The sequence below is a fragment of the Aquarana catesbeiana genome, linkage group LG02, assembly GCF_042186555.1.
Source record: "Aquarana catesbeiana isolate 2022-GZ linkage group LG02, ASM4218655v1, whole genome shotgun sequence".
Lineage (NCBI taxonomy): Eukaryota > Metazoa > Chordata > Amphibia > Anura > Ranidae > Aquarana > Aquarana catesbeiana.
The window spans coordinates 133,593,513-133,830,011 of record NC_133325.1 but is presented as its reverse complement, the minus strand read 5'-3'; the positions used below and the strand labels follow the sequence as shown (position 1 = coordinate 133,830,011).

Below are 236,499 nucleotides of genomic sequence, written 5' to 3'. Positions count from 1 at the left end.
TGCTACATCCATATACTGTGTAATATGTAACATGAGGCCAAGCAGACTCCCTCCCCCCCCCGCCACACACACACACACACACGCCCCCCATTCACAGTGTATGGGGATTTTTTTTTTTCCTTCGCAAAACAGCTGCCACTTTTAAAATCCGCTCTTACGGCCGCATCATTGTTTCATGGAGATCTTTGAATAAATAAAATACAACTCCCTTCTGCCACTGCAGCAGATGGACTTGCAGTTTTTATTGGAACTCAAGTAAGGTGATTACCACACTCGTTGACCATTGACACTTCCTCCAGCTGGAAGCCCATACCTTGGCACAGATTTGGAACTTGAGGAAGAATCCATAGAAGCCAGACGCTGCACCCACAATCCACTGATTTTTCAATAAAATGTAGAATTATGAAAAAAAAGAATGGGCAACATGAATCACGGTGACATAATGGAGTGACACGATGGGCCCCTTTCTCAAGGTGACAGACAAACAGAGAAAGCACATCTATATATTAGAGATGAGCTCAGATATCATCTAAACATCTCTTTCCAAATGTCCTCGCTGCATCTGTTTTGAAGTTCAATCATCTGCAGGCTATGTCATTCCCTGCCCCAGAGCACACAAACAAAAAGGCAGGATACTGGCGAAATCGGTGCCCTTATATGAATACATGCCCAAATTTAGTCCAAGTTATTGACAATGTGGAAGTTCAGATAGAGAAGAGTTCAGAGCAGGGCCGTCTTTAATATTGACTGGACCCTGGGCAGACGTTTTCTTGGGCCCCCCCCCCCCATACAATTTTGCTCTCCACCTGCTCTGAGACATACAACAAATAGCAGCTAGACTTAAAATCAGTTCACTGTATCAGATTGCATTTAGTTGCCAGAGATTACAGCATATCATTACTGCTTACTGACTGGTTCCTAGAGGTTACAGCACACATTACGGCTCACTAATTAGTTGCTAGATGTTACAGCACATGACTTCTGCTTGTTGATAGAGATTATTGTACAGTAATACTGCTCACTGGTTGCTAGAGGTTACAGTACATCATCTCCTCACTGTAGGGGGCATGATATACATATGAATGCCGCCTTTATTTACATATCTATGCCGCCGGATACAGATATTTACATATGAATGCCACCGCTATTTACATATGATTGCCGGTTATTTACATGCAAACACAGGGTCTGCAGGTGAGTCATTTGTACAAAACAATAGGGCAGAACTGAGCAGCATTAGTAGCAGACTTTCACACTGAGATATCAGGACACAGCACGGGACTAAAACTTCAAGGGCCAAGGGAATTTAAACTGGGATAGTTGGTAAGTATGAGGCAGCTGATTTGGGCCCCACAACAATGACAGGGCCCAGGGCAGCTGCCCCTTTTGCCCTGCCTTAAAAACGGCCCTGGTTCAGAGGATGCCAAAAATCTTTAATATATGGTATATACATCTATCACTAATCAAGATTAAACTAACCTGTGTACTTGCTCTATGCATTAAGGTAACCCCTCTACCCTTTACTTACCTGAGCCCTCATTTGATTGAGTGCTGTGCACATCTGCAGCTCTTCTCTCCCCTCACTTTCTGGTCTCACTGGCTTTGTTGAAGGAACAGGAGCCATTGGCCAGTGAGGAGGGAGAGGGGGCGAGGCCAGGTCCCATTGTCTGTGTCAATAAATGCAGACAGCAAGCCTAGGGAGCAAGCCTGCATAAGTGCCCCCCCCCATAGCAAGTGTCTTTCTATGAGGGGGGCACTGTGTGTGTGTGTGTGTGTGTGTGTGTGTGTGTGTGTGTGTGTGTTGGGGGGGGGGGATGGGGAGAGTAGCCAGGAGCACCAGTGGGGGGATCCGAAAAGAAGAGGATCATGGCTGCTCTGTGCAAAACCGCTGATCAGAGCAGGTACAGTACGTAGAACATGTTTGTTATTTTAAAGAAAAAAAAAATGTACATTTAGGCTGCATTCACACCTGAGTGTTTTTCCAGGATTTTTTCTGCATGGTTTTTATGCGCAACTCAGGCACGTTTCTAAACTTTGGCGCTTTTTTTTTAATTAGCCAATAGAAAACCATCATCTGTTGCATCATTTGTTGCTAGGTTTTTCAGCTTTTCCATGAGCTTTTCTTTTATTATTATTATTCTTTTTTTTGTTAGGTTAGGGTAAGGTTTAGGGGTTGGGGTTAGAGTTAGGATTAGGGGTTAGGGTTATCTATTTGTTTATTTTTTTTTGTTAGGGTGTTAATACTACTATGAATAATAATAAATTAATAAATAAATGTAAAAAATACACTAATGAATAAAATAATCATAAATAATAAATGAATAGTATGTAATAATTAACCCTTAAAAAAAAAAAAAAAAAAAACTAAACACCCTAACACAAAAGCCATAAATACATTATTATTAAATTACTTATTTTTGTTTGGATGATTAAATTATTATTAATAATAGTGATAAATTAATATTTATGTATTTCATATTAATAATTTATTTTCAGTTATGATTTTTACTTAAGTTTGTATTTATTTGACATTTAATCAATAGATTACTATTTTATTTCTTTACATTTTTTTATTTGAGTAGAAAATCGCACAAAAACGCGCTAATGTGCACAAAAACACGCAAATGGCGTGTTTCCATTCATTTTAAAATAAAAGTCAAATAAAAACACGCAAATCTGCCCAATTTGAGCTACACAAAAAGCTCCAGAACTTTTTTGAACTTCAGGCGACTTGGAGTGGAGATGTGGACAAACTCCATAGAGAATAATTGATTTTTTTTTTTTGGTGTCATGATGGTAGACACGACAAGGTTGAGGAAAGTGGAAAGACAGCACTGGACCTGTAGGGTTATCTCACTGGTATGGTTGTCCTAAAGAATTGATGTTGATATAGCTCCTGGGTAGGCAGCTTCTACACTCCAGATCTCCACAGTCTCCTTGGCTTGTAGTGGAATGAAACAAAAATTGAAATTAAAGTGCCACATCTCTGCTTAGAGGTCCAGATATAACTAAAATGAGGGGTACAATCCAAAAAGTAGCCAATACATATTGGAGTCCTTCATTAGGGTTTGATTGACAGGCCTGATCAGCATCTTGTTTGGCTGCCAAACGATCTGATGATAAGGCCTGTGCTCATAGTTCACACTGGAAAAATACCATTGTACGTCCAGTTTACTTCTGGTTCGCTCACATTGCTGTCAATCAGACCCTGAAGAAGGGTATGCTCTTGGGCCCCCGAAGCACGTAGACTATTCTGGGGTTGTATCCCTGACTTTTATTGGAATAAAATTGTATCTGGGCTTCTTAGCAGTAGTATGGTGCTTCAATGTCAATTTTTGTTTCGTTATAATAGTTAAAATGACAGTCAAACACATTTCATTATGACACCATGATTTATGTTGGATATTATTTTTTTTAATCCAAACATGACAAAGACATGCACCTATGTAGGACATATTTAGTCAAAGGATTAGTTATGGGAAAGTCTCTGCAATATAGCAAACGGAATATAGTTCATAGAAAATTGGCAAGTTATCAAATTGCTGAAGACAAATGAGAGACTTATTTGCAGGAATTAGTGCAAAATCATATAGCAAAGCCTAAACATAGTATAATTATTTGGCAAACCATGCAAACCAAAATCAAAAGTACTATGTGCCATCTCAAATATGGGCATATTTATAATCTAGTGGTATCCCTTAGACCTAACAGTTTACAAATGAGCATGTGGCACTGCAGTGTGAGTACATTGGACCTAAACACGTTTTATTAATCTCTGCTTTACAGTGTTGTGGGATAGGCATCCCAGCCTGGAGCCACACCTTAGTGATCAGCTTCTTGGTAATAAACAATACCTCCTGCAAAAACACACACAGGTAAATGCAGTGGGGGCGGGGTACACGGCGGCAAACAGCGCACACTTACCCATTCTGGTCCATAAATAATAGGACATCGACACAATTCTAATCTTTTTGGCTCTATACACCACCACAATGGATTTGAAATGAAACAAACAAGATGTGCTTTAACTGCAGACTTTCAGCTTTAATTTGAGTGTATTTACATCCAAATCAGGTGAAAGGTGTAGGAATCACAACAGTTTGTATATGTGCCTCCCACTTTTTAAGGGACCAAAAGTAACGGGACAATTGGCTGCTCAGCTGTTCCATGGCCAGGTGTGTGTTATTCCCTCATTATCCCATTTACAAGGAGCAGAAAAAAGGTCCAGAGTTCATTTCAAGTGTTCTATTTGCATTTGGAATCTGTTGCTGTCCACTCTCAATATGAGATCCAAAGAGCTGTCACTATCAGTGAAGCAAGCCATCATTAGGCTGAAAAAAACAAAACAAAACCCATCAGAGAGATAGCAAAAACATTAGGTGTGGCCAAATAAACTGTATGGAACATCCTTAAAAAGAAAGAACGCACCGGTGAGCTCAGCAACACCAAAAGACACGGAAGACCACAGAAAACAACTGTGGTGGATGACCGAAAAATTCTTTCCCTGGTGAAGAAAACACCCTTCACAACAGTTGGCCAGATCAAGAACACTCTCCAGGAGGTAGGTGTATGTGTGTCAAAGTCAACAATCAAGAGAAGACTTCAGCAGAGTGAATACAGAGGGTTCACCACAAGATGTAAACCATTGCTGAGCCTCAAAAGCAGGAAGGCCAGATTAGAGTTTGCCAAACAACATCTAAAAAAGCCTTCACAGTTCTGGAACAACATACTATGGACAGATGAGACCAAGATCAACTTGTACCAGAGTGATGGGAGGAGAAGAGTATGGAGAAGGAAAGGAACTGCTCATGATCCAAAGCATACCACCTCATCAGTGAAGCATGGTGGTGGTAGTGTCATGGCATGGGCATGTATGGCTGCCAATGGAACTGGTTCTCTTGTATTTATTGATGATGTGACTGCTGACAAAAGCAGCAGGAGGAATTCTGAAGTGTTTTGGGCAATATTATCTACTCATATTCAGCAAAATGCTTCAGAACTCATTGGACGGCGCTTCACAGTGCAGATGGACAATGACCTGAAGCATACTGCGAAAGCAACCAAAGAGTTTTTTTAAGGGAAAGAAGTGGAATGTTATGCAATGGCCAAGTCAATCACCTGACCTGAATCCGATTGAGCATGCATTTCACTTGCTGAAGACAAAACCGAAGGGAAAATGCCCCAAGAACAAGCAGGAACTAAAGACAGTTGCAGTAGAGGCCTGGCAGAGCATCACTAGGGATGAAACCCAGCGTCTGGTGATATCTATGCGTTCCAGACTTCAGGCTGTAATTGACTGCAAAGGATTTGCAACCAAGTATTAAAAAATGAAAGTTTGATGGACGATTGTTAATCTGTCCCATTACTTTTGGTCCCTTAAAAAGTGGGAGGCACATATACAAACTGTTGTAATTCCTACACCGTTCACCCGATTTGGATGTAAATACCCTCAAATTAAAGCTGAAAGTCTGCAGTTAAAGCACATCTTGTTCGTTTCATTTCAAATCCATTGTGGTGGTGTATAGAGCCAAAAAGATTAGAATTGTGTCGATGTCGCAGTATTTATGGACCTAACTGTATGGCGTGGGCAGCACTTCACTCCAGGCAATGGGCGGCGGATTCCCCTGCATCTCCTCCTCGGCATCACGGCAGTTTCTCTCGTACATCTCCTCCCTCCTCCTAGGCCAATTAGAACGCTTCTTTTGGCCAATCGAGAAACAGGTCCTGATTGGCCGGGAGGAAAAAATTAATTCGCTATTGTCACACAACTGGGTAGGCTTGGGGCGCAGTGCTCTGCCTCTGGCTCCAATCACGTGCTTAAAAAAAAGGAAAAAACCCTGATTGGAATCCATGTGTCCAGTGCCCCACAGGTAGATTAGGGGGCCAGACCCCATGTGCCCTGCATTACGGGCCTCCACTGGATAAAAGTTTAATTCTTAAGACTCAGGAGGACCCAGCAGGCATATCTGAGGGTTTAGTTATACAATGGGATCGAAGACTTCATTCCAAAAATGTATCATTTGCTTTAGTATGCCCGTATCTAGACTAGGCAGGACCAAAGCAGGTAGTGAAAGAGCCATTGCCCCCTTTTAGGGCATAATGGGTTAAAAGATGGTTTATTCATAACTGAATTAATGTCAAATATGTACAATGATGTATAAATACATGTATGATCTTATCAGTGAGTTTCAAGGAAAGTAATCAGGTGCTGGTTAGAGCCTCTTCCCAGGACTGTGTTTAGCCATTCTTAGGGCTCTTTCACACAAGCTTTGGGTCGCTTTTTAGAGGAGGCAATACTTTTTTTTTTTTCTAATTGCTGAATGGCAGTTTTACATTTGACTTGCAGTTGCAGTGCAGCCCCATTGATGTGAATGGGCAACTTTGACTGCGGTGCCACCTGTCACACTCTGCAGCCCCAAATTAAAATTACCACTGCTGCCAGGCATGGCATCGTGGCTGCAGCATGTGTACAGCCCTGTCGTCAGTCTAATGTCAGTAGGGTGGCCAGGGGGCAGTAAAACCACAGCTCAGCCTCCTGTTTTTACTGCCCCCTTGTGAAAGAGCCCTTAGGCTTCATGTACACTAGCAGTTCCTAGACTTGAGTTTAGGAGCGTTTTTTTTTTTTTTTGTCAAAGATCCTAAACTCAACTCCATAAAAGCCTATATGTCAATGTGCACAAAGGCTTTTAGCAGAGTTTAGGTGCTGCTGCGGTTAGGTGAGGTTCAACCTCCCTCAGAGGAAGAATCGCGTTCAGTGTAAGGAGAGGAAAAGCCGATAACCGGCCTTTCCTTGTTTAAATATGATCAGCTGTGATTGGACAAAGCCGATCACATGGGTAAAGAGCCTGGTCATTGGCTCTTAACCAAGATCAGGGATGCAACGCGTCGCTGATCACCGTGCTTGTGAGCCCGCAGAAAGGCACCTCACATGACATCATCCCAGAATGAGAGAGCCACCCTGCCACCATCATTCGATTATACAGCAGCCAGGAGTTGGTTAAGAATAAATCCTTTGGGACCCCATTATCGTAATGTCTATATGTGAGGCCAAAGGTCAAATTGTATTTAATACTATGCAAATTTTGCACTGATCAAAATCCCAAATACATTACACACAAGAGCCATGTTAAATGTCCAATATATCTTTATTGTTAAACAACCTGGTTGAAAATAGTTGTAACTGCAGCTTTAATTACAACAAAAAGATACTTAAATGAGAAAAACAGGGTGAAATGTGTGTAAATGAAATGACGCTTTCTTGCCTTTCCATGGTTCTCAAGTAATCAATACGCATAATATATCTGTACACTGTGTTTAGAGCGTCTCAAGTACATGTTCATTCCTTCTCTTTCAGAAAGAGAAAGATAGTGAAAGCTTTAAACCACTGTGTGTTGGTGAGGATTGCTAGGGCATCTTACAAAGGACACATTCCATGCTTGGCATTAACAGTTACATCATTGGATACGAACTGCAATATCAACCTTGCTGCTCTGGCAGCCTCGAGTCCTTTGGTCCTCAGCAAAATCAAGGATTAAGATAAATCTGCAAAACCCAAAACACAAAATGTCTGGCAAATTCCCTTTTGAGTTGTGACCACCTTGGTGTGGGGTCATTCAGTTTAAAAAAGCCTTGCCTCAAGTGTATACAACACTCTCTGGAAAATATTCCAGTTTCCTATACCTCCTAAAGTGTAGAAGTGTGCTCATCACAGATTCTGTTGCACAATGTAGACCTGTGAGCATTTCCATAAACCCAGTACTGATATGATTCTGGTGAAAAATTACCAACAATAGGCAGCCAAAAAAGACTAGCTATATTTTAACGCAGATGTTAGAAGCACATATTGGCATGCATTTGCTATTTAGACATGCGCATCAGGGACTCCCACAACTAACGGCGCTAATTTCTATTAAGATCGTATAGTGGCCGCTGTCCCTGTATCTCCTGGCTGCATGTTGTTGACACAATGTTACAAAACAAGTGAAAACATTCTGTGGGATCTACAACAATGTATTTGCATTCTTGAACCTCTCTCTCGCCATCCTAAATTAATGAATTCTCACAAAAGTTCTTCCACCTTCATCAATATAGTCCACTTGCAGACCATTTATTGGAGACCAAGCAGCCTTGGAGCTCTAGTAGCACTGCAGTCCCTTTAAACCTCTATAATGTGCAGTGCTGCAAGTGCAGGTTTTTTTCATTTTTTAGAAGAAAGTGGAAAAACACTATAAAGCCCAACTAAAACTTTGGTATTTATTGCCGTCATGCAGCAGTCCAGGTTTCCAGCAGTCTGATGCCCTTCCACAGTGCTCCAGCATGCACACAATAAGCAGAGCTGCTGTTGATTGAAGCACAATGTAGGGGGCATGACAGAATGCTGCATTGTGTGAGAGCAGCAGACCGACTCTCCAGCATGCTTCTATCACAGGCATAAGGATACCCAACATCTCTCGGGCAATACTGATGTGCAAGCATATTCCAGGTCAGCAATTCAGGAAGTACTGAAAGCAGTGGGCCAGTAGAACAGCCAGGCATTTCGAATTTTCAGCCTCCGTATTCCTCTCCTGACAGATTTAGGTTTAGAATTGAGACAGGGGATTTTCTACACAGAAGCAAATAGCGCTGGCCAAATGATACGGATAACTTACTTCTACATCGCAAACCTTCCAAGAAAAGTCCCTCCTTAGACTGCCACACCAGTCACATTTCACTCAGAGCTGGCAAATCTTGGGTTCAGCGGGAGATTTAACTTTTTAAGCGCCCTTCCTTTTGAAAACTGAAATGCTAAGTAACTGCAACATTGCAGAAAACTCTTTCCTAAGTCAACACTATGCTTTTCGCTTGCATACCTCATTGTTTTACATAAACATAATACAGATGAATACATTGGAAACGTACACTTTTTTTGAAACACGCATCTATTGCAAATTGAACACTCCATGTAGTCAAAATAAAGGGAAAAACTGACAGCGTAAACATGAAGCTGCATTAAGTAACTGCATGGCTAACGGGCCTGGCGCTAATCAGGCCAAAACTCAAAATAGATTAAACAGGCAACAAATACCATTGCCTGCATAAAGATCCACTCAAAAATTATTTTGAGTTTATGCTAAATGCACTTTTGAAGAGAACCTATTTCTGTAAAGATATGACTATCCATTTTCAAAGTGTACCTGTTTTCCTGTGACAGTGGAGGCAGCTAACTGGTGGGCTGTACTACAGTCAACCAACTGCTTGAAAGGTGCCAAGGTTCTATTGTTGGTGGCTGGTGGCCTACCGAACAAAAGTGGCATGGGCTCTTCCACTGTGATTCAGGGACTGATGCACTTGAAGATGTGCCATTTAATTTACATATAATACCATCATAAAGCAGCTTAGCATTCATAGAAATGTCCCTCACTACTAACTTTACAGCTATCAACCTGAACAAATTCACATATCAAAAAACAAAAAAAACAGAAAATGTAACCAATGGCTGGCTAGGAAGCCTAGCTTTCAGATATCAGCTGTGAGCTGTTCAGACCCATAATTAAAGCACAATGGATCTCCTAGAAGCAACCTATCGTGAGCAATAACATGCAAAAATCTGATATGCTGTGGTCAACACTTTCTGACCTCTTTTTCTTCAGGTATACAAACCAGGCTCAATTCTTCTTGAGCTACGTCATATAAAGGTTAGCCATGGACAAATCAATGAATCGCTCCACCCAGATTTCTACATTCTGGGTAGTGTGGGGTGGTCTTTGTTCTTCCCACTGGATCACCACTGTCAGACCCCTCTGAGGTGTTCTCCTTCCCTCTAACTTTTGTCACCAGCCGTTTTCTCCATATTTCTATGGGGAGTCCACAATAGGGTGCATGATTCTATAACCTGCTCCCGTGTGCATATATATACTACACACAAAAATAGCTTAGCTAAAAAAAAATGAAGTGCCTTGATGGTGCTGGGGTTCTGGACAGTGGCAGACACCAAATGGGGGATCAGACACAGCACTGTTTAACCTAAACTGGAGTTCTTTAATTTAAAACTAAAAGTCCAGTCAGTTGAAGCAAGTAGACAGTTGAAAAGAGGCAAAAGACCACAGCAGAAATATTAACTAAGCAAGCACAAGGCTCCAAAGATTCCCCCAGCCTTGGTGAGTATTATAATTCAGGAGTGTAACAGAAATGTTATACAAGTAACAGACCGAAAATAGTGCTCATCGTGTCTTCAATGTTAGTATTGTTATTGGTCTCCTATAAAATAATATTCTTGTGACTACTTACAAATATAGACAGGCTAACGGGGAAAAGCAATAAAGGAAAAAAAAAAAAAGAAAGGTAAATATATATATTAAAGCAAAAAAAACAAAAAAAAAAACCTCAAAACTAGGGTAAATCTTAGTGAATAAACCATGTTGTTGGTAATGACAAGGACCAGTCATCATGTGTATGTGAGGTAGTAGTAGTATTCAGCCCAATCCCTAACACTAAGATTTTATGTCCCCCCTTCTACAAGATACGTCTGTGAATATCCCGGCTCTAGATGTAGTAGAGCTTTAAAAAGGAGAACAATAAGATTCTAAGAGGGCATAATATTACACATGATTCCACATTATGAAGTAGCAAAAAAAAAGTCCACTTTTTAAACAGCAATGTCAGTTCTAAGCTTAAAAATCCAAACGTCCTTTCAGAATTCAAACCGTGTAAACTTTACAAGTGAATACCTTTTCAGAAAAACAGAAGACAAACTAAATGAATTACATTGACATGATGTAACAAACTGAAATTAGACAAGACATGGAGAGAAAACCCATTCCGATCGCCTTGTTGAATTCTATCCTCCACAGTCAGACTGGTACAAGTGCTTTGGCAAGGGGGGCACGCTCGGTTGTCGGTGTCTGCAAAGGCCTACTTTCTAGGTTGGTGATTCAGCATTGTTTAGAATGTATAGCAATGAAGTGTCCTCACATTGCTTCAAACTCGTCGATGCGCTGTTTGGTGTTTCCTTGTCTGATCTGGCGAAGTGTTTTGTACTTGTCACGGCCAGCTTTCACATTCTCCGCATGAAGGACGTCATTCTGAGTCTTCTTGGTTTCATCTCTAGCTTGAGCCAGCTCTGAACTTAGAGCCTAAAAGACAGAAAATAGGATGTGTTAAGCTGAACAATACAAGCTCTGGTATGTATTTATTTCAACGGACTAAATTTCAAGCTTATCAATGGGTGACCAGGCTGGACCAGTACAGAACCATCTCACAAATCTTATCCTTCACTAGACCTGGGGGCCTGCAATGTTGTAGACTTGCACCCAATGAGTTAGGCATTCACAAAGCTGCTTACTGAAAACTTTCCAAGTGCTTTGTAAATGTATTCTGCACACACCGCTCTTATACAAACTGAAGCCCATGTATACATGGCTTAATGCTGGTAATGAGATAACCCCTTTAAGCTCAGATAAAAGACGATATGGTCACGTTTCTAAAAATGAAAAATGTAGCTGTGGTTGTGTTTTCTATTACATAAAAAAAAAATCTCTAGTAATAAGGAGAGCTTTTTAAATCAGCAAAGTAAACATACATAGGATATTAACACGACGATAGCAAAACATGCCATAGACCACACGTTTCCTTAGTATGTTCTATGACCATTTACTGACACTTTGGCAAGTCAATTGGCAAATGACTGTATAACTATCAGTGCATGTGTCTGAACAGAGAGTCAGATTATTAATTAATTGATCCTCACATATGGGTACAGGGTAGCCCAAATTGCATGAGCGCTCTCAGATTTGTCTGCTTATGGACAGACTGGGGATCGATTCACCTCTAACTGGCAATCTGAGCAGGGATACAAGCCAGGAGCAGGCAGGAACCTCTATGGGATGGTTAACACATACATTCAGGTAAATACAAACCCATAATGACACGCATTAACACGCACATTATGAGCCTGTACAGAATTCAATTATAGACATGACAATGTAAGGGACAGTTCTAAGACTTTTGAATGTAGTCTGAAAGGGAATTTTGACTAGAGGTGTAGAGAAGGGGGGGCTGGAGATTAACAGGCACAACTTATGTTATCTTATTTGTTTCATCTATGTGTAGAAGGCCCTGCTCACACCTGAGGGTATTAAAATCACAGGCAGAATTGTGCAATTCTGCCTGCGATTCCAGAATCACAACTAAAACGGGCAATGCGCTCGCAGTGCCATTTTATTCTTAATGACACTCCATATGCGGTACAATTTTGCCAGGATTGTCATGCTACAAAAACGCATGAAAACTGTAGCAAAAAACAAAACAAAAAAAAAAACTAGTTGGCTGAACTGGATGGATTTGGGGTTTTTTTTTCGGGGTTTTTTTTTTCCAACCATATTAACCAAATATAAAAATGAAAACATCAAATGTGTCTGGCTCGGTGCCAAAATTTGGTACATGAGCATCTTTGGCACATTTTTGGAGCAGAGGAAGGCCTACGCAAAATGAATATTGCCGCTCAGATGCTACTCATTTCACTGGGTAATGTGTGGGTTTACAATCACTTTTTTTTTTTTAAAACAAAAAGATCTTCATTGCATAATAAGATGCAAAACAAAATAATTAGCACAATACTCTTCATATTGTCATATTTAACATGTAACAAATTACATGTCGAATAGCCACATAAATAATGTTTACAACCACTTTAATCATACAGTAAAACATACATACAGTACAATACACAGGCAGAATTTTCATAAACTTTTGGATGTCCAAGAAATGTATAGTAAGGGTGGGCAACAATGAGGCAAACAGAACTGTGCTAACAGATTCAACAACAAGGTCAAAAGACCCAACCTCAGAGAGCCATTGCTTCAACCCTGAGGTCAAAATCTGAAACAGCAGATGATTGGACATCAACCAATGAAGAGAAGACAAGGTGGCCTGTCAGCCCCACACCTGGGCTAGCAAGGATCAGTGCCGAAATTGACCCATCTGGTGGAATGAGGGCTTAGAAGCTCAAGAGGAGATTTCTCTTCCAGAATGTAGACTCTTGCAATCAGATTTTGTATTTATTGTGCAATGATGGAATTTTGAAGCAGTGTCCCATGCAAAATACAGAGAATGGGGCAAAGAGGCAATTCATCTTCCATCTGATCATAGCAGTAAGCTTGAGGTATACTCCGATGGCTCTATGTCCAGAGTAGGGCACAATGATGGGAGAACAACCTCCTCGTTGACGGTGGAATGCCACTTCCGAAAGAAAAGAAGGCCTTTGGTATACGTCAACCTTGTCATTGTAAAGAACAAGGAAAGACTTTGTACAGGAAAGGCCTGCCAGTTGAGAAACACGTATAGAAGAGGTGACAGCGTCCATAAAAGCTACCTTACATGAGAGATCCTCTAGGGGGATATCCCTGGGAGGTCCAAAGGGTGGTTTCTGCAGAGCAGAGAGAACCAAGTTGAGATCTCAAGGGCTGCAAGAGGGGCTTAATATGAGATACACCTTGAAGAAAGGTGGGACACTGAGGCCAGAGGCCTTTGAAAAAGAACAAAGGCTAAGACCTAACCTTTTAGCCTACTTGAGGCCAATTTCTGAGGTACACCATAATAACTCTAGAATTGAAGTGCCTGTGTTTGTACAAGGCAAAAAAAAAACGATTTCTAGGTGCATTATTATATCTTCCTGGAAGCATTTTTTCTTGCTTTTAGCAAGTTAGGAATCACAGACTCAGAAGAGATATTTGCTGAGATAGCAGATTTGGTCTACTGGAAAGAGGCTAGGGCTTGTCTGCTGAAGTCTGAGTAGGTCTGTATAGCAGGTTCTTCTGGGCCAGTTTAGTGCAATTAGAATCACAAGTTTACTCTCTAGGGCAGGGGTAGGCAACCTCGGCACTCCAGCTGTGGTGAAACTACAAATCCCATCATGCTGCTGCCTCTAGGAGTCAAGCCTGTGACTATCAGGGTCTTGCAATGTCTCATGGGACTTGTAGTTTCACCACAGCTGGAGGGCCGAGGTTGCCTATCCCTGCTCTAGGGGATTATCAAGCCACCAGAGACTATAGCTAGAGGATTACTGATTCTGGCAACAAACAGAGGCTATCTGTTGTTGAATCTGGAAGCTAGGATGTCCACATCCAGAACTATTTTCTGGATTATCAGAATGAAGACATATGGAAGAAGGGTCCATTACTCTTGATCCAGGCGATGGCGGCTGAGATAATTTGCTTGCCAGGTGTCCACTTCTGGAACATGGACTGCAGAGATCACGTGAGAGTTTCTGGATGATCTGCTTTGCTTCTTCCAAGGAAGTCAGACCCCTGGTGCCCTCTTGATGGTTAATGTAATCAACTGCTGTGGCACTGGCTGACTACACCTTGCTTGGGGGCCCCTTCAGAAGGGGGTTCAGTGCTGCAGGGCCCCCTGACTACTCTGAGCTCCAAGGTGTTGATGGGAAGCTTGGCTTCTTTCAACCAACATGTTCCTTGAACTATTAGGGAATGGAACACTCCTCCCCCAGCCTGAGAGACTTAAAGCGGAGTTGCAGGCTTTTTCTCATTTATTAAAAGTCAGCAGCTACAAAAAGTGTAGTTGCTGACATAAAAAAACAGACACTCACCTGTCCCACGGTCCTGCTATGCGGCCACACAGAGCCTTGCTCCTCTCCCCCTCTTCTCCACGGCACCTCCATCAAAACTGTGGGCACCCGGCTGTGACAGCTTGCGGCTTCACGGCTGGGCACACACTGCGCATGTCGCACTGCACTCTCCGAATGGGCAATCTTCTGGGACCTGTGGCGTATCCCAGAAGATTGCCGAGCGGGAGGGGCCACCTAGGGGGAGAGGAGGAGTCGCCTAGGCGGCCCGTAGTCGGAAGCAGGAAGTGCCACTCAAAACTAGGCACCCACTCCCCCCCCCAAAAAAATTACATGCCAAGTGTGGCATGTAAGGGTGGTGAGGAGTGCTTAATGCGGAAGTTCCACTTTTGGTGGAACTCTGCTTTAAGTCTGTTGTGATAACTTTCCAGTGAGGGGGAAGGAAGGACTTCCTCTTTGTTAGGGCTGAGGTGATGACCTACCAAGATAGGAAATTCCTTCATTGGCTGGACAGGAGCATTGGCAAAACCAGAGAAGGGGACTGTTTTGTTCCAGGCCAACAAGATATTTTGTTGGAGAGTTCTTGAATAGAATTGGACGATTGGTACGACTTCGAAGGAGGTTGGGCCATTAGGCATAGCGCGCTTATCAATGTCTATTGCATCTCAAGACTCCAGCATGTGCTTTAGAAAAATAACCTACTTTTCTGCTAGAAAGACTTTTGCTTGGGTGTCGAGGACCAGACGCAAGGATTTCTAGGTGAAAGAAGAACTGAGAGCAGATATGTTGAAACTGATCACTCAGCCAAAGGCCTGGAGCATATGAACTGTTTTGTGGACATGCTGCAAGGGAGGCAAGTCTTTCAGAAGTAGGTCCTCTAGATTAGTGGTCATCAACCCTGTCCTCAGGGCCCACTAACAGGCCAGGTTTTATGTATTACCTTGGGGAGATGCAGACTAGAACACTGCAATCACTGAGCAGCAAACAATATCACCTGTGATGTATTTCAGTTATCTTGCAAACCTGGCCTTTTAGTGGGCCCTGAGGACAGGGTTGATGACCACTGCTCTAGATTAAAGTTTCTCAAATCCAGTCCTCAGGTACCCCCAACATGTCATGTTTTCAGGCTCTCCATTATTGTGCACAGGTGATTTGATCAGTTTCACTGCCTTTGTAATTACCACAACCATTTTATCTGAGGGAAATCCTGAAAACATGACCTGTTTGGGGTACTTTAGGCCTGGGGTTGAGAAACAGTGCTCTAGATAGTCTTTGCCTTGAATGCCTTGAGTTCTAAGCAATGCAAGCAGAAGTGCTAAAACATTTTGAACACTCTGGCAGCATAGGCTAGGCCAAAAAGGGCAGTATGAAACTGGTGGTGGTTGTCTGCCAATGCAAAGTGCAGAAAGCACTGCTTGGGTAGGCAAATGGGAACATGTAGCTGGCATCTGTGAACATTCAAGATGCCTACAGATGCCATGTATTCCCCTTGTATTGGAGAGGCAGTTACTGACTTTGCGAATTCAATGCAAAATTTTGGAAAATTAAGGCATTTTTTGGGCTTTGGTACCATGAACAGGTTTGAGTAAAATCCTCTGAACCAGTCTTATGGAGGTTCTGGCAACAACTTGTCCCTGGGACAGGAGGTGGTTCCAGGGCATTTTGCAAATACAACAGTCCTTGAGCAGTTTTTGGTTGATTTGAATGAAGAAAGAGGCAAGGTGGTAGTTTTGAACTCTATTTTGTACCCTTTAGAAACCACTGACTGTACCCATGTCTGGAACGTCTGGAACGTCTGAACCAGAGAGAGGCAAACCATAAGACCCCTTTCACATTAAAGCGCTGCTAAAACAGCCGCTAAAGCGCCGGTCATTTTTGCGGTGCTTTTGCAGCATTTTAGGGGCAGTTTTCGTGTGCTAGCAGGTCGCTTTTTTGTTGAAGGTTACGTGACAACGTGACCCTAAAAATACCCAAGAAAATACCTGTTTTGCGGTGCTTATGAGATGCTTTTAAGGCGCTTAGAAGAGCTGCACATTCAATTCAATGGGCAGGGGTGTTTTTGGAGCACTCCAAACACCCCAAAGATACTGCTTGCAGGACTTACCGCCCCAGTATGAAAGCACCCATGGGAATGGGAGGCAGTTTTCAGGCACTATTTTTAGTGCTAAAACGCCTGAAAACTGCCTCAGTGTGAAAGGGGTCCTAGATGCCCCTCCACTCTTAGGAGTGAAGGTGCCCCTTCATTGTGAAAAAGACTTTAAGGAAGGCTTAGTGGCCTTGAAAGATCAAGTCTTTGTCGAAAGGAATGGCTAAAGTCGGGTTATTAAGTCTAGGCCGTGTTAAAGCTGACAGTTGCTCTGCATTTTGCAGAGCTAAGGGCTCCTGAATAATGTGGTTTTGGATTTTAGACAAGGGTCTCACCAAAGAGACGTCCTTCCCGGTAAGGCATACATGTAAGGTGTTTCTTGCAGGCAGATTCAGCTGTCCAAGCTTTTAGCCATAATATTCTGTCCATGTGAATGGAGGTTAGGGCAATTCTAGAATTTTGTCTCAAGCCATAATCTAGAGTATATACACAGAAAAGAGCAGCAGAAGGGAACTGCTGTGTAACAGCACGATCCTGAAACACAGGGTCATGTTGACTGTTCATTGTCCTAAGTCCAGTAAGCTGCAGTTTAAGAGTACTTTTAGGAGAATCTCTGACTTTCTATCTGCAGAAGCTTCTAAAGGTGTAGACTATCTTATAACGAATCCTTGTGGTGAAAGGGTGGGAGGAAGCGCCTGAGTACCCTATAAGAGCACTAAGTGAAAGCAGCAAAAAAAAGAATGTGACCAGTGGTGTGATGGAACACCTGGTCATCAACCCAAGACTGAGCTCTGAGTGGTTGAATTTTTTGCATCGAGTATGAAAAGTTTTACATTTTAAGGTAAATACATTCCAAACATAGCTCTGTTTTTAACAAATGTCAGAGACAGAGTGATCCTGTCTTGCCAGTCCACGATGCTGGACTGTAAATGAACTCAAAGCTTCACCTGTCATAATGGGCATACCCCTAAAGGGTTTTCAGGAACTGGGTTCCAAAGTAATGGACCACTACCCTGCAGCTAACACAACGCATTGCAGGAAGTGCCAAAGTTAGCGCCCACTCAGAATCCAGTGCCCGTAGAGGCATTACAGGCCATCCAAACAGCGTGAATATTTTCAGCTTTAACAGCAGCATAAAATCTCCAGACCTGTTGGTAGGCTGCAGAGAGGACTATTGCTACCTGTTTGTGAGCAGTGGTCTTACACACTCTACAGCAGGAGTTAGGCAATTGCAGGTAACAGGAGCTTCTAACACAGTTAGATATAGATATTCTGTGACTCAGCAGAGTAAAGATTGGACTGCAGCAGAGGCTATTGCCCAGACACAGATAGCAGTGGTCCACTTTGCTACCTGCCTCTATGAATGATTTCAACTCCATCCATGGCATCGAATCCTCAGTCAACGAAGATGTTTAGTAACATTTATATAACTGCAAGTTTACTGGCGGTGCCCAGTATTTAGTTACATTCTGATTTTATCTTGTCATCCTTGGAGAATAAAAATGGTCCACATTTTAGCCTCTTTTCTATTGCGGCTCAGTAACCAAGTACAACTTACCTGAAGCTGCTTCTTTACTCGCTCATTCTTTTGCGTTTCCGTTAGCCTTTCCTCCTCACTGCGATGGTTCAAAACACCGTCGTTAGACAGTTCTGCGCTAGCCTCAGCACTGTTCTCATCCTGCTCGTCATGCTCATGTTCGTTCTCTGCAGGTGCTGGTGGGGGTGGAGGGAGCGGAGGTAGGGGAAGTGGTGGGACAGACATCACGCTTTTTAATTCTTCTTTGGTTTTTTCTAAATCTTCCTGTGCTGAATATGCCTGAAAGAAAAGAGTATATGTTGTTATGTTCTTTATCAACATAATGTGCTGTATAAGTTACAGAAATAAAAGATGTAAGGCCAAGGCTGTGAGTATTGTATAGAAATAAACAAGGAATAATGTATGGTACGTCTATTGTTGACATAATATTTTACGGTCCTCGAGTTAATATAAAAACAAAACAACTTACTCCATTTTTAGAACAGCCCTGCCCCCTTTTTAGTTGGGAATGCAGGGACACAATTGGAAAATTTACAGATTTAATATCCAGTAATTCACTATAAGCAAGTCTAAATAGAGCTGACTGTACAGCTCTCACCTTATAGAACCTTGTGCATCAGCCAAATCCATCAGGCACATTAATTGGACAAATTCAAATAAGGTCACAACAGAGAATTTCAGAGATAGCATTTTCATTCTAGTCTCAAATATCAACAACATTCACGTAACCCGCCATAATGGTGAGACACAATTACAGCTGAATCTCGGCTTGACACAAAATGTTGTATAACTGTATGGAGCAGTTTCACCTACATGCCAGATAGACACTACTGTATCTCATTTTATAGTGGATTACATAGATGATGATATTTGAGACCAGAAGTAAGACACAGTGAAAATGCTATAATTATATGCTATAACTGGAGCCCTTTGCACAATATAACTGCTGCACACCAGCTAGAGCTGCACAATTAATCGCTAAGAATCGTAATCGAAATTTTTTTCCCCCCTTTGCGATCTTGACAAAGTATTTCCCAATTCTTTCAATGCAGAGAATTCTCTCTGCTCTGCTGAAGTTACAGCCCTCAAAAGAAAGGAAAAAACAAAAAAAAAAAAAAAAGTGGGCAGTCTGCCAAGAACAATAACATTCTTTAGCAGTGGAACTAAGTATAAACATTTTAACGATTTGTCCTTTAGATCAAAAGGAATACACATTGGTGTGTAAATGTGGGAAGTTTAACCACTTAAACCTTTTTCTGACATTTGTTGGTTTCAAGTTAAAATCATTTTATTTTTTTTGCTAGAAAATTACTTAGAACCCCCAAACATTATATATTTATTTTTTTAGTAGAGACCCTAGAGAATAAAATGGTGGTATGTCACACTGTATTTGGGAAAAAAAATTACACTTGATGAATTAAAAAAAAAAAACTAACCAATAACGTTAGCCCAATTTTTTTTGTATAATGTGGATCGTGCAGCTCTAACACCAGCTGATGGTCCCTAAAATGGAGGACAACTCCAATACCTGGGACAGGAAGAAAGGGAGTAAGGCTTATTGGGAGATGGGCATTATTTCATATGCGTCTGTGGTTGGGCTCATTACAGGACAGTTTTGGAGAACTGTCTCAGTGCTTAAAATTGTCCTAGTTTAAAACGGTAAATCTAAAAACAAGCATGTAATATATATGGTAGCTGATCGGTCCTTAGATGGGATAGCTGCATTAGGTATTCTTTTTTTTCTCCAGGCACTTTTATTTTAAATTTGTCATCTGGCAACAGATTCTTCCTGTCCAAGGGTGACAAGGCATCTTTCAGTGTTGTATTTATGGAGGGGCAACATTGTCACCCTGAGATAGGAAGTGCCTTAGGACTGCAGAACTCCTTCCCCTTTTCAAAGCATGGGATGAGGTATTCTGAAGTCAACAGGGAAAAATGTGAATAATTTTGACCAATAACAGTTAACAGAAACCGAGCACAAGAAGCTGACAAGATTTACGGCAGAAGCAACAGGTAGCTTTTGTATTTATTGAACAGATATAAGAAAATAAATTTTAAATGGTATATTTAACAGACCAAAAGAGAGCAATAAAGCCTCATGTACACTGTAGCTGGTAAACAGATGTTTAGGAGCATTTGGGCATTTTTTTCAGCAGCCCTTTAACTCTCCTCAATGTCATCTAATGGATACATGTACACCGAGTTGCTTATAGCAGGTTAGAAGCATTTCTTTGAAAGCAGAAAATTACGTTCAGGAACATTTGAAACGCCAAATGCTTGTAACAGCGTGTTAACGAGGTAACTCGCGTTTATAAACATTTTCAATGGGGAATAATTGATAACTATTTGCATGGAAAAGAAAAAAAACAGACTTTCGGGGGGGGGGGGGGGGGGGGGGATGGTGGTTGCGGGGACGAAGAGCGAGCGAGAGACTCTGATTTTTTCATTTGGGAGGGTCCATTGATCTGCAAAATCTGAAAATAAAGGGAACTGTGTAACTAAACTTTGCACTTGTGCATTTAGTTATCAGTTGAAATTGGAAAAAAAAAAATTCCAGCTAGCTTCATCACCAGTGACACCAATCTCCCAATACGATCATTTGCACACCATTGACAGAGCAATGGACACATGGCTTGCTTTCTTCTTCTGAATCATGCCTGTTTGCAATCTTCCAGTATAACCATCCTCCACAATGCTGAACCTAATGATGAGCCGCAAGAAGCCTGGAATACAGGCACTATCTGCTAATCATCAGGGTATGGAGAAAACAATGAAGGATGAGACAGCACAGTGATCTGGTGTAAGGAGACCAAAAATCAGTTTCACTCAAAAATCATTTTGAAAAGTTTAAACTTAACAGACCTAAAACTCCCCCACATCCTGCTAATGCGCTTTTAAACACGGTTATATAATGCTGGAACATACTGGGAAGAAAATGATCTTTTGTTCAGCTGAATTAGACTGCAGGAGAGAGTCACTGATTGAAAATAAGGCTGCCAATCCAATAAACATGACAGACAGTTAATCGTTGCAACCCCACTGTGTGCCAGAGTAGCGGGTGGAGAATTGCAATGATGTGTTTTCGTAATTGGACTTTTGAGCATGACCATGTGTGATCAGCTCTGGTTATAGTTAGCCCTTTGCAGAAAAACTAACTGCAGACAACTTTTGGTGTTAGAACCTCTGTCAGTTTTTTTTTTTTTGTGTCCCTACTAAAGGAATTCTTCTTTTCCTGTCTCACAGATGGGGATCATCACAGGGACAGTAATTGTTTTTACTGCTGTCCCCCATCTCACATTCTTCTTTTCCCGGTGTGTCACAGGTACAGGAAGGGCGGATAAATCTTCTCAGTAAAGACACAAACATTAATTAAAAACCTGACAGACCCCCCTCCTCCAAAAAAACCCCAAACTTATTTTTAGTACACACACAATGTAACCTCTAAAATGGGGGCCAGCAACCCGTAGATTACGGCCAAGTGACTGGTAGATCGTGGTCTGGACTTGCTGACCTGCCATCCCAGATGGATGCAAGAGGGACTACTTGTAAAGTTAGAGCTGTAGTAGGGAACAAAAGCCACATGGCTTTTTTCATTCCTTACTGTGGATATCATCTTGATCGCAACATTCATTCTCATTGTTTCTCATGCTTGTGTATACGCAGGTGTGCACACATGTGAGTTAAATTCCTTTAGTCATATCAAGTTTTTCTGCAGCGCTGTTTTAGAAATATTTACCAATGCCTGTTTTTTGCTTCAGTGTTTTTGCTCACTATTTGTATATGTGCATCCAGTTCTAATGTCCGATGACTGTTTTTATTGCTGTTTCTATTGCTCCTTTCATTTATCTTCTTAAATGTTGAGTTCACCATGCCTCCCTCTCCCCTATATTTGCCCTGTCACAAGTGGCAAGCCCCAAAACCATGGGACATTAGGACCCAGGAGCTCTGGCATTAGAGCTTATAAGCCCTTATCCAACATGGCCCCCGTTAGGCCTGAAGAATGAGCGTATGCTCCGCAAACACATCGCCTATTAGTGCACTGTTCCAATCGGAAGTGTCATCATCCCCCGGCTTCCTGTGTGCTCGAGGTCCAGGAAACGTCGGTAACCACCGGCGCAACCGGCTCCACTTTACCGGCGTATAGCCACGGATGGACTTCCTCCCAGACGTTTGTTCATCCACACTTAACATGCCTATTTTAATTCTACTCTTGTCAGTATATATGCATTATTTGTTCATTAAAAACTCATTGCTATACTGCACTTAGAGTGGCGCCTCTGTAGTGCAAAGGAAAAAAGTGCAGTGCTAAAAAATGAGTGATAAATGACATTGATTCATATCATACAATGTAAATACATATATCCCAAAGGTGTGCATTGGTATGATTAATAGGTATACAAAATGAACATAATTCACAAATATTCTTAAGTGACACACTGTTGAAAATTGAGTCCGTGAAACATCCACTGAAGTGTGTATATATTTAACACTAAAAAGTGTGGAAAATTGAGTCCATGGAACATCCACTGAGGTGTGTATATATCTAACACCAAAAAGTGTGGAAAGGCAATGTAGTGTTGATAGAAGATCCACCACCGTTTTTAAAAGGGGGGGCTTACCAGAACGATTGGACACAGATGGGTGTACACCCACTGTGTCAATCAGGCTTGTAAAGATGAAGATCCCTGAAGATGTTATAAAGGTGACCAGGATACTTGTAGATAGTGTATATGGCAAGGAAGGGCAAATCCAATCAGATATCTAAAGCATATGTGGAAAAAATGTGAGAGCACATAGCGTGATACTGTATAAAAAGCTTTAAAGCATATTTATTAAAGGTAAAACACTCACATTTATGAAGATAAAAAACAGCGCTGAGTATTGGTAAAATAAGGCAGTGTCAATGGTGTCAGCAATCTGTCCCGACGCGTTTCGTCCTACTGGACATCATCTGGGGTGCCTCACCATTCTGTACACTGCCCCTTATATATGATAAGTGACCCCCTTGTTAAAATGTGGCTCCAATCGGTGGTGCTGTTAGTGGGAGGCTACTTCTGGGTAGGGGGAAGATGGCGCGGGCCGCGTGCGTTGCACGCCTCTCTTAGATGAATATAATGAAGCGCACGCATGCGCGTCGCCCTAGCAACAAACCAAGCTCACTCCAAACACGTACGTCCAAAGTCGTCAGCGTAGGAATGACAGTGCGGTGCCAAACAAGACGTAATGACGTCACGGCGCCGCGTATCGAACCTCGTTCTGGGTAGATGGTGGACCGCACCGAAGGAGGAAGTGGGAATATACCGTGTTGGTAATATGTTGCGGAATCTAGGTGCATAACAAAAGAACCATGAGGAAGAAAAGTGATCGTCCATTAGAAAAACACTAAGTATAATCGAATAAGATTTTGCCCATGTATACAAATACATAACGTGAATCTGGGCATAAGCTTAACTTTTTGTGGTGTGACCACAAAATATAAATAAATACATAAGTTTGATGTACAAAAAGGGGGTTTATGAAAAGGAAAAAGTAATAAAGGAAAAATTATTATGGAGCCACAGTCTCACATGGGGGTCTAAAGACACAGACATCAATAAAAGTATACGACTAATACTTATCTCAATCTAAAAAGAAATAGGATGACTGGTGTGATGGCTAATACATGACTCGATCTGATGGGTATCATCTCTCAACGGAGCAGAAAAAATTCTTTATTGATAGAGAAGGGAGGGACAGTAAAAAGAAGGCACAGCAATTTAGGATTGATTAATAAAGGCATTAATGTCCCACTCGACATTGAGCCCCAATGGTGTGTGGGACTGGATTTCGTATATCCAATACGTCTCTAGTTGGGATACACCACGGGTAGAAGCCCCTCCACGCCAAGGAGGGACGTATCGGTCGATAATGAGAAATTGTGATCCTGAGGGATCTCGGTTGTGGTACTGTCTGGGGACAGTATGTTTGGTGACCCCCCTATGATTTTTGCTACATGTTCACCGACCCGGGTGGAAAACGCCCTAGTGGTACGACCCACATAGTGTAGGTGATGAGGTAGACCACGTTTCTTGTTGCACATGTGCAGAACTTTTTGATCGGATAGATCTTGGTTACGTTAGACCAAAATTCTAAAGTTTTGTGTCTACCACTAATGTTATAATGACACACACTGCATTTCTTGCATGGTAAATATCCCACTGATTCGTGAAAGAAAGTATGACGTTTGGGGGGGATCAATTATGTTTGGAGCAATCTTACTCTGTAGTGAAGGGGCCCCTCTATAAATGACCTTAGGTCTTTCAGGTAAGAAGTCACACAATATACGGTCATTTCTCAATACCCCCCAGTGACGTTCCATGATGGTTTTAATGTCTTTGTATTGGGTGGAAAAAGAGGTCATCATGGAGTATTTGTAGGTATCGTTGGGGGAGTGGGAAATTTTCGGGGTCAGTAATGATCTCCTATCTATTTGTGTGACGTATTGTATTTCTGATTCCAGAGTGGCTGCATCATACCCTTTATCCGTGAATTTTTGTTTCAGAGATAAAGCCTGTACTCGGAATGCCTCGATGGTAGTTCCTCCTCAGCCTTAGGAACTGGCTGCGGGGGACTGATTTAAGCCAGGACCTATCATGGCAACTGTCGATAGGTATAAAACTATTACGATCGGTTGGCTTGAAATGAGTTTTAAAACTGAACTGGTGAGAGCTAATCTCTATGTCCAGATCTAGAAAATGCACCTTAGTTGGACTGTATTTAAGAGTTAAAGAAATTCCCCTGTCGTTGCTGTTAAGTATAGAGAAGAATTCTTCGAGTGATTCGGGGGGACTATCCCAAAGGAGGAGGATGTCGTCTATATATCTGGCCCAGAAAACCAGACATGGCCTATGCTCGGAATAGACGACATCCTCCTCCCACTTGGCCATAAAGAGATTAGCAAGGCTGGGAGAAAATTTGGCCCCCATTGCTACGCCTTTATGCTATAAATAAAATTTATTATCAAACCAAAAATAGTTGTGTGTTGTTGCAAACTCCAATAGTTCAATGATATACTGTCTTTGAATATCAGTAAGCGATAAGTCTCCCCGCAGAAAATATGTAACTGCTTACAGGCCTAGGTTATGTGGGATACACGTATAAAGGGATGCCACGTCAGCAGTGGCAAGTAAATCTCCTTTCAAAGAGATACCTTCTAATTTTCTGATGGTATCTGTAGTGTCTTTTAAGTATGATGGAGTTTTTTTGACTAGTGGCTGTAAATAAAAAACTACATAACGGCTGATACATGATGTTAGTGAGTTTATACCACTTATTATTGGTCTCCCTGGTGGATGCAGGGGGTCCTTATGGATTTTTGGTAAGTGGTAGATAATTGGAATTCTGGGTGCCGTGGGTATTAGATAGGCCTTCTCTTTTTTAAGTATTTGTCTGTCAAATCCCTTTTTTACTAATGTGGTTAAATCTCTTTTATACCCATTTGTAGTGTTAGAGGGTAGTTCTGCATAGGTATCCTGATCACTCAGGATCCTGTGCATTTCTAAAATGTAATCGGACTTATTCATTACAATAATTCCTCCACCCTTGTCTGCTGGGCGGACAATCAGGTCTTTTCGGTCGCATAATGATTTGAGGCCTTTTTTATTCATAGAGAAATTCTGACATTTCTTAATAGGTAGATCCGCTAAGTCCTTAAGTACTAAATCTCTGAAAATAGTGACTGCAGGGGCAGCAGGCACAGGGGGACTAAATAGGGAGGGGTTAGCCAGACCCGAGTGTACTGTCCCGGAAGTCACGGCTCTGTCCATAGGGGGGCCGTGTTTGAAGAAAGGTAATGTTGAATGTTAATTTTCCTTATAAATTTATGGATATCGATAAACGTATTGAACTTGTCCAGTTTTTTTGGGGGGGCAAACTTAAGGCCCTTGTCAAGTATAGCCAACTCCTCTTTGGTTAATTGTTTTGTGCTTAAATTGAATACCCCTTGGCCTAATGAACTCTCTTTTTCCACTGGATTCTCCTCCCCCCTCTGGAGCCTCTCTTGGATCTATGGGCCTTTGGGGTCCTGGTCTGGCCTGATGAAAATCCTTATAATAAGGGTCATGGCTGTAATAATCTTGGTCATAATAGGCCCCAGTATATTCATCTCGATAGTCATCCTGTCTATTGTAGAGGGGGGGCGAACCTGTTATAGGTATTAATAGGCGGACGGTTTGAATGGTAGGAGTCTCGACCATAGGGAGTATCTGGGTGGTTGGACCTCCGGGGAGAATCTGAATATGCTCTATTCCCCTGTTCATAAGGGGGTCTAGAGACATATTGATTACCTCTAGATTTTCCTCTATGTCCTTTTGTGTTGATATAATTATTCCTACCACCTTTAGGTGTATGAGGTGGAGTATAATATCTGGGGTGTCCGCCTTTTTGGGGAGGTGGGCCCTCTCTATTGTTATGAGGATCTATCCTTGGTCTAGATGGTAATCTAGGTCTCCCAGTGTTAGTCGGGTTGGTAATTCCCTGGCCAACATTGGTTTGTAAAACAGATTGATTATTTGTAGTAGAGGGATCAGGGGTAGGTGTAGTGATGGTCTGCCATCTAAAAACGGTCCCTGAATATATATTCTCCAACATCCCTAGAGTATTTTTTATGTTTTTTTGGTCTCTGTCCTCCTTCTCCAGATGTAATTGAAGATTGGACGAGAGAGAACCATACTCGGGGGAGTTTTTATAAGTTGAAAGCTTATCCTTGAGTTCTTTAATTTCCTTATCCAGGCTAAAATTACTGTTAGTTTTTCTGGTAATAAGAAATCCCAGAAGCTTAATACCCATTTCATTGAAATAACTGAACCAGGATAATAGGTCAGGGTCACCCTGTTGTGGGTGGACCTCCCACCTTAGACTTCTGGGAACCATGTTCTCTGTAACATATTGTTCTAGGAAAGCCAAATCCCATTGAAGATGTAGTTCCAAAGTCATAATGTTTTTTAATCTTAAAAAGAGACCTCCTAATACAGTATCATGATTAGTTACTGTAAATACACCCTCTATGTTGACTTTCCGTGTTGCTCTATAGTCAAATATATCCATTATGGATATGAGAAACTAAATAATATGTGAGACTGCAGCAATATTAGTAGATCCAAACAATGTGTAAAAAGTATGTGTAAATATCGCGCTGTCAAAGAGAACGTGAGCAGCTGGCACAAACAAGTGATCTAAACCTGTAAATAATATAGTGTAAAGGAAAAAAGGGCAGCGCTAAAAAATGAGTGATAAATGACATTGATTCATATCATACAATGTAAATACATATATCCCAAAGGTGTGCATTAGTATGATTAATAGATATACAAAATGAACATAATTTACAAATATTCTTAGGTGACACACTGTTGAAAATTGAGTTCGTGAGACATCCACTGAAGTGTGTATATATTTAACACTAAAAAGTGTGGAAAATTGAGTCCATGGAACATCCACTGAGGTGTGTATATATCTAACACCAAAAAGTGTGGAAAGGCAATGTAGTGTTGATAGAAGATCCACCACCGTTTTTAAAAGGGGAGGGGCTTACCAGAATGATTGTACACCCACTGTGTCAATCAGGCTTGTAAAGATGAAGATCCCTGAAGATGTTATAAAGGTGACCAGGATACTTGTAGATAGTGTATATGGCAAGGAAGGGCAAATCCAATCAGATATCCAAAGCATATGTGAAAAAATGTGAGAGCACATAGCGTGATACTGTATAAAAAGCTTTAAAGCATATTTAATGAAGGTAAAACACTCACATTTATGAAGATAAAAAACAGCGCTGAGTATTGGTAAAATAAGGCAGTGTCAATGGTGTCAATCTGTCCCGACGAGTTTCGTCCTACTGGACATCATCTGGGGTGCCTCACCATTCTGTACACTGCCCCTTATATATGATAAGTGACCCCTTTTTCCCTCAGCCTTCTCAAGAGTTGCTTCTCATCTTCACTGGGCTGCCTTCAAGGTGCTACATCATGGAATACTATCATGGAATAACTTTTATTTTCAATTATTTTTCTTGAAGTCCCCCTTACTTTTAGGTATGTAACAGTTTGGAGGATCTTCACTGAGGCTGGTGCAAGCGCCAACTTTTTTTCTATGTACTTTTTAACGAGTGGCCACATGTCTTATTAAACTCCCTAACACGCAAAAAATGTTATCTTTATTGTGGGGTCACCAGTACGGTATTTGTACTGAAATCATATTCCCTTCTCAAGCTTCTCTTCTCCAGAAAGAATAAGTTCAGTGCTTGCAACATTTCCTCATAACTAATATCCTCCAGACCCTTTATTAGCTTTGTTGCCCTTCTTTGTACTCGCTCCATTTGCAGTACATCCTTTTTGAGGACTGGTGCCCAGAAATGGACAGCATACTCCAGGCGCGGCCGGACCAGAGTCTTGTAGAGTGGGAGAATTATCGCTTTATCCCTGGAGTTAATCCCCTCTTGAATGCATGCCAATATTCTGTTCGCTTTGTTAGCAGCAGCTTGGCATTGCATACCATTGCTGAGCCTATCATCTACTAGGAACTCCAGGTCCTTTTCCATCCTAGGTTCCCCCAGAGGTTCTCCCCCCAGTGAGTAGATTGCATTCATATCTTTGCCACTCAAATGCATTATTTTACATTTTTCTACATTAAACCTCATTTGCCATGTAGTTGGCCACCCCATTCATTTGTTCAGATCTTCTTGCCAGGTTTCCACATCCCACGGAGAAGTTATTGCCCCGCTTAGCATCATCCGCAAATACAGAGATTGAACTGTTTACCCCATCCTCCAGGTCATTTATTAACAAATTAAATGGTCCCAGCACAGAACCCTAGGGGACCCCACTACCCACCCCTGACCATTCCCCATTTATCACCACCCTCTGAACTCGCCCTTGTAGCCAGTTTTCAATCCATGTACTCACCCTATGGTCCATGCCAACGGACCTTACTTTGTACAGTAAACATTTATGGGGAACTGTGTCAAATGCTTATGGTTTGGCAAGAATGATTCTTCATGAATCTATGCTGATTACTGCTGATACCATTTTCATTACTAAAATCTTCTTGTATATAGTCCCTTATCCCCTCCAAGAGCTTGCATACCATTGATGTTAGGTTAACTGGTCTAATTCCCAGGGATGTATTTTGGCCCTTTCCTGAAGGGTTTGCTGTGATTAGTCATAGACTACTTTTCTATTCTGTAGCTTTGGTGCACTTTCTGAATGCAGTTTTGATGCTACCACACCTGCAGGATATAATAGAAGTCTATGGCAAAGCAAAGCTAACCCAAGAAAGCTGCAGATGCACTGCTCTGCATCTGTGGCGCAGGTAGACCGCAGCACATCAGTGTGAAAGCAGCAATATAGAGGGCTTAGAACAGTAAGGGCTCATTCACATTTGAATTTTGGATGGGGGGTGGGGTGGTAAAACCCTATGGTTAAGACATGTTTTTACCAGCCCCACCCCAACCATACCCCCTTTAGCTGCAGTGGCCAGGGGTGTACACATGTCACAGCAGGAGGTTGTTGTTCATCCCTTGTGATAGCAAAAAAATTAATCCAAAAATAAATATATGCAAATTCACACGTTACTACCGCACGCATATGTAAATGGTGATTGCACCACACATGAAGTATTGTCGAGCAAAAATGTTAGCACCAAACCTCCTGTGTAACGCTAAACTGGTAACCTGTAAAAGGCATTTAAAGCGTCTATGGAGAATTTTAAGCACCGTAATTTGCCGCCATGCCATGGGCAGACGCAATTTTAAATCATGACATGTTAGGTATCTATTTACTTGGCATAACATCATTTGTCACATTATACAAAAAAAAATTGGATAACATAAAAAATAATAAAAAATTGCAATAGGGCCTCTGATAGATATATATATATATATATATATATACACACACACACACACATTTTTGGGGGGTTCTAAGTAATTTTCTAGCAAAAAAAAAGTATTTTTACATGGATGAGCGAAGTTTCAGAATTGGCCCGATGGCAAATAGTTAAGTATGCAGACAGTGATGTTCTGCGTGCTTACTTTAAGTGGCTCCTAATGTAATGAAACCAGGATAAGAATGACAGCCTCATAACCCTGCACCCTTAAAGTGGGAGTAAACTCCCTTGGTTGATTTTTACCTATAGGTAAGCCTAGAATAAGACTTGCCTATTAGGTACAGTAAATATCTTCTAAAAGTGCACCATTTAAGAGATATTTACTTGTGTAGACATCAGTGACATCACCAGCGCATGCACTCTGAAGGAATGGCATACCCTTGCCGTTTCTTCAGAGCCCTGTGCCGTGAACAGTGGCTCCAGGGTTGCCAACCTACCAGATTGAAATTTACAGGCATGACACCCAAAATTTACTGGCACAGCCAAGTTTTTACTGGCATTTTACAAAATTAATTTTTAAGTGCTAATTTCAGTATTTAGGCTAAAAACAAGTACACTAGGAAATAGCAATGTGATTTAAAGGTACATATTAAGGTAAAAAAAAAAAAAAAACATCTTTTTGTTATTTTCAATATAAGGGTGGATTATTTAGTCCCTAAGTTTTTTTCACCAATGTCCAACTGGAGAGATTTCCCCAGTAGCACGCTGCACAGCCTCTGTGAAATCCGCCCCCCGGCCAAATACAGGATCGGCTCAGCAAGAGCAGTTCCAAGTCCAAGCCGACCCAGTCACAGCTATTTTTTAACTGACACTTTTGTCCCATTACGGGCAGGGAGAAAAGTACCCTGCTTTTACGGGCTGCCCGTAAAAATACAGGTGGTTGGCAGCACTGAGTGGCTCCCGCACGCATGTGCGGCTCAACGAATCAAAGGACCGGAGCCCAACAAACTGTAAGACCGGGTGAAGATGGAAGACCCTTTAAGCAGTGACAGCATGCCTGTGGAGGGCTTTGTTTTAAAGGTAAGTGTCACATGCTAGTAATGTTCACTAGTACATTATAAAATTTTGCCTTGCAGGTTGAACGAGGAGGATTTAGATTGTGGGAATTTCAGAGACCTGGTTCAACAGCTCTCATGATTGGCTGGCAACAATCAAGGGTATACCCTTTATCGCAGGGATAGAGAGGGTAAAAAAGGGGAAGGGGTATGCCTAAATATCAAGAATAACGTACAAGTGAATGTGAGAGATGACATCAATAAAGGAGCTAGGGAGGAGGTGCAATCCTTATGAGTAGAGCTCCAAAAGAATGAATCTAAGGAGAAAATAATGCTGGGAGTATGCTATAGGCCCCCTAACCTGGGGGAGGAGGGGGAGACGGACTTCCTATCACAATTTGGATAAGCAGCAAGGATGGGAAGTGTTATAATGGGGGATTTTAATTATCCAGACATAGACTGGGTAGAGGGAACCACGCATTCGCCTAAGGCTCGCCAGTTGCTAAATGTCTTGCAGGACAATTTCATGGGTCAGATGGTAGAAGCACCAACTAGAAACAAGACGTTACTAGATCTACTGATAACCAACAATACAGACCTAATCATGGATGTGGAAATATGGGGCAATTTAGGAAAAAGCAATCACAGGTCAATTGGCTTCAGTATAAATCACACAAATAGGAAACATAAGGTGAATACAAAGACACTGAATTTCAAAAGAGCCAAATTCCCTAAACTCTGAACCTTGCTAGAAGATATAAATTGGGATAAAATCTTAGAAACAAAGAACACAGAGAGATGGGTTTGCTTTAAGAGCATATTAAATAAGGGCATTAGCCAGTGCATCCCATTGGGAAATAAATTCAAAAGAGCGATGAAAAGTCCTGGATGGCTTAACGCCAATGTAAAAATGCATACACAAGCAAAGGAGAAGGCCTTCAAAAAAATACAAGGCTGAGGGATCATCAGCTTTCAGACTTTACAAAGAATGCAACAAGATATGTAAGGGTGCAATTAGAGCAGCTAGGATAGAACACGAAAGACACATAGCGGAGGAGAGCAAAAAAAAAAAAAAATCCCAAGAAATTCTTTAAGTATATAAACAGTAAAAAAAAGGGAGGGCAGACCATATTGGCCCCATAAAGCATGAGGAAGGACATCTGGTTACAAAAGATGAGGAGATGGCGAAGGTATTGAATTCATTCCTCTCCTCAGTCTTCACGAGCGAATCGGGGACCTCAGTAACCAAAACTGCAGTGTTTGTTCTCATGACACATCACAGGAAGCACCCTCATGGCTAACAGAGGACAGAATTAAAAATAGACTTAGGAAACTTAACATTAATAAATCCCTGGGACCAGATGGCTTGCACCCGAGTGTGCTTGGGGAACAAAGTCAAGTAATCGCCAGACCATTGTTTCTAATTTTTACTGATAGTCTACTGACTGGAATGGTACCAGCTGATTGGAAAAAAGCCTGTGTAGCACCAATATTTAAAGAAAGAGCCAAAATACATCTCTGGGAATTACAGACCAGTTAGCCTAACATCAATAGTATGCAAGCTCTTGGAGGGGGATAAGGGACTACATACAAAATGTTAGTAATGAAAATGGTATCATTAGAAGTAATCAGCACGGATTCATGAAGAATCTTTCTTGCTAAACCAATCTATTAACCTTCTATGAGGAGGTGAGCTACCATTTAGACAAAGGAAGGCCCTTAAACGTGGTGTATCTGGATTTTGCAAAAGCATTTGACACAGTACCCCATAAATATTTACTGTATAAAGTAAAGTCCGTTGGCATGGACCCAAAGGGTGAGTACATGGATTGAAAACTGGCTACAAGGGCGAGTTCAGAGGTTGGTGATAAATGGGGAGTACTCGGAATGGTCAGGGGTGGGAAGTGGGGTCCCCCAGGGTTCTGTGCTGGGACCAATCCTGTTTAATTTATTCATAAACGACCTGGAGGATGGGGTAAACAGTTCAATCTCTGTATTTGCGGATGACACTAAGCTAAGCAGGGCAATAACTTCTCCGCAGGATGTGGAAACCTTGCAAGAAGATCTGAACAAATGAATGGAGTGGACAACTACATGGCAAATGAGGTTTAATGTAGAAAAATTTAAAATAATGCATTTGGGTGGCAAAAATATGGATGCAATCTACTCACTAGGGGGTGAATCTCTGGGGGAATCTAAGATGTAAGAGGACCTGGGGGTCCTAGTAGATGATAGGTTTAGCAATGGCATGCAATGCCAAGCTGCTGCTAACAAAGGAAACAGAATATTGGCATGCATTAAAAAGGGGATTAACTCCAGGGATAAAGCGATAATTCCCCCACTCTACAAGACTCTGGTCCGGCCTCACCTGGAGTATGCTGTCCAGTTCTGGGCACCAGTCCTCAAAAAAGGATGTACTGGAAATGGAGCAAGTACAAAGAAGGGCAACAAAGCTAATGAAGGGTCTGGAGGAAATTGGTTACGAAGAAAGGTTGCGAGCACTGAACTTATTCTCTCTGGAGAAGAGACGCTTGAAAGGGCATATGATTTCAATTTACAAATACCATACTGGTGACCCCATAATAGGGATAAAACTTTTTCGCAGAAGGGAGTTTAATAAGACACGTGGCCAATCACTAAAGTTAGAAGAGAAGAGGTTTAACCTTAAACTGTGTAGAGGGTTCTTTACTGCAAGAGCGGCAAGGATGTGGAATTCTCTTCCACAGGCGGTGGTTTCAACGGGGGGGCATCGATAGTTTCAAAAAACTAGATAAGCACTTGAACGACTGCAACATACAGAGATATACAATGTAATACTGACATATAATCACACACACAGGTTGGACTTGACAGACTTGTGTCTTTTTTTCAACCTCACCTACTATGCAACTATGTGTAAACAAAAAAAAAGGCTGTGGTTTACTACCGCTTTAAAGGTAGGTCAAGGGGGGCGTGGCCTGACGCATGGAGTGAGAGGACGTGTTGTTCCACAGCTCCCAGGTCCCTCGGCTCTACAGGGCGTTTCTGAACCGAATCCGGCTGTTTAAAAGAATCCGATGGGGAAAGCTAAGTACCGGGACCAACAGGGAACGGGGGGTTCTCGTCCAGGAGGGGATTTGGGGAACTTTTTCACCCGATCTTTGGCCGCGGCCCAGCGCCAGCCGAGATCCAAGATGGCGCCGGCGCCTCCGTCCCCGGCCCGCTCCGAGTCAGCCCTGGACACTATGGCCTGCTCACAGGCATCCCACACTACCCCTGTGCCTCCAGTTTCTCCCCCCAGCCTCTCCAGGTGCCGTTCCACTGCATCCATAGGATCTGAGGGTGGATGGGATCTAGAATCCCAGATGAGATCCCTGCACAACTACATGCGGTCTCTCCCTACCAAGGCTGATTTTGAGCAGTGTGTACACCACATAGAAAAAACCTACAAACAGGAGATTTCTGAGCTTAAAAGGGACATTGGTGTTCGTTTTGAGGACATTGAAGCCACAACAGAGACACTCCATACCTCTGTTCAGAAGCATGAGGAAATACTTAACTCCCACACAACCATGCTGCAGCACCTGGCGTTTCAACAGGATGACATCGAGAACAGAAACAGGCATAATAATATTCGCATACGCGGCATCCCTGAATCTGTGGAACCCAAGGACTTAAGGGCAGCGGTGACGGCCATTTTTAATCAGCTCCTACAATTACCCAAAGATAATCCACTTGAACTAGACCGGGTCCACAGGACCTCAGGCCCCAGGAATCCTGACCCCTCATTCGTTCGAGACACGCTCTGCAGAGTGCACTTCTACAACATTAAGGAATCCATCATGCGGGCAGCCAGCATGCAGGACTCTATTCTTTTCAATACCACTCCCGTGATGTTGTTACCTGATCTTTCACGTTTAACCCTGACCATGCGGAAGGCCCTGAAGCCTCTCACACAGCTTCTCCAATCACGCCAAATAAAATACCAATGGCGCTTTCCTTTTCAGTTACGGGTGCACCATGATGGTAAGACTGCCACATTCCGCATGCTGGGTGACCTCCCTGCATTCCTGAGCACCCTGGAGTTGCCGCAGGTGTCTTTGCCAGATTGGCCTTTCTCTCCAACTACACCAGGCCTGCCGTACATCCCGCAGTGGCAGAAACACAGCCGCAAACGCCGTCCTGGATCCTCACCCCGCATAGACCCTGATGACTGATGCTATACGGACCGGCTGGTCTCCTATCCTTTTTTTTTTTCCTCTACCTGAGTAGGAATGCCTACTGCACCACCTTGGATCTCTAAGGACTTTCATTCCTCGAGCCACTGTAGATAGCCTTCACTTTTCCACACCTCTTCCAGCAAGCAGTTCCTGTTACTGGTTTTCTTCAATTGGAAGATAGAAACCTTTTCTTTAAGGTTATTGTTACCCACGTTCGGGGTCCTTATGCCTTAGAAGATACCAGGTTCCTCTGCTAAAAATTGCTCAATGGCTCATAAGCTGCAACAGGAAGATCCACCTTGGCCTTCTGGGACTGCTGCGGTTCTTACATGCTGTGAAGCTGATCCCACTGTTCTTCCAGTCTCTTCAAGCCGGAGGCTCCTGCTCGCTACTTTTGAACTATCACTTTTCCTTTTTTCCTGGGACTGGTGTGCCTGTTTGCATTCTACTATTGCTCTCATGGCACACTCAACTGTTTATAATGTTGTATTAACCCATGCTTTCCCCCCTTTGTGTCTCTGAATATGATATCTTATTATCTATACTTATATATGCTAATTACGCTTCCAAGTACAGCCCAGTTTACTTTACATATTATAGGCCCTGTGGTTCCCGGGGCTCCGGGAGCTCTCGCCATGCTAAACACTAACCCCCCCTTAGGAATACTCGGTGCCCCCACTTGGCACCGTTCCGTGGTTTACAGATGTTCTATATTTTACAGTTTTTTGTTTTGTTTTTTATTTTCTTTCTCTCAACTTTTGATTAACCGGTACCACCTAGTGGTCTACCCTATTACAATCAGTATACTGTTTAATTTGCTAGGATCAGGGTCCCGGGCTCCCTCTTCTGATCTTTTCAGGTCAGACTGTATTACCGATTGGACAATTATGGATACTGGAACCCTTTTCCTTTCCCTGCTCTCTCTCCTCTTTCTCTCTCCTCTCTTGCTCCTTCCTGAGATTTCTTTCATTTCTCTTATATCTTTTTCCGCTCTCTCCCTCACATCTATCCCCTCTCCTCCCATTTTCCCTTCCCCTTCCACTCCTCTGCTGGCTGGGGCGGTTTCTCGAGGGACTCTCGTTGTTTCTTTTTTCTCCCCTTTCCCTTTATACCCACCTTGATATGACCGCTACTCCACCACCAATTTAGCTTCTTACAATTGTAGAGGCTTTAATACCCCAGAGACACGTAGCCAGATCCTTTATCACTTCCATACACACAACAGAAAACTAATATTCTCTTTTTACAAGAAACCCATTTCAGGACCGATTCCATACCCATGATGCGCAGTCGATTCTATACCACTTGGTTTCACAGTACCAACCCCGCTGCAAAATCCAAGAGGGTTTCGATCGCATTTCATAGGTCTTTTCACCCTGAGGTTATTGACTCATATATTGATGATCACGGTCGCTTTATATTTCTCAAACTAAAAATTAATAATTTTCTCTTTACAGTCGCCAACATCTACGCTCCAAACACAGATCAGGCGCGCTTCCTATCATCCACTCTTGCCAGACTGACCTCTTTCGGAGGTTCTAGTGTTATCGTTGGAGGAGACATCAATGTGGCTCTTTCCCCATCTGCCGACACCTCTACTGGTAAGTCTTCCATGTCCACGACCTCACTCTCACACATAAAATCTCTTTTACATTCTTATCAATTAGTGGACGTGTGGCGTATACATCATCCTACTGACAGAGATTTCACATACTTTTCCATAGCACACAACTCATATAGCAGACTGGACTATTTTCTCATCTCCCAATCCCTCCTAGATACACCTTTACTAACCTCTCTAGGACATGCTCTCTGGTCTGACCATGCCCCGGTATATCTGTCTTTCACCCGACCCCCACAGTTACGTAGGGGGCACTCCTGGCGCCTCAATGATAATCTCTTACGAGACTCAGTATGCATCGCTGAAGTTACTAAAGCAATTCATAACTTTAAAATTGACCACATAGCAGATACAACTTCTCCACTTAACCAATGGGAGGCGCTGAAGTGTGTGGTCAGGGGCGTCCTAATTCAGAACGGCTCTCGTTTGAAAAAGATTAGGTCTGACGACATCAGGCGCCTCCTGACCAACATTTCTGATCTAGAATCCCTACACAAATCAAATCTGGACCCCTCCACTTTTGTGGCCCTTTCCAACCCGTCGGGATTTACTCCAATTATTAGATTCACACTCTCTCATAGCTAGGGATCGCGCCCGAAAATCTTACTATTCTATAGCCAATAAATGCGGTCAACATCTGGCACGGGTTATTCATCCCAGGGTTCCACGTCTTCCCATTCCCTTCTTCACCAAACCAGACCAGACTAAAGTTTTTGGTTGCAAAGACATTTCCACCACATTTAAAGACTATTATGCCCAGTTATATAACCTGCCGCAACCCTCCCCACCGAGTTCTCTGCCCCCATCCCAAGACCCAATGCGGACCTATATAATGGAAACGGCACTACCTGTGATTGATCCCCAGATGTCCGTGGACTTGGATGGCCCCCTGTTGGAACCGGAGTTCCTAGGCGCCATCAAGGAATTAAAACTGGGCAAATGCCCAGGCCCCGATGGCTACTCTCCGAGGTTTTACAAAACCTTTGCACCCTTATTGGTACCGTTTCTCACTAAAGCCTTTAATTCCATAGATGATACCACCCTCCCTTCCAAAGCACTCCTTTCAGCCAATGTCTCCATCTTACCAAAACCCAATAAGGACCCTTCCCAATGCAGCAGCTACCGCCCAATATCGCTTTTAAACATTGATCTTAAGCTCTTTGCCAAAATCCTTGCTAATCGTCTCTCTCCCTCTCTCCCTGGGATCATACATAGAGACCAGGTGGGCTTCGTCCCGGGTAGAGAGGCACGAGACAACACCACCAAAACTATTAACCTCATCTCCTATGCCTAACGCCACCATCAACAGATCTGCCTTCTCTCCTTTGATGCCGAGAAGGCTTTCGATCGGGTTAACTGGCGCTTCCTAAAACTTTCCCTTGAGCAAATTGGGTTGGGATCCTCTTTCATCTCCAAAATTATGTCACTCTACTCCAATCCCTCTGCTTCGGTCCTGGTTAATGGTACTTCTTCAGCTGCATTTGACATCTCCAATGGGACTCGCCAGGGATGCCCCCTCTCACCCCTTTTTTTTTGTTATAGTAATGGAACATCTAGCATGTGCCATTCACCAAAATGATTCCATACAAGGCATACACACGCCTTCCGCACACCATAAACTTGCACTTTACGCTGATGATCTACTCATTTACGCACGCCAACCACATATTACACTCCCCTCTTTGCTCTTGGAGTTCCAACGTTTCGGAAGTTTGAGTAATTTTAAACTCAATATCTCCAAGACTGAAGCGCTTAATATCTCTCTCCCTGCTCCCACATTGTCCTCCCTCAAATCCAACTATACCTTTCACTGGCAGACCAAGGGCATTAAGTACTTAGGCGTAACCATAACGGCTAACTTATCACTTCTCTTTACACTGAATTACATCCCCCTCCTCTCTCGACTCCGTAAAGATCTTGCCTCCTGGGGGGACAAACCCATACCCTGGTTTGGACGCATAAACACCCTTAAGATGGACACTTTACCCAAATTGCTCTACCTATTTCAGACCATCCCAATCATAGTACCCAAACCCTTTTTCTCTACTCTACGCTCTCTTTCCATCCGCTTTCTGTGGAATAAAGGATTATCGAGAATCAAATCCAAGCTACTCACCCGGCCAAAATTACAAGGAGGTACAGGTCTACCTGACTTTGAGCTTTATTACAAAGCCACATTAATGGCACGTATCCTTGATTGGTTCCCACAACCTTCCCAAAAAGCTTCGGTTATGGTTGAACAGGATATGTCCCCCGTTGACCTTAGGGCTTTATTGTGGGGCTATAAACGTAACTTATCAGTTTTGGCGGATTCATCACCCCTCACTACAGCTGCCCTCATACTTTGGTATAAGAGAGGTCTATGTGAGATTCTATCTTCAGACCCATCTCCCTTATCACCACTTTTCGATAATCCCGCCTTTCCACAAGGTATAGGGGCTCATGCTATTGGTTCTCTCTCCCGCTCTTCTTGGCCCCAAGCACACTCCTTTATCCGGGCGGACAATGGAACACCAAATATCCCTCTAGGAAATCGAGACTGGCTCACTTCCATACACCTCTCCACCTTTACCGCACATCTTTTCACTTCCTCTCAGGTCCATCGCCCCTTGACTGACTTTGAACACCTCAGCTCTTCGCAAGAGTTACCTAGACACCTGCTCTCACGTATCTACAGTCTTATTCAATCTCTTACACAGACAGACCTTCCCACCTACACTAGAGTATGGTCGGCAGACCTGGGAAAGACCATCTCCAGAGCGGACTGGCAAACTGCGTTCCATTTCGCGCATAAGTCCTCAATCTCATGCTATTCACAAGAAAAAAATTTTAAGGTCATGGCGAGGTGGTATGGGGACCCCGCCTCTCTACGGAAAATTTTCCCCTCAACTTCAAATTTGTGTTGGCGTTGTTCTCTTACAACAGGGTCGTATCTACATATTTGGTGGGAATGTGATCGGATCCGGCCCTTCTGGAATCAGGTATCCCAGGTTTAAGAAAAAATTATCGATGATCCTCTGCACTTGACTCCTGAAATAGCCCTCCTATCTATTCTGCCTTGTTCAATAGCCTCTCAAAAGCGCAACCTTTTACGTTTTTTCCTGTCTGCAGCTCGCCAACTCATACCCCTTTTCTGGAAGACAGCGACTATCCCCCTATTGTCCCTCTGGACTTCCACCATGAACGATATTATGCGAATGGAGGAGATGCTAGCGCTTGACAATGACACCTACGAGAAATTTACAATTTTATGGTCGGTCTGGCAGCGCTTCTCCTCCTCAGATACGCTGTCTTCCTTACTTCCTGCCCCCCAGATTACAGCTTCCCCTATGAATTTGAATATACGCTGATCCCTTGACCATGTCTAGGGACCTGGAGTCCTTCCTTCTCAACCACAGCCAGCGGAACTCCCTCTCCCTACTCTTCTCTCCTTTTCCCCCCTTTTTTCTTTTCTGTCTTCTTCCCCCTTACTCATTTCCTAATTATTCTTTTTCTCTTTTCTCCATGACCTTCTATTATGATACTTGACATGATTTATTTATATTAAAATTTACTTAATAATGATCAGCTTAGCTGTGGGCGATAGCCATTTTGCTCGCTGATTGATCTCTCAATATGTTTTACTTTATGTCAAATGTATTAGTTCTTTTGTTGTTTTATAACAATAAAAATATTTTCAACTCTAAAGGTAGGTCAAGAATTTCAGCTCTGATATTTCTATTGTCAAATGTTCCTTGAAGCACAACACAATGCCACCAGTTACGGATTGCTGTTGACCCGTGGAAAGCTCACTAAGTGCTGGAATGCATACATTTTACATACAACTGGCACACTGGAATCTACGTTTGAAAAAGGGCTCAATGTGATTCTATACCATGAGCTGTTTAATAGGCCTCATGAAAGAATTCACAATATCAAATGCATACAATTGATAAAAGGTAGACGTTACTTTTTGTTGCCACTCTGAAGCTTCCTCTTCTTTCTTCTTCTTTGCTTCTTCAAGTAAAGCGATCTTGGCAGTAAATTCTGCAAGTTCAGCAGCCTATAATGAACATAAAAGTATATACATCAAACAAGTCACTAAGGTAATCAACAAAAATCCTTCACTGTAAAACATAAACAAAAACAAAAAAAATACTACACTTAAGAAATATTCTCCCATAGGTATTACCAAGCTACCACTAGTTGCAGCTGCCTGTGGGTCAAAAACAGGGGTCAAGTTTTTCTTACACGAAAAACATATCTAAAAAGAGCACTCCCACCTAAGCTAGATTTTTCCATTTTAGGAGCAATCACTGCAGGCCTTTACTACTGTCCATGGTCTTTGGAAGATCTGCATTGACTGCAATTCCCCTATGAAAGTCTGACCTAAGCTTTTCACCTGAGCGATCATTGGTGCTGATCAAAGAAATGCAGAGGCATAAATAGGGAAGCTGCAAACTAAACTAGACTTGCAAACTCTTCCTTCTGGTATTTTCAAACTGTTCCCCATTTGATTAAAACAAAAATCTAAAAAAAAACTGGTGGGCTGTATAAAAAACAAAACCAAAAAGGCACATACTGCCATTTGACAGATAAAAAAAAAAAGGCAGATGAAAGGAGCAAGATAGATCAAAACCCACACACCGAAACAGTGCCATACTAACCACGAAAACCTTGGTTTAAAATTTTGTAGCCTTATAAAGCTAGAGAAATTAAAAAAAGAATACACAAAATAGGCCCATTTCTCATCAGCCGACCGATCAGGTCCGCCTGTCAGTTTTTCAGGTGGACCCAATCGGACCTCCCATTGTTCTTCATGGGGGGGCGGATGTCAGCAGACATGTGTCCGCTGTCAACCACAGACACCTGATCCGGTCAAAATAGACTGATGGGGATCCGTGCCTCATCCGCCTGGCGGATCGAATCATTGGAGAGGCAGTCTGTTTCCATCTGACAGCCCAATAGAGAACAGCAGGCTGTGTCCATGTCCACTCTGCATAGCGGACATGGACTTGTCATCCGCCTGCTCTGCAGGGATCAGCAGAGAGATCCCCTGCTGAGCAGATGGATCTGCTTGGATGGATTCCACTCCATCTAAAAGGGGCCACAGGCTTAGTTCACATGGACATGAAAATGGGGTGTTTTTTTTTTTTTTTTTTAAGGTATTTTGCATGTTGTGTTCCAAACACTAAATCATATATGAGACAAAATACTGTATAGATTTTGTACTTTCCTGCAATTCATGCACATTTCCCCATTTTTATCTCTTTAAACATGCTACAATTACAGGAAAAAAACTGTTGATGTGCCAGAAATAGTCAGGGGAATACAATACAGTACTAACAACAATTAACATGCAATAGCTTCACATGCCTAAACATGTGTCCACTACGCGGCTTTAGCCGCATTTTTTCAAGCAGCTTTTCTCCTGCGAGGAGTTCTGGTGATCAGAGGAAAAAACGCAAACACTCTGTGTGCATGAGGCCTAAGTGTTTAGGTTGCATTTCAGGATTAAACAAGGGCTAGGCTAGCTTTTAGTTTTTGGTTACGAGCTAGGGTCATCCCAGTGGTTAGGAGTAATGGTTATTGGGGAGTGAGGGAGCATGGGGGTTAAAGATTTTATTTTTTATTTCCCCCCTCAATTTTTGAAAAAAAATATGAAATGCCCATACCAAAAATTTCCATTGCAGGCACTTGAGGCAAAAAAAAAAAACAATGTACAGAGATTATTGTTGGAACAAAACAGGGGCAAGGATTGGATCAGATTTCTTTACCTGCTCCAATGTCTAAGACTGCAGTGCATTTCATATTCTACTAAACCTTGCATACAAAAAGTTATATACTTAAAACTGAAATTTGGGTTTTACCTAGAGTGCTCTTTTAACCTGTGTAAACTTTGATAATCATGAAAATCAGATTTCCCCATCGGAAGTAAATTAGCAAAGCTCGGTTTTATTCACTAAAGTGAAACCCCGATGATATCATATTCCTAATAATATAAATCCATAACTCATCTACAAACTGCTCTAAAAGAAAAGCCTTCTCTGTGCACTTCCTCCTCACCAGCTGCTCCTGGTTTTTCATCTGGTCTGCAGCTTGCTTGGCCAGTGCCGCCTTGGCTTCTTCTGCAGACCGTCGCTCTTTCTCTAGGCGCTCAGATTCTTCTATTGCGCGCTTTCTTTCCTGTTCCAACTCTAAAGCTTTCCTAGTTTGTTCTTCTAGCTCTGTAAAAAAACAAAACAAAACAAAACAAAACACATGAGTGATTCCAGAAGAACTGTGAGTTTCCATGTGTATAAGTGAGGGAAGATTTTCCCTTATTTCCTGTGACCCAGGTACAGGGAATGGGTTGTGTGGTCATTTCTGGGAGAAGAAAAGCATGGCCTTGTAAGAAATTCCAATTCTTTCTTGCTCTACAAAGTACTGTATGTATTTGTCTGTGACAACAATGGAGATTTCTCACAATTTCTCATCTTGACAAGAGTCCTGCTGTACTAAAAACAATATGTTTTGACTGTAAATTAAACCTGTTCGTAAAAGAAAATTCTCCCCATTCACACTACAGGTCTATTAAAACGTAGGCAGTCATGCAAAAGTTATTCCACACAATTACCAATATACAGTGGGGCAAAAAAGTATTTAGTCAGCCACCAATTGTGCAAGTTCTCCCACTTAAAAAGATGAGAGGCCTGTAATTGTCATCATAGGTATACCTCAACTACGAGAGACAAAATGTGGAAACAAATCTAGACAATTACATTGTCTGATTTTTGAAAGAATTTATTTGCAAATTATGGTGGAAAATATGTATTTTGTCAATATCAAAAGTTCATCTCAATACTTTGTTTGATGGCAATGACAGAGGTCGAACGTTTTCTGTAAGTCTTCACAAGGTTGTCATACACTTTTGGTGGTATGTATGGACATTCTCCCAATCCTCTTCTAGATCATCCAAATGCTTTCTAGCAAACCTCAGCTGGGCCCAGACGTGTACTGGCGTAAGCAGGGGGACACGTCTGGCACTGCGGGATCTGAGTCTCTGGCAGCGTAGTGTGTTACTGATGGTAGCCTTTGTTAAGTTGGTCCCAGCTCTCTGCAGGTCATTCACTAGGTCCCCCCGTGTGGTTCTGGGATTTTTGCTCACCGTTCTTGTGATCATTTTGACCCCACGGGGTGAGATCTTGCGTGGAGCCCCAGATCGAGGGAGATTATCAGTGGTCTTGTATGTCTTCCATTTTCTAATTATTGCTCCCACAGTTGATTTATTCACACCAAGCTGCTTGCCTATTGCAGATTCAGTCTTCCCAGCCTGGTGCAGGTCTACAATTTTGTTTCTGGTGTCCTTCGACAGCTCTTTGGTCTTCACCATGGTGGAGTTTGAAGTGTGACTGTTTGAGGTTGTGGACAGGTGTCTTTTATACTGATAAGTTCAAACAGGTGCCATTAATACAGGTAATGAGTGGAGGACAGAGGAGCCTCTTAAAGAAGAAGATACAGGTCTGTGGGAGCCAGAAATCTTGCTTGTTTGTAGGTGACCAAATACTTATTTTCCACCATAATTTGCAAATAAATTCTTTCAAAAATCAGACAATGTGATTGTCTGGATTTGTTTCCACGTTTTGTCTCTCATAGTTGAGGTATACCTATGATGACAATTACAGGCCTCTCATCTTTTTAAGTGGGAGAACTTGCACAATTGGTGGCTGACTAAATACCTTTTTGCCCCACTGTAGATATTCCTGTATAACAGATGCATTCTAAAATTCATGGTGTTCCTAGTCCACAAGCTTATCAACTACCAAACTAAAAGGAGAGGTCCTTATATGTATGTGACTGCTGTGCAGCAGACGATGAGCAATGCATGTATGCAATAAAATGTTTACATCTCCGCTACAAATTAGTATGCAAGTGAAAACATTTTTAAGAAAATAAAACACTAATTTAACAGTAAGAAAAAGATATCGGTATCAGCCTGTCTGCCATTTATAAGACGCATGATATTAGCAGCTGTAAGGCTGCATGTACAATGAGCTCTGCTTTCAGGGCTATTTCAGAGCTCTGCAGTCTAATCCAGCTTGCAGACCCAAGTTTAGCATGTGTGAAACCTGGATAAAATACTTATTAGTTGACTACTGAATAGTAAATAATTTTATGAAGTGGTTCTATCAAATGCAAAAGAAAATATATCGAAATAACTTTGGCGATAGTCTGCAGACACAGTATTGCATCTTACATTAGGGCACAGTATTTACATGGAGAACTTGCTAAGTCCACAAATGACAATAAATTCTGAATCATAAGCCCACTACAGAAAACCTAGCTCAAGATGAAAATATGAAAGCTGTAATTGCTAACCTTTTTTTTTTGAAAATGCAAGTCCTGGGGCTGACTTGTAAACCCTCGAGTTTTTTCGCCTTAATGCATTTTATGCATTGAGGTGAAAAAGCTCCTGTGATGCAGCAGCCCCCCCCCTTTTACTTACCTGAACCCGGTCTTTACAGCAACGGGGACGAGCACACCAGCTCCAGCCGGTGTCTTGGGTCCTGAGTGGATAGATTGATAGCAGCGCAGCCAACTGGCTCCCGCTGCTGTCAATCAAATCCAATGATGCGGGAGCCGGGGGTGGGGCCGAGTCCTGCTGTCTGTGTCAATGGACGCAGCAGCAGGACACAGGAGCGCGGCTCTCCAATGAGGCACTCGAGAAGAGGAGCCAGGAGTGCTGCTGAGGGACCCCAGAAGAGGATCAGGGGGCCACTCTGTGCAAAACGAACTGCACAGAGGAGGCAAGTATGACAGGTTTGTTTTTTTTTTTTTGTATTTTTAAAAACACGAACCTTTAACCTTGCCTTACTACTTGGTGATCTAAAATAAGCATGTAGTCAGTCAAGGGTTGACACACCTATAATTGACCATACTTTTTAGAGGTCAGTGACTATTTATTCTATGAAGTAATACTGTTGGATCAATTATAGTGACCCATATGCAGAAAAATTTGAAAGTGGTTTCTGCCCTTTAGCAAGTCCAAGCAGTCAATGCTGGAGTCTAAGGCCCCATCCACACCTCACGTCCCAATAACAGCTTAAAACACCAAAAGCACTGGAGAAAAAATTATGCTCTATGGAGAAGGTTCACATCTCCAGTCCAAGTCACATGAAGCCAAACGCCTGAAGCTCAAAAAAGTTCTGGAGTTTTTTGTAGCTCAAATCGGGCAGATTTGTGCGTTTTTGGTGCATTTTTATTCCCATAGAAATTGATAGAAACGTGCCATTTGCGCGTTTTGTCGTGAGTTTTTCCAGCTCAAATTAAAATTTTAAAACATAAAATAGCAATATATGAATAAATGTAAACGAAGTTTACAAATCACTATAAATGATCATAAATACATAAAATAAATTAATATGTAATATATAAATGACAATTAACCCCTAACCTTACATTTTTTAATATAAAAATAACACCCAAACCCCAAAAAAAAATTTAAAAAAATTATCATTAATAATAGTAATTTAGTGTTAGGGTGCTTATTTATTATGATTTTATTTTTTGAAGAGTTAGGGGTTAATTACTTCGTTATGCTTATTTTATTTATTTGTGAATTTATTTGTGAGTAGTAGTAGAAGTAGTAGTAGTAACACCCTAACAAAAACAAACCCTATGTCAGGAAGCTAGTTCGGCTAATACAAATTCTCATACAGCTAATGCTAATTCTTATGCAGCTAATTGCTCATCCCCATACAGCTAATGCTTATACAAGTGTACGAACACATATACAAGCTCAGGGTAATAAACGTGCATTGCATGAATCTATCTATGGTCACCGCTGACACCCCCTATTCAGGTGTCTGGCCCCTTTTCGGAGGCCAGGCACCTGAATTACAGCGGCGGGGTATTTTTTGTAAGCACCTGATTAGAGCCATAGGCTCTAATAGGCGTCCAAAAAGGTGAACAAAGGGCGCCATGTTGGGCACTCACTGTTCACTAAGCGTTGTGTTAGGAACTGAACCACCTCTCAGCCAATCAAGTGCTCACCAGGGTAATCCACTGACTAGAATCCATTTTGTAATGCTCAGCCAGCTTACCTTATTAGGCAGTAGCCCGTCCCACACTGCAAGCTGTGTCCCCGCCTCCCTCTCCTCTTCTCCAGCAGTTGGCATCTCCTGTGTCAAAAAAGCCGCGCTGTGGAAGGGGGCATGTACAGCGTGTTCCTATTGGCTGAGGGGGCAGTGCAGAGGCGGAGCAGATATAATCTCGGGATTTTCACATCAAAATGATGTCGGTGTCAGACATTTCAGGGACAGATGTAAAAATGCACAGATTTTTACATACTGTCCCTTGTTTTACTGAGGCTGGCCACCCTGATGGGGCCCCCTAGTGGCATGGGGCCCTCGGTCAGTGCCCGAATGGTCAGTCCGCCCCTGGATGCAGACGATTGATAAAATTGGGCCCTGCTCTGATGCAAAGTCACTTTGGGGTTGAGTGTTGTGCAGGTCCTTCGGCAGAGTCAATGTTCATCTGAGTTTTTGCCATGGCTCCCTTTTGCTTGGCTTCTGCCATAGTGAAGGGTGAGGGTATTCCCTTGTGGGGTAATAAAGTAGGGTGCAGAATATAGAGTAAGTCTGTCCAAGAAGGATACACACTGCAATCCAGGTACAGACTGCCAAGTAGCAAGGTTCTCATGGCAAAAGGGCAGGAGGAAGTGCTCAAGTACCTTATAAGGCCTCAAAGTGTGCGACCTGTGGTGTGATAGAACACCTGGCCACTTCACGACACACAGCTCTAAGATGTTAAGTTTTAGCGCAGTGTGAAGCTTGAAAAGTTTACATGGTAAATTAAATTCCAGAGTCTCAGTTTTACAATAACAGTCAAATATACTGTACAGGGTGACCCGGTCTTACCTGTCCACATGGCTGGTCCCTACAATACGGTTAAGGCGGTTAAGGCTTCGCCCTTCATCGTAGGTAGGCCATAAACCTGTAAAGCCACCTGTGGCTAAACGTGCTGCACAAAGTGCCAAGGTGAGTGCCAATGCAGGATCCAGTTCCTGAAGCAACGTCACAGGCTGTCCCCACAGCATGTCGTCAGGGTATGGCTCCCAGTGAGCCGATTAAAGAATCAGAAGATAAAATAATAAAGTAGTTAATCCAAGAGTGATTTTTCCATAAGCAAGAATAGGTCCACCACCTTAGGACACTAGCAAAAAACTGAGAACTCACAGAGCGGGTAGGGTCATAGGGGAGGCACACAAAGGGGCATGTCCTCAAAAGCTTGCCATTGGTCTGTGAATACTTAACCTGTGTCCTGCATTGAAAAATAAGACCTACCCCTCCTCCAAGTGACAAGTTGTACATATTGCTGGTATACTTCAGGAACAGTATACTTATTAAAATACCTTTTTGTGCTTTTAGCGTCTGTTCTTCGATTTGTCGAAGGCGTTCAATTAGCTCATCCTTTTCACGTTCTATCCTCTCTTTTTCCTTCTCTGCTATTTCTCTTTTCTTCTTTTCATTTTCTAGCTGTGCTCTAGATGGGAATAAATGTGTCCAGTCAGTTAAACTGAGCAAATAATTAATGATAATTTACTAAATGTGCTTCCTAATGTTTGGCAAATCACCAGAATACGATCAACCTTTATGAGGCTCAGACACCGCTAAAAATACATAATGCGGCTCTTAAAGTTCAACTCCTACTCTGCACAAGTTTTAAAGAATGTAAATGCCACTTACAGCGCAACTATAAACATATTTTTTTCCTGTAAGAATGGGAGAAAAGTTAGAGAGACACTGTAGCCATTCAGGGCAAAGTGACAGTGTGTGCAAAACCTCCCCCCACCCTATACTCACCTGTCTAAAGCTTCCCTGCTGCATCTTTTTCATAACAGCAGCCACCAAAATACCCAGTGTCAGAACTGAAAGAGCAGTGATATTACCCTCCCATAATCATTTGCCAGTGCCTAGACCAAGCAACTGGCTGCTAAGCGAGAGCACTGCATCATGGAGAGGAGGCCACATGCACCCTCATATCTGGAAGGGCTGGATATTTTGCCATGTTGGCCACAGAAGAAGTGATGGGGAGCAATTTAGAGGCAACCATAAGGTTTTGGGGTTAGGCTTTACCAACTAACTTTTTACACTTCTATTGGACTTGAATAATTTCTGCTGCCCCCATTAACACGAGAGGGGAAACTTCAATGGGGACTTACACCGCAATTAACACCCATGTATGGCATAAACCCTTACATGCAACATTCAAAACTAATGGGGGAAAAAAACCTGATGGGGGAAAAGGATTAGCTGTAGTTGGCTTTACTCTAGTCGTCCAACTAAATTCATCAGTTAAAGTGGAATTAAAGGCAACACTCTTCCTCCCCCCCCCCCCATTTTGGATTGGTAAGGGGTGTTATACCCGGTGTTATTTTTTTGCCTTTTGTTGCCAACTGGGGAAATTCTGTCCCATAGTAAGAGCAGGAAGGAGAAATCCCTATAAAATGAGAGAATCCCTGGAACCATAAACATAACAAATAGAAAGCACGAATGTTCTCAATGGGGGCACAGACACCAATAAAAATCTGACAGGTGTTCCAATCCCAATCCCTCTCCACTCTCCAATCTAAATCACAAAGCAATATTAAACCCAAAAAACGAAAACATAATATATTGCAGCTTACCAATCCATAGATGTGGTGGGCTACATTAGTTTTATTTTTTCCTTTATTTCACCTGGTGATTCAGTAACACTTCCTGTAGTAGTAGTAGTAGTATTAGTAATAATAACGCAGACACCTTTGGATAGCAGCACTGACAGTCTGGGGAGGGGGTAATGTTAGGCTAGCCAATTTGGTGGCACTTGACTAACAAATGGAAGCTGAACGCCAGCTAACACTTGAAAAGAAGTTACAGCAAACTTTTTTTCTTTTGGGATAAAGGTTTTACTTTAATGAATAAAAGCTGATCATTCTAAGTACCCTTGTCAGTTTTAAATGGTTTGTCTCAAACCTTTAACCGATACAGATTGGTTTGATAAAGGAAGCTGAGAAAAAGACTGTATCCCTACAAGGAAAAAAAAAACCCAAAGCCCCTTTTACACTGGGGCCACAGCCACGTTCAAGTGCTGCTCGTTTTAGTGGCGCTTTACCGCTGTTTACATGGCGCTTTTGCGCTGCTTTTCGGCTGCTAGCGGAGGCACTTTTAACCCCAAAGAAGGGGTTAAAAACTCCCATGTTGCGGCGCTTCTGGAACACTTTTTAAGCACTTCGGAAGCTCTGCACAATCATTGCAATGGACAGGTGTGTTTAAGGAGCGCTGTATACAGCACTCCCAACTCACCCCAAAGATGCTGCTTGCAGGACTTTTCTGAACGTCCCGCAAGCGCACCGCCCCAGTGTGAAAGCACCCATTGCAGAGAATGGCAGTCAGTTTTCAGGCGCTTTACAGGTGCCATTTCTAGCGCTAAAATGCCTGAAAATTGCCTCAGTGTGAAAGGCGTCAAGTAAAAAAAAAAAAGAAAAAAAAATGAATGCAGCCACTACAAGTAAACAAGTGGCTGAAGAGCTGGTGTAGTAAGGAGGGGTTTGGGTTCCTGGAGGACTGGGCCGACTTCTCAGTCGGTAACCGGTACTATAGAAGGGACGGACTGCACCTAAATGAGGAGGGTGCAGATCTGCTGGGACTGAAGATGGCCAAAAAGTTAGAGGGGTTTTTAAACTAGGCGATGGGGGGGGGGGGGTCCAGAGACAGCGATAGCCAGCGCGGAAGATATTCCAGAGGGTAGTATTGGGAGCATTAGTGGTAGGTTAACCAAAGCACAAAAACACAAGGTGAGTATAGTAGCAAGTCCTAGTTGCAATCTTGAAACACCCAATACGAGGACAATATGCGACCGGTCTAAACTATGTGGCATGTTCACCAATGCCAGGAGCATGGCGGACAAGATGGCTGAACTAGAGATACTGTTGTACAAGGAGGATTTGGGTTTTGTGGGAATTTCAGAGACCTGGTTCAACAGCTCTCATGATTGGCTGGCAAACATTCAAGGGTATACCCTATACCGCAAGGATAGAGAGGGTAAAAAAGGGGGAGGGGTATGCCTATATATCAAGAATAATGTACAAGCGAATGTGAGAGATGACATCACTGAGGGAGCTAGAGAGGAGGTGCAATCCTTATGGGTAGAGCTCCAAAGGGATGAAACTAAGGGGAAAATAATACTGGGAGTATGCTATAGGCCCCCTAACCTGAGGGAGGAAGTGGAGATGGATCTCCTATCACAAATTGGATTAGCAGCAAGGATGGGAAGTGTTATCATAATGGGGGATTTTAATTATCCAGACATAGACTGGGCGGAGGGAACCGCGCGTTCATTTAAGGCTCGCCAGTTCCTTAATGTCTTGCAGGACAATTTTATGGGTCAGATATAAGACGCACCAACTAGAAATAAAACATTACTGGATCTACTGATTACCAACAATACAGACCTGATCACAGATGTGGAAATACGGGGCAATTTAGGTAACATCGATCACAAGTCAATTAGTTTCAGTATAAATCACACAAATAGGAAACGTCAAGGGAACACAAAGACACTGAATTTCAAAAGAGCCAACTTCCCTAAACTACAAACCTTGCTAAAAGGCATAAATTGGGATAAAATATTAGGAACAAAGAATACGGAGGAGAGATGGGTTTGCTTTAAGAGCATATTAAATAAGGGCATTAGCCAATGTATCCCATTGGGTAATAAATTTAAAAGAGTGAACAAAAATCCTGGATGGCTTAACTCCAATGTAAAAATGCATATAAAAGCAAAGGAGAAGGCCTTCAAAAAATACAAGGTTGAGGGATCATCCTCAGCATTCAGACTTTATAAAGAATGCAATAAGAAATGTAAGGGTGCAATTAGGACGACTAAGATAGAACATGAAAGACACATAGCGGAGGAGAGCAAAAAAAATCCCAAGAAATTCTTTAACCACTTCCTGGCCGCCCTATAGCGGATTGACGTCCGGGAAGTGGTTGTGTTATCCTGACTGGACGTCATATGACGTCCAGCAGGATAACATGCCCCCGGGGGCGCGCATCGCGGCGATCGGTGGAGCGGTGTGTCAGTCTGACACACCGCTACACTGATCTTGGTAAAAAGCCTCCGGCGGAGGCACTTTACCACGTGATCAGCCGTGTCCAATCACGGCTGATCACGCTGTCAATAGGAAGAGCTGTTGATCGGCTCTTCCTCACTCGTGTCTGACAGACGCAAGTAGAGGAGAGCCGATCGGCGGCTCTCCTGGCAGGGGGGGTCTGCGCAGCCCCCCCTCAGATCACCCCACTGGACTACCAGGGATGCCACTAGGACCACCAGGGAAGGGGCAACGTGGATGGCCAGGTATGTACCCCATGGCCATCCCCATGTGCCCAATCTGTGCCAATCAGTGCCCACAAATGGGCACTGATTGGCACTATTATGTCCATGATATGCCCAGATCTGCCCAGCAATGCTCTATCAGTGCCACCTGTCATTGCCCATCTGTGCCACCTGTCAGTGGCCATCAGTGCCACCTGTCAGTGCCCATCAGTGCCCACCTGTCAGTGCCCATCAGTGCCACACATACGTACCCATCAGTACCACCCATATATACCAATCAATGCCACCTACGAGTGCCCATCAGTGCTGCCTATGTGTGCCACCTATGAGTGCCCATCAGTGCCGCATACCAGTGCCACCTATCAGTGCCGCCTATCAGTGCCGCCTATCAGTGCCCATCATCAGTGCCCGTTAGTGCCACCTCATCAGTGCCACCTCATTGGTGCCCATCAGTGCCGCCGTATCAGTGCCCATCTGTGCCGCCGTATCAGTGCCCATTATTGAAGGATAAAGCGTACTTATTTACAAAAAAATTTAACAGAAACAAAGAAAAACTTGTTTTTTTTCGAAATTTTCGGTCTTTTTTTATTTGTTGCGCAAAAAATAAAAACCGCAGAGGTGATCAAATACCACCAAAAGAAAGCTCTATTTGTGGGAACAGAATGATAAAAAATTTGTTTGGGTACAGTGTAGCATGACCGCGCAATTGTCATTCAAATTGCAACAGCGCTGAAAGGTGAAAATTGGGCTGGGCGGGAAGGTGTCTAAGTGCCTGGTATTGAAGTGGTTAAGTATGTAAACAGTAAAAAAGGGAGGACAGACCATATTGGCCCCATAAAGAATGAGGAAGGATATCTGGTTACAAAGGATGGGGAGATGGCGAAGGTATTGAATTTATTCTTCTCCTCAGTCTTCACGAGTGAATCGGGGGGCTTCAGTAACCAAAACTGCAGTGTTTATCCTCATGACACAACACAGGAAGCACCTCCATGGTTAACAGAGGACGGAATTAAAATTAGACTTGCGAAACTTAACATTAATAAATCACCGGGACCAGATGGCTTGCATCCGAGGGTACTTAGGAAACTCAGTCAGGTGATTGCCAGACCGTTGTTCCTAATTTTTACAGACAGTCTATTGACTGGAATGGTACCAGCTGATTGGAGAAAAACCAATGTTGCACCAATATTTAAAAAGGGCCCAAAAAACATCCCTGGGAATTACAGACCAGTTAGCCTAACATCAATAGTATGTAAACTCTTGGAGGGGATGATAAGGGACTATTATACAAGATTTTAGTAATAAGAACGATATCATTAGCAGTTATCAGCATGGATTCATGAAGAATCATTCTTGCCAAACCAATCTATTAACCTTCTATGAGGAGGTGAGTTGCCATCTAGATAAAGGAAGGCCCGTAGACGTGGTGTATCTGGATTTTACAAAAGCATTTGACACAGTTCCCCATAAACGTTTACTGTACAAAATAAGGTCCGTTGGCATGGACCATAGGGTGAGTACATGGATTGAAAACTGGCTACAAGGGCGTGTTCAGAGGGTGGTGATAAATGGGGAGTACTCAGAATGGTCAGGGGTGGGTAGTGGGGTTCCCCAGGGTTCTGTGCTGGGACCAATCCTATTTAATTTGTTTATAAACGACCTGGAGGATGGGATAAACAGTTCAATCTCTGTATTTGCAGAAGATACTAAGCTAAGCAGGGCAATAACTTCTCCGCAGGATGTGGAAACCTTGCAAAAAGACCTGAACAAATTAATGGGGTGGGCGACTACATGGCAAATGAGGTTCAATGTAGAAAAATGTAAATTAATGCATTTGGGTGGCAAAAATATGAATGCAATCTATACACTGGGAGGAGAACCTCTGGGGGAATCTAGGACGGAAAAGGACCTGGGGGTCCTAGTAGATGATAGGCTCAGCAATGGCATGCAATGCCAAGCTGCTGCTAATAAAGCAAACAGAATATTGGCATGCATTAAAAGGGGGATCAACTCCAGAGATAAAACAGTAATTCTCCCGCTCTATAAGGCTCTGGTCCGGCCGCACCTGGAGTATGCTGTCCAGTTCTGGGCACCAGTCCTCAGGAGGGATGTACTGGAAATGGAGCGAGTACAAAGAAGGGCAACAAAGCTAATAAAGGGTCTGGAGGATCTTAGTTATGAGGAAAGGTTGCGAGCGCTGAACTTATTCTCTCTGGAGAAGAGACGCTTGAGAGGGGATATGATTTCAATTTACAAATACTGTACTGGTGACCCCACAATAGGGATAAAACTTTTTCGCAGAAGATAGTTTAATAAGACTCGTGGCCACTCATTACAATTAGAAGAAAAGAGGTTTAACCTTAAACTACGTAGAGGGTTCTTTACTGTAAGAGCGGCAAGGATGTGAAATTCCCTTCCACAGGTGGTGGTCTCAGTGGGGAGCATTGATAGCTTCAAGAAACTATTAGATAATCACCTGAATGACCGCAACATACAGGGATATGTAATGTAATACTGACACATAAACACACACATAGGTTGGACTTGATGGACTTGTGTCTTTTTTCAACCTCACCTACTATGTAACTATGTAACATCGAAGAATTAGTAAGCTGCAACTTCAATACATTTTTGTTTTTTGGTTTAATACCAGTTTTAAAAAAAAGAGTTTTGCCTTTAGTTATACTTTACTTTTTTTGGTTTACATTTAATCTAAGGCACCCAAGCACTCATGTCCTGGATGTGGAGTTGGCCTTCATGAAAATCCTACATAGATGTGGTAAACCTGATAAAACATCAAACGTAATAGGCTGTGTCTTTACATATTGTGCTACTAAACCTAACCAGCAACTGCCTAAGGCTATACTGCACATATAGATAAAAAAACATAAAACGACTGATGAAGGATGAGTCAGGGCACTTTGTCCTGGCTGTATAATCACCTGTGCTACTGACAGTTGCGCCTGGGATTCAGAAGTGAAAATAGAACCTGTTCCCAGGGCTGGGAAAAGACAGCTGGATTCATTTAAAAAGCTAGACGTTTCAGTCTTGATTTGTCATAGTATCCAATTTAAAGGTGCTTCCCCAACAACAACTAAAGAGCTTCCAACCTGAACTTGAAAATGATTATCAAGGACTATGAAATGAACTGGTTTTGATGTACTATTTTTATTGTTTTCCTATTATACTAAAATGGGTTATTGTGATTTGAGTAATCATGCAACAGTTTTTCACAGTTAGACCCCTTTCACACCAAGGCACTTAAAAAACGCCTTATTACAGCATTTTTACAGCGTTTTAGGGGCATGAGCGTTAAAATTAACGCAACGCTACTGGCGTTTTAACAGCGTTTTTCAAGCGTTATTGAAGCATGTGTTATTGATGCTATCTTTCTGCTTGCAAGTTTATCCTTTGTGATATCATGTAAAATAAGCAGTGTCTTGTAAAGTAACAAGCAGTGTCTTGTTTTACTTCAAATCTTCATTTTTCTGGGATTAATTTTTTTTGTGGCACTTTGATGGTCTGCTTAATCATTCTGACCTTCCCACAAGTTCAGTCGTGTTGTTGTAGATGCTCTCTTTTCTGCTTGCATGTTTACCTCTGTGAGATCATGTGAATTTTCTACAGCTCAGGGCGGATTATAGGTGTTTTTACAGCGTTTTCAATTCATTTCAATGGAGAGGGGCGTTTTTAAAGGGCTTTTTTCAATGCCCAAAAGCTGCTCCAAAGATGCTGCTTGCAGGATTTTTCTCAGCGACCCACCAGCGCAACGCCTCAGTGTGAAAGGGTCCATTGAGATGCATGGGGAGCATTTTATGAGCGTTATTTTTAGCGCTAAAATGCTGCAAAAACGCCTTGGTGTGAAAGGGGTCTAATAATATGTCAATGTGTTCTGCATACATTATTATTAAACATGTGTTTACTGTATGTAAGTGGTCTCCAAACGTGGCCCAAGGACTGGATGCGGCCCTTTGCTAGACCTAATCCAAACTTTGAGGCACTATTCCCCCCAATGACACCAACAGTTGGACATAATTCCTGCCTCTGACACCAACAATGATGCACTATTCCTCCCACTAATACAAACTATGAGGCACGATTCCTCTCACTAATACCAATGATGGGGCACTATTCATCCCTCTAATACCAACTATGAGGCATGATTCCTCTCACTAATATCAATGATGAGGCACGATTCCTCTCACTAATAATGATGGGGCACTATTCCTCCCAACAATACCAATGATGGGGCACTATTCCTCCCACTAATATCAATACCAACAACCCTGAGACCATGTTTATTCTCACTGATGCTGGGCCTGATACATTTTTACCCCCACTGGCCACAAGCCAGCCCCCCAAAGTCCGAAGGACAGTAAACTGTCCCTTTCTTTGAAATGTTTGGGGACCCGTGTCATACAGGTTTTTCTCTTCTGTGTTCATAAGGTGGTCAGCACAAACCTTTTTGCAATATATTGATATACCTTCGTTTCTCATGCCTTGAATTTTATCACAGCATAAGCAAAGTCTAAGTGTGTGCTCAGGGCGTTTACTTTTTAGGGTTTGTAAGCAAGCTTACTGTACTAACTACGTGTATTTTTAGGAAACGGTTGAAATAAAAAAAAGCTTTACTTTTTGGGCCATTTTGCCAGTATATTTAGAGTCTAGGAGTAGAGGATCCGCAATTCCAGGTCCTGATCCTACATCCCATTCAAGCTTTGTCCTTAGGAGAGACGCGTGCTACATGCCATCCTTCATGGACTAGATGACTTGCACATGCGGATTATACCTGGTGCCTGGATCAGCACTGTAACATGTGAGTGTAATCGCCATTTGTTGTTGTCATATTTTACCTTAATAAAATGACTACACTATGAGACCTTCCTCTATGTCTCTTGTGGAATAATGTTTCCCATCCTACTTTCATCTCGAGGGGCCAGTGGAGTGGAAATGTGCTGTTAGTGGAATCAATTGGTATTCCAGAAGCCCCGTTTGACATTTCTGTAAAAAGGGGTCATAATTTTCTGATGAGTGGCCACCCATCTATTGAGCACTCATGGTGAAGAATTAGAAGTTTATTTTTTTGAACATCACATTTTGGTGCTGGGATACATCACGTATGGACTTTCTAGCTTGCTATACTATGTATACTTACAATTCATTTTATATGTTTTACTGAACATCACTAGCGCCTCAACCTTTAATATATTGTTTGCATATTTACAGTCTAATAAAGCATTTGGGACAAATAAATTGCTTGCCTAGTGTATTTAGTTTTATGAATAAGTGAAACTATGTAGAGAAGCAAATTAAAAGCCAATAAACTGGATAAATAAATACAAAGTCACTCCTTGAAACATCCTCATGAACACCCTTCCCATATCACATTCCATAAGACAAGGACCAGGTGGAGCCAGAGCTCGACTTCAGCATACATCAAAATTTGCACATTACCTCACCCTGGATTTCATGGCTTTAAAGGCAGTCAGGAAGCTATGCATTTATATATGGATCCAGTTTAGTGGCTTTTAGGTAGCTTACCCAGATGTGAGATGACATGTTGCCCAATCCAGTGGTATTTAGCAAGGACCCTGAAAAACATCCAACAGTCTAATGGGTAGGTCACTACTCTTAATCCATGACATAAGTGGTTCTGGCAGCCCTTACATGCCATGTTCTCATCTTCAGCTAAGCCAATCTGACGCATCTGTGATGTCAGCTGAGCTGCCATGTTTGTACATCATGAGGCCGATACTTGCTTCTGAGGGTAATCTAATTGTGCATGCATGTTTGACTGCTCTAAATGGTCTATGGGTGTATAGGCATACCTTTAAGCGTATTTAAATCCAAAAACAAAACTTCAATACTGTATATTGCAGCTTACATTACCTTAGATGTAGTGGCTGCATTTGTTTTACTTTTTAGGGCTTTTCATTTTGTCACCTGGTGATCCTGCAAATAACGCACCAATCTACACTCTTTTCTTCATTGCATCTGTTGGGGCAGCCATGGCTGTCACACAGGCTGGAGTTGAAGCATGTCTTCCTTTGTTCCTCAACATTACAGGGTAAATTGAAGGGACTAGTAGATTACAAAACAGACAAATTTATTTGTGCTTTCTTTAAAGTGGTTCTAAAGGCTCAAGGTTTTTTACCTTTATAAAAAAGAAAGAAGGACGGTGCCCTCTAAGTGCAGCATGTATGTTAAAAATATTTATTACAATAGATAAAAACACTCACATTTGAGTTGCTAAAAACCAGCATGTAAAGTAGTTTCATCCGCGTGCTCTCGGGGGGATGTGGGTGTCACAGGCCAGTGGGGGGGTTCCTGGGATGTGAGTCCTGTGACTTGGGTCCTGGTAGCTGTTCCGGTGGTGCCGAGGGTCCTCAGAGCCTCCGGGCGGCCAGGATGTCGGTCATGGATCCTCCGTGGAGCGCCGTGCTGACCTGTGTCTTCACTTCCGGGAGCGGGGTGGGGCGGGCGGTGCTTTGCGTTCGGAGCATGCGTGCCCCTTCATCAGGCTAAGCTGGTGGCCATATTCAGTGTGGGAATTTATACCATAGGCAATGGGAGGGGTGGAGAGGTAATTGAGAGGAGGGCGGGACTATGTATAATGATTGGGCGCGTAGGTAACCATGGAGATGGGGTGTACACAATGTGGAAGGGGAGTGAAGGGAGACGGGGAGTGGGCGGGGCGGGGAGTGAGGAGGGGGGGAGGAGGGGGGAGGAGATATGCAAATGAGTATGTTGTGGTAAGAACATATATGTGTGTATATGGATCGTGGGGTAAGGAGAAGGCGGTCTATATGAAGAGGAATGTTGTATTGATCATAGTGGAAAAATATATAATATATATATATATATATATATATATATATATATATATATATATATATATATTTATCACATACACACACATATATATATACACACACGTAAACATATATGTGAAGGGAATACAAAAATGCAGACAATGGTATATAATTATAGGGAGAGATTGGTGGTATACAGTATATGAGAAGAAATGACGCAATGATGGGAAAGGAATAAAACATGTACAATGTATATACGTGTGTAAACACAAAGAACCATATATAAAGGATCCTTTCACACACACATATATACACATTTAAATGACGCGTAAGATTTGGACAAAAGGAGGGGGGGAGTGTGTTTCCAGACGGGTATTTGGGAATGAGAGGAATGTTATGGGAAATACTGGGAAATAAATAAAAGTAAAAATAATAAAAATATATAGAAATATAAATAAAAATAAAGATAAATATAAATATATATGTATATAAAAATAACAAAAATAAAAATACAAAATAAATAAAAATAAATATAAATATAAAAATAAAGAAATTAAAAATAAAAAATTTAAATAAAAATAAATATAAAAATAAAAATAGGAATAAAGATAAAAATGGTATGTGTTATCCCCAAGGCTATGTGGATAGGGATAATGGGTGGGAGACAGGTATACACTCACACTAGTGTACGGGTATGCCCATACACGTGTTCCACGTAGACTGTAAGTTAATGGGGTAGTGACTAGATGATGGATAAAACAATAAATGAGACAACAGGTAGGACAATGGATAAAACAATACGTGGTGAATTGAGATGAGATGATGTGAATAGGCAGGGATATGGTTGGGGTCACAGCAAAATGTTAATTTCGATGCCTTCATTGAGGCCTCCTGGCAATAAAGTGTCCAGTGTGTATATCCAGTAGTTTTCTCTTTCACACAACCTTTTGTAGCGTTCAGCGGTAGGGTGGGTGGAATAGACTCAATAACCCACATGCGTAGCCCTGAATATGTTTGTCCATGATGTTCTTTAAAATGTCTCGGTACACTATGCTTGTCAATGCCCTTCTCTACAAGGTTACGATGCTTACCAAACCTTTTGCGGAGCGGACGTATAGTGCGGCCTACTTATAGTAGGCCGCAGGGGCATGTGAGGCAATAGACCACATAATCTGAACCACAACTGAAGAAGTCGGGGATGACATATAGTTTACCCTTATGATGGAACTCTTTTTGCCTATGTGTAACATGGGCGCATGTGAGGCAGAAGGGCTTCCTACATTGTGTATATATATATATATATGTATATATTTATATTTCCACTATGATCAATACAACATTCCTCTTCATATAGACTGCCTTCTCCTTACCTCACGATCCATATACACACATATATGTTCTTACTACAACATACTCATTTGCATATCTTCCTTTTTTCCCCCCTCCTCACTCCCAGTCTCCCTTCACTCCCCTTCCACATTGTGTACACCCCATCTCCATGGTTACCTACGCGCCCAATCATTATACATAGTCCCGCCCTCCTCTCAATTACCTCTCCACCCCTCCCATTGCCTATGGTATAAATTCCCACACTGAATATGGCCACCAGCTTAGCCTGATGAAGGAGCACGCATGCTCCGAACGCGAAGCACCGCCCGCCTCACCCCGCTCCCGGAAGTGAAGACGCAGGTCAGCACGGCGCTCCACGGAGGATCCATGACCGACATCCTGGCCGCCCGGAGGCTCTGAGGACCCTCGGCACCACCGGAACAGCTACCAGGACCCAGGTCACAGGACTCACATCCCAGGAACCCCCCCACTGGCCTGTGACACCCACATCCCCCGAGAGCACGGGGATGAAACTACTTTACATGCTGGTTTTTAGCAACTCAAATGTGAGTGTTTTTATCTATTGTAATAAATATTTTTAACATACATGCTGCACTTAGAGGGCACCGTCCTTCTTTCTTTTTTATTGTTCCAGAGCTTTTTCTAGCTTTTATAGACTGGCTGCCTTCCATTTATTCAGCATCATTTTATCCTTACATGGACTAATACCTGAACTTGTTGTGAAACATTAACTACCACCACCAAGTTCCCCCTCTCAGGAACCCCCAACCCACCCCCTTTCCCCCACCATTTTTAGTTATATGTACTCGGCTACCTCCATTGTGCGCCATATTAACCCCTTGATCATTTATTTATTTTTTTTACCTTTATACAAAACCTTCTGTGTGCAGCAGCTCCCCGAATACTTACCTGAGCCCCATCACGATCCAGTGATGTGCACGAAAGTCTCGGCTCTCTGGGCACACTCCTTCCTCATTGGCTGAGACAGCTGCAGGAGCCATTGGCGGGGCCGAGCTGCGGCTCCATGTCTGAATGGACACACAGGGCAGTAGCTCGGGAACAAGCCTACTCAGGTGCACTTGGCAGAAGGGTAGAGCCAGGAGTGCCAGCAGGGGACCCGAAAAGCGGCGGATCGGGGCTGCTCTTTGCAAAACCACTGCACAGGGCAGGTAAGCATAACGTGTTTGTTATTTTTAAAACCAAAAAAAAACTTGGACCTGAATATCACTTAAACGCTTACAAGAAGTGAAAAGGACAATGCATTTCTGGCACAGGTATTTTCTGTACCTGCTGAGCCAGAAAAGTGCAAATGTATCTCGCTACCGCATGACGACTGGTAAACGGTAACATATTATATTTTTGTTTTTTTGGTTTAGATACACTTAAAATTTTCTACATTAGTCTGGCCATACACTGAACAAAATTTGTCCAGTTCAGCATGTAACGGCCGAATTATGATCAGTGTGTGGCCGTACACAATTGACAGAAGTCAATTTGGGGGGGTGTTTCAAGGGATGTGCTTGAAAGGATTGTTTGATCGACTTGTGTAAAGGACGTGCTGGAAAGTTTCCCTGGATCAAGGGTTGCAGCTGTCAGAACAGAATGTTCCAGCATGAGCGATTCCTCAAACTACATCATTCACGTGAATAGAAGAACCTGTTATGTTAGGTTTTTGTTTTTTTCCAGCCTCATGGTTGAGAGAAAAAAAGTAAAAACAAATAAAAAAAAAAGTGTATGGATAGCTTCACTACAAAGATAATTCTGAACAGCAGATCATGGCAGCAAACTATCAGTACAACAATAATACTAACACAAGTGTAAAGTGCCATATTTTAGAACAAGATAATACAAGACGATTACAGATTTCCTTCTAGACATTACTGCTGCCTTTTTAATAAAGGCTGTGAGCTGTATAAATTAGGAGTAACCATGACAGCAAGTCAAGCTAAATTTGGTTAACCGCTAACATTCTGACACAAATATCAACTTCTGAGAAAGACTAGGATTTAAAAACAAGTACATACCACTGCAGCTTTCTGGAGGTACCTGCTACAAATCTGTGCTGAGTAATCTAGTCTAATCTGATCACACAGTGACAGCGTAGAGCTCCGCGGTGCTAAAAATTAAATATGTCCAGTTCAATATTCTAAACTGAAGACCCAGAAATGTAGACGGGAAATTGTTAAGCCAATTTGTATCACTATATTTATTACTGGGAAGAGGAAAATCTTAAATGTCTTACGTGTATCAAGTGTCAGATATGACCCTGACCTGCAGCTCCACCCCTGTCCTAATGCATAGAATCCTCCAGCCACCCATTACCTCCTCCTCCTGCCCTCCAATAACACCGTGCCGCACGGAGTTCATGCAGGCCAGACAACTAAATACACACTGAGCGAAGTAATGTTACAAATACTGTCCAAAGTACATTATGAGCTTCTCATTAAAGCCACAAGTTGCTTGGTGATACTTGCTTGACAGACTACATAAACACTTCCTATTTAAACAAGGATGTTCTCCATTTTCAATTACTTGAAAACAGCATACCTACTAAGTGTCATTTTCATGTTTATCTTCAACTTCTTCACCTGATTTCTCTGATAGCTATGTTTTTATATAAAACAAAAAAGGAGTACCATATATACTAGAGTATGAGTCGAGATTTTCAGCCCTTTTTTTTTTAGGCTGAAAGTGCCACCCTCGGCTTATACTCGAGTCACCTCCATCTGCCTACATGATCAGCATGTCATGCAGACAGACGGCGGCCATTCCACTGTTCAAAAGCCGCGCCTCCTCCTCATCTGTGATAGGCAGAACACTCAATTTCCTAGCAGTCAGTGTACAGCCTATCACGGACATCCGCTCATCCTCGTCCGTGGTCTGAGTATGAGAGAATGTCCGCGATAGGCTGACTGCTGGGAAATGGAGTGTTCTGCCTATCACAGACGAGGAGGAGGCGCGGCTTTTGAACAGTGGAATGGCTGCCGAATGTTATTATGACAAGCTAATCGGTGGATGCAGAGCGGCACACGGAGGATGCAGATCTCCACATGGAGGCTGCAGATTGGCACACAGAGGCATGCACTGGACACAGAGAGGCATGCACTGGACACAGGTAGGCTGCACAGGACACAGGGACACATGCACAGGACACAGGGAGGCATGCAGCTGCAGATGGGCATTGTTGACCCTCTTTTCCACTTACAGTAGCTGCTGCATTTCTCACCCTCGGCTTATACTCAGGTCAATAAGTTTTTCCCAGTTTTTTTGTGGTAAATTAGGGGCCTCGGCTTACATTCCGAACAACCTATACTTGAGTATATACAGTAAATGTGTGGTTCTGGTACAGTCATGTTCTTTTCACCTAGTCCAATGCAGCATCATATAAAGATATGTAAAATACTGCGCCAACCTATAAAGTGTAAGCAGCCAACACAACAATTAGACTAATTGTGGTACAAATGAGGACATAAAGTGTAGCGCTAGGAATAAAAAAACAGAAATATGTAAAAAAAAAAAAAAAAAAGAAAGTGAAAAAAGAGGCTGGGGTACCCCAGTTGAAGTCTCTTAAGACGAAACGCATAGGGTTAATACGCCAGCCGTTGCCACCTCTTACTGCGCTGTCTTTTATTTATTTTATTTATTGAACATTTGTTTTTGGATATCCGTTTTTTTGCTGCCAATAAATCCTACCATACGGATTTACACCATGTGGAGATTCTTTTTTTTTTTCCCCCTACATGTTTTTAATACCACACATCCTACCCAGAGGAGAAGCTACCAGTAAGCTGATACCTGTTTGGTGTTGCAATCTTCCATTAATCTCCCTAATTGGCGTCCTTGATGCTCATCTGCCTACTGGGGAGGTTATCTTGAAAGCTCGGCTTCAGGTCGCCGTTTCCATACCTTATTGACCCACCACCGTATGGTGAGCTGGGTCCATCGCTCCTGGTAAGAGTACCTCTTTCTCCCCTTTTCCCTTTGATGGTGAAGGCACTCCTGGGTGTACATCCACCATTTAAAACATCCACCCCAGAGACTAACTTATACAGAAGTTGCCTCTTCATTACATCCCGTTTCATTATTACCACTTTTGGGACTCACATTTACTGTTCAACTTGTTTCAGTTATTACAACATTGTAATTTATATAAGATCCACCACGGGTTTTATATATCTGTATGATTTATTGTAAGTCCATTCTTACTAGTCACTTTTATACATTGACACTTTGCAGTTTATCGGACCTTACACCGTTTTGCACTCCTTCCTGCAATATATTCCAATGCAGCATCATCCACAGATACAGCGTGAGAGGGAAGTTGCAAAGCACTAAGTCACCCACAGAGCAGAACTGTGACACAAGTTGAAAGATCTACTTGGGATTATATATACCACATAGACTAAAGCTTCCAATACATAATTCTAAGATCAGTTGGTTCAGCAGCTGATCTTTGAGCCATTTGCGGACACTGTGGATGAACAAATGTGATGGTGTCCCTCGCGCTATATAGAGTAGAGGAATGTATCTATATCTTAAATTGGATTGTAGTGAATATGTGATTGAGCAAACAAATAAACAAATAGTAGGTATTGTGCAAAAGAAAAGGTAAGTGAATGGTGATGATGTCTCTAGAAACTGCAGCAAAGTCAAAAGTGATCACATTACACTCAACAGAATAAAGGCAGTAAAAGGACTTCGCGCTTCAAATCTATCACATAAATACTGACATATTGTGACCTTATAGGTGCAGCTATAATGGCTGTAAAAACGTAAACATCAACTGTGAATAAGCACAAAGAGTATTCAACAAAATGGTCCAAGTGTGCTAGTGAAAAACTTCTCTTCATAAATAAAAAGTTCATAATATTCTCTTCTTAAATAAAAAGTTCATAATATTGTGTAACTGTGGCTGGGATCAAATATATGGGCAGATGTAAGTGATGATCTTTTAATGTGGGGCTCCGATGAACCCGGGCTCTCTAACCTCTCACCTTAAAAGAAGCAAATATGAGCGTCAAATGTCTGCTTTGGAGGATCCTGTATGGTGTAGCTCATCGGTAATCCAGGTGGGGTTTCTCTAGTGGTTGAATTATCCTCCCGATATACAAATACCTATCGAAATAAAGAGGAGGGGGGGGTGCCCACCTCCTCTGCTGCCAAATCCTGCAACGTCTCCGAGACGTTGCAGGATTTGGCAGCAGAGGAGGGGGGGCAACCCCCCCTCCTCTCTATTTCGATAGGTATTTGTATATCGGGAGGATAATTCAACCACTAGAGAAACCCCACCTGGATTACCGATGAGCTACACCATACAGGATCCTCCAAAGCAGACATTTGACGCTCATATTTGCTTCTTTTAAGGTGAGAGGTTAGAGAGCCCGGGTTCATCGGAGCCCCCCATTAAAAGATCATCACTTACATCTGCCCATATATTTGATCCCAGCCACAGTTACACAATATTATGAACTTTTTATTTAAGAAGAGAATATTATGAACTTTTTATTTATGAGAAGTTTTTCACTAGCACACTTGGACCATTTTGTTGAATACTGTTTGTGCTTATTCACAGTTGATGTTTACGTTTTTACAGCCATTATAGCTGCACCTATAAGGTCACAATATGTCAGTATTTATGTGATAGATTTGAAGCGCAAAGTCCTTTTACTGTGGATGAACAGAAGTGGATCAACCTTCGACTTCTGCTGAACAACCCTGTTGGAAAACTTGCGCTCGATCAACGCTGCAGGCTATAGCCACTGAAGCATTTGTTTTTTTTTGTAGAGTAAAATATACCTAGTTGATCCTGCCTTCTGCTGTCACTCTCATTGTTCCTGTGTCCCCACTGCAGGTTTAGATTGTGTAGAAAAGTTGGTGTCCTCTACTGAGGATGCTGTTTCAGTTCACTTCTAAGCTCTTTGTTTCCTCCTTTTTCTTATCTGTGCAGCCCACGTGACTAGAGAGCCAGAAATGTAAGTGTATATAGTGGTAAAGGACAATCCCCCATCTCCCTCCCTCCTGCTCCACGTTCTCCTATTGCTAAACACGATGGTGGTGGGATATAGTGTGTTGATTGATTAAATTCACTAAGAAACTCATAAAAGCAGCTTAGTTTTAATATAAATCAGTATTAAATATATTGAATGTAATTGCTAACACCTGTAAAGTAAAGAAAAGCTTTGGGTGCAGATGCTGTCTGAGCAGAATGAAAGCTAGTGTCAGTCAACCAACCCACTGGTTTTAACAGAAAAAAAAAAAAGACTCATCTATGGGCAGCTTAAGTCACCTACAGCTGTTAAGAGTGACTCTAGGACTATGGGTCACCTGACCACCACAGCAAATATTAAACTCTCCTGTTATCCATCCTTGTGTGCAGATACCAATGTTAAAATCTTGGCAGGAGGCACAAATAGTTAAAGACATGGGAAGCACTCACATAAGTTAGACTCCAATTACTGGGCCTACTGGAAAAAATGGCTTCCTATGTTGTGCTCATGCACCCTCAAACGTTCTCCTCTGGCGGAGTCACCAAGGACTAAGGAGAAGGCGGCATCAAGTAAACAAAAAATGTACACCTCATCCCTGTAAGTCCAAGAGTAAAGAAAAAGAAGGATATTCCATTCACAAAAATGTCCAAACTGTCAAACGAAAAAAAAAAAAAAAAAAAGTGGTTCCACCCTGAAAAATAAAGGCTTGTTGGAGTAAAAGAATAATCTGGCACAATCACTTTAGCACCCTCACTGCCGTTCAACTTTCCCCGAAACCCCTCAGATTTTGTTTTCCCTTAACCACTTGGTGACTGTAGGCCGTTTATCATATGTAGAGCCGCCTGATAACTTTTACGGTCATGTGAACAGGTTCTTTGTGGAAAGAGCTATAAGACCTTTTATGATTTTAAAGGTCATCTGTATTTGGCAGGTTGATGCAAACTAAGGAGACACAGAGGGGTTAAAAGAGCACCTGGAATATCCTGGTTACAGCACCATTTATTTGCAGACGATGATTGTCGGTTACTGGATGAATAATGGCAGTAGTTACACTGAAAAGATAAACCGTTTCTAATGGATACAGCACTGAGATTTAACATTCATTTAACTCAGAAGTGGCGGTCCTTAGAGTGGCAAGTCTGAAGGTGACGGCACTGGGGACAAGACAAGCATTGCCGCAAAGGTGCACTTTGCATTTCAATGCGTTCACAGCAGCATACTGTATAAAAACAAAAATAAATTAAAACTAGAATTCTGTTTTAACTATCTCATGGGAAGGATAACAACTAGAGACCGATGTAAAATTTGGATGTGATTCTCTTTGATGAAAAAATTAAAATGAACATTTATAACATCTACAGCTTATTAAAGACTAAGTCACCCTTTTGGGAAAAAATGCACCCACATTTGAAGAATAAAAAAAAGGTGCATTTATTATTTTACAAATGAGCTACAAAGTATTGCAGCCGGGATCAGTGTACTGGGGGTGCAATGCGCAAGCTCCTGCAGACTTCCTCTACCTCCTTGTTCATACCAAAGTATGAACTTTCGGACAGACAGCTGGAAAAAAGGTCAATGGACTATAAGTGCAGTAATCACCGCACCTGTGTTCCATTGATAACTGCAAGTCGGTGTCTGCTGCTGTTGAAGATCATACTTGTTGTTTATTCATTCACAGATCTCGTGAATGAATGATGTGGCTGTGAGGGCGGGGGAAGATGTTACTCCCTAAATATGAGTGCAACATGTAACATGCTCTAAAAGGTGGACTTCACGTTTAAATTAGCAGTTATGTAAGGCAGACCAGTGACTGCCAATCCAAGGAGTACTAATATGACTGCACCATACCTTTCGAGCTGTTTCTGATGCTTCTCTTCTCTGGCCTGAGCCTTCATCTGCTGCACCTCAATTGTGTCAGGTTTCCTTCTTCTCATGTAGAGTTCATGGTTGCCCATACATAAGGCTAATATACGTTTATTTATTCTTAAACGGGGAGCATAAAATACAAAGTCCTGAAAAAAAGTAAGCAAATGCTTACAAATCTACTCTTGGAACTCTTTTTGCAGAAATGTGAATAAAACAACCCTCAAACACATCTGAATTATACAAAAAAAAAAAAAGCAGACTGAATTTATACAAACTCATCTTATTCTATAACTCTACCAGTTGAACATTATCCTGAGCTATTGTGTTGTAATGGGGGACGGGCCATGTGCACCCCCCAGAACAGCAGTCAGCACGCTCAGCCATTGACTGAAAGTGCTGAACGGATGCCGATCGGCAGACCTTTTTCTTTTTCAATCACGCTCCTTCGACAGAAGCCAGATGTTTAGCTGACTTCTTTCAAACCAGCTGCCATGCACACACAAGCCGAATATCCGCCGGCTTTTAAACCGGCCGATATCGTCCGATGTTCAGCCAGTGTGTACGGGGCTTTACACTGCAATAGAACTGATATAGTAAGAACAAGACTGTGATGGAGATAAAAACCCTAAAAATAAGCTGCAACACAAAGTGAGATACACACAAATACAAATGAAAAACAAAATGTGGTTGCGCTCTAAACCCTTAACCATATATAAAATGATGAGGAGTGATCAGTAAGTGATAACTCAAAAATTAGTCCCACATATGAATAACTCTGAATGTTCAGTGATGGTACATCAGAATTCCAATGACGGTAACTCAAATTTTCAATGGAAAAATCCTTAGCAAATAGTGAGTATATCCACTTGTGAACAGTTCCAAGAAGTTAGTGTGACTTTGCTTGACAGACCCACCACCGTAAGAAATGTTACCGTATATACTCCAGTATAAGTCGAGGCCCCAATTTACCACAAAAAAATGGGAAAAACGTATTGCCCCGAGTATAAGACGAATGTGAGAAATGCAGCATCTACTGTACGTGGAAAAAGAGGGTCAACAATGCCCATCTGCAGCTGTATACCTCCCTGTGTCCTGTGCATGTGTCCTGTGCATATGTGCGCATGTGTCCTGTGCATATGTGTCCTGTGCATATGTGCGCATGTGTCCTGTGCATATGTGCGCATGTGTCCTGTGCATATGTGCGCATGTGTCCTGTGCATATGTGCGCATGTGTCCTGTGCATATGTGCGCATGTGTCCTGTGCATATGTGCGCATGTGTCCTGTGCATATGTGCGCATGTGTCCTGTGCATATGTGCGCATGTGTCCTGTGCATATGTGCGCATGTGTCCTGTGCATATGTGCGCATGTGTCCTGTGCATATGTGCGCATGTGTCCTGTGCATATGTGCGCATGTGTCCTGTGCATATGTGCGCATGTGTCCTGTGCATATGTGCGCATGTGTCCTGTGCATATGTGCGCATGTGTCCTGTGCATATGTGCGCATGTGTCCTGTGCATATGTGCGCATGTGTCCTGTACCTGTGTCATGTGTATATGTACCTGTGTATGTGTCTGTGTGCATCCTACCTGTGTCCTGTGCATGCCTCCATGTGCTGCTCTGCACCAATCAGCATGTGCTATTACTATTCGGTGGTCATTCACTGTTCAAAAGCCACGCCACCTCCTCGTCCATGATAGGTAGAAAACTCCATTTTCCCAGCAGTCAGCCTATCACGGACATTCTCTCATCCTCATACCACAGACGAGGATGAGAGAGGCGCAGCTTTGGAACAGTGAGAGGCTGCCGAGTGGTATGTAGCAAACGCTGGCTGCCGTCTGCCTGCAAGATACGCTGATCATGTAGGCAGACGGCGGTGACTCGAGTATAAGTCGAGGGGGCACTTTCAGCCCCAAAAAGGGGCTGAAAATTTCGACTTATACTCGAATATATACGGTATATTTATTAAATATTAAAAGCAAAAACGCCAATCAGGCGTAAAGATAGCAACAGATAAATATAAAAAATATGATAAAAAATATAAAATATATGTGGCCGGCCACATTTTTTAATCTGTTCCGGACTAGAAGACCCTCCACAGATGCAGTGATAGGACTGATATCAGAACACCACTGAGGAAAAGGCCCTGGCTGGGTGTTAGCCACAGGCATTACTTGTCTGTGCAGCTGGTAAGCGCACATTTCTTACGGTGGTGGGTCTGTCAAGCAAAGTCATACTAACTTCTTGGAACTGTTCACAAGTGGATATTCTCACTATTTGCTAAGGATTTTTCTTTTGGAAATTTGATCGACAGTCATTGGAATTCTGATGTACCCTCACTGAACATTCACAGAGCTATTAATTCATATGTGGGACTAATTTTTGAGTTCTCTCTTACTGATCACTCATTATCACGTTGTATAAGGTTAAGGGTTTAAAGTGCAACCATATTTTTTATTTAATAGAAACAATAGGCTCTTTTTGCTCATCTCCCTTCCCCAGTCTGAGCTCTGCAGTACAGTGACAAGAGGCCCGGTAAAATTCAGATACTTGCACTGCTATATATATATATATACACACACACACACACACACACACACACACACACACACACACACACATATATATATATATATATATGTTGGTGTATATACATATGTGTATATACATGTACACACACACACACACATTAAAAATGTATGCAAACCCAACCACTGAATTTATTTCATTTGCTACCTTTGGTCTGTGAAATAGATTATTGAAAATGTTTTGTTATATTAATTGCTCAGATGCATACTTCTTGTGTTATCTCATGGAGTCTCAGCAGACTTATTGTGCAGGCAGTCAAGTTCCTGCACCCCAAACTCACGCATCCATGTCTTTATGGACCTTGCTTTGTGCACTGGTCCAAATCATTTGGTGGAGGGGGGATTATGGTGTGGGGCTGTTTTTCAGAGGTTGGGCTTGCCCCCTTAGTTCCAATGAAGGGAAATCTTAAGGCATCAGCATACAAAGACATTTTGGACAATTTCATGCTCCCAACTTTGTGGGAACAGTTTGGGGATGGCCCCTTCCTGTTCCAACATGACTGCCCATCTGTGCACAAAGCAAGATCAGTGCCTGACCTCACAAATGCACTTCTGGAAGAATGGTCAAACATTCCCATAGACACACTCCTAAACCTTGTGGACAGCCTTCCCAGAAGAGTTGAAGCTGTTATAGCTGCCAAGGTTGGGCCAACTCAATATTGAACCCTACGGACTAAGACTGGGATGCCATTAAAGTTCGTGTGTGTGTAAAGGCAGGTGTCCCAATACTTTTGAAAACATAGTGTCTCTCTATATATACACATAGAGCATAATATATATATATATATATATATATATATATATATATATATATATATATATATATATATATACACACATATACACACACACACACATACATACACACACATTATATATATACATACACACACACACACATACATTCACATATATATGTATACACAAACATTTTCCAGCAGGATCTATTTGCCTGGAGCTCTACTTTGGACGACAACTGTGGAACTGTGGCTAAACAGTTGAATGCACGGTTAAAAATACATATGTAAACAGTTTTATCAGTAAAAGGATTTGGAACTCTATTCATCCAGTCTTGTGATTCACATGTCCTTAGTACACTGTGCAGCTTGGAAAAGAACACTATACCTTGCTTCACAGTTAACGTTTCCTAGTTGCTCAAAAGGCACAGGCGATACTTTTATACAATCTACTGAGCCAGTGAAAAGGTAAACAAGTGACATTGCAAGTGGTAAGGCTCAATTCACACTGCCACGACCTGAAAGTTGTGCAACTTATGGTGCAAATGCCATGCGACTTCCTCGTGATTAGCTGGTGACTTGAGTACTACTTAAAGCAACTTTCAGGGAATGCCTGGTAATCTTCCTGTAATGTCAGATTCAAATCATATCAATATAGATGAGATTCCGATTTGGAAGTGACTTTCATTAAAGTCTATGGGCATAAGTCAGCTAGAAGTCACCTTGAAGTAGTACAGGAACCTTTTCTAAAGTCGGAGCAACTTCAGTAGTGCTAATTAAGACTTGGGGTCTCACAGGTTGGATCCCAAGTCGCAGCAGTGTGAACCAAGCCTTGAAGTGGTTGTAAACCCTCATATATACCCAGTGAAGTGAACTGCCACAGATAACACACAGAGATTAAACAAATCCTCCTAAATACGTTTTACTTGTTTATTTGCAGTCTTCTCTTGTCTACAGCCCTTCAAAATTGCAGATTTGTGCTGAAGATCCTCATGTATCTGTGAGGAGTACAGAGGAGGGGATAGAGAACTGCAGTTACAGCTCTTATACACTGTGTGAGAGCTGTCTGGAAGAAAGGGACACCCCCCCCCCCCTTTTAAGCTGGCTACACAATATACAATTTTTGTACAATTTTATTGTACAACTTTTCTTAAGATTTGCCAAAACCATAAAATATGAGGTCAAACCTAAACACTTTAAAATTGTATGCAATCAGGCAGGCCCTTGCACTACATAGTTGAAGGAACATCTGAAGGAAATTAAACAAAAATTGTATAATGTGTATGCAGCTTGAGAGAGAGAGAGAGAAGTAAACACTACAGCTATATGTGCTTAGTTCAAATGTAATGACTGGGGTTTACAACCACTTTAAGCGGTTTCTCCTTCCTGGAAGTGTGTGTGACAGAGGTATACGAATTACGAGAGAAAAAAAAAAACATTATATATGTATATATATTTATATGTATATATATTATATATTTTTTTATTCGCACACACACACATATATATACACACACACTTTTTTTTTTAATTTAATCTTTGTATTAGGCAATTATACTTTAAATCTGGTACTTGAAGGAGTATAAGCTTGGGTTCACACTGTTGCGAACCATGCAGATCACATGTGATGTCTGCGCGATGCAAATTCAGCCATACAGTTTGTATGGCTGAACTTGCATTGCATTCGCATGAAAATGCTGCAGGAACCTTTTTTTCCCGCACTGGAATCGGCTCGCATGTGTGTTCACAGCCATGCAATCCGATTCCTGTCCCAATTCACAGTTCGTACTGCGATCCGATCTGAGGTACCTTTGTATTGACACCTGCAGCGATTCGCAGAGAGCAGTGTAAAAGAAGGGAGGGAGATGCGATGCGGGAACCCGCACAGGAATCGCGCTGGTTCCCGTATCGCAATAGTGTGAACCAGGGCTAAATAGCACTTGCTGCAGAAAGTCAACCAAGTAACAAACTAAGCCACTTCTCTTACCGGCGCTTTCTTGTCGATGGGTTTTATAACAAACTTTTTGTCATTAAATGAGATGTTCCTGATTTCACTCCAAGGAAATCCTATTTTAGGTGTCAATCTTAAGAGAGAAAAAAAAAAGGACACTTGAATACTGAATTGAAATTGGGTTTCAGAGGCATTGAGAATAAAAGGGAAGATTTTTATCTGCACAGAGCAACGGGTTTTCAAGAAAACTATCAGAAATGTTACGCACTCAAAATCAAGACAGCGGAGCCATTTGATTTAAGAGCCCAAAGCAGCATCACATTACCTTCTCCTGAGCAAGGGTATATTGTGACTTCATGGTCAAATTAATTTTTTTTTTAATGTTTTTAGAGTTTGACAACTACAAAATGAACGCCACAATATACAGCATTTGCTACCAAATGCATTTCTAGTGACTATGGATGTAGATTATAGAATCTCTGTCCTTCCTACACAATAGATAGGATTGGTGCATGTCAGATTCTTATCCTCAGCACTGTATTTGCGATTTGGTGAGAGTGATGCTTTACATCTGATTGAATTTATTTTAACACACAACTATTTCACTTTATAATAATGACATTTATTTTTAGTGTATGGGTACCGCTATCGGATGTAACATGACACCCCAATATGCTAACCAGTTTATGGCTGACCTGGAGGACGCATTACTTAACAGCATACAACAAAGGCCATATACATACATCTGCTATATTGATTATATTATCATTAAGACAGAAGTCCTTGTTCACACTTGCTCAAAATACTGATGCTTAACAAACACATCTATAGCGTTAATGCAAGTTGCTGAGTTTGTGTCGCATTTAACGCGTGTTAAAAACGCTGTTTTTTTTTTCTTAGCTGCTGTGAACAGGTCTAACTCCTTGCGATACATTGCAAACTTGCTGCAAATGCATGCCAGTGAGTTTATGGTGCATTACCATAGACTTGAACAGAAGGAGTTGAGATCCTTCAACATTATGCTTAATTTTTTAAGAGCAGAAACGCAAACACTTCATGTTTTTATATTGCAAACAGCACTGTGTGCTGTCCACAGTTTTAATTGCAGACTGCTTTACTAGGAGTTTGAGAAGAGTTAAAGACGTACCTCCAACTCCTGCTTCTAATGCCAGTGGGAAAAGGCCATTACTACTTAAGTACATTGTACTCACCAATCAAACTAAAAATATTCAAGCACGTGTTAAAGGATAGGGTCACTTTTTGACAAAAAATAATAAATGCACATTTTTTTTGCAGGTAAAAAAAAATGTGCATTTATTATTTTTTATTGCAGGAGCCTGTAAAGCATTGCACCAGCGATCAGCAGATTGCCGATGCCCTGTAGGTCTTTTGCAGTTCTGTCAGTGTATTGGCTTGCTCATACCTTGTACAAGGATGCCAATAGATAGTATCTCACAAAAGGGAGTACACCCCTCATATTATTGTAAATATTTTATTATATCTTTTTATGTGACAACACTGAAGAAATTACACTTTGCAACAATGTAATTTCCTTGGGGCAAAAGAGTGGGAGAAAGTGCCCAAGTGCCTTATAAAGGGCTCTAGGCAGAAGCGGTGGTGGTGTTATTTAAGCTTGTCCACATGATATCTGGTGTAAATCTCTGGTATAAAATGAGTGTAACTTTAATGTATATATGTTTAAATACACAGTGAGGGGAAAAAAGTATTTGATCCCCTGCTGATTTTGTACATTTTGCCCACTGACAAAGAAATGATTACTCTATCATTTTAATGGTAGGTTTACTTTAACAGTGAGTGACAGAAGAACAAAAATATCCAGAAAAACCAAGTTAGACTTACCTGTAACTTGTTTTCCAGAAGTCTTTCAGGACAGCACCTGAGAGATAGTGACTCCTCCCACCGGACCATAGGAAACACCTTCTTACTCCAGAACTTTAAAAGGAGGCACCTTCCCTACCATACCTCAGTTGTAGAAGAGAACCTCCGGCCCCGGCTGGAACATATAAACACATAAGTTAGTCACAGCATAGTATATCAAACACAATAGGGCGGGATGTTGCTGTCCTGAAAGACTTCTGGAAAACAAGTTACCGGTAAGTCTAACTTGGTTTTTCCCAAGGTGTCTTTCAGGACAGCACCTGAGAGGATAACAGAGACTTATCCCCATAGGGCAGGACAACAGCTTGCAAGACCTTTCTGCCAAATGCCTGATCGCTGGCAGATGTGAGGTCCAGCCTGTAATGTTTTACGAATGTATGAAAACTTGACCACGTTGCCACCTTGCAAAACTGTTCAGGGGTGGCACCAGCTCTCTCTGCCCAAGTGGCCACCAGTGCTCTGGTTGAGTGTGAGACAACCCTGCATGCGAATAAGCTTCTAAAATGGATAATTTCAGCCACCTCGCTAAAGAAACTTTAGAAGTCTGGCAACCTTTTCTGTTGCCCGAAAAAAGCACAAATAGTGAATCTGTATGTCTAAAGAGCTTTGTCCTTTCCAAGTAACACAACAAAGTCCTCCTGACATCCAACATGTGGAAAAAAATCTCCTTCTCCCCTGCTGGGTTAGTGCAGAAGGTTGGAAGTACAATGTCTTGAGCACGATTCTGTACTGAAGCTACCTTCGGTAAGAATTTTGGGTCTGTCCGTAGAGCAACTCTATCTGGAAAAATAGATAAATAAGGTTCTTTAACTGAAAGAGCGTTTAGCTCACTGATCCTACGTGCAGAGACAATGGCAATCAGAAACATGGTCTTAAAAGTGAGATATCTGAGAGACGCTTCTTCTAAAGGTTCAAAAGGACTCCAGGACTATCGACAGATTCCATTTAGGGAAAGCTATAAGTGGTGCTGGTCTAGATCTCGCAAGAGCTTTAAAGAATCTGATTACCAGCGGATTTGAGGCTACAGCTCTTTCTAAGAATACTGCTAGCGCAGCAACCTGCACTTTCAGGGTACTAACCGCTAGCCCCTTGTCTGCTCCACTTTGTAAAAATTCCAGAATGGAGACAAGGCTCCCTGGGTCCTGGGCAGAAGAACTACACCATGTATTATAAACCTTCCAGATCTTAGAATAAATGTCCCTTGTCGCCTTTTTCCTACTTGACATTAGTCTTGCAATTAACCGATTGGAAAAGCCCTTGCTCCTTAGGAGCTGCTCCTCGGATACCAAGCTGTGAGCGCCAGACTGGCCACCTCTGGATGATTTACTGGGCCTTGTAAAAGCAGATCGTGCCTGAGGGGCCGATGCAAACAAGGTTCGACCGCCATTCTCAGAACGGTTGGAAACCAGGCCCTTTTTGGCCAAAAGGGTGTGATTAGAATGATTGGTACAATTTCCTTCTGAATTTTCCTTAACATTAACTGAATTACCGTATATACTCGAGTATAAGCCGAGTTTTTCAGCCCATTTTTTAGGCTGAAAAACTCCCCCTCGGCTTATACTCGAGTGAGCCGTACCTTTTATTACTAAAACAGCGTGCGTCTCCCGCTGTGTAATGCATTCTGTTCAGCCGTCCATTGAAACAAAGCCCACCCCGCCTCCTCGTCTGTGATAAGCAGAACACTGATACAGTTTCCCAGCATCGTGTTCCTCTATCACGGACGGACAAGGAGGAGGCAGGGCGGGCTTTGTTTCAATGGACGGCTGAACAGAATGCATTACACAGAGGGTGACACACGCTGTTTTAGTAATGGAAGGTGTCTCCCGCTGTGTAATGCATTGCAGTAGATGATTTACCACGCCTTCCATCTTTACTGCCAGCCTGAGATACCTCTGGGACTGGGGGGAGATCAGAACATGCAGGTATGCATCCTTTAAAATCTATTGACGCCATGAAGCAACCTGGCGTCAGTAGATTTCTGACTGAGAAAATTGAGTCCATCTTAAACTTTCTGTATTTGATGGATTCGTTTAGAGGCTTTGGATTGAGGATCAATCGAAATTTTCCTGTTGTTTTCTCACCAGGAAGACATGAGAATAGAACCCCTCCTGCCATTCTTTTAGTGGCACTTGGATTACTACATCTTGCTGCATCAGTTCCTCTAGAGAGGATTTCATGGCCAGGGCCCTTAATGAATCTCGTGGGGTATTTGTTATCAAAAACCTTCTTGGGGGGCTCTTCGTGAACTCGAGAGCGTAGCCCAGCGAGAGAGTGGTGAGAATAAACAGATCTGCAGTTATCCCTGACCACTGCGGAAGAAACTCATGTAGTCTTCCGCCCACCCGCAGGGACGAGTCATTGCTTTTTGTGCGGACCAGTTTTTTCTTCTCCCCTGAAACTTGCTGTCTTGCTCCTGAGCTTTTTGAGGTTGAAAAAGACATTTTGGGACCTGCTTTTTCTTTTTGACCGGGAAGGGCCTCTTTTAATCAGAAGTCTTGTCTAGAATATTATCTAGATCAGGGCCAAAAAGAAGGTCACCCGAAAAGGGAATCCCACAAAGCTTGCTTTTTGACGCTGTGTCACCTGGCCAGGTCTTTAGCCACAGAGTTCTTCTTGCGGCATTTGTCAAAGCTGCTGATCTAGCTGACATGTTAATTGTTTCAGCCGAGGCATCTGCAATATAAGCAACAGCAGAAATCAGGGTAGGAAAAGAATCAAACACCTCCTGTTTGGGGGAATCTGCCACTATATGCGATTTTAGCTGGTTAACCCAAAATTCTAGATACCTGGCTACACATGTTGTGGCCATTGCTGGCTTTAAATTGCTCATGACTGATTGCCATGATCTCTTGAGCAAAAGATCCATGCGTTTGTCCACTGGATCCTTCAGAACCCCCATGTCTTCAAAAGACAGGTCTGTGGATCTTGAGACCTGGGAGAAGGCAGCATCCAACCTGTGCACCTTGTTCCACACTGCAGAAGGGTCCTCCTCAAAAGGAAAACTTATTTTGTGGGCCTTGGGAAAAAAAGGATCATCTCTCCGGATCCTGCCATTCTCTTTTAATGGTGTCAGAAATGACCGAATGAACCGAGAATGTCCGCGCCTTAGGTTCGTTTAACCCTGCATACATGCGGTCATGAAGAGATCATTCTTTCTTTTCTTCACTTAAGCCAAGTGTAACATGAATAGCTTTAAGGAGCCCATACACCTCTTTTAGGGATAACTTAAATTTGGAGGGGGTCACTTCAGCCTCCTCTTCCGAGTCTTTAACAGAAGGAGCAGGGGACTGCTCTTCCCTATTTGAAGGGTCTTCAGATAGAGCTTCCAACACCGGGATAGGAATAGAACCCTGGGAAGACTCTGAAGTGGAAGGCTGACTAGCAGCCTAATTAACTAATAAGTCACGAAAAGTTTGAATCGTGGCACATAGCTTTTTCTTTACAGAGGCAACCAGGTCATCACAAACAGAAGCCAATTCCTCCTTAACTAAAGAAGTGATGCAAGCACTGCATAGGGCTTTTTTCCAATTTTCTCCCATTTTGGCCCTGCAAGAAGGACATCTCTTTTTTCGGTCAGAGCTTTTAGCCTATGAGAAAAGACAAAAAGGGGAAAAAAAAAACAAAACAGGACCTTTTTAGTGAGACCCAGTCTCTACTTTCAAAAGGACAACCACACAGGTGCACTAGGAAGAAACCAGTCAGCCTCCAGTGCCCAGACAGGCCCCTTGCCACTAGGGGGTAAGAAAAATCAGGAAGAGCAAAACCACAGGGTAAAGGAAAAAAAGGCAGACTTTAACCGGTGCCTCCTACCTGAGCCTTGCTGGTGCCTGTCACCACCGCTGCAGACGCTGATGCCTTGTCAGGTGTGCAGCTCTCCACTCGTGGCTTCACACGCTGCTTCCGGACTCTCATAGTGCCTCTGCACTGGACCAGAAGCGGAAATAGATGCCAGCTCCTGTCCTCCCCCCTCCCCCCCTGCGTCCACGCCGGAAATGACGCTTACGCCGACTCGGTGACCCGCCCTTTCACTTCCGGCACGGCCGCCGGTAAATATGGCTTCTTGAGACCGTGCGGGCCACCGAATCTTCGGCTCTCACCGAGCACCAGGAGGGGAAGAGGAGCCCGATTGCTACTGCTGCTGATGCCTGGGTAGGACGGGAGGACAGCGGGTCTAGGAAAACAAAAAAGGACGCCCTGTTTCTCAGGAGCACCCAGGAGATCTTGACTCCCCTCCCAAAAGACGTTGCCTCCGGTGCCTCCCTCCTTTAAAGTTCTGGAGGAAGAAGGTGTTTCCTATGGTCCAGTGGGAGGTGCTGTCCTGAAAGACGCCTTAGGAAAAACGCATTTCAAAAAAGTTAGAAATTGATTTGCATTTTAACCGCTTGCCGACTGCCGCACGAACATTTACGTTGGCAGAATGGCACGGACAGGCAAATGGGCGTACAGGTACATCAATTTAAAATTTGCCTCCGTGCGGTCGTGTGTGTCCCGCCGGCGGCATGCGCACGACCCTGCCACGAGCTCCGTGAGTGTGATCAAGGGTCCCGCGGACTCGATGTCCGCGGGGATACCCGTGATCATCTCGCGGAGAAGAACGGGGAAATGCTGATGTAAACAAGGATTTCCCCTTTCTGCCTAGTGACACTGATCACAGCTCCCTGTGATCGGGAGTGGTGATCAGTGTCGTGTCACATGTAGCGTCCGATCTGTCCGCCATAATGTCGCAGCCACGATAAAATACGCTGATCGCCATTACTAGTAAAATAAATAAAAGAAAATAAAAATGCCATAAAACTATCCCTTATTTTGTAGACGCTATACCTTTTCCACAAACCAAACGCTTATTGCGATTTTCTTACCAAAAATATGTAAAAGAATACGTATCGGCCTAAACCGAGGAAAACACATTTTTTATATATATTTTTGGGGGAAATTTATTATAGCAAAAAGTAAAAAATAATGTGTTTTTCAAAATTGACGCTATTTTTTTGTTTATAGTGCAAAAAATAAAAACCGCAGAGGTGATCAAATACCACCAAAAGAAAGCTCTATTTGTGGGGAAAAAAGGACGTCAATTTTGTTTGGGAGCCACGTCGCACGACCGCGCAATTGTCAGTTAAAGTGACGCAGTGCCAAATCTCAAAAAGTGCTCTGGTCTCTGGTCAGCCAAATGGTCTGGGGCTTAAGTGGTTAATGAGTGAAATAAGTATTTGATCCACCTTTAAGAGAGTGTTCCTAATCTCAGCTCGTTACCTGTATAGAAAACACCTGGGAGCCAGAAATCTTGCTGATTGATAGCGGATCAAATACTTATTTCACTCATTAAAATGCAAATCAATTTATAACTTTGTAAAATAAGTTTTTCTGGATATTTTCATTGTTATTCTGTCTCTCACGGTTAAAATAAACCTACCATTAAAATGATAGACTGATCATTTTTTTTGTCGGTGGGCAAACGTACAAAATCAGCAGGGGATCAAATACTTTTTTCCCTTACTGTATATAACTATTTTAAGACAGAAATTATTTCAGATGCCAAAACACTTACTTGTCTTCATGTTCATATATATTAAGGCCCAATGCGTCCACACCCAGCCATAGCTCTGTGCCCTTTTTATTTTTTATCTCAAAATAATTTACTCCATACATTTCTAGATCCTGGGCAATTTTCAGGTACTCCATCATAGAGTCTTCCCTGTACAGAAAACAAATACCATAAGGTTATTAAAAGGTGGCCAAAGCCTGGACTAGAAATCAGAGAAATTGTACTTCTATAGTAATCTATGAAACTAAATCAGAGAGATGCACAAGAGAGTTTTCTCAGATCACATTTTGGTGCTGAGATATTGGGAGTGTATGCTTTTGGCACAGGATTGTTTGCTTTCAACACAGGATGAGCGAGTATGCAAAATATTAGGCAACAGTATTAGGGCTTAGTCATGGGTCTAAATTGGTGTTAGAATCAATTTAGGGTTAAGTGTTGAGAGAGTTAAATGTAAAGTGCTGTTTTTAGAGGATGGTCAACAGTTAGGCCCCATGCACACTGGACGTTTTTTTATTTCTCCCCTGGATACCCATGCTCCAGAGTAAAAAGCAGTGTTAAAAACGCACCTTCATTCTTTCTATTGGCCAGAATATTAATTTATTCTGGCCATTGTATTGAATGCCCAAGCGAATGACACACCTTTTTAACACTTTTAGGCATATGAAGCGTTTTGATGCCTGGAAGGCCCTTCTCCTGAACATGCTTGGCCCTGTGTTTTTTCTGCCTCTAAAATGCCTGTGTGTACATGGACACATAGGCTTAAAGAAAGGCAAAACGTCTCTAAAAGTGGAGTTAAAAAGTGTGCATGAGGCCTTAAGAAAAAAAGTATCATGAATTTTTGCCATTGCATAGCAGGCACTTTCTGGTTCTTGGTCTTAGGCAGCTCTCTCATTTTTTTCATATACGCAAAGTAGCTGAACCTGGTATTTTTTTGTTTCAGAACCAAAAATGAGGAAATTTTCCTTTCCTGATGCAAGCATGACAGCATATACGTATGGGTAGGCTCCACCCCCTGCCCTATCTCAGGACTGGTTATACTATAAAAGAGTAGGTCTCCTCCCTGCCCGCAGCATTCTCGTAACTTAGTATCACTGCAAAGCCTTTCTTTCATTTCTTTTTTATTAGACCCAAAAAAACTGCATATTCTGTGGGTGGGTCTGTTGTCTGGAGCTCGGTGGGTGGAGTCGTGATGTCAGTAGACTCCCCGCCCACCTCTACACTCCTTGTCAATATGCATTTTCTCCTGTGTATTTCTAACACTGAACTTCTGCTATGATCTCTAACATCCAGTGAAAAGACAGGAAAGTAACCACATGACTTCAGCATGCCAAATCATGCTGAGGTGTGGAACAGCCAATCCTTGCAGAGCTGCTGAAGAAAGGAGTGGGGGAGTGAACTAAAAAATAATGCCTGTGTCTTAGGCTAGTGCACCAGATATGTAATTAACCTGTCACTCACAGCAAGGGGGAGGATTTGACAAAGTTTTTCTCAGTTTGTCAAGATTTTTCTCACTGAACAATAAAAGAGGATTTAGAAGAAGAATGGGCTCAAATGATAGGAAACCTTATACTCTACAGTATGATATAAAAAAAAACATTTCGGGTTTACATCCACTTTAAGGCTGCTGGGTCCACAAGAATGGACCCCCAGCGTGTTGAATGTAGACCAGGTCTTAGTTTACATATTAACTCTGGAGGGACTCCTGTGGAGTTCCGCCCATGGATGCGCAATCAGTTTGGAAGAGCGGTCTCTGCCCTTATGCGATAGATTTGTCATAGCCATCTAAGCCCTTTGACTGACTTGATCCGCCCCCTTGCGATTGTCTTCATTGGACAGTGCTTGTCTTCTAATGTCGTTAGGCCTGATGAGCCTATCATTCTGCTCCTTGAAGAAGGGCCAATTCTATGTCTCTCTTTAACCTTGAACCTTTTTTCAATGTTTGTGGTACTTCAAACACTTTAGTTTGGATATGCCAGAAGGATGATGTTCTAACCCAGGTTGCAAAGATACCAACCTTTGTATAGTGTTGGAAGAGACTAGAGCCATTTTGCCTGATAATTTCAGCAACACGGTAGTTTATGGCTTGACACTTGCATGTCTGAGATCCTTCTAGACCTATTTGCCATACAGAATTCTTATTCCGTGTTACTGGCCATGTTGAGTATGTCTTATCCTTCTGAATGGAGAGTGAGACAACGTGTCTCACACTATTTGGAAGACCCCATGAGGGAAAGAATAATCTGCCCAGGTCTTTCGGAATTGGTTGCCAAGATATGCAACCGTTACTGGATCCCAGAGAGTGAGGACACGACTGAGTTTCATGTATCCTTTAATGCCGTCTCTAGGCTTACTTGTATACTATTCAATCCTTACAGCAAGGAACAGAGAATTCCATCCTTTAAATTCTGCAGGTTTTCTTGTATCTAATGTACTTGAAGTCTGGAGTAGGTGTTCTGACTTCCATAGAATTTCAAAGACTAAAGGTGAGACCTCCACTTCTTGGTCTCCAGCATCTACATATAACTTGTATGAATTTGGACGATACCGTTGGCTACGCTGTATGAGGTGTTGGATCTCAGGAAGGAGAATAGGAGGTTCTCAGATCTAAGACTGTACCCGCGGATATCATGGCCTGCAAGCCACAGGGCAATTATTTTTATCACCACTGAACGGCTGCGAATCCGGATAAGGATCCTGGAGACTATTAGGTTTCTTCAATATACATATTGGCTAATCTGCATACCCAGCTGGCTGTCATCTGTCATTAGTGTCTCTGCTTCCACCTCTGGGAAGCCACCCAGGTTACTATCAGACCAATATCTTGATAGCCTTACTTGTTGCCGATCCCTTGACCGGCTTGTTGGTTTGGAGACTGTCCCTTGTCATCCAACGGCTTTTGTATGTTGCGCCGTCTGGCAGGAAGTTCTAGAAAACCCTAACCTTACGGGCTGGTAGACCTGACTGGGAGATGCCTCTGACAGAAGTTGACTAGTTTTGCATTCCTTCTTGAGAGAGAACATAGGCCTTCCCCATTTTGCTGAGTCTTTGCAGCATAGTTGAGGCTCTTTTGTTGCATTTCGGAAAGACTTCAGTCTACGACCATTGCAACTCTGACTTTTGGACACCTTGTCCTCCATTGACATGAATACCGGGCGAGTAACAACTTGTGATGATTGGTATGCCTAATAGCTGATACGCTGAAAGATTAGTTAGCTTAGCTACCTCCCCAAAAAGGGGACTTGTCTCCTCTGTGGAGTCACTGTTCCTGGTGCAGGAAGTAAAGTCTTTCCTTACTACAAAACCAGTTAATACAGTTGTCAACCTTCCCTTGGGCCCTTCGGATCACATAGGTTACTATAGGCTACTTTACCCCTCATGCGACCATGGGATGCGACCAATGGGAAAGAGCTATTTGTTCAAGAGAGATACTTATACTGTTGCTCTCTCTGAGGGTAACTTTATTGTATTTTTTCAGAGATTCATAACTGCTTCCTGGTAGGTCATTGTTGTAATGAGACTAGTTGGTCTCTAGATGATGGCTCCTCCCGACTCGATCATAGTTTGTACTAGGACTTTTTTCCCAGAACCTGGAAGTGATTGCGCCAGCCTGTTGCCCAAACAAGGCTCACCAGAAGTCTTTGCTCCTGCAAGTCAGCCCCTACTGGACCCAATATCCCGGGAAATGCCCGGAGTTTGTGGAAAGGTCACAGTCTGCCAGATGAACTCGTAGTGAATTCTAACGGCCAAGCGAAGGTACTTGCCAAAACATGGGCATCTCGACGTATGTATACACACACACACACACACCCAAACACACTCTTGGGAACGACCACAACATACAGGATAAACAAGGTAATACCGACATATAATCACACACACATAGGTTGGACTTGATCGACTTGTGTCTATCCTCAACCTCACCCACTAAGCAACCATGCGATTATGCAACTTGCTAGGTCTAAAGACCATCTACAGTCTTAGCCTAGGTTTCCACTATTGCGACCTAAAAATTGTGCGATCTTACTGCTATTTCTATGCGACTTGAATCAATGCCTGTGTATTCTTGATGTCCATGGCCCCAAGTTAGATCACAGTGGGATCAAAAGTAGTGTAGGTACTACTTTGAAGTCGCTGAAACTTGGAGTTGCACCGCTACGAACGATACTCCTTGGAAATCATAGGGTATGATTTGTGGAGGTCAAGCCTTACTGATGGCTAGAGAGATTAATTGCAATGATGGCCTATGCAATTTTGGATCCTCATCCTTCCACTTGTTATTCAAGTCTTTACTTTTGACCAACGACCATGTAGCCACAACCCTTGTGCTCTAATGCATCATGGAGGGGATGCAAAGAATTAGTAGAGAGGAATGAAAATTCCATTGGCTTTCTTAATGCACAGGACCCACGGATCCTAAGCTCAAATTTACATATGACTGTCAGTTGACCCTACTGGGTGGCTTGGGTTTAGGCAAATAAAGATGATTATTGATTCTTTATTCTCCGCTATAGTTCTCCCAGGTTTAACCTGTCATTCATTCTTCTTACTTTGCCTTTTGGCTATCCTCTGGTCATTGGCGATTAACATAACGGATTAATCCTCCTTCTAGAGATCACCAGATCCGACTTGAACAGTCACCACTCTGACTTAAAGCGGCATGTGTTTACTTGTGGGATGAGCCATAAGGGTTCACTGACCACAATGATTACTGGAGAAACAGCATACAGTCTTGTATCCACAGTGGCTGAACTGCATCATTGGCTACTCCATTTTCAATCTAGGATCCGCCATCATACAGAGTTTATCACTGACCAGAGCTCTGCTTTTACCCTGTCTGGGGTCCTGACAGTCTGGCTATTGAAGTGAGTTCAATCGCAGGTCGCAAGACACTACTTAACAGTAGTATGAACCTTCTTCATCTCCAGATCCATTTGCTGTCCCAGGGTCTCTGCAAAGGATATTGTTTCTTCTGTTGGAAGAATGGCACCCTTGGTTAATATGATGAAGCCTGTTTGACCGGCTGCTTTTGAGGCAGAGGTACCCTTTAGATGACTGTTTGAATAGCTTAGTACCTGAGCTCCACACAGTCAGTTTGGACGGGGTTAAAGTATCCACCTCTTGCTTCTGATATGTCAACTTGCCATAGTAATTTCCCAGAAGCAAGCTCTGAAGTAGAGGTTGCCTTTAAATAAACACAGCTGTTTGATTAGGCTTGGTATGGAACCATTAGTGACTGTATGCTTTCTCAGTCTCTGCCCATTTGTCACTGCCTCTGGCCTGCAACTATATTTTGCATTTAGGCCGACACACCAGTTACCACCAGACCACTATGATTACCGTAGAGATCTCTTGATCTGCCTCTTCTGGCAGTTAACTAAATAGTGGTTCCTTCAGGGCTGAAGAGGATCTGTCCCTTGTTGCAGAAGCAGGTTGACTGGTGTTGGTGTTGAGGACTGGAGAGATTTACACTCATTATGCCCATAATGTGCACTCTTAGGATATAGCATATACCTACCTGCCCTCATCTTAGTTAAAGTTGCTGGTCTCTAGGTAGGCTGATTGCTACTGGTTCACAGATGAGCTGAAAGCCTGTAGCCATGCCTGGGAGTATTTGCCATAAGTAGTAACCACTACAAAACCACAAATCTCTCTGTGGGGTACCCCAAATAACACAAGCAATTACACATTGCTAACAGGTAAGTACTAAGGAATGTGACTAAACAGATCCTGACTTATTTTAACACCAAGGTCAGCATGTAAATGCATAGAAATAAACACAAAACAGTCATTCATACTGTAGAGTTAATGTAATCACAGGTAAGCAGCGCAAGTTAATAGTCATCTGACAATTAGCACTAGCAGGTTAAACCTACCTTAGACGCATGTCCTGCCAAGGATCATACCACAACCAAGCATCAATACACAGTGAGCCAAGTCTGCAGGGCCAGGCCCTGCGTTAATAGGAAAGGGCTCAGTATCACCTGTTATCAGTCCAAGCATTAGTAATACTGCAGACACAGACTTCAACATGTGAAACATTAGTAACAGAGTGGCACTATCACAGCCAGTAAGATTCGCATGTGTGATATATGCTTTTCAGAAATGCAAACTAACAGCATACCTGCAGAAAATAAGTCAAGACTGTAGGGCCAGGCTTGTTCAGTTAATAGGAAGGCTTCAGCTCAGCACACCTGCTATCAGCATTAGCATTTTTGCAGACACAACCACAATCCTTCAGAAACTATATACTTGCAGCAGTAACTGAATAATATGGATTTGTGCACCATGTGGTACCTTACCACCTGCATGCTTCAAGTCCAAACAGAAAGTCCAATGAATGTCCATCCATGGCGTCACGGTAATCGAGCAATCCCTAGAGACCAGATGCACTCATCCCCCTTTATTCCTGGATCCTTAAGGGGGTGGGGGGTGGGTCTCCCCCATATAGGCATTCATGTATGCCTGTACAGTGGGGAGCATCGACACAGGAGAGGCTTGAAACTGTGCGGCTTGGCCAGAAGCGTCCGGCAAAGGTGAGGGAAAAATAAAAATTCAGCTTTCAGCAGTAGCATAACCGGCTGTAGCAGTGAGGGGAAAAAAAAAGAGAATGCTGTGGGCAGGGAGGAGACCTACTCTTATAGTATAACCGTACCTGAGATAGGGCAGGGGGCGGAGCCTACCCATACGTATATGCTGTCATGCTGTGTCAGGAAATAGGATTTTTATAACAGCTTACCTGTAAAATCCTTTTCTTGGAGTACATCATGGGACACAGAGCCTTAAGTAATAACTTAATGGGTTATAGGCCACCTTCAGGTGATGGACACTGGTATACCCAATCCAGGAGGGTCACTCCCTATATAACCACCTCCTCCTTCCAGGAGCACATCAGTTTTTGTAGCAAAGCAATATACTTAAATCCCAAAAAGAGGGGAGGGACCTCTGTGTCCCATGATGTACTCCAAGAAAAGGATTTTACAGGTAAGTCGTTATAAAAATCCTATTTTCTTTATCGTACATCATGGGACACACTTTTTCTGGGCTGTGTTTATGATCAGGCCCAAATATTCCAGCTTTTTAGCGGTTTTAAGGAAGACTTCTCTAGGTTGAGAATCCAACCCAGACTTTCCAGGCAACTGGTTGTAATGCGTACAAAAAGCGAGCAACTGACTGGTCTATTAGCAACAGATCATCTAGGTACGCCAAGAATGTTATGCCCTGTACCCTTAACCTGGCTAGAGGTGGGGCCAGCACTTTTGTGAACACCCGGGGTGCTGTAGCTAGCCCGAAGGGCAAGGCTACAAACTGAAAGTGCTGCTGTTCTACTTCGAATTGCAGAAACCTTTGGTGAGCGGGAAATATAGGGACATGCAGATATGCATCCCTGATGTTGATGGACGCCAGAAGTTCTCATCCTTGTAGGATAGAAACTACTGACCTGATCGACTCCATGCGAAAGGAGTGGATTTTCAGGAACTGATATAGATTCTTTAGATCTAGAATGGGTCTGACAACTCCATTTGGTTTTGGTACCGTAAACAGGTTTGAATAAAACCCCAAACCTTGCTTCTTCTGTGGGGATCTGTATGATCACCCCTGAGCCAATAATCGGTCTAATGCTTGAAACAGATTGCCTTTTCCCTGGATCTGTGGGAACGTTTGATCTCAGAAAATGAGACGGTGGAAACTCACGAAATTCTGGTTTGTATCCTGGAGACACCGCGAAGATGACCCATCTTGTCCTGAATTTCCTTTTGCCAGACTTCTGAGTATTGCAGAAGTCTTCCCCCCATTCTGGCGAGGGGGGCGCCTCTTCATGATGAGGCTTTAGTATTCTGCTTGGCAGATGTCCGGCCCCATGTCTTTTTTTTGTGCCTAGGCTTGACCCTGAGGTTTTCCGCTAGAGTCTGATAGCAGAGGCCATCGCCACTGCCTAGAGGCGGATGCCCCTGGCGCAGCAGAAAAAAAGCCTGCTTAAATGAAGGAAATTTATACTTTCTTTTGACTGGCAAGAGAGTACTCTCCCCACTAGAAATAGTCGCTCCCCATGAAAAGGGAAACTAATCAAAAGCCTTTGGCAAGGTGCTTTGGCTGACCAATTTTTTAACCAAAGGGTCCTACGCATGTGTACTAGCACAAGCGCAAGGTGGGATGCCTGGTGAAAAGAGTCTTTCATAGTGTCTATTGCAAAACATAGCGCCTTTGGCAGTTTGGCCAACTCACGGGCCTGTTGTGCAGGGACCTCCTTAAGGGCCTCTTTGAACTGGTCCTTTAGGGACTGACAGATGCCTATTGCAGCGACTGCAGGCTAAGTAACGGCCCCTGCCAAGGAAAAAGAGGATTTTAACAGGAATTCTAACTTTTTATCTGTTGGATCTTTAAGCATTTGTGCATTGTCTACTGGACAAGTTAAACTTTTATTCACACTGGAAATCGCAGCGTCAACTGCTGGTACATTCCATCTTTTGGTGAATTTCTCCTCCATGGGATAGCGAACTGAGAATCTTTTTGGAAGGAGACAATGCTTATCCGGGTGATCCCATTCAGCACAAATAAGCTTTTCTGGTAATGCATGAACCGGAAACGCATGAAATGTAAAGGTTTTAAAGAACCCAATGAAGAAACTGAACTTTCAGCTGCATCTGTTAGGGGTAGCATGAAAGTGGAACGAACCATCTCCGTAAGAGTTTGTACCAGCAATCTCTCAGACTGCGAAGTTGAAAAAGATTCATCAACTGTTGTTTCCTCCGCAGAGGAATAATCGGCTTGTTTTTCCTTGTGATCGCCTGAGGGTAATACCTCATCCTGTACCCACTGTTCCCTTAGTAAAGGGTTTGAGGTGGGGGAGGGGAATCTAGCACGCTTCCTATCCATTTGGATGGAGGATGCGATTAAAGCCGCTAATCTTCCTTCTAGGCCCTGCAGGGCAGAGGAAAATGCATCTTCAGTCACGTATACATGGGTTGAAGTGTGAGAAGCAGTTGCACCACCAATTGGTTCCAATGACTCACCCCGGCTTGCCATGTCTGGTATCTCCGGAGAGGATGACAGAGTGGAGGCATGACTGGAGTTCCCAGCGCCTGGGGTGGAATTTTTCGTACCTTTGAGGTAGCTCTGGAAGTCATAGTGCTAAGCACAAAAGCAGAGGCACTTTAAGAAAAAATATATTACTTGCTGAGTAATAGCTAGCAAAACAATGCCACCATAAAGATCACCTTTTGGTGCTGAGTAACAATTGTATTTCCTGTACTGGAAATGCCTGTATACATCCCTTACGTGCCCCAGTGCTCCTGTGTGACAGACTTCTTCTCTTCAGTTGCTCTTGAGAGATCTTCTGAAAATGAGAGCGTCTGTTTTATGAAAAACTTCAGGTGTATGATTGGCGTCCTCAGCTGTGCGCCACATGGAAGCTAATGCCTGCACACGGCGCCGCCTGCCTTAAGCCACGCCCCTTCCAGTCTTCCTTGTTTTTTAAAAAATGAACCTTAGTCCATGCGCGCATGGACAGCACGATGAAGAGGAGGGTCTGTGATCGCCGTGTGGCGCTCCAGAACTCTGTCTATGTTTTCTATATTATTTATTATTTATTTATTTCAGGTACTTATATAGCGCTGTCAATTTACGCAGCGCTTTACATATTCATTGTACATTCACATCAGTCCCTACCCTCAAGGAGCTTACAATCTAAGGTCCCTAACTCACATTCATACATACTAGGGACAATTTAGACAGGATCCAATTAACCTACCAGCATGTCTTTGGAGTGTGGGAGGAAACCGGAGTGCCCGGAGGAAACCCACGCAGGCACAGGGAGAACATGCAAACTCCAGGCAGGTAGTGTCGTGGTTGGGATTCGAACCAGCGACCCTTCTTACTGCTAGGCAAGAGTGCTACCCACTAGACCACTGTGCCGCCCAAGTATGCAAGCGGTCTTTGAAATATATAAGGCTGGGGCACAACAAGGCTTATTTTACCGGCAGTCTGACAACAAAATGTGAGTCATTAAAGTAATACCTATAGGCAGTCGCCAACGCACCCCTTGGTGTTTTAAACAGGAGCCAATATTAACAATATGCTGTAACTCCAGCCCCTTAGTTCCCCCAGGGGGAGAGGAACACCTTTGTTCAATTAAGAACCCCCTCCTGCTGCTGGGACACACACACACTGTTTATAGCTGGACACAGAGCTGCTGAGAAGCACTGTACCAAGGTATGTTATCTTTACTCCCTCTAGTGGAGATTTTAAGGCATTAAATGTTGTTTCATAAGGAAGAAAAAAGGCATAGGTGGACTTTTTACAGTTCCTAAGCTTCTTCCCTTACCTTTTCCTTGCTGCAGGATACTGCTAAAAAAAGAGACAGATCCAAACTTCACCCATCATGGCAGGCTGCGTTAGTAAACCTTCAAAGACCGGGTCCCTATTATAGGGGTTACACTCCTTTGGACCTGTATAGGACCCCTTAAGAGCAACTTAAGGTAATGTAGCATGACCAAAAAGAGTCCTGGTTCCTGGAATCCAGCCCTCAAAAGAGAGGCTTACAGGCAAAACCTTGTTTTTTTATGCGAGGCCTGGGTACCATCCTTTGGCCTCATTGGCTTGGATAGATCTGGTATGTGGAGGTTATTTAAATCCAGCATGGATCCCTCCTGGAGCTCCTCAGAGCACATCTTCACTCGTGACCAACACCTTAGACACTGGCCAAAAAACTGAGGTACTCCTTGAAGGGAGGAGGGGTTATATAGGGGAGTGAACTTCCTGTATTGGGTATACCAGTGTCCATCACTTGAAGGTGGCCCATAACCCATTAAATTATTACTTAGGCTCTGTGTCCCATGATGTACGATAAAGAAAAGTCTATGTGCCATTGTACACACAGAGTTTAGGAGCTGCTGCGGATAGGCGAGGTTCAACTTCCCGCTCTTGAACGCGGAAGAATCCCTTTCAGGATTGGAACGTTTTGGCCACTGGAAAACGCAAAACCAAAATGTAGGCAGGGTGTACATGAAGCCTTAGGTGGTTTTAAATTTTAGCATCTTGCAAAAACTGAAATAACAATTGTGTAGTCTGATCTTTACCTGTTAAGCTGCTACAGCTGTTTTTGCATACTTTGCCCAGGTTTAAAAAACAATTTTAGGTCTGAAGTTAAAACCCCCAAAATAATATATATTTTCTGAAAACAGAGAACTTGTCAGGTTGTGAGATATACACACTCTCCTGTCTGCTGTAGTAACCAGAAGTGTGAGTAAAACACTGCACTGCCAGTGATGCATGCTAAAAGTCAGCGGCTATAAAAAGGTTAAATACCTAGAAAGACTATAGGCTTCACACACAGCGAGTCAAAATTAAATGCGTGTACCATGTACACAAACTATCACTATTCATACCTTAACATGCTCCTATGCTCCTCATGCCAGGTTTGTATTCTTTCTTCCCATTGTTCTTTTGTCAGTTTATGTTGTTCCAGAACCCTAGAAAAAGAAACAGAACAATGTTAAATAACCATTGTTTAAACCAAGAATTACTGAAGAATGAATGTTAGCAAAGTTCAAGCTGAAGGCTAAACCAACAGATCGTGTGCAAAATAGGATATTTGTACTCGTAAAAGTATTTTCTGTGAGTCACAGGAAGTCGTTAACCTTTGGGTTATACTGTAGCCTACAGGAGGTTTGCACACTGGCAAAAAACAAAAAACAAAACAAAAAAAAAAAAAAAAAAACCCCATGCCCCTCAATGGGCTCCAAGAAAAGTATTTTTTTTTTTTTTTTAACAAGTACAATCCTATTTTCTTTGTTGTCCATTCAGGAATAAAGCAAGTGTTCCACCTTCAGGATGCCCAAGTTAGAGGTGAGCATTAGAGGTCAACCGATATATCGGCCGATATTTGGATTTTTTTATTTAATCGGCATTGGCCGATTGTGCTGATAAAAAAAGTCGATTATAACTTCAGCGGGACTTGCAAATGACTTCTGTAATAGAAGTCAATGCAAGTTGTCTTCTTTCCTCCTCTGGGCAGCCTGCCAAATCTGATAAGAAGATACATTGTATCTCTTCTGGTTCTTTTATCAATAGACTGAACTTAGTGTGTAGAAGTTCTCAGTTTAACCATTTAAAGACTAAATCTTTTCTGGCACGTGTTGCTTACAAGTAAAAATCCTGTATTTTCTGCTAGAAAATCACTTAGAACCCCCAAACATTACATATATTTTTTTTAGCAGAGACCCTAGGGAATAAAATAGCGGTTGTTGCAATATTTTATGTCACACGGTATTTGCGCAGTGGTCTTTCAAACGCAATTTAAAAAAAAAAAAATACACTAATGAAATAAAAAAAAAAAAAAAAAATATATAAGCAGTAAAGTTAGCCCATTTTTTTTCGTCCAAAAGTTTTGATTACCTGTTTTTGTGTATTTAATATTTAAGATATAGTTATTTTTTTTTAATCTAAATTATACATACGAGTGAATTGATTGGAGGTTTGTTTTGTTTAATAAATGTTTAAATGTAAAAAATTTTCTGTATCACTTATTACTTAAGGCTGCTTTCGCACTGGAGTGGGCATGCGTTGACGGTAAAACGCTGTTAAGTTTTAGAGGCGCTTTATCGTCATTTTAGCGGCGCTATTCGGCTGCTAGCGGGGCACTTATAACCCAGCTAGCGGCCGAGGAAGGGGTTAAATGCGCCCCTGAAGCGCTGCTGCCAAAACGCTTTGCAATGGGCAGGAGTGGTGGAGGAGCGGTATACACCGCTCCAAAGATGCTGCTTGCCAGTGCATCGCCTCAGTGTGAAAGCACTCGAGCTTTCACACAGACTGCAGGGGAGCCGTTTTACAGGCGCCTGAAAATAGCCCCAGTGTGAAAGGGGTCTAACTGTTAGATTTTATGAGATGAAGGGGGAAAAAAAAAATTAAAAAAAAAAAAAAAAAAAAAATAATCGGCCTAATATATCGGCCCCAAAAAAATCGGCATCATATATCGGCCATCGGCCACCGCAATTTCTAAATATCGTCATCGGCCAGAGGAAAACCCATATCGGTCGACCTCTAGTGAGCATCACAGAGATGGGAAAGCCTTCTTGTTTTTTATTTCTTTTGAAGGAAAAGGGGGTGGTTACCTGTTCTCACAAACCGAAAGATACAGTCCTTGTAGTGAACAGTAGGTCAGGTGCCAGACTTGCAAATCTGAGTAATAGTTGCTTAATGGCAAAAAAATCAGAGGAGCACTCACTGATCTAGTAGTGTCACTTGACAGGAAAGGGTGGACCCGATACTTGACACCATAGGCTTGGATGAGGGTCTGTCTGGGCCACATACAGATAGTGGAACGAGAAGGCGAGATGACCAAATGGAATCAGTCATTTTGAAGGAAGCAATGGCTGAAAGACAGTTCTGGCCTCAGCACAGCCTTTTCTCTACACAAAATCGCATCTTTCTAGTGCATTGCATCAGAGTTTTCCATGCTGTGCTGTGGGATCCCTACACTACCAATTTGTGGCCCTGTCCTTCAGCCTCTTGACGGCACCTTGGTTTTTCACCAAGGTGCTGGCCCCTGTAGTAGGCCTGCTTTACTCTCATAGCATCCTCATTTTGGGATCCTTAAAAAAACCTCCAGTTTCCATATACGATGGCCTGGATCTTGAGCCTTATTCTACTGGTTGCAGTAAAGGTCAATTACTTCTGGTCAGGCGATTTCCCCTTTACCAACAATGGGACCAGGCAGGGCTGCCCCATCTCCTGTAATATTTATTTTGACTTATTGCATGCGATCCGGGCAGACCCCTCCATACAGTGAATACGGACATCGTCAGAACACAAAATAGCAGTGTTTGCCGATCACCTTTAAATTCTCTTTTCCCAACCCGGTTCAGCGATTCCTGCCCTACTTTTTCACTTTCAACTATACAGGGAACTCTTCAATTTCAAAGCAAATATTACAATAAATCTGAAGCACTCAACATCTGACTTTCAAAGGCTAAGGCTCGTTGGCTAAACAGAGACAATCCCATCCACTGGGCATTTGGGACAATAAATAATCCAGAATAGGCAACTCTTCCCTCACTCTGTCCAAACAATAGGGCAGTATTGACTTACTATATACTATAAGGCCCTAAATCTATCACACATTGTGACCTGATGTGCATGTTCAACAGTTATAAATTAGATACAAGTGGAACATGGACAGCTTCCAAATACCATTACCTATTCTTGTGTGGCTCCCATTGACCAACTGGTGGACCCTCAAGTCCCAGTAAACTATTGGAGCCACTCTTATTACCAAGGATCTCTCCCCATCCCTCCCCCCTGACCCCAGTTTAAGACCACCCTGATTTTCCTTCAAGCCTGGAAAACAAGCACCTAAGACGCCTCAAGGAGGTCTCACATTTTTTGACACAAATGGACTGGCTTGACCATAAAAACTTGCTTTCATCCCCTCCCCCCCCATACAACCACAGGTGGCCTTTCAGGTGCAGCATTTTCTGAAGTCCATCCCAAAGAAAACTTAATATACCAGACCTCTACCTCCTTTTGAGTCGCTGTGTCTTGGGGGTATGGCCTTACCACATCTACTCTCCTATCTTTATAAACCCCTACTCACCCCAACTGGAGACTATACCCCACAATACTTTCGGAAATATAAGCAGAACTGCAAATTGGTTTCACATGAAGTCAAATACATACAGCCATAAAATTTACGTATAGGGCATCTATTTCCAGTAGGTTTCAAGAACAGGGATACAGTCCCAGTCCTCCTTCACAAACTTATCCCACATGTCCTGAACCACTGTTGGAGATCTCAGCCTGCACCAAGTACTTTTCTAGATATATACTTGAGTCGCCCCCTATTGAGTATATTTTGGACTGAGGTACATGACCTAATCTTTAAACTTACGTCTGTAGATCTTGGGTCTTAGCCCTCAGGGCTTTCTTTTCATATAAAACACAGCTCCTCTTAAACATCCTTGACTGCTCAGCTACTTAATGCTGCACGAGCCTGTGTTCGGTGCTATGAAAATCCACACCTCCCCTAACAACCTGCATGTGGCTTTCCAAAATAAACAAAATTAATAAAATGGAAAAACTGACCGCTATGCCCCACAAAAGAAACATTCCATAACACTTGGCTTCCCTGGACAGCATTCACATGCACTCTTTTAAAGCAGAAATATCTCCAGACAAGTACAACACACACAATTTAACGAAGACAATTGCCGCCATGGATTAATTCCCGGTAACCCCAGCCATGCATTAAACATTGAGTTCTGCCCCAGCGGTTTATTCTGGGTTTTCCCACCTAGGAGGGTCCTGGGGTGGCCTCACCCTAAGTGCCTTGCACCCTCCCCCCTTTCTGTACTTGCCCCTTACCCCCTCCTCCTGGCCTTTATTATGCCCACACTATGAGTCCCACTACCCTTGCCCTGTATGAAGGGTCTCATGAGATACCAGATATGAGACAGTCCAGCCTCTAGGAGTTATTCCTATTACATGTTGTCCTTCATATGTATACTGTCCCCTTTTAAAATTGCAATGGAAATCTGACATGCTTCAACTTCTGACCAGCCAATGTTCTATAAGCATAATATTATGGCATTCCACTGGGAATTAATTTCAGCCCTCAGAGCAGCTATTTTTCTGCTCACTGAATTTGTCACGATTTTGTATCTACGTGTCATTTTTTTCTGAATGCTATGTATACACATTATATGCTGTACACATTGTGTTAATCTTTTTTGTAGAAAAGAAAAAGGAAAAGAAAAGTGAACAGTCATTGCAAGCTCTGTCAGATAGATCCAAGTAGGGATAAAATGCTTCTTTGGGTTGAACAGGTTGGAGAAACCCAAGAAAATATTCTTCCAATGACATCTTCATCCAGAATCCCTGAGAGGGCTTAACGGAGATCTGCTATTCTATGCAGCGATACAGGAAGGCTGGGGGCTGAGAAAATGAGGAATGAAAATTACAGCTTATCGGTTTAAAAAAGAAAAAACTCCAGTTTATAGTCCTTGGGGATCACATCCTGCACCCAGACATCTGGGATGCAAGCAGTCCAAATATCTTCAAAGGCTGAACAAACCTTGCCCCCCTCTAGATAGTACGGAGGAAGGTTTATCTGATGATTTTGCAGACTTGAGCCCTTGACCTTCCGGATGGACAGGCATCAAAGCTTAGGGGAACTGGACAAGGATGATGCAGCAGTGGGGAAATTAAAGTGATGTTTCTTAACCGATAGAGGGAGAAGATTTTGCAGTCTGTTTCCTAGGCTTCTTCTTCTGAAGATAAGTACCCTTGCCACCAGTAGCGTCTTTGACAGAGACGTGGTCCCTCAAAGGCCATGCAGGGCTGCCACATCTTGGATGCAGGGTCCACAGTCCAGCGCCTTCACCAAAGTGTCCTCTACATGTGTATGGATAGGAAGCTCATTCAAGAGATGAGACTGGAAACCTCCAGTAGTCTGTCACAACTGTAGTCTAAAGCTACAACTATTTGCTCCAAATGTTCTATGACCAGTGGATCAACTGAAGCAGTGGTATAATCTATTTCAAGGAAATTCAACCAGTCACCCTGGGTTTGTCAAAAGAAGTTCACATCAAAGATGGGGTGAGGAGCAGGACCTGCCAGCGAGAACAGATCCTTAGAGAGGGCTTCCAACCATGTACTGGTTTAGTCCTTAAAGGCAGGCACATTCTCTACCAGTATATGGTGGTCACATTGCTAAGGTAGTACACTGCCGGATTCACAGCTGGAGCAGACCAGTGGGGTGAGCAAAACATCTTATCTGGGTATTTCCAATCTCTGCAGGAAAAAAAAAAAAAAACTTAAACAAGGGGTACACTGGGAATGCCTTTGAGGTCTTAGGCATTCTAAAGAGACTGGGAATAGCATGGGTAAAAGCAAAAGTCTAATCCTCTAGTTTCAGAGTGGTGTGCACCACATCAATAAGTGCCAAAACAGTCTCTTATGTGGGAGTTCTAGCAGAGGAATGAGATGCTTCAGAAGAAAGCTCATCAGAAAAAGACTGAAGTGACTCAGAATCAGAGAGTCAGTTGCTGATGCTGAAAAGGCGGGTGAATTTGTCATAGTCAATGGAGCCAAGACAACTACAAACAGAATAGACTTTAGGAGCAGAGGGCAAGAGAATTCATGGCTACTGATGTTGGCCACATCAGTAGGAAGTAGCTCTGGAGCCAATAGTATGTATGAGTTGCGGGCACTGTTAGCACAGTTCTTAAATTAGACATGTTGTGACTGTGTGGCAATAAGGTAATGTAAGGCAAGGCCTTAGCTACTCACAAAACCTATACAGATGAAGCAGGTGAAGGTCGAATGACTGTAAGCTGATCAAAGTCACTGTAGGTGGGCAGAAGGTAGTTACCACTCGCAAAGCAAGACTTTAGAGAAAGGGCAAGCACTGCGGCAATCAGTATGAAAGAAGGAAGCTGCATTTTTATAAGGCATTTGGTTAGGTGACTCAAGAAAATTAAGAGGTCAGATTTTTCACTTATCAGGTGATCGGCCTTCATATAAGATGACAGAGTGTTATATACAGTAATTGGTCTCCATATAGGTCTCCTAAATACACAACGTGCAGGCATACAGGTTCTCATTTCTCAACAATATCAGAAGAAATGTACTGAACTCATAAAGAGGAAAATCAGTTACCGGTATATATAGCACCACAGCGGAAAGGAAATTACAGCCAGCTACAATTCTAGGAATAAACATCTAATAAATACAAAACAAACAAGGATGGGATATGACACATTTATGAAAGGAAATTGGTTCACAGATTATGTTTTTAAAACTGTGCTAGTGACCTCGAGCTTTTGTGCATCACCTGCAAGCAACGCTCACAGCATTGATCTTGGCAAAGCAGGGCATGTTATTTACAGATTCCATTTGATTTTCATTCTGCAAGAACATGGGAATCAATACTCCTATAACAAGGAAAAAATACCAGGCCATTCCATTCATTAGAAGAATAGGAGCACACATTGGTTTATGGTGGATGAGTTCCCTTATCTTGCGCATGCTTTACTTACCGTTGAGGAAGCAGCCGGTCATTGGCCAGGTAACCTGGTTTGTGAACATCCTTGCTGTAATCTCCATATTTGGCTTGCACAGCATAAGAGGCCAGAAGGACGGCTGTCTCAGGAGGACAGTAAATCTCATCATTTAAAATCGCTTCTTTAACTTGTAAAAAGAATAGTCTCTGGGTTATTTCCTGAATTAATTCCTCCGACACATCCTCTGGGAAAAATTTAGCTCTGAATTTGAACTGAAGAGGGTTCTCTTTCCGAACATCTTGTTGTGTGACCTAAAAAAAAAAAATCATATAAAATGAGCATCTATTAACCAGAGGGCTTTATAGCAGTCATTTTGGGTCATGTTTGTTTATCCATGTAATTGAAAGACGTGCCTGTGTTGCCCCATGGCAACCGATTCATTCCAGAGATCCCATTTTCCAGTGCAGACTTGAATCTGGTCAATAAGAAACATCACAGACTAAGTTGTTTCTTCAGACAAAATATAAGATTATACCCATTGTAGTTAAATTATGAGGGTATGCATATGCTCATACATTGGTGTGGTTACCATGTGGTTTGTTTGTGGAATGGTCACAACAAGGCAGGTTGAAAGTGATAGAATCATGCCAATTCTTACCATGAGACTTCATGATTTGTACAAAATCATGCAGCTATCACACAAGACGACAGCATGGACTATGATCTGTGTTTAGGGCGACATGAGTGTGTGCACATAATGAAATCTGCATGGAAGACTTAAGACATGTTTGTACCTGTGGCCTTTACCTTCTCATTGCTTTGCTTAATGTTCATGCATATTGATCCTCAATACACTTTCACTGCACCTCACTTCTATTCAAAGATATGTGGAAACAAATAATACATTGAAAAAACATTCACAGCGTTCCAGTAAATGAGCTTCCAACTGTTTTTTTTTTTTTTTTATAATTCTAATGGACTCTAGCAGCAGTAAAAGAATATAGGAGACACACATACAAACTCATTCAGATCGGGATTAAGGCGGTCACAAGCATACAATACTCTAATTAAATGTATAGTGTGGCACTAAATTACTCTCAAAAAAGTAAAAAACAATTAAATGAAAACGCCTCAATATTACGTGATAAAGAGCAAACATATCCAACATCGTCAAGAAGTGTGCAATATGTGACAATTCATAAAGTTCTAAATATTAACAAATAAGTTCCACTTCAGAGCACAGAAAATGCAGAAAAATAGAAAAAGTTCATGAAGTGCTTCAATGAGGTGCAGATCACCATCCAGTGCAAATAAGAAAGAAATTCCATGCTGACATAAGTGAAGCAATAGCCGCTTACCAAATAACGTGGACCATGTGTAGCAAATAATGGTCAACAAGGCTAGTTAAATGCATTCCACATCCAGCGCCCATCAACGTGATAGGCACTGGATCCCCCTGAAGATGTCACCTCCTCACCAAATGTGGGGGATATGGCTATCCGCCGGCTGGAATGCAGCACTCGGATACCGCCTGGTTTTAACTGCTTCTTATAAGGTGTAGCAGCAGAGTAAGGGTCGTTCGTAAGTGTATATTTTTCTTGGAATAAAGAAGTTTGATTTGGAACATACTGCACTATGATGTGTGTTTGTTGTTTTTCCCATCTGTAGTGATCTACTTATGACCATTTAACCCATAATAGGGTAGAAGGTTGACCATTTTATTTGGTATAAAGTGGCAACACATTACATACATAGTTAGTAAGGTTGAATAAAGACACCAGTCCATCCAGTTCAACCTGAGTGAGTGTGGGTGCGTGTCTACATTCATCCCTATTTTTTATTTTTTTTTTTAATTTAAAAAGGTACCCATATAGCGCCGCCAATTCATGCAGCACTCCACACATACTTGGTACACCCACATCAGTCCCTACCCTCAAGCAGCCCACAATCCAAGGTCCCCAACTCACATTCATACACTAGGGCCAAATTTGAACAGAAGCCAATTAACCTGCCAGCATGTCTTTGGAGTGTGGGAGGAAACCAGAGTACCCGGAGGAAACCCACACAACATTGGTGATGGGCACTGGATGGTGGAGACACTTTAATGTGGAATGACTTCTGTCAGCATGGAATTTCATTCTTATTTGCACTGGATGGTGATCTGCACATCATTGAAGATCTTCATAAAAGTTATCTGTCTGCATTTTCTATGCTATGAAATGGAACTTTTTAATTCAATTATTTTTATAGTTACATTGTTGAGTGATTTAGCGCCACACTATATATTTAATTGGGTGCTCTATTTGGTATCACAAATTGTGTGAAGGCTGCTTTATCCAGAACCTGTTTAAACCCAAGCGCTGAATTATTCGGTTTTTACATTTTTGTCATTAATACTCTAACTTATACGGCAGCAATGTTGTATTCTATGGACCTATACACACTGGTCTGCAGTGCAAACCAAAAATGAAAAAACGTGTTTGTGATAATGTTCACATGCATACAGAACAAATGTACTCTTCACTACCACCGTTGCTCAGGGTAAACATGTAAATAACACACTACTGATGCATAAAACGGTGCTGACGATAGGTTCACACTGTGTGGGGTGGTTGTGGATATCACAGCCGTTTTCACATCAAAAAATGGCCTTTAGATGTGCAGGGCTGCCATTCATTCCTAATGGCACCCCAACGCATCTTAACCTGCAGCATGTTTGCAGATGCAGGAACCACAGGGAAAGCGCATTGAGTATTGTTGCTGACCATTTCCATCCCTTTAAGACTACAGTGTACCCATCTTCTGATGGCTACTTTCAGCAGGCTACAGTCACACAGCTCAAATCATCTCAATCTGGTTTCTTGAACATGACAGTGAGTTTACTGTACTCCAATGACCTCCACAATCACCAGATCTCAATCCAATAGAGCACCTTTGACATGTGGTGGAAGGGGAGATTTGCATTGTGGATGTGCAGCCGACAAATGTGCAACTGCGTGATGCTATCATGTTAATAATATCTCTGAGGAATGACACCTTGTTGAATCTATGTCATGACAAATTAAGGCAGTTCTGAAGGCAAAAGGGGATCTGACCCGGTACTAGCAAGGTGTAATAAAAAAAATAAAGTAGCCGGTAAGTGTTTATCTATATCAGGGATACCAATAGACAGATTCCACCACAACAATTCCAAGCTTTGGAGTCTCAATATTTCTGCTACAGAAAATTAAGTTAATTAGAAACTCAGTAGAGACTCCCTTGCATAGACTAAAAAAGGTGTGCAAACCCGGAGCTCTCACTCAAAATGTTACCACCAGAGACAGTGAGATAATCTAACTTTGCAGCATTTACTAAAAACAAACATCACTTTAGGGCAGAATCACTCATTAAGACTTAGACTGGCAAGGAGAAACCAGAGTGAAAAAGAAAAACCATTCACAGATTTGTTCGGTCCCATATGCTTACCAAATTCTTTTAACATATTTCACAATTCTCTACAGTTTGGACTGTATGCTGTCCACCCTTTCGCTCTGCACACACAGAGTTCAGCTAACTCGTGTTAACAGTGCTCTCACTATCCATTGCCTGAGAATTCTAAAAGGAGGGTCTCTGCACTGGAGTTCTGGGTTGTGTGCCCCTATTGCAGCTCTCATGCTTCTTACCACACTGTATTGACATATATATTTGAGAAGGAATATAACTTGCAGCCAAGCAGGTTGTCCCTTGTGTTCATGCCACTTCTGCTGGATGTAAACCCCCCCCCCCGTTCATGCCACCCCTGCACCCCCCCCCCCTCCACTGTGTGGGCACATTGTGGTGCCTGCAAGTACTTGATTTGAGTACTTGTGGAGCCGCTGGGATCCACGTTGGAAGATTCGACTCAGTCAGACTCTAAAGAGCTGCGGGTACTGCAGCTACAGGTCAGACGGCTACAGGAACGGGCTATCGATACTGAAAACCGTCTTAGACAGAATAATATTCGTATCCTGGGTCTACCCGAAAAAGCTGAGCGGACCAAACCAACAGAATTTGCGAAGCAATTACTTATTACCATTTTGGGCCTGGATAATATGCCACCCACCTTTGCGGTGGAGCGGGCACACAGAGTCCCATCAAAACCACCTAAACCGGGGGCTCCTCCTAGGCCCCTCTTATTACGACTACTGAATTATTGAGATAGAGATAGGGTCCTGGCGGCTGCTTGGGTTAAACAAGACATACCTTTGGAAAATACCAAGTTATTATTTTTTTCCGGACTATTATCATGAAGTTCAGCAACGCCGGAAGTCTTATACAGAGATCCGTAAGTGACTACGAGAAAAGAGTAAACAGTTTAGCCTCCTTTATCCCAGCAGACTGTGTATTATAGAGGGCGGCCAGTCATTTTTCTTCGATACCCCGGATGCAGCTTCCACTTGGTAGGACGCACGCTAAGAAATTATTATCCTTTATTAGGAGCTCTAATAGGAACTTCTGCAGACTTTATTGAGATACCCATATTACCAACTAAAGCTTTCCCTCCCTGACCCACAATATAGATCTGGGGTGGTGGGAGGGAAGCTTTCCTGTGGGGTTGCCCCTCCTCTCCCTTCCACTTCCCCCTTTTTTTTATTTGTGTGTGTTTTACCTTGTTTTTTATACAGTGGGGCAAAAAGTATTTAGTCAGCCACCAATTGTGCACTTAAAAAGATGATCGAGGCCTGTAATTGTCATCATAGGTGTACCTCAACTACGAGAGACAAAATGTGGAAACAAATCCAGACAATCATATTGTCTGATTTTTGAAAGAATTTATTTGCAAATTATGGTGGAAAATAAGTATTTGGTCAATATCAAAAGTTCATCTCAATACTTTGTTATATATCCTTTGTTGGCAATGACAGAGGTCAAACGTTTTCTGTAAGTCTTCACAAGGTTGTCACACACTGTTGCTGGCATGTTGGCCCATTCCTCCATGCAAATCCCCTCTAGAGCAGTGATGTGTTGGGGCTGTCGCTGGGCAACACGGACTTTCAACTCCCTCCAAAGGTTTTCTATGGGGTTGTGATCTGGAGACTGACTAGGCCACTCCAGAACCTTGAAATGCTTCTTATTAAGCCACTCCTTCGTTGACGACCCTGATGTTGCCCTTGTGACCAAGGTGATCTAGCTTTTCCAGATTTATATAAATATTTTTTAGCCACTCAGTTGGTTACGATCGCATGGTGGCCAAGTCCAGATTTATCCAACTCCTCTACTTGGTTGAAAGCAGCGGTGGTAGTTTCTATAGAAGGTCTTAAGGTACTTGTATTCAGGGGCCGTAGGGCACCCTACCAGTTGACTGCTTCAATGCTCAACACTATTCGAGCTTGGGAGGCTGGCCTTAGATGTGAGCATCATCTTAAGCATGCGATCTCACCAAATGCCCATTATAGTTTTATCCTACCCTTTCTCAATTTGATAAAATTACCTGAGCCTATTGCATGGACTAAGCATAATATCAAATTACTCTTTCAGGTGGTCACTGATCGGAAACGGTCTACTTTTTCTACACTTGCTTCAACTTTCAACCGATTGCCGACTGGCTCACGTCGATACACGTCGGCAGAAGGGCACGCACAGGCAGATTAACGTACCTGTACGTTGCCCTTTAAGAAGCGGTTTGTGGGCGCGCGCATTTATTTTTTTTTTTTTACAAAAAATATGTAGAATACGCATCGGCCTAAACTGAGGAAAAAAAAATTTTTATATATATATTTTTTTGGGGATATTTATTATAGCAAAAAGTAAAAAATAATGCATTTTCAAAATTGTAACTATTTTTTTGTTTATAGCGCAAAAAAACGCAGAGGTGATCAAATACCGTCAAAAGAAAGCTCTATTTGTAGGGAAAAAAGGACGTTAATTTTGTTTAGGAGCCACAACGCACGACCGCGCAATTATCAGTTAAAGCGACGCAGTGCCAAATCGCAAAAAGTGCTCTGGTCTTTGGACAGACAAATGGTCCGGGGCTTAAGTGGTTAACCTGCCTAGTTCTCATTTATTTAGATATTTTCAGCTTTTCCATACCTTTCACGCCCAGTTTCCACAAGATAGCTTAATAGTTATACAATCCACTCTAGAATCAGGATAGATAGATAGATAGATAGATAGATAGATAGATAGATAGATAGATAGATAGATAGATAGATAGATAGATAGATAGATAGATAGATAGATATCGTATATACTCAAGTATAGGTCGTTCCGAATATAAGCCGAGGCCCCTAATTTACCACAAAAAACTGGGAAAAACTTATTGACCCGAGTATAAGCAGAGGGTGAGAAATGCAGCAGCTACTGTAAGTGGAAAAGAGGGTCAACAATGCCCATCTGCAGCTGCATGCCTGCCGGTGTCCTGTGCAGCCTGCCTGCCGGTGTCTTGTGCAGCCTGCCTGCCGGTGTCCTGTGCATGTGTCCCTGTGTCCTGTGTAGCCTACCTGTGTCCAGTGCATGCCTCCGTGTACCGATCTGCAGCCTCCATGTGGAGATCTCCATCCTCCGTGTGCCGCTCTGCATCCACCGATCAGCTTGTCATAACATCATTCGGCAGCCATTCCACTGTTTAAAAGCCACGCCTCCTCCTCATCTGTGATAGGCAGAACACTCCATTTCCCAGCGGTCAGCCTATCACAGACATTCTCTCATCCTCATACCACGGACGAGAAGGAGAGAATGTCTGTGATAGGCTGTACACTGACTGCTGGGATATGGAGTGTTCTGCCTATCACAGACTTTTGAACAGTGGAATGGCCGCCGTCTGTCTGCATGACACGCTGATTATGTAGGCAGACGGTGATGACTTGAGTATAAGTCAACGGGGGCACATTCAGCCTTAAAAAAAGGGCTGAAAATCTCGACTTATACTCGAGCATATACGATAGATAGAGATATATAAATAGATATATAGCTATATACTGCCTGGGGCCACTGTGGTTAAAAAGGACTAAAGTCTATTTTTGCTTTAGTAGATGTGGATATTTAACCACTTCAGCCCCAGAAGAATTTGCTGCTCAATGACCAGGCCATTTTTTCCATACGGCACTGCGTTGCTTTAACTGACAATTGTACAGTCATGCGACGTTGTACCCAAACAAAATTGACATCTTTTTTTTCCCACAAATAGAGCTTTCTTTTAGTGCTATTTGATCATCTCTGCGGTTTTTATTTTTTGCGCTATAAACAAAAAAAAGTGACAATTTAAAAAAAAAAAAACAAAAAAAAAAAAACACACAACACAATATTTTGTTCTTTTTGCTGTAATAAATAGCCCCAATTTTATTTTAAAAAAGCTGATTTTTTCATTAATTTAGGCCGATATATATTCCTCTACATATTTTTGGTAATAAAAAAAATAAAATAAAAAAAAAAAAAAAAAAAAAGCAAAAAGCGTATATTGATTGGTTTACGCAAAAGTTATAGCGTCTACAAAATAGGGGATAGATTTATGGCATTTTTTATTTATTTTTTTTTTTTTTACTAGTAATGGCGGCGATCTGTGATTTTTATCGGGACTGTCACATTATGGTGGACATATCGGACACTTTTGACACATTTTTGGGACCATTGCCATTTATAAAGCGATCAGTGCTATAAAAATGCACTGATTGCTGTGTAAATGTCACTGGCAGGGAAGGGGTTAACACCAGGGAGCGATCAAGGGGTTAACTGTGTTCCCTGTGTGTGTGTGTGTGTTCTAACTGTGGAGGATGGGACTGACTATAGGAGATGACAGATCGTGGTTCCCAGCTCGTAGGGACTCACAATCTCTCTCCTCACAGAACTGGGATGTGTGCGTTTACACACACACACACACACACACACGCGTCCCTGTTCTGCCTCTAGTGCCCGCGATTGCTCGTGCCCGGCGGTCATGAGCATCGGCACCCCCGATGTGTGGTGAGCACGCGGCTCAGGCAGGGCGCGCGCCTGCTATCCTGCTTAAAAGGGACCGATGTACACAAACGGAAAGATTTCTTCACAGTAAGAGCTGTGAAAATGTGGAATAGACTCCCGCCAGAGGTGGTTCTGGCCAGCTCAGTAGATTGCTTTACGAAAGGCCTGGATACTTTCATAAATGTACATAATATAACTGGGTACTGACATTTATAGGTAAAGTTGATCCAGGGAAAATCTGATTGCCTCTTGGGGGATCAGGAAGGAATTTTTTTCCCCTACTATAGCAAATTGGATCATGCTTTGCTGGGGTTTTTTGCCTTCCTCTGGAGCAACTGTGGGTATAGAATTGGGTATATTGGATTGTACGATATTTTTTATTTTGTGGTTGAACTGGATGGATGCACACCTACGACTGTTCGCGGGATTGTGCCAACCTGCCACAGCATAAGGATGGCAGCTGGTCGGCAAGTGGTTAATTTGTTAAATGGGATGCTTTAGATCCTAGTCCAGTTAAAATACTCCTTTGTTAATTATCTTTCTCTTATTTTCTACTTTTGAATTGATGGCTGATATGTAATGTGATTGGATCTTGAACTTGCATTAATATTTTGCTCCAATGATATTTTGTTCTGTCTTGTTTTGTCCGTTTATTAAGGAAATAAATAAAAAGATTTAATAAAGACCTTGACCCGTAAGGCTTCATGTACACAGGACGTTTGAAAACCTCTTCTGTACGCTGGAACTTGACAGCTGGCAACCAACATTTATAAACATCAGTTTTGCCACTTTTACCATCTGCATTTAGAAGAGTTTTCAATGGGGAATCATTTCTGACTATTTGTAATGGTAAAAAGAATACACTTTCTACAACCCTTGTATATTGTGGGTTACAAAGATTTCTCTCCCCCATTGAAAACGACTATTAATGAAAACACTTATAAATGAGAGTTACCGCGTTTACAAGCCGTTACAGGCATTTGGCATTTTAAATCTGTCTTGAACGCATTTTTTTGCTTTCCAAAAAATGCCTTTAAACTCAACTGCCTGGAAACTACTATAAACGACCCTGTGTACATGTGCTGATAAGGCCTCATGCACACGAGACGCCGGTGCAAACTCTGCTGCACACGTTTTTGAAAGCTGAAACAGGCGTTTAGAAACTGCCCGTTTTGCCGAGTTTGCATGCCGTGTTCAGCCGCGTTTTAGTGTGTTTGTGTCTAGAAGCGTCTACAAAGCAGAGAATGACATTTTGCGACCCAACTTTGGGGCCACTTGGTGCTAACACAGTGGAACTAGCACTACAACATATCCAAATTTGGGGTTCCTAGCACCAAGTGGCCCCGAGATACGGGGCCCCAAATTCGGGTTGCAAAATGTCAAACACTTCTGCAGCAATGACATTTTCCGACCTGATTTGGGGCCCCATATCTCTAGGAACCCCAAATGTGGATATGTTATAGTGTTAGTCCTGTGTTAGCAAATTTGGGGTTCCTAGCACCAAGTGGCCCCGAGATATGAAGCCCCAAAGTCGGGTTGTAAAATGTTCCTTTAAAAACACTTATAAACGCAAACGCGGCTAAACGTGGTACCGGCGTTTAGCCGCGTTTGGCGTCTGAAACGTGGAAAACTTTTGCATCTGAACCCATTTTTTTTGCTTCTGGAAAAACGAGGTTAAACGCAACTGCCTAAAAACGCCCAAAAATGAGACTGTGTACATGGACACATAGGATAACATTGAATGGGGGGCAGTTGAAAAAACAGTCCAACTGCCTCTGAACGCGCGTTTAACAGCGTCTCGTGTGCATGAGGCCTAAGGCCTCTTTCATCACTGTTCCGCCCCGTGAACATCCGCTGGCTCAGCGGGGATCGCTCCGCCGATCCCCGCTGAGCAGGAAGATGACAGGTGCATCGCTGCACACTGTGCAGCGATGCACCTGTCAGAGCGACGCTCTCCCCTATGGGGGGATCGGATGACCACGGACCGTAGTGTCCGTCGTCACCCGATCCGATAACGGATGGAAAAGTAGGTTTTTCCTCCGTTACACTTTTCGGATCGGAGCGGGGTCGGATGTCAGCGGACATGTCACCGCTGACATCCGACGCTCCATAGGGATGAATGTATGTCCGTTTTTCATCCGAAAATGGAAGGATGAAAAACGGACATACGGATCGTCCATGTGAAAGAGGCCTAAGACAACAGAGGAGAGTTCAGGGGCAGCTGAAAAAAACGGCCAACTGCTCCTAAACATCCGTTTAGTAGCAGCAGTGTACATGAGGCATAAAGAATAAGCCCTCCTCTCTCTGGATACCTAGCCAACCTGCTTCGGCTGTCTATGAAGGCTCTGTCATTTTGGAGTTAAATAGCAAGGAGCAAGGCTTAGCATTCTGTGTGGGCAAAATGTAAAAACATTGGACAATGCAAAATAAAATTGATCATTAATATAATTTCCTGTTCCCGTCAACAGAATAAACTTTCTGAAATCAGGATAACTGCAATAACTGAAACAAACATGTCATACCTCCACTGTGCAGTTCGTTTTGCACAGAGTGGCCCCGATCATCATCTTCTGGGGTCCCCCAACGGCACTCGCGGTGCGCTCGAGTCCAGCATTTACGTCCATAGACACAGAATGCCGTACTCGGTTCCACCCCCCAGTGACCACATCATTGGATTTGACTGACAGCAGCAGGAGCCAATAGCTGCGCTGCTATTAATATATCCAATCAAGAGCCGAGACAGAAGTTTTTTTACCTTAAGGTGAAAAAACACGAGGGTTTACAACCCCTTCCTGAACCAGCCGCCGCAGTTATACTGCAGCAGGATGGCTCCCCTGCACGAGCCGTCGTAGCTGTAAGTTGGCTCTTTAAAACGCTGCAGCAGGCGCTCGCACAGCGTGTCCCTGGAGCCAACACGCGTGCCCAGCGGGCGTGATGACCGCCGGGCACATGCGACAGAGTGAAAACCGGGATCTGTGTGTATAAACACACAAATCCTGGTTCTGTCAGGGGAGAGGACACAGATTGTGTGTTCCTACTAAGTAGGAACAACGAGATTGTTCCTCCTCTAGCCAGCCACATCCCCCCACAGTTAGAACACATTTAACCCCTTGATCGCCCCATAGTGTTAACCCCTTCCCTGCCAGTGACATTTATACAGTAATTAGTGGCCATTTTTAGGTCTGATCACTGTACAAGTGTCACTGGTCCCAAAAAAGTGTCCGATGTGTCCGTCGCAATGTTCCAGTCCCGATAAAAAAAATAAAAAAAATTGCAGATCACCGCAATTACTAGTAAAAAAAAAAAAAAAAAACATAAGAATAAAAATGCCATAAATCTATCCCTTATTTTGTAGACGCTATAACTTTTGCGCAAACCAATCAATATACATTTATTGAAATTTTATTTTTCAAAAATATGTAGAAGAATACGTATCGGCCTAAACTGATGAAGACATTTGTTTTTGTTTTTTACATTTTTTTGGGATATTTACTATAGCAAAAAGTACAAAAGAGTGTTTTTTTTTCAAAATTTACACTTTTTTTGTTTGTAGCTCAAAAAATAAAAACCACAGAGGTAATAAAATACCACCAAAAGTAAGCTCTATTTGTGGGGAAAAACAGGGCTTAAATGATTGGATACAACGTAGCACGACCGCGCAATTGTCAGTTAAAGTGAAGCAGTGCCGTATCGCAAAAAAATGGCCTGGTCAGGAAGGGGGTCAATTCTTCCAGGGCTAAAGTGGTTAATGGATCTGAATTCTGTAGAACAGCTTTTTCACCGTGGTTCCTGGTATCCCACATAGCCCGCATTATAAGAGGGATGTTTCACATTAGACAGTAAAAAATATTCTGACCCCTGCAAACGCTTTGCCTCAGTTGTAGGTTTCTTGGGTATTTTAGATTTGTTGTCCAGTTTGCAAACACTAGGAAAAGTACTGGGGGGGGGGGGGGGGGGGGGGGGGGGGGGTGAGGCTCCCACAGAAGCCAGGCATGCCTGCCTAACATTCTAAAATAGCTAGCAGGGTAAGGGCCCTCTCCTACATCAGACCAGCTCATTAGAGGCCGGGTAGATCGTATATTTTACAGGTATATGTATTTGTCCATTACTCACTCTAGACTAATTCAGACACCTAATGATATCAATGTGGTCTTAAACAGCAAAGTTATCCAAAATATAAAAAGCAGGTAGATTTCAACAATCAGGGCTTGTTCACATTAGCGCTTGAGGGTGGTAAAACCCTGTGGTTGAGCCTTGTTTTTATTACTCCCCCAACTGCTTCCCCTTATGTTGCTTCGTGGAAGAAAATATACCCTGTTGCTTTCAAGTGAATGGTGCAGCTCTGCACTTGGTTGTGGTTTCACGGGGTCAAAGCGGGGGGCAAGGCAATGATACAACACCACCTCACCACGGGCGGAGATTCATCTCCACGTACCTGCTGTCATTTTTTAAAAGTAGCTCTGTCCACATAGCCACGTCATTCATGCAGTTTCCTGTGAATTACTAAACTACAAGTACTGTCAGCCACCGCAGCAGATGTACTTGTAGTTTGAATGAACTTAGAGCATGCTGATCAGCTTGCCCATCGTTCATTCACATTGCCTACAGCTCTGCCACAACAGTCCATACAGAGGTACAGGCAGTGTGCAGAAGCCTGCCATTGCACTTCCGATCTGCTGATCATGGGTACAATACCTCCAGGCTCCTGTTTGTAAAATCACATGCACAATTTTTTCCTGCAAAATGTACATCTATTTTTTATGTAAAGGTGAACTCAGCCTTTAACTGCTCCAATACCAGGCACTTTTACCTCCTTCCTGTCCAGGCCAATTTTCAGCTTTCAGTGCTGTCAAACTTTGAATGACAATTGCGCGGTCATGCAATGCTGTACCCAAATAACATTTTTGTCATTTTTTACACAAATAGAGCTTTCTTTTGGTGACATTTAAATCACTGCTGGGTTTGTTTTTTTGCTAAAAAACAAAAAAAAACAAAAAAAGACTAAATTTTTTTTTAAAGGTTTCTCGTACACACGAGCTGACTTTTCTATCGGACTGGTCCGACGGACCGAGTCTGGTGGACAATCCGATCGTGTGTGGGCTTCATCGGACCTTCAGCAGACTTTTCCAGTCGAAAATCTGACGGACTTTAGATTTGAAACATGCTTCATATCTTTACGTCGTAACTCCGCCGGAGCCAGTTGCTATCGAGAAATCCGCTCGTCTGTATGCTAGTCCGACGGACGAAAACCCACGCTAGGGCAGCTATTGGCTACCGGCTATCAGCTTCCTTATTTTAGTCCGGTCGTACGTCATCACGTACGAATCCGTCGGACTTTGGTGTGATCGTGTGTAGGCAAGTCCGTTCGTTCAAAAGTCCGCCGGACCAGTCCGGTCGAAAAGTCCGCCCGTGTGTACGCGGCATTAGTTTGTCAGTAAATTTTGTAAATAAGTACATTTTTCTCCTTCACTGATGTGCGCGGATGAGGCGGCACTAAAGGGCACCAATATGCTTCACTGATTGACGGCACCGATGAGCAGGCACTGATTGGCACAAAGGCAGTACTGACTGGTGTCACCGATGTGCACTGACTGGCATCGTTGATGGGCACTGCTGTGACTGCACTGATCAGTGCCCTGATTATCTGTATAGTCTCCCTTGCCAAAAGATGGCGCGGATCGGCTCTCCTCTCCTCACACTCTGTCAGCGTGAGGCGAGGGAGAGCCGATAAATGGCACTTCCGTATTTACATGTGATCAGCTGTGACTGGACACAGCCGATCACATGGGTAAAGGAGCCAGGTCGTCCTAGGGATACAGCACGACCCTGATCACCACGTGAGAGCAGTGACACGGGGGCACCATCATAGGACGGCAACCCAGAACGAGAGGGGATCCCGCCCACCCTCATTTTACTATACGGTGGGCGGAAGGTAGTTAAAGCTATGTTATCTTTTAAGGATAGGCAAGTAAATACCAATAAAAAGGGTGAAATACCTACCTTTCCTTAAATAATGCTACATATGGGGCACGTCTGAAGACCTAGGCATTCATTCACACGATCTGTACTTGAGACAGTTCACCAATTCAAACTCGGATCCTTCATTATAACAGAAGTCACATGATCTACTGCTTCAGCCTTCAGATATTGGCCAGCTCTAAAGGAAATCTAAAGCAGTTTTTTTCCCCAGGACAAGTATTTTAACCCTTCTGTTATTCTATACTTACCCAATCAAGAAAAAAAACATTAACACAGCTTTAACTACTTTCCTACTGGGCACTTTTACCCCCTCCCTGCCCAAACCATTTTCAGCGCTGTCACAATTTGAATGACAATTGTCATTCAACGCTGTACCCAAAGGAAACTTTTATAATTTTGTTTGAGACAGAGCTTTCTTTGATGGTATTTAATCATCTCTGGATTTTTATTTTTTGTCAAAGAAATGAAGGAAAAAAAAAAAAAGACAGAAAAGTTTTTCTTAGTTTCGGTTATAAAATTTTGTAAATAAGTAATTTTTCTCCTTCACTGATGTGCACTAATGACACAGCACCGATTAGAAGGCACTAATATGCAGCACTAACTGGCATCACTGCTGAGCACGCACTAATTATCTGTGCAGATCTCTCCTGTGAGGAAATGCTGCCGATTGGCTCCCAAGACCCTCCTCACACACTCAGTGTGAGGAAAGGAATGCCGATAATTCCTTGTTTACATGTGATCAGCTGTGATCGGACACAGCTGATCACATGGGTAAAGAGCCTTGTCATTGGCTCTTTACCGAGATCAGTGGTGCGCTGTGTCCCAGGGACAAAGCGCACCATCGCCGCGTGTGGCAACGTCATATGCTGTCGTTTCAGAACGAGAGCCGCAGCCCGTCCGTCAATTGACAATACGGTGGGAGGGAGGTGGTTAAAGTCCACTTCCACTTTTTGCAGCCAAATTTAAGAAACCCCTACTAAATTCACACAACATACCAAAAATAATTAAAAAAAAAAAAACCTTCTTACCTTTCCAGTTGTTTCTTTGGAGTAGGTTTATACTTAGGAATGCAAGCTATTCTGACACTCACTGGTTAGTAGAGTACAGGCAAGGTCAATTGTGGTGCACATACAAACCCCCCCCCCCCCCCCCCCCCCCATTACACGGAAGGGGAAAGCTAGGTAGGAGTTTTATTCACTTAATAAAATAAGTAACAATGTTTTATTAAGTTATGCTATGTGATTGGAAACATGTAACAGATTTACAGTTAGGCTAGGTTCACCCTAGTGCGGCTAAAATGTGGTCCCATTTTCAGTGCGATTAGGTAGTGCGACTTGAATGCATTTTTTGGCTGCTGATCACCTGCAATAATAAAATTATGTTTTAACGGACGTTCATGGCACCAGCCCTTCTCCCTTTTTTGCATGGATTGTACATGGAGGTTTACACAGACTTCCCAGGTTGGGTGCTGTGTTCTTGAGGCTCACCAGGCATTACACAGGAGGTAATAGTTTGGATGCACCTGTTCCAGTTCTACTTCTCCATTGTCCACCCTTAAGCTGGCCAAAGATGGATGAAAATCTGGCTGGTTTAGCAGGGAACCGCCAAATCTCAATCCATCTATGGCTGTTTCCACTCAACAGAAGACTTACTAATGATTGACCTCTGTTGAACAGGAATGTTTGAAAACTGTCTGAAAACAATAGTACAGCTAGGAGGATTCCTCCATCCACCATTTTTTTTTTTTTTTTATTTAGATCAGAACAATTAGGAAAATAACAACAATAATCCATCTATGGCCAGCATCACAAAGCTCTACTTCTGCCATTGATGCTCAAAGTTCCCATGTAATCTGCTTTTAGAGAGCCTCTTGCACTTGCTACAGTGTCAGATGCACATCATTTCTCTGGACCATAAGAGTGCACCATTTTTGCACAATGTATTTTGACAGTTTGTAGTCACCTCTAGAAAAACATGGCAGGATTACCAGGCCTGATACAGCCAGTCAGTGTCTAAACAAACAACTGTAGTGGGTGACCATTTCGGTTCGGTTCACACTGGTGTGATGCGGAAACCCTGCAAATCCAGTGCAGGTTCCTGCATCGCACCTGACTCGCAGGCAGTTTACACTGCCCTAAGCGAACCGCTGGGAGTGTCACTACAAAGTTAATGACACCCCCAGATCAGTTTGCATATCGCAGTGCGAACCGTCAATTTGGACAAGAATCGGATCCGCTTCTGGTGCAGACAAAAAAAAAAAAAAAAGGGTCCTGAACGAGTTTGGCCCGATATGTATGGCTGAATTTGCATCACACAGACATCGCATGTGATCTGCACAGCAGTGCGGTGTGAATCACATGCAATGTCTGGCATTGCTGCAGTATAAACTGGCCCTTAGGGCAATTGTGCTGCAGACACCTCTGGTTTATATCTGGTTAAAGAGTTACCCGACAAGGATTTCAAACTGGTCTGATGGCAATACCCACAATGAGCCGGTGTCTGCAAGTGTCCTACAGACATTAGGTGGTTCCATAATCTAGATAAATGTGTATGCGCACATTTAACCTGACGAAACCATAGGTTTAATTTACTCATGGAAGGCTGATCACTCAATTCTCTTACACGGATTCAAGCACATTAGAAGTAGCCAGCCTGACCTAAAACTGTAGGTCTAAAAATAAACCTATTAAACCTAATAAAATAAAAATAACAGGCTTGTAATTAAAACGCTAAACAAAAGACTGAATAGCTAAAAATGCTAAAGGGATATATCAGAACTATAAAAAAGTAGATTAAGAGGGGCAACAAACCTTTTTATTCAGCTTTAGCCACGTTGAATAACCTTTACTGTCTACATACTGCAGCCCGAAGAACCAGACTTCACGCAGACCGACTGTCTTCACCACCTACAAAAGGAGACAAAATTACCACTATAGAGACATTTCTGACATAGTAAAAATCTTATGCAATGGAAGCTTGTGGATCAGCAAACCATAGAATGATATACCCATTTGTCCTGTGCTATTCTGTGTCAATATTGTTGCAGGATACACATTCCATACTAATCATACATATACAGCACCGTTCTTTGCTCTGATAGTGTGACTCCCATGCACAGGAATAATGTCACTGAGGAGTGGCCAACCAAGCAGTCAAAAGGTCAGATGGCTTGCCAGGTAATACTGCCATAACGTGTCAATATGCTGTGCATGCCAGCACATTATGTTTAAAAGCTCCTGGGGTACAATTAAAACTTGTTTTTGCTGAGGTCTAATTCCACTTTAACAAACGTGTTAACAAAAGCCGATTCCTTATAGCTGAAAGGCCCATGAAATGCTCAGTTTCAGAGTTGAGCGGTAAGTTCACACAGCATGCACTATGTCCAGACAGTGCAGGGAAATTTGCTTAGAATACTTCAGTGCAGGACATAAGGAAGAAAGGACAAAATCCTTCCTCCTCTTCGGCGAGCGGCCCCGTTGCATTCTGGGACATGTGTGTCCCAGAAAACAACGGGGCCATTCACAAAGCGCCACGCGACTCGCGCATGCGCAGTAGGAAACTGGCAGTGAAGCCACAAGGCTTCCCTTCATTAAGATGGACGGATCGGCCTCGGGGGCCCACATCGTGGGCTTGCTGGACAGGTGAGTGTCCTTATTAAAAGTCAGCAGCTACAGTGTTTGTAGCTGCTGACTTTAAAAAAAAATAGCGGCTGGAACACCCCTTTAAGGAGGATGACAGAACCCACCATCAGGAAGAGGGAGGCATCAAAATAACCTTGTCCAGCAATAAGAAAGGCAGCTTACAGTATAAGGCCGCCAAGCTAGACTCTGAAGAATGCAATAGCCACAAGAAAGGCTACCTTACCAGTAACGTCAGACAAGGGAATATCCCTAATAGATTCAAAGGGTGGCTTCTGCAGAAATGAAAGAACCAGATTGAGATTTCAGGGGGAAACAAGAGAACAAACATGGGGAGAGAAGCGAGCTACTCCCGAACAAAGAACATAATCAGAGAGTGAGAGGCCAAAAAGGTATCTGACACAAAGGCCAAGATTTGTCCCTTAATGGTACTCAAGGCCAACTATTGGTTCACACCAGAAAGACAGAATGTCACACAAAGTACTTCCTAGGATGAAAGTTCTTCAACTTGTAACAAGCAAAACAGGCCTTCCAAGTGCAATGGCAGTTTATGACACTTCCAAGACTTCAAGAGGGTAGGGATAACGGTGTCTGAAAGGCCCCTGCTGTTAAAATCAGTCAACGAGAAGCAGGATGGAACACTGGCCCTTGGGGCAGGAGGTATGAACAATCCAGAAGGGTCCACAAGAGCTGGAGTATGTCTGAGTAACATGTCCTCCTGGGCCAATTTGGTGCAACGAGGACCACCAGAATGCCCTCCTCTATCCCGCGGAGTAAGCAAGGAAAAATCTGGGAGGGCTGGATAGGCATAGACCAAGCTGAACTGATCCTGTGGTGTTACCAGAGCATTGGCGACAAACCTATCTAACTTTGTTGTTCAATATGGATAACATGGGACATTCCCCACCAATGGCCAAATATTTGAAAGACTTTTGGATGGAGATTCCATTCTCCTGAATCTAGGCACAGACAACAGAGAAATTTCATCTGCCAATTTTTTATTACACCTGGGATGCAGATGGAGGACAGGGTCAGAACATGAAGTTCTGCTCAAGTGAGGATCATGTCTGCTTCCCTTAGAGCTGCGCAATGTCTGGAGGTTCATATATGCTAACCGCCATGGCATTTTCCAGCTCTATTTTCATTGGGTGCCCTCATTATAGGATTGCAGCTTTGAAGGAACAAAAAAAAAAAAATCATCCTAAGTCCCAAAATGTTGACAAGAAATTGAGCTTTCTCCGATGACCAAGTCACCTGCACCAACAAGGCGTTCAAGACCGCTTCCTGCCCTTACAGGCTGGCATCCATTCTGAGATCTGTGGAGGAAAGGGCTTCCCTAACTCCAGTTCCGGGTTGGAAAACCACCATGCTAGAGAGAGTCTGACCCTGGCAGGCAGACATATAGGGCAGTCCAAGGAATAAGTCGCTTTGTGTCACACGGCCAGAATGTTGGGTTGCAATGGTCTGAGATTAAATTAGGCATATGGCACTGCCTCGAAGGGGGCCACCATAAAACCCAAGCAAAGAACTAAACCAGAATGGGGCTTTGGCATGTGAATGAAGAGACAGAAGTTTGTCCTGAGGCAAAAAATTATGGACAAGGACAGGCCCAGCACCAGACCCAGGTATTTCAATCTGCAAGATGGGTCCGGCAATGACTTCTGGAGGTTGAATATCCAAATCAATGCTCTGCAGAGCCTGTACCATCTTGGTGGATGTTGTCTGACAGGGAAGACTGATCCTTTAACAGGAGATTGTCCAGGTACCCGACAACATAAATCACTTAACAGAGCAAAGCCAGAACTGTGTGTAAGTACCTTGATGAAAACCTGTAAGAATGTGGACAGGCCCAAAGAGGGACAACAAACTGGTAATGCTGATCGCTGACTTGAAACCGCAGAGAATGGTGAGACAGCAAAATATAAAAAGGTGTAGATAGGCACTCTGGATATTGATTTGGCCAGAAAATCCCCCTTAAGGAGACAGGTACTGACTGATCTGGCATTGCCAAAGAAAACATAGGGACAAGTGAGTTTTCAGATCCAGCATGGGCCAAACACCTCCACAACACAAGGACGTCTTAGCTAGCATGGGGAACCTTAGATATTTGATACCTTTGGCTGCTCTAATGCTAAACAAAAGTATACAGCTTCCATAGGTGTAGCAACAGTCTCTTTGAGCTTGGAAGAAATATCCATATCCGATCTGATATCGCAGAAGGTGGGGAATCATTCTCAGCTGGCAGCTCCTTGTCATGTCACCTGATGCCAGGTGACAGGTGCACACCGCTGGGGTTGGGAATGCACTGCTAAGGTTATGGACCCTTCGGCTGACTGCTGCGGATGAAGCTCTGGGTGGTTCAGGAAAGCAGCTCCACCTGAGCACAGACAAGGATCAAACAGGGAGCTAGAGCATAAGATTTCCCAAGATGCGGAGTCCAAGAGCCAGCAGGTTTTCACCAGAACCATTGATGGCGAGGATGGACTTCGCTGCAGCTGACTCCAGGTTGCGGCCCCCAGGGTCTCCAAGCTCACGCTCATGGCTGGCTCTGGTGAATGGAGAGGAAGCAGCAATCCAGGGCAACAAGGGACAGTCAGGAAGACAAGCTAAGGGTCGGGGCAGCAAGCAGACAGGTATGGTCAGGAGAAAACATCCAGGTCGGGGCTACAAGCAGACAGGGATAGTCAGCATAACAAGTCAAAGTCAGTACACGTAGTCAAACGTAGAGCACATGGCAAGAAACACACAGGGAAGCCTTAACATAACATTGCTCGGGCAAGGCTGGCTTGCAGTGCACGGAGTTCAGTAGTGTTTCCTGTTAGAGGCTGGGGTGGAGCCATAATGAGAGAAGATTACTTAAACATGCAGGTGTGAGACCACGGTCCTTAAGCTGATACACAGACCAGAGAGGTATACAGACAGGGCATGAATCATTACTGCAGATTCATGACACTCCTCCTCTTGCACTGTAAGTTACTCTAGGACAAGTCAAAGATTGACTCAAGAGGGGAGGTGGAAGGGGCACAGTCATGACCCTTGTGGTCTAGAGCCTCGACAAAGTCCAAAATTTTGCCTGTGAAATCTGACTCTTGCAGAAAATTCAAGAACGGGAGGATGAGACTGGTGCAGCAGACGATCTGGCTGAACAACAAGAGAAAGGAAGGGATTCAGAATTGGGGCAATCATCAGAGTAGAGTGTACTAGGGCCCTGCAATACAACCCCCAATGGAGCTAAAGGCTGAGCCTGAACTACTGAGCCAATATGACCCCTTATCCCCATGAAGAAAATATCCTCAGAGGGATACTTATGACTTCCTGCAAGCACCTGCAGGCCACTGTAACCCAGGATCTGTGAGTGCAAACTGCTGCAATGTGCCCTCAGGAGAAGTAGGAGATGTTGCTCGGCCAGTGTCCCAATTCCAAAGAGGAAGAGGCAGGATTCGCATTGCACAGTAACCTCCTGGGAATGGGCGGCACAGGCACAGTAGTGCTCATTTTTCACAGGCACAGAACAGCACTCTCATACGGTGCAAGAATACTACACCAGCCACCCTTTAGTAACACACAACTAAATGGCACCAAAAAAACAGTACCCTGGATAAACTGGAACCCTACACCACACCAGTGGAAGGGTGGACAGTGGTTTGCAACTCATTTTAAAAAGGGAATAACTTAGAACCCTGCGTTGAAACATTTAAAGGGCTACTGCCCTGTACTAAACATGTCAGTTACAGAAATAAGGGGAAAGTAACTCCTACTGGTTTTTCCTTCCACAGGGGTCTTTAAAAACTGGCCTCTGCACCAGGCAGACCACAGCTCCAGACCTGTAAAGCACCTTGCAGCTAATGCCATATGTTGTACTATGTGCCAAGGGGAGCACCCACACCAGGACCTAGTGCAAAGCAACATTACAGGTCGGCCCTGCATCTTCTACCAGGCAGGTGTCCAGGAAGGGACCCTGGGGACCAGAAGGCGGTAGCATATAACACAATCATAATACATTTAAAGATGTCTGTATCCTGTACTGAATGATCAAGAAATTGTTTTCTGCAGAGATTAGGCTTTAAATTAAAAAACTTTTCTTTTTTTTTCCCATACACTCATACATAAGGCAGTTCTGTTTCAAGTGGTTGCTTTTAACCCCATCACCGATAATAATGCAACAGTTGTTCAACAGGAATACAGTCTGTACTTTGTGCCAGAAAGATACATTTATACTAAAAATGGTACAATAATATATTACAAAAGAGGTGTCAATGTCAATATATGTACCTGGTCAAACAGCTGCTTGCCAGTTGTGTTCGGCTGAATGGCAAACTCCAGCTCCGCATCCATGGTGGTCACACGAACATTAATCTATATCAAAAAGGCAAAAAGAAAAAAGTGATCCACAATTCATAATTAATGCATAAATACAGTTGTGCTCATAAAAGTTTACATACCCTGGCAGAATTTATGATTTCTTGGCCATTTTTCAGAGAATATGAATGATAACACAAAAACTTTTCTTTCACTCATGGTTAGCGTTTGGTTAGTTAGTTTTGGTTAGTGTTTGGCTGAAGTCATTTATTATCAATCAACTGTGTTTACCCTTTTTAAATCAGAATCACAACAGAAACTACCCAAATGACCATTATCAAAAGTTTACATACCTCAGTTCTAATACAGCGTATTGCCCCCTTTAACATCAATGACAGTTTGAAGTCTTTTGTGGTATTTATGGATGAGGCTCTTCCTCTTCTCAGATGGTAAAGCTGCCCATTCCTCTTGGCAAAAAGCCTCCAGTTCCTGTAAATTCTTGGGCTGTCTTGCATGAACTGCACGTTTGAGATCTCCCCAGAGTGGCTCAATGATATTGAAGTCAGGAGACTGAGATGGCCACTCCAGAACCTTCACTTTATTCTGCTGTGTGTTTTGGATCATTGTCATGTTGGAATGTCCAAGTACGTCCCATTCGCAGCTTCCTAGCTGATGAATGCAAATGTTCCTCCAGTATTTTTTGTTAACATACTGCATCTTGCTATTAATTTTGACCAAATTTCCTGTGCCTTTGTAGCTCACACATCCCCAAAAACATCAGCGATCCACCTCCATTTTACACAGTAGGAATGGTGTACCTTTCATCATAGGCCTTGTTGACTCCTCCCCAAATGTAGCGTTTATGGTTGTGGCCAAAAAGCTCAATTTGGTCTCATCACACCAAATGACTTTGTGCCAGAAGGTTTGAGTTTGTCTCTGTGCTGTTTGGCATATTGTAAGCGGGATACTTTGTGGCATTTGTGTAGTAATGGCTTTCTTCTGGCGACTCGACAATGCAGCCCATCTTTCTTCAAGTGCCTCCTTATTGTGCATCTTGAAACCGCCACACCACATGTTTTCAGGGAGTCCTGTATTTCACCTGAAGTTATTTGTGGGTTTTTCTTTACATCCCGAACAATTTTACTGGCAGTTGAGGCTGAAATTTTAGTTGATCTACCTGACCGTGGTTTGGTTTCAACAGAACCCCTCATTTTCACTTCTTAATTAGAGTTTGAACACTGCTGATTGGCATTCTCAATTCCTTGGATATCTTTTTATATCCCTTTCCTGTTTTATACAGTTCAACTACCTTTTCCCACAGATCCTTTGACAAGTCTTTTGCTTTCCTCATGACTCAGAATCCAGAAACATCAGTGCAGCACTGGATGAAAGATGCAAGGGTCTGTCAGGAATCCAGGAACTTATTGACCTTTTATACACAGACACACTAATTACAAGCACACAGATCACAGGTGAGGATGGTTACCTTTAATAGCCATTCAAACCCAAAATTTTGGTCAACTTGTGTGCATGTTATATGGCCAAAATCACCAGGGTATGTAAAGTTTTAATCAGGGTAATTTGGGTAGTTTCTGTTGTGATTATGATTTAAAAAAAGAGTAAACACAGTTGATTGATAATAAATGGCTTCTGCCAAACACTAACCATGAGTGAAAGAAATGTTTTTGTGTTATCATTCATATATTCTCTGAAAAATGGTCACAAAATCAAAAATTCTTCCAGGGTATGTAAACTTATGAGCACAACTGTATATACAACATACCCTTACAACATATTATGAGCATAGTCAGTGGTACAGAAAAGTAGAAGACACCAATACCTTAAGGCTGAGTTTGAACCAGTTCTCTTCATGTTTTTATCAGGCTCCCATATTTACACAGGATAACATTAACAGGATGTGATTGATGTATTGTTAGCAGATGTTGCATAAAATTTGGAAACATCAAACTGAAGAGGATTCTAAAGCTGTCAGGCAACTCAGAGCACAATACGATAAGAGATGGAAAACATTTTTACAGTAATCAAAATGGTCATTTCCATGGCAAATATGAGATGCAAAAATGGTCCCTGAATACTGCCTTCTGGACAAAGACAACTTTGCCACCACTAACTGTCACTGCACACCATGGATGAGATGCTCTATGCAAAAGCTAGGGGACAATGGGCAGCAGTTCCAAAGAGTCCTTGTCCCTTTTCTAATACTATCTGAGAAAGCAATAAAGGCCAAAGTGAAACCACAGTATAGCCATGATCTTCAGAAATTAGTTTAAAATATCAACAAATTACTTAAAAATATAGCTTTTAAAACTGGGTCTTAAAAGCTGGGTATACATTTTACAAACCTAGGTCGGTTCCTAAGGAACAGGCCCAAATACACTAGATGAGTGGACCTGTTGGCCACTTTTCACCCAATATCCTTTGACTGAAAAAAAAAAAAAAAAAAATCGAAAGAACTGGGTGGAAAATTGTTGGTCAAATAGCGATTGCTGTTCAGGTATTCTGAGAGGTGCCAGGCTGCAGCAGTCAGAATACATCAACTGAAGCAGGAGATTCCTTAAGCCATGTTGTATAAGCATGGGAAAGGAAATCTGTTAGATTATCTTTATTCAGCCTGCAGGTTAAATGAAAAAAAAAAAAAAAGTCTGCGTGGGTACTGTATGCCCAGCTAAACACAGAGGATACAATCTAATTGCTCTACCTTTAATCTAGCCTTAACTTGATGCAGCTAGCTGCCTTTTTAGCTAACACGGCCAAACACCATTAGATTTACAGAGAACGTCTGTACAAATACTCGTATGAAATTTATCAGTGCATTCGATGACATCACAAATGTTTTTAGAAAGCAATTCAAAATTTAGTTTGCTTTTACCATTTGGTTTTGGAATGAATAATTTCCTAAAGAAAAACCACATTACCGTTTAGAAATTCATCTTATCTAAAAATTCTTTACCACGCTCCTTCGAATTTTGAAGTCACTGGGATCCAAAATGAACATCAATTTGACCCCACTAATGATTAACAAATTGAACATACATTTCTGAAACTAAAGATTCCAACAAAATTCAGCTAGTGTATGACCAGTCCAAATTACTGTAGTTGACAGGTATTTTTTAAGGATTCATACTCGGGGCTTTAGAAATGAAGCCCAAATACTCTGCTCAGCACAGCCCACTATCTAAGCTTGTTGCAGCCCCGCCCATTAGTACAGAAGAGGGAAGTTGTACAGCACAAACACCTGACAAAAAAAACAGCTGTCCAATCTGGAAGTAATGTGAGGAGAAGAGGTTTTAGCCCTGTGGGGTCGTGAAATTCTGAACCTGGGTTTTTGCAGGGAGCACGCTGCACAGCACACTCCCACCACAGAGACCAGAGAGCCTCAAGTCCCGTATGAACAGTTCCCGACCACCTGATCACTGTGATGGCCTCTGATTGGCTATCACAGTGATTAGTCACTATTCATGCCACCCGCTGTGTTTTTTGGATTTTTTATTTATGGAGAAAAATATTAAAATTTTACTAACACATGTCAAAAAATGCAAAATTCTGTTCAGGCGTTAAGAACTGTTTTACCCTGTATCATTAAATAAATGCAAGATTAATCCATCTATGGCTATTTTCCTCTTTTTTATTGCTCTATATGATCCTTAGGAGGATTTCTCATAACTGTCAGTTTTTCATTTGCTGCCTGAGTTTTTGTTAGGGGGGTTCCAGTCCCCCACATTCTGTGTGTCACAAGAACAGGAAGGGGGGGGGGGGGAAGGAAAGAGGGGGAAAAAAAGTAATAGCACAATATGTAGGTGAAGTGGGAGATTCATCCATCCGTGCTGTATATAGAAAAATATAATCTATTATTTGATGTATGAAACGCCGATTGTCATGCTCTACAAATGTTGTTACAGTATTTAACAGGATCTGAGGCCCTAACGAAGCAGGTCTACCCCTGAAATGCATTGGCTATATATATATATATATATATATACACACATACATACATATATATACACACACACACACACACACACACATACATACTAAAAATGGATCCTTGAACCCAGGATTACACCACCCTGGACAAATATTTTGTTGACTTGTTTTTATAAAAAAAACCTTTTTCTTTTTATAATTATATAATTAAAGTTTTGTACAAATGGTTTTATATAACCTTTTGACTTCGTGGTCATTGACTCAAGGAAGTACATGGAGAGTCCCAAACCATACTTAGATTTTTGCAATTGTCTTTTAAAGGAATGGTATTTCATAAGGGCATGCATTGATTCACATTCTTATCCCATACATTTTAATACATCTCCAGGTAGGTGGGGAAGGGTTGGGAACTCCCACAGTTTCTGGCGCAATTGGATAGCTTTCCTCACGCTACAAAACACATTTTATTTTTGGGTGAGTCCATGCTGGAGAGATTTCATTTAGGTTATCTCACTAGAACAGGAAGTGAGGACAACTCTCCTCAAAGGACTGACAAAAACTGGAACAATACCTGAAAGAGGTCGTAACCATTCCCTTCTTTGTCTTTTACTTTAAATACTGGAGTGTCAGTTTGTAAAACCTAAAAAAAGAACCTCTGAAGATATCCAACTCCCTCCTGTTTTACATGCTCATCTGTGGCCTTCTTTTTTTCAAAAGGTGTTAATCACTCTCATTAAACAGATAACTATTTATAACTCCTTTGAGTCCAGGGAAGGATAACCCTTTGACTCCTAAGCCTCAATGGCTGTAAAAGTTGCTTTCAACTGCAGGATTAGTGTCAACAGCTAAACATGATGGAATTGTTTAACAGTCCCTATCACTAGAAGCCATCTGCCAGCCATCATCTAACCAGCTTATCTATGGCCCCTCAACTGTCAGTGACTCCAGCCTGACTGAGCTGAGCACAACAATGGTGGAGAGCAAGAAAGAGAAGCAACAGGTTGAAAAATCAATGGTGGGGGATAAAAGCAGAACACAGCTGCACTCTTCCACAAGGAAAATACAAGCACATAAATAAACAGAGGTTGAAGAGAAATCAAACACTACAGCTGACTTGTATATTTGATGGATACAATGTAATATTTTCCAGACAGGACATATCTTTCATTTGGGGCTTTTTTTTAATGTGCACTGGTAAGTATTTTTCCAATGAACGGTGCTGCATTTCTGGCTCATCCCGTTTTATATTTAATATAGTTTTACCAGGAGAAGATACTTTCTGCCTCAAAATGTACGTATACTTTTTCTTCTCCATGTGTTTTCAATCTGAACCCATTCTTCTCTGGTGCAGACTCTTATGCCCCGTACACACGGTCGGATTTTCCGATGGAAAATGTGTAATAGGACCTTGTTGTCGGAAATTCCGACCGTGTGTGGGCTCCATCACACATTTTCCATCGGATTTTCGGACACACAAAGTTTGAGAGCAGGCTATAAAATTTTCCGACAACAAAATCCGTTGTCGGAAATTCCGATCGTGTGTACACAAATCCGACGGACAAAGTGCCACGCATGCTCAGAATAAATAAAGAGATGAAAGCTATTGGCCACTGCCCCGTTTATAGTCCCGACGTACGTGTTTTACGTCACCGCGTTCAGAACGATCGGATTTTCCGACAACTTTGTGTGACTGTGTGTATGCAAGACAAGTTTGAGCCAACATCCGTCGGAAAAAATCCTAGGATTTTGTTGTCGGAATGTCCGAACAAAGTCCGACCGTGTGTACGGGGCATTAGGCCTCATTCAGACGGGCGCCAACACCCAATGTCTTTTTGCACTTGGCAAACAAAACACTTTGAATTGTATATTAAGAGAGAAATGCATTGTTCCAATTTACATATACTTTAACCACTTCCCGCCCAGCCTATAGCAGAATGACAGCCGGGCGGTGGTTGCATTAGCCTGACTGGGGCTTCTACCTTCCTGATGCCCTGGCAAACCCCTTATGGTTGCCTGCCAACTCAGGATCCGCTATAATCCCCCCTTTCATTGCACAGCCAGGTTTGCAGCCCAACACTACAAATTTTTTCCAATTAGATTTTTATTTTTTCTTTCCACAAGATTTGCTTCAGAATATGGTGGACCAAACCAATCTGTATGCATCCAAATTTATTGCTGCCAGCCCCAACTCTGCGGGCGAGGGGCTCATTAAAGGGGGCCCCCAGATCCCAGCCCCCCACCCTACGTGAATGAGTATGGGGTACATCGTACCATTCACCTGGGGAAAAAAAAGTGTCAAAAAAAACAAAACACAGGTTTTAAAAGTAATTAGGCCGCTCCTTGGGTCTTCTTCCGACTTCGGGGGGTCTTTCAGGCCTCTTCTCCCTCTCTCTGGTGTCGTCTCCGTGCTCTCTGGTTCTTCTCCGGTGCCCTCTTCCCCGAGGTGCTTTGGGGTGGTGGGGCCCCTTGCCCCAAAGCACCAACTCCCCCCCATGTTGAGAGCATGCGGCTGGTTCAGGAGGGGGGCTCGCTTGTCCCCACCCCCTTTCCTGACCGACCGGGCTGCGTGCTCGGATAAGGGTCTGGTATGGATTTTTGGGGGACCCCCACGCCGTTTTTTCGGCGTAGGGGGTGCCCCTTGAAATCCATACCAGACCGAAGGGCCTGGTATGCTCTTGGAGGGGAACCCATGCCTGTTTATTTAAAATTTGGCGTGGAGTTCCCCCTCAAGATTCATACCAAACAGTGCCTGGCATTGGCGGGGATCCAAGTTGGATCCCCGTGCTTGTCATTGGGAAAGGAAAAAACATTTTTCCTTTCCCGATGAGCGAGCCAGCCCGGCGCTGCTATCCGCAGCCAACACAGTGCACTGCGATTACCTGCGGTTATGTGCGGATAGCTGCGCTAAATCGCTCCTGGACGCAATCAATTCTATTTTTTCTATCCGCACAACACCGCAGCTAATCAAAACGCAGCTAAACGCAGTGTGTGAATAGGAAAGCATTGTGTGCTTTTAGCTGCGGTAGAAAACTAGAAAATCCACAGCTAAAAGCACCATTCTATCCATCCGCGTGAAAGGGGCCTAACACTGGACAAATTTAAATTGTTTTTGGGCCTTATATTCAATATAGGGCTTGCAGAAGTTTACAGAAGTTTTTATCCCAGACCAAAAAATTTGTGTGGACGAGTCCCTTATACATTTTACTGGCCGACTGCACTTCAAGCAGTATAAACCAAGTAAGAGCCAGGTATGGGTTGAAATTAAATAAATTGTGTGATCGAGCCACTGGATACGTGTTCACATTCCGTATTTATGAAGTCATAAGACTCCCAGCTCCAGCCCCGTGATTGCCCCACATTTATTGGAACCAGTGGTAAAATTGTCTGGGAGCTGGCATACCCCCTGTTCGAAAAAGGATATCACTTATATGTTGACAACTATTATACCAGCCTGCCCCTTTTTCGTCACCTTTACAGTAAACAAACCTTGGCCTGCGGAACCTTCAAAAAAAAAAAACCAAAAAAAACCGGAAGGGCTTCCCACAAAATCTGTTAACAAAATTGCAAAACGGAGAATCAGCATTCATGAGAAATGAGAAGGTGTTGGCCATGAAGTGGAGGGACAAGAAAGATGTCCACATCCGCTCTACCATCCACAATGACACCTTGGTGGAGATCCAGAGAAGACGTGGCAACGCGGCAACAAAGAGATTTGGGTGGGAGAAGCCTCTACCCCTGTCCCCCTGGCCCTAAGCTTGAAGGTCCTTCCTGCTGCCTGGACCAATACTTTGGCTGTGTTGACCATTTTTCTGCCTGTAATGACCCAGTACTTTATGGACCATGTTTCTTCCTGCTATTTGGACCAATACTTTGGCTGTGTTGACCATATAGCTGCCTGCTGCCTCTACTGACTATGGACAGTATTTCTGCCTGGACACCTCTGCTTGCTACCTGGACCAATGCTTTGGCTGTGCTGACAGTATCTCTGCCTGTACGAACTATGGACAGTATTCCTGCCTGCTGCCTGGATGATTGCTTTTGCTGTCGCTGACCACATCCCTGCCTGGACCGATGCTCTCCTCTGTGGACCACTACACTTCTAAAACCACAGGTAATCTTTTGTTATTTGGCATATACCTGCTATGTGTTAGAAATATGAAGGGCCTTCAAAAATGTGATCAGTAGTAAGAAAATTATATGTGTCATTTATGCTGCTAGAATGCCTGGAGGTGCTACTTGGATGTTGGGCCTCTCTGTGGCCAGGCTGTGTAAAAGTTTCACACATGTGGTATTGCCATACTCAGGAGGAGTAGCAGAATGTATTTTGGGGTGTAGTTGCAATTATGCATATGCTGTGAGAAAAGTAAAAAAAAAAAAAAAAAAATTATTTAAAAAAATAGAAAATAAAAATGTCTTCATTTTCCCAAAAATTGTGGGGAAAAAATTACAACTTCAAAAAAAATTCACAATGCCTCTTAGTAAATACCTTGGACTGTCTACTGAGTAGCAGAATGTATTTTGGGGTGTCATTTTTGTTATGTACATGCTGTGTTAGAAATATCTTATAAATGGACAACTTTGTGTAAAAATAAAAATGCAGTTTCATTTTTTTTCCCACATTTTCCAAAAACTTCTGGAAAAAAAATGAACGTTCAAAAGACTCATTACATTATGCCTCAGATTATACGTTGAGGTGTTTGCTTTCCAAAACGGGGTCATTTTGTGGGCAATTCCATTGTCCTGGTGCTCCAGGGCCTTCAAAAGTGTAATAGGTGGTTGAGAAAAGAGATGTGCAATTTATGCTCATAGAACACCTGAAGGTGCTACTTCAATATTGGGCCTCTCTATGTGGCCAGGCTGTGTAATAGTTTCACACATGTTGTATGGCCATACTCAGGAGTAGCAGAATGTATTTTGGGGTGTAGTTGCAATTATGCATATGCTGTGTGAAAGAAATAACCCGTTAATGACAAGTTTGTGTAAAAAAAAAAAAAAAAAAAATTCTTAATTTTTCCAAGAATTTGGGAAAAAATATTTCAACTTCAAAAAACTCACCATGCCTCTTGGTAAATACCTTGGACTGTCTACTTTCCAAAAAGGGGTCATTTGGGGGGGTATTTGTACTTTCCTGGCTTGTTAGGGTCTCAAGAAATGACATAGGCTGTCAGTACATCAGGTGTGATTAGATGTGATCAATTTTCAGTGATTGGCACCATAGCTTGTAGCTCTATAACTTTCACAGAGTATAAATTTTGGCCCAAATTTAAGAAAAATGACTTAAAAGGTATTTGCAAAATTTTACAATAGAAAAACTTTAAAGTGTTTTCGTTTTTTCGCTTATAGCACAAAAAATAAAAAACCCAGTGGTGATTAAATACCACCAAAAGAAAAGCTCTATTTGTGAGAAAAAAAGATAAACATTTTGTTTGGATACAGTGTAGCATGACTGAGCAATTGTCATTCAAATTGTGAGAGCGCTGAAAGCTTAAAATTGGTCTGGGCGGGATGGTGTGTAAATGCCTGGTATTGAAGTGGTTAAAGTGGTACTTCACACTCCCAATCAACATTATTTTTAATCCTCATGCTGCTAGCATTAGAAAATAGATAAGTAAATGTAATATACTTTCCTGTTTAAAACTTAATTTTTACATTTTTTCAGTTATTTCTTGGTTTTATGCCTAGGCAAATCATGTCATACATCCCAGGAGTCTTCAGGAGGGGAGGAGAGGAGGGTTTTTCTCAGCTAAGCACTCTCCCCTGCCTGTATGCCTGAGCGAAGGGTGAAAGGATTCCAGGTAATTACGTGCTCAGATGCAGTGAAGATCCGCTTTAACAAGGGGTTTGATACGTTGAGAACGTGCATTAACAAGCCTTGGTCAATGGCTGTTAATGCTATTCACTAAAAATTCTAAATTCAAAAATGTATAGCAAAAGCATAAAGTAAATAATACATGTTCACACATGACAACGCACCTGCCTAATGTTACAACAGAAACACACCTCTTTGCACATGCATAGATACAAGTGTCCCCTAAGGAAAAGATCTGAGCATGAAGAATCAAAGTCAAACCAGTATTTAGTCATCTTCGACCAAGATATTAAAGAGGAGGTAAACTTCCTCTGCTGACATGTACCTATAGGTAAGCCTATAATAAGGCTTACCTATAGGTAGTGAAAATATCTTCTAAAAACGTGTACAGTTTAGGAGATATTTACAGTGCATGCAGCCAGTGACATCACTGGCGCATGCGCTCTGAAGGAACAGCCCACGGGTGTCGTTTCTTCCGAGCACCGTGTCGTGAATGACGGTTTTGGCATGCGCAGGAGTGATGTCATTGCGGCTCCGGCCAATCACAGCGCCGGAGCCCACGAACCTGGAACACACACCAGGGAAGATGCCAGCCGTGTCAGCGGTGTGAGGGGACCGCAGCAACAGCTTTTTTTTTTAAGGTATTTCATAATGAGCTAGTATGCAATGCATACTAGCTCATTATGCCTTTGTCTTACAGGTTTTTTTTATGGGGGGGTTCTGAGGTTTACAACCTCTTTAACCACTTAAGGACCGGAAGATTTTCCACCTTAATGACCAGGCCTTTTTTTTTTTGCAATACGGTACTGCGTCGCTTTAATTGACAATTGTGCGGTCATGCGACACTATACCCAAACAAAATTGACATTTTTTCCCCCACAAGTAGAGCTTTCTTTTGGTGGTATTTGAACTGCTCTGCGGATTTTATTTTTTGCGCTATAAACAAAAAAAGACAGACAATTAAAAAAAACAACAAAAAAAAAAAAAACAATATTTTTTACTTTTTGAATAACCAAAAAACATTTGTAAAAAACAAGTTTCTTCATCAGCTTAGGCCAATATGTATTCTTCTACATATTTTTGGTAAAAAAAAAAATCCCAGTTAGCGTATATTGGTTTTCGCAAAAGTTATCGCATCTACAAAATAGGGGATAGATTTATGGCATTTTTATTATTATTTTTTTAACTAGTAATGGCAGTGATCTGCAATTTTTAGCGGCACTGCAGCAGACAGATCTGACACTTGACACTTTTTTGGGACCATTGACATTTGTTCAGTGATCAGAGCCTTCCCTGACAGAACGGAGATCTGTTTGTTTACACTGTGAGGGATCCCCGTTCTTCCTGTTTCTGTTGCGATCGCAGGAGTCCACCGGACCCGATGGTTGGCTCCCCCGCTCACGAATGGGCGTGCGCGCCCACAAATCGCTGTGTACGCAACGTACAATGACCGCGATTCGCACAGGAGAGCCAACCTCCCGCAGTACACCTACATCGGGCGGTCCGTAACTAGTAAAAGGCTCACTAGAATGGGGTAAGCCACAAGTGGCACGTAAAGCCTTGTTTGCCAGCACGCAAACTTCCTCCCCATCAGCAGAGCAGTGCAGGGAAGTGCAGGGAAGTGTCAGTGAAACAGCTTCTGCCGCACTAATGCATTCCGATCTCTGAATTCTCCACGCCACAGCCGAACATTTTCTCAGCTGGGAGGGCCCAAGTTATGATCTTGCACACAAGCCCACTGCTTTCAGAAAAAGCCGCTGACCTGAGCTCATCACTGTGTATCCATTCCAGATGCTTGTATGCGTCATCACAGCAATCGGGCACATGAGCCGAGGGAGGGTGTGCAGCGGTGGGGCAGATGTGCAGAGGAGCACAGCCGTGGGGCAGATGTGCAGGAGGGGGTTTACAGCCGTGGGGCAGATGGTGCAGGGGGGGTTACAGCCGTGGGGCAGATGGTGCAGGGGGGGGTTACAGCCATGGGGCAGGTGGTGCAGGGGGGGTTACAGCCGTGGGGCAGATGGTGCAGGGGGGGTTACAGCCGTGGGGCAGATGGGGCAGATGGTGCAGGGGGGGTTACAGCCGTCGGGCAGATGGTGCAGGGGGGGGGTTACAGCCGTCGGGCAGATGGTGCAGGGGGGGGGGTTACAGCCGTGGGGCAGATGGTGCAGGGGGGGGGTTACAGCCGTGGGGCAGATGGTGCAGGGGGGGGTTACAGCCGTGGGGCAGATGGTGCAGGGGGGGGGGTTACAGCCGTGGGGCAGATGGTGCAGGGGGGGGGGTCACAGCCGTGGGGCAGATGGTGCAGGGGGGGGTTACAGCCGTGGGGCAGATGGTGCAGGGGGGGGTTACAGCCGTGGGGCAGATGGTGCAGGGGGGGGGTTACAGCCGTGGGGCAGATGGTGCAGGGGGGGTCACAGCCGTGGGGCAGATGGTGCAGGGGGGGGTCACAGCCGTGGGGCAGATGGTGCAGGGGGGGGGGGTTACAGCCGTGGGGCAGATGGTGCAGGGGGGGGGGGTTACAGCCGTGGGGCAGATGGTGCAGGGGGGTTACAGCCGTGGGGCAGATGGTGCAGGGGGGGGTTACAGCCGTGGGGCAGATGTGCAGGGGGGGTTACAGCCGTGGGGCAGATGTGCAGGGGGGGTTACAGCCGTGGGGCAGATGTGCAGGGGGGGAGGGTTATAGCCGTGGGGCAGGGGTGCGGGGGGGAGGGTTAAAGCCGTGGGGCAGGGGTGCGGGGGGGGTTAAAGTGATCTGAGGTGTATGTATTGGGGCTATTCTGAGGTGTGAAAGTGCAGGATGTTAATTTGTCACTATTAGGCTACGTTTCCACTACTGCAAACCCCAAAGTATTGCAACAATCTGGAGTGCGCCTTTAAGTGCAGCTTTCATCCAACTTTACAGCTCGACAAAACTCAGGCGCCAGGTCGCAATGGCGACTGGAAATTGCATCCTGGCGCCTGGGCTACACCGCAGCAGCGGTCTGGATTCCTGCAAAGTGCCCCCCCCTCCCCCCGCGGGTGTGCGGACTTAGGTCGGGTTGGCCAAAATTGAGGCCGCGGCTTTGTGGCCTGCTGGAGCGGGATACACGCACCTTTCTGCGAACCAGCACCCTCCTCTGGTGGGCGGTGCTGTGATGAGCATGGCGTGCTCTCACTGCCCGCCTACCTCCGACATCATCTTCTCAGTTTGACAGCTGGGGATGAGGTTGCGGGCATGATCAGTAGCCCGTTCCTTACCGCCGTTGTGGACGGGGAGTGCCACCTCAGTGCCCTCTGTCAGTGCCATCTCAGTTCCGCTTGTCAGTGTCACCTGTCAGTGCTGCCTATCAATTCCATTCAGTGCCACCTCCATGACCTCTGTCAGTGCCATCTCAGTTCTGCCTGTCAGTGCTGCCTATCAATTCCATTCAGTGCCCTCTGTCAGTGCTGCTCATCAGTGCCACCTCAGTGCTGCTCATCAGTGCCACCTGTCAGTACCACCTCTCAGTGCTGCCCATCAGTGCCATCTCAGTGCTCATTGGTGCTGCCCATCAGTGCCATCTCAGTGCTCATTGGTGCTGCCCATCAGTGTCACCTCAGTGCTGCCCATCAGTGTCACCTCAGTGCCGCCTATCAGCGCTACCTGTCAGTGCCACCTCAGTGCTGCCTATCAGTACCACCTGTTAGTTCCCATCAGTGGCACCTCAGTGCTGCCTATTGGTGCCCATCAGTTCCAACCTCAATGCCAAATTTGTCAAGCCCTGCTTTACAGTCTCTGGATCAAAGTTGCATTAAAGTAATGCAGGAACCTTTTCAAAGTAGCTGCAACTGTAAGTTGCATAGATGGGAACGGGTGCCATGGAAATCAATGGGCTGTGATTTGTCATGTGACTTTATGTGTCCAAAGTCGTATGACAAGTTGCACTAGTGGAAACGGAGCCTTACTCAAGTAATTTACAGCATTAACTTTATAAAAATTCTTTTTCGTGATTTTTTTTTTTTTTTTTAATAAAACCGGCACTCTGTTTCTTTTAAAGCATTTTACAGCACACTGTGCTCAAAGGGTTGCCTACCCCTGCACTAGTGTATTGCAGTAATACACCTTATATCACACATTAATGCACTGCATAACAAATGAAGCCAAGTGCAGTTCACTGCAATCCATTTAGAAGGGCACCCCAGCACACCTAGGCGGTGCACCATAACACACCTTCTTTTCAACCCACAACTGAACTATGCATCGTGGTGCAATGCATAACAAATAATGCATAACCCTTAAATGTGCCTTACAATAAGGTACAAAACAAAGTTGAAAAATTGAATCTGTAAAAGACCCTATCTGATCGTGGTACTAACAGGTAGAGCATTTATTGGAAAGGAAAGCTCTGCAGACATGTAAAATGGTAACGTCTATAGCTCTGGTTATAGTAAACTATAATACAACACCAATTCCAAAAAAATTGGAATACGGATTAAAATCTATATAAAAACAGAATGCAATGATTTGCAAATCTCTAAACCCATATTTTAATTCACAGCAGAAAATAGAAAGCATATCAAATGCTTAGCCACTGCCAGATCTGTACTTCGGAAAATGGTACATTTTCTCAGTTAAAACATTTGATATGTTTTCTTCCCTTCTTGCTGCTATAATACCTGTATCATACATATAACCATCCCCTCTGTGAGCTAACATTATGTGTCCCAGCGTCAGTGCTTTATAAAAACTATGCCAATTTCTACCCTATTTCACAGCGCCTATCGGCGTTTACGCAACCGCCCGCCTCTCTCCTCCCGGCCGATATCAGTGGGAGTTCTCAGCCGCTCCCGCTGTAGTTGTCAGCCTGGGAGAGGAGAGAGCCATGCAGTCATGTTAGCGCCAGGAGACGCTATGAAATAAAGGTAGAAATCAGCATAGTTTTTAGAAAGCACAGACACTGGGACATAAAATGTTAGCTGACAGAAGGGATTGTATGTTTATGATACAGTTGCTTTACAACCACTTTAAGTGCCGGTTCACACTAGACGCGGCACGACTTGCAGGTCGCCTCACCGAGGCGACCTGCACACGACTGCCGGGGCGACTTGCAAGATGACTTCTGTATAGAAGTCTATGCAAGTCGCCCCCAAAGTAGTACAGGAACCTTTCTTCTAAGTCGGAGCGACTTGCGTCGGTCCGATTAGAACGGTTCCATTGTACAGAACGGGAGGTGACTTGTCAGGCGGCTAGGTCGCCTGACAAGTCGCCCCCGTGTGAACCGAGCCTAACCATTTTCCAAAATGGTTACATTCAAGGCATGCCATAAATAATAACAGTTGCTTGTATTTTCAGCCAAATGGTCAAGCCATCAAATGGCTGGTGTCATAACTGATCATGTGCAGCATCATGATAACTGCAGATCAATCATCAGCTATGAATGCAGCTTTCTTGCCTGTTACCAACTGGAGGGTTTAGTCTGATTTAACTTTCACTTCTGAATAGCTTAGCCAGTTAAAGGGAGGGGAAAAGTCATGGATCTACTGGCAGGATCAACAGGTAACCCAATTATGTTATGACGGGACTCAGAAAACCAAAAACAAACGTGTTAATGCTCCTGACAAACTGCATCACACATCTTAATTTTGTGCCACAGGTCCACTTTAACTAAATGTGTTTGTGCTTGGTATGCATCTCAACCTCACCAGAATGCAAAGAAAACACATTTAGAAAATGCAAGGGAAAAAATCCAGTTTGCATGTTTGTGGAGTGTTTCAGGTAACCACATGTAGTGAACTAATTGTGTGCAGTCTCTGGCAGGATTGTCTTATAAATAATGAACAGGGAAATGCCTAATGATGCTGGCCAGAAGACGGAATTGACTCGCTGCCACTTCAGGTCAACAGACAGTGAAGAGAGACATTTACAAGATGTCTGCTTTTCATAGCCACAGGCACGCAGGCTGGAACACAGCCTCGTTAGTGGGTCATGTTTAATCAACAAAAATAAAAAGAAGTCTGCAATCTCTAAGATTGATGGTATTTATTCCTTAGAAAAATATAATAGCATTAACAGATAACAGGTCTTTTTAGCATGCATGTTCACATGTACTGCAGACACCTCTAATACTTCCAACAATCCAGGGAGATGATATTAGTGACATGAAAATTTCTAAACTTGCCGATAATCGGTGTCAAAGTCTTGGACATAACAAACACAGAATGTGAGGCCAGAGGCAACCTGCTCCTGCCAAAAAAAGGTGTACCATCTAAAGACATCCTTGTCACCCCTGTTGCTCAATGCAGCCGTGATGTCCAATGCTGCTGGTGTAGCGATTCGCACACCTCAATACACAGGCCTGGTATCCATAATAATGCTTGCAATAGCAAGTGCTCATTGGTCAGCACAGTCACTTGACCATGCTGACCAATGAGAAGCACATCTGAGGCTTCTTCCAATAAGGGCCACAGAAGAAAAAAAGTGATTCCGATTGGTCAGTGCAGTCATGTGGTCATGCTGACCGATATGATGGATACTCACTTCAGGGTACTTCACCAGCAGCACGAGGCAATCCGACCCCTCTGTGCAACAGGATCCTTAGGAGTAGCTAGAAAATTTAGAGTTCGTGCGCCTTATTTTTTGTGAAAAGATGAACTTACCCTTTTACCCCCAGGCTTTATCTGGCACTTTGTTTACATGTAACAATCAGTTTTTTTTTTGCTAGAAGTTTTCTCAGAACCCCCAAATATTATATATATTTTTTAAAGCAGAGGCTATAGAAAATACATTGGTGGGTTTCACATTTTGTCACATGGTATTTGCGCAGTGGTTTTTTGAAATGCAATTTTTTGGAAAATACACTTTTTCGAATTTCAATGCAAAAAAAACATATAACCCATGTTTTTGGTAAAATATAAAGGATGATGTTACACCAAATTAATAGATACCAAACATGTCCAGTTCTAAAATTGCGCACGCCCGTGCAATGACAAGAAACATAAATATTACTATCTATGGGAGACACTTTAAAAGCCTTTACAGGTTATGGCTTTAGATTTCTACAGGTGGTCTGGTGCTAGAATTACTGCTCATGATCTGGCGTTTGCGGTGATATGGGCTGATGGCTGTTTGCGTGCGTGCAGGACGCATGCGCTCTCCTTTGCATGCAATATCGCTTTACATTTGTTTTCACGCCAGATCCCTCCTCTGCCCTTGAAAGCATTTGATCACATCAAGATAGGTAAGATGAAATGTTTTTCATTTTGAAAAATTGCAGTGTTTACATCCGGGTAAACCGGAAGTGACATAAGTTCATCGCTTCTGCGTTACTATATGATAGAGCCGAACAAAGCTGATCATCCTGGTATAGGCATCTTCCCGATATATCCACTCCATATATCCACAGCGATGGACCTGTATGTTGCTGGTTGGCAAGTGGTTAAAGCTGAAGTTATATTGGTCCAGCTTAGACCAAAGTCAGTCACCAATTTACAGAAAATTTTCATTGAAAAAAAGCAAGGTGGTCACTAAATGGGATCTGTGCTGAGCAAGCAACCTCCTGTGTTCACAAAGTAACAGGGCAGCCACTCAACATGGGACCCAAAAGACAGCAATGATCACTGCAGTAGCAGTGCTCACTGGAGTGAGTTCCAGCTTCCACAGGGACCAGCCAGTTACAGGATATGCATACGTATGCTGCGCCAAACTGGACTAATGTAACTATGCAAAAATAGCCATACCTGGAATTCAGCTTTAAAGTGGAGCTGCGTCTGGGTAAAAGAAAAAAAAAAATTAAAAGTCAGCAGTTACAAATACTGTAGCTACTGACTTTTAATATAAGGACACTTACCTGTCCTGGAAGCCCGTGATGTTGGCACCCGAAGCCGACCCGCCCCTCAGCCCCGGGTGCAGGCGCCAGCATCAATACTAAGAGAAAGAGGAAGTGAAGCATTACAGCTTCACAGCCTGTTTAACCACTTGCCGACCGGGCCATAGCCGAAAGACGGCTGCAGCGCGGTCGGCTAGTTCTGGGTTGACGTCCATGGACGTCCTCCCAGAATACTGCTCTCGCGCGCACCCGAGAACTTCCGTGACCGCCGGGTCCGGTAAACGGCCGATGATCGCGGCCGTTTACCATGTGATCGCTCCGTCAACAGACCGGCGTCATGTCATGACGCCGGTTCCTCCCTCCCCTCTCTGTACCGATCGGTACAGTGCGAGGGGAGAGGGGAGGGATCGGATGGCAGCACCGCTGTGGGCTGCATGTGTAGTGCCCACAGCGGTGCTCAGTGACAATTGCAGTCACATCCATCCATCCCTCCATGCTCAGTGATCCCTGCAATACGCCCTGCAATACTCTGCATTATGCCCCGCCATACCCTGCATTATGCCCCGCCATACCCTGCATTATGCCCCGCCATACCCTGCAATATGCCCCGCCATACCCTGCAATATGCCCCGCCATACCCTGCAATATGCCCCGCCATACCCTGCAATATGCCCCGCCATACCCTGCAATATGCCCCGCCATACCCTGCAATATGCCCCGCCATACCCTGCAATATGCCCCGCCATACCCTGCAATATGCCCCGCCATACCCTGCAATATACCCCGCCATACCCTGCAATATACCCCGCCATACCCTGCAATATACCCCGCCATACTCTGCAATATACCCCGCCATACTCTGCAATACCCCGCAATTTTTAACCAGTTACCGCCCACAGTCATATGATGTCCTTGACTTTGAGCGGGGATATCTGAATGATGCCTGCACCTACAGGCATCATTCAGATATCAGCTTTTTCATCCGGCGATTTCCTACACCATGAATGATCATAGCGGCTGTTCCACTGCTTGATCGTTCTTATGGGAGGCAAGAGGGGACGCGCCCCCCCCCCCCCCCTCCCGCCACCCTCCGGTGCTTCTACCGACTCACCGCTCCGATCGAAGCCAAGATCGTTTTTTTTTTTTTTTTATTTCAGGCTTCCCAGCCTAGAGGTGAGATGTAAGGTCTTATTGACCCCATATCTCACTGTAAAGAGGACCTGTCATGCCATATTCCTATTACAAGGATGTTTACATTCCTTGTAATAGAAATAAAAGTGATCAAAAAATTTTTTTGGGGGGGGGGGGGGGGAGTGTTAAACTAAAATAAATAAAGTAAAATAAACAATAAAAAAAAAAAAAAATTTAAAGTGCCCATGTCCATGTGCTCGCATGCAGAAGCGAACACATACGTAAGTCCCGCCCACATATGAAAACGGTGTTCAAACCACACATGTGAGGTATCACTGCGAACGTTGGAGCGAGAGCAATAATTTTGGCCCTAGACCTCCTCTGTAACTCAAAACATGTAACCAGTAAAAAATTTTAAAGCGTCACCTATGGAGATTTTTAAGTAGCGACGTTTGGCACCATTCCACAAGAGTGTGCAATTTTGAAGGGTGACATGTTAGGTATCTATTTACTCGGCGTAACTTCATCTTTCACATTATGCAAAAACATTGGGCTAACTTTACGGTTTTGTTTTTTTTTAAAGCTCAAAACTGTTTTTTTTTTCCCAAAAAAACGCGTTCGAAAAATTGCTGCGCAAATACCGTGCTAGATAAAAAGTTGCAACAACCGCCATTGTATTCTCTAGGGTCTTTGCTAATTATATATATATATATATATATATATATATATATATATATATATATATATATATATATATATATATATATATATATATATATATATAATGTTTTGGGGTTCTATGTAATTTTCTAGCAAATAAATTATTATTTTTACATGTAGGAGAGAAATATAAGAATTGGCCTGGGTGCTCCAAATTGCCTGGAGGTGCTCCGTGCATGTTGGGCCTCTGTATGTGGCATCGCCATACTCGGGAGTAATAGCAGAATGTGTTTTGGGGTGTAATTTGTTGTATGCATATGCCGTGTGTGAGAAATAACCTTCTAATTTGACAATTTTGTGAAAGAAAAAAAAAAATCTTGATTTTGCAAAGAATTGTGGGAAAAGATGACAATTTCAAAAAAACTCACCATGCATCTTTCTAAATACCTCGGAATGTCTTCTTTCCAAATAGGGGTCATTTGGGGGGTATTTGTACTTTTTTGGCATGTTAGGGTCTCAAGAAATTAGATAGGCCGTCAGTACTTCAGGTGTGATCAATTTTCAGATATTGGCACCATAGCTTTTGGACTCTCTAACATTCACAAAGACCAAATAATATACACCAAGTTGTACTTATTTTTACCAAAGATATGTAGCAGTATAAATTTTGGCCAAAATTTACAAAGAAAAATTACTAATTTGCTAAATTTTATAACAGAAACAAAAGAAAAATTCATTTTTTTACCAAATTTTCAGTCTTTTTTCTTTTATAGCGCAAAAAATAAAAAACCCAACGGTGATTAAATACCACCAAAAGAAAGCTCTATTTGTGTGAAAAAAAGGACAAAAATTTAATATGGGTAAAGTGTTGTATGACTGAGTAATTGTCATTCAAAGTGTGAGAGCATCGAAAGCTGAAAATTGGTCTGGTTAGGAAGGGGGTTTAAGTGCCCAGCGGTCAAGTGGTTAATATTGCGCATGTGCGTCTCCCAGAAGGTAGCCGGGAGGGGGGTTAGACATTACATAGTTCCCCGGAAGAGTGAGCACATACCTAGATTTGACAGGTATTTGCTCCCCCCTGAAAGGTGCCAAATGTGGCACTCGAGGGGATGGGTGGAGCTCCGCTTTAAAGTGTCATAACTGGACGTTTAATATAGGATAAAGGTAACAGATGTCCTTCTTTAGAAAATGTTGCAACCCTGAGAGATTCTTTTAGCAGTCCTGATGTCTATAGAGCAATGTGGGGTTTCTTCAGCATGGAATATATGACGTAGCAGAAAATCCAGTTGGCAGCGGAATGCTGAACAGACCTCATGCTGCATGATTTGACTCTTTGTACTGTGCAGAGCATATAAGACACAGCTGGTCTAAACACTTAGATTAATTCAATGTGTGGCTTCATTGGTTTTACATTACATCTGAAAGCATACTATTTTATTGCCGCCACTTTTTGCACTGTGGCTCTTAGGCATTAGTATGTAGAGTAGTGGTAACATTTCAGCAACAGTTTAAATTAAAACTTCAATAATCAGTAAATGTAACAATTTTAAAAGTTCATAAAACACACACACACACACACATTATATATATACACACACACATACATATACATACACACACACACACACACATACACACACACACATTGGGGGGTTATTTACTAAAGGCAAATCCACTTTGCACTACAAGTACACTGCAAGATTGACCTTGGAAGTAAAGTCACATGGACATGCAAGGAAAATAAAAAACAGCATTTTAGCTTGCACACGATTGGATGATAAAATCAGCAGAGCTTACACTCATTTCAGATCTACCCCTTAGATTAAGATCGAGTGCACTTGTAGTGCAAAGTGGATTTGCCTTTCGTAAATAACCCCCAGTATCTCACAAAAGCGAGTAAAACCCTCACATCCACCACCATGCTTGACTGTAGGCATGACACACTTGTCTTTGTATTCCTCACCTGGTTGCTGCCACACACACTTGACACCATCTGAACAAAATAAGTTTATCTTGGTCTCATCAGTCCACAGGACATGGTTCCAGTAATCCATGTCCTTAGTCTGCTTGTCTTCAGCAAACTATTTGTGGGCCTTCTTGTGGATTATCTTTAGAAGAGGCTTCCTTCTGGGACAACAGCCATGCAGACCAATCAAAACATCTGGGGTGCCAAGGTTCACCATCACTGGCCTAGGCCATCTTTTTTTTCAGATCCTCAGAGAGTTCTTTGCCATGAGGAGCCATGTTGAACATACTGTTGATCAGTATGAGAGAGAGTGAGAGCTATAACACCAAATTTAACACACCTGCTCCCCATTCATACCTGAGACCTTGTAACACCGAGTCACATGACACCAAATGGCTAATTGGGCCCAATTTGGAAATTTTTATTTAGGGGTGTACTCACTTTTGTTGCCAGCGGTTTAGACATTAATGGCTGTGTGTTGTGTTATTTTGAGGGGACAGCAAATTTACACTGTTATACAAGCTGTACACTCACAACTTTACTTTGTAGCAAAGTGTCATTTCTTCAGTGTTGTCACATGAAAAGATATAATAAAATATTTACAATGTGAGGGGTGTACTCACTTTTGTGAGATACTGTATATACAGGGCTCAAAATTTCAAGTCCTGAGCTACTAGCCAGGCCTCAAGGGTTACTCGCCACCAGTTGCCCCACCCCTAATTCCATCCCTAAACATGCCCTCATAAATTATCTCATGAAATGACAAGCAAATGTTTAATGCAGAATCAAGTTATAAAAATAAATATTAACAACTTTATCCGTGCCCACGCAGAGAATGCATTAAGCCTAGGTTCACATTAGATGCGGTGCAAATTCGCTGCCGATTTAGCACTGCATCTAAACGGCATCCCGTCCATGTGAACCGATTGCAGAGTATACGTTAACATAACGACAGCACGCAAATCGATTTGCAAAACGCGGCGCGATCTGCAGAATCGGATCTCATGGGTGATCAGATAATGTGGCGGACAAAAAAAGGGTCCTGCACCAGTTTGGTGCGAATGCAGTGCGATTTGAACCATACAAATCCATGGCTCAAATCGCACCCGAGACACCGCATGTAATTCGCACAGGAATGTGCTGCGATTCCTGTGCAAATTACATGCAGTGTCTGAATTGCAACAGTGTGAACCCAGGCTAAAGGCAAAGTCTGCCTTTTTTTTATTGGTACAATCTCCTTTAGATCTACCATCAAACTATGTAGTGCAAGGGCCTGCCTGATTGGATAAAGAGTGATCGGCTTGATAGGTCTCCTATAATATAGTTTTGGTAAATGTAAAAGATATTGTACTGAGATTGTATAGTGTATGGCCATCTTTATACACCAAGAATTAACTAGTTGCACTTCTAACGCCATTAATTGTTAACGGTACACCAACACATTTTGCCATGTAAAAAAAAAACGACTGGCAAATGCTGCAAAATGCACAGTTCTCACTATGCTAGATGTGAATGGGGCCTGAAAGTGAAATTGGTGCGTTTACACAAGAACAATGAGGCTCCAGTCACCTCTGTGCGTTTTCAAATGCAATGCAAACTGCACAGAAAATGCGCGCTTTGCCTTGCATTTCTGAAATGTGCTGCAATGACAACCACAGTAAAAAATGCACCATGATCTACCCTAAAAAAAAATGTTCTGGAGCTTCTTTGGGGCTATTGCATGTAGAGCAGCTCATTCAAGTGGATGGGCAGCCCTATGCATGACAAGTGAAAATGCACCAAAATGCTCACAAAAAAAAAACATGTTGGAATGTGAGTTCCTATGCAGAGATGTGAATGGGGCTTAACAGCTGAGTGCTTCCATCCACTCCCTCCTATATACTTGTATAAAGCTGGCCATACACTATGCAATCAGATTGTACAATCTCAATACACATTCATTTAGATTTTCCAGAACTATGGAATATGAGGGAACACCCATCTACCCATTCACACTGTATCCAATCAGGTGGGCCCTTGTACTACATAACTGATGGTAGATCTAAAGGAGACTGTACAGATTGTGTAGTGTATGGTGAACTTTACAGAACCCAGAACATAATTCTCCCGTTTTCAATACTACAGCTCTATTCACATTGGCTGTTATCTGATCTCTCAATACACACCAAAAATAAAATCCTCTAGGTAAATTCTGAGGTAATTGGCCTACCAATAACCTGGCATATACAGAAAGATCTGATTTTGTCAGGACTGAATGATGTGGGCCTTCAGGCAAATTATATTTGCTTCACATTATTTTATGTATGTTGAGTGAACTTCCCGTTGCATGAGAAAAAATAAAATAAAAAAAATCTACATTACTGAATAACCTATGCAAATGTCAGCATTCCCAAAGATCACATTTGCACAGGCATGTCTCCAACCCACATGTGCTCATACCCACTTCTTGATCTTTCAGAATCCAGGCATCTGGGGGAGCGGGGGTACCTATTCTATGAGGAAGTAATTGGCACTGGGCTGTGCTGCAGGAATAGTTACAGTGTGTATATATATATATATATATATATATAAAAATATAATTATTATCTGGCTGTTTTTTACATGTTTAGGTTTTCACACAGCTTCACTTCAAGGCCTCTAAAGTATGTACAAAGGCAGGGCTATTTTACTTTACAAACTAAAAACTCTAGTTTCTGCATTTTGAATAGTTATTTAAAACTTGCAAATGAGATCACCTCATTGTGAAGGAGTCATTTGTTTGCTGTTGCACAGTCAGTCAATAAATGCAATATCTCCAGCAGGTGCTTGGTGTAAACAGAATGTGTAAAATTTTGTTTCAGTCAAAAGCATGCAAAAAAAAAAAAACCCTAGCATTTGATCTGAGTTTGGAGAGCAGGGGCACAATGATACCATTTCCGGGCCCATTCATACCAATGGGTGTGCATTATGCTCTATATAATGAGATACATTGTTACAGTGCATTCAAGGTGCTGTGTTGCGCAACAATACAACTGTCCTGCTTTGGTGTAAACTGAAACAACAATGTTGCTAAGGTGAACCAGCCCTGACGAAAGTCTCATCGCAGGTGGCATAAAGCTGGCCACACAGATTGAAATTCAGCCAGTTCAGCGGGAACCGGACAAATTTCAATTCATGTATGGGCGGCTTTATGCCATCTGAGATAAGACTTTCATTAGGGCTTGTTCACACAAGCAACATTGGGTTGTGCTGGCAGTGTTGCCAAATGCATTGACAAGGCATAGACTGCCCTGTCTGATTTTCTCTGCTCGATCAATGCCGATTTGTGTTTTCTGAAGGTGAGACGCTTCCCCGATCTCAGAACACAAAAACACAACGGGGAGGATTCATACTCCAATATGTGAACGGGGGAATCAGGTTAGTTTTTTTGTTCAACCTATGGGCTGCCTAATTCACTTTGGCTTCCAATTTAGACAGTTCATCAAGTATTTCTACGCCAGCACCCAATGATGTGATATGGAGGAAGATGGTGGTAAAAGGACATAATGAGCAGTATGAGCAGTGGATAACAGGAGTTCAACACTGGATTCACTGGGTGTGTATGCTTATTGTGGTAAACCAGCGGAAAAGCCAAGAAAAGTTCCTCTTTAAGCAGCTAAGTAGAGCTGCATGATTCTGGCTAAAATGAGAATTATGATTTTTTTGCTTAGAATAAAGATCACGATTCTCGCGGCGTAACATCGTTCACATTATACAAAAAAAAATTGGGCTAACTTTACTGTTTAGTTTTTTTTAAATTCATTGAAGAATCTTTTGCCCAAAAATTGCATTTGAAAGACCGTTGCGCAAATAGGGTGTGACATAAAATATTGCAACAACCGCCATTTTATGCTCTAAGGTCTCTGCTAAAAAATATATATAATGTTTGGAGATTCTAAGTAATTTTCTAGCAAAAAATACTGATTTTAACTTGTAAGCAACTAGTGTCAGAAAAAGGTTGTGTCTTTAAGTGGTTAAACTACCCATTTACAGACCGAAGTTCATTCCTTTGATCTAAAATAACCAAATGATACAATGTTTATAGTTATCTCCCAGCGCTGACAATGTTGACAAATATGCTTTTTTTTTTTGACAGCTCTGAGTGAGCAGAGAATGGCCCTGCACTTGTTACATAAATAAATCGTGGAAATTCTGGATTAAGATCATGAGGGGGCATTGAGATCGCAATTTTTAAGGATTAATCGTGCAGCTCTACAGCGAAGGCATTGTTTTTTTTTTTTTTCTTACCGTGATCGGTCATGTCGAGATCCGTGCCATTCATTTACTGCCCCCACTGGGATGGGGAGCAAGGGAAAATCTTTCCAAGATTATCATCAGACAGCGATACAAATCTGATCAGAAAAGTCAAATAATTCTCTAATCTTTCTAAAACTAAAGCTGGACATGAAATCTAATTGAAAATACCAAAAATCCATTGAAAGTGCCAACAGAGATTTGATGAATGTGGTTCAAAAGTATTTTAAAAAGGTGTTTGCTTTTAACATCCGATTCTGGTATTAATAGAAATTCCCACACAATTTGTATACAGGCAGTCACCAGGTTACGAACAAGATAGTTTCTGTAGGTTTGTTCTTAACTTGAATTTGTATGCAAGTTGGAAGATTTCACCTCCTTTTCTGTCTCTTGACAATTGGATTTTGAAAATTTTGGGTTGTTGGGGAAACAAGGATTGATAAAAAAAAGCTTCAGTGGAGACACCTTTTCCCCATGAGAACTCTTACAGGAGTGAATTTCGTTTCCTAGGTGAAGATTTCTTCTCACTTCGAGTTTCTCCCTCCATTCATAAGTACGAGTTGTTCGTAACGTGAATTTTCTTAACTCGGGGACTGCCTGTGCACTAAATTGTTCCAGAAACGTTTTCCATTCTGCCATTTTGAATTTTCTCTTCACAAAGGTTAAAAACCAAAACACTGATCTTCTCCCATTAACCATTAAAAAAATTAATAAAAAAAAAAAAAAAAAAAAAAAAAAAAAAACAGAGTTACGCTTACCAGTAAGATCCTTGTCCAGGAGTCTCAGGACAGCCACCATAGAGAGACCTTGACTCCTCCCATCTCAGTAAACACTGCCTTGTACTGCAAGATTTAAGCCTCACCATTAAGGATGAGCTCCGGCGTGTTTGCATGCTGCACATGCCGAGCCCGCCAGGAAGTCGGCACGGCGCAGCGCTAATCACAAGCAGTGAGACATTTCCCGAAGTGCGGCTGCAGAGATCAGGAAATGTCTCACTGCCTGTGATTAGCGCTGCGCCATGCCGACTTCCTGGCGGGCTCGGCATGTGCAGCATGCGAACACGCCGGAGCTCATCCTTACTCACCATCCCTCCCGCCCTCAGTTCTTTAAGAATACTTCCGGCCAGCTGGGGTGACACAAGAATACGTCATATTACTTTTATCTTACCCGACGGTCTCATGTGATGAGCTCAGGGATAGCCAACAATTTGGGTGGGTACCGGTGCTGTCCTGAAAGACTCCTGGAAAAGGATGTTACCAGTAAGTGTAACACCGCGTTTCCCCTGTTCATCTTTCAGGACAGCCACTATAAAGAGGATAAGCGAGCACCTTACCTTAGGGTGGGACTACTGCCTGCAGCACTTTACGCCCAATGGCCTGGTCTTTGGCCGATAGCTAATCCAACCTGTAGTGCTTCACGAAGGTGGCAAAGCTGGACCACGTTGTAGCTCTACAGATCTCCTCTGGAGAAGCACCAGCCCACTCTGCTTGATAAGGCGCCATTGCCCTGGTGGAATGTGCCTTAATACCCTCCAGGGGCTCCAACCCCCCCGACCACATAGACCTGAATAATGGCTAACTTCAACCATCTGGTTATTGTACGTCTAGAGGCTCTGGACCCTCTTTCCTAGCCCCTGAAAATAACACAAAAAAGGAATCAACTTTCCTAAACGGTTTTGTACTATCCAAGTACTGAAGGACACACCTTCTAACGTCCAGTTTATGAAAAATATGTTCCTGTTCCCTCACAGGACTAGAACAGAGGGTAGGCAAAATAATTTCCTGGCCTCTATGAAACTTAGAGGCTACCTTTGGAAAAAAGGCCGGATCCGTTTTAAAAATAACACAGTCCAGGAAAATCTAAAAAAAAAAAAAAAAAAAAAAGGTGCCCTAATGGAGAGGGCTTCGAGTTCACTAACCCTCCTTGCCGTAGTGATCGCCACCAAAAACACTTGAGGGTGGCCAATTTTAACGCACAGGCCACCAGCAGCTCAAATGGCTCCCCAGTGAGGGCCTGTAACACTAAGGAAAGATCCCACAAGGGGAAGGGGGGGGGGTTCCGACTGGTCTCTGTCTCCCTAAGGCTTTAAAAAAAAAAAAAAAAAAACAGGCTATACATGGATCTGTTGCTAGTGGCTTTTTTAGGAATACACTCAAGGTGGATACCTGTCCTTGCAAAATGCTAACCCCTTGTCCTGACTGCAGAAATTCCAGCACTGCTACGGAGCTGCGTACGTCGAAGGAGCTTTCTGTGCACCAGCTATTGAAGCGTCTCCACACCTTTAGGTAGATGACCTGCGTCTCCTTTTTTCTGCAACCTAGGAGAGGTGCCACTAAACGATCCGAGAAACACCTGCCCCTCAGCATTTCCTCCTCAGTAGCCAGGTTGCGAGATTCCACCGCTCCACCTGGGAACAACTGATCAGCCCCTGAGAAAGAAGATCCTTCTGGATAGGCAGAATCCAGGAAGGTTCCACAGCCAGGTCCTTCAAGATGAAGAACAGTGTGGCGCGATTAGAATGAGAATTGTGTTTTCCGATTGAAATTTTCTCAGTACTGCTGGTATAAGTACAGGAGGGGGGGTAGGCATAACACCTGGAGAACCGCTAGCTCTGAGCCAGTGTGTCCACTCCGACCCATCTGTTCAGGGAGAAGAAGAGGAATGTCTTTGTGTTCTCCCACGAAGCGAAGAGGTCCACGCATGGCACCCCCCACTTTCGAGTGACCATCTTGAAGATGTCCTGGTTTAAAACCTGGTCGTCCTCACTCAGCATTTTCCTGCTGAGAAAGTCTGCTACCTGGTTCTGTTCCCCCTTCAAATGTACCGTCGAGAGGGATAGAACGTTGGCTTCAGCCCACTTGAGGATGGTTTCCGCCAGGACCAAGAGGGATCTGCTCCTGGTACCCCCTTGCCTGTAGATATAGGCCACCGCTAAAGGAGCTGTTCGAGCGGACCCACACTTGCTGTCCCTGGAGTGCTCTCTGAAAGGCTCTGAGTGCCAAGGCTATTGCTCTGAGCTCCCTCCAGTTCGAAGACTTCTTTACGTCCTCTCACCCAGGTACCTTGCACCATCCAGGAATCTAGGTGCACCTCCTAACTTGTGCCGCTCGCATCAGTCGTGACAGTCCGGGAGACCGGTAGGACCCACTCCAGGCCCTGTGACAGATTTTCCACTTTTGTCCACCACCAAAAGGGACCCTCTTGACTTGACTCGGCACAAACATCAGGGAGTCCAGGGACCCCTGACAGTGGTCCCAAACCCCCAAGATGAACAGTTGCAAAGGGCGAAAATGCAGCCCTGCCAGGAGCGTGGATGTTAGTAAACCCAAAGCTGACATGGCTTGTCTTACTGAGACCTGACTGCTGCCCTGGAGCAACATTTGCCCTGTCCACCTTCTGGTCTTCTCTGAGGGAAGAAAGACCTTCTGTTTGTTGAATCCAACACGTAGCCCAAGAAGGTGACCTTTTGGGATGGAACTAAGTTGGATTTTTCCAGGTTCAAGAGCCACCCCAAGTTTTTTAGGATGCCTTTTGCCACCTGAAGATCCTCGGACAACTGCTCCGGGAAAGAGGCAAACAGAAGTAGATCGGCCAAGTATGCGACTACCGAGGTGCCTCTGAGCCACAGAAAAGCCAGGACCTCCACCATGGACTTTGGTGAAGATGCGGGGGGGGGGAGAAAGAGGATAGACTATAGGGGAAGGCCCTGAACTGTAGATGGAGCGTCCTTTCTCTGTTTTTTATCGCCAACCTGAGGAACTTCTGGTAGCCCTCTGCGACGGGGATGTGCAGATAGGCTTCTTTAAAGTCTATTGATACCATGAAGTAGTTCGGGGGAAGGGTTGCCTTCACCGAGTAGACTGAGTCCATTCAGAAACTCCTGTAGGTTACTGAGACATTCAGAGGCTTCAGGTTCAGGATAAGCCTGAACTTTCCTGAAGGCTTGCAGACCACAAAGATGTGGGAATAGAAGCCTCTGCCGGTCTTTCCTGTTGGGACTCGTACCACCACCTCCTTTTCCTCCAACTCCTGTAGGGAGGATAGAAGAGCTGACGACTTTTCTGCACACTTTAGCAGCTCGGTGACAAAAAGTCTGTGTGGAGGTGGTTTTGAAAACTCTAGCCAGTATCTTCTTATGATCCCCAACACAAACTGGTTGGAGGTGATCATCTCCCACTGTGGGAGGAAAGCCCCCACTCTTCCTCCAACTGTGGTTAACTCATCATTGGGTCTTTTTGGGCTGTTCAGGAGGGTGAAAAATCACCCCCCCCCCCCCCACGCCCCTTGCCCTTGTGCCCCAAAGCCTTCTTCTGCCGTTCAGCTTTTAGGGCTTCAGATGTTGCGGATCTTGCGGACATGCGCACTGATTCGGCCGAAGCATCCGCAATGTACGCCACCCCTTTAAGAAGCATGGGGAAGGAAGTCAGGATAGTTTCTTTTGGCGTCCCTGCTTCAATGTGCGCCTTAATCTGTGTAAGCCAATATGTCATGTTGTGGACCACCACTGTGACCGTCATGGAGGGCTTAAGGTTTCCCTGCGACAAGTACCAGGACTTCTCCAAGAGCAAGTCCATCCTTCTGTTCATGGGGTCTGAAAGTGCTCCCCATGTCCTCGAAGGCCAGGTCAGTATGCCTGGAAACCTGTGAAAAGGCTGCGTCTAGCCTAGAAGATTATTCCATTATTCCATACTAGAGCCTCTTCCTCCGCAAAGGGAAACTTTGTTTCAAAGCCCTTAAGAAATGTTTCCTTTCGGGATCTTGCCATTCCCTCTTGATGGCTTCGACCAAGACATTGTGGACCGGGAACACCCTCTTTTTCTGTTCTCCCAGGCGAGAGAGAATAAATGCCTAAGCCCACCAGTGCTACCACAGAGGACCACCGGGAGTGCTCCCCCAGAACCAACCACCACCAGGGTCCCAGACGCACTTTCCCCCCCCAACCACCAGGGAGGGGAAACACCCGTGGAACTACTGGGAATACGTAAGGGAACACACCTCAGGATTCCTCTTACTTTGGAGTGGCTGGTGCTGTTAACTCCTGGAGCTGCTCGTGAAGCCTCTGCTATCGCCTGCTGAGGATGATGGTCGTCTGTGCCTCCGACGGCTGTCTGTACAGCAAAGAATAAGGCCGCACCAGCACGGCGCTCGGCCCGCTTTTGTATCCCGCGTCCAGAACCGGAAGATGCGGAAGTGCCCGCCCCCACCGGAACCGACGTCGCCCATCATCCGACCTGGCTTCTAGAGCTCCAACGCTGGCTGCATAATACAGGGGGGACCCGGCGCACCTCCCGCAGCACCCCCCATTAGGTGAAAGAATAGCGGACCTCCCCAAGCTTCCTCCTTCCCCAAGAGAAGCTGGGGTGCGCAAGATGCATCCATACAGGTAATCTCAGGCTCCCTAGCCTACCTGGCACTGGAGGAAACACCAGAACTGAGGGGCCAGCGGGATGGTGAGGCTTAAATCTTGCAGTACAAAGCGGTGTTTCCTGAGATGGGAGGAGCCGAGGTCTCTCTATAGTGGCTGTCCTGAAGGATAAACAGGGGAAAACTTTTTTGTGTATGGACAGCTTAAAGAGGATTGTATAAATGAATCCAAGCTACATGGACTGCTCAAAGCGGCTCCATTCCATGATGCAGTGGAGAAGATTATGCAATCGGCTAGTAAAAAGGTTTTAAGAGGTGTTGACATGTTCACAATGATGACCAGCTGTGAATATCTCAATGTATTGTTCTATACATTTGTTGTTGCTACTTTGACCTGATAGGTTCACTAATATGAATAGTTTTAGGTACTGTGAAAAGTACTACACACAGATACAGTATCTCACAAAAGTGAGTACACCCCTCACATTTTTGGAAATATTTTATTATATCTTTTCATGTGACAACACTGAAGAAATGACACTTTGCTACAACATAAAGTAGTAAGTGTACAGCTTGTATAACAGTGTAAATGTGCTGTCCCCTCAAAACAACTCAACACACAGCCATTAATGTCTAAACCACTGGCAACAAAAGTGAGTACACCCCTAAGTGAAAAATGTCCAAATTGGGCCAAATTAGCCATTTTCCCTCCCTGGTGTCATGTGACTCGTTAGTGTTACAAGGTCTCAGGTGAATGCGGAGCAGGTGTGAAATTTGGTGTCATCGCTCTCACCGTCACTGGAAGTTCAACATGGCACCTACCTCATGGCAAAGAACTCCACGAGGATCTGAAAAAAAAAAAAAAAAAAAAAAGAATTGTTGCTCTACATAAAGGTGGCCTAGGCTATAAGATGCCAGGACCCTGAAACTGAGCTGCAGCATGGTGGCCAAGACCATACATTGGTTTAACAGGACATGTTCCACTCAGAACAGGCCTCACCATGGTCAACCAAAGAGAAGTGCACATGCTCAGCATCATATCCAGTGGTCGTCTTTGGGAAATAGACGTATGAGTGCTGCCAGGATTGCTGCAGAGGTTGAAGGGGTGGGGGGGGGGGTCAGCCTGTCAGTGCTCAGACCATATGCCGCACACTGCATCAAGTTTGTCTGCATGGTTGTCGTCCCAAAAGGAAGCCTCTTCTAAAGATGATGCACAAGAAAGCCCGCAAACAGTTTGCTGAAGATCAGCAGACGAAGGACATGGATTATTGGAACCATGTACTAAGATCAAGATAAACTTATTTGGTTCAGATGGTGTCAAGCATGTGTGGCGGCAACCAGGCGAGTACAAAGACAAGTGTGTCTTGCTTACAGTCAAGCATGGTGGTGGGAGTGTCATGGCCTGGGGCTGCACGAGTGCTGCCAATACTGAAGCAGAGCATGATCCCCTCCCTTCGTAGACTGGGCCGTGGGGCAGTATTCCAACATAATGACCCCAAACACACCTCCAAGACAACCACTGCCTTGCTAAAGGAGCTGAGGGTAAAGGTGATGGACTGGCCAAGCATGTCTCCAGACCTAAACCCTATTGGGCATCTGTACACCCACCAGCTCCGTGATGTCGTCATGGAGGAGTGGAAGAGGACTCCAGTGGCAACCTGTGAAGCTCTGGTGAACTCCATGCCCAAGAGGGTTAAGGCAGTGCTGGAAAATAATGGTGGCCACACAAAATATTGACACTTTGGGCCCAATGTGGACATTTTCACTTATGGGTGTACTCACTTTTGTTGCCAGCAGTTTAGACTAATGGCTGTGCGTTGAGTTATTTTGAGGGGACAGCAAATTGACACTGTTTTACAAGCTGTACACTAACTACTTTGTAGCAAAGTGTAATTTCTTCAGTGTTGTCACATGAAAAGATATAATAAAATATTTACAAAAATGTGAGGGGTGTACTCACTTTTATACTGTATAACACAAGAGTTTTTACAAGCTCCACCACTTGGCACACACCTTACAAAAGGTTAATTTTGGAAGAATAAATGAAAACATTCAGGTAATTACATGTTTTCAAGCAATGAATTACCGGACTGTATTTAGATTCCTTTTTTTCCATTTCATCACAATTAAAAATAGAGCAGACCAACAGTAACAGTAGCCAGAAGACAAATGATTCTTGGTAAAGAATCCTGCAACATCACCACAATAAAACATGTAAGATTACAACCAATGCACACAAATGTCAATACGCAAATGTCTCACCTTCAAGAAGGCTCATTATACACTTAGGCTGCATGCACAGAAATATATTAAAATACTGCCATCTCCACTGGATCTTTCTGACACAAAAAAAAAACAGCATAAAAAATGCTCACTTTGGCACATAATTATGGGTGTATGGCATTTACATGTGAAGGAATAAATAGCCACTAGAATAGATTTCTGTACATATGCGCACATTTACATGCGTTTACGCACATGTGCACAAATTATGCCAGTAAGCTCTTTTCTGAACGCAAGTTTGGGGCATTTTTTTTCTAAACATTGCTCTAACCACCACAATATACATGGACATATTGGCTGAAATAGAATTGCATTTTGCCTGTTTTCAATGCCCCTAACCGCAGGCCCTAAAAAAAAAGGATTTCACTTTTCAGTGTTTGTCAGTGGTACTGTGAAGGGTGGTTACCCCTTAGTGGGGAGTTGTATCCACAAGTGCAGCAAGAAAGGGGGGTACAAGTGAGACACGGACATACTGCCCAATTGCATGCACCTTGGCAGCACCAATTTCATCATATTCTTTATTTAATTTTTATGAACTTGAACTATTTGTTGTTTTTTTTTTATTAAAGCAGGAGCAGGTATGGACTGTACACAGGATCACTAATGGATGTATTTGTCATAGCAATTTTCGTCAAATTGTGGCACTTTAACATTGATTATTTGCACAGTAGCACTTTGGTATATTGTAGTTGCTATAGATATTCACTAATTACTATTATTTATTTGAAGCACTTGTCGCTTGCACTTAGTCACATTGCTGTATTCTTTTAAGATATACATTGTGACACATTTTTAGGACAGGTACTATTAGCAGCGCCAAATCCATCTACCCCCCTTATCTCTTATATCTTGCCATCTACCTTGGTAGTTGGTCTAAGTGGAGGCAGCAGCTACAAGTGATACATTCTAGTCCATAGCACGGAACCACTTTTTCTTTTATCCTTAAAGTGTAGTTCTACATTAAAGCGTTTGTTACCCCAACACTTCATATTCCTGATATGTGCCTGCTGTATTATGTGCTTGTATGAGAGAGTGTCCCATTCTCCTCGTATTGCTTCCTTTATGTAAAATCCCTGGTGTTCCTGCTAGTCCCCTTGCTGTCCTATTAAAACTGACTACACTAAGCAGGAGAGCACAACGTGATCAGTCCTCTAGCTATGCTGGAAACTCAGCCTGCTCTCTCCTCCAATGATCAAAGTTATCCTGACATGCCCATGCTGCACAGCCATTCACTGGGAAGCTCAGTGTGCTGCCGCTTCTCCTCCCACCAGCTATTATGCAGCTGAGAACAGAGGGAATGTGATCACTCAAAAAAAAAAAAAACCATTATAAATACCTTTTTTTTTTTTTTTTTATCTATACGAAAATGTTTTTCCTGTAATTTTTATTTTAAACTGAATGGGTTGTTTTACAAGGTGATCGTTTACAATCACTTTAACTATTGTACCAGAGACACAACAGAAAGGAAAAGAAAAGAAAATGACTTTACCACTTGCCGCCCGCCATATAGCAGAATGACGGCGGCAAAGTGGTTTCAATATCCTGACTGGGCGTCAGGATATTAAGCCGCTGCGCGCCCCCGGGGGCATGCATCGCCGCGATCGTTGTTGAGGTGTGTCAGTCTGACACACCGCAACTCCAATCTAGGTAAAGAGTCTCTGACGGAGACTCTTTACCACGTGATCAGCCATGCCCAATCACGGCTGTTCACAATGTAAATAGGAAGAGCCGGTGATCGACTTTTCCTCACTCGCGTCTGACATACGCGAATAGAGGAGAGGTGATCAGCTGCTCTCCTGACAGGGGGGGTCTGTGCTGATTGTTTATCAGCACAGCCCCCCCTCGGATCCCACCCAGGACCACCATCATGTCACCCAAGACCACCAGGATAGCCATCCACACTGGACCACCAGGTATGCCCCCCTAGACCCCCAGGGAAATACTAATCTGTGCCCAGGCAGCTGCCAATCAGTGCCCACTCACAATGCCACCAGGGATTCCTATCAGTGCCGCCCAGCAGTGCCCAGCAGTGCCGCCTAACAGTGCCCAGCAGTGCCGCCTAACAGTGCCCAGCAGTGCCGCCTAACAGTGCCCAGCAGTGACGCCTAACAGTGCCCAGCAGTGCCGCCTAACAGTGCCCAGCAGTGCCGCCTAACAGTGCCCAGCAGTGCCGCCTAACAGTGCCACCCATAAAAACCCATCTTTGCAGCCTTTCAGTGCCCATCAGTGCCCACCTGTGCCACCCATGAGTGCCCATCAGTGCCGCCTATCAATGCCCATCAGTGTTGCATATCAGTACCACCCATCAGTGCTGCAAATCAGTACCACCCATCAGTGCCGCCTATCAATGCCCATCAGTGCTGCATATCAGTACCACCCATCAGTGCCGCCTACCAGTGCCCATCAGTGCCACCTTATCCATGCCACCTTATCAGTGCCAGTCAGTGCCGCCTTATCAGTGCCCATCAGTGAAAGAGAAAACGTACTTATTTACAAAATTTTATAACAAACAAAACTTTAATTTTTTTCAAAATTTTTGGTCCTTTTTTATTTGTTTAGCAAAAAATAAAAACCACAGAGGTGATCAAATACCACCAAAAGAAAGCTCTATTTGTGGGAACAAAATGATAAAAATTTCGTTTGGGTACAGTGATGTATGACCACGCAATTGTCATTCAAACTGCGACAGCACTGAAAGCTGAAAATTGGTCCAGGCAGGAAGGTGTATAAGTGCCCTGTATTGAAGTGGTTAAAATTGGGGGAAACCAACTCTTAGTTGGCACTGGGACAGATGTCCCCATTGGAACATTTCCCCACTGTTGGTCCAGTGACCAAAAAAAAAAGATAAATCTCTGAAGAAGGGGCAAAGAATGCAATACAAACTTGACAGGCATTCCCCAGCCCCTTGCTGCTCCTGCAAAGACACATGTCAACTGCCTACAATCGCCTGCCTGGCCATGTGAAAGGAGCTTTGGACAGTTAAACCAGGAACAGGTATCACCATGGGGCAATTTGCCCAACTCACAAAAACGTAGTACATATATGCTGTATTTTTTCCAGCATGACACACACCATGCACTGGAGTAGTTCATAATAAATGGCACTGCACATATGGTGCATTAATACGCGTTATAGGAACGGGCTGGTGTGAACAAAACTTTTTTAGTGGTGTTCAGAGCCACAACTAGCAGTAATGTATTAGTGTACGTTTACATGTTAGCAGTTAGAGACCAGGGTCTGTTGTTCCAGCAGCTACCAATGTGGGCTCATCAGGAAAGGAGCATACCTGGTACATCCTAGGTTCTAGAAAGATTAATAAATTACAATCTTATGGTAATGAGGGGTTACCTTTCTTTCTTTTCAATGATTTGTATTTACATGTACTTGTATTTGTGGAATAAGCATTTTTTTTCACATATTTGCCAAGAAGCGGAGAAGAGAAGGAGCAGAATGAGGGGCCAAACAACTATTTAAACAACCCAGGATGTTTTAAACTGCAAAATGACCTTACAGTGGTAGAAAATGCCTTTGTTTATCTTTTACCTACAGGTAAGCATATAATAAAGGCTTACCTGCAGGTACTGTGACTATCTCCTAAACATGCACTGTTTAGGAGATATTTACTTATATAGCAGCCGGTGAAATCAGAGGTGCATGCCACTGTGCTCTCAATGGATGCAATGCCGTCCATTGAGAGAGCTGTGCCATGGCGTGCATGCGAGGGAGTAAAGTCATCACGGCTTGGCCATTCATACGGCCAGAGCCTGTGAACCCAGAAGGAAGACAGGGTGATGATAGAAGCCCTGTCATTGCTGACAGCGTCGCACTAGAGACATCAATTCACAGGGAAGTCCCAAATAATGTGCTAGTATGCAATGCATATTAGCACATTAGGACATTGCCTTGCAGGGGGAAAGCTTTTTTTGTGGACACTTTACTACCACTTTAAGATGTTGAAAATACAAACAATGGTTTATTACTAAATTCAAGTCCACCCATACAGATTAGGCTTTATGCATACAGGGTGTTTGCCCATCTTTCCCAGACTCCTTTCTCCCAGGTAGCATTTTGGCAGAAACAATAATTTGATTGTAAATACATTTAGGTCCTTCAAGCACTTAAGCGTTAATTTGTTTCTTTGGCCGGAATAATAATTTATTCTGGACATTGAAACGAATTAAAGTTCCAGCGTTTGACGCGTCTAGCACCAACATAAGTTTACAAGCGTCAAGCAGTTTCTCTGCCAAAATGCTGCTGCTGTTAGCATAGAGGCAGGAAAAAAAGCCAGATACCCCTAACAGCAGCATTAAAAACTTCCAGTGTTCATGAGGCCTTACCCAAGAAAACAGCAACAAACACAGCATGCAAGTATGAATACATTTATTGGACGTACCGGCTTCGGCATCTTGCTTGTGTTTTCGTCACACTAGGCCAGTAAATGATTATCCTTTCCTGCAGAAAAAAAATAAATAAATACAAATTTCCAGTCAGTGCTATGAGATCATACATGGAAATCCACAACTGTCAAGGCATGCAAGTGGTGTACACAGTGGGAATTTGTATGCGGGTACATACTACCTACAGGTATAAACATCCTCAGTCTTCTACACACCTTGCTGCCTTCTCCTATAATGGCTAATGCTTTTGTTCCCTTTCATCACCAAAGAAGAATGAGATGAAACAGGTAATGAAAGTTCAAATGGAACAGGATGATACCATCCTAGCACATTCTTTGACAACACTAGAAAATGGACAGGAAAGGATTAAGCTGTATGTGACATACGAGACATGTTCTTAGAAGTCTTTTTAGTGGAAAAGCTAATCCCCAAATACAAAAAACACTTCTATCTCCTCTCCTTGTATTGGACATGAATCTACAAAAATTCAACTACAAAATCCATTGGCAGCAAAGTAAAGAAATGGTCACTTTGCTCATTCACAGCAAAATTACAGTACCTCCCGATGACCTTAAGCCATTCCGCTCCTCCCAGCAAGGTATACCTGCCAATTCGTACTCCCTTGAAGCCTACTAATCAACTTCTGTACCACCAGCCTGTTAGACAATTTCTGCACGATCAGCGCCACCAGCTATAACCAACAGCGCTGATCAATGTCCTCTGATGGCAGGGAAGTCTCCTTGCCATCAGAACACAATGGTTCAGTGGGAGCAATCCCCTCATCCACATTGATTGTGTGGCTGGGGGAATCGGGTCTTTTTGCTCAATCCACAGGCTAAACAAAAAAAAAAAAAAAAAAAAAAAGACTAAATGTATAGGCTGCCTAACACAAGACCAAACTGTAAAATTACTAGGAGAATCCTGGAAATGAAAGAAATTCATAGGAATTCAGCAATTACCACATTCAACCAACATGCACACTTAAAGTGATTGTAAACCCGAAAAAAAAAACAAAAAAAAAAAAAAAACACAAACCCTATTAGACAAAGGCATAATGAGCTAGTATGCATCGCATACTAGCTCATTATGAAATAGTTACCTTAGATCGAAGCTCTTGCAGCAGCCCCACACACCGCTGTGACCGGCGACATGTCTCCCAGAGTTATTTCTGGGTTCGCGGGCTCCGGCGCTGTGATTAGCCGGGAACCGCGATGACGGCATTCACGCGCATGCGTGTGGGAGCTGATGGTCACGTGCAGGTTTAGGAGATATTTCCAGTACCTGCAGGTAAGCCTTATTATAGGCTTACCTGTAGGTAAAAGTGGTGTGTAAGAGTTTACAACCACTTTAATAGTTTAACCTGTGTGGAAAATAAAAGTAGGGAAGAAGAATATCTTTATTTTACATTGCAGGTTATCCCTCTAAGGAATTCATGACATTCCAAGGTGGTATAGGGAAGTTAGGTTGTTCATTGGGCTGCACAGCCTGATATTTTTTAGAACTCAAAGCACTTTAAAATGTAAACTCAGTAGTATGTCTATAACAAAGGTTTGTTAAAAGGGAGAGTAAACTACCTTTGTTGATTTTTACCTACAGTTAAGCCTATAATAAGGCATACCTAAAAGTACAGGAAAATTCTAAATGTGTACCGTTTAGGAGATATTTACTTTAGAAGCAGCCAGTAATGTTCCCGGGACGTGCTCTGAAGGCCTGTGCCAGAAAAAGTGACTCCTGCACGCATGCGCGGGAGTCACATTGGCCCGGCCATTCATACGACCAAAGCCTACAAACCCGAAAGGAAGACCGGGTGAAGATGGCAGCGCCAATAGTGGTGACAGCGCGCCGCAGGAAGGCTTCATTTTCAGCTAAGTCTTTTTTTTGCTGTGGTTTACTACTGCTTTAAAGTAGTAGCAGTAACAGTAGCAGTAGCAGATCACATTTGATCCTATGCTTTGAATCAAAGTGAATAAATGTTCATCAATAAAAGGTTTTGATGAAAATTTGTCATCACAAGGTAAACCCAATATAATTTTAATAAAGTTAATCTCTTTTGGAGGTCTCCATGGGTCGGAGAAACTGAAGAAAAAAATAAATAAAAAATTTAAAAAAAAAAAACCTATGTTGGAGGAGTTAGTAAAAGGGAAAGACGACACTTTTGTGGTGGTATAAGTATTAGTACATTCTTCCTGTGCCAAATCACATTAAAAGTGCTATGCCCAGGATACCATAGGACTTCTTCCGTAAGTTACGCTCAGTATTTATTAGATATGTCTGGCAGAGCAAACCCCTGAGGCTCAAGAGATCCCTCTTACAAAGACCAAAACTGAGAGGAAGCGTTGGCCTCCCTGACCCAGCTCTGTATTACACAGCAGTCCACATGAACAGAGTTGTGGACTGGTGCAGGCACTCATCACATAAGCTATGGATTGGGTTAGAACAGGAAACAGTTCCGTTTCCCCATTGAAGGTCTACCTTGGAGTGGAACTCATTCTTCCAGATTCTCACCTTCCCACCCATTGCTTGAACCCACCTTAGGGGAACTCCGTAGATACTTCCAATTGGCGGAGACGCCCAATTTTCCTTCCCCACTGACACCCATAATTGGACATCCGGATTTCCACCCAGGCCTCTCCGATAGGTCCTTTCGGCTCCACTCAGATCGGAGTCTAGTTAGAGCCTCCTCTTTTTGTGGGCCTTCGGATTGGAGTGACCCTTCTAACATATACCCTAGTTTTAACTCTTTTTGGGCAGATGGAAGATCTTACAATTGTCACACTTTCTCAGATCCCTTCCAGAGGTCAGCGGTTTCTGTAGACAACCAACACCCTTTGAGGAGTTGTGCATGGGCGAGGAGCCAATTCGGAAATCTCTTTCTCATTCTTACAATATCTTACTGGCCCATACGTTCCAACAGGATCCCTCATACTTGGGGAAGTGGGAGAGAGATCTGAACATTACGTTTACAGAAGACCAAAAACCCCGAATCCTCTTCTTTGCACATAAATCCTCTTTATGTAGCAAATACCAAGAAGTTACCTTCAAAATTCTGACACGATAGTACAGGACATCTTCGGTGCTAGCATCCATATTCCCAGGGCACAGTCCCCTATGTTGGAGATGTGGCACACAAAATGGCACATTAATTCACATCTTCTGGAATTGCTCGGCCTTGACTCCTTTCTGGAGACAGGTTTTGGGAATCGTTCACAAACCCACTGATGTGGCTCTTCAGAACAATCCAGCGGCAGTACTCCTGAATCTGACTCCGATGTCTAGTGGGCGGCAAATCTTTGCTGAAACACCTTTTGAACGCGGCTAGGGCGTGTGTCCCCAGCATGTGGAAGCAGCAGTCCCCTCCGACAGTGACACAATGGTTTAGCAGGGTCTGCGATATTCAGCGAATGGAGAGCCTCACAGCTGCTCTCAGGGAAAAAGAGGAGGAACATGGTACCCGTTGGACACATTGGAATATGTTTCGCTTTTCAGACGAATACAACTCTTATACATAGGTATCCGGTCCCTAGATGCTTCGGGGCTGCGGGTCGTCGGCCTCGCCGGAACCCTATACCCATCCCCCTTCCTTCTTGCTTTTCCATTTCTGTTTCTCCTTATTCCTATTCCTTTCTTCCTCCTTTGGCACTACTAGTGTCCTTTACCTTTTTTCCCCATCAGTAAGGGGGAAAAAAAAAAAAAAAAAAAAAACCCCGGATTGCAGTATCCCATTTTGGTACCACTCCTATGGTCGTAGGATTGAGCACCATAATTTTTATATAATGCAATACATAGAATTAATTCACTATAAGATAGCAGAGCATTATTTGGCCAATAGGGATAGACTGGTATTACCCCTCGGGAAGTCACTTAGTTACATTGCATTGTTGGAGCACCCTCGTTTGAATTATGCTTAGTTTATGTTTATTACTTAATTTCGGATAGAGGGCATTCTCCTCAGCGCTGATGGATAAATCAAGCTGGAACCGTTAACCTACGACTCCCTGCCTGCCTTGAATTTGTTTTATTTTTTGTGTGTGAAAAAATACAAACAGAAACAGATAACTGTCATATTGTATTGTTGATTTAATTGTATAATCTGCACTCCCTAAATAAAGATTTAAAAAAAAAAAAAAAAGTGCTATGCCCATCATATGCAGCCACTGTGCCCACCCCCACCCACTCGATTTGCAGCTCCGTCGCAGCAGCCGCCCCCCCCCCACCCGATCGCAGCTCCAGCACACACACACACACACACACACACACACACACACACACCTCTGACGTCCTGCCTCCTGATTGCCGGGGAGGAAGGTTAGTGTGAAAATAGCAAAAATTAATTGGCTATGGTCACACAATTGGGTGGGATCTCTTCACCCCGAGCCCACCCGATTTTGAAGAATATTAGAGCCTCTGGCATCCTGAAAGGGGCCGGGCGCATTTGATTGGGGGGGGGGGGGGGGGTGCGGCTCCCGTGCACCCACAGTGCACGGGCCGCTACTGACAGGAAATGTTAACTAGGCAGGCAAAAAGAAGCTGCCTCATTCTTTGTTAATTCCCCAAGAGGTATGGATTATTTCTCAGTACACCATAGACTAGGAAAAAAAAGAAACCGGCTTTACCCACCATGCTATGCTGTCACATAGCCGTATTAGTGCAATTGTGACAGAGAAAATTGAGTACTATTCGTGATACTTTTTTAGCGCCTTCCAAATTCACATGGCAGTAGAGCTACTCTTCCTGCCTTTACTCGTCATGGAAAAGTGCTACCTGGTCATATATTATGATTTTGGCCTCATGCAAATTGGATTTTTTCTGCAGATCCTTAGAGCGTTTGCAGGTTTTTTTTTCTGCCTCTAAACCCCCCTGCATGTTAGCCTGTGTGTACAAGCACATTGAGGAGTTTAGCGTCAGAAAAAACCCACTGCCATGGCGTCCAGGAGCAGCAAAGTTTTGGCAGAAGGAATGCTTGATGCCTGCAACTGCACCTAAAACACATTTTTAACATTAGACACATTTAGCACTGGAGCATTCATTTCACGGGCCAGAATACCTTATTATTGTGGCCAATAAAATTAACGCCCAATTGCATTACAAATGTGTTTTTTCCTGCCAAAAGGCTTCTAGCAGAGTTAGTAAAATTTCCAGTGTTCATATGGCCTTTAACAGCTAAACATTTTAAAGTGGTTGTAAAACCCTTACATATACCCACTGAATTGGCCAGCCTCAGGTGATACAAATATTTGAAACAAATCCTCCTAAATAATACGTTGAACCCATTTATCTGCCAGCCCTCTTTTCTCTACAGCCTTCCAAAACAGAGATGAAAGGCTATTTTCCAGCTCTCGGAGAGGCGGGGGTGGGGTCTAATGTCACACACTGCAGAGCATAGAGCAGGATTGTAAATCTGGGACCTAAAACAAGAGAAAGACACACACACACACACACACACACACACACACGCACACTTATAGGGAAATATGCACAACTGAGGCCTTCAATTACCTATTTGTCGGGGAGCTGTCTCCCGGGATCGCCTGGTGTCAGGAAAATTGATTGGAAATGACTAATGCAGATAGCCGAGGGAGGAGAGAAAAGTTTGAAATCACACTACATTGAAATGAAGCACACACTATAGGAGGAGATGCTTGGGTCATTTTTCATTTTGGAGGTTTACGACCACTTTAAAACCGTAGCCAATTTTCCACAACATCAGAGATATTGGACATGCTGAATGGATATATTGGACATACTGGATGGAAATATTGGACATGTTTTCATAAAGGCTTTGTAATGAGAAAATCAGAATACACAGGAAAATATAAGAAAATAAAAAGCTTTGATCTGGGAAACAAAGCCATTTCTGAGAAGAGTGCATGAAGACACTGAGCACAGCTCTGTTACATTCTCAAAGTAATGTTAAACCTACATTTTAAAAAAAAATTACAAACATGTTATTACTTACCTGCTCTGTGCAATGGTTTTGCACAGAGCAGCCCCGATCCAGAGCCCCCTCTGGCACCTCCAAGCCCCTTCTCTTTGGCAAGTGCCCCCTCGCTCCTGAGTCGCCTGGTCTGTGTCTAGTGACACAGGCCAGGCAACTCAGCCCTGCCCCCCGTCACAGCATTCAATGGACAGCAGCGGAAGCCAATGGCGCTCACTGCTATCATTCTGGCCAATGAGGGGGAAGAAAGCGGTGAGCCGCTGCCCTTATGCACGTCGCTGGATCGAATCAGGCACACGTAAGAATTGGGTAGTGGAATCCTGCTGCAGAAAAGGCTTTTTATCCTAATGCATAGAATGCATTAAAGGGGTTGTAAAGTTTTCTTTCTTTTTTAAATAACATGTTATACTTACCTCTTCTGTGTAAGTTTTTGTTTTAGGTAAGGTAAGTTTAGGTAAGTTTAGGTTTTGCACAGAGTGGCCCCGATCCTCCTTTTCTGGGGTACCCCAGTGGTGCTCCTCCTTTCCTTGAGTGCCCCCACGGAGAGCCACCTTCCATGTGGGCATGCTCCAAGTCCTGCTGCTGCGTCCACCGACAGAGAGCAGGTCTCGACCCCGCCCCCGGGTCACTGGATTTGCTGCCATCAATCTATCCAATGAGGACCCAAGACAGCGGCTGGAGCTGCTGTGCTCGTCCCCGTAACAATCAAGTTCAGGTAAGAAAAAGGGGGGCTGCTGCCCTACAGAAGGTTTGGCACCTTAATGCATAGAATGCATTAACCAGTTGCCGACTGCCGCACGACGATGTACGTCAGCAGAACGGCACGGGCAGGCAAAAGGACTTACAGGTACGTCCTTGCCTGCCCGCGGGGGGCGATCGGACCCCCCCCCGGTGCCTGCGGCGGTCGGCAAATCTTCCCCGGCAATCGGAGGTGAGGGGGAGGCCATCCATTCGTGGCCCCCCTCACGATCGCTCCCAGCCAATGGGATGATTTACCTGCCTCTGTATTGTACACAGAGGCAGAGGAAATGATGTCATCTCTCCTCGGCATTTTCCGTTCCGGCGCCGAGGAGAGAAGACTGTAACGTGAGTGCACCAACACAACACATCACAGTAGAACATGCCAGGCATACATTACACCCCCGATCACCCCCCAATCACCCCTGTCACACTGACACCAAGCATTTTTTTTTCTGATTACTGCATTGGTGTCAGTTTGTGACAGTTAGTGTGGTAGGGCAGTTAGTGTTAGCTCCTTTTAGGTCTAGGATACCCCCTAACCCCCCCTAATAAAGTTTTAACCCCTTGATCACCCCCCCGTCGCCAGTGTCGCTAAGCGATCATTTTTCTGATCGCTGTATTAGTGTCACTGGCGACGCTAGTTAGGGAGGTAAATATTTAGGTTCGCCGTCAGCATTTTATAGCGACAGGGACCCCCATATACTATCTAATAAATGTTTTAACCCCTTGATTGCCCCCTAGTTAACCCTTTCACCACTGATCACCTTATAACTGTTACGGGTGACGCTGGTTAGTTCGTTTATTTTTTATAGTGTCAGGGAACCCGCCGTTTATTACCGAATAAAGGTTTAGCCCCCTGATCGCCCGGCGGTGATATGTGTCGCCCCAGGCAGCGTCAGATTAGCGCCAGTACCGCTAACACCCACGCACGCAGCATACGCCTCCCTTAGTGGTATAGTATCTGAACGGATCAATATCTGATCAGATCTATACTAGCGTCCCCAGCAGTTTAGTGTTCCCAAAAACGCAGTGTTAGTGGGATCAGCCCAGATACCTGCTAGCACCTGCATTTTGCCCCTCCGCCCAGCCCAGCCCACCCAAGTGCAGTATCGATCGATCACTGTCACTTACAAAACACTAAACACATAACTGCAGCGTTCGCAGAGTCAGGCCTGATCCCTGCGATTGCTAACAGTTTTTTTGGTAGCGTTTTGGTGAACTGGCAAGCACCAGCCCCAGGCAGCGTCAGGTTAGTGCCAGTAACGCTAACACCCACGCACGCACCGTACACCTCCCTTAGTGGTGTAGTATCTGAACGGATCAATATCTGATCAGATCTATACTAGCGTCCCCAGCAGTTTAGGGTTCCCAAAAACGCAGTGTTAGTGGGATCAGCCCAGATACCTGCTAGCACCTGCGTTTTGCCCCTCCGCCCGGCCCAGCCCAGCCCACCCAAGTGCAGTATCGATCGATCACTGTCACTTACAAAACACTAAACGCATAACTGCAGCGTTCGCAGAGTCAGGCCTGATCCCTGCAATCGCTAACAGTTTTTTTGGTAGCGTTTTGGTGAACTGGCAAGCACCAGCGGCCTAGTACACCCCGGTCGTAGTCAAACCAGCACTGCAGTAACACTTGGTGACGTGGCGAGTCCCATAAGTGCAGTTCAAGCTGGTGAGGTGTCAAGCACAAGTAGTGTCCCTCTGCCACCAAGAAGACAAACACAGGCCCGTCGTGCCCATAATGCCCTTCATGCTGCATTCGCCAATCCTAATTGGGAACCCACCGCTCCTGCAGCGCCCGTACTTCCCCCATTCACATCCCCAACCAAATGCAGTCGGCTGCATGAGAGGCATTTTCTTTATGTCCTCCCGAGTACCCCTACCCAACAAACCCCCCCAAAAAAGATGTCGTGTCTGCAGCAAGCGCGGATATAGGCGTGACACCCGCTATTATTGTCCCTCCTGTCCTGACAATCCTGGTCTTTGCATTGGTGAATGTTTTGAACGCTACCATGCACTAGTTGAGTATTAGCGTAGGGTACAGCATTGCACAAACTAGACACACTTTCACAGGGTCTCCCAAGATGCCATCGCATTTTGAGAGACCCAAACCTGGAACAGTTATAAAAGTTAGTTACAAAAAAAAGTATATATATATATATATATATATATATATATATATATATATATATATATATATATATATATATATATATATATATATATATATATATATATAATAAAAAAAAATTGTTGTCATTTTATTGTTCTCTCTCTGTTCTCTCTCTATTGTTCTACTCTTTTTTTATTGTATTCTATCCTGCAATGTTTTATTGTTATTATGTTTTATCATGTTTGCTTTCCAGGTATGCAATTTTTTATACTTTACCGTTTACTGTGTTTTATTGTTAACCTTTTTTTGTCTTCAGGTACGCCATTCATGACTTTGAGTTGTTATACCAGAATGATGCCTGCAGGTTTAGGTATCATCTTGGTATCAATCTTTTCAGCCAGCGGTCGGCTTTCATGTAAAAGTAATCCTAGCGGCTAATTAGCCTCTAGACTGCTTTTACAAGCAGTGGGAGGGAATGCCCCCCACCATTTTATCACACCGATCTTGGTGTGGTCAGATGCTTTGAGGGCAGAGGAGAGATCTTAGAGAGATCTAAGGTCTAATAGACCCCAATTTAAAAAAAAAAAAAAAAGGAGTACCTGTCACTACCTATTGCTATCGTAGGGGATATTTTCATTCCCTGAGATAACAATAAAAATGATTTAAAAAAAAAAAAAAAAAAATGAAAAGGAACAGTTTAAAAATAATATAAAAAAGCAAAAAAATAATAAAGAGAAAAAAAAAAAAAAAAAAGCACCCCTGTCCCCCCCTGCTCTCGCGCTAAGGCGAACGCAAGCGTTGGTTTCGCGTCAAATGTAAACAGCAATTGCACCATGCATGTGAGGTATCACCGCGAAGGTCAGATCGAGGGCAGTAATTTTAGCATAGACCTCCTCTGTAAATCTAAAGTGGTAACCTGTAAAGGCTTTTAAAGGCTTTTAAAAATGTATTTATTTTGCTGCCACTGCACGTTTGTGCGCAATTTTAAAGCATGTCATGTTTGGTATCCATGTACTCGGCCTAAGATCATCTTTTTTATTTCATCAAACATTTGGGCAATATAGTGTGTTTTAGTGCATTAAATTTTTTTTAAAAAGTGTGTTTTTTGCCCAAAAAATGCGTTTGAAAAATCGCTGCGTAAATACTGTGTGAAAAAAAAAAATTAAACACCACTATTTTAATCTGTAGGGCATTTGCTTTAAAAAAATATATAAATTTTTGGGGGTTCAAAGTAATTTTCTTGCAAAAAAAAATAATTTTTTCATGTAAACAAAAAGTGTCAGAAAGGGCTTTGTCTTCAAGTGGTTAGAAGAGTGGGTGATGTGTGACATAAGCTTCTAAATGTTGTGCATAAAATGCCAGGACAGTTCAAAACCCCCCCCAAATGACCCCATTTTGGAAAGTAGACACCCCAAGCTATTTGCTGAGAGGCATGTCGAGTCCATGGAATATTTTATATTATGACAAGTTGCGGGAAAGAGACAAATTTTTTTTTTTTTTTTTTGCACAAAGTTGTCACTAAATGATATATTGCTCAAACATGCCATGGGAATATGTGAAATTACACCCCAAAAATACATTCTGTTGCTTCTCCTGAGTACGGGGATACCACTTGTGTGAGACTTTTTGGGAGCCTAGCCGCGTACGGGACCCCGAAAACCAAGCACCGCCTTCAGGCTTTCTAAGGGCGTAAATTTTCACTGCCTATCACAGTTTCGGAGGCCATGGAATGCCCAGGTGGAACAAACACCCCCCCCCCCCCCCCAAATGACCCAATTTTGGAAAGTAGACACCCCAAGCTATTTGCTGAGAGGTATAGTGAGTATTTTGCAGACCTCACTTTTTGTCACAAAGTTTTGAAAATTGAAAAAAGAAAAAAAAAAAATGTTTTTTCTTTTCTTTCTTCATTTTCAAAAACAAATGAGAGCTGCAAATAGCTTGGGGTGTCTACTTTCCAAAATGGGGTCATTTGGGGGGGGTTTTGAACTGTCCTGGCATTTTATGCACAACATTTAGAAATTTATATATTTTTTTAAAGCAAATGCCCTACAGATTAAAATAGTGGTGTTTAATTTTTTTTTTTCACACAGTATTTACGCAGCGATTTTTCAAACGCATTTTTTGGGCAAAAAACACACTTTTTAAAAAAAATTTAATGCACTAAAACACACTATATTGCCCAAATGTTTGATGAAATAAAAAAGATGATCTTAGGCCGAGTACATGGCCTCCGAAACTGTGAAAGGCAGTGAAGAGTGAAATCAAAAATTTACACCCTTAGAAATCCTGAAGGCAGAGATTGGTTTTCGGGGCCCCGTACGCGGCTAGGCTCCCAAAAAGTCCCACACATGTAGTATCCCCATACTCAGGAGAAGCAGCAAAATGTATTTTGGGGTGCAATTCTACATATGCCCATGGCCTGTGTGAGCAATATATCATTTAGTGACAACTTTGTGCAAAAAAAAAAAAAAAAAAAAAAAGTGTCACTTTCCCGCAACTTGTGTCAAAATATAAAATATTCCATGGACTCAACATGCCTCTCAGCAAATAGCTTTGGGTATCTACTTTCCAAAATGGGGTCATTTGGGTGGGGGGGGGGGTTGTGCCATCTGGGCATTTTATGGCCTTCAAAACTGTGATAGGTAGTGAGGAGTGAAATCAAAAATTTACGCCCTGAAAGCGGTGATTGGTTTTCGGGGCCCCGTACACGGCTAGGCTCCCAAAAAGTCCCACACGTGGTATACCCGTACTCAGGAGAAGCAGCTGAATGTATTTTGGGGTGCAATTCCACATATGCCCATGGCCTGTGTGAGCAATATATCATTTAGTGACAACTTTTTGTAATTTTTTTTTTTTTTTTGTCGTCATTATTCAATCACTTGGGACAAAAAAATAATATTCAATGGGCTCAACATGCCTCTCAGCAATTTCCTTGGGGTGTCTACTTTCCAAAATGGGGTCATTTGGGGGGTTTTGTACTGTCCTGCCATTTTAGCACCTCAAGAAATGACATAGGCAGTCATAAACTAAAAGCTGTGTAAATTCCAGAAAATGTACCCTAGCTTGTAGACGCTATAACTTTTGCGCAAACCAATAAATAAACACTTATTGACATTTTTTTTACCAAAGACATGTGGCCGAATACATTTTGGCCAAAATGTATGACTAAAATTGAGTTTTTTGGATTTTTTTTATAACAAAAAGTAGAAAATATAATTTTTTTCCCCAAATTTTCGGTCTTTTTCTGCTTATAGCGCAAAAAATAAAAACGGCAGAGGTGATCAAATACCATCAAAAGAAAGCTCTATTTGTGGGAAGAAAAGGATGCAAATTTCGTTTGGGTACAGCATTGCATGACCGCGCAATTAGCATTTAAAGCGACGCAGTGCCAAATTGTAAAAAGTGCTCTGGTCAGGAAGGGGGTAAATCCTTCCAGGGCTGAAGTGGTTAAGTTAAAAAATCTTGAGGCTTTCAAACCACTTTAAAGCACTCCTGCTTTTTTTGGGTTATTTTCCTCTGAAAATTCTCATTCTGACTTACAGGAGAGAACTACTTCAAAATGGGCCCCACCAGAGGCCTTAATAATCTTTACACAGAACAGGGCAGATAAATACCAGCAGTGTCTAAATATATACTTAGCATGCTGCTGATGAGAACATTTACCGTTCCAACTAACACCGTGATCTCCACCATTAAATTGCTCAGTACAGTCCAATACAGTACAGTTTCCCAGTAGGCCACCTGCCATGGGGACGCTTTGAGCTGCAGCTGCAGTGATGCCCAGGGCTTATCCAAATGCAGAGTCCTCCTCTCCATCTGTTTGTGTAATCACAAACAGCGGGTGTCTCATACAGCTGCAGTCTTAACTGTTCGGTGGCCGTCCACTGTAACAAAGCCCCGCCTCATCATCCATGATAGACGGAACACTGATTCAATTTCCCAGCATTGTATCAGTGTTCAGGTGACTGTCTATCACGGACTAGGAGGCGGGGCTTTGTTATGGCCGCCGAACAGTTCAGACTGCAGCTGTATGACACAGCGGGAGACACCCACTATGTGTAATCAAGGTACAGGCAAGGCTGCATTGCTGGCCGCCAGCAAGGCTGCATTGTTGGCATTGATGAGGTTACTACACGGGCAGGGACAGGGTTATTACTGGCAGTGCAGAACCATCATGGCAGAGTAAAAAAAAAAAAAAAAAAAAAAAAAAAGTACAAAACACACTTTACCCCAGATTACACTAAAGTGTACCCATGCATAATAGGGGTAAAAATCTCGGTGTAGCTCGCTGCACTGTTTGCAGCAGTGAATTCTCAGTAGCCCATGGTGGGTTAAATGACTGTAAAAGACATATTGAGGTGTGTGACACAACATTATCTTTTAAAATATTATTTTATTATGGCATTATATTAAATTATCGTTAAAGTATTATTTTATTATAGTATTTTATTACGAATGGGGGGTGTCGGCAAGGAGCGTGACCTCCCTGAAATTAATTTTTGCAGGTTGGGATGTCTAGATACCCTTCACAGCTTAAACTGTCACTAAACCCACATTATTAAAAAAAAAAAAAAACTTCCAATACATGGTGTATTACATGCTGTTCATACTCACTCAGTCACTAGGAGATTAATTTTCTGTATTCTGCAAAAAACTGGTTGATCCTGCTGTTCTCCATCACCACCTTCTGTTCATGTCCCCAATACAGCTAGGGATTTTGCAGCTGTGGTGTCAACTCTGCACATGCTCAGTTTTCAGTGAGTTTCTGTGTTGAGCATTTCCTCCCTATCACATCTGAGCAATCCATGCGCCTATAGAGGCGCACGTGGGTGTACACACAGTGGTAGATGACAGCCCACTGCCTCCCTCCTCCATTGCCACTAGCCAGCTAAACACAATGGGGATTGGATATTACATGTAGATTGACGAAGGATTCACTTCCCTCTTATTCTAAAACACAGGCTGGAGGGGTGTTCTCTTCACTTTTATATTTATTCACTATTCATTTATTTTTCACTGCTGCTTATATATCACCTACATGGGAGTCTCTACCATAAAGCCTACCAGTTTAACAACAGGTGCCGAGAATTGGTATGATTGACCTTCAGCTGTTGTTGATCATTAACATGATCATATGATCACATGGGTTTCCAACATAGGCTTTATATATGTTTTGTAATTCCATGCATGTCAGCTATGAGTAAGCACTCGTTGTGAGTGTGAAACGCGTCAGAAGTTTCCTGTACACTTCTGCTGTAGTGTTTTGTGTTCCTTTATGATTTAGCTTTTTACCAATAAAAGCATTCATCATTACACCGGTGTGCGGCTTCCAGCTTTCCTCGGTTTTTCTGTTAGACCCCTTTTACACTGAAGCGCCGCTAAAGCTGCCGGTCGTTTTTGCGGTGCTATAGTGTCGCGTTTTAAGGTCACGCAAATGACTTTAAAAAGAAATCCAAAAAACACCCGATTCGTGGAGCTTTTAAGGTGCTTCGGAAGTGCTGCCGAATTATTTCAACGGGCAGGGGCATTTTTGGAGCACTTTTTACAGCGCTCCAAACCCACCCCAAAGATGCTGCTTGCAGGACTTTTTCTAACGTCTGCAAGCACACGCCCGAGTGTGAAAGCACTCATGCAAATGAATAGGAGGCAGTTTTCAGGCGCTTTTTCTAGTGCTAAAATGCCTGAAAACTGCCTCAGTGTGAAAGGGGTCTAAGAAATGCTGCAAAAGCTTTCAAATTCATCATCTCCTGGTTGTAAAAAAAGCAAAAGTGCTAAATATCATAAATAGAAATATTAAAACCACTTACAGTTTTGTACAAGTAAACAAGTATGCCAATCTTCATTCTCTAGAATGAAAAACAAATAAGAATGCAGGATGGAATACGCGCACTACAAATGAATACACTCCACTTCTACAGAACATGGAAGTAAAAAGAGAAGGAACTGGAGCATTCTAATTAAACAAAAAGCAACAAGGGAACATTTTCTACCTTAGCCGATCAGCGATTACCCAAATAGTAGGTGGCTTCTCGCCAATAAAGCAGTCCACCCAAACACTTGGCTAGATCAGGTGACGATTTCATGCCTAAATGCATATTCTCCCACCCAAGCATTCTGTAGCTCAAAGCTTCAAAACGCTCAACATCCAAAATCCTATGTGCCTGTTCACATCTGAGCGTAATGTCACTTGAAACCTGTACATGAGCTTCTTTAGAGCTACAAGCTTAAAGCGTTTTGGCCCCAACAGGCATGCCAAAAAAAAAAAAAAAAAAAACACACACACATCGCATATTTTTTCCCCTATTAACAGGCTTATCATTAGCCAACAATTTTAAAAAAAATTTAATAAACACTCACCTGTCCCACAGTCCACTAATGCAGCCGCCCAAAGCCTCGCTCCACTCCCCCGCCTCTCCGCAGCGCCGGCATTGCAAGTGTGGGCACCCAGCTGCAACAGCTTGAAGCTTCACAACCGGGCAAGTTGCACTGCACTCTCTTAGTGGCCAGACAATCTTCTGGAACTTGTGACGTGTCCCAGAATATTGCAGAGGGGGAGGGGGGGGGAAGAGGAGTCTCCACCTAGACGGCGAGGCAACGAGAACAGGAAGTGGGAGCTGTTTACTTGTCAAAACTAAGTACCCACCCCCCCACCCCCAAAAAAAATTACATGCCAACCCCTCCGATTTGGTAATGGAAGCGATGTTACCACCGAAAAATGCTTACTGCGCATGCGCAATGTGTTAAGCATGGCCGCTACGCGTTCCAATTGCCTAATCTGACAGAAAACGAAGGCGGCAGCGGACATGTTGTTACACCCAGCAAAGTTTTGAATGTCACACTTTTTTTGGCAGTAAACAGCTTAAATATACAGAAATACAGTATATCAACATGACCGAGTGAGGGTGTAAAAAAAATGTCTTTTGCGCCTTATGACTATCAGTTTGGCAGTGCAGGGTGTACCAAGATGGCCGTCACCACTTGCAAACTGCAGCCTTGAGGCTGATTTTCAAAGTTAACATGAAAACAGCCTCACCGATGTAAAATACTCTATTCCAGTATATAAGCTGACTTTACTGCTAAAACAAGTGTGAAATTCCAGACTTGCTTGGGTGTAACAAGGTGGCCGTTGCCGCCTTCGTGTTCTGTCAGAATAGGAAACCTATTGGAATGCATAGCAGCAATGCTGGAAAGCATTGCACATGCGCAGTAAGCATTTTTCCTTGTCAACGTCACTTCCGTTACCAAATCTGACGGGTCGCCTAATCTGACAGAACATCATGCATGCATGCTTGAGCTAAGGGCAAATGGATTCCAGGAAGTAACTGTTACATGAATCATTTACCCTTACTCAAGATGGCCATGCTAGGGGGTTGTTTTTAAAAGTGATTTCTCAACAAAATGAAGCATAGAGACATGGGTGGATGGGAGTTTGCTTTGAATATAAAAAAATGAATTAAATAGTGTTTTTGGCTTGTGGTGCTCAGATGGAGCGAAGGTCCGCTTTAAAGGAGAAACTGCCCACTAGACAGCTTCAGAAAACAAGATTTCTGCAAGTATCCAAAGCCATACAAAGCGCGCACGCTGCACTGCGGGGGACCCGATGCGCGTGGCCGGCAGGCGCGATCGCCGCTGGCCACCGAGGATCGCGGGCACGAGAGAAAGAACGGGGATGTGTGTGTGTGTGAACACACACATCCCTGTTCTGACAGGGGAGAGGAGACAGATAGTTTGTTCCTAGTAAGTAGGAACAGCGATATGTCTCCTCCCCCAGTCAGTCCTATCCCCATACAGTTAGAAACACCAACGAGGGAACACAGTTAACCCCTTTATCACCCCCTATTGTTAACCTCTTCCCTCCCAGTGACAATTACACAGTAATCAGTGCATTTTTTATAGCTATAATCGCTGTATAAATGTCAGTGGTCCCAAAAATGTGTCAAAAAAGTGTCCGATCTGTCCATCGCAGTACCGCTAAAAATAGCAGATCACTGCCATTACTAGTTAAAAAAAAAAAAAAAAAAAAAGCCATAAAACTTTCCCATAGTTTGTAGACGCTATAACCTTTGCACAAACCAATATACCCTTATTGCGATTTTTTTTTTTACAAAAAATAAGAAGAAGAATACATATTGGCCTAAACTAATGAAGAAAATTTGTTTTTTAAATTTTAAATATAATTTATTATAGCAAAAAGCAAAAAATATTGTTTTTTATTCAAAATTGTCGCTCTTTTTTGTTTATAGCGCAAAAAATAAAAACCACAGAGGTGATCAAATACCACCAAAAGAAAGCTCTATTTGTGGGAAAAAAAAGGATGTCTAATTTTGTTTGGATACAGCATCGCACGACCGCGCAATTGTCAGTTAAAGCAACAGTGCCATATCGCAAAAAATGGCCTGGTCGTTAAGGGGGAAAATCTTCCGGTCCTTAAGTGGCTACAGTGAACCTGTGGCTTGACAGCTTGGATAGCTGGCACCTTCCGATACCTACAAATGCAGTTTGCCCTACTCCCCTAGCCCTAAATCTTTAGGAGATCTAAAATTTTAAAACTACAACTAAATCATGCACGGTGACTGTGTAGCCATTCCTTTCTGCCACCTGTACCTTCCTATTGCCAGGGTGGTCAGCCATCACATTTTCTGGCTAATAGGAAGAAGCAGGTGGCAAGAAGGTGTGGGCGAAAGCCTGTTGACAATTTTCTGTACATGGAACATGTTGGGTGCTAAGGAAGGAAGCCGTACATGCCAGCTCTCCAAACCTACAGGCATGCCAAAAGGTTGCTTTAAAAAAAAAAAAAAATAAAAAATAAAGAAACACAGTTTAGTATTGTTGACACTGGATCCCAAATATATTGAGCCCAGTGTGTATCGATTCCAGTTATGGGAACTAATGCACAGTTACAGACACTGATCACAAAAAAAAGGTACATTTACACCTCATACACATGGACGTTTAAAAAAAACGGGCTGTAAAGCTAGTAACACCACCTGGAAAAAAAAACAGCGTTAAAAACGCGATTTTATTTGCGTTTTCATTTGGCATCAATGCGCGTTTAACGCCGTTTGTAAGCGTTAACGCTAAGGTGCGTTTTTTTTAAAAAAACATCCCTCTGCTATTTTCCACTCCCAAATTACCCACATAAACATTTTTACAGCTTAAAAACTCTGACGCTAAAAAATGTCGGTATAGCGCTAATGCGCCTTTTTTTAGCTTTTTTCGGCGTCAGCGGCAAAACAGCTCTAACGCTGGAGCCTCAGAACATGCTGGGCCTTGGTTTTTTTTGGAGCTTAAAAACGACCATGCCTGTTACAGCTCAAAAACGCCATGTGTGTATGAGCCCATTGAATAACATGGAGTGGCGTTCTTAAGCAGCAAAAAAAACCTCAAAAAATCCGCTGTTAAAACATCCGTGTGTATGAGGCCTTAGGCTTAATGTACATGGGACGTTTTGAAACGTCTCCTAAAAGATTTAACTTGACAGATAGTTACTGACGTTTAAAAAGGTCCGTTTTGTCATGTTTCGTCTAGAAGCATTTTTTTTTCCAAAATAATCAAAAACGTATCTCCACTAAAAAAGCCTGTAAAAATAAATGTGGCTAAAACCCGAGTTACCGCGTTTACAAGCTGTTACAGGCGTTTGGCGTTTCAAATGCCTCTGAACATCCGTCCTGAACGCATTTTTTTGCTTTTCAAAAAATGCTTCTAAACTCAACTGCCTGGAAATGACTAAACTGACCTGTGTACATGTACTGATAAGATAACAGAGGAGAGTTCAGGGGCAGCTAAAAAAAAACGCCCAACTGCTCCTAAACGTCCGTTTACCAGCAGCAGTGTACACAAAGCCATAAACTTAAAATGTATTCAAACTAAAAAACAAAAATGTAATGTGTCAGTCCTTAGATGTGGTGGCTAAGAGGAAGTAAACTTCCATTGATTGTTTGTACCTACAGGTGAGCGTATAATAGAGATTACCTATAGGTACTGTAAATCTCTCCTAAACGTGCGCCGTTTAGGAGATATTTACTGCATATGCAGCAAATGACGTCATCAGTGCATGCGCTCTAAAGGAACAGCACAGAGCTCTGTGCCGTGACCGGCTGCGTCCGCGTGCATGCACAGGAGTGACATCACGCGGCTCTGGCCAGTCACACAGTCAGAGTCTGCAGACCCGGGAAGGAAGACGGGTGAAGATGGATATGGCCTCCAGCAGTGACAAGAAAGGCTTCGTTTGCAGGCAAGTTTCACATAATGTAAAAGTACGCGTTACATACTACTTACTATTACTTACTACTAATACTTTGCAGGTCAGGGAAAAAAAAAAAAAGTAGCACTTTAAAGAAAACCTGTAAAAGCCTGGAAAAAAAAGGAATTAAAGAGGAAGTAATTTTACCTGGATGCCCTGCCAGTAACACACTTCCTATCCTGGGACCACAATGCTCACGCTTTGTACAGTTATCCATAGGGAAATTGTCACTCTAGTCTAGACTATGCTGATTTAGCCATGGTTCGCGATTTAACATGTCAAATTAGCGGCAATGGCACCGTCCTAATTGGTGCAACACCGCACCGATTTCAAAAAGTAGTTTTTGTACTAATTTTTGTGATTTCGGGCTGCGATTTCATTGACATCTGTGCAGAATCCTACACAGATGTCTCTGAAATCGCGGCCAAAATCGGGACTGACATGCGGGAGTGAAATTGTGCGAGTTCAGCTGAACTCGCACGGCTTTATTTCTGCAGCTCAGTGTGAACCTGGGCTAAGACTACTAACATTTCCTCCCCTATCATAGAAAGGGGCTTTCGCTTTGTAGTTCATAGTAGATAGATTGGAAAGTTAACATTGTTTGAGATGACAGAACTAATATGTATTTTCTGTACTTGAAGATTAATGCAGTCATCACGTCTAAGGACTGGTAAGCTGCGATAGATTACAGTTTTGGTCTTGGGTTTACGCTAGATTCACACCTATGCATTCAGTTCATCCCATATTTGAATTACTATTATTACTTGAATGGGCTGCTGTACCTGCGGGACACACAGGCGCTTTTGCATCATGTGATTTCTGGTACTCAAAAACACACTGCGTTTTCAGACGTGAAGGGGTGCCATTAAAAATGAATGGCAGCTCCATACATCTTCAAAAGAGCAGCAGGTTTTAGCTGTGGGTGTGGGTGTGCACCTGCAACCAACTGCAGTAGTGTAAGCCTAGCCTTCAATATATTTTAAAGAAATGGCAAGCATCAAAAATCATTAAAAAGGAGGTTACATTTATAATAAGATAATAACTATACAGTTTCATATCCTCATGTATAAAGCAAGTGTTATCGTGGTAGAGTCACCTACTTATTTGTCACAATGCAAAGACAGCTACTGTCACACTACAAATAAAAACACAATGGGCAACCCAGTATTCCCCTGGTTTTGATAATACATTGACCCCATCGAAGGGCACTATAAATGTATGCAGCAACAACACACACAAGGATGAGCTCTGGCGTGTTCGCCTGCTGCACGTGCCGAGCCTGCCAGGAAGTCGGCAATGCGCTACGCTAATCACAAGCAGTGAAACATTTCCCGATCTTTGCAGCCGCACATCCAGACAATGTCTCACTGCCTGTGATTAGCGCTGTGCAGTGCAGAGTTCCTGGCGGGCTCGGCACGTGCAGCATGCGAACACGCCGGAGCTCTTTCTTAATTACCATATAATTTCTAATGTCCTGTGATTTTAAAGGATTCAATTCAACTGTCTTGATTGGGACAAGGAGGGCAACAAAGCATGCAACATGATGGATTTTTTTCACAGCTAAAAACCAAACCCTGAGCTAATGCTGAAGCAAGCCAAATTTAAAAGCATTGATATTACCGTGTGGTTTGCAATGCAGGGTAGCAAACCAAAGTAACCCATTACTACACAATACAGGCTGTAAATACACAGGCCTGAACATATAGACTTTTTTTTTTTGTTACAGATGATTAAGAAATGATGCCAAACCACAAACCACATCAAACTTAAAGGCATTCAGCTCAGTGACAATCTGAAACATACTTAAACCCAAGATAAATGGTTATCACGACTTACAGTAATAGTGCTGAAATCTTCTACCACAGTTTCTTGAATTGCAGACAGAGTGCTGCTCATTCCACAACTGACTTTACTATTACAGACTTACATTCAAAAGGATTTTCCAATATGTAAAGGTTGTTTTCAGGGATTTGTAAGCTAACAGGAGATATATTGTGGCACCTGCTGTCAGAATATACTGATCAGTGGTTGCAGCTGTAGCCGATTGGCTTCCCAGGTGCGTGGAGAGACGCCCACATTTTTTTTGCAAAGGCTCAGCCACCAGTTTGCAAAAGCCCTTAGCCCTCATTCACACACTTGCACGATTTCAAAGCCGCATTTCAGTGCAAGTTTGGGGGCGATTTGAAAGACACCTGTGTGAGTTCATGCACAGATGTCTACTGAAATCCGCCCCCGAAGTCGCCAAAAGTAGTGCAGGAACCAGTTTTGAAAATCGATTAGGTGTCGCACCGATTGGGACAGCGTCATTGCCTGCAATAGGCTGCGATATGGAATGCGATATGGAATGCGATTTGACATGTCAAATTGTGCCAAAGTGAACGGGAGCTTAGACCTGATTCACAATGAGGCGATTGCTGATATGTTATTTTACTTGTCATGCGATTCCATGTGTTCTGGAACATGAGTTTCTGTGAAGGCCATTCACATAAATGCAGTGCAAATCCAATGCAATTTTAAAGAGTTTGTCAAGCCCTGCCAGATTTGCTTTGAATCTAGTTAGGAGCAAGTTTTTTTTTTTTTTTTAACTAATAAAGCTTACGGGTAGACCATGTAACATGTTCCCGAAGGTGAACTTATCCTTTAACCCTTCACAGCCAGAGACCTTTTTTTGCACACATTTAAAAAATCATTTTAGGCCTGAAGATTACATAAAACCCCCAAATATTATATATTTTCTTAAAGCAGACACCCTAGAGCAGGAGTCCGCAAAAAAAATACAAAAGAAAAAAAAAAAAAAAAAACGGCCCTTTAAGAGCTATGGGCGGAAGTGACGTTTTGACATTGCTTCCACCCTGCATTGATATGGAGATGGGTGGGGGCCATCTTCCCCTAACTCATCTCCATGTCACACAAGAGAAGATCTGATCCCTCCACCGCTGAAGACAGCTCTATTAAATCTTCTGCCCTTTGTTGTTTTAACTTTGGATAGTAAAACTTTTTTTTCTGCCAGTAAATACCTTATACAGCCCACTTCCTCTTTCTTGTCTGGTCATTAGCCTAGGCTTATGACATCATGCACAGCTCTCTCTCTCTCACTCTCGTGCGTTTGCCAGGAAGGGAGGGGGTGTGAGTCATAAGAGGGCCAATGTGAGCTGCAGGGTTGCAGAGCTAGAGATGTGCCTCTGTGTGTTTTTGTAAATCCAGGAAGTGAACAGGCAGCAGCTTCAGCTGCCCACAGTTAAAATGGCTACAACCAGACTCAGTGGAGGGAGATTTCTGCAGCACATTTGGCAAGTACAGAATCACAGTATATATAAAATAATATGCAAAGTGGTTGGAGGGAAGCTTCAGAATGGCAAAGATGTTTTTATTACAAATTATGTGAGCAGACTGCAGTTCCTCTTTAAGTTCCTCAAGTCGCTTTTTCCCACAAACCTTTCGCTATTTTCGTTACCCATCTTTGGACTCGTTCTATTTTATCAATATCTTTTTGTAAGCGAGATCTCAAGAACTGGACACAGTATTCTAAATGAGGTCTCACTAAAAGATCTATTATAGGTTAATCAGAACCTCCTTCCTCCTGCTGGTGACTCCCTCTAGTGATTCCCTCCAGTGATGCATCCTAAAATTCTATCTGCCTTTCCCACTGCCTGATCACACTGTTTGCTCATTTTACAATCATCAGAAATAAGTACCCACAACTATATCTCAAAGTTCTCTTAAAACCCTGGGATGAATACCATCAGGGCCCATTCCATTTTTTGTGTAGATCACAAAAAATAAAAACCTAGTGGTAATCAAATACCACCAAAAGAAAGCTCTATTTGTGTGCAAAACGTGATACAAATGTCATTTGGGTACAGCATTGCATGACCAAGCAATTGCCAGTTAAAGTAGCGCAGTGCTGAATAGCTCTGGTCATTAAGGGGGTAAAACCGTCTGGAGGTCAAGTGGTTAAAAAGTTACATTTTAAGGAAGTAGCCTTTTGATTTTAAAACCAGGAGCTGTGCCCGGAAGTTCCCAAATCCATACTGAGGACATACATACACAAGCCAAAACAGAATGAAATCCAGCATTGCTTATTATCCATAAAAGGGGTCAAAAGAAGAGCCGCAATTAGCACTTATGAATGGTGGTTGTATAAGATTTCTGCAATGACGTTCAAACCTGATATTTTTATTAGCTGCCAATTAAATGGTAAATTAAAAAAAGGCAGAAAGCACACATGATTTTCAAGGGGAACTGCAGACAAGATAAAAAAAATGTTTAAATAAGAGTACAGCGCAAAAAAGAAGATACAAATCATTATTAAACACAGGTATAATGTATAAGGTATAATGAGTTTGAGATGGGCTAGAACAGTACAAACACTGAAGGTATCAAATATATTTCAGTGGCAGAAGGGTCCACAGGTGCACCAGTCAGCATGTACAACATATAATGATCAGATCAGAACTCACAGAAGTGGGACATCAGACAAAGGTCTCATTCAATAGCGCATCATTTTTTTCATCCAAAAAGGGGTATCCAAAAGCAAGCCTTGGTTTAATAAAGCTTCTCGCTTTAGATTACTGAACACTGTGGGGGTAATTTACTAAAGGCAAATCTACAGTGCACTGCAAGTAGTAGGTTCTCCAGAGCTTAGTAAATGAGGTAAAGCTTCACTTTGCAAAGAGTACCCAATCACAGGCAAGGAAAATAAAAAACAGTATTTTTGCTGCACATGATTGGATGATAGAAATCCACAGAGCTTCCCCCTCAGGTCTAGAGCAACTACACTTGCAGTGCACCATATATTTGCCTTTAGTAAATCAACCTCAGTGTTGGCCAGAGCTCTTCTTTAATGAGGTTGTAAAACTTCCTGTGTAATTTGTACCTGTAGGTATGCCTAAAATAAGGTTTACCTATAGGTACTGTAAATATCTCCTAAACGTGCGCTGTTTAGGAGATATTTACTGTATACTGTGCTGACAATGTCATCGGCATATGCGCTCTGAAGGAATGGTCGCCCGTGCCGTTTCTTCAGGAGCGTGTGCCGTGACCGGCAGCTCCCGAGCGCATGCACAGGAATGACATCATGCGACTCCGGCCAGTCACACAGCCAGCGCCGCAGCACCGGAAGGAAGACGGGCGAAGATGGATGCGGCCTGCAGCAGGGACAACACAGGCTTCGTTTGCAGGCGTCACATAATGTGCTAGTATGCAATGCATACTAGCACATTACATCTTTACTTTACAGGGAAGAAAGGAGAAAAAAAAAACACCACACAGAGTATACTTCATCTTTAATGATCATGAGGAATGTTTCCGCTAATAAGGGCCAACTAGCTAATCCAGTCAATTACAAACAGGGTAATGGTTATGTAGCACAAATGGTAATTCTTCAAAAAGTAGAAGAGCCACAAGGTTTCAGAATTCTACAAATTCTTATTTCTCCACAGGCCGTTCAAAGCTCTTCCCGGACTTCAGAAAGGGCATGGCCTCCAGTTTCACAGGAAGCTTAATATAGCAGACACTGTAAATAGCCTTAACAATACCATCTCCTGACTTACTCTCTATTTATAGACAAGAACGTTACTACCATCCCCACAATTATCTCTAGTAGTAGTTGGGGTGTATGAATGGCTTTGATCCCACAAACATTTGTCATGAAACAAAAAGATCTACAGCAGGGGTAGGCAACCTTTGAGGGGTGGAGATCTACCTGGACAACATGGCAGATCAAAAATCAGCAGGGTGCCACACTTTTTAAATTACCTAGCAAATAAAAAGTAATGACATCATGAAGAAAACTTAGAAAAATCTTATAAAACTAATGTCACTGTACTGTAGAAATATAAACTTAGCCTACCTTAAAAATTAGTTCAGGGAGAAACTCGGCATTCACTTTCTTTCACAATTTCTTCTCCATGTCTGGAGAGTAAATGGTCACCCACACATGGTTCATGCTGGAGTTCATCATGAAAGCAGAACATCTGGTACTGCAGGCTGATTTTTTGACTAGTTTCAGGCCTACCTATCTGCGCTCATTCCTGGCCAGTGTAAGTAGTACGTAGGGCAGTGCACAACAGAGGTCAGAAGGATCAAGGGCAGCGCACAACAGAGGTCAGTAGGATCAAGGGCAGCGCACAACAGAGGTCAGTAGGTTCAAGGGCAGCGCACAACAGAGGTCAGTAGGTTCAAGGGCAGCGCACAACAGAGGCCAGTAGGATCAAGGGCAGCGCACAACAGAGGTCAGTAGGATCAAGGGCAGCGCACAACAGAGGTCAGTAGGATCAAGGGCAGCGCACAACAGAGGTCAGTAGGATCAAGGGCAGCGCACAACAGAGGTCAGTAGGATCAAGGGCAGCGCACAACAGAGGTCAGTAGGATCAAGGGCAGCGCACAACAGAGGTCAGTAGGATCAAGGGCAGCGCACAACAGAGGTCAGTAGGATCAAGGGCAGCGCACAACAGAGGTCAGTAGGATCAAGGGCAGCGCACAACAGAGGTCAGTAGGATCAAGGGCAGCGCACAACAGAGGTCAGTAGGATCAAGGGCAGCGCACAACAGAGGTCAGTAGGATCAAGGGCAGCGCACAACAGAGGTCAGTAGGATCAAGGGCAGCGCACAACAGAGGTCAGTAGGATCAAGGGCAGCGCACAACAGAGGTCAGTAGGATCAAGGGCAGCGCACAACAGAGGTCAGTAGGATCAAGGGCAGCGCACAACAGAGGTCAGTAGGATCAAGGGCAGCGCACAACAGAGGTCAGTAGGATCAAGGGCAGCGCACAACAGAGGTCAGTAGGATCAAGGGCAGCGCACAACAGAGGTCAGTAGGATGAAGGGCAGCGCACAGTAGAGCTGCACAATTCTGGATAAAATTGAGAATCACTATTTTTTGCTTAGAATAAAGATCACGATTCCCACGGCATAACATCATCTTTCACATTATACAAAATAATTGGGCTAACTTTACCATTTAGTTTTTTTAAAATTCATTTAAAGTGTATTTTTTCTGAAAAAAATTGCATTTGAAAGACCGCTCCGCAAATACAGCGTGACAAAATATTTGGGAGTTCTTTTCTAGCAAAAAATACAGATTTTAACTTGTAAGCAATAAGTGTCAGAAAAAGGTTTAGTCTTTAAGTGGTTAAACTGACTTAATTTACAGACCGAAGTTCATCCCTTTGATATCTAAAAGAACTAAATGCTACATTGAAGCTCTTTACCTCTCAGCACTGAGGAATGTTGATAAACATTTGCCGGCTTTTTTTTTTTTTTTTTTTTGACAGCTCAGCTCTGCAGTTTACATACAATCATGGAAATGGCTGATTAGGATCGTGAGGGGGGGTTTAATCGAGATTGTGATTTTTTTTTTTTTTTTTTAAACGATTTATCATGAAGCTCCAGTGTACAGGGATCAGTGGTATGTAGGACAGCGCACAGGGGTCTGTAGTAGGTAAGGCGGTGTACAGAGGTCAGCGGTACGACGAGCGGTGTATAGGTATCCGTAGGGCAGAGGACAGGGGGTCAGGAGGGTATGATGTAGGGAGGTCAGGAGGGCATGGTGTGGGGGGGGGCGGGGCAGTGTGGAGGCGCACACTGCAGTCAGTGGTAGACGTAGAAGAGCTTGGACGTGTTCGTCCAAGAGCCTGAAGCTGACCGAGCTTTTTCAAAGGCTTTCCCCTCCCCGCAGCTGCTTTTCCTATGGGAAAAATAATTATTTGATCTCCTGCAGATTTTGTAAGTTTACCAAGAAATGAAGGGTCTATAAATTTTGATCATAGGTGTATTTTAAATGATAGAGACAAAAATAAAAGATCCAGAAAAAAAAAAAAAAAAAAAAAAAACACAAAACAAATGTTATAAATGGAGTTGCAGTTCAGTGAGTAAAATAAGTATTTGATTCCCAAGCAAAACATGTCTTTGGTATTTGGTGGAGAAATCCTTGTTGGCAAGCCCCGAGGTAAGACATTTCTTGTAGTTGGTTACCAGGTTTCCACACATCTCAGGGAGGGATTTTGGTCCACTCTTCTTTACAGATCTTCTCTAAATTCTTAAGGTTTCTTGGCCGTCACTTGGAAACTCGAAGTTTCAGCTCTCTCCATAAATTTTCTAAAGGATTAAGCTCTGGAGACTGGCTAGGCCACTCCATGACCTTAATGTGCTTCTTCTTGAGCCACTCCTTTGGTGCCTTGGCGGTATGTTTTGGGCCATTGTCATGCTGACCCATCTATAGTGTTCTGAGGGAAGAAGGTTCTCATCCAAGATTTTACAATACATGGCAAAATCCGCCTGTAGCTTTAGCAGAGAAACAGCCCCAAAGCATCATGTTTCCACCTGAAATTTCACGTTGACAAGCAAGAAACCTTAACGTGCAAGTAAACCCCCCTATCGTTTTCAGCCAAGGAAGCTGCCATCTTTTGCCTCTTTGATGGTTTGACAGTTTGGTTGAGACCACAACCAATGGGAGTGTTACGTTTCCGACACGTGCAGGAAATGACTGTTTTACGGATGGGTTTACATACGCTTTAAGGATTAAGGGGGATGAGAGAGGGATGTGCAAACCTGGTAGCCAACTACAAGGAACGTCTTAACTCTGTGCTTGCAAACAAGGGTTTCTCCAAAAAAAAAAAAAAAAAAAAAGTTTTGCTTGGGGATCAAATACTTATTTTACTCACTGAACTGCAACTCAATGTTATATCATTTGTATTGTGTGTTTTTTTTCTGGATTTTTTGGTGGATATTCCAACCTCACCAATTCAGCCTATTGGAGGTCCTCAGAAATGGCAAAAACATATCAAACTGTCCAGCTGTTAGTGACAATGGTAGGCGTTCAGTGGAAGGGGAAGGGTGCCATAAGATCATATACCCATACCAGTGTCATCCTACATACCATTACACCCATTCTTGATGGTGTGGTCCATATTCAGACAGTTCAGTAGTCAGCCTTCAACACAACACAGGCATTAACAAGACAGCTCAATCCCTACACTGGTCCAGGTAACCATACTAAAGAGCCGGGGGTCTGATGGAATGATCAGATCTGGTATATATTTGTATCAAATATTAACAGCTGAATCCTGCACAGTTTGCAGTTTTAGGCTGGGTTCACACTGGTCCGACAAACGCTCCGACATTGTGAGCTCATGTCGCATGACGTGTGAAATTTAATGTTTCCCTATGGGAGCCGTCCTAACTGGTCCGACACAAGTCGTTCCGACTTTAGAAATGCTCCCTGTACTACTTTGGTCCGACTTTGATCCTACTTCAGCCTATTGACTATCATTGAAGTCGGATTGCCGTCTTGCATGATCCGACTACGGCACGCGACTTGTGCTCAGATGTTCTTGAGGGGGAACTCCGCGCCAAATTTTAAATAAAAAACCGGCATGGGTTCCCCCTCCAAGAACATACCAGGCCCTTGGGTCTGGTATGGACCTTGAGGGGAACCCCCTACGCCGATAAAAACGGCGTGGGGGTCCCCCCCAATCCATACCAGACCCTTATCCGAGCACGCAGCCCGGCCGGACAGGAATGGGGGTGGGGACGAGCGAGCGCCCCCCCCCCCCCCTCCTGAACCGTACCAGGCCGCATGCCCTCAACATGGGGGGTTGGTGCTTTGAGGGAGGGGGCGCGCTGCGGCCCCCCACCCCAAAGCACCTTGTCCCCATGTTGATGAGGACAAGGGCCTCTTCCCGACAACCCTGGCCGTTGGTTGTCGGGGTCTGCGGGCGGAGGGCTTATCGGAATCCAGAAGCCCCCTTTAATAAGGGGGCCCCCAGATCCCGGCCCCCCACCCTATGTGAATGAGTATGGGGTACATGGTACCCCTACCCATTCACCTAGGGAAGTGTCAATAAAAAAAACCACAGTACACAGGTTTCAAAATTGATTTATTGGGTAGCTCCGGTATCTTCTTCCGACTTCTCCCGGTGTTCCGCCTCTTCTCCCGGGCCCCGCCGCTATCTTCTTCCAGCTCTATTGCCAGCGAGGGGCCCGGTCTGCTGCCGCTGTCTTGTCGCCGCTGTCTCGCCGCTTCTTCTCTTCATCTCTTCTTCCGATGTTGACACGACGCTCTCCCCGGCTGGAATGCTCTCTGTGCGCTCTGCTCTGACTTATATAGGCGGTGACCCCGCCCCCTTATGCCGTCACAGTCTCTGGGCATGCTGGGACTGTGACGGCATAAGGGGGCGTGGTCATCGGGTGATGACCACGCCCCCTAAACGTGGCAATAGAGCTGGAAGAAGATAGCGGCGGGGCCCGGGAGAAGAGGCGGAACACCGGGAGAAGTCGGAAAAGATACCGGAGCTGCCCAATAAATCAATTTTGAAACCTGTGTACTGTGGTTTTTTTTATTGACACTTCCCTAGGTGAATGGGTAGGGGTACCATGTACCCCATACTCATTCACATAGGGTGGGGGGCCGGGATCTGGATTCCGATAAGCCCTCCGCCCGCATACCCCGACAACCAACGGCCAGGGTTGTCGGGAAGAGGCCCTTGTCCTCATCAACATGGGGACAAGGTGCTTTGGGGTGGGGGGCCGCAGCGCGCCCCCTCCCCCAAAGTACCAACCCCCCATGTTGAGGGCATGCGGCCTGGTACGGTTCAGGAGGGGGGGGGGGCGCTCGCTCGTCCCCACCCCCATTCCTGTCCGGCCGGGCTGCGTGCTCGGATAAGGGTCTGGTATGGATTGGGGGGGACCCCCACGCCGTTTTTATCGGCGTAGGGGGTTCCCCTCAAGGTCCATACCAGACCCAAGGGCCTGGTATGTTCTTGGAGGGGGAACCCATGCCGGTTTTTTATTTAAAATTTGGCGCGGAGTTCCCCCTAAAGATTCATACCAAACACAGTGCCGGGCATTGGCGGGGATCCAAGTCGGATCCCCGTTCATTGAAAATCGGACACATGCCGGCTTCATGTCGCAGGGCAAAGTCGGATCCAAAGTAGGACGGCAGTCGTGTCGCACCAGTGTGAACCCAGCCTTAGGCCTCATGCACACTGGACATGTTTACAGCAGCAGCAGAGTATGGGCAGAAAAAACACTGCATGTTGGTTAGGATATTGTATACACCCATAATAGCAATTTGTTGGCACACTGGTCTGTTTGAAAGCCACAAAAATTGTTAATCTGCCATTTTGTGGAAAAACAGAAGGTATTTATTAATAGCAATTAGATACACTATATTGTCAAAAGTATTGGGACACCTGGCTTTACACGTACATGAACTTTGATGGCATCCCAGTCTTCGTCTGTAGGGCTCAATATTGAGTTGGCCCACCCTTTGCAGCTATAACAGCTTCAACTCTTATGGGAAGACCACAAGGTTTAGGAGTTTGTCTATGGGTATGTTTGACCATTCTTCCAGAAGCGCATTTGTGAGGTCAGGCACTGATGTTGGATGAGAAGGCCTGGCTCGCAGTCAACGCTCTAATTCATCCCAAAGGTGTTCTATTGGGTTGAGGTCAGGACTCTGTGCAGGCCACTCAAGTTCCTCCACCCCAAACTCGGTCATCCATGTCTTTACAGATCTTGATTTGTGCACTGGTCCAAATCATTTGGTGGAGGGGGTTTATAGAGTGGGGTTGTTTTTCAGGGTTTGGGCTTAGCTCCTTTGTTCCCGTGAAGGGAAATCTTAAGGGGTCAGCATACCAAGACATTTTGGACAATTTCATGCTCCCAACTTTGTGGGAACAGTTTGCACACAACCAGTGCACAAAGCAAAGTCCATAAAAAGACATGGATGAGCGAGTTTGGGGTGGAGGAACTTGTCTGGTATGCACAGAGTCCTGACCTCAACCAAAAAGTTCATGTGCATGTGTAAAGGCAGGCGTCACAATGCTTTTGGCAATATAGTCAACACATGTACAAAACACATCAGTACACGCTGAAAATCTAAAAAAAAAAACATATGCATGAAAAAAACAGCAGATGCAAAAAAAAAGGTATGAATCTAGCCAAGCCCTCCTGTGAACCTGTGTTTCAGAGTGTTTAAAATCCTGGACTTACTATATTCCTAGACAGAGAAGCACCTAAATAGCATTTAAACATCACGCTTTTCAGGAGGAAGGACACAAGACATCAGAGAACCGGCCAGACCCAGGACAAGCTGCCAAATACATGGCTGAATTACACATATATGGGAATAATTTTGCCAAAGGATACGCAAGACTGTGCAGCAATAATCTGCAATCTTGGCACCCCTACAAAAAGGCAATCTCTACAGCAGCAGGACACTCTCCCAGTCTGCCGATTGCACAATGAAGCAGAAACGAAGTCATCACTCAGCTCACTCTGCTCTCTTCTTCTGTCCGCATCATCACCGTGAGCACACATGTACTCCCTGCAGCAATGCTCAACTGGCTTCATACAGCCTCTCTGCGCAAGTAGAGCTCTGATCTACAGGGGGGTTGTACATGCCTGAATTTTAAGAGAAATTTAGGTAATTTAAATAGTTTTATCCATATTTAATTGCTTTAATTATAATTTTTTTTTATCTTATCTGTATTAATTCTATCTAAAGTTCTGTTTTAAAGATAAAACTGTCGCCAGTATTGAAGATAATGTTTAAAAGGAAGGAAGGATGAGGTCACAAAAAAAAAAAAAAAAATGCACAAAATTTTTTTTTCAGGAGCCCACAGAGCACCCAAGATTATTGGATTTCAGGTGCAATGTACGACTTCTGCAGACATTGCCTACAGCTCTGTATCAATACCTCTGTACGGGCTGTTGGTTTCAGAGCTGTAGGACGTGTAAATGGACTTCGAGTGCTCTGATCATCACGCTTACAGTCCATTAAAAGACTACAAGTCAGTCAGATCGGTCAATGAAAGGCGCAGCTGTGCGGGAAGAGCCAATCGGCAGACAGCCAGCTTCTGTCCGACCGACTGCAGTACACACGGGCCGAATGAAGACCGATTTCTATTGAACCGGTGGATGCAGCCCAACATTCGGCATGTGTGTACTAGCCTTAAAGAGGAAGTAACCCCTGCAAAGAAAAAGCATAATGTGCTGGTATGCCCCGCATACTAGCACATTATGTGTCACTTACCTGCAAACGAAGCCCCCCGCGGCATTCCCTGCTGTGCGCTGAATCCATCTTTGCCCTTCTTCCTTCCGGGGCTCTATGACTGGCCGGAGCCACTTGACATCCCTCGCTCGTGAAGAAAGGGCACGGGGGGCGTTTCTTCAAGGCGCAAAACACAGCAAATATCTACTAAACGGCGCATGTTTTGGAGACATTTACAGTACCTATAGGTAAGCCTTATTCTAGGCTTACCTATAGGTACAACTTCCACAGAGAGGTTTACAACCTCTTTAAGAGGGAGCTAATCTCATGCCACCAAAGACTATATATTTAGCATCCACAATCTTTAAATGGTTAATCATCGACTACCACAAACAAGGACTTCATAGTCCATAGTCATAGTCTCATAGTCTCAATGAACGCACAAATATTTTTACCTTCGCTCACAGAACTGCATTTCAGGAAACAAAGCCAAAATACAAGTGAATACAAAGTTACAGGGAAGGGTGAGAATTAGCCGAGATATAAATAATTGTACATTTAATACCACGGCTAGCTATGCACCCCTCTTTTTTGACAGTTGTTAAGGCAAGGTGCGAGGGAGGGGATTTTTGCTCAGGGTTAAATGCCGTCTGTATCCCCAAAGATATTTTTTTTTTCCATTTCTGTGAACTGAATCATTAAGGAAAAATCTGGTGGTGACACAGACAATAACATTCTGAAAAGTTCTAAATCTTACTCTACTATGAATGGTGTTTTTGGTACAGCTGCCCATGCTCCCAATGTTGTGAGGATTTCTCTCTTCACCTTCTGTTCTGAAATCCATTAAATAGACATTAATAAAAGTTGACAGATGTACAAAGTTCCACACACTGTACAAAGCAAAAAAAAAAAAAGGGGGGGGGTTTGTCTAGAGCTAGGTTTTAAAGATGAATTCCACTTTTAGATGCTTTTTAGGGCAGGTGTATGCAATTAGCGGACCTCCAGCTGTTGCAGAACTACAAGTCCCATGAGGCATAGCAAGACTGACAGCCACAAGCATGACACCCAGAGGCAGAGGCATGAATGATGGGACTTTTAGTTTTGCAATAGCTGGAGCTCTGCTAATTGCATACCCCTGCTCTAGGGGCTTACGTCGACCAACCGGGGTCCCACTAGGACTACTCTTCAGGTGTGGACTGTGGCCAGACAGATTTTTCAAACCTGATCATTGGTCTCCTCATCCTCTGAAGGTGAAGCCTTCTCTGTCCAATTTCCAGACTGTCTCAGACCCTCAGTAGTGGGTGAGGTTTGGTAAAATGCAAGGTGGGTACCTTCCATTCAGAAACTCTCCAAAAATATAACCTACCTGGCTGAAAATAATTTGTGCAATTTTACCTAGAAAAATCAGAATATGAAATCTGCCTGCAGTTTTATTCAAGATAAATTCAGACTAATTTTTGGGAGTTTTATTTTTTTCTTTCAAACAGGCCTGGAGACACATAGGACAGACATCCTTTCAGAAAGGCGTTTTGGTTCTGTCTTGTTGCATGATCAGACATGACCAAGCCAGCTGGGCAATAGAGGACAACAGAGCAGTGATAGTGAATCAGACTAAACACCTCGGGGGGCAAATCAGCATTTAGTGTTCATATATACTAGTGAGGAAACATTTCTAACTATTACGGTATTATCCGCCATTACATAATAAAAGGCTTCTAAAGCCCAATGAGCTACATCAAACACTAGCTGGATTGAAATCTTTCACATAGTATAAGCCCAATGTCATTCCAGAAAAACAACCATTTCTTTGAAAAGAACAGTCTATTTAGGAAGTTTCTATCCCTTGTGTTATCAACCAAACACAGATAAAGGATCTAAAAAATGTTAAACTATTATGTACTTGTGGAGAAGGGAACATAACTATTTTAACGTGACACTAAACGCACACTGTTTAATTTACATTATCCCTTCTATTTCTGTATATGAATAATAGTGCTGTAATTATTTTAACAAAAAAAAAAAAAAAAACACATCTAAGTACCTTTTTTCTAATCTCTATACAGCGGTCACATGACTCAGCTCTTTTCCTCTCTTTCTGCCTGTCTGCAGAAAAACAAAAAGCAGGAAGGGCTTCTAGTCCTCTGCTGCTGGTCACATTTTCAAAAGAAAAAGAAATAAAAAAAATTAAAAATGTTAATTTTGGCAATAACATGGTGTGGGCGGATGTCTGCCAGTCACAGGCTGTGTCACGCCCCTCCAGTCTGCGTCTTAGAATACGAGGGAGGTGAAGCCACCATCAATCTACATGTAATATCCCACCTCACTGTGTTTAGCTGGTTAGTGGGCATGGTGGAAGAGAGAGGGAGTGGGCTGTTATTTACCACGGTGTATACACTCACATGTGTGACCTTATAGTCATATGGGCTGCTCAGATGTGATAGGGAGAAAATGCTCAGCATAGAAACTCACTGATAACTGAGCATGTGCAGAGATGCCAACACAGCTGCAAAATCCATAGCTGAATTGGGGACAGGGACAGAAGGTTGAGCTAGGGAACAACAGGATCAACCAGTTTTTTTTGCAGATTACAGAAAACAAATCTCATAGTGACTGAGTATCAACAGCATGCAATACACCATTTATTGGTAGTTTTTTGATGTGGGTTTAGTGATACTTTAACCAGTTGCCGCAGTTGGCTCGGCTGTGTGAATCGACGTACTGGTACGTCATTTAGCGCACTGCAAGTCTGGCAGACTTGATGTCCGCTGGCCACCCCCGATCACGGGAAAGAGGCAGAATGGGGATCTGCCTATGTACACAAGGCGGATCCCCGCTCTGAGAGGGGAGGGGAGGGATCAGCTGTTCTTAGTGATCAGGAACAGTGATCTCTCTCTACTCCCAGTGAGCCCATCCCCTTGACAGAAAGCACCCCCCTCGTCCCTAGTCCCCCTTGGGGACTGCGGATCACTCTGGGGACCAGTCTAAAACTGAAGGTACTTCTCAGAACAGCACAGATAAGAAAACACAGAATACTGGAAAGGCTAAGCCTCAAGACATCGCTACCCGTCTTCAGAAATTTGCACATGCACCAGATATGGATAAAGAGGAAACTTCATCTGTAGCATCCATCTTAATGCAGGAGCAGCTATAGAGGGAGCCTCTGCTGGCTCAGCTATGTCCCAGGGTATGGAAGGAGGAGTAACAACTCAACTGGAACACTCGGATGATGCAGCGAGTAACGGTGCCTTAGAGAATGTCTCGTGTAATAACTCTCTTAAATCCTCAAATATATTGAATACCTTAAATAACTCAGATACAGAACATGCAATCACGCTGACAGATATAATGAAAGCCATTACTACATGTAACAGCTCTGTGACTATTCTCTCTCGTAATTTAGAAGGAATGAGGGAAGACTTAACTTTAATCAGACAAGATATGCAAACCTTGAAAGAGAATGTCAGCAGCTGAGGAGAGAATAAGCACAGTTGAAGATTCCTTACATACAGTTTTGAACTCCAATTAAAAGCTTATTCAACAATTATCCATACATGACTCTCGATTGGAAGACATGGAGAACCGTCTCCGTCGGAATATTATTAGAATAGTAGGCCTTCCTGAATGGGTAGAGGGAAACATACCAGAAGAATTCATAGAGAAATGGCTCATATCCATGATGGGCTCAAAACATTTTTCTTTTTTTTTTTAAATGGAAAGGGCACATAGAGTCCCTGCTAGAGCATTATCTACGAGGGGGGCACCTAGGACCCTTATTCTGAAAATGATGAACTACAAAAGATAGGGATACTATTCTGCAGAGCTAGACAACTTTCAGATATACGGATGGATGGTTCAAAGATTAAGTTTTTTTCCCTGAATTTTCAGCAGCAGTGCAGCGTCAGAGGACAGGATTCATGGGAGTGAAGCGGCGACTGAGGCAGATGGAATTGCCCTATTTTATACCCTTTCCAGCTAAACTCAAAGTAACGGCACAGGGCACTGCACATCTTTTTGCATCCCCAGAATTAGCGGCTCAGTGGTTGGACAATTATAAACTAACTCCCCAAAAGAAAAACCTTTTTTTTTGGGGGGGGGGGGGGATGAATAAGATATTTTGGGAAGGATATAAGTAAAGAGAAAAGGGCAGAGAGAGCACCATCTTTTTTGCAGCCCTCTCAATCAGATAGCCCCTATGTGTGTGTATGTGTCATTGTTCTGTTATGTTAACCACTTCAGCCCCAGAAGATTTGGCTGCTCAATGACCAAGTAATTTTTTGCGATACGGCACTCACTGCATCGCTTTAACTGACAATTGCAAGGTCGTGCGACGCTGCACCCAAACAAGATTGAAGTCTTTTTTTTCCCACAAATAGAGCTTTCTTTTGGTGGTATTTGATCGCTTCTGCAGTTTTTATTTTTTGCTCGATAAACAAAAGAAGAGCGACAATTTTGAAAAAAAAAAAAAAAAGCACCACACAATATTATTTTACTTTTTGCTATAATAAGTATTCAAATTTTTTTTATCAAAAAAAAAATTTTTTCCTCAGTTTAGGCCGATATGTAATCTTCTACATATTTATGGTAAAAAAGGGGGAAAAAAAAAAAAAAAACAAAAACAAAAAAAAAAAAAAAAAACAAAAAAAAAAAAACAACATGCAAGAAGGGAATATTGATTGGTTTGCACAAAAGTTATAGCGTCTACAAACTAGGGGATAGATTTATGGTATTTTTATTATTATTTATTTATTTTACTAGTAATGGCGGCGATCTGTTCATACATAGTATGAACACACGATCTGTCTTAACTCCCCTGAAAGAATCGGGATCTGTCTGGTTCTCGCTTTGTCACGAGCGATCGCCGGAGCCCGGCGGTCATCGCACCCGCCGGGGACTTGCATCGGCTCCGGCACATGCTGCGGGGGCGCGCGCGACCCTAGTGGCCAAAAGGCGAAGCATGGTGAGATAATGTCATTTCCCCAGCTGTGCCATTCTGTCGCAGTAAAACTGCGGTTGCTGGTTGGCAGGCGGTTAATCATGTCCTTGTCTGTGTAGGTTTGTCCTGTATGTTGATTTATGTGCACCTTTTGGAATATATCTTTACCTCCCTTTTCTTTCCTCCACTGCCCATGCAATTTCCCCTCACCTTCGTAGAGGGGACCTATGAGGGATTGGGTGATGGAGATAGTGGATGGGGGGGGGAGGAAGTAGGGAGGCATGGTTCGGAGTGAAACATTTTGAATTTCTCGTATTTGGTTTGATTTTTTTGGCCAATTTATTTGAGATTAGTTTGATATGGCTCCCTTGAGTGAAGTGCTAATCTCATGGAATGTTAGGGGTCTTGGTAGCCCTTCTAAGTAGCAAGTAGTGTTTACCTCACTAGGGAGATTTTCACCCTCAATATGTCTTCAGGAAACTCACTTTGATTCCTTTTTAAGCCCGGGTTCACACCTATGCGAATTAGATGTGCGTTTCCGCACATCTAATTCGCATAGCAGGAGAATGTGACCGGCTCCTTATGGAGCCGGTTCACATATGTCCGGGGCGGCTGCAGAGCGCACTGCACAAAAACGCTGTGCGTCTTTGGCTCCGTTTCAGGGCCGAATTCAGGCATAGAATCGGCCCTGATTCTTCCCTGAAACGGGGAACAGGGACGCACAGCACTCCTGTGCGATCCGCAGCCCATTGTAGTGTGAACCCGGGCTAAGTAATTCAAAGTGTCAGAATTTGTTAATATCCAATATCACTAAATATAAATATATATATATATATATATATATATATATATATACATATATATATATATATATATACATATATATACACACACACACATACATATACATACATACATTCTTTTTGCTCTGGCCATTGAACCATTAGCGGATGCTATTTATTCTTCTACAAATATTGTGGGATTCCATAGGTGAACATGCAGGTGAGGATAAGATAGCAATATATGAAGATGATACCCTAGTGTTTTTGAGGGATACAGGCTCATTCTTGTCTGCAATTATGTCCTCAATAGATGTGTATGGATCCTTTTCAGGATTTAATATTAATTGGGACAAGTCCATAATGTTGCCTCTGGACCCTATGCGTTTGGAGCTTCCACACTAGACTCATCAGATGGCCCTGGTCACATCATTTAATTATCTGGGAGTGGTAATTACATTGACTATTACAGACTATGTGGATAAGAACATACTCCCTCTTATTGTTAAATTTAGACAATTGAGCAAAACCTGGAGTAAATTCCCGTTGTCCATGGTAGGGAGAGTGAAGATGGTGAAGATGGTGTGGATGCCCCAAATGCTATATGTACTACATAACAGCCCTATATGGTTGACGATACGATTATTCAGGACTATTGACTCGGTTTTCAGGAATTTTGTGTGGAAGGGTGGAAAACCTAGAATTAGATTTGAAACATTACAACAGGCCATAGATAAGGGGGGAAATTGCGATACCTGACGCAAGACTATACTTTATTGCATCACAATTGCAACATTGGCATGGCTTGGAGGTAGTGGACAAGCAGGACCCCACACAGAAGATAATATCCCAATTCCAAAAGTACCCTTTAGTTCAATAGTAGCTCATCGCTTTTATAATAAAAGAGAATTCCCTACTTTTTATTTAATTCATAGGGTATGGGAAGCAGTGCAAACTATTACTCAGCATAAGGGCTATACGAAACAGATGCCTATATGGGATAACTACTACCTTTATGAATTTAATAGACTTACGGAATTTTTAGATTGGAAAAAAGCGTGTATATTATTTTTGTATCAGTTATATGAAGGGGATGTTTTACTTCCTTTCAATATATTAAAAGACAGCTATCAGTTAATGAACAATAACTTCTATCAATATCTCCAACTACGCCATGCATTACAAATCCAAACCTCCACAAACCTCAAAACTCCAATTACAGTATAAATATTCTAAAATATTATCAAAGGCAATTTCGGCAACCTGCACAAAATGAGGATTAATAGGAGACCTTTATTCTAATTTACAAACAATCAAGAATACTGGAAAACAAATACATTTGTTTTGTTCGTTGGCAAAGAGACAGAGGATCTAGATAAGGAGGAGGACTGGACACGGGTCCTGGAAACACGACCCAAGACATCCCTCTCGCCCTCCCAAAGGCCATCTCAGCTCTTCATTTTACATAGGGCTCATTATACCCCCACAAAAACGCTATGCTTGGGCAAAACATAACACCGCTTTGTCCTCGATGCTCCCTATTTAATGGATCTTTTAACCACATGCTTTGGCATTGTTCAAAGCTTCATCGTTACTGATAAAAAATATTTATAGCCTTAAATTAGAGATGCATACTATGTAGATAAGATCCTTATATTTAGCACGGAAAGTTATTCTACAAAAATGGTCATCTGTTGATCCTCCAACCCATAAACAATGGGGTGAGAAACTTAACTATACACAAAAGAGAAAAATGAACATGTAAGCATAGAGGTATACCCCATAGGTTTGAAAAAATATGAAAAAATGTTGGATAGAACCTAGTGATCAACTATACACTGGTGTATCCAGTGGAGAGGAATGAAGGCAGAGGAGATAGATGGAAGCAAAGAACAGGGGGGAGAGAGTAGAAGAGAAGAAATGAGTAAGTAAAAGAGATATTTTGATGCTGCATAGAGGAGGTTGCCAAAGTCTGATGTTTGATATCAGGGGTGAACAATTTGACATATAAAATGTCTATGTAATATTATGTTTTGTTTACTATATGCCAAGCTATTTTAGTCGGAGAGGTGCAAGGTTTGTTTGTTTTTCTATTTTTTATACATAAATTATGTCAAATTAATCTATATACAGTAATTGAATGTATTTTTTCTTTTATGGGGATTATTTATCCCTATAATGATTTAAATGCGGTTATTTGTTTGTATGTAACGTTTAATATATATATATATTTTTTTAAATAAAAGAAAGAAAGCACCTCCCTAGGGAACACTTAAAGCGGGGGTCCACCTATATCGTTTTTTTTTTTTTTTGGCGTTCATTCACAAACTTTTCTTCTCATGATTATCTACTCACATGTTCTGTGTAATAAGTCCGCCTGTGTCCGATTTCGTTGTAAAGAATAACTTATAAAATTCACTGAAGGCGGTTTCCATCTTCATTGTGGGCATTTGAAGCCCACAAGCATGTATTTCCTGGATGCGGTGAATGCTGTGCTCCCAGCATTCACCGAGATGTTGTGATGACGCTGTTGCACAATGCATGCTGGGAAGCCTGAGACTAGCTCCCAGGGGACTGTGGGAGGTCTGGGAGAGGCTAGAAACATGCCTACTCCCATGGGAGGAAAACCAGGAAGTGCTAAGAAGATTAGAAAAAAAAAAAAAAGGTCATTACGGCGATTTAAATTTTTTTACACAGCATGTCAGCATCTAGGCAAGGAAGAGAATGCATAGAGATAATGTTCAAAATTTGGGTGGAACCCCGCTTTAACCCTTTGATCACCACTAGTGTTAACCCCTTCCCTGCCAGTGCCATTTATACAGGGATCAGTGCATTTTTATAGCACTGATCACTGTATTGGTGTCAATGGTCACCAAAAAGTGTCACTTATGGTCAGATTTGTCCGCCGCAATCCCAAAAAAAAAAAATCGCAGATTGCCGCCATACTAGTAAAAACAATAAAAAATAAAAAAAGTCCCTAAATCTTTCCCCTGTTTTGTAGACGCTATAACTTTTGCGCAAACCAAACAACATATGCTTATTGCGATTTCTTTATTACCAAAAATATGTAGCAGAAAACATATTGGCCTAAACTGATGAATAAATTAGTTCTATTATTATTGTTTTGGATATGTATTATAGCAGAAAGTAAAAAAAAATAAAAATATAAAAATTTCCGAAAATTGGTTGGTTTTTTTGTATATAGCGCAAATAAAAAAAAAAAAAAAAATCAAAGAGGTGATATACCACCAAAAGAAAGCTCTATTTGCAGGAAAAAAAGGACATCAATTTTGTTTGGGTACAGCGTCGCACGACCACGCAATTGTCAGTTAAAATAACACAGTGCCTTATCGCAAAAAATGGCCTGGTCAGGAAGGGGGTAAAAGTGGTTAATAATTCCCTTGGAACTAATAAAGTATCCTGAATATGACTGACTTAGGAACATAAACCTTGCTCCCTCGATGCAGTGTGTTCCTGCTACATTGCACTGTGTAAGGTGTTCGGTCACATACAGAATAATCCTGTAAAGGGAGATGAGCACAAGAACAGCAGTTTTCAGGATGGGGACAGAGCTTTCTGATATCATCTAGAGCTGGAACCAGTAAGTGTAAGAGAGAGAGAGAGAGTGTGTGTGTGACTGGCTCTGTATTCTAGACCTGTAATGAGATGAAAGGATCAGTGAGGCACAACAGTGTGTGCAGAACCAACAGGCAGAAAACAAAGCCTGTGTATACAATTAACAATATACAGCTGCTCTGATGCAAATACATCATTACACATTAAGTACAGAAAATACTTAAACACATTTAAGTGTATGTAGACCCTTGTATTTGCTTCTTATTTTCCCCCTTGAACTTCTCTTATTGGCTTCTTTTTGGTCAGCTAAATATAGAAAAAAAAACACTTTCAATGGAATCTGCTTGATAAGTGCACCTGCAATACCTGTTAATTTTGCCAGATATCCCATAAAAAAACTGACAGAGTAGGGATATATTTAGCCACTTCAGCCCCGGAAGGATTTACCCCCTTCCTGACCAGAGCGTTTTTTGCGATTCGGCACTGCGTCGCTTTAACTGACAATTGCGCGGTCATGCGACGTGGCTCCCAAACAAAATTGATGTCCTTTTTTTCCCACAAATAGAGCTTTCTTTTGGTGGTATTTGATCGCCTCTGCGATTTTTATTTTTTGCGCTATAAACAAAATAAGAGCGACAATTTTGAAAAAAAACGCATTATTTTTTACATTTTGCTATAATAAATACCCAGGGAGATGAGCCCATGGACAGAAAACAAGTACTTGCTGCCATAAAAATTGCAAAATATTCTATTTAATATTTTTTTCAAAATGTTATCATTTGGCATTGCAAGACATGGATTAGTCTCATATAAAAAAGGGAAGGAAGGGGTCAAGAGGAGATCCCCCCAAAAAAAAAAAAGGATGGTCCGCTCAAGAACAAACAGTTGAACCTACAAAAACTTTATTGTGTCACAATATGTAGAAACATAATCCAACAACCATGTGTATTTAAAAATAGGGCAGATAAAAGTCCTATTGTGTGCTGGTGGCCACCACAGACATTACACATATATCTCATGCATTCATGCACTCACACTCATCAATTAAAGTCACTAGAGACCCGGGTCTATACTATTTCACTGGAATTCCAGAGCTGGATTGGCTACATAAGTGGGTAGACTAGGTCCTTGTAGGTAAAGTGCAAGTGCTAATACACAACAAAAGTCCCCTCGGATGTGAACCAATGGCTGGTTAGACATATGTATGTGTCAATCAACCAGAGCCAAGGAAGGAAACGGTGTCCTGATTGTGTGGTGAACAATTGCAACTCAAGCAACCTCACATAGAGGGCTTTTAAGGATGGACGGAAAATGGCCATAAACAAAATGCCTCATGAATGTGAGGGTACATTTTAGCTCACCGTCTGACGTCTTCAATGAAGAAGGAGTAGAGCCCAAAGGAGTTGCTGATGGCCGCGTTCGTGTGGGTTTGAAAACACGTTCATGCGGTATTAGCTTGTTGTGGGCATGAGCGGGTTACTTCCGGGTATCCTCCGGCAGAAGGAGGATTCATATCCAATGGTATAAGCAATCCGGAGAGACGCTCGGCGTCCGTGTTCACCGCAGAGGTTTCACCTGATATCCCAAATCTTGATTGATCCGATCAGGATCGTTAGAGATGTTCACATCCAATTTGGAAGGATATTGTAGTTAGAGTGTGAGAGTCTGTGTGCCACCTGCACATGGGTCAAATGCTGAGCGCTTTCGCTTGTTGCCAAGCCTGAGGAAGCTTGGCAACAAGCGAAAGCGCTCAGCATTTGACCCATGTGCAGGTGGCACACAGACTCTCACACTCTAACTACAATATCCTTCCAAATTGGATGTGAACATCTCTAACGATCCTGATCGGATCAATCAAGATTTGGGATATCAGGTGAAACCTCTGCGGTGAACACGGACGCCGAGCGTCTCTCCGGATTGCTTATACCATTGGATATGAGACACTAACAATCTTGACCCTTGTGACTCACCTTACCTTCTGCCGGAGGATACCCGGAAGTAACCCGCTCATGCCCACAACAAGCTAATACCGCATGAACGTGTTTTCAAACCCACACGAACGCGGCCATCAGCAACTCCTTTGGGCTCTACTCCTTCTTCATTGAAGACGTCAGACGGTGAGCTAAAATGTACCCTCACATTCATGAGGCATTTTGTTTATGGCCATTTTCCGTCCATCCTTAAAAGCCCTCTATGTGAGGTTGCTTGAGTTGCAATTGTTCACCACACAATCAGGACACCGTTTCCTTCCTTGGCTCTGGTTGATTGACACATACATATGTCTAACCAGCCATTGGTTCACATCCGAGGGGACTTTTGTTGTGTATTAGCACTTGCACTTTACCTACAAGGACCTAGTCTACCCACTTATGTAGCCAATCCAGCTCTGGAATTCCAGTGAAATAGTATAGACCCGGGTCTCTAGTGACTTTAATTGATGAGTGTGAGTGCATGAATGCATGAGATATATGTGTAATGTCTGTGGTGGCCACCAGCACACAATAGGACTTTTATCTGCCCTATTTTTAAATACACATGGTTGTTGGATTATGTTTCTACATATTGTGACACAATAAAGTTTTTGTAGGTTCAACTGTTTGTTCTTGAGCGGACCATCCTTTTTTTTTGGGGGGATCTCCTCTTGACCCCTTCCTTCCCTTTTTTATATATGCTTTATGGTCCATTGAACAACCGTTTGACAGCTAGTCAGCTACATACCACTGAGTTATATGATTAATGATACGGGTGACATGAGAGACATATTAATTTGATTAATTACCACAGTGGGAGGGAATTCCCCTTCCCCCGTTTGTCACCCCAGAACCTACTATTGGACGACTTTAAGGTGTCCTTCCCCCCTTTTCTTTTCATATGGATTAGTCTCATTCCTGCTGCACTTGTAATCATCACAGAGCTGTTTATAAGGGATTGTCCCAGCTATTCATCTTGTGAATCAGATATCATCTGTCGCTTACGGGTACCTTATGCTGAGGTTGTGGGGAGCCCCAAATTCCCTGTGCCGTCTATGACTGCTGTAATAGCAGTCATCGGGATCTGGTAAGCATATCTGATATTCCACCTTGGGTGTGAGGAACCATAGAAGATTTTCTCATCTGCATCTTCATCTTTTTTGGCACTTTTTGGCACTTTTCCTTTTTTATCACGGATTTTCCTTTTTTGGCTGTTTGTGGACTTTAATTATTCAATTTTATTCACGTATATATGTTTTCATCCTATATTAATTTGTTTTTATTAACACTAAATTTTGGATACCAGTGTGTGATTTTATTCATATTCACTTTACAATATTTTTTGATCTCACATATATCCTTGTGGTCATTTATATTAACTCATTTTGTAGTTTGTTCAATCATGGTTTAGCGCCGCATCTTTTTTGTATTATGTTCTATGATGAGATTTGGAGACTAGATCTTGGTGCAGGCTGCTCTGTTTTTTATTATAAATTTTTTTTTTTTTTTTTTTTCCTGAGCGCAACTTTTTTCTGTTTTTCCATCTATAATAAATATCCCCCAAAAATATATAAAAAAAACATTTTTTTTCTTCAGTTTAGGCCGATCGTATTCTTCTACATATTTTTGGTAAAAAAAAAAAAAAAATCGCAATAAGCGTTTATTAATTGGTTTGCGCAAACGTTATAGTGTTTACTAAATAGGGGATAGTTTTATGGCATTTTTATTAATAATTTTTTATTTTACTAGTAATGGCGGCGATCAGCGATTTCTATTGTGACTGCGACGTTATGGCGGACATGTCGGACATTTTTGACACATTTTTGGGACCATTGTCATTTATACAGCGATCAGTGCGATTAAAAATGCACTGATTACTGTGTAAATGACTCTGGCAGTGAAGGGGTTAACCACTAGGGGCGGGGAGGGGTTAAGTGTGACCTAGGGAGTGATTACTAACTGTAGGGGGATGGGCTGTGTGGGTGACGTCACTGATCTCTGCTCCGATGACAGGGAGCAGAGATCGAGTGACACTTGTCACTAGGCAGAACGGGGAGATGTTGTTTACAACGGCATCTCCCCGTTCATCCGCTCCGTGAGGTGATCGCGGGTATCCCCGCGGCGATCGAGTCCGCGGGACCCGCGACCCAACTCACGGAGCTCCCGGCCGGCGCGCACGCACGGGGGGAAATTCAAATGGACGTACAGGTACGCCCATTTGCCCAGCCGTGCTGCTCTGTCGACGTACATCGGCGTGCGCCGGTCGGCAAGCGGTTAATACAGACCCTCCCTGGATCAGGACCTCGCACCAAACTGGATGAAAAGAGCCATAAGGAAACTGGTCAGAGAGGATCCAAGAGACCTACAGCAACTCTGAAGCAGTTGCAGAAATTTATGACAAAGAGTGATCATTGTGTGCATGTGACAATATCACAAATTCTCCACAAATGTGGCTTGTATGGGAGGGTTGCAAAAAAAAAAAAAAAAAAAAAAAAAAAAAAAAAAAAAAGACTCCTCAAGAAAGGCTACATGCAATCACTACTGAGCTTTGCCAAAATGTACCTTGAGGATTATGAGGCCAAATAGAAAAAAGTTATGGTCAAATGAGCCTAAAATGTAATTATTTGGCCTCAACAAAACGATGTGTCCAGGGGAAATCCAATACAGCTCACCTTCCAAATAACACCATTCCCACAGTAAAGCATTGAGGTGGTAATATCCGGTTATGAAGGTGTATCTCTACAGCAGGGACCTGATCACTTGTCAGGATAGAAGAAAAAAAAAAAAAAAATGGATGGGGCCAGTACCATCAAATTCTTGAGGAAAATCTGCTGCCCTCTGCCAGAAAGTTGTCAATGGGAAGAAGGCTTACAGTGCATCCAGAAAGTATTCACAGCGCTTCACTTTTTCCATGTACATATGTATTCACAGCCTTTGCCATGATGCTCAAAATTGAGCTCAGGTGCATCCCGTTTCCACTGATCATCCTTGAGATGTTTCTACAACTTGATTGGAGTTCACCTGTGGTAAATTCAGTAGATTGGACATGATTTGGAAAGGCACACACATCTGTCTATATAAGGTCGCACGGTTAACACTGCATGTCAGATCACAAATCAAGCCATGAAGTCCAAGGAATTATCTGTAGACCCCTAAGACAGGATTGTATCGAGGCACAGAAAAATGTCTGCAGAATTGAAGGTCCCAATGAGCACAGTGGTCTCCATCATCCGTAAATGGAAGAAGTTTGGAACCACCAGGACTCTTCCTTGAGCGGGCCTCCTGGTCAAACTGAGCGATCAGGTGAGAAAGGCCTTAGTGAGTTAGGTGACCAAGAACCTGATGGTCACTCTGATAGAGCTCCAGTGTTTCTCTGTGGAGAGAGGAGAACCTTCCAGAACAACCATCTCTGTAGCACTCCACCAATCAGTTCTGTATAGTAGAGTGGCCAGACGGAAGCCACGCCTCAGCAAAAGGCACATGACAGCCCATCTGGAGCTTGCCAAAAGGCACCTGAAGGACTCTGACTATGAGAAATAAAATTCTCTAGTCTGATAAAACAAAGAGTGAACTATTTGGCCTGAATGGCAAGAGTCATGTCTGGAGGAATCCAGGCACTGCTCATCCCCTGGCCAATACCATCCCTACAGTGATGCATGGTGGTGGCAGCATCAAGCTCTGGGGATGTTTTTCAGCGGCAGGAACTGGGAGACTAGTCAGGATCGAGGGAAAGATGAACGTAGCAATGTACAGAGACATCCTTGATGAAAACCTGCTCCAGTGCGCTCTGGACCTCTGACTGGGGCGAAGGTTTATCTTCCAATAGGACAAAGACCCTAAGCTCATAGCCAACAAAGGAGTTGCTACGGAACAATTCTGTAAATGTCCACGAGTGGCCCAGCCAGAGCCCAGACTTGAACCCGATTAAACATCTCTGGAAAAATCTGAAAAATGTCTATGCACCGACGCTCCCCATGCAACCTGATGGAGCTTGAGAGGTCCTGCAAAGAAAAATGGGAGAAACTTCCCAAAAATAGGTGTGCCAAGCTTGTAGCATCACACGCAAAAAGACTTGGAGGCGGTAACTGGTGCCAAAGGTGCTTCAAAGTATTGCGCAAAGGCTGTGAATACTCTTATGTACATTTTTCATTTTTAATAAATTTGCAAAGATTTCAAACAAAATTCTTTCACATTGTCATTATGGGGTATTGTTTGCAGAATTTTAAGGAAAATAGTGAATGTAATCCATTTTGGAATAAAAAAAACTGTTGGCGCTATTATAATCTTGTATAATAATAACAAGGCTGTAACATAACAAAATGTGGAAGAAAGTGAAGCGTGTGAATACTTTCCAGATGCAGTGTACCTTCCAACATGACAATGACCCAAAGCACACAGCAAAGATGACCACACAATGACCACGCCGTGGTTGAAGGAGAAAAGGGTGACTGTCCTTTGCATGGCCTAGTCGGAGCCCAGACTTAAAGCCTATTGAAAATCTGTGGAAAGGATTATAGCTAATCATTACCACCCATTGAAGCAAGTGCAGTGGGGACTGGGATGAAGTTGGGGGTAGGATGTTCGTTCATCTTTTTGATTTTTTTTTTTTTAAAAGGATTTATACTTTAAAGTGGTTGTAAAGGCAGAAGGTTTTTTATATCTTAAAGGGGTTGTAAACCCTCGTGTTTTTTCACCTTAATGCATCCTATGCATTAAGATGAAAAAACTTCTGTCACTCAGCAGTCCCAAAACACCCCCGTTTTACTCACCTGAGCCTGTTCTTTCCCCTGCCGGAGACACGCTCTACCTCTCTGTCCAGGGGTTCTCGGCTCTTGATTGGATAGATTGATAGCAGCGCAGCCATTGGCTCCCGCTGCTGTCAATTAAATCCAATGATGCAGGGGGCGGGGCAGAGTCCAGCATTCTGTGTCTATGGATGCAAATGCTGGACTCGGGAGCGCGCCGCCATGGGACCCCAGAAGACGAGGTTCGGGGCCACTCTGTGCAAAACGAACTGCACAGTGGAGGCAAGTATATGTTTTGTTTTGTTTTTTTAAATAACAAACACAAGGGTTTAGTAACCCTTTAATGCATACTATGCATGAAGATAAAAAGCCTTCTGTGTGCAGCAGCCCCCCTCAGTCCCACTAATACTTACCGGAGGTCCCTCTGTCCAGCAATGTCCGCGAGTGTCTAAGCCGCTTAAGATTCTCCCTCCTGATTGGCTGAGACACAACGGCACCATTGGTTCCCACTGCTGTCAAAGTCAGCTAGCTAATCAGGGGAGAAAGGGGTGGGGCCGGGTAGGGCTTCATGTCTGAATGGATACAGGGAGCAGTGACTCGGCTCTGGTGCCCCCATAGCAAGCTGCTTGCTGTGGAAGCACTCAATAGGGAGGAGGGGCCAGGATCACAGAAGAGGGACCCAAGAAGAGGAGGATCTGGGCTGCTCTGTGCAAATGCACTGCAACAGAGTGAGGCAAGTATAACAGCTTAGTTATTTTTAAAGGAAAAAAAAAACGAGACTTTACAATTACTTTAAATCCTACAATAAGGAAGTGTAGAGAAAAGCTCGAACTACCGAATAGGCTCTCATATTGCCATCGGTTTATAAATAAGGCTTTCGTTTTGTGGGACAGGAAGAACCATAATCCCTTTATATCAAAGGTTTCTTATGGGAAATTGTTACAGCATGCAACTTTCAAGAAGCTGTATTTCCAGCTCACATAATTAATAGCTGTTAGAAGGAATTAAAGACTTTTCAGATGAAAGAGAAAGGGAGTGGAAGCAAAGTGAAAGTAGCCATTAGGTGGGCTAAAACATCAGGCTGCGCGCTCATATGCCCAGCCAATGTTCCAGCCTGAGAACACTCATCACACGGAGGACACCAGGAGAGATTACAAAGGCTGCTCTGCACTATAAGAATCCCCGGACACACTCCTACTGAGTTGTCTGCTGAATCCTTACTGTGAGGCATAAACATCAGTGCTATGGAAAGAACTTATTTAAAAATAGACAGAGGTTTAACTTCACTTGAATTAAAAAAAAAAAAAAAAAAAAAAAAAAAGCACTTTGTCCATTCAAAAGTGACTGGTCCTTTTCGTAAGAAATAATCTCACACACCCAGATATTCAACCTTTTCTGTATTGCCCTGCCTTTCCTTTCCTCCGGGAGCACCTACCTGTTTTAAGGTGGTGGTGGAGCTAACAGTTAACGTTTTACAGACCGTAATTGGGCCTAGTGACTGGCTAATCTGACTGGAGCATATCATCACCCACTCCCATATGTATGAAAGCACCAGGTATTAAAGGCTTGTTTGTTATTAAAAAAAAAATTAAAAAAAACACAACATGTTACACTTACCTGATCTGTGCTGTGGTTTTTCACAGAGCAACCCAGATCCTCCTCGTGTCCCACGCAGGCGCTCCTGGCCCTCCCTCATGCCGGGTGCCCCCACAGCAAGCAGCTTGCTGTGGGGGCACCCAAGCAGGCGCACTCCTGACCCCTCTGTCTCCTGATTGACTCACTGGCTGTGATTGACAGCAGTGGGACCCAATGGCTCCCTCTGCTACCAAGAGCCAATCAGTAGAGTAGCACAGTCCCCGAAGAGGCATAGAATGCATGAAGGTAAAAAACCTTGTGCCTTTATAACCACTTGAAGGGTGCATTCACACTATAGCATTCCACCAATGGACACTTTTAGGGCACTTTCACACCCAACACAGTGGGATGCAGCTGGTTGCAGTGGGATGCATTTTAGATTGCACTCCAACTGCATAGACAGTCCAAAAGGCAAGTTATCCTATTGGCATAGTTCACACCATTGCAGTGCACTGCAGAAAAGTATAGCATGCTGCATTTTCCACACCAAAGCCCAAAAACGCATGCAAAAGCACTGCAATGCATCACAGTGCACATAAAAGCCCAAGGAAAGAAGGAAGTGACCTCACAGGACAAATGCAAATAGAAAAATGTGTGTCAAACTGCATGCAAAAAGCTTGTCAAATGCATGTATAGGTACAAGGAAAAAAATGTGCAGTTACTTCCAGTTTCTGGTGTGAATGGGCCCTTAGGAAATGCAGAAAAACTACTTGTTGAGCTTGCAGTGCCTTTCATTGTTAATGGCACACCAAATGGGGTAAAACAGATGCACTTTTTTTTTTGCAAAAAAAAAAAAGCGCAGTTAAAAACACGCAAAGCTCAAAAGAGACATTTGCTACTTTGCCACTTATGTTGTGTGAAGAAAAATCAATAACATTAATGGGCCACCCTATGCATGGTATCCTGACAATGCACAGAAAAGCCACATATTCGCAATGTATTTCTGCACGCGTTCAAAAAATGTTAGACAGTGAAAACAGCCACAGAGCAATTGGGGAGTCTCGGCAGGTGCCAATTCAGGGTAAAGTGGCAGAATCTCATTAAAGAAATGAAAATAATAAAAATGTTCATGCACGTTTCAAATGGTTCTCTCTACTCTGTAGAATGTGGGATACAGGTCTGTATAAAATATGCCTACATCTGTACTGCAGACCAGCAGTCCCAGCTATATAGCGTGCCTGTGCACCTCATTCCTTTGTGCAGAGACATTCATTCAAAAATTTACATAGAGCTGAGAGTTGAGAAAACATTAGACCTAGAGGTGCTCCGAATGGAAATTTTGGTGCAGAAACCAAAAATGACAGTTTTTTAAAAATATATAATATTCATGAATATGGATGTATTGTCAGCCATTATCTGCACCTTTAGTGGAAGAAAAGCTCAAGAAAAATGCATTTCACACTGGTCCATTGAGCTTCCGTTTTGGAGAGAAAGAAAGAGAGAAAGAAAGAAAGAGAGAAAGAAAGAGAGAAAGAAAGAGAGAAAGCTCCATGTTGAAATGCATTGAAGACACAGCAAGAATGCAGCAATGGCGCTTCCTTGCTACGTTTTTAAGTTACGTGACCTACGAAAAACACGCCATAAGCACAGTAAAATCGCCCTTAAATCATGTGCATTTGACACCATTAATCGGCACCTTGTTTGCTATCGGCCGAATGCCAGAAACACAATTCTCGGTGCATCTCTAGTTAGACCAGTCATAAATCAGGTGACTCGTATGTTATAAAACACATGCACACGCACACACATACACACAAAAGTCGAACCAGTTTCTGTGCTAAACATTTGCACAGCCGAAACTGAAACCTTCTATCCAGAGTCATCGGGGGTTTAATAACCTTACAAGAAGGCCTGACAAGTTTACACTGCTCAGCGGAAGACCGAACGTTAATGGAACAAGGTTTATCCTGCAAACACCACATTAAAGTACATCTACAGATTGCAGACTTCTGTGATTTACAACAAGCTCAAACAAAATATTTTAACTATTTCTTCTGATGGAATTTATCAATAGCAATAAAAGTAATATGGCACCTACCTCTAGATATCCATACTTCCAGCCTCCAGTGTTCTACAGGGATAAGAAACACATCTAAAAAGGGTTTTGTCCAGCGATGTGGATGAGCACAGCAGCTCCAGTCGCTGTCTAGGGTCCCCATTGGATAGATTGACAGCAGCAGGAGTCATTGGCTCCCGCTGCCATCAATCAAATCCAGTGACACGGGAGCCTGGGGGCGGGGCCGAGTCCTGCTGTCTGTGTTAATGGACGCAGCAACAGGACTCTGGAGCACTCCCGCATGGAATGTGGCTCTCCGTGGGGGCACTAGATAAGGAGGAGGAGCCAAGAACACCCCTGAGGAACTCAGAAGAGGAGGATCAGTGGCGGTACGTGCAAAACCCTTGCACAGAGGAGGCAAGTACGACTTTATTTTATTTTTTTTAAATAATGACCCTTTATAATAGCTTTAACATATATTTTTCTGAGGAGCTTATTCTCACTACATACACAGAAAAAATCCTCAGCAGTTATATCACATGGATAATATACTGAACAAACATCTGCCGCTCCTTTGTTTCTCGTTTTAGTGTGGAGAATGGATGCCACAATTTTCATTTAGGAAATGAGATCTGCCAGTAATTATTGCTTGCGGCTATAGCAACCGCTAGCGATAATCGCAAGTGAATCCGGCAGGTAAGTTGTACCCAAGTTGATCAATCAACTTGGTACATTCAGCCTGCCCATACATGGTTCAAATCTCGACCGGTTCCTGCTAACCAATTATTCAAATGTGTCAATATGTGCATTTTTGGCTTGAAATTTTACAAAAGACCGCCAGCCCCAAAACGAGATATTTTCTGAATGCAAAGATCTGTCACACAATACTTGTGCAAAATGTTTGCTATGACCCCCCACTGTAACATTTACAATGGCACCAGTAAAAGTGGTTGTAAAAATATTAGAAAAGAACAAAGAACAAAGCATCTTCTTCTATAGTTAGTACTTGCTCCCAAATCACTGTGTGTGTTTTCTGTCTGCCCTTTTCCCTCTGCTACTGCACAAGTCACTTCTGACAGTCTATCCCGACACCAAGCATTCCCAGGAGATGCCCACCCCCTCCCTCTGGCACACAGCAGGTGATTGACAGCCTCGGCTGTGCATGTTACCCTAAGAGACTGTGTAGGGGAGGATGTGTTCATTTTCTCCACTCAGTTCTCAGATTATACTCAGCTCCCTGCTCTATGTGGTGCAGTGTGCAAAGTCAGATCCCTGGCCCCTGCCTCCGAAAAATTGTGTACATTCTGGACTTTCAACGGTAATACAGGCAAGAGGGCAGCAGATAAACAGGTAAAACGTATGTAGGATTGGTTTCTTCTCTGTGTATTAACTGAGGCCAGTCACCTCAATAGGTATATGTAAGGGATATACCCACTTTAAGGACATACAAGGTTTTTACTTGGTATGTATGTATATCCAGGGGATTAGCTTTGGGGATATGTTTATGAGCACCCCCTCCCAGCCAATCAGAGTGGTTTCTGGACATGCGATCACTATTTCAGCTAAATTACTAGATAATTACCTGTAATAAATAATAAAAAGACGATCTTTATGTCCTCGTACAAACTATAATGCAAGTACGGCACACAAGACAAATAAAAATGAAAGCAAAGTTTACCCTTTTTGAACCACAGTGATTACTTACAATGATTGTAAACGATCACCTTGAAAAACAACCTATTCAGTTTAAAATAGAAATGTAAGGCAAAATATTTGTGTATATATGTAAAAGAAAAACATTATAAATGGCTTTTTTTCCCATTTTTTATAAGCGATCACATTCCCTCGGTTCTCAGCTGCATAAGAGCTGGGGGGAGGAGAAGCTGCAGCACACTGATCTTCCCAGTGAATGGCTGTGCAGCAGGGGCGTGTCAGGATAAGTCTGATTATTAGAGGAGAGCAGGCTGTGTTCCCAGCATAGCTACAGAACTGATCATGGCGTGTTCTCCTGCTTAGTGTGGTCAGTTTTTTGTTTTTTTTGTTTTTAGGAAAGCAGAGGGACTGGCAGGAACACCAGGGATTTCACACAAAGGAAGCAATACAAAGAGAACAGGATAGTTTCTCATACAAGTCCGTGGTACAGCAGGCACATAGCACACAAAACGTTTTGCTCTTTGGACAGATTAGGGAGAGAATTTAACCACCACCACAGGTAGCTTCAACCCCTTCATGTCTGAAGGGCAAACAAATCCTAACATCTGAACCCAGTTTTGCAACTCTGTGCATGTGTTGGTAAAACTGTACATATCTTTGCAACTACATAGTAACCAGGTGAATTATTCCTTCCCCCCCCCCCCCCCAGGACAAAGCCGTATGAAACTTGAAACCAAAGATGTATTATATTGCAGCTTACCAATCATTAGATGTGGTGGCTGCTTCAGTTTTCTTTTCCATGCTATTTTCCCTTGGTTTTCACCTTGTGATCTGGCCAGTAACACACCTCCTTGTATTAAAGTGCCCCTCTCTCTGGATGAAGGCGCACAGGTGGCACCTTTAGACAGTAACACGGTCAGTCTTGGGGGAGTAGAATGTTAGATGTTCTAGCAGATTTAAATACACTAACAAATTAAAGTGGAAATTCAGCTATTTTTTTTATAACCTGTTACAGCAAACGGTTTTTTTTTTTACTTTTGGGATGAAAGTTTTACATAAATAAAAGATGATCATGGAAAGCACCCGCCAGTCATCTGCAAGACCGCTTGTTCTGTTGAAAACAATAGACTTAGTGGCTGGATCACCAAGTGAAAAAAGAAAGAAAGCCTAAAAAAGAAAAACTAATGTAGCCATCGCATCTCAGAATTGGTAAGCTGCAATACAAGAAAGGTTTGCTTTTGGGTTTAATACCACTGTAAACCTCAGACATGAATTACGAACAAAGTGTATCCTTCTACAGTGTTTACTTGTCTCAATCCACAGCATGAAGTGTCATTTCTGTCTGCTCGCTCGTTCGTTCGTTCGTTCGTTCCTCTGCTATCAGCGTGAGTCACTTCTGACACCAAGAGAAAAACGGTGACAGGGGAGGAAGCTCTAGCTGATTGACAGCCTCAGCTCTGTTCATTGTGTGCTGTGTGGAGGCGGGTGTGTCTATTCCCTCCAATCAGCTCTCCTTACTGAGCTCTGCAGAGTATAACTTTGCCCCTTTCTGAACTCTCAAGCTTTATAAATGTTGGACTTTGAACAAATTTAGAGAAGATAAAGCTGTAGATAAACAGATACAACTTAACATTTGGGAACTTTGTTTAACCACTTCCCATCCCGCGTATAGACATATGACGGCTGCAAGATGGCTCTGCCATCCTAGGTGGCCATCATCGGCTTCCTGGCAGTCTAGGGGGCGCGCACGATGGCCTCCAGGCACCCACGATTGCCGGTCACAGAACAGGAATGTGGATCTGTGTGTGTAAACAACACACACAGATCCACACCCTGTCAGGGGAGAGGAGACTGATTGTGCGTTCCATCTATATAGGGACACCGATCGATCACCTCCCCCAGTCAGTCCCCTCCTCCCACAGTTAGAATCACTCCCTAGGTAACACATTTAACCCCTTGATTGCCCCCTAGTGCTAACCCCTTCCCTGCCAGTGACATTTACACAGTAATCAGTGCATTTTTATAGCACTAATCACTGTATAATTGTCAATGGTCCCAAAATTGTGTCAAAAGTCTCCCATACATCCTCCGCAATATCACAGTCCTGACAAAAAAAAAAAAAAAAAAAAAAAAAAAAAAAACACCCCACAGATAGCCACCATTACTAGTAAAATAAATAAATAATAAAAATGCCATCAAATCAATAACCTATTTTGTAGACGCTATACCTTTTGCGCAAAGCAATCAACATACACTTATTGCGATTTTTTTTTAAACAAAAATATGTAGAAGAATACATAGTTTGGCCTAAACTGAGGAAGAAATTTGTTCTTTTTTTTTTGTTTTTTTGTTTTTTTTAAATTGGGATAATTTATTATAGCGAAACGTAAAAAATATTGTATTTTTTTTCAAAATTGTTGCTCCTTTTTTGTTTATAGCGCAAAAAATAAAAAACGCAGAGGTGATCAAATACCACCAAAAGAAAGCTCTATTTGTCGGGGGAAAAAAATCATCAAAACATCATGAGTACAGTGTTGCATGACCGCACAATTGTCAGTCAAAATGTTACAGTGCTGAAAGCTGAAAATTGGCCTGGGCAAGAATGGGGTGAAAATGCCCGATATTGAAGTGGTTAAACTATCACCTGAGGCCAGTCACTTCACTGGGTATATGTAAGGGTTTACAACCACTTAAAGCCTTAATTTGGTGAATGGTAATGAATATTTCCTGATTTTTAATCAAAAGAAAACTGGGCCAAATTGTTAAAAAAATATAATAATAAAAATTCTTAAAGTAGAACTATAGGCAAAACTTTTTTTTCAGTTTGGATAGAGTAAGGGAGGGTTATAAGCTGTCAAACTTTGTTCCCCGTCTGTGTCCCATTGGGGAGATTTCCATTCACTTCCCATCCCATAGCCAATACAGGAAGTCAAAGGAAATCCCTGAAACATAAGGAAATTCCTTGGGGACCCCCAGGCCACCAGAACTAGTGTCTCCATTGGAAGATTTCCCCTCTTACTTTTCTGGGGACAACCCAATTTGGGATTTTCTTTTACTTTCAATAATAATGGTAAACAGGACAAATAGAGGGGGGGAAATCTCCCTAATGGGGGCACAGACAGCAATAAAAAAAATAAAAAAAACTGACAGGTGTTTTAATCCCCTGCCACTCTATCCAAAACGTCGGGGAAAATAAATAAATATGCCTCAGGCTGCTTTCACACTGGGGCGGGCGTTGACAGTAAAACACCGCTAGTTTTAGGGGTGCTTTAGCGCTTTTAACTCCTGCTAACGGCCGAATAAAGGGTTAAATGTGCCCGTGCAGCTCCGCTGCTGACACGCTTTGCAGGTGCTTTGGCAGCGGAGCCCATTTATTTCAATGGGCAGGAGCGGTGTATACACTGCTCCTCCACCGCCTGAAAGATGCTGCTTGCAGGACTTTTATCTAATGTCTAGCAAGCGAACCGCCCCAGTGTGAAAGCACTCAGGCTTTTCGCACTGGGGATGCATTTTTTTTTTCAGGCGTTATTTTTAGCCCAAAATTGCCTGAAAAAAGCCCCAGTGTGAAAGGGGGTCTTAGTTATACTTTAAATATAGCTGTATATTGCTTGTCATCACTATGACCCATCAGCAAACAATAAATTCACCAACTCCTTATATTCAGGGCAATACGACAAATGTTTTATTATTTGTTCTTTGTACACAAAGTAGGTCCAAGAAACAATAAATGTGTATTTTGCTCTTTATCCTAAACACACCAACACTACATTAAATCAGATTTAAAGCACATTGTGACTTTTAACCCTTGCCATTAACTTTGACCCCTAACACTAAACCTAGATTGAGCCCTAATCTAGGCATTTTATCATTTTTTTTGCAACTAGAGGGAAAAAAATAATTTCATTTTCAAAGCTTAAAATATAACTAAAGGAAAAACATGTTTTTAAGTTTTGGAGTGGAGAGGGATTAGATCCCCTGTTAGTTTGTATTGCTGACTGTGCCCCCATTAGGGAGATTCCCCCTCTCTATTTGTCCCGTTTTACCTTTATCATTGAAAGTGAAAGTAAAAGAAAACCTAATTTTGGGTTATCCCCAGAAAAGTAATTTAGAGGAAATCTTCCAATAAGGACACTACTTCTGGTGACCTTGGGGTCCCCAAAGAATTCCGTTAAATTACAGGGATTTCATCTCACTTCCTGTTTAGCTATGGGGCAGGAAGTGAAGGTAAATCTCCCCAATGGAAGCAAAAAATAAACAGACAAGGGTTATAGCCCTCCAAAAAGAAAAAAAGTTTTTCTGACAGTTCTACTTTAACTAAACAAGCTGAAGTTAGAAGCCGATTGGTTGTCATGTGCAGCTGTCCCAGGTGTGGTCTGCTCAAGTTTTAATAAATTCCCTGCATTGTAGCTTTCTCTCCATTCAGAGGAGAAAGACAGTACAGGGGGGTTTCACAGCGATCGTGTAGCCAGTCTGGATCATTAGTAAGAGACCTTGAGCGGTCGGTGACAGCTCAGTCTCTATGATGAGAGCATGCTATGGAGTGTACATCCAGCACAAACACTCAGCGCATATACAGTATCTCACAAAAGTGAGTACACCCCTCACATTTTTGTAAATATTTTATTTTATCTTTTCATGTGACAACACTGAAGAAATGACACTTTGCTACAATGTAAAGTAGTGAGTGTACAGCTTGTATAACAGTGTAAATTTACTGTCCCTTCAAAATAACTCAACACACAGCCATTAACCACTTAAGGACCGAGCCTCTCTTTGACACCTGTTTACAAGTTAAAATCATTTTTTTTTGCTAAAACACCACAGAGAATAAAATAGCGGTCGTTGCAATACTGCAATAGCCCAATTTTTTTAAACATTGTGAAAGATAATGTTGCGCCAAGTAAATTGATACCCAACATGTCACGCTTCAAAATTGCACCCGCTCCTGGAATGGCGACAAACTTTTACCCTTAAAATCTCCATAGGCGATGTTTAAAAAAAAGTCTACAGGTTACCAGCTTTGAGTTACAGAGGAGTTCTAGGCCTAGAACTTTTGCTCTCACTCTAACGATTGTGGCGATACCCCACATGTGTGCTTTGAACACCATTTTTATATGCAGGCACTACTCGCGTATGCGTTCGCTTCTGTGCGCGAGCTCGTCGGGACACTTTAAAAAAAAAAATTTTTTCTTATTATTTATTTTACTTAAAAAAAAAAAAAAAATGGGTCACTTTTATAAGGAATGTAAACATCCCTTGTAATAGAAAAAAAGCATGACAGGACCTCTTAAATATGAGATCTGGGGTCCAAAAGACCTCAGATCTCATATTTACACTAAAATGCAATAATAAATAAAATTCTCCTGTAAGAGCTATGGGCAGAAGTGACGTTTGAAGTCGCTTCCGCGCTCCCATGCTATGGAGCCGAGCGGGGGCCATCTTCCCCGCAGCCAGGCATCCACAGGAAAGGATGCGATAGTCTCCACCGCTACCGGCTGGTCCGGTAAGCAGCGGAGACCACCGGAGCACAGCGGGAGGGGGGTTGGCAGCTCTCCCACCGCTGATAAAAGTAATCTTGCGGCAAATGGGCCACGGAGACCACTTTTATCTTAAAGAGAAATGCACAGCATTTCTGAAAATACCGGGGTTATGGCAGCTAGCTGCCATAACCCCAGTATTTAGCATCAAAGTACCGACGTACAGGTTAGAGGTCGACCGATATATCGGCTGATATTTGTTTTTTTTACTTAATCGGCATCAGCCGATTGTGCTGATAAAAAAAGCCAATTATAACTTCAGCGGGACTTGTAAATGACTTCTGTAATAGAAGTCAATGCAAGTTTCCTGGAGTTATCTGTGGAGAGGATTCTCTCCTCCTCTGGGCAGCCTGCCAAGTCTAATAAGAAGATACATTGTATCTTTTCAAGTTCTTTTTATCAATGAGCTGAACTCTGTGTGTAGAAGTTCTCAGTTTAACCATTTAAAGACCCAATCTTTTCTGATACTTGTTGCTTACAAGTAAAAATCCTCTATTTTCTGCTAGAAAATCACTTAGAACCCCCAAACATTATATATATATTTTTTTTAGGAGAAACCCTAGGGAATAAAATAGCGGTTGTTGCAATATTTTATGTCACACGGTATTTGCGCAGCGGTCTTTCAAACGCAATTTAAAAAAAAAAAAATTAATGAAATAAAAAATAAGCAGTAAAGTACGCCCATTTTTTTTCGTCCAAAAGTTTTGATTACCTGTTTTTGTGTATTTAATATTTAAGATATCGTTATTTTTTTTAAAATCTAAATTATACATACAAGTGAACTGATTGGAGGTTTGTTTTGTTTAATAAATGTTTAAATGTAAAAAGTTTTCTGCATCACTTATTACTTAAGGTTGCTCACACACTGGAGCGGGCATGCGTTGACGGTAAAACGCTGTTAGTTTTAGCGGCGCTTTACCGTCATTCGGCTGCTAGCGGGGCGTTTATAACCCAGCTAGCGGCCGAGGAAGGGGTTAAATGCGCCCATGAAGCGCTGCTGCCGAAACGCTTTGCAGGCGCTTTGGCAGCGGCGCGCATTCATTTCAATGGGCAGGAGTGGTGGTATACACCGCTCCAAAGATGCTGCTTGCAGGACTTTTTTTTAACATCCTGCCAGCGCATCACCTCAGTGTGAAAGCCCTCGGGCTTTTACACCAAGACTGCAGGGGAGCCGTTTTACAGGCACTTTACAGGCGCTATTTTTAGCCCAAAAGTGCCTGAAAAACGCCCCAGTGTGAAAGGGGTCTAACTGTTAGATTTTATGAGATGAAGGGAAAAAAAAAAAAAAAGAAAAAAAAAAAAAAGAAAAAAAAAAAAAAATCGGCCCAAAAAAAAAAAATCGGCATCATATATCGGCCATCGGCCACCGCGATTTCTAAATATCGGCATCGGCCAGAGAAAAACCCATATCGGCCGACCTCTGGTACAGGTACGTTGTTTTGGGTGAAGTGGTTAATGTCCAAACCGCTGGCAACAAAAGTGAGTACACCCCTAAGTGAAAATGTCCAAATTGGGCCCAATTAGCCATTTTCCCTCCCCGGTGTCATGTGACTCGTTAGTGTTACAAGGTCTCAGGTGTGAATGGGGAGCAGGTGTGGTAAATTTGCGGTTATCGCTCTCACTCTCTCATACTGGTCACTGGAAGTTCAACATGGCACCTCATTGCAAAGGATTCTCTGAGGATCTGAAAAAAAGAATTGTTGCTCTACATAAAGATGGCCTAGGCTATAAAAAGATTGCCAAGACCCTGAAACTGAGCTACAGCACAGTGGCCAAGACCATAAAGCGGTTTTACAGTACAGGTTCCACTCAGAACAGGCCTCGACATGGTCGACCAAAGAAGTTGAGTGCACGTGCTCAGCATCATATCCAGAGGTTGTCTTTGGGAAATAGACCTATAAGTCCTGCCAGCATTGCTGCAGAGGTTGAAGGGATTGGGGGTCAGACTGTCAGTGCTCAGACCATACGCTGCACACCGCATCAAATTGATCTGCGTGGCTGTCGTCCCAGAAGGAAGCCTCTTCTAAAGATGATGCACAAGAAAGATCACAAACAGTTTGCTGAAGACAAGCAGACTAAGGACATGGATTACTGGAAACATGGTTTGTGGTCTGATGAGACCAAGATAAACTTATTTGATTCAGATGGTGTCAAGCATGTGTGGTGGCAGCCAGGTGTGGAGTACAAAGACAAGTGCGTCTTGCCTACAGTCAAGCATGGTGGTGGGAAAGTCATTGTCTGGGGCTGCATGAGTGCTGCCGGCACTGGGGAGCTACAGCTCATTGAGGGAAACATGAATGCCAACATGTACTGTGACATACTAAAGCAGAGAATGATCCCCTCCCTTCTGAGACTGGACCGCAGGGCAGTATTCCAACATAACGACCCCAAACACACCTCCAAGATGACCACTGCCTTGCTAAAGAAGCTGATGGTAAAGGTGATTGACTGGCCAAGCATGTCTCCACACCTATACCCTATTGAGCATCTGTGGAGCATCCTCAAAACGGAAGGTGGAGGAGCATATGGTCTCTAACACCCACCAGCTCCGTGATGTCCTCATGGAGGAGTGGAAGAGGACTCCAGTGGCAACCTGCGAAGCTCTGATGAACTCCATGCCCAAGAGGAGTAAGGCAGTACTGGAAAATAATGGTGGCCACACAAAATATTGACACGCCCAATTTGGACATTTTCACTTAGGGGTGTACTCACTTTTGTTGCCAGCGGTTTAGGCATTAAATGGCTGTGTGTTGAGTTATTTTGAGAGAACAGCAAATTTACACTGTTATACAAGCTGTACACTCACTACTTTACATTGTAGCAAAGCATAATTTCTTCAGTGTTTTCACATGAAAAGACATAATAAAATTATTACACAAATGTGAGGGGTGTACTCACTTTTATATGTGGTATCTCCGATGCAATGGAGCGTGTGTGACCGCAGCATGACAGGTTAAGTTTCCAACCATTCCCTATTCCATTCAAAACTAACATTTGTGGCTGGAGTTCCACTTTAAAATCTGATACAACTTGAAAAACACTATACAGATGAGGAATCTTGTATATGGCTTATTTAATGGCTGTGGATACCTTCATTAGGCTCCAAATACACAGGAAGAAAATGAATCCGGGCAATGTCTGTGTTCATTACAATACCTGACAACTAAAAGCCCATGGACCTTCACCAACAGTCCAACAATGAAATAAGGAAAGGGGAATACCCGGTATATTAGACATATCAACTTGATTTCTTGAGAATTAGACACCACAGAATTTCATCACATCCTCACAAGTATAATTTAATTTTAACTCCCACAATACAGAATGCATTAGGTGACATTTGTGTTAAAAACGGTATGGTCGGTCAACCTAATGCAGAGACTATTCATTCGTAGCAATATATATTTATAGCTGCCATCCTATAAATCTACAATATTTCTTAAAAATGCACTGCACATCCAGCTTCATATTCTACTTTGGGATATGTATATGACTTTACCAGTGCCAACCATTACTAAGCAACAACTGTTTCCCTGCAGCTATTTCCCAAATTACTGGCATCCCAGAGGCAAAGCAATCTCATCCCACGCTGGAAACTTATTTGTTAGCTCAGTGGCTTGGCTTATATACATAGCACCGATCGACTCTTACAGGATCCAAAGACTAAACACTCAGCAACACAAAACTTAAATTGTAAATTACAATATAGAAAATACATATTATTAAGGCCGGGTGCACTTATGTCCGAACTGGATGCGGGTCTCTCAAAGTAGCCGATTCACACAGGTCTGGGGCTGCTGCTGCCTACATTCCAAAAGGGTCCTGTGCTTGTGGGTCTTGTTCAGGTGTAAATTCAGGCAAGGATTCAGACCTGAACCGGTGAACAGAACTGCACCGGACCCCAGGCTGTGACACGAGGCCACACATGTGAACCCAACCTAAAGTTTAACTAAACAAAACCGGTCGTGTTTTTACTGCTGCTTGTCTTAGGGAGATGCTCCCTCTCGGTTTGTCCCGTTTACCATTAACAAGAAAATCCCCAAATTTTGGGTTGATACCTGATCAGGAATTCAGAAATGCATTAAAAAAAAAAAAAAAAAAAAAATTACTAATAAGACAAAGGCATAATGAGCTAGTATGCAAGGACAAAGCCTTCCAGCAGCGCCCGCACACTGCCGAGACAGCTGACCCTTTTCCCGGAGTTTCTTCCGGGTACGTCACAGCTGCCGTTGACGGCACAGGGCTCAGAAGGAACGGCAACCGTGGTCGTTCCTTCTGATGTCACTGGCTGTTTGTAATGTAAATATCTCCTAAATGGTACAGGTTTAGGAGATATTTTCACTACCTATTACTAGGTAAACCTTATTATAGGCTTACCTATAGGTAAAGGTCTGCAGAAGAAGTTTACTTCCTTGTATCACACCCACTTATAGGATTTGGCTTTGCATAGCAAATACATAGTCAGTCCTCCCATAATGATCGTATCAAAATAAAAAAACAGAGATTTTACTAAACTAAAATAATCTACCCATCGACCACAGACTGGTGAACCTGGACCGGAGCAGGAGTGGCATTTACTGGAACTGATCGCCTGCGTTTTCTTCCTGCAGCAGCTGAAAGCCTGCTTCTGCTCCTCTCCCCCCCCCCCCCGGCACTGAGCTGCTGCAGGAGGAAAACACAAGGGATAACTACTCAACAGCCTCCACAAAGGAGAAAAACTACATGCCACCACACTGCAAGCCCAAATATCCATCTTCCCTAAAGACGGCAAAGATCCAACCTACTGCGGGAGCTATCGCCCCATCTCCCTGCCGAATACCGACCTTAAATTATTCACCAAAATTATAGCCACAAGACTACAAACTCACCTAACCCATCTAATTCATCTAGCCCAAGTTGGCTTTGTACCAACAAGGGAGGCAAGAGACAACACTACCAAAGTCCTGAACCTGCTCTACACGGCCACCCGCACCAAAACTCCTGGTGTCTTTATAGGCACAGACGCTGAAAAAGCGTTTGACCGTGTCAATTGGGCCTTTATGTTTGCTACGCTACGACATGTGGGGCTGGGCCCCAATATGATCAGATGGATTACAGCGGCATACGAATCACCGTCGGCTAGAGTCAGGGCCAACGGCGTGATCTCAGACTCCTTCCCGATTACTAACGGGACATGACAAGGGTGCCCACTGTCCCCTCTTCTCCTCGCACTCTCGTTGGAACCATTCCTGTGCCACGTACGACTAAACCCTAACTTCACAGGCGTACAAATAAACCAAGCCCAGCATAAGGTGTCGGCGTACGCCGACGACCTTATGTTCTCGCTTACCAATCCCACAATCTCCCTCCCAAACCTGTTACAAGAATTTAAAATATACGAGGCACTCTCCAATTTAAAAATTAATTTTGCTAAGTCGGAGGCGATGGGAGTGGGAATACCGCAGCCCCAACTCGCACACCCACAGTCCAACTTTAAATTGAAATGGACGACAACGGCCCTGAGGTACCTGGGCACGCATATCCCCCACACATTTTCACGACTATATAAGTTAAATTTCCCACCCCTATTAAGGACAGTTAGAACACTGCTAAACCAGTGGCGCACGGGTCTCCACTCTTGGATAGGACACTGTAACATTGTAAAAATGACGATCCTCCTGAAATTTATATACCTCATGCAAGCACTACCTATCCATATCCCTTCATCTTACTTTAAACAAATACAATCCACCTTTACAGAATTCATATGGGCTAAGAAGAGACCCCGACTCCCACACAAACTGTTGGTCCTCCCCAAACAACACGGCGGCCTTGCGTTACCGGACATTCGCGCATACCACCAGGCAGTACACATAGAGAGGCTCAGACTGGTGCCGTCACCAAGAGACCAAGCTCTGGACACAACTGGAGCAAAACCAAAGCGAGATCCCCCTCAACAGGACCCCTTGGTGCTACACATACTAATCAGCAGAAATAAAACGCCACCCACTGATTGGCAACACAACACAAGTCTGTGCACGACTCATTTCTAAGGCGTCAATATCCTCTCCCAACTCACCTCTATACCCCATATTGGGAAATCCCAAGTTCTCGCCGGGCATACAAGATATAATTTTCCGGAGACTGAGCGACGCGGGTCTACAACAGGCCTCCCACTTTAGTACTGGAGGACGCTGGAATACTATAGCAGAACTATCTGACCCCATAGGCCCATTTCGCCTAGACTTCTGGAGATCCCGTCAACTAGGCCACTTTCTTCATTCCTTGAAACCACCTGCCGCCGACGACTAACCCCTTACAACCCTAGAGGAACTCTGCAACAACACGGGAACTATAATTCACACGCTTTCCCTAGCCTACAACCTTCTAAATACACCACAGGCAGACTACATACCCCCGGGCTTAATCAAATGGGAAATAGACTTAAATTGCCACTTCAGCACGACCAAACAACAACACATCCTGAAGTTTACACACAAGTCCTCCATCTGTGCTAAGATCCAGGAGACCAACTATAAACTTCTATCAAGATGGTACAGGACCCCAACATTGCTCCACAAATTCTTCCCAAGGACGTCTGATCTTTGTTGGCACTGTCGGGCAGATAACCCTCCGACCACCAATCCTCTTTCTCCGCTTTAATCTCAACCAGACCATTCTTTTCAACCTTCTCTACCCACATATCTGGGGGTCCTTTTTTACTAAAGGAAAAAACAAAAGGGACCGGACGCACAGGCCCCAACACCACATTTCATCGTACAATTAACACATAAACATCCCCATCACTGTGCAAAAAACCTCTGATACCACCACATATTTAACGAATGACAAGAAACTCACATAATCACAGGAGACGAATGAGTCATCTCACAGACATATACTAACAGTTGTACCTATCGTGCCATACCTTGCTGTTAGAAATATTGTTCTTTACTATGTTTCATGTGTTACCTTGTACAATACAAGCCCGTGTGGGCCCTGTTCCTGTTATAAAGAAAAAAGAAAAAAAAGAAAAAGAAAACACAGGGTATCAGTTACAGTAAATAACGACACCCAACCCCCTCTGGCCCTCTTGTCCAGGTTTCCCTTCTTTTTGCTCCCCGTAGCGCTGCTGGCTTCCGCAGGGGATCATTTCAGGATAAAGAGTGCGGGAAGGGGCTGGAAAATATGTAATTTAACAGCCCCTTCCTTTTATGAATGAACACAGTGAGTGATCATACCTATGCTTCAGTTTGGGAATGAACAGGGAGACTATGACTCTTCCTTCATATCTGCGGAGACTGCAGATATAGAAATTGAGGCATATGTCATTAATGACTTCCAGATGTCGGGGGTCTGTTTAGACCCCTGATATTTTACCAAAGTCCTCCAACAAAGCTGCTAAATAAAAAAATAAACTGTAACAAATAAAAATAAAATAAAAACTACCGATACCAACCTCTGCCCTTCTGACACCATCCAGTGCCCTACTGATTGACAAAAACTTCTACCCTACTGACATCGTCCACTGCCCTCCAGATAGTAACCTCGGGTTACGAGTAAGCGCTTTGGGCTTGAAATGAGTTAACCAGTCCGTCTCTTGGAGGTTTGCCATGATGTTTTCATCCTTACAAGATTCAATAAAGTATCCAATTTTCCATTACATTGGTGTGCGGTGATCCACTTCCATTACCATCCGGAGGCAAACCGTTCCCTGCACTTGCTGTGTGGATTGGGGTCTGAAGAGGCAAGCTGACCTGGAGTAGTGTTTCAGCACCGTCCACTGCCCTATAGACACTTATAAAGGTAGGACATGTTTATATTTTTACAGTGACATTTGTTTTACTATATTTTTCAAAGTTTTCCTTACTATTTAGTTAGGCCTTGCTAGTTCATTTCTTTAAAAAAAAAAAAATAATATGAATAAAACACCCCAGGCGCCAAACCCCGGTGATCTGATCTCTGTCACGTTGCTCAGGTGAAGAGAGCTGAAGTTCTGCTGACTTCTACCATCCAATCACATGCAACAAAATTGTTTTTCTGTGCATGCGACTGTATTTCAATGGTCAGAATAAATTAATATTCTGGTCAATGAAAATAATTAACATCCAAGTGTTTGACCCAACTAAACACACCTAGCGTTTTTTTCCTGCGGAAACACTGCTGCAAATAGGAAAGGCATCTAGGAGAACTGGACAACTGTGTGCATGGGGCCTAAATCTTCCCAGTGGGGACATAGATTGAAATGAAAACTTGATAACAGTTCTAACCTTCCCTACTCTGTCCAAAACTGAAAAAATTCCAGCATTAGACTTAACGGTAACTATTTCCATTTCCAGGAAAAATTATCTCTGCTGTCCTGTTCGGCAGGCAATACCTCCCACCAAACACAATCCATTCAACTGAATGGGAGCACCCCATACCTGCATGCAATGTACCTGTTTGTGGTGTCAGGTGCGTATTTTAATTGGGTAAAATAGGTGGCAGTGGTGGGGATAAACACTTCCTCGTTCTGGATACTCTTCAGAGGGCATTTGCCAGACGGCAAGGATCACTCTGCAGAAGGCACTGCATGTGCAATTGAGGCTTTAGCTATACAGGAAAGATGATTGTGAGGAGGCCTTAGTGTGGGACATAATTCTCTGCTCCACTATGTACTAAATATTATCTTACATCAAATTAAACACCTCCAAAACTATACTGCTGAAGACATAATATTTTCTTGCATGTGTTTATATCAATACATCACTGAAAAAAGGTTTGTCAGCAGCAAATAGATATTTTTGTAAATAGAAAAATGCAGACATGCAGAAATTCTGTTCCAACAAGTTTATCCAACGATCGAAGGGAATTCCTACATATATTTTCTGCTCTCCAGATACATGACAACATCCCCGATGCAAATTCTGTATATGAAATGCAAACAAATGTAAGTGTGTGCCTATTCCATTAGCTATAGACTATGACATCCACACATTTCTATGGATACAGCATGTATACAAAACAGGAATAATGCATATTATCAACACACTGCTCAGCAAACATATCACTGAATACAGATATCAATAAGGTAATAACTTTCACATGTACTCTGGCAAAAGCACAGCTGGGAATTGATTAAGCAAAATTCCAGTACAATTCAATCGCTTCATTCTCATTTGTTTTGCTTGACCACAAGATATATTGTGAAGATGTACAAGATTGAACAGATAGACAAATCTTAACAGAAGAAAAATTGATACCTAAATCATATGGAGTTTGATTGATTTCTACAAACCGTTCTGGTGCAATACACAAGGGCTGAACCCCTTGTCTGTATGCTTTTTGCTGCAATTGTCCTATTGGAAAGATTTACCTTTATTACCTATCCTGAAAACACAAGAATCGAGTCATTCTCTGAAGTGGGAGACAAAATCCCCTCTTGGATAATTGTCGCTGCAACAGGTGTTCCCACTGGAGGATTTCTCCTGTTCCTGTGACGACTGTAGAATTTAGATTTTCCATCACTACTCTCAAACAGGGAGAATCTCCCACAGACAGCCAAAAAAAAAAAAAAAAAAAAAAAAAAAAAAAAAAAAAAACAAAACTGACAAGGGGGTTGAACCCCTCTACACTTTATATATACTTTTGAGTATTACTTTGCCATTTTAAAAAACTACAAAGACCATTTGTAACATTTTTAAATAGAGCAGCAGCAACAATGCCAGCTTTGATGTTTCCCATAGTTCTTTCATGGGAAAATATTGCACTTTACATGACTAAGTAACACTGTGAAGTCTGAATCCAAGACAATTTTAAAGTGAATGGAAACTCAGAACATCAACAGACCAACCGATATATATCAGTTCTCAGAAGCTGTGATATCAGAACAAAATTACCATTAAATACCTTTTTAGTGTTGCTTTTATTTGCAGTCATGTGACCACTATTCCTCACTCTGTGTACCTTCTCTGATCCACAGACCACCCCCCCCCCCCCCCCCCCCCGAGAATTGACATCAGATCGAAAGTGATATTGCCAGCTCATAGTCTACCTCCTCCAATTCAGTCCCGTACTTTTTTTGCCACTTGTGCAATAGAAGAATCATCAGACTTGCCTCTGGGGATCCTGAATAATAATGAGGCAGCACTGCTTCCAGATCCCGACGACACTAGAGGGATCAGCCATTTCAATAGCAGCTGATCACTGTTGTCGGCCTGACACAGGCAGTAAAAGAATATTTGGGGAAACAGCTGGATCAAAAAGGGGAAAGTAAATACGTAATCTAAGACCTTCAAAGCAGAATATAATGTCAATGATCACATTTAGGGGAAACCTTGTAAGGCCACATGCACACTTGATGTTTTGCTAAAACCCTTTCCTCCTGGCAGCAGTGTTTTGGCAGAAAAAACGTCTGGTGCTTGTAAAATTGTTTTAAAAGTGTTTAGGTGCATTTACAGGCATCAAACGCTTGGGCGTGAATTCATTATTTTCAGAATAATGATTTATGCTAGCGATTAAAATGAATTAATGCTCAAGCACTGAACGCCCATTCAGATGTATTTACAAGTGTCAAGCGTTTTTTTCAGCCAAAACTCTGTTGCTCCTGGACGCACTGGCAGTGGGGTTTTTCCTGCCTCTAAAAGTCCCTGCAGCTAATACCTATGTGTGCATGGACGTATAGGCTAACATGGATGGGTGTTGAGAGGAAGAAAAAAAAAAAAAAAAAAAAAAAACCCCATCAGAAGCCCCTAGGAGCAGCTGTAAAAACAACAAGTGTGTTTGAGGCCTACAAGAATCGTCACAATAGTAATTTTGGATTGAATGATCTCTCCAACCAAAAAAAAAAAAAAAAAAATATATGAGACCAACACTTCGGCAGGCATATCCCCCAAACACAGAAAGTGCATAGCACAGTAGTCCCCCCCTACAACAGGGGTGTCCAACCGCTGACCACATATAGGAAGTAGAGAGCCAAGGCTTCCGGTATAGTGCTGGCTCCTGCCACTAGCCCTGGGGGGCAGCCAGCAGCAGCCGCCAGCCACACCCGCCCTGGGGGACAGCCAGCAGCAGCCGCCAGCCACACCCGCCCTGGGGGACAGCCAGCAGCAGCCGCCAGCCACACCCGCCCTGGGGGACAGCCAGCAGCAGCCGCCAGCCACACCCGCCCTGGGGGACAGCCAGCAGCAGCCGCCAGCCAGCCATACCCGCCCTGGCGGACAGCCAGCAGCAGCCGCCAGCCAGCCATACCCGCCCTGGCGGACAGCCAGCAGCAGCCGCCAGCCAGCCATACCCGCCCTGGCGGACAGCCAGCAGCAGCCGCCAGCCACACCTGCCCTGGGGGACAGCCAGCAGCAGCCAGCCAGCCAGCCATACCCGCCCTGGGGACAGCCAGCAGCAGCCGCCAGCCATACCTGCCCTGGGGGACAGCCAGCAGCAGCCGAAAGCCATACGCGCCCTGGGGGACAGCCAGCAGCTGCCGCCAGTCATACGCGCCCTGGGGGACAGCCAGCAGCTGCCGCCAGCCATACCTGCCCTGGGGGACAGCCAGCAGCTGCCGCCAGCCATACCTGCCCTGGGGGACAGCCAGCAGCTGCCACCAGCCATACCTGCCCTGGGGGACAGCCAGCAGCTGCCGCCAGCCATACCTGCCCTGGGGGACAGCCAGCAGCTGCCGCCAGCCATACCTGCCCTGGGGGACAGCCAGCAGCTGCCGCCAGCCATACCCGCCCTGGGGGACAGCCAGCAGCTGCCGCCAGCCATACCCGCCCTGGGGGACAGCCAGCAGCTGCCGCCAGCCATGCCCGCCCTGGGGACAGCCAGCAGCAGCCGCCAGCCATGCCCGCCCTGGGGACAGCCAGCAGCAGCCAGCCAGCCATACCCACCCTGAGGGACAGCAGCAAACAGAGATATCTGCAGGAACCCTGAGGAAGAAGTGAAGAATGAGGTCAGTTTATTATTAAAATCAAACAGCAATGAAGCATATCTGTTCTCTACACTGGTACACTAGGCTGCTTTCAAACTGAAAGTCAAAGACTTCCGTTATTACCTGCGGATTTGGTGCACTGTCAGAAAGTGCACCACACCTGCAGGATATAACAGAATTCTTTGGCAAAGTGCAGCTAACCTGCAGGAAAGTCACAGGTACACTGGGTAAACCACAGCCCATTAGTGTGAAAGCAGCCTTAGGCCAATTTCACATGATTAGTAAAATTGAGTCTGCCTGTCTGTTTTTCAGGCAGACCCAATCGGATCCTGAATTCATCTTTATGGAGCGGCAGATGTAAATGGATTTGTGTCTGTTTATACCCACCTACCTCCAATCCAATCCACAAAAAAAATAAAATAAACAGAAGGGGATCTGTCCCCTTCCATCTGGGTGGATAGGATTGGAGGGCCCATAGAGTAGAGCATGCTGTGTCCTTGTCTGCTCTGCATATGCTCACTCTTCAAAAGGTTGGGCACCCTGTCCTACGGTGTACAGACTTCAGATCTGAAACCACAATGGATCTCTCATATGGATCTCTCCAGAATCAAATATTTAATAGCGTCCCCCACTGGGGCATTACCCATACACAGATGTCAAATTTTTGGGAATTACAACTTTGAAAAGATTTATGCCAAGAAACTGAAATCCAAAAAAAATTGAAAGTCTTCCCTTGCGGTGGGGCTGAGCACACATTGCTTGTTTATTCTAGAGGACGATAAGAGCACTTTTACTTACCTGAACCTCCGCTCCCCCCGCAAGCAGCGCTTCCCTCTGCTCCAGCATTGAACTGTCCCCTAGGTGTCCTCGCATCCCATGCAGAGCTATGGTCCCTGCATCAAAGAAGACCTTAGCCTGCCAGGGCATTGTGAGAAGTGCTGCAAGGACCAGATCAGCAGCACAGAGGGGCCTACGGGAGTGAAGGATCACATAGGTAAAGCTGCTTTACAGTAAATGGTCCCCTAGGCTTAAAATGAGCAGTTAACCCTTGCAGCACGGGCCCAGCCCAAATACAAGGCAAGACTTTAAGGTCCGGTTCACTCCCGGAAAAAAAAAAAAAAAAAACCCTGCCAAGACACGCCATCGCACTTGCAGTGCTATTTATTTTTAACACAGGTACCAGTCACACAAAACGCACATTGGGAAACATGTGAGGCTCACTACAAAAAAAATTTAATAAATAACACGTACAGAAACTACTTTGGTGCATTTGTCACACAGAGCATCCCATTGAAGTGTATACTGTTATGCAACAAATGTGCAAATAATGTGTCATGTGTGAATGGGGCCTTCACTTTACCGGTGTTCAGCTTGTAACACATACAGATTAATGTGGATCTTTAGAGAGAGTTTTGTATAGAGTAGAGTCCTTCCTATCCTGACCAGGAGATGCAATAGGAAGAGACATGGGATCTCTACAAAAGGTAAGGAAATTGGATTTCTCATCTCTTACTGTCTTCCTGACAATGACCACAAGGTCAGAGAGACAGGGTGACTATCAAAAACGTGTCTCCTACCACTACATTGTGGTGGTTTGCGAAAAAACAAAAAAAACAAAAAAAACAAAAGTTACCTTATGCATTACTTTTTTCAGCACAGAGCAGTGTGAGACAATACGGTGCCTTGCACCAGCCGGTGGCCAATTGAACGTCATAAGAGGTCTGTGTGACATTTCAATAAAATTTGTTTAAAAAAAAAAAAGTGAACAGCGAGATGTGACGAGATTGGTGCACCAGCACTGCGCTGATCTGGCCAGACAGCACCACACCCCAGCAGCTTCGCTCCCAAGTCAAAAGTTTTAACAAATGACAGGAGTGTCTGCTTTCCACTTTAAGCAAAGACTGTGCTGCACAATGTCCTGATACCAAAACCACTCAAGTACTCAGACTTCAGCTACAAAGTAAACAATACAAAGTTTTAAAGGGAATCTGTTACATATCTTTTGTACCTGAAATGTATATTTTTCCTAAAAAGTAAACAAACAATGTTGGCACCAGGATGCTTGGCTTAGCAGCACTACATTGCACAGCTCATAAGCCGCAGTACAAATCTGGCCAGTGCAGCAAGAGCCTGACAACTTTCTGTACCGATATCTGTTCAACAGAAGCTGATCTAAACCACTGGCTTATGTCCAATGGTCTTGCTGGAAAACCAGCAGTGTATTGTGGTGATGGGGGGGGGGGTTGGTACAACCCACTGAACATGTACTCCACTTTACTGCTGAGCCAATCCCTGGAAATATTACCGGATGTATCACCACAGCCAGCAATACTCAGTGTACATAGAACAGCTGGAGCAATCTCCTCTAATGACACCAAATCTTTAGTGAGGAAGTGGCCGATGTCACAGGGACAGATAAAGTGTACCTGTACCCAAAACTTTTTTGTTTTGGATAGAGCCGGGAGGGATTAGAAGACCAACCTTCTTTTACTGCAGTATAAGGCACCACTGAAAAAATTCCTTTCCTGTCATTAAAAAACAAAAAAAAAAAAGTTGTCCTCAGGACAGGAAGTGAGAGGAAATCTCTATTACAGAGCCCCAGATGGCAGTAAAACCTGATGGGGGTTCTGACCTTTCCCCTTTCTATCCTATAAAAAAGGTCCTCACTAGGAACTGACCCTGAAGATTTCTAAATTTACCTAACATTTCTGTCTCTGTACCCCACAAATGGCACAGAGGGGTCATAGTGCCGGATCCTACAGAGGCTCACACTCAATCTGTCTCTACAGGACAGGACACAGGTATTCTCACCCAGCACTCTGTAGAAATGATGAAGAGCTCCAAAACACACCAATCCCACCCCAGACAGCACAGGGGCTACACCCAGGATCTGTCACTTCATCTACAACAAAGGGGAGGGAAGGCCGGGATACCTAAGAAGATGATACCATACTGGAGATCATAGCACAGGGGACATCACCACCGCTGACCTGGTGTGCTACCACAGGGACCTGTGTGGGGACATGGCATGGTGCAGACAGGACCAGCCATGTAAGGTGGGGACCCCTGCATGTCAGCATGGAGGACTATTCATCCAACACCTCCCTCCACAGTGCCAGTATGTCAGCATGTAGGAGTCCTCACCCCACAGTGCCAGTATGTCAGCATGGAGGAGTCCTCACCCCGTGTCAGTATGTCAGCATGGAGGAGTCCTCCCCCCGTGTCAGTATGTCAGCATGGAGGAGTCCTCGCCCCGTGTCAGTATGTCAGCATGGAGGACACCTCACCCCACAGTGCCAGTATGTCAGCATGGAGGAGTCCTCGCCCCGTGTCAGAATGTCAGCATGGAGGAGTCCTCGCCCCGTGTCAGTATGTCAGCATGGAGGACACCTCACCCCACAATGCCAGTATGTCAGCATGGAGGAGTCCTCGCCCCGTGTCAGAATGTCAGCATGGAGGAGTCCTCGCCCCGTGTCAGAATGTCAGCATGGAGGAGTCCTCGCCCCGTGTCAGAATGTCAGCATGGAGGAGTCCTCGCCCAGTGTCAAAATGTCAGCATGGAGGAGTCCTCGCCCCGTGTCAGTATGTCAGCATGGAGGACACCTCACCCCACAATGCCAGTATGTCAGCATGGAGTCCTCGCCCCGTGTCAGAATGTCAGCATGGAGGAGTCCTCGCCCCGTGTCAGAATGTCAGCATGGAGGAGTCCTCGCCCCGTGTCAGAATGTCAGCATGGAGGAGTCCTCGCCCCGTGTCAGAATGTCAGCATGGAGGAGTCCTCGCCCCGTGTCAGAATGTCAGCATGGAGGAGTCCTCGCCCCCACAGTGCCAGTATGGAGGCCACCTCACCCCCACAGTGCCAGTATGTCAGCATGGAGGACACCTCACCCCCACAGTGCCAGTATGTCAGCATGGAGGACACCTCACCCCCACAGTGCCAGTATGTCAGCATGGAGGACACCTCACCCCACAGTGCCAGTATGTCAGCATGGAGGAGTCCTCACCCCACCGTGCCAGTATGTCAGCATGGAGGACACCTCACCCCACAGTGTCAGCATGGAGGACACCTCACCCCACAGTGTCAGCATGGAGGACACCTCACCCCCACAGTGCCAGTATGTCAGCATGGAGGACACCTCACCCCACAGTGCCAGTATGTCAGCATGGAGGACACCTCACCCCCACAGTGTCAGTATGTCAGCATGGAGGACACCTCACCCCCACAGTGTCAGTATGTCAGCATGGAGGACACCTCACCCCCACAGTGTCAGTATGTCAGCATGGAGGACACCTCACCCCCACAGTGTCAGTATGTCAGCATGGAGGACACCTCACCCCCACAGTGTCAGTATGTCAGCATGGAGGACACCTCACCCCCACAGTGTCAGTATGTCAGCATGGAGGAAACCTCATCCCCACAGTGCCAGTATGTCAGCATGGAGGACACCTCACCCCCACAGTGCCAGTATGGAGGACACCTCACCCCCACAGTGCCAGTATGTCAGCATGGAGGACACCTCACCCCACAGTGTCAGTATGTCAGCATGGAGGACACCTCACCCCACAGTGCCAGTATGTCAGCATGAAGGACACCTCACCAACACAGTGCCAGTATGTCAGCATGGAGGACACCTCACCCCACAGTGCCAGTATGTCAGCATGGAGGACACCTCACCCCACAGTGTCAGTATGTCAGCATGGAGGACACCTCACCCCACAGTGCCAGTATGTCAGCATGAAGGACACCTCACCAACACAGTGCCAGTATGTCAGCATGGAGGACACCTCACCCCACAGTGCCAGTATGTCAGCATGGAGGACACCTCACCCCACAGTGCCAGTATGTCAGCATGGAGGATACCTCACCCCACAGTGCCAGTATGGAGGATACCTCACCCCACAGTGCCAGTATGTCAGCATGGAGGACACCTCACCCCCACAGTGTCAGCATGGAGGACACCTCACCCCACAGTGTCAGCATGGAGGACACCTCACCCCCACAGTGCCAGTATGTCAGCATGGAGGATACCTCACCCCACAGTGCCAGTATGTCAGCATGGAGGAGTCCTCGCCCCACAGTGTCAGCATAGAGGACACCTCACCCCACAGTGCCAGTACGTCAGCATGGAGGACACCTCACCCCTCAGTAAACTTGTGTCCTCGGTCCGCTGTCCTCTCTCAGGCGAGAATCCGGCCCTGGTTACCTGCAGGAGGCCTGCTTTCGGTCACTTTCCTCCTCCTCCTCCTCCTGCAGGCTCCGTTACTCGGGCAGCTGTGTCTGGGTGGGCTGGGGCCGCGCAGTCTCCCTGGGGAGGAAGAAGAGGAGGGCAGATGGAGGAGGAGGCGGCTCAGACCGCTACAGGAGGATGGAGGGACACACAACATGGCTGCCCGGCCCCTCCTGCCGCCTCATTAGCCGGGGACATCATAGAGGAACCTCCCTCTCCTCACCATACGAACTTCGTGTACCGGCGGCAACTCTTCCCCTACACCGGCCTGCGTATGTCTCATAGACCCGCCATATGTAATAGGGAGAGCAACAAGTGTGAGGAGATGTCCGAGCCCCTCCCCCTCCCCCTCCTCATACTCCGAGTGTGAAGTACCACACACAATTCAGTACACTGTATATGGAGAGCAACAAGTCACCACACCTCTCCGTCTATATACAGTATATATAGAGAGATATAATGTAGAGAGATATAATGTCCAGTCACTCTCACCACACCTCTCCGTCTATATACAGTATGTACAGAGATATAATGTCCAGTCACTCTCAACACACCTCTCCGTCTATATACAGTATATAGAGAGAGATATAATGTCTAGACACTGTCACCACACCTCTCCGTCTATATACAGTATATAGAGAGAGATATAATGTCCAGTCACTCTCACAACACCTCTCCGTCTATATACAGTATATATAGAGATATAATGTCCAGTCACTCTCACCACACCTCTCCGTCTATATACAGTATAGAGAGAGAGATATAATGTCCAGTCACTCTCACCACACCTCTCTGTCTATATACAGTATATAGAGAGATATGTCTAGACACTGTCACCACACCTCTCCGTCTATATACAGTATATATAGAGATATAATGTCCAACCACTCTCACAACACCTCTCCGTCTATATACAGTATATATAGAGATATAATGTCCAGTCACTCTCACCACACCTCTCCGTCTATATACAGTATGTACAGAGATATAATGTCCAGTCACTCTCAACACACCTCTCCGTCTATATACAGTATATAGAGAGAGATATAATGTCTAGACACTGTCACCACACCTCTCCGTCTATATACAGTATATAGAGAGAGATATAATGTCCAGTCACTCTCACAACACCTCTCCGTCTATATACAGTATATATAGAGATATAATGTCCAGTCACTCTCACCACACCTCTCCGTCTATATACAGTATATAGAGAGAGATATAATGTCCAGTCACTCTCACAACACCTCTCCGTCTATATACAGTATATATAGAGATATAATGTCCAGTCACTCTCACCACACCTCTCCGTCTATATACAGTATAGAGAGAGAGATATAATGTCCAGTCACTCTCACCACACCTCTCTGTCTATATACAGTATATAGAGAGATATGTCTAGACACTGTCACCACACCTCTCCGTCTATATACAGTATATATAGAGATATAATGTCCAACCACTCTCACAACACCTCTCCGTCTATATACAGTATATATAGAGATATAATGTCCAGTCACTCTTACCACACCTCTCCGTCTATATACAGTATGTATAGAGATATAATGTCCAGTCACTCTCACAACACCTCTCCGTCTATATACAGTATATAGAGAGACATATAATGTCTAGACACTGTCACCACACCTCTCCGTCTATATACAGTATATAGAGAGAGATATAATGTCCAGTCACTCTCAAAACACCTCTCCGTCTATATACAGTATATATAGAGATATAATGTCCAGTCACTCTCACCACATCTCTCCGTCTATATACAGTATATAGAGAGAGATATAATGTCTAGACACTGTCACCACACCTCCCCGTCTATATACAGTATATATAGAGATATAATGTCCAGTCACTCTCACCACACCTCTCCGTCTATATACAGTATATAGAGAGAGATATAATGTCCAGTCACTCTCACCACACCTCTCCGTCTATATACAGTATAGAGAGAGAGATATAATGTCCAGTCACTCTCACCACACCTCTCTGTCTATATACAGTATATAGAGAGATATAATGTCTAGACACTGTCACCACACCTCTCCGTCTATATACAGTATATATAGAGATATAATGTCCAACCACTCTCACAACACCT

At 43.2% G+C, this 236,499-nt stretch overlaps 1 protein-coding gene across 1 annotated transcript; it reads right to left on the bottom strand.

The window, feature by feature from the left end:
• Positions 1-7,126: 7,126 nt before the first annotated feature.
• Positions 7,127-234,646, bottom strand: RDX (radixin). The gene is made up of 14 exons (XM_073613487.1): positions 234,299-234,646; positions 158,421-158,479; positions 120,787-120,870; positions 115,687-115,782; positions 99,020-99,294; positions 92,372-92,455; positions 80,991-81,137; positions 73,580-73,676; positions 68,251-68,414; positions 48,289-48,419; positions 42,963-43,123; positions 40,867-40,959; positions 18,202-18,459; positions 7,127-11,111 (listed from the first exon to the last, which is right to left on the bottom strand). The coding sequence occupies exons 2-14, from the start codon at positions 158,430-158,432 to the stop codon at positions 10,947-10,949; spliced, it is 1,767 nt and encodes a 588-aa protein (XP_073469588.1). The 5' UTR covers positions 158,433-158,479; positions 234,299-234,646; the 3' UTR covers positions 7,127-10,946.
• Positions 234,647-236,499: the final 1,853 nt, after the last annotated feature.

Excerpts from the sequence above, each read along its gene's own strand:
- RDX (XM_073613487.1), bottom strand. Across the intron at positions 48,420-68,250 it reads CATCAGAAACAGCTCGAAAG|AGCACAGCTAGAAAATGAAA; the intron begins GTATGGTGCAGT and ends ATTCCCATCTAG. Across the intron at positions 40,960-42,962 it reads TGAAAAACCAGGAGCAGCTG|GCTGCTGAACTTGCAGAATT; the intron begins GTGAGGAGGAAG and ends TGTTCATTATAG.